General features: G+C 36.3%; 3 protein-coding genes across 10 annotated transcripts in view; 2 read left to right on the forward strand and 1 right to left on the reverse strand.

Annotated features, from left to right (window-relative positions):
• The first annotated feature begins 10,498 nt into the window (after positions 1-10,498).
• On the forward strand, positions 10,499-169,986 carry NR3C2 (nuclear receptor subfamily 3 group C member 2). 4 transcript variants are annotated; one of them, XM_087963045.1, is made up of 9 exons: positions 10,499-11,221; positions 20,317-22,096; positions 101,130-101,269; positions 128,033-128,149; positions 133,099-133,437; positions 135,034-135,178; positions 147,123-147,253; positions 154,622-154,779; positions 165,899-169,986. In XM_087963045.1, the coding sequence occupies exons 2-9, from the start codon at positions 20,319-20,321 to the stop codon at positions 166,052-166,054; spliced, it is 2,964 nt and encodes a 987-aa protein (XP_087819171.1). In that variant the 5' UTR covers positions 10,499-11,221; positions 20,317-20,318; the 3' UTR covers positions 166,055-169,986. The 4 variants fall into 4 exon arrangements, with proteins under 4 accessions (XP_087819171.1, XP_026524556.2, XP_026524555.2 ...); XM_026668771.2 differs by having other exon boundaries at positions 10,694-11,221; positions 101,130-101,281; XM_026668770.2 differs by lacking the exon at positions 10,499-11,221 and adding an exon at positions 13,240-13,477.
• Positions 169,987-176,639: 6,653 nt separating this feature from the next.
• Positions 176,640-280,232, reverse strand: ARHGAP10 (Rho GTPase activating protein 10). Its single transcript, XM_026668772.2, has 23 exons — positions 279,209-280,232; positions 250,166-250,261; positions 249,568-249,629; positions 246,710-246,781; positions 245,473-245,574; positions 244,445-244,555; positions 244,027-244,131; positions 242,122-242,251; positions 240,553-240,659; positions 239,514-239,608; positions 237,583-237,664; positions 234,905-234,947; positions 233,701-233,766; positions 228,780-228,854; positions 225,094-225,181; positions 224,076-224,134; positions 222,582-222,687; positions 218,748-218,907; positions 205,403-205,553; positions 195,340-195,478; positions 189,434-189,565; positions 187,167-187,246; positions 176,640-178,333 (listed from the first exon to the last, which is right to left on the reverse strand). The coding sequence occupies exons 1-23, from the start codon at positions 279,360-279,362 to the stop codon at positions 178,245-178,247; spliced, it is 2,304 nt and encodes a 767-aa protein (XP_026524557.2). The 5' UTR covers positions 279,363-280,232; the 3' UTR covers positions 176,640-178,244.
• A 374-nt stretch (positions 280,233-280,606) lies between these two features.
• Positions 280,607-288,358, forward strand: part of PRMT9 (protein arginine methyltransferase 9) — a 17,342-nt gene continuing 9,590 nt past the window's right edge. The window contains exons 1-7 of one of the 5 annotated variants that reach the window (XM_087963051.1): positions 280,607-280,744; positions 283,609-283,814; positions 283,905-284,053; positions 285,062-285,298; positions 285,867-286,034; positions 286,613-286,715; positions 286,945-287,051. In XM_087963051.1, coding sequence (XP_087819177.1) covers positions 283,629-283,814; positions 283,905-284,053; positions 285,062-285,298; positions 285,867-286,034; positions 286,613-286,715; positions 286,945-287,051 — 950 coding nt within the window. In that variant the 5' untranslated portion in view covers positions 280,607-280,744; positions 283,609-283,628. Of the gene's footprint in view, positions 280,883-283,608; positions 283,815-283,904; positions 284,054-285,061; positions 285,299-285,866; positions 286,035-286,612; positions 286,716-286,944; positions 287,052-288,358 lie in introns of all 5 variants that reach the window. The other 4 variants (XM_087963054.1, XM_087963049.1, XM_087963053.1 and 1 more) reach the window with 4 other exon arrangements.

Below are 288,358 nucleotides of genomic sequence, written 5' to 3' on the forward strand. Positions count from 1 at the left end.
CTCTCTGAATGATTCTGGGCAGTTTACAGATAAAAGCCATAAAACCATATAAAAAGACAGAAAACAAAATTAAAAACCGAGATGAAAACGTAGTTAAAATTTTCAATTGGTATGTTTCTTCTTCCTGCTTCTAGAATATATTGAGAACTTTATCACTTTTGCATATGAACAGAGTCCTCTATTATTTACAATGATCATAGCAGTCCATATTCTGAAAACAGGAGCAAAAGCCTAAAGATCATAAATAAAAATTTCTACTGAGTCATGATGCTTCCCTCTCTCCACCCTTAGGAATTAATCAGTAACAAAAGTTAAAGAAAATATGCTTAGAACTCTAATGTTGTATATAGTAGATTTTGATTGAGAAAGAATGAAATAGAGAATCTCTGAACAGGATCCCACCTAAAACTTCATCTGCTTACATTTCTCAAAATAAGTCACAATCTGATCTTAGGTGATAGGGTTGCTTCTACATCTCCGATATAAATTCACTCTAGCTGTAGGGCACAGAGATAATGAGACACTGCCAAACTTTAGCATGATTGTGCTTTGAATGCATTATCCATTGCACATTTATATCTGTTTCGAGGGACAAAGAGGGTGTCTACTATAATGTGCCCTATATTGGTGTGACAGTTGTGTTCCTTGTCATAAATCTAATAAAGTTATCCTTTTTTATAAACCTAATGGACGGGAAGAGAAGTTCTTATCTGAAATGCATGTATTGCTACTCTTGATCTTGGATACTGTGAAATAATGTCTTAAGGATTCATTTCTTATTGCATAGTTTCAGCAAGCATATTCAAATACTTTGGTATTTTTTTGGTTTTGAGAAATGAATGAAAAATCATGTTTAGATATTTCTCTTCAAACATATTTCAGAGGCCACACTCTGCTTCCTTTTCACTTTTGCTATAAAAGTTCCATTTTCAGTTCTTCTAAAAATGGAGCCATTTTAAACAGTTTTAAACAACCACCCGATTGATTTTAGTCATTCAAATACAATAACCAAAAATCCAGAAATCATCAAGTAATCCAAATAGTCCCAAGTTATTTCTTCTTATTTCTTTTTCCACTTTCTCCCTGGGGTTTTTGTTGCGATATTTCAGTTAAAATGTATCTTTTGGAAGTCTTATTGAGATTTTGCTGTAAATTCTTTTTAATTCCAGGCAGTCTCCTCCCTTCCAGATCCTGCCCTTTTATTCTTTTTCTCTCCTTTCCTGTTTTCAAAAGCTTTTGATTATCCAGAAATCTTTATTATCCCTTTGACTTTTTATTTTCAGCATTAAATGCCTATTAATGTCAAAGTGGATTTTTTTCCAATTTCTTGCTTAAGTCTCTTAGCTGTCAGTATAGGAAAAGGAGAAAAAAAACCAAATCTTTTCCCTTTTCTCTCTCCTTCGCAGCTTAAAAATCTTCTTAGGGAACAATGTTATTGTTTTTTTTAATAGTTTCAATTCCAGGGTACCTTATTTGTTGCTTTTGGACCCAGTCAACCAAAACTTTCTCTTCTTATCTTCCTCCTGCACATTCTTTTCCGGTCGAGTTCTTCTTTGTGGTGGCCATTTCTGACCACCGCTACAACCACCTTCGGGGAAGGGAGTAATGGCCAGCTGAGGAGGAGAGATGCGGCTCTCCTCAACCCTGCAGGCAGTCTCCCCCCTCTTCACCACCTCTACGGGGTGGCTTAGCCCCCAAACCAGCCAGCTCGGGGTGCTCCAGCGGCGAGCACGGATCGAAGCCTTGCAGAGACGAGGTTTCGGTCTGTTGCCAAAGAGGCTCAAGAAGAGGCTCAAGACCCCCGGTTGCAAAAAATTTTGAAGCCCACCCCTGGATCCCTTTGTATCTTAAGCCTATCTTCTGGAGTATTGGCTATTCCTACTAGCTTGGTGTTATCTGCACATTTAATTAGTTCCCCTTCTACACCATAAATTATTGATGAAGATATTGAAAAGTACAGGACCTTGTTTTTTACAAGTTGAAAGAAGGTTTCTTTGTTATTTTTGACTTTTGTAGCAAGAAGCCTCAGTTCATTTTGGGCATTAGGTTTCCTGACTTCATGTTTGCAGGTTCAGGCTATTTGCTGATATTCTGCCTTTTTGTATTCCAGTTTATCAGAGTTCATTCAGTTTTCAGAGGGTTCTTTGTATAGCCATGATACTGAACTGTAATTAAAAGTAATAAAACATCTTTGTATGTGGTGAATTTTAAAAGTTGTGCTATAGCCAGCATTCAGAGATTATTTCTAACTGCAACTGGATTTTCCTTATTGTCTGAAATTGCAGGAACAGGGAAAGACAATTGGGATTAGGAAAAACTGTTGTGACTATTCCATATTTTTGTCATGGGCATACCTATCTGCTAAGATAGTACTAAATATCAAGGTATGTTTTTTAAAATGCAAATAATTGAAAATTATATTCTCAGATTATGACTGAGGATTCTCCAGTGTGTAAGCTGTACGCAATTATTTAATGTTGGAAATATAAATGATTATTTGTGCCATAATTTGACCTCTTTTGCAATGTTTGTGCTTCATTAAGTCAAAGAAAAAAACAACTTTGCTTTAGGAAAGGTGACAGTTGAATTAGATGTCTTAAGCAGAAGAAGGACTAAAATGATGAGCACTATAATTGGTGCAATTTCCCCTTGAGGGCATATAGTTTTATAGCCCAGTTTCAATCTCAATATAATATAAGTAGTCTATGACCACAATGGAGCCCAGAATTTATGTTGCTAAGTGAGAAATTTGTTAAGTGAGTTTTGCCCCATTTTATGATCTTTTTTTGCCAGATTTGTTAAGTGAACCATTGCAGTGGTTAAATTAATTTCACAATTGTTAAATGAATCTGGCTTCCCCATTGATTTTGCTTGTCAGGTCAGATAAGATGATCACATGACCCTGGCAAAGTGCAGCTGTCAGAGAGGGAGGGAGGGAGGGAGAGAGAGAATGGTTATATTACCAAAGTAAAGAAGGTTTTCAACATCTCAGCAGTTTTAAAATGCACTGATTTGGTATCTTGCTATGCTTCCTGCAGGACTTCTGATAAAATGCAGAATTTCAGAGAATACTAAAAAAAGGAAAGGTGAATTTTAAAGGACATTAGAAATCTAAAGACGGTCTTATCTCAGTTTGGTACCCACTTTAGTAATATAACATAGAGCTTTTCCTGCACTAGTGCCTAATTAGTAGCGTAGCTCCTTCATTGAAATATGGCATGGCTTTGTTTTATTTTCCTCAAGTATTCATTAGATGACAGTTTTCTTATTGCTGTTATTACATTGTATGATAATATTTAGGAAAATTTATTTGGATTTCATTATTAACAGTTTTATTTTGATTTCATAACTCTTGAAAACTTAGGAAAGGCAGGTGTACAATTATATTAAATACATAAAACATCTGGTTCATTCTTATCCAGGTTCAGTTTACTCACTGTTGTATTCTGATCCAAGGTTAATAAAATGTTTTTGTTTATTCGTGCTTGATTTATAATTTATTTTTCATTGTGGGTTATGCACCATTGTGCTTGTTCCATAAATGCACAACTCGTACTGTCAATAATAAATAAAACCAATTTGTTTACCGGCTGGAGTCTAATCTAAAATGGGAGTAGATCAAAAGGAATTCAGATAATTTATATTCTCAGGCTTGTGAGGCTATATTGAACAAGAACAGTCCGCACGAGATTTGTCAGTGTGAAATTGCCAGCCAGTGCCTGCCATTGAGGAAAGAAGGAAAATGTGCAAAGGAAGCAATGAGACAAAGTGAGTGTCACCACTGTGGTCAACACAAAAAATCACTTCCTCAACTACTGTTAGCAATGATAATTATTTATAAATTAGTATAGTGGTTAAGATGCCAGCCTAGAAACTGGGAGACTATTAGTTCTGGCTTTCCCTTAGACATATAAGCTGTCCGGGTGATTTTGAACCAATCATTCTCTTGGAACTCACCTCACTTCACGGGGTTATTGTTTGTAAGAAAAAGAAGCGGGATTAAAATCTAATAATAAAAATGCAGCCCAGACTGTATTTAGGTGTTAGTTGTACTGTTAGATGCCCTCTGTGTTAGATATTTACATATGCACCACAGATTGGTTGGTCCGCGGTGGCGGGAAATTAAAGAGGCGTCACTGGTTGTAGCCGCAGCAGCTCCACTGTAAAAGGAGCTGCCACAGCTGCTGTTCTTTGTTCTGAATGATGCAATAAACAGAAGTAAACAATCAGAGCCTCCCGCGTGTTCTCTCGCCCACGATTCAACACTCTACTTCAGCAGAAGTTCTTCCAAGTATATAATTCATGGCCACCAGGACCTTCACCTGTAAATAATTTCATAAACGGTAGACAAAAAATATTCAAAATCTATGCTTTCCTCTTTGGAAAAACAAATCTACACTTTCTCTTGCAACTGTAATCCTTTAAGCATTATTCTGAGTTGCATGCCCAGATACTTCTTCTTGTGTATCTTTTCTTTCACAAAAAGTACACTGAAACTTATAATCTCCTTGATGTCTTTCTTCTTATATAAAGGCATATTTTTTGTGTTAGTGTATTCAAAAGTTAAAGTCATGTGCTCATGCTCTTTTTCACAGCCAGGTGTGAGATGTGAAATAATCAGGGAATGCTCTGCTTATGAAGATTGCGCCTCCAAAATGCTTGCATACTGTAAAATTGATGCACTTTCTTTAGGCAGGAAGTATATATTTTAAAAAACCCTCTTTCAATTGGTTTATTTATTTTTCAGTGCAAATAGACTTTGTGTTTGTTAAAGTGTATGATGAGATTGTACATAAACATCCTGAATAATATAGCTATGTTGTAAATCCATAAGTTATGTCCTTAGCATTCACCCTATCCTTGGACTTCAGTGGCATAAACACAATATTCCATGGCACATTAGCTCTGTATTCCCTTTATTCAGTGGTGGAATTCAAATTTTTTTACTACTGGTTCTGTGGGTGTGGCTTGGTGGGCGTGGCAGGGCAAGGATATTGTAAAATCTCCAGTCAGAGATGATATTTGTCAGTTTTCCGAACTACTCGAAAATTCCGCTACCGGTTCTCCAGAACTGGTCAGAACCTGCTGAATAACACCTCTGCCTTTATTGATTTATCAAACCCAAATGATTGTTTGGGCAACACTATTATTTGATAGGGTTGACTTCCATTATGTTGGGTTATTATTTGTTCATAATTATCATCAATATGAATGAATACAATTCTATATTTTCAAATCTCATCTCTATTATTAATCATTTAAAATATGCATAAAATTCACATTAAATACAATAATGTTCCGGTACAATTAGAGTTCAATGTAACCAGCAATCAGTACCACCCAACTGCCAAGTGCAAAAATAGCTGCTTCTTGCATCCTACAAGAGTTGGTCTCCTCAGCTCATTCTAATGCCATTTTTTCATGGCTCAACTGATGCAAAGACAGATGGTGATAGTTGCTTAGTCTCCTTCCTTGGGTCATGGATGCTTCTACTTTCTATGCTGAGAAAATTGAACATGAAGCAGCTAGGGATACTTGCAAAATAACAGTTATTGATGAATTTGCTTTATTTTTTAAATAAGTAGCATAGCTGACATTTTTTTACCTGGGCCCATTGATCTGCTGAAACTGGATAGTCTAGTTCTTTCTTCCACAGATATATATCTAGGTAATATTAACCTTTAGAAATTGTTGAGAATATTCATACCTCAGGTTGTAAGTGTTGGCAGAGGTCTGTTCTCTGAGCTGTTACTGCTCCTGGACTTTTCATTATCAAACTAGGTAACATGTTCAGTGAGGTTTTGGGATGAAGTGTCTTGCTTGTTTATATAGCTCCTGGTTGGTTGGTCTTGCGACTCAATCAGTCTTATGATTCAACCAGTCACAAGACCAACTGAGCACCCAGGTCCTATATAAACAAGACACTTCATCCCAAAATCCCACTGAAATTCCTTGGTTTGGTAATAAAATGCCCAGGACTTAAACAGCAAGTTTGGAGAACAGACCTGTGCTGTACAAAAATATTAACCTTTATTTCACTTTTTAATGCCTTATAAAATTGAAGTTTGGGGTTTGTTCAAGCAAAGTTAAAATTGTGACTACTATACCTCAAAGGTTGCTAAAGAAACCCAGTTGTACTGTTTACTTAAAACATGTTTCATATGCCAAGTATATACTGTGCCAAGCATATACTGAAGCCAAGTTGAACTCAGAAGGCAATCTCCCAAAATTTTTAAAAATAGTTTAAAATCAACTGTTTTAATTCTTAATTGTTTCGCACAAAGATTCCAGTAAAAACGTCTTTCTTCTAATTTACGTCAGTTTCTCATAAATTTTGTACTCCATCATGAATGTACCCATGGATTACTTGCATTTTACTTTCAGCGTTGTGATACCTAAAATAAAAGATATATCAAAAGCCATCTTTTAAAAGATCTATCTATCTATCTATCTATCTATCTATCTATCTATCTATCTATCATCTATCATCTGTCTGTCTGTCTGTCTATCATCTCTCTCTCTCTCTTACCTATGTACCTACTAGATGATGAAAAGATTATGCTAAAAATTATGGTTCACAAACTGGAGTTCTCCAGAGCAGGGGTCTCCAACCTTGGCAACTTTAAGCCTGGAGGACTTCAACTCCCAGAATTCCGCAGAAAGCTGGTTTTCCCCAGGCTTAAAGTTGCCAAGGTTGGAGACCCCTGCTCTAGATGGATTGGTCTTATATAACATATTCTTGAAATGTACCAGAACAGGGTAGGGCTGTGTTAAACTAGCATCCTGTGCTGTTAAATAAGATACTTTCTCATATGAAAGTATAGCATTGGGATTATAGTCAACCTAATAGACTACTAGACTTAGCCTTCTTGGTTATGCCTATTTCTCTTTTTAAAAATGTCACCATCTAAATATCACGTGAAAGATTTTTCCTTGTCTCTGCTGGTTAACTTGTCTGACTGAATGAGTCCAAGTTTTCATACTACTGGCAGTCCTCGGTGAACACCCACTTGTCCAGTGACTGTTTGAAGTTATGAGGCTACTGAATAAGGACTGACAACTGGTTCCTGTTGTAGCATGTCTGCAGTCATGTGATCATAATTTGAATTATAGCCCTCAATGATGACATATGCAGCATCTCAGTCACTTGAATGTCATTTGTGACCTTCCTTGCCAGCTTCCAACAAGCAAAGCCAATGGGGAAGGCCAGGATGAGATCACAAATGGCCATTGCATGACTGCACAGGATTCGGGCCATCCTATGACTGCACAGGATTTGCCTAACAACGGCAACTGGGACTGCTACAATTGCCATTGTAAGTTGGCACAGTCCTGTGACATGCTTTACGACTGCTTCGCTTAGTGACAGGGTTGCCAGCCACGGTTACCATTGCTAAGTGAGGGCCACCAATATAGACAGAAAATTTTTATCTTTATCTGCTTTCCTTTTGCACTTTGTATAAATCTATCAGGTCTCTCCCAAATCAATTTTCTTCTGATAAACCTGGATCATCAAATGTATTTTTTTTCTTTATGGGTAGAAGGAGGAAGGTGTTTTTGACAGGTTTACCACCTTGAATTATCTGTAAAAATAATAAAAGCAGGGAATAAATAAATAAATAAAGCTAAATTCTCTATTATTCTGGCTGTCTTCTTAGATAATGTCCCCTCTTCTTTTCCCACCATTTGTATACAGAGAGGAAAAACGAGAGCATTGGCAGTAGTGATAGTAGTTTATTAATTGATTGGTCTTACAATCACATCAAAAGATAAAATAAAAATAACATATAGGATCTAATTCCAGAGTAAAATAAATAAAAGAAAATACAGTAATAAAATATATAGGTGGTAAATAAAAAAGAATCAGCATTCAGATAAATGCATCACCTTACAAGAAACCCAATCTGTTTGATATAACGAGTTCTTAGCTCAAAGGTCTTAACTATAAACTTAGCAGTTCTGCTCACAATGTATACATTAGAGCCTGACAGCATTGCTAAAGCCTGAAAAAAACACAGCATCTTGGGAACACATACTGTGCTTTTATAATATACTTTTTTAAAATGGCAATTTTTTTCAACATGGTATCTTCTAGTACAGGCGTGTCAAACTGGTGGCCCGCGGGCCGGATGTATCATGCGCAGGCCATGTCCACCCCAGCTCTGCAAATGGGAAAAATGTCACAAAACATCATGTCACATGTGACATCAAATGTCAGGAAACAAATGTCACATGACGGGTACGTGACACCACAAGTTTGACACCTGTGTTCTAGTATGATCCATAACTCCTATATTCTCAGTCAACCACAAGTGTTATCTTGATCAATGTTCACAATGTCAAGGTGTGGACTTCAACTCCCAGAATTCCCTAGACAGCATGCTGACAGGGGAATTCCACACACTCGGGAAGTTACCATGGTTGGGAAATATTGATCTGGACATTTTTTTTCATTAGGACGACATACAAGTACTACGGTACAAAGGGACCTCTCAAACTTTCCTGGCAATGCCAACCCAGAACCCTTACCATTTAAGACATCAAGATCAAAGGCGACTCTGATGCAGAAAGCTATCTCTGAATAGCCTCACTTCCTGCTGCTCATCCTACCTTACCAGCTCATTAACAGTAATTGCTTAATTTAAATAATACCCCTGCAATTAAAATATTCCTAAACAGTGGCCGAGAATTCCCCAACCTCTGAAATTAAAATATTCCTAAATAGTGGCTGAGAATTCCCCACAGAATTCTTATAATTATTCATTATAAGAATGGATTTGAATCTACCCTTTAAATTTAAGGAACAGTCTCACATTTTTTCACCAATAGTCTCCTTTTTACTGTTACAACACATGTTATCAAGGTGTGATTTGAAAGGATACAATAGTCCTTATTTAGTGACTGCAGTTGGAACAGCAACTCAGATGTTAAGCAAAGTGATCTCTAAGCAAAACTGTGACTATGTTGCTATCTTTGGCTTTCTTTTGTGTTACAGACCTGTGACAGTCATAAAGATGAGAACTGGTTACAATGTTACTTTTTAATCAGCATTCTGTGAATGGTTGCTGTCCAAGACAGTCGCTAAATGAGGGTGACCTGTATATGGAAGTACTTCATATAAAAAAAATAATGGGAAAAAAAGTCTTCATTCCACTTATGCTGTCATATGAGCACTCAACCTGTGATACTGTTCATTAACACGGACATGAATAATATAACTGCATTTCTGAGCAGCATAAAACACACATGGCTATTTAAATGCAACTAATAATCTAGACCAACAGATTTGGAAAGACCTTATCACTAGTGAAGACTAAAATGATTTTTATGTGGGGTTTCAGAGAAGCATCTCTTCATTGCCATTTTAAGAGAAGCCGCTGTTAACTTGAAGGGTTCATAAATGGGGGGGGGAATGTTTAAGGGAGGGGTGGCTCCCTATCCTTGACCCTCCCTTCAGGACCCCTCCTCTTTCCTCCCTCTCCCTCCTTTCTAACTCAAGTTCACCTCAATACACCCTCTTCCCCAACCGAACTCTTAAAAACACAGGTTGGCACCAAAATCATCCATCTCCTTGGATCTGTTTAGATTTAGGGGTCTCCAACCTTGGCCGCTTTAAGGCTGAAGGACTTCAACTCCCAGAATTCCCCAGCCAGCAAAAGAGAGTGAGCAAAGCTGGCTGGGGAATTCTGGGAGTTGAAGTTCTTCATGCTTAAAGCGGCCAAGGTTGGAGACCTCTAGTTTAGTACTTAAGCAACGAATCCCTGCGAATCTCTTCCGCGCCGGCTACTAAAAGCAGCCTTTATAAACTTTGCCTGTGAAACGCGTCTCCTTTTTCTGTCTTTTTTTCTCCCCTCCTTCCCTCCAGCCGGCACGTGTAGAGACACGGGCAGGGCGGAGGAAGGTTGAAAAGGAAACAAAAACCTGTTGTGTGTGCCATCGCTGAGTGGAGCAAAGGTGGAAGGAAAAGAAGCAGCTCTGGAGGCAAGTAGCGGCCAGAGAGCAGTGACCAAGAGCAAAGGCCCGCGCGAACGGCCACCCTTCCCGCGTCACTAATAGCGGCAGCGTTTTCTCTCCACCCCCACCCTCCCCAACAGCTACGACGAGGGTCGCTGGCCTGGCAGATTCTCGGGCTTTCCCTTCTCCGCCCGTGCGCAAAAGCGAGCCCGAGCCGCTCAGTCCGAGCAGACACTGGACGGGAAAGCCGGTGGCGGTCGGGCGGGCAGTCCGTGTTAGCTCGCCTGCCTGCCTCTCTCTCTGTCCCCCCACCTCTCCCTTCCCGTTCGAGCCCGGTGGGCGGGAAGAAGGAGGAGGCAGGGAGGCCACCTCGTTGGCTCTGAGCGTCCGCCGCGAGACACGCCTGGAGAGAGAGAGAGAGAGAGCGCTGGCTGCCCCTCCCGCTCTCCTCTCCTCCTCCTCCTCCTCCTCCTGCTGCTTCTTCTCCCGCAAACCGGGACGCAGCTCCAGCGGCAGAGTGCGCGAGTGTGAGAGAAAAATCCTTGGAAGCGGGGAGGAGGAGGGAGGGGAGAAAAACGGCGGCGGAGGCAGGAGGAAGGTGAAGGAAGGAAGGACACCCGCGCAGGCTGGGCTGCTCTGAGGAGCCGCCAGGGGAGGGGAGAGAAAAGTTTACACCCTCGCTCGCTCGCTCGCTCGCTCACCCACCTCTTCCCGCGGCGGCGGCAGTGGCGCTGCAGGCGCAGACGGGAGTTTTACCTGGAAGTTGGTGGATTTCCGCCCTGTTTTTTCCTTCCCCCCCTTTTCCTTTCCCAAAGAAGAATTTGAAACCTCGGCTGGATCCGAAGCTCCAGTCTTCCTCCCCGACGCTTTTCCAGCCGCGGTCGGCGATGTGACAGCCGGGGACAACAATCGCTTCCTTGAGCCGGTCCTCCTCGCGGAGAGGTGTCACCGAGGAGAGGGTTCAACCGAGTGGACTTCTCCGCTTCCCGTTCATGAACGGCCCTGGATCGCCTGACAGAGAAGCTGAGGAGGATTGCTTTCTGAATTTATTTTTTATTTTTTATTTTATTGAAGACGCCGCTTCGGGAGTCCCTAGCCAGCTCCTTGGCGGGTTGGTCCGTCTTCTTCAGGATTTAAGCCCCGGTTTCCTCCGGATTCCACCTTTTTCCTCGCTACTCTTCCCTTAATCGGCCGCTTTCTGGAGCGGACCCGGAGGGACCTTGTTCCTCCGGCCATTGCAAGTCGAAACGGGAATAGAAAAATGAAGGTGAGTCCAGGGAAAGGAGGGGGGGAAAAGCACCCCAAAGCCATACCACCTTTTGACTGGAGTCCTGAGGCGGACAGGTAAAGAGCAAAGAGTGACCGAGGGGGAGTTTCTTCTGGAGAGGAATAAAAAAATGCCATTCCGCGGAGAATAAAAGAAGGATTAAGAGGGAGCCCTCGTCAGACGAAGTGCCTTCTCTGAGCCAAAATATGCAGAAGAGGCACTTCCAAGTCATTGCCAGTCCTCGCCTAATCTAATTTAAAACTTAGCGGGCGGGGAGGAGAAAATAGAGGGAGAGAGAAAGGCACCGCAAGAGCATTTCGGCCACAAAGTAGCCCCGAGGTTCCAGCTGATCCAGGCTGCAAAAACAAACAAACAAATCTGCGGATCAATATGTATTAAAAGGCTAAAAACATTAAGGACACGTGACATCTCAGATAGTCAATCTATATTTTCGAGTAGTTGGATTCTCTCCCCTCTCCCCTTTTGCAAGAAAACAGCCTGGGAGGGGTAGGTTTGGATTTTTTGGGGGGGTTCCTTTAAAAAAAATCGCTAAGCACGTTTTTGCCTGTGGAAAAGTGTTGTTTTGGAATGATTTCTGCTTCGCGTGCCATCAGTGGACTTCTGCAGCTTGGCTTGCTTTGAATCGCATTTAACTTTATTTCTCTAGGCTATTGTTTTTTGGGAGGGGGAGCTGGGCGTTTTTATTCGAGGGAAACTGAATCGAGAAGGGTGTGCACGCAAAGGGAGGGGAGGGGGAAAGAGCTGGCGGGGGAATGTTAGCACCGCTGCCGTTTGGGTGGGATGTCAAAAATTTGGGGAGGGGGCGCTTGTATGGGGTTGAGACGGTTTTCCGTGAAGCCCCAAAACCTGCGGCATTCCTGTCCGTCCAATAAAAGGAGGGAGGGGGAGAGGATGTCATTGTCTTTCTAAAATATATTTAGAAACTCCGGCCACAAAGATGGAGCGTGTGATGAAATGTTTCCAAGACCTGCTTTAAAAGGGTTTTAGAGTTTGGGAGTTAATTTTTATGGCCCTTGCTTATCAGTCTGTGCAACTTAAAAAAAAATCCAAATAAGCAATTGGCAAAGAACCTACTAGACGCAATAAAATCCAATCTGAGAACCAGAGGGCAAGTCCTTGAGCCTTTTCATAAGGTTTCTGTTTGCTTTTTTGCTTTTAAAAAAAATTGGAGTGGGGTGGTGGTGGAGACAAGATGGATTTATTTGCTGCCCTGTTCAAGCGTGGCGATTTTTCGCTGCAAGAGATGAAAGCTTGAGTGTCCTTGCTTCATCGAGTGGACTTCAGGGCAGATGGGACGGGATTCCCCAAGCGCTTACCTTGATACAGGTGGAGACCATATCGCGAGGGGCGGGCAGGGGTGACTTGGGAAGCGAACCCTCCCAATTCGAATCTTAGCGTGGTTTCTTTCTTTCTTTTCTAAGAGCAAACGGGTTGGGGTTTCCAACCTTGGCAACTTTAAGCCTGGCGAACTTCAACTCCCAGGATTCCCCAGCCAGCTTTCCCGAGCTTTGCTGGCTGGGGAATTCTGGGAGTTGAAGTCCGCCAGGCGTAAAGTTGCCAAGGTTGGAAACGCCTGGGTTAGAGGGATGCAATTTAGGAAGGGCTGGCAACTTGAGGGCGTGGGATCTAGTTATAACTCCCGGCCGGATTGAGCGGGTTTCCCTTTTAGAATCTGCCTGTATCCCTGTTGTTATTGCTATCGCTCGTGTTTCAGAGATCAATTCCTAGATCTCACTTTTCCTGGCATTGATAGGGAGGCGGAGGGAACTTAAAGCCCCCCCCCCAGGGAAGCGACGCGAGCCGCTCTGCTTACAGAGGCTCTACGGCTTTAAGAAGAGATACATTTTCTAGTTTGTGTCGCAGCAACTTTGTATCAGTCATGTCGCCTGCCGGGTGACTGACAAAAGGGCTGGCCCAATGGAAGCTCGCGACGGACTCCGATCTCGAGGCTCCGTTCTTCTGGTCGACCAATAGGAGAGAGGGAAAGGAGGAACCTCGTCTGAACTTTATCGGGGCATGTGACATGTTTTTAAAAGGACTTGGCACCTCAGCGATCCCCCCCGTCCCCCCTCTCGCCTTTCCCTCATGCCCTGCACGGCGTCGGTGGACCAGGCAAATTTGAAATTAAGACTCCGTTATGAAGAATACATTGGTTCCCGTGCCCTGTTCAGTCCCGCGCTTGGTTATTTTTATGCGTGGAGGTGGACTTTAGGTGGATGACACCTTGGAGGACAGGTGAGAGACATAGCAGTCGGAGGCAGAGGGCAGATCCTATATTTCTAGCGCAGTGAGGAAATTTTTCGGAGGGTGGAAATTTAGCCGGGGGTCATCTGCAAGCCAAACAACTTAGTCTCAAGGTGAAGGAGTTGGAAATTAAGAGCGGGTGGCCTGAGATATCTATACCTGCCTCAGAACTGGGCTTTTTTCTTTTTCTTTTTTCTTTTTTTGCAACAGTCTAATTTTAACTCCCGGCAGTTATTCTGCAGATTCTATGAGATCCTGGCAAGAAAAGTATCTCCCACAATAGCCTGTTTTAAAAGAGTTGGGTTTTTAGCTAAAATGCAAATGTTAGAATAGGTGTTTGGAAAGCTAGAATGAGTTAGATCAGGGGTCCCCAACTTTGACAACTTTAAGCCTGGTGGACTTCAGTTCCCAGAATTTCCCAGCCAGCTTTGCTCCCTATCTTTTGCTGGCTGGGGAATTCTGGGAGTTGAAGTCCTCCAGGCTTAAAGTTGCCAAGGTTGGGGACCCCTGTGTTAGATGACAGTCCATGCACCCAGAACTTGAAGGCACAAACTGTTGGTTTTGGGATGCTTTTGTCTGGGGGTGAATCTGTCAAGTAATCCTGGATTACCTGGATTCTGTGCTTCCCTGGGAGGTAGGTTAGGTTGAGAATTTCAGGATGGATTTTCTGCTACCTTATTACTTGTTTAAAGGTTTCCTACTCCAATGGACTCTCCAGACAGAGCAAATTTTAAAATATTAAAGGATAGTAGAAACCGAGTTAGCAGTCCAGCCAGTGGTGCAAAATAATGAGTAGCATATATTCCTAGAATTTGTAACTCTTTCATGCACTCCTATGCAAACCGTAATTCTTTTATAGTTGCATGCACATTTTCTAAATTTCAAAATGATATTTGAATAGCTTTCTTGATTTCAGTTTGAGTAAACTGGAAATGGCTTGCAAAGTCTGTAGAATTCATTCCAAATGAATTTAGGTACAGAAAGGTATTCTGAAACATTTTTAATGAATTGATTAGATGTATAATCTACCTTTCTTTCAAGATGCAAAGGCAACATGCATAGATAGCACTTTTAAAAATTCTAATTTGGTAAGTTTGGTAAGGTGGCATTGGTTTTAGAACCTTAGTTTAGCAATTAAATTTGCATTATTTTATCATACCAGTAGATAGCATTCAGGTTCTATTGCAAATACATCAATAGATAAGCCTGATGATGTTATGGGATATTGTTTTGTATAATTATGCAATTTATAAATTTGTCAAAATGAAGAAACAGTGATTAAATTGTCTGAACTGTATGCATTTTAATGCTTGTAGATTATTGCAAAAATGTTTCAATTTTAGTCATTTATATTGTAAAAATCAATGGAATGATCAAAAAGGTATGCACATTTCCTTTCTTGAAATCCCAAGGTTAACTCATATTTGTGTTAATATTTGTGTTAGTATTAATGTTATACAGGCCTATATATAAATCACCTACATAGGCCACTTTTATTGTCTAGTGATATCAAGATGCTACACTGGGATTGGGTGGAGAATTTAGGTAGTGCTAAGAATGCTAGGATCCAAGTTCTTGGGAAAGTAATGATCAGTATCTTGAATTACAGAAGACTACAAAGAATCATGTTGGGTAGGGCTAGTAATGAAGTTAACTGGATGAACTGATGGCAGGTTATTTTCAGCCTGTTGGTTAGGCATGTTCTAAGATAGTGGTTGATCACATAACTAGGTTGTCCTAAACTCTGTGGGACAGGATTGCAATATTTAGGTTGCTGAGGCCACTATTACAAAGTCAGCATCTGTGTTATAAATGTTTCCAACTAAATATTTTAGAGCATATTACAAATACATACATTTTAGTTTAAATTAAGTATTATTTGTATTACAAACCAGATAGAAGTCTGCATGTTTCATGAGTTCAGAATTCCTAATATTAGGAGTTTTTATTCTAAAATAAGAGCCCTGGGTTGAAAAAACAAAACAAAAGGAGACATTGATGCCTTTGCCTGACCAAATTATCAGTAATAAGCATACAGAGAAATAAATACAATAAAAATATTAAGGTTCAGTTGAATTAATATTAATATCCAGTGGAACCATTAACCAATATCATGAGTAGTTTCTCAATTTTGTTTGCAGTTCATTGAGCTAGAAGGCTAATATTTTTAGCGTATTTCCTTATTAAGGAATGATCTGTACTCCTTTTGAAAAGTCATTTTGTAAATAAATTATTCAAAATGTTTCCTTGCGTTAATTATTAACTCTTTTTTTCCTAAAATCCTGTTTAATAGATTTTTTTTAACTCCGGGAGAAATTGAATGATATAATTCAAATTTGATAGAGATACATGCCATGATTTCCAACACATGTCTTAATGTGAATGAATAAGTTTGATATTAATAATCTATGTATGTAATGTTTTACATGCTTTGCTGTCATTGGGTTTTGTAAGGTTACAGAAATGTCTTTCTTGTTTATCATTTTTCAAAAAACATATTTACAGTCACATAAAGATGTCTATTTGTTGGAGACAGTATTTGTCAGATTGGGGCAATCATATGACTATGAAAACTGTGTTTTCAATGTGCTTGTATTCAAGTGAATAATTTCTATTACTTCACATAATTAAGATTGATATTAAAGAGGAGAAACTGAATTAAATAACTAAAAGCATGTGATCAAGAGTAGGTCAAGAGAAAAGAAATTAATTCTTGCCGGAGAAAGTGTAAATTTGGCAAAATGAAAAGTCCATAGAAAACATTTATCCAAAGAAGAATATAAAAGTACAATAACTAGTTCACTTGAACTGTATATCTTTTGGATAACTATGTCTTAAAGATTTATTATTGAATATGTAAATTTATTAATATTTGTTTGCGACCCCATAGACAACATTCCTTCAGGCCTTCCTGTCCTCTACCAGCCCCCGGAGTCCATTTAAGCTCACACCAACTGCTTCAGTGACTCTATCCAGCCACCTCATTCTCTGCTGTCCCCTTCTTCTTTTGCCCTCAATCTTTACCAGCATTAGGCTCTTCTCCAGTGAGTCCTTCCTTCTTATTAGGTGGCCAAAGTATTTGAGTTTCCTCTTCAGGATCTGGCCTTCTAAAGAGCAGTCAGGGTTGATCTCTAGGACTGACCAGTTGGCTCACCTTGCAGTCCAAGGGACTCGCAGGACTCTTCTCCAGCATCATAGTTCAAAGGCCTCAATTCTTTGGCACTCAAGCCTTCCTTATGGTATTTGCAATATTCTAATATTATTAATATTAGAATATTGCAAATTCTTTTTCAGTGTTATTACTTCAATTTTCTTGTACAACAGTGATACATCATTTGATACAGATATTTTTTGCTACTCAGTTGCAAAATGATATACCAGCTTAATGTGAATGAATAAGTTTGATATTCATTCACATTAAGACAGTGATACATCATGACAGTGATACATCATTTGATACAGATATTTTTTGCTACTCAATTGCAAAATGATATACCAGCTTTCAACTGCAATCCAAGAGAATTAAAATCCATTGACTGAATAGAGTTTATTTCTGGATTTTGTAGTATAGAACAGTTCCTTAATTATGTGAAGAATAGAGACTAGGCTGGTATAAACTTACTTTCTGCACTTTGCTTGTGCAAAAGTTACGATGTGTATATGTATGCGTTTTGTGGAAGTCTTTCCAGTCTTGCACCTTTTCATATTGTTGGGTATTACTTCCATAGTTTCCTAATTGTTTTGAAAAACAATAATGAATAACAAAGTCCAATCAACCAAGGAAGAATTATTGCAGAAATAAGCACAGGATGATGCTGCATGGGATACAAATAAGTACATTTACCCCATAGGAATCCTTACTAAATATTGTGGTATAGGTAGTCCTCGACTTACAACAGTTCATTTAGTGACCAAGTTACAACAGAATTGAAAAAAATGACCTATGACTCTTTTTCACATTTACAACATCCTCATTGTCACATATTCAAAATTTGGATGCTTGGCAATCCTAGTTTCTATTTATGACGGTTGCAGAGTCATGTGCTCACCTTTTGCAACCTTCTGACAAGAAAAGTCAACGAGGAAGCCAGATTCACTTAACAACCACTTTGCTAACTTAACAGCTGCAGAAATTAATTTAAACAATTGCAAAAAGTTGTAAAATGGAGCAAAATTCACTTAACAGCTGTATCACTTAGCAACAGAAATTTTGGGTCATAAGATGAAGATTGCCAAAAATGTAAATATCAGATGGGTTAAAAAGATTTTAAAAGTTAGTAATTGATTGATAAACAGCAGAAGCTCAATTTAGTTTTGATAACTATGTACACATTTGGCTATGGTAATCAGGCAACAAGGCCACATTTCCCAAAATATGTTTTCCATATGTTTGCTGAATTGCAGAATGCATGTTAATCAGTCGATTTGTATTCTGCTTTAATTGTCAGCAGTTTAAAATAAACTATGAATGTTACTTTGTTTAAACCAGATTTAAAGCTCAATTGTATTAAACATGTAAATCTACATCTTGCTATATTTACGTATCTTGCTTTTCCAAATCTTTATGCTAGTGTTATAGCTATCCCTAATGGATTTCCACTGCTTGACTAAAGCTGCTCCTTAATTGAAATAAAATGTGTGTGAAAGCTTATGTTTATAGATGATCAAATAGCTTTGAGCTACAGATAGCTTTACAGTATCTTCTCAAGTGAGTAGAGCTCAATAATTTGAGTTCTTAAGACTGTATCTTAAGTTCTTAAGACTATATCACTGCTTTCAAATGCAAATATGCATATAAGCATTCTGCGTTAGATATGGAAGGTCACAAATTTGAAGGCATAGGGTTAATTGTGAGGGGTCCTTGGTGCTCTCTGAGCTTGCTTGTTTTCTTCCAGAAGTTTCATTATACTTAACTAGGTAACATCATCAGTGCTAGCAAGGAGTGCTGTTTGCTGTCAGTTTATATTCTGGTGACTTGCTTGTCTGTGTGGGTTAATTGTTAAGGGTTTGTTGTGTTGCCCCACTGCATCCTGAGTTTACAAGTTTGTTAGAATGTCTACATAGACATTCAGATAAGAATTCAGGATACTTTTTTGATATATACTGTGAACGTCAGATTGATAAAAGTGTTAAAGCACTTAAACGGAGTAATAATTGGGCATATTCTGGGAGTAATGGGATAAATTGTAACTGCTTGTTTGTGCTTTGAGGATCCAGTTTGGGATAGCTGCTGCTGCTGTTGAGACATTTGTTTAAAACAGGGGGACTATTTTGTTGTTTTGGGATAATAGCATTATTTGAGGCTGAGAAAAGGGCAACTCTGTTAACAGTGAACGATTTCACTATAAGGTGTGGGACTGTTCTACTGCTAAATTATATTCAAATTATTTGCATATCTAGTAAAATACTAAATTCAGAAAATGTGTCATTGAGATGTACAATGTTGTACTGAAGGGAGTACTGTAATATAGCACTCTAAGTTAATGGTACAATTTTCATCTGTCTATGTCTGCCTGTCTATCCATCCATTCATCCATCTATCTACCATCTTCCATCCAGTTAGATAGACAGACAAACAGATAGACAGATTCCAAAACAATTTCTCCAGCATACAGTGTGGTGGTTTTTTTTGGCAAATATAGAAAATAAACTACCTCTTTTAAATGATATAGGAAATGTTTATGTTTTTACATGTTTAAAATAGGAAGTTGAGTTTTTGGAAATTCTAGTAAACATAGAAATTCTTTATAGGACACTCTGGGCTTTCCAGAATTGGGATGAACCATATATGTATGTAAAATAGTCAATCTATTCAACCAAAACAACAATGTTATAAATCTTTAATTAATTAATTAATTAATTAATTAATTAATTAATATTTCACCCATCTCACTCAAGGTAGGGCTTTAGGAGTGTAGAGTATAATCAACATATAAAACTGCATACAAAGTTAGCATTAGAATATTAAAATTAATTAAAAATTAAAAAAATTAGAATTATGACATATAAAATTTCAAAGAAATAAAAAAAATCCAAGATGGCCATTTAGCATTGGTTAATAAAGGCAGAGAGAGGAGAGCTTTCAGGGTGCCAGCCAATCCCACGATTCTTTGACGATAACATCTGCAGCATACCTTCTTCCTTGCCTGATAGAGTGAAATACAAATATTTCATAAATACAGATTTGCATTTTTATAAAATTATTTTTCTCCTTACTACTCCAAATAAGATGCATGTTGTGTTTATTTTGAATATTACTGAGCAACATCAACATTGATATATACTTTTAAGGGTTGTTATTCTGTTGTTAAGAAATTATGAGAAATGTAGGGCATCATTTGCTTTTGAAATCTTTGTTATAAGACTTTTAAATTGGGGAATGGATTGTGGAAGAAAGAGAGTCTTACTGTGTGGGAAATATTAAAATGTAATACTTGTTAGAAGTGTACATTTTAATACAACTAAATCTCATCCTTTGCTAAAAGAAGCACCAAACTTAAAAATGAAATGTACTCTGAGATCATTTTATTTACTGTCAGTAGCATAGAAAATGAAATAACTCTACAAAATTTACATTTTTGGGTTTATAATTTTTTGTAAACTCCCATTATTACAAGATAATAAATTTTGTGTTTTTAATTGTTAGCCATTAAATGAGAGCATAAACAGCACAGTCAGATGTTCATCTATTTGAAATAATTATCACTATATTCAGTAAGTCTTACCCTTACTTAATCATGTCTAGGAATGCAGCCACCATTCTTTAATACATGAGAAAATTTATATATGCATATATATTTACATAACAATTTGATGTTTTCTTTTGTTAGATATGGAGACCAAAGGCTATCGCAATTATTCAGAAAGCCTAGATATGGAAAGGCGCTGGAGTCAAGGTTCACAATCTATGGAGTACACTCCTAAAGGAGCAGCAGAACAGTCTGAAGAGAGTAATAACTATATGGAGATCGTGAATGTGAGCTGTGTTTCTGGTACATTTCCAAACACTGGTTCTCAAGGAAGCAACAAAGAAAAACCTGAGCTAATTTCTTGTCTTCATCCAGATCATAGTCAGCCGGCTATTTTACCCTCTGATATAAAAACTGAGATAATAGACTCCAAGGAACTTTCTGTAACGGTAGCTGAATCAATGGGTTTATACATGGATTCTGTAAGAGATGCTGATTTTACCTATGATCAGCACAGTCATCCAGGAAACTTGACTTCTGCAAAGATGTATCAAAACGTTGAGCAATTAGTAAAACTCTATAAGGAGAATGGCCATCATACCTCTCCCTTGAACACCCCAAGTAGATCCTTGAGACCTCTAATATCAGACTGTGCAAGCTCTGTGAATGGTGGCATTGTACCATCTATCATCAAAAGTCCTAGAGTGTGTCAAGAGAAGAATTCTTCTGATTGTAGTCCTCAAAGCATGACTCCTTCAGTATGCAGCCCGCCTGGAATTAGTTCTGTATCATCAACTACTCCTACTAACTTTGCAAATTTCACCGTAAATAGTCCAGTAAACCAGGGAACACCTTTGCCATGTTCACCTAACATTGAAAACCGAGGTTCAATGTTACATAGTCCTCCACATACTAGCAATGTGGGATCTCCTCTTTCTAGTCCTATCAGTAGCATGAAATCACCTATTTCAAGCCCTCCTAGTCATTGTAGTGTGAAATCTCCAGTTTCAAGTCCTAATAACATTACAATGAGATCTTCAGTATCCAGCCCTGCAAATATGAACTCAAGGTGCTCCATAGCCAGCCCTTCCAATGCCAACAATAGATCCACTCTTTCTAGTCCTGCAGTAAGCACTGTGGGATCTTCAATGTGTAGCCCTGTAAATGGTGCAGTGACGTTTCCGGCATCCAGTACATCAATTGGACCTGGTGCAACTCAAGACATGGTTCCTAGTCCAGATTCAAAAGAGAATAAAGGTGCTTCTGAAATCATATTTCCTAAAATAGAGGAAATAGAAAATGCCATCCCTATCAATGAAGTAGCTAATCAGATGACTGTTGCTCAGTTTATAAAACCTGAACCAGATGGGATATTTAGTAGCTCATGTCTTGGAGAAAATAACAAAATCAGTTCTGATTCCCCGTTTTCAGTATCAATAAAGCAAGAATCGGCTAAACATTCTTGTTCTGGTGCTTCTTTTAAAGGGAATCACACCGCAAATCCCTTTCCATTTATGGATGGATCATATTTTTCTTTCATGGATGATAAAGATTACTATTCTCTTTCTGGGATTTTAGGACCACCGGTTTCATCATTTGATGGCACATGTGAAGCTAGTGTGTTTCCAAATTCAGGTCTGTCTATAGGGATTAAGCAGGAGCCTGAAGAGAACAACTATTATCAAGAGAATAGCCTACCTTCCTCTGCCATTGTTGGAGTGAATTCTGGTGGACAGTCATTTCACTATAGGATTGGTGCTCAAGGCAGAATAGCTTTAGCACGGCCTGTTGGTAGAGATCAGCCCTTTCAGCATATGAGCTCATTTCCTCTCGTGGAGTCATGGAAATCACATTCTGAGTTGTCTGGCAGAAGAAGTGATGGGTATCCAGTTCTAGAATACATTCCAGAAAATGTGTCAAGGTAGGTTTGCTTTATTACTGGATATCTAAAGAGGGAAAAAACTTTTGCTGTAAGATTGTTTTTGATGCTACTGCTTTTTAGGACTGATTATTTATATACATTGCAATATGTACTATTAAAATAGTATTTATTTTTAAAAATCAATAACTGTTTTCATAATTTTTTGGCTGTGGTATTGCATAATATTTCCCTGGCTAAATTTAAAAATGAATTGCAAAACTTTCAGGAGCATTATTTCCCTGTTTTTACTGCAAGGATTGTTATTAACTGTAGCCATTTTCAAATGTCTTCTGGAAATAAAAAGGTAGCAAAGATTAATAGCTTTAATTAAGGACTGTAGCACAGAGCAGTTTTGCCCATTTACAACATTATGTGATTATTGTTTTCATATAAAAATAATTCTACACAGGAAAGTAGAACCATAACCAAGTTTAATCAAGGCTTTTCTAAACTCTATGAAACCTTTTTACAATCATAATAGTGGTACAAAGATAATTTCTTTTGTATTATACTATAGGAGAGACTACTACTTCTTTTGATGTGTCTCCCATTTCCAATGACATAACAGCAAAGACCTTCCCCTTGTATTGCTATTCCTGGCTTTTTGTTTACTCTCCAGTGGTTTTTGTTTTTGTTTTTCTTCTATTACTTTGTTAGATTCCCTCCCCCCCCTCCAGTTTTCATTAATATATCTCACTGGAGCCTCTATTAACATGTGAAATATCAGGATATGCAGTTTAACGTCAATGCCATATTTAAAATGAAAAGTCAATCTGAGACAATAAAGAAGAACAGACCATGTTCAGTGTTGAAAAATGTTCTTTTACTGCCTATGATGCCCTTAATTGCCAAGTAATTTCTTAACTCAGTGAGATTTTATATACCAGTACTTCATGAAGTTTCTGGACAGTTTTATGAGAGAGTGAGGTAAAATAAAAAGGAGAAAAGATCAGTACAGATAGTCCTCGATTTATGACCACAAGTGAGCCCAGAATTTATGTTGTTAAGTGACACATTTGCTATGCGAATTTTGCTCCTTTTTATGACTTTTCTTACCACAGTCAAATACGGCAGTTGATAATTTAGTAACCCAGTTCTTAAGTGAATCTGGCTTCCCCGTTGACTTTGCTTGTCAGAAGATCGCAGAATGGGATCACATGACTTTGGGACACTGCAATGATCAATGCAATTATATGAAACAGTTGGCAAGTATCTGAATTTTGGTCACGTGATCATGGCGATGCTGCAAAGGCCATAACTCTGAAAAAGTCATAAGTCACATTTTTCAGTGCTGTTGTAACTTTGAACCATCACTAAATGAACTTGAAGTTAAGGACTTCTGTATACCTTTTCATAGTGGTAATTTCTGTCTGAAACACCTCCTTTCCAAACCAACTGCTTATTAAAAAAATAGAAATGGCACAATTTCTACTACTTTATTTGAGTACAATGTGTAATTGGAGTATAACAGATAACTAATTATAGCTTTATTTCCATTCTTTACCAGCACTGATTTATAATCCTACTTTTGGATTTCAGCTTTTTATTTTTTTTACTATTGCATCCATTATTTTTACTTTTTTCTACCTCTTAGATGAAGAATGCTCATTTTTTGAAATCTGATTTTATAAATAAAAAAACATCTGTTACTACCTTCATTGTTGCAAGAAAGAGAGAGAGAGAGAGAGAGAGATGCATTCAGAATTGAGAAGTATCTTTTAATTCCTTTTTCCTTCTCCGAATATCTAATTTTGTAATTATTTCACCTTATTAACTCGGAATCCAATTTTTACATTTCTATCTCTACTAATGTTTTAACACTTTATCTTTGAAAATTTCTGAAAACCAAAGATTTTATAAAGATTCTTTCTTTTTCATGAGTTGTACTATAATATGTGCTTTGCGTATTTTATTATACATATTGATTTTTTTTCACTTACCTGTTTATAATGAAAATATATACTACTAGATCACTTTACTATTAAGTTATGTTATAACTTCAAGTGACAAATGTAGTTTTATTCTTAGTTTTATTTTATGTCTCTTCATGGGATGCATTTTATCCATCTCTTTATGGGATATATATTTCTTCTTTGAGGAAGACCTTCTAATTAATGCAATCGCTGGGTTTTTATGATGCATTTAAGAAATTTCATAATTATTAGTTATTCTATCAAATTGTTTCCCAGTACATTTGAATGACTGTCTGAATGGAATTATAGTTAGGATTTCGCCATTTACTTTCATATTAGTATTATTATTATGTAGCAGAGTGAAATGAACCTTTTCTATATTCTATACACAAGATTGAAAATTTTGTCCAAAATGTATCTGATTATTTTTATTGTTTGTGGTAGCTTGTAGTTGGACTGCTCAGTGGCTTTTTGATACAATAATGGTATACAGGTACTTAGTGACTGCCTCATTTAGTGACTGTTCAAAGTTATGAAAGTGATGAAAAAATTATTTTAAAACCAATCCTCACATTCATTACTTTCACAAGTCTGTAAAGCAAAAGAAAGATGAACTAAGATAAGTAGAGTTGCAGTTTCGTGTAGTGACCATTTCACTTGATAACTAAGTTGAGGGTCTCCGTTGTGATCACTAAATGAGGACTACATGTATGCTGATACCTTAATGATGTTATTACAGGTGAAACTCAAAAAATTAGAATATTGTGCAAAAGTTCATTTATTTCAGTAATGCAACTTAAAAGGCGAAACTAATATATGAAATAGACTCATTACATGCAAAGCAAGATAGTTTGTCATAATTGAGATGATTATGGCTCACAACTCATAAAAACCCCAAATCCACAATCTCAGAAGATTAGAATATTACATGCAATCAATAAAACAAGGATTGTACATAGAACAATATCGGACCTCTGAAAAGTATAAGCATGCATATATACTTAGTACTTGGTTTGGGCCCCTTTTGCAGCAATTACTGCCTCAATGCGGCATGACATGGAAGCTATCAGCCTGTGGCACTGCTGAGGTGTTATGGAAGACCAGGATCTTCAATAGTGGCCTTCAACTCTTCTGCATTGTTTGGTCTCATGTCTCTCATCTTTCTCTTGGCATTGCCCCATAGATTCTGTATTTGGTTCAGGTCAGGCGAGTTTGCTGGCCAATCAAGCACAGTAATCCCACAGTCATTGAACCAGGTTTTGGTGCTTTTGACAGTGTGGGCAGGTGCCAAGTCCTGCTGGGTAATGAAGTCAGCATCCCCATAAAGCTCGTCTGCGGAAGGAAGCATGAAGTGCTCCAAAATATCCTGGTAGACGTCTGCGTTGACCCTGGACTTCATGAAGCACAGTGGACCAACACCAGCAGATGACATGGCTCCCCAAATCAACACAGACTGTGGAAACTTCACCCTGGACTTCAAGCATCTTGCAGTGTGTGCCTCTCCATTCTTCCTCCAGACTCTGGGTCCTTGGTTTCCAAATGAGATGCAACAGTTGCTCTCATCAGAAAAGAGGACTTTGGACCACTGAGCAACAGACCAGTTCTGTTTTTCCTTAGCCCAGGTAAGACGCTTCTGACGTTTGTTGTTGTTCAGGAGCGGTTTGACAAAGAGGAATACGACATTTGAAGCCCATGTCCAGGATCCGTCTGTGTGTGGTGGCTCTTGATGCACTGACTCCAGCCTCAGTCCACTCCTTGTGAAAGTCCCCAACACTTTTGAATGGCCTTTTCCTGACAATCCTCTCCTGGCTGCGGTCATCCCTGCTGCTTGTGCACCTTTTTCTTCCACACTTTCCCCTTCCACATAACTTTCTATTAATGTGCTTTGATACAGCACTTTGGGAACATCCAACTTCTTTTGCAATTACCTTTTGAGGCTTTCCCTCCTTATGGAGGGTGTCAATGATGGTTTTCTGCACAACTGTCAGGTCAGCGGTCTTTCCCATGATTGTGATTCCTACTGAACCAGACTGAGCGACCATTTAAAGGCTCAGGAACCCTTTGCAAGTGTTATGGCTTAATTAGCTGATTAGAGTGGGACACTTTGAGCCTAGAATATTGAACCTTTTCACAATATTCTAATTTTCTGAGATTGTGGATTTGGGGTTTTCATGAGCTGTAAGCCATGATAATCTCAATTATGACAAAATCACGGCTAGAACTATCTTGCTTTGCATGTAATGAGTCTATCTCATATATTAGTTTCACCTTCTAAGTTGCATCACTGAAATAAATGAACTTTTGCACGATATTCTAATTTTTTGAGTTTCACGTGTATTTTGGATTTAACTTGGTTATGATTATATTGTGCCTGAAGTTATAGGAACAAGATCCCAGGTTGACTTCCATAAAATAACAGCAAATTTCAGTGATTAAATATGATGGACTTCCTTTCATTGTATGTGTTTCAGCAGAAGCTGAATTGCTGTGTGATTTTTTTGTTTTAATTTGGACTGAGGTGCCATCTTGTACCATAAGATCTTCCAACTTTGTCATTCTGTGATTCTATATCTATATAAATTAATTAGATTCTGTAATACTCCTGGTATCACTTAAGTACATGGCGATTATGTTGTATGGTAGGTTGATTTTGCTTTAGTTCCTTGATTTGAAAGATTATTTAATGATTGATCAAGTGATTTTGTTGTGGTAATTATATTGAAGTTGCTAGTACTTTCTAATGAGATGAGTCTGAAATAAACATGGAAAATATTTTTGTTAACAAAATAACAAAAATAAATATGTATACGCTTTTCAGAGTGAAAGATACTAAAATAATTAATGTACTATGTTAATTGGAAAGCTAAAATTAAACACGTAGGAAGCTCAAGCTATTTGTACCATATCTGTATAATTCCTCCTGGAAACAAGGACCTGGAATGTGTCCTTAAAGCTATTAGTTCTTGAATGCAAAACTCCAAAGACTCATTAGATGGCAGCACAGGGACACTGGAAATGCTCTGTTGTCATGCAATGGTTGTCTAGATTTTGCCAGCCAAATATCTGCAAAATGTCTGGCAGCCCTCTGTGACCATACTAATCCCTCTGAATTTAGGGCTAAATGAATATCTAATCTGATAAGGTGGGTTTTCTGGAAAAAAACTGAACCAGAAAATTTTCCAATACCTTTGAAATTTTTAGTGAGCAAAGCTATTATGCTACACTGTGTTTTACATGATGCTTAACTATCTTATAACTTTTATCTAATAGAATTAAGACCACTTCATTTAGTTTAAATGTGATAAAAATTCTACAGCATACTTGTCTGAATTTAATAAATAAAAAATAAAGGCACCCTAATATTAACACCAAAGGAGATGTGGTTATTTACACAAACATAATCCAGGTTTAATTCTGAAACAAAATAGGTGTCTGAAGCAATCTAATTTTTATAAGCATTAAAATTGAATCGAAATGTAATGAAAAATTGCACTGTAAATGGAAACTCTCCCATAGAAAAAGTAAGCAATAAAAATTATTTCACATTATTAACCGGGTCTCCTTGAGTTGGACAAAAGGAGTCAACCAGATATGCAAACCTGGATTACCATTTCCTATAATTATTTGAGCTGAAATAATGGTTTTTGATCTACAGAGTGAAATTGTTAGAAATTATGTTTTATATTAAAACACTTGTCTTGGATGTGGAATAACACTTGTCTTGGATGAGTCATGGATGTGGAATAATTAGAGTTTTTATTCTTTCTGATTCATGGAAAATTTAGAAGAAAAATTATTAATAAAAGTAGGCTTCTTGTTTTGGTAGGCAGTATTCTTACGATTTATTGTTATGAATCATGAAATTCAGATTTATTCAGATTTAACTAAAAACTGATTTATTAGATCAAGGTCATTTTTATATTTATATTAATGAAATTATTTGTAAGATGGTTTTTCTCATGCAAACATTTTATATATTTGTATTTTTTAAAATATAAACTTTATATTTTAAGTATATTCATAACTTTTCTGCATTAGAAGCTATATTATTCCTTTTACTTTGGTTTAAGATGCCAGTGGAATAAAAAGTTGTACTGCGGTATATGCAAAACTGGGATAGAAGGTGTCAACATATTGCAATATTTTCTGCTCTGTTTGAATTTTCTATAAAACTAAAAACTGTCCACTCTTCCTGGAAACGCTATGACTTTTTTTCACAATTATTTTTAATGGCCTTCTGAGGCCTTGTAATTGAATAGGTATATAATTTCATTAAGAGCTTTTTCATGACTATTCCTTTTTATAAAACTAGAAGTTCAAAGCTACGCAATGAATAAGTGGGACCTCTGCGTGTTTTCATCTTTGGCTATTATTATAGAAGGCAATTATTAATATATTATAGAAGGCAATTATTAATACAGTATTTACAGTTTTTAAACATATCTTGAAGTAAAGACACTTAAACATTCATCTATAGTCATTCTCATTGAAGCAAAACATTTAACTATAGTCATTCTCATTGAAGCAGTAATTATTCTCATAGGTTGTCATGCCAGGAAAAGCAGGAAACTATCAGAATATGTGTGATAGAAAAAGATGCATGCCCTAAAACAATGTTTAAAATTATGCTTGCTGGGAAATTCTGGGAGTTAAGTCCACATAATGTATGTTAAAGTTACTAAAATTGAGAAACACTGGCATAAATGCTCCTGAAGCATCAGTTTGGAAGCTGGATTGTGAACTCTAGCCATTATAGCTTTTATAATGTTGCTAATATTTTTTGTTTACTTAATTCTCAGTGAGATTCCAAATCATATTTCCATTTCTGATTCCTGAAGCCTTTGTAAGCTTTTGAAATACTTAACTTTGCTTATCCTATAAGGGTTAAAGCCAGAAAATGTAATGCATGTCACTTTCATTATTGAACAATATATGAAAAATCAAAATGCAGTGTTTTATTAAAATGTGCATCTGAGTGAACACAGCACTAAACTTGTGAAAATATCAGACATTTAATTTTCCAAAAGTGGTTTAGGAAAATGTCTTAGTTGCTTGAAAAAATAAAATAAAACTGAAGAGACTGGTTTTTTTGCATAGCTTCGAAAAACTTGTTACTTAAAGAAGTTCTTTGTAAGTTTCCAGATAAAGGAATATTGCAGATAATGTAAATTATTGAAGTTATAATCAAAAAGGATTTGGCACATTACATAGAATCCAATCTGATTTCAGTGGGGTAATGCATGAGTTAGGCTGCAGCCTTAAACTCATGTACCTGCAAACAAGACGGCGAAATATCTGCCAGAGGCCTGGACAATAAATCTGTAAACCCAATTACTGTATTCTGTAGCAAATACAATCATTGGGATGGGGTGGTTAGGGACGCAGATTCCAGGCCATCATAAACTATGATAATTAACTGAATGACTTTAAGATAGACACTATTTTCAGCCCAACATAATTCACTGAATTTTTGTTATGAAGAGTTTGTATGCACCATCTGAAGCTCCTGGGAAAAAAAACAGATTATACATTGAAAATTGACTAAACATAAATATATATATTGGCTTATTGATTCCCAAATACTTATATATTGATGTATTTTGATTACAATTATTTATTTGCTTATAAATCACCTTTGATATGCCAATCATTGTACAAAATGTAAAGCACAATGTATAGGTTTGTATCAGTATATAATCTGATACAAAAGGGGAAAAAAGTGTAATGAAGGAAAAGAAAAGCAAGGCTTCAGATAAGAACACACATTCTTAAGAGATAGATGAATTAGATGGGTTTCACATCCACCATAATGCTTACTCAGAATTCAGTCCAGAAAAAGAGCTTCTTACCAAAAGAGCCTTTGGTATTCTAGCTTATATCTGAACCCAGATAATGTATGTTTCTCACCTTTGTAGTCCCAGGGCAGCTGTCACAACAGTGATGCCATGAGTTTAATTTTTATGAGATTTCTGCATTTTCTGCTGCCCTACTTCATGCCCAAGGAACAACTGGAATTATAGTTGCAATTCCCTGTTCTTTCAAGCAGATATTTGCAATGTTGCAAAGTCTGCAAATATTTGACGTGCACAGGTTGAAAAAAATAGACTAGGGCAACAATAGTCTCATAGTTTGGAATTTGTTCTTCACTTTAAAAAAAAACCAGGCTTTGACTTTTACCCCAAATTTGACAAGTAGGCAATTATATTAGCCAATCATTTTAAACTGTTTTATAAAAGCATGATTAAGAGGCTATTGCAAACCCTAATGTGGTATGCTGTCATATTTGTTCCCTGGTTCTAGATACCTTTTCCCCCTATGGCTGTTACACCTTCTTTCTGAAGCTTATCGTTTTCATAAAACTATGCAAATTGAAATACCTGTGCCCTGCAGAAATGGAAATTACATGCAGGAATGCTTCCATTTTATAGATTGCTTGGAGGAATGATACTTTATTTTGAAAATATTACTTGTTCTTGTCGAAAGAAGATCTGTGTGTTTATGCTGGCTGACTCCCATGGGCCTTGCTGAGGGAATTGCATTTACAATAACTGCCAAATGAGAATGTCCATATTGATTTTTAGAGTCTAGAGATAGTCAGTGACGATGTAACACCTGAAACCCAAACAAATTCCTGAAAATAAGTTTGCTTCAGCAGAATTAAAGGAATCTGCTGTATACATGATGTTACTTAGTAACTGCTTAACTTTATCAGTAACTTTAAATTTTCCAGTTCTTTTATTTATCTTCCCCCACTCCCAAATCATTTGTATTCTTTGTTAGTCTGCCAACTTTTTAATGGCTTTAAGTTACGCTTAGTCTTCCTCCGGAAATCCAGAGACATGGGCGGTGACACAGTTGGTTCACAGAAAAAAAAAACTGGCATAGAAAGATGTTAGGTATGTAAGACAGTTCAGAAAAATATCTCATTGTGTTAATTAGTGCCAATTCAGGAAAGTGTTTTTATGTCAGCATGTATGCATTTGAGCATCTGTTTAGTAGTTCCTCTTAAAAATGTGCATGAAATCTAAATATCTCTCCAGCTGGAAACTAGTTATCTGAAACTAGGAATGTGAGTAAGGAACCTCTTCTTTTACATATGTGTAGTTGAAGAATAAGGTTGAAAGCTATAAACCTTATAGAATTACACGATTTTATTTGGGTAAGAGTTTGGCTTTACTTCAGCCAACTGGGTTTGTGCAGAAGGCTTGTCTTGTCAGGCATGGAAGCAGGTATTTCAGTAAAAATCCAGAAGTTCACTTATTGGATTATAATCTTTGAAAGTTTACCACTGGAGGATTTTCCATTTCTTTTTCTTTATATGAAAGGAATATCAAATTAGAGTCTGTGTCCACATATGGGGAATCTATTTAACTAATCAACCAGACTATGATGGGATCTGGCCCATATCATTCCTAGCCAATGTAGTATTAACTTAGTCAAATTGGGGATGATTGTAGAGGTGAATGCAGGTCTGCACATCTCAACTATTGATCACTGATGTTGGGAGTTTTGAACTGGAGCCATTCCAGAGAAACTGTTCTTTATTTTGCATCCCTTAAGGGTCTCAAAGTTTATTGGATACAGATTAAAATAGATTTCCATTTTTATTCATGCTGAATCAATGCACCTGCAGTTGGAAGGAAGGAAGCAGATTGCCTGTAAGAGTTTTTAAAAGGTCAATGGTTAATTAGTTACCAGAAGAATACAGTTTATTTCATTTGTTGTGGGTTAACATGGCTATAATTTTAGTTATAGCTTGTTTTATGCTCTAAAGTCTGTTTTGTATATACCTATTGAAAAAGGACTTTTTTTTTTCAAACCTTAAAAATAAAACACTAGTGTATGTGTATTCCTATTTTCTATATAAATTGATTTATTCCTCTAATTTAATTTGAATAAAAAGCATATACATATTCCAAATTAATTCTCTCTCTCTTTCCCTCCTTCTGTCTTTGTCCTTTCCCCCCCACACACATAGACACAAGACAGACACAAATTCACTTTTCACCTTTAGGGGTGGTATGTGTCTTCCTCAGTCTTGAGTTCTCTGCCAGAGACCCAGAATTTTGAGGTTTCTGCATAATATCTTAGCTTTACTGAACAGAGAGCTTTGATGTTCCTAAAATTTGTTGGAACAACTCTCTCAGCTTAGTGAGAACCATTCTTATAGCCCTGAATAGTCTTACCACTAGTGGGATCACTTTGGCTTTTACTTTCCACATCCTCTCTGTTCTTTCTATTTCTCCAGCTTCTCGTTCTCCTTTTTGATGTGGCTTTCACTTGACACTACTACACTTTTTTCATTTTTTTTATTTTGTCAAGCAATTATAAGATAACAGGTATAAGTATAAACATGGTTATAAATACATGAAATGGATACATAAAAGAAAAAAAAAGAAACAATAGGACAGGGACGGTAGGCACGTTGGTGTGCTTATGCACGCCCCCTACAGACCTCTTAGGAAAGGGGTGAGGTCAATAGACAGTTTAAGGTTAAAGATTTTGGGGTTTGGGGAAGGAACCACAGAGTCGGGTAGAGTATTCCAGATATTGACCACTCTGTTGCTGAAGTCGTATTTCCTGCAATCAAGTTTGGTGCGGTTTACCTTGAGTTTGTATCTATTGTGTGCTCTTGTATTGTTATGGTTGAACCTGAAGTATTCATTGACAGGTAGGACATTGCAATATATAATTTTATGTACTATAATTAGATCGGACTGAAGGCGGCGTAGTTCTCCTCCATGCTGCATCGAGAGCTCAGGATGGGTTGACTCCTTCCTATGACGTCATTTAGCTGAGTCTGTACTAAGATATAAAAGCCAGCCCCCGGAAGAGACCCCAGCTTTTGACTCAGCTCCTTTCAGTCAGTAGCTGTGTCTCTGAAAGCTTCTGTTAGATAACACTCACCAGCGATCTTCAGTGCCGTTTTTCCTCGTTTCAAGCAAGGTTGGGAGCAGCGTTGCCAGAGCACTGTTCAGGCAAGTTGGGCAGCGTCTGTAGACCTCCCCCACACCTGCAGTTTGAGTGGTAGTAAAAAGCGATCGGCAAACCGATAACAGCTTCAGCCAGCTGAGGTTCTGTAGATAGCACTCACCAGCGATCTTTAGTACCTTTTTTCCTCGCTTCAGCAGCTCCCAGGATCTGGGCAGCTGCTCTTCCAGGAGAGCAGGTCTCTCTCTCTCCTGCAGCGTTGGGAGCAGCGTTACCAGAGTGCTGTTCAGGCAAGTTGGGCAGCGTCTGTAGACCTCCCCCATGCCTGCGGTTTGAGTGGTCATAAAAAGCGATCGGCAAACCGATACCAGCATCAGCCAGCTGATCGTGTGGCCAGAGGCTGCCCTTTCCTTTGCTGACTTCACTCGGGGCTCTTTATAGCCTAAGGAGAAATTCTTCGATCTCGGAGCCTTTTTCCCATAGTCAGTGGCCATCTTGGATTGAAGCCTTCCACCATGAGGTGAGCAGCTATTTTGTAAGCCCGGGGGCCAATTTATACCCTAAGGGGCTTAATACAAAAAATTTACAAAAGGTTTCTTTCCATCGTAAGAGCCTTTATTTTTCAAATGGAGCAAGATAAGGGTCAGGCAGAGTCCCCCTCCCATGGAACAGTCTCTTAAGCCAATAAGAGAAAAAGTTGTAGGCAACGCACCCAATCAGTCCAGGGGGAGGTGGCTGCTAAAATCAGAGCTAAGGCTCTAGCCCCTAAGAAGGCAACTCAGGCTGAGTTGAGGGCAGAAAAGCACAGACATGCAGCCCTAGAGAGGCAGTTCAACAGAACTATTCAACAGAAGGGAGTGCAACTACAGCATGTTTCAGGTGATACCTGTGGGCCCCAGCCAAGCCCTCCCAGGGGAGGAGAAGTTATCTATGAGCCTGTCTCCTGAGGCTTTTGCAGTACAATGATCCTCAGGATCTAAGCAGATCTGGGCCTTATTTCCAACAGGCTTCTGGGCCCTATGCTCCTCTCCCTCCCTTAATATTAAATTAAGCCAACTGAGATCTAGTTAAGGAAATATTTTCTAATTCAGCAATATTTTTACATTCTTGTGTTCTTAATCCCTCTTCTCTTCAAGGAATATAGTTTTCAATGCTGGTAGAGAACTCAATTGAATTTCCCCCAATGCCTTGGTGATAATTCTTCCTGGGATCTTCATGTGGTCCTTAATGCCCTTACAAAGCCCCCCTTTGAACACCTTAGAACATTGTCTCTCCGTTTCCTGTCTCTGAAGGTAGTTTTCCCCGTTTCCATCACTTCAGCCAGGTGGGTATCTGAGCTCGCTGCTCTTTCCATCAGACAGGACCTTTGTTCCTTTCATGATGATAGGGTTGTCCTCAGTCTGGACCCGTTATTTATTCCAAGGGTTAACACCTGTTCCACAGGTCACAGGACATGTTGCCTGGCTTTTGCCCCCTCCCGCACCATGACTTAGAGCAGCAGTGGCACTCGCTAGACGTAGGTAGGGCTCTTAGAATATACATTAAGCGCACTTCCTCCTTCAGGAAGTCTGAAGCCATTTTGTTTCCTTTTCCCTTCTCACTTGGGGCACAAGGCCTCTTTTACTACTATTAGCAGGTGAGTCAGAACTTGCATTGAGCAGGCCTACAAAGCTGCAGCCCTTCAGGTTCCTCGAGGTCCGATGGCGCACTCTACCAGAAACGCGGCCACTTCGGCTGCCTGGGTGACCCAAGCACCCTTGGAGGAGATCTGTCGTGCGGCCACATGGACATCTCTGTCTCCTTTCATCAGATACTACTGTCTGGATGTCTTTGCCTCAGCAACTGCAACTTCGGCAGACGGGTGCTTCAACAAGTGGTTCAACAGTCGGTGTGATGAGCCAGACGAGGACCCACCCGTGGACATGCAAGCTTTGGTATGTCCCATCCTGGGCTCTCAATGCAGCATATGGAGGAGAATGGGCGTTGGTGGAGGTTACCCTGAATGCCTTTCTATCTATGCTGCGAGAGAGCCCAGCCCCTCCCTTGATTCGTCTGGAGAGGGCAAATCATATCTCTGTATTCATTTGTGCTTTCAGAGACACCTTTCAGTCTGTCAAGTATCTTCGCCAAAGCTGGGGTCTCTTCCGGGGGCTGGCTTTTATATCTTAGTACAGACTCAGCTAAATGATGTCATAGGAAGGAGTCAACCCATCCTGGGCCCTCTTGCAGCATAGATAGAAAGGGCGTTCAGGGTAACATCCACCAACGCCCATTTTCTAGGTCTAGAATTTCAAGTCTGGTGGCATAAGGTATTCTGCAACAAGTAGAGCAGTGGAGAACTCTTCTTGTGAAATATTTCTGGACTTTCTCAACTGTGTTAATATCAATACATAATGTGGGTTCCAGACTGATGAGCTGTACTCGAGTATTGGTCTAGCAAATGTTTTGTATGCTCTAGTGAGTAGTGTAATATTATCAGAGAAAAAGCTACGTAAGATTAGGTTAACAAGTCTTAATGCCTTTTTGGCTATGCAGTTACAATGGGCTCTAGCACTTAGATCATTAGAGATGAGTACTGCAAGATTCTTGACAGAGTTTGGATCATCAACAAGGTCTTGACTATTCAGCCTGTATTTTATTTTCTGATTTTTTTTTTGCCAATATGTAGGACAGAGCATTTATTTGTTGAGATTTGAAGTTGACATTTGTTTGACCATTCTGATACATAGTCGAGGTTTAGTTTATTTTAGTTGGATTTTTTGTCTAATAGTCCATTTCGAGAGAAGCTGTGTCAGAACAGGATAATCTTTGGTAACCTGGAGCTTCCATTAATATTTTGAAGTGGGACAATAGCACTTCCATATGCAGGACTATAATTTTCTGGACTTTTGGAGGAGATTCTCCTCTTTGCCTTTTAATATAGCAAAAGAATTGTTTTTGATTTGCATGATAGAAAGAGAGTTGTGCAACTGATTGTGTCCAGCTGTAGTTAGTGGGGGTTTCAATTCATGCAGAAAAAGAAACTCGTCCACATTTAACCATTGGCCTCAGAGTACATAATGCAATATTTCTAACACAACTATGTATGAGAAATTAAAATGGAAAGGATGCTGTGGTTTTTTGCATCTTGACATGAAGCCCTCATAGCAAATCTGAAAATTATTTTTATTTACACAGCCTTGTCTTCCTCTTTTTCTTAGTCCTGTGAAATTTGCTAATAATTGTGCCACTATGTGGAAATGCTTATATGATTATATGATATTGCATTAGAACAAAATACAGTATATTATTTTAAAATAATACGACATTTTGAAATGTTCTTTACTTCAATTTCCAGTTAATTTATATGTGTTTTCCAATTGAGTTAATTAAATTTACAAGTTCTATAAATGTATCCATTAAATCCACCCATGCCTTATTCCTGTGTTTAAGTATTTTAGATTTCTTTCACTGACTTAGCTGAAAATGGCAGCTAAGCTTAAATGTTATTGTATGAAGCTATCTCCTGGTATGAACTCACTGAATTCCTCTTTTTTAAAAAAAAATGTGCTAATGTGAGCTGCTACTGCAAATGAGACAAGAATAAAAATGACCCTGGTTGGCAAAGAAAAAGAAAAAGCTGGTAGAAAACTGATTTTTCCCCTTGGTAAAACTGCAGTAGATAAATGTAGATCCACATTTCCTTATTAGTTCTATTGAGTAGTCTTGAGATAGCTGTAGAAGGAAAGAGTAACTAATGAACCTGTTGTTATTTCTCTATCCCAAAATATATTATACTGTATTTAGCAAATGGAAGTATAGATGTATGCCCTTGAGCTGAAAAGAGCATTTCAAATGGAAATCTTAAGAACCTGAGGTTGCTGTATGGCATATAACAGAGGTTTCAATGAATAATTAAAAAGTGAAAGTAATAAAGTATACAGCATAGCATGCAAGATATTGTAACTCTGCCTTAGGGATGAATACTTTCCATTACTTTTAATTGTTGCCCAGGTTGACCTTCAAGATCTTTTTGGCAGATAATTTGTTATGGTAAGAAGAAGTTTAGTAAACATTTCAGCACAAGATCTGGATAGGATTATATAACATTAATCTTTTCAAGAAGTTCCCCAGAGAGTTTATTTTGTGCCTACTCTTTTTTAGATTTATCTTAAAAGAAAACAGTTTTGTATACCTTGCTAGCCAAAAGAGAAGAATATTCAATTGCTAATGTTTGCCTATGTGATTCTGTCCAGACCTTTTTTTAGAAGGCAAGAGGATAGCCATACATAGCTGGACTATGGAGGCAGGTTTAAATTCCTGACTAATTACAGAAGTTATTAGCCTACTGATTCTTTTAGACCTTCTTCACAAAGTATTTTAAGACTGAATGGGGATTTACTCAGGTAATTGTCAGAGAGCATACTGTGTCTTTACCCAGAGATGCACCATTGATTGCTAATGCTAATTAATTAACAATTTGTTTGAGCACAATTTTAAGGTTCTTTTTAGCTTCTAATATTCCAATTTAGTAGTGTATCTGTATCTTATATTGTGGATGGCTAGAATACTCATTATTATAGTTATTTAAAAATGTACTAGAATAACACAATAATTTCTAGATTATAATAATAAGATAGTTTATATGATTTTGTGGGTGAAGTGAAGAAAATAATACTGGACAGAAAAAGCTTTAAAAATACTGTTTCCTTCATTGTTAATTTTTAAAAAAAATATTATGGCTAATATTTTATAATTCAAATAAAAACCAATTGTCATAATTTATTTATAGATAACACACAAGTTAAAAATATATTAGGGTTTTCTTACTATCATCATGGATACAGTACTTTTGTTCCACAATGGCATTTGATTGGTAACATACTTTGTAAAATTGCAGTTGTTTGATTTGTAGTAGCTGTAATTCTGAATTTGTTGACTTTCTTTTCTTGTTCACCAAACTATATTTGACATAATAATGTTGCTCATTAGCTATCTGATTTTGGACAGATAGGGTATAAATTTTTTACTTTCTCTGTAGTTCTTGTCCTCTGGCACTCATTTCTAACATAGTTTTAGTGTGCAAAATCTTATTGATAAAGAAAAAGACTTTTTTCATAAAGATACATAAGAAACCTTAGAAATAAATTCTTGGTATAGATGTATGCTCAACTATGTGGACTTTATTTAGATGCCTGTCTATTATAATAGGATAGGAATATGCTTTCCAAAGGTCCATCTGAAGATGATGAAAAAAATTAATATAGAGGAACAACAGCAACTGATTATATTTGATGCTGCATGGCTGTTTCCAGAGCAACAGTCTGAATGGGCAAGACAAGACTGGCGTTAAACCTGCCAGCAGCTATTTAAAGCTAGCAAGGTAAGAGGAATCCTTGTGCTTCTCACAGACTAAAAATGGGTGAGCTTGGAAGGTATGAAGATCTCTAATGATCTAAGAAGTGGGGGTGAGCCAAAAATGGAAGCTTTGCCCCTTGTTTGGATCTTGACATCACAGAAAAAAATTAGTTCTCAAGATTATAGTTCTCCCTTCTTTCAAGCAAGAAAGAAAAAGCAGATTAACTAAATTTGTAGGGTAATCATCTAAAAAAATATGACTTTAAAAACAACCCAAACCGTATAACATTAATACAAATACAATAAAAAGTTGAAAATATAAAATGCTGTCTAAGTACCATAACATAACAACCAAAAGGAGATTCTACTCAACTGCCTACAATGCATGGGTGGGGTGGGGTTTAATAGCTTTCCATCTTTTTGCTGCTTCTTTCTATCCATGCTTGGTTTCATCTTGTTCATCTGGGACCTTCCTTAAATATTACCATCTTTGGATGTTGAAACTTCAACAGTTTTAGGAAAGAAGCAGCTGTGTGAGATATATCACTCACACAAAGTAGAAAATATTAAACAAGCCAAAGAAATAGTACCATTACAAATAAATTTTGGATTAGGAGATCAAATCATTATAAAAAAAGCAGCAATCCATGAAAATAAATAGATAAGACGACATGAAATATAAGTTGATCCGAAAGAGAACAACACAATGTAACTTGAACATGGGTGGAACATAGGCTCTTTGATTAATGATGCCAAGAACAATCCAAAACAAGTTTTGGGCAAAAGTTAGAATTGAAGCATTAAGTTCTGATTCTAATTGGAAGAACTCTAAGATGCAGAGGCATATCAGGTAGGACCAACGCCCCTTTCTTTCACAACCACAACCAGGATGACTAAGAATCTAAGTGGTTGTCTACTTATCAGCATCTTTAGCTAGGATGGAAAAGATTGCAGGACAGAATAATTTCTGGCCAATGAAAACCAGTGATAGGAGATTGTTGAGTTCAGCTCAGCCTATTGGAGAAGAGAAGGAAGCACCTCCCATGTCTGGATGCTCTGAACAACTCACCTGGAGAATGTTTGGATTGGTGATTGTATATGGAATTTTGAAGACGCCCGGGGTACAGGTGGAGATAAATTTCCTGTCTTGAAAGAAGCATTAGTGTCCTCTTTTTTCAAGAAATTATAGCTAAATCAAACAACAATTTAGATTGTTTGTTGTTGAATTTATATGTCGCCCATTTCACTATCCAGAGTGACTGGGTGAAATTTATATGACTGGCTACCGAAAGTCCTTTATAAAATGGATTAACTGGATTGTTTCTGTTCAGGATTCAGATCCATTATGGAAACAAAAATTATTTGGTAGCTTTTATTGGTGGTTTCTGTCAGAACCAGGATGCTTGCTTGATCTTGCTTGATCTCTTGGTGGCTTCTGATATCTTCATGGCATCCTTCTTCTCTGGCTGTGAGGATTGGAAGTGAGAAATCGTTTTGTGTATCTTCCTTCCAAGTCATTAGTTCCACCTGGTGAGAGAGACCCAAGGTCAAGTCCTCAGGAATTCCATTAATAGGTGCTAAAGACCTTGTTCCTCCTTCCCAGTAGTGGGATTCAAAATTCTGTGGGTGTGGCTTGGTGGGTGTGGGAGGGGAAGGATATTGTAAAATCTCCATTCCCTCCCCATTCCTGGGGAAAGCTTACTGAAAATCCCATTTCCTCTCCATCCCAGTAACCTGCTTTCCAGCTCTGTTCTCCTGTGCAGGGCAACAAAAGAAGACCCAGCCAATCAGCTGGGACTCAGGAGGCAGAGAATAGATGGGGGCGGGGACAGTCAAAGGTGGTATTTGCCGGTTCTCCAAACTACTCAACATTTCTTCTACCAGTTCTCCAGAACTGTTCAGAACCTGCTGAATACCACCTCTGCTCCTTCTTCTAAGTTAACTATGAAAGTGCTCCTCCACCAGAATAGGTGAGGTTTGATATACCTATTATACTGAGTGTAACTACTGTGCAGGTTCTACTGGAGTCAGATCTTTTCAAAGGGCAAATGGCAAATATGCTGTGGAGGGCCCTTGTACTGTTATATCTTGTGTGCCAGTTGCAACCATTCCTCAGAAGAAAGTTTTGCTTGCAGTCGCTCACATTCTGTCATCTTGTAGCGGGACAATTGCAAGCTCTATGTGTGGCTTCCCTTGAATATCATTTGGATGCTTCAGCTAATTCAGCATGCAGTGGCCTAAGTATTTATGGAAATTCCTAAGTTAACCCATTATCATCACAACAAAAGAGCTGCACTTTTTTTGCTATAAAAATCTGGATTCAGTTTAAAGTGCTCATTATTACCTTATATGGCTTTTAGTCTGAATGATTCTGAAATAATCTATTCTCAGGTGACTCTATGCATCTAAGTGAAATCTAGTACAAAAGGCTCATGAAAGCCCCAAATTTGAGGCAATGTCAGCATTTTCAGTAATGGCTATCTGTTTTTGAAGTAACCTACTCCCAAATATTAAGATATTAAGATCATTATAATACTTTTGAAAAGTCATCCAAGATTTTCTGCTACTTCAATCAAATCTATTTTGTTTATATTATTTACTTTGATGTTTCAACCTTATATTGCTACTTATGCTACCTCTGATAGTCTTCAGAAGAGAGAAAGAGAAAGAGAGACAGACAGACAGACAGACAGACAGACAGACAGACATGCCTATTCACAATCTAACAGCCACGTTGTGCATAGTCAACAACAAATTAGCCATTTTGTCAGAAGTGAAATTATAACTTTACTTTCAGTTCCTTTTTCTAGTCTTCCAGGATGCTTTCTAATATCAAACATTATTTTTAGCATTTTTCTGGTTAGGCACACATATTGCCGTACAAAGCATTCCATTGCAGCCATCTATGATTATCATGTTCTAATACTGTGATATTTTTTATGTGACTCAGGTGAAATATATATTGCTAGAAACAATACTTGTTACATATTTGAAATAAAATAGTATTTTTAATTAAATTTATCACATGCTTTAAATTGGTTTTGAATGACATAAGTTTATGCGTGTGTGTGCGTGTGTGTGTGTATGTATGTATGTATGGTATTCAGCTTTGTTCGGGTATTTTCCCATGTCATTATAGTTGTGCTTTTAAAGTTGTAGCAACGTTTCGGCAGAATCTCATCTACCATCATCAGGTTTCTGTATTGTGTTCGTCTGTGAGTCAGACTTTCACAGCCATTTCTGTTTTAAATTTGGTGCTAGCCTACTGCCGTGCCAGAATGGTTTTTTCTTCATCCTGATTGGTTGGGAGTCTTGGTCTGTGTTTATTGGTCTTGGAGTTTGCTGTGTTCTGCTTGATTGGTATTTCTAATATCTTCTGTCTGTTTTGTGGCTTTTTTTGTCTTGATTGGCTGGCAACATTGTGTTTCCTGTATTGGAGGCTTTTAGTGCGGCTTGGCTCTGAGTAAACGGACGGCCATCATTTATTAGGAAGCTAGGTTTCATCTGGGTGCCTGGTTGGGGTGTGTTTGAGCTGGAGGTATCAGGGGGAGTCTGTTTGTGCCCAGGTGTTTGCCTGGCTTGTGGTGTGGAGATTTGTTTGTTTGAGAGTGCAGGCTTCCAGATAATTGACAGTCTGGTGGAGTCATCTCTTCTATTCATGCTTTCAGGTCTTTTTTCAATCTCTCTGGCTTCTCTGATAATTCTGTAGCTGGGGTTTTCTATAGTGGCTAGGGTTTTGGTGCCACTGAAGTTGATGCTATGACCTGTTGCTTTCATGTGTTGGACTAGTGAGGAAGTGTGTTCCAGGTTTTTAATGCATTTTTGTGTTCATCTAGGTGGGTACTTTTTCTTCTATTGGTCTGTCCAATGTATGTGGCAGGGCATGATGCACAGGGAACTTCATATATGCCTTGGTTTTCCAGGTCAATTTTATCTTTGGGGTTTCTTAGGATGGCTGTTATATTTCTGTCTGTTTTGAAGGCAGTCTTGATGCGATGCCTGTATAGTATCTTACTGATTTTGTCTGCAGTACCTCTTATGTAGGGCAGGACAGCTGTTCCATAGGTCTGTTCATCTTCTAGGTCTCCATTATGTCTCAGTGTGTTTTTGTGGATCAGGCCTGTGATTTTGCTTTTGTGGAAGCCGTTGGTTGTCAGTACTTTAGTCAGGGTGCATAGTTCAGTCTTTATGTGTGTCTTGTCTGCCAGGCGTTTGGTTCTGGCAATTAGTGTTTTGGCCACGGAGTTTATCTGTGCTGGGTGGTGGTGGGATTGGGCTTTGAGGTAGCGGTTGGTGTGTGTCTTCTTCTGGTATATGGTGTGTCCTAGTGTGCCATTTGTTTTTTTTGTAGATTAGTACATCTAGGAATGGTAGTTGTTTGTTTGTTTCCGTTTCCATGGTGAATTTGATTTTGGGGTGTGTGCTGTTTAGGTGTGTTAGGAAATTGTTTAGGTTTTCTTTTCCATGGGGCCAAATAACAAATGTGTCATCAATGTATCTTAACCATATGTATCTTAATGAATAGTATGTGTTTACATATTTGTGCATGAATGCATACACATGTACGTTCGTTTATGAGAACAAATTTAGTGTAGACGTCCAAAAATATTACAATCTATCTCAGAGTAAAGTTCATGTACAGTAATGAGATAATCATTTTAGGACATTGCAAAAATGTGTTTGCCTGAATCATTATTGTCATTGCATCTCCAAGAACACAAAATTAATCATTATATAGAACACTTATAGAAGATAATATTGGATGTGTTAAAAACCTTTAGATGGAGAAAGAATTTGATTTTGATGAATTACATTGGAATACTTTAGGATAAAGGGTTTAAATATATTTGAACAAATCATCAACAATTTATTATGAAATAATTGTTAGATGTTACTACATCCCTTAAAATTTCCTCATATTAACGAAAACTTTTCTAAATTTTGTTGCATAGATTGTCATAAATTAGTGGATTTTGTCATTTCTGATGATAATGCACATTTTTGTTGGACAGTTTTGAAGAAATCAGAGAAACCGCCCAATAATGAATGCTAAACTATACTTCCATTCCTCTCATGTATGAAAAGTTGCAACAAAAGAACTTAGTTTTGTTATTAGCTGTCAGATTTATGTAAGAAAATACTGGAAATTAAGTTCCTTGTTTTATCAAATAATTTAAAATTATGAGAGAAATTGGATACTTATAAAGATTTTTTAAGAAATGTTTAAGTTAAGATAGTATTATTAATACCTGGTCTCATTTACAGATATATATATATATATATATATATATATATATATATATATATATATATATATATATATATATATATATGAACTAATTATTAATAGATGCTCTCTTTCAGATCTCTTTTTAAATAGAAATAATGAATACAGGTGTTTAAAATGTTATCTCTTCCCTTAAGATTATATAGTTTTATATCAAGTGAAACTTATTTTGGTCTTACATAGCTTCTGATTGTTGTTTTTAAATTATTTTTTAGATTTAATTCTATTGTTGATTTCTAGGAGTTTAAATATTTTAAAGTTAAATAATGAGCAGAAGGGTATAAACAAAATAATGAGCCAGGTTGGTATAATGAAAATGACGCCCACTAATATTGGTTAAGGCCATCCTGAATCAGATGAATCAGTCAACTGATTTACAAATAGCTACCTTGTGATGAAATTCTCTTTGTAGTAAGTCTTGGTCTAAGGGAGTAAAGGCACTTTGTAACTTTTTATCTGGAAGGAAAAATAATGGAAGAATGAGGGGAAAGATGGGAAAAGTACTAATGAATTATGTCATCTATAAATTTATTCATGATCTGTTATAAAAGTATGTGATTTAGGCAGAAGTGATTAAGTTGTAAGAACCTGTCTAGACACAATCTTAAGTAGTGACAACACAATTCTGGATGTCTCATACAAATTTCTCCAGACTCAGTTTCTGGCCATTCTGTTTAGTGTCACCTTTCCTTCTGCCCATTACAGGTAGTCTTTGACTTATGACACAATTGAGTCCAAAACTTCTGTTACTAAGTGAGATGATTGTGAAGTGATTTTGTCCAATTTTATTACCTTTCTTGCCACAGTTGTTAGGTGAATCATTGTAATTGTTAAGTTAGGAGCACAGTTGTTAAATGAATCTGGCTTTCTCCATTGACTTTGCTTGTAAGAAGATCATAAATATGAATCAGTTGTCAAGTATCTGAATTTGGATCACATGACTATGGGGATGCTTCAATAGTCATAAGCGTGAAAAATAATCATAAGTCACTTTTGTCACTGCCATTGTATCTTCGAACAGTCACTCAACCTGAACTGTTTTAAGTTAAGGATTACCTGTATATGTTCTGATTGTCTTCCTGTCTTTCCAAAACAGGAAGTGTAGTTTCATACCTAAGAAGAGACTTTCACGGGATCTGATTCAGATGTGAATATAATGAAAGCAGCCCTGTGACATAGGCTCTCCCCTTTGATACATACATGCATTATCATAGTGTATATGCAAAGGGGAAGTAATTATATTGCTACAGCATTTTGCTGCTTTTTTTTCTTTTTGGACACTGGATTGAGGAATGGATTTGATAGAATAAGGATTCTATAAGGATAAATAGGAGGTTCTTCTGTGACTTTTGCACTGCAGATGTTGACACCTTTAGAAAGTACCATACAGAAAGCGCTGCACTAGGCAAGCTAATATGATCCTTTGCTTTTGAAGCCCACATTAGAGAGTTGGGGGGTGGAATCAGAAAGAGTACATTTTGTACTTAATGTTCAGAGTACATTTTATTTGCTTGCCCTTTCTCTTGTACTTTACTGCTTTTTAAGAGATACACCTAGGGTCCTTTAAACTTTAAATATGGAATTTATGGTAGTCATATAATCATTAAAGGGATAATTTTCAAATGTTCTTCATCTTTGGAATATTTAAACAGAGAATTCATGACGTTTTGATTGATTAAGATGAAGATCTTGAAATGTTACTCTTGCAGTTCTGCTTTTCTGATTTTTTTCCTCCATTAAGGCCCAATCTTCTATTGCTTCCATTTGTTGGTTCCATTTGTTTGGGGGCGGGGTGACATGAAGCAATAACATAAGAGTTAATGTTAGATCACAGCAGGTAATTTCAACAAGTATTTTCTTCCATTCCTCCAAGGTACTATGATGCCTTTTATCTCAATGGAGAATTATAGTGTACATATATAGAAGTTGGAAAGATATAAGAATATATATTTCCTGAAGTCAGGCTATACAGGTAGTCCCTGACTTATGACCACAACTGACCCCCAATATTTCTGTTGTTAGTGAGACATTTGCTAAGTCAGTTTTGCCTCATTTTACACCCTTTCTTGCCATAGTTGTTAAATGAATCACAGTAGTTGGTAAGTTAGTAACTTAGTTGTTAAATGAATCTGGCTTCCGCATTGACTTTGCTTGTCAGAAGGTGATCACAGCAACAGTTATAAATATGTTGCCAAGCATCTGAATTTTGATCACATGATCATTGGGATGCTGCAGATGTAAATGAAAATGGTCATAACCAGTGGTGGGATTCAAATTTTTTTACTACCAGTTCTGTGGGCGTGGCTTGGTAGGCATGGCAGGGGAAGGATACTGTAAAATCTCCAGTCAGAGGTGCCGGTTCTCCAAACTACTCAAAATTTCCGCTACCGGTTCTCCAGAACTGGTCAGAACCTGCTGAATGCCTCCTCTGGTCATAACTCACATTTTTTTTAGTTCTGTTGTAACTTTGAATGGTCACTAAATAAAAATTGTAAGTCAAGGACTACCAGATGAAGTAAAGCAAGTCTTAGCTTTTTACAGATTACTACACTTTTAAAATCTTATGGAAAAATTTAAACAAGTTATTTAAGAACTGTTTGATTTCTTTCCTTCCTTTCAACTTCTGGTGTCTCCCTGGCATTATTAAGATTATTTTTAAAGAAACTAGCTTCTGAAATAATTGGAGGAAACCAGCTGGCAAAACGAAAATCCTAAATACTTGACATTGAACTGATTTGCTTTTGTAACTTCCATGCTTAGAACTATATCACATGTCTCCTGCCAGGATGGCAAGTCCTAAAAATAATTTCTGGATCTGTGGCTGCCTCATTCAAGACCTCTGTATTCCATCTCTGCTCTTTCCCCCCCATATTCCCTCATATTCCTAACCTGCATTTGCGCCTCACTTTTGTCTATTAGTGAGTTGGTTAATTTCCTTGTATTCAAAATTGAGAATCCTTTCCTGACTTCTCAGGCAATTAGCAATATAATCTTTGTAGTCTGGTTGTTGTGTTGATAAATTATAATTCTCAGAATGAGCAAGATTACATTTCATTTTCACAACCAGTATTTTAAGCTGACAGCTGCATCTGACCTTTGAGTGCTATGCAAAGGTTCGATTCCAATTCATGGATGGAACCAAGAAAAAAATGTGTTCATTTACATACATAGATTTAAATATATAACTCTATTAATAATCTTCTCATATATCATATTAGTGTTACAGTTTTATTGTGGTTTTTTAAAGGCGATTGGGAGGATACCTTCAAGATTTAGGTTCTCTAGTTTATAGGAAGCTGAAGGAAGTATAAATTGCTTTTGGTTTCCTAAGTGGCAAATTTCCATGGCATTTTTCCTGATTCATTTGGAAACGTATAAAAACATGCATTTGTTTGAAAAGGTTTACTAAGCTGTATGCCATAGAATATTTAATCAAGCAGGAGCAGAAAAAATCTTGGTATCTTCCACTAAAAACTGGGCTTCTTTATAATGTCTAAGGGATCTTTCATTAAAATGATGTTGCAATGGAAGAATTAGCAATTATTTCTAGCACTTTCTGCAAATAGTGGTGTAGATTATGAGGCAATTAATAATGTCAAGTAGTAATGTTAGAAGGAAATATCTATTTGATAGTATGATAAAGTATATTTGTATTAATTCAAAATATTAGTCTTCTTACTATGCAAATGTTTATGCTCTGTCCCCAGTTTGAGTAAGATCCTACTGTTGTGCATAAAAGGATTAAAAATAGTAGCTTAATTGAATATAACAATTCCTTAGTGCTTTTTTTAAAAAAATTGATATTGATTATCCCGTTCAAGGATAAGATACAATCCAGTCCTCCAGGTTTTGCACCAAACACAAATCACTAAATCCTTTGTCCTTTGTCAGAGAGAAACGTTAGATGCTTACTGTAAATATGGAAAGCTGCCAACCTGTGGCGCAGATTCTTTTTTTAATACTGTAAATTGGCGAGTAATCAAGAGTTACAGTTTCATTTTTTCTCTTTGTGTGTTAAACAAGTTTAATGAAAAAAATAATGGAGCTACTTTTAAAATGTTGAACAAAGATTTCTTTATTACATAGTTTATCAAAGTAAAAGTTTGTAAAGTAACAGTAAAATGACCTGTTACAGTTATGGTTATGGTATTAACTATAGTTATAAACGTTTCCTTATAGTTATTTTTCATATCGCTTAAGACAAAAATATTTCTTCTGCAAAATGTGAAAAAGGGAATGGAATTTTGCAGAAGTTTAAATGTGAATAAAACAAGAACATCTTATGTACTTTTTTCAGGTTTAATTCCTGCTTGCCATTGCTGCCCCTTTTCTTAAAAAAATGAACATTTTTTTCTTGCAATTTTTTAAAAAAACCTGATAACTTTAATGCTTGAAGATGCTTTGTGTATACTTTTGATAATTAAGCTAAATTATTCTGTTATTGTCCCTATTGTTATCATCCTGTTCATAATATAGAAAAGAAATAAGTTACATCAAGGAAGCTTTTTTTCATCAAACCAGAAATTTAGATGCAGTAGGTAACATTATAAAAGCTTCAATTAATCTTTTGGCAAATTTAGAATTAAACTCTGGTTAATACGATATTTGCATATGTACCATAATAATCCACAAATTATTTTCATGAAGATTGCTTTTGGTTATTCTTTTGCTTTATCACTAGTTGTAATAGAAAAAAGAATGTCAGTATCCAATAAAGAAAACTTTCTTCAAATTCCACTCTTCAAAGGCCTTGTTTCCTAAGTTTTGGGCTTGGATGAATAGAGCCCTCTTGTATGATATATTTTGTTTATTGGTGGCCAAACTACCATCTTGTTCTTATTCTTTATTTTTTCATGTTCCTTAATTATGTAGTTATTTTAGTATTCATATTGTTATTTTATTGCAGTTATATTTGAAACAGCCAGAAGCAGTACCTAAATTAAATAAATCAAATTAAATTAATCTGAACATACATTATCTGGGTGAATTTGCAAGCACTGATATCAATGGCAGCTCACTAAATAACTGACCATTGTTGTCAAGAACTCAGCATAAATCAGTTTGAATGTGATCAAAACAAATTGGTAATAAATCCTAAGCATCCACAGAGGGAGAACATAATGAAGAAGCTTCTTCACTTGGGCTAACAGTAAATATAGAAGCATAAGTATTTTTATAAATATGACAACCAAAGCTATAAGATATTTCTTACTTAAGTTACTTTTTTATATTTATTAAAGTAATAGTTTAAACGTGCTTAATTTAGTATAGGGCCGTGATGGCAAACCTATGGCACGCATGCCGGAAGTGGCACGCAGAGCCATTACTGCCAGCACGCGAGCCCTTGCCCAGAGTAGGTCTACTGCGCATGTGCGCGTGCCACCTGCCCGACAGCTGATTGTCGGATATCTGGTGTGCATGGGCAGGGGACACACACACACACATGCGCAGAGACATGCACCACACACAGAGGGACATGCATGCATGCGCAGAGATGAATGGCACATGCAGGGGAGGTCACGTGCGCATGCACAGGGGATGTGGGGGGACCCACGCACATTGCCTTTTGGGTGCTGGCATGTGAGTGCAAGCGTGCACACAATTATTGACACAGAAGCCCAGAAAGGTTAGCCACCACTGGTATAGGGCATCCTTATTACCCTGAGAAAAGCATAAGTAAGTTCAGGATGATACAGTGTGAAGTTAAGTGTCTTTTTAACACATGGTCATCTCTATAGTACAAATAGACTCTGGAAATTTGAATTTCTAGAACAAGTAGCTTTCTTGCACAATGATATATGAAATGATTATATTAATTCAGCTTTTTTTGAATTATCTATGTAATAATATCTAGAATAATATTAATTCAATAATAATTACTTTTGTGTGCCTCAAGTTTGACATGCATGTGTCACAAATAAACTTTTACATTTGACAATCATCCATAGTGAATGGAGCAATTTCCCATTGCTGCAATTATAACTGTTTATCACAGAATATTAATGCACATCTTTTAAACATATATGTGACAGTATATCTAGAGAGACAGTTTAATGAAGCAGTTGGGTGGCCAGTGCATCAGAAACTGGGAGACTATGAGATATAGTCTTGCCTTAAGTGTAAAATCAGTTGGATGACTTTGCCTAGTCACTCTTTTTCAACCATAGGAAGAAGGCAATAGCAAACTGTTTCTGAAAATCTTGCCAAGAAAACTGCAGGCTTGTCCAACACTTACTGAGAGTCTCTAATTGATGTAAATAACATGTAGTGCTGGAATTATCTACATGCTGTATCTGTTTTGGAATATCATCAAATGCTATAGATAATTACTATTTGTTAAAAGACAAGTAATACTTTTTAGACTATTGTTAATTCTTCTAAAAAAAATTTGAATTACAGTTTCTTATCTTGATCTATAGATTATATAGATATTTTGGGATGTGTATTTAAAAATGTTAAATGGATGATTACAAATTTCTATGCCAATAGGGGAAATATTGGACTATTGCTATGTATACATATAATATAACAAAATTATTTTCAGAAATTAACTTTGAAAATACATTTTATCTACTAAGTGTTAAACCTAGGGCAAAGCATAATAGTAGGACATAGTTGCATAGTGTTGTGGTTCGTCAGCAGCCGGTGCAGATGGCAGAGGTATCGGACAGTAAGGACAAAAGGGAACCAGTCAGGCAGTCTGGTGAGGACTTGGATGAGGGTCTTGCATCTGATGCAGGAATGGGGCCAGGACTATTTGAGAGTGGGGTGCTGCCTTCAGAGCCTTTGGAGTCTGGCAGCAGTGAGGCAAAGGACCCTGGGGAGCCTGTTCCCAGTGCGCGTGTGCGCAGGGCTGCTAGAAGGAAAGAGCAGCTGAAGCAGCAGGGGTGACTCGAGAGTAAGGCTGGGAGGTGATTGCCTCTCCCATAAGGGATAAAAGCTAGCCCTCGGTGATGTGCTCTTTGCAGGAAGCAAAGAAGCTCATTAGATTCTGGTTCTTCATCAAAGCCCTGCGGACTCTGGTTTGTCTTTGCTGGAACTTCTGTCGGTTTATCTGCGAATTAAGTGAACATCTGTTTCTTGGCCTTTTACAACCCTGAAAGGGGTGCTCTTATCTCAGACAATTGTGTTTAATGAGGTTTTTTTGGGAATGCAAATAATTCCCAGCATTGCATGTAAAAAAATTTACACACAGCGTGTTTTCTTAATTTGAATGAAGCCTGAGTCAGAACTCATAGAAATTATTCTAATTCTACATTCAATTCAAAGGATTTTGAGTAAAACTTTCTAAAACCAGGATGTTCTCTGTTTTGTAGTTCAGATTAATTTTTATAACTATGATGATACTTGCTGACATTTGAGTTCCTGGCACAATTCATAATTCTCTAGTAGAAATAGACTCTGGAGATTTGCAATTCTGGAGCAAATAGCCTTCTTGCACAATGATATATGGAATGATTATATTAATTCATCAAGAATTACTTTTGTATGCCTCAAGTTCGACATGCATATATCACTGAATAAACTTGTATATTTGAGGATCATCTGTAGTGATCGTACAATATTGGTACAATATTTCTGATATTTGTGTTTTTGGGATAAATATGCTAAATAATAGACAGTATTAGGTATATGTTTGTAAAACCCGGACAATATTTAAGTATATGATGCAAGTCACTCAGTGCTACAGAAAGGGGCAGGTTGACGTATAATTTCTTTTACCTGTAAAAAATACCCAAAGGAAACAAATTTGGTGGCTGAAGCACATGCTGATGCAGACCATTTTATACTGTAGAAAAAAAGTGCATGATCCTTTCCTCCTGAATAAGCTGAGGAAAATCCGAACATTTTAAGTGCCTAGCAAGCTAGCAAAATCCTGTAAACATGTGATGCTCAGAACTGGGTTGGGCGACCTAGTTCAGTAAAATACGTTTATAGATGATCTGACAGTAACTGCTGAAACCAAAGCAGGATTTTCATATGAACTTGGAAGGTTAATGTGAAAATATGCTTTAATTACAACCAAACCAAGCAGTTGTAAAATCATTTGTGGGTATTCTTTTTATAAAAAGAACATTGGATTGTTGTTTTCAAATATAGACAGTCACAGAATCTGATGACTGAAAATTCTGTTCACATCTCCCACGTAAGGTGCCGATTAAACTTTTCGGGAATTCTATTCCATCGAAATCCACTGACTTAGTTTAAACATATAACTTCCATTTAAACACATTGTTTTGATATACGATATATTTAGTAATGTGTATTCTAAGATAACATATATAGTTAAAGTGCTATTTCAGGGCAAATATTCATGTCCATTATTTTGCATTTAATAGGAAGATGGAATAGAAATGGAGTTGTTCATCAATGTTAATGGTTAATTTTCCTAATAATCATTATCATCTACAACTGTGTTTTCATTCCACTTTAAAAAAATAGTTGTTGAAAATAGCTCCACGTGGTTTTCTGTGGGTTCTTTTAATTGTACAATGTAAGCAACACAGATACATTTTCTTTCTGAACTGCAGCTGATAATATGCTTTGTTCATTTAAACATTATTGAGCTGTTAACTTCTGAACATCCAGTACTGATTCCATGATAACTAGGAAAGAAAAAAATCATGCTATGCCTACATTTTGGACTTCTCTTTTTTGTATAGTTCATGAATTGTTTGACTGCTATGTATTTCTATAAACAGTTTCAATTCTAAGAGAAGTGTTCTTTCTAGAATCTGTGATGGGATTAAAATAAAAATCTTCACTTTATTGTGATACATGAGGTTGGACCTAGTCATAAACAACCGTAGCCACGGTTCAATTTATCAAACATTTTAATTAAAAAGACTACTGTTCCCATGCAATAGAGATCATAGAATACTTTATTGGCTAAGTGTGATTGGACACACAAGGAATTTGTCTTGGTGTAAATACTCTCAGTATACATAACGGAAAAGATACCGTATTTATCGGCGTATAACACGCACAGGCGTATAACACGCATCTTCATTTTAAGAAGGAAATTTCAGGAAAAAAAATTAAATTTCTAAATAAAAACTTTGAAGCAAAGTAAGGGTAGCTCAGAACTTTTTTTTTATTAATATTATTACCACTTATAAGGTAAATCAGTGGTCCCCAACCTTTTTGTACCAGGGACCGGTTTCAAGCAGAAAATTTTTGCAAGGACCGGGGGGAAGAGAAGAGAAGGAGGCTTCGCTCTCTCGCTGCTCCACCATCCAAGGAAGAAACTGCTTCAAAGAAGCGGGGGCTTTTCCTGTCGCCGCAGCTATTCGAAGCGCCCGTTTCACCCCCACTCCCACCCCGCGCGCTTCAATCCACAGTGTCCCATTTCTGCCTGCCTGCCTGCCTTAGTTTCTGGTTGTTTGGGAGCAGCTTCGGCTGAGAATAATAACTATTCGCCTCTTTTACTCAGCCGAAGCTGTTCCGATTCAACCATTAACGAAGGCAGGCAGGCAGGCAGAACGGAGCACTGCGGGCGGGCGGGCGGGCGGACGGGGTGGGGTGGGGAGAAACGGGCGCTTCAGGAAGCTGCGGCGACAGGAAAGCCCCCGCTTCTTTGAAGCAGTTTCTTCCTGTGCTGGTGGAGGAGCGAGAGAGCGACTGAGAGCTGACCCAGAGAGAAGGACAGGCTTCGGTTGCTTCCTCCCTCCCCTTCTTTCATTTGTGTCCTTGATCCCCGATCCCAGCAGCATTCACCGAAGGCTTCTTAACATTATATCGGCGTATAACACGCATACATCATTTGCCCCCTATTTTCAGGGGGGAAAAAGTGCGTGTTATACGCCGATAAATACGGTACATTTGTCAGGAGTCGAGAATCATAAGATACGACATTTAATGATAGTCATAGGGTACAATAAGCAATCAATCATACTAGGAAACAGTCAATATAAATTGTAACGATACAAGCAACAAGGTTACAGTCATACAGTCACAAATGGGAGGGGATGGGTGATAAAGAATGATGACAAGATTTAACAGTTATAGTAGTGTAGACTTTGTAATAGTTAAACAGGGTTGAGGGAATTATTTGTTTAGCAGAGTGATGGCTTTTGGGAAAAAAAACTGTTCTTGTGTCTAGTTGTTCTGGTGTGCAATGCTCTATAGTGTCGTTTTGAGGGAAGGAGTTGAAACAGTTCATGTCCAGGATGTGAGGGGTCTGTAAATATTTTCACAGCCCTTTTTTTGACTCATGTAATATACAGGTCCTCCATGGAAGGCAGGTTGGTAGCCATTGTTTTTCTGCAGGACTAATTACTCTCTGAAGTCTGTGTTTGTCCTGTTGGGTTGCAGAACCAAACCAGACAGTTATAGAGGTACAGATGACAGACTCAATAATTCCTCTGTAGAACTAGATCAGCAGCTTGGGCAGTTTGAGATTCCTGAGTTGGTGCAGAAAGAACATTTTTGTTGTCCTTTTTGGATGACGTATTTGATGTTAGGTGTCCATTTTAGGTCATGTGATATAGTAGAACCTAGAAATTTGAAGGTCTCTACTGTTGATACGGTGTTGTCTAGTATTGTAAGAGGTGGTAGTATGGGGGGTTTCTTCTAAAGTCTACCACCATTTCTGTGGTTTTGAGTGTGTTCAGTTCAAGATTGTTCTGGTTACACCACGAGGTAAGTTGTATAACCTCCTGTCTGTATGCAGATTCACATACATTGCATTGTTGTGTAATCCATGGTGCTACCTTTTTACTCAGTCTGGAAACTGCAGTTGGTCCAAAATAGGATAGCAAATTTAGTAATAAAGAATGCATTTCAGTCATACTACATTAGTGGTTAATTAGTCATAATCTGTTTCCAAACCCAATGTAAACTTCCGGTTTTTATTTGTAACAATGTTTGTCTGGACAACTACATAAAGGCCATAATAAAATGTGTAGAAGCATCCTGACTATGAAACTCTGTCCGTATGGTAGATCACCTTTCTTTGTACCAAACAAATTAAGATATTTACATTTTCTCAGATCCTTTAATTAACAATTTAAAATGTTAGTTGTTTTTTATTCATATATGGGGAAGAAATTTGTTAATTATGCATTTTACTATTTTTGATTTTGATATTAAGTGTATTATATTTTGCATTTAATATTGTGTTTATAATACAAAATGCAGTTGTTGCTTTATTTCTACAACACAGGGTCACCATTATAAGATAAGCATAACATGTTCTGAGTTTAGGGGTTGATATAAAAAATGGCAATTAAATAAATGACTAATTTAGCATAAGTAAGAGACTTTTTTTAACGGAAGTAACTTGCCTAAATTATCAATTGTGCGGAGGGGTTGTGTGTATGTGAGTGTGTTAGTGAGTGCCTGGAAGATTGCAGAGGATCGTAGTTTAATAGCTTGCATAGTAAAATTATCAATATATAAAATAAACATTATGAGTTTCAAGAAAAGACTTAACATACTTATCTCTCACATTTCTATTTGAAAGCCACTTAATTCAAATATGACTTAGTCCTGATAAGCTTTATCAGGATTGCAGTTTAAGTGAACATTCTCTACAATGCAAGTAGAATGATGCTCTTAAAAGCTTATATTTGTAGCATGGCAGTTACTGCAATATTTAGAGAAACATTTTCAAGCAATGTACATATTGATTTATTGAACAGTGGTGTAGTGATTTCAAATACTTTTTGAAAAATGGAAGCTAAACTATTCAAGTGGAAAAGGACTAGTGACTCCCTAAATATATCTCCTCTGCCAATGAAACAAAACAAATAAACAAACACCTGGCAACCACTAGAAGTGACGTTCAGTAAAAATTGATGGTTGCCTGCCCTTTATAGGATTCTTCGTGAGACAGCCACATTTTTCCAAGTGACTTTGTCTGAGGTATAATAAATACTTCAAAAGTGTCGGTTCATAGTATCATATTGCATCATTCAAATTATCTGTGATGCTATTTTTCCAGAACATTTGGAATTTCAGTAATTAGAATTTCTTATTCTTCCAATTCTTTCACTAATTGAAATTCCTTTGAGCATACTTCTGCTTAAGTGATTGGAATTTTCATTGCCATCCATCACACACATTCACACTTCTGCTAATCAGGCTCCAAGAGATTATTTCCATCTTTCTTTATGACCTCTGAAGCTATTCTGCTTGGAGAAAAGGACAGTATGGTAGTAGAATCGATGGCATAACAATACAATCTACAGTATGCTTCGCTTGGTTTGTGAGATTGCATTTCCAATCTGATGAACTCCCAAATTACAAGTGTTATGAATTACTCCACCCCATCTTAATAACCTTCAGTCAATGCTAATAAGAGAGTAGACATATTGATTCCAAGACAGAATGAGATAACATGACATTGATGATTATCTGGCCTTTCATTTATTACAAACATCTATGAGCTCAAAGCAACTACCGGTAAGTTATAAAGATGGCAGCTGAAAAATAGATGAAAGTATCTTTTGTCATTGGATTTTCCTTACGTCATAATACTTCATGTTCATTAATGTTTTGATGTTGTCATACCACAGTTAAATTGAACTACAGTATGAGGAGAGACATGAGGGGATGATAATAATATTTCTTAAGTAATATATTATTTTCTCTGTATCATGTTTTGCTTGTCTATGTGTATATATATTTTTGACACGGAAAGAAGATTGCAGCATGCACACTATTGCATAATATACACAGAGCACATCCAGAATCAATTGCAAATAAATCCTGGGTGATCCGGGAAATAAATGGTGAACTGAAGATGGCTTTGCTAAAAAGTAGAGCTGATGAGTGCTGTGGAATGAAGAGATGGCTTGTAGACTGGCACTGGCTCTTTATAATTCCCCTCTGAACAAGGAGAGGACTTGAGATTGCCTGCAGGTGTTCCTTACAGTTGCTCCTTGCAAGCAGACTGACAGCAGTCTCTAGTAGATTTAGAGCTTTAGAGATGAGAGAATTAATCATCTTACTGAAACCATGGTTGGGACCTTCAAAAAGGGCAGTGGATCCGCATCCTTTTTTTTACAATCACTTTTGGATATTGCTTGTTAGCTGTGCTTCAGTATTAGGAGCCTTTGAATTAACAAGTTATACAGACTTTCATTCCTTAGCGAAAGAAGTTTTAAATTCAAGTTGAAGGACATAAAAATATTTTGGAATAAATAGAAAAAGATGATTGAAACTGATTTTGGAAATTACAAATGAACTAAGGGGTCAGGGTTGATTTGAAGCAAAATTTTTGAATTAATTGTTCTTTCCTTAGTTAAATGCTTTTGTTTATAGATTTTTTTTAATATAAAAATGATAGGATGAGACATATGACGGTTGGACATTAGAGGGATTGTTCTAAAGATTACAATTAAAGGAGAAGAACACTTGAGTTACTAGTACAGAATGAAGCAAATTATTTTAACACTGGAGATATTGAAGGATATTTTTAAACAATGGACTCAGAGGTTATTTTTAAGAGTGTCTGCCTTTATAGATAGACTGTTTAAAAGATGTTATGAAAAAGCAACAAGTTATATCTGACAAGATTGAGATTGATCTGAAAGTGGATTTTAAAATGACAGGGTACAAGAATTATATGAAAAAAGATATGAAAAAAATGAATATGGATGTACAAATAACAATCCAAGAGAGTACCTGAATAATTGTCTAAATTGGATTTACAAAAGAGACTTGCTAAAGTTTTGAAGAATTTTGTGAACAAGACCAAGAAAAAATGAAAACAAATCTAGTTCAAATTTAATATTTTATAAATAACTCCAAGTGGCAAACATACCAGTACTCCTTCCTTTTCCTATTTTCTCCACATTAGCAATCCTGTGAGCTAAGAAAGAGTGATTGTCCTAAAGTGATTTAGCTGGCTTTCATATTTAAGCTGGGATTAGAATTATAGTCTCTTGGTTTCTAGCCAATTTTCTTAATCAGTAGACCAAATTGCTTTTCTAGTTGAAATAATTAAAAATCAAGATTGTTTAAAATAAAAGAAATATAAAGTTGGTTTATTTTACCAAGGTTAAAATAAATATGTTCTCTTTGATACAAATGATTTTTGTTGATCAGCACTAAAATTACAAGGATATGTTTATATGGGAAGAAGAAGTAAGTTGTTCTTTTTAAGAGGAGATACATTACTAAAATTGTTTATACTTGTGATGAAGGGGAAATTAATTTCTTTATATACTTTTGTTCACTGTATTCTTATTATTTTCTTTCCTATATTTCAATTTTTTATTATTTTCTATACTTCTTTTTTCTGTTGTTTGTATTAGTTTTTATCATTTTAATTGAACTTTGAATAAAATAAATGAGACAGGGCTAGAGCATATCCACATTTCCAAAAAGATAAAATTTAGTCCCTGTTTTGGGAAGATTTAGAGCTCAGTGATACATCAGTTGCTATGAATGCAGATAAAAGAATAATCACATAGAGATTAATATTTTACTTAGTCTAAAATAGCTTACATCTTCCTATATTAATTGTATCTTTGAGTACTGATCGTATGCATTTATATGTTCACTTGCAGCATATATAATTTAACAATTAGGTATTACTGTTACAATAAATGGTATGACTATGATCCCTACTTCAGGAATATATCACTTCATTTCCCACAATAAAAGTTATTATTCAGTCTTGTAATGAACCTCAACAATAAAGTACTATTCAGATTGCTAATGAATCTTAACTACTTTTAAAAAACCTTTCATGTAGAATCTAAGCCTATGTGGTAAATGAACTGTGCTTTGGCACTTCCCTTTTTTCCTCCTTTGTGGTATTCCATTTCTCTTCTCTTCTGCAAACAGCTAGCATGAACTAAAGCATTCCCTGTTTTCCATTAGGTCTCATTTGCTACAGCTTTCTGCTTTTAAATTACTTCTGAACTGCAGAATCTGGCAGAGCTCATTGGAAGGCATTTGAGGACAGCTATTCAGTCTGGAGTCTAGCCATGTACAGGACTTGGAGGAATACAAGCATTGTGATTATTTTACTAAATACGTTTTATTTAATAAAATAAAAACTCAGAAAACTAAAAAACCTAAAACAAGAACTAAAGAATAAGTTGTTATTATGACAGTTTGTAAATATGAGTTTCAAAATACTTCAATAGGCAGACTTTTGAAATAAAGCTCATTACTTTCCCCTTTTGCTGACTAATGTGTCAGTTCTAACATTACTGTCCGCTCACTGGGCATTAAACCTATATAACCTTTATATATATAAACCTATATAAACAATTGGTAACTTCATAATAATGTAGTCCAGTTAGTCAGAAGCACACCTTGTTATGCCTATGTTGTAGAACTACTCTGTGAGTTGCATTGCTTCCAGTAGCCTTTTGGATACAGCACAGGGCTGGTTTATTTGTGGAAATACCTGTCTACAATTATTTCTGTTCTTGCCACCACAAAGTGGGCATGGTCTAGGTCATGGGTGTCAAACTCGCCACGTCACGTTGCTATCACATGACATTTCACAACATTTTTCCCATTCATGGAACTGGGGTGGGCGTGGCCTGCACGTAGATCAGTTTGACATCCTGATCTAGGTCCTTTCTATTTAACATGTCTTCTCTCTTGCAGAACATGTCCTGTGGAACACACATGTTAATATTTCTCTAGATATGGACAACAATGTCAGTTATGCCTCTTCTATGTACCTGTTGAAAAGGAGTTAAGAGCCATGGGGGTAATATATATTTTATGCTGATAATATAATATGAACTGACTGGTGACTACAAGCATGTATGTACAATTAATTGTATATGCACCATTTTGTAATGGTGGAGCAAACAAGAAAAGTTTAAAGAATCTGAATTACATTTCAGTAACATTTGTAATGCAGGTATCATGAGAGCTGAATAAACAGTGTTTACTAGGTAGTAGGTACAGGAAGGAACTGGAAGTTCCTGACCTTTTTAACTATGCCTAAGTTCACAATATTAATTTTCAGCATAGAATTCACTTCAATATTTGAGACTATATCCTATATCTATATGCCTAATAACTTGACATTTTCATTGTTAAGTAAATACAAATATCTTTAGACAGTCATATTTGAAAATATCTAAGCATCTTAAAAAGACATGGTCAGATGAACTTGTGAAAAGCAAAGCAAAACAAAACTTACTAAGGTGTGAGAGCAAGAGAGGAAACTATATATAGGTCCATTAACAGTAACAGTATATCTTCCCTTTGCCCTCCCCCCCAAAATCAGTTAAAATCATATTGTTTTATGCCAAAATTGCAAATATTTAATCATGGCACATTCTCTTTGACCCAGCCTCAAATTTTATAGGCCCTCAAGTGATGTCAATGAACCTTCCAGCAATGAGGTAATCTAAAAATAAAAGAATGCATGAATTCATCTAGGAGGGCAGGGCCGAACTGATATCAAACAAACATAAAAGTGAAAGATGTAATTCTGGAATGTTAACTTATGTTAACTTGTTTTCCACACTAATAAAATAAGTGGACTGTTGCACTTCACAAATATATATTTCAGAGTTCTGGGTGAATGAAAACTCAGTTTTTAATTGATCAACTCTAAATCCAGTCTGGCTCTTTTATACATACATACATACATACATACATACATACATACATACATACATAGATAGATAGATAGATAGATAGATAGATAGATAGATAGATAGATCTTTGGTTATTTGGGTTTTCTCCCGCGTAAGATTGGAAGTATCTAGGCAACGTTTCGATGAAGTCTCATTCATCATCTTCAGGCTTCTGTCTTCAGCTCTATGCTTCTCACTCTGAGAAGCACAGAGCTGAAGACAGAAGCCTGAAGATGATGAATGAGACTTCATCAAACGCTGCCTAGATACTTCCAATCTTACGCGGAGAAAACCCAAATAACCAAAGATCCACATACAAATACCCGAGAACCTCAGAAAACAAATTATATATATATATATATATATATATATATATATATATATATATATATATATATATGTATGTATGTATGTATGTATGTATGTATGTACGTCAGTACATACATACATACATACATACATGCATACATACCGTGTTTCTCCAACAATACGGCCTCCACCAATAGGAAGGCCCAGCATGATTTCTAGTCATGAGGTGAAATTAAGCCCCGCCCCCAAAATTTAGGCCTATTTAAACCATGCTTTCCCCGCCATTTCTCACATCGTTCGTTAGAACTACACGAGGTGAAGAGAAATGGGCGGGGGAATGGCAGTGGGGATGGGGAGAAAACTTGCCTTTAGGAGTGCCCTGCAGGTAGCCTAGGCTAGAATACCCTGATAGCCGATAGAAGCTCCCTGAAGGCAGAGTCCCCAGCCGCTTCAGGGAGTGGCGTGGCTACCCGTGTCCCCTCACCTTTAGGCAGTCTCTTTTGGGTGATGGAAGCTCCCCAAGTGCAGTCACCAGCCACTTCAATCGGCCGGTAGAAGCAGCCTCGGGGTGAGCGCACACACACACTTCCCTTGCTGCGAGGCCGCTTCAATCGGCAGACGAAAGCTCCCTTGAAGGCAGAGTCCCCAGCTGCTTCAGGGCATGGCGTGGCTACCCGTGTCCCCTCGCCTTTAGGCAGTCTCTTTCAGGCAATGGAAACTCCCCAAATGCAGTCAACAGCCACTTCGATATGCCTCATGCATAGCCATAGTACCATGGGCCCGATTGCATGCCAAGCCTCTCCAATGGTTCCTCCTACCGTTTCAGAGGGCAGGTACCAGCACCTCCAACGTCAGGGTCCAACTCCAGTTGGATGTCCTCAGATCCCTCAGGTGGTGGGTTTCCCCAGCAATCACCAAGGGGTCCTTATTCAAAGAACCCAATTGCATCAAGTCACTTCAGATGCAAGTCTGTTGGGATGGGGGGCCCATCTACAGTCCCAGCTCATGCAGGATCAATGGTCACACCGGACCTCAAAAAAACATAAACTGGTTAGAACTGAGAGCCATCCACTTAGCTGTCAAACACTTCCAAAGCACAGTGACCGGCCAAGACGTACTGATCCTAACGGACAATGTGGTAGCCAAAGCACATGTTAATCACCAGGGCCGGACCCATTCCAGATCCCTCATCTCCGAAATGCAGCAACTGGGAACCTGGGTGGAAGCTCACCTATTGTCAATCAAGGCAGAGCACATATCAGGGATAGCAAATGTCCAGGCAGATTACCTAAGCAGGACCAGGGCGGACAACTCTGAGTGGCGTCTCCATCCAGATCTATTCCAGGACATAGAGATTTGGGAGGCCAGTACTCAATTTCTTTGCCACTCCAACGAACACCCAACTTCCCCGATTCTACTCCAGATTCCCATCACCGGGCACAGAAGGGGTAAACGCCCTTGGCAGCCATTGGCCCAAGGGCCTTTTCTCCTCTTCCCCTCATACCAAGGGTGATCAGGAAAGTACTTCTAGAACAGGCAGAAACCATCCTCATCGCTCCCCACTGGCCCAGATGGTCGTGGTATGCGGATCTAGTGAGCCTGTCAGTGTCCCGCCTTTGGAGGATCCCTCAGGGCAGGATATCTCTCAGCCAGGGGGTCTTGGAGTACCCGGAGCCTCAGTGGCTCCAATTGACCACCTGGCACTTGAGAAGGGGATCCTGAGGAGGGATAACTTTTCCAGAAATGTCATCAAAACAATACAAGCCTTCAGGAGGCCTTCTACAAACAGGATACATGATGCTACCTGGAAAGTGTTCTATCAATGGTGCACCAAGAGGGCACAGACCCGATTGTGGCCTCAGTGCCACAGATCCTGGACTTTCTACAAACAGGACTTGACAAAGGATTCTCTCCTAGTACGCTACACAGGCAAGTAACAGCCCTATCCACTGTATTACACTATGAGAAGAAGAACTCCTTAGTTCATCATCCGGTCGTCTGCTCCCTCCTCAAAGGAGCTAACAATCTTAAACCTCCACAGATATCCTTCTTGGAACCTGTCTACAGTATTACAAGCCCTTACTCAGGACCTGTTTGAACCGCTTCAATCTGTAAGCCTGCGGTTCTTAACCCTCAAAGTCGCCTTCTTAGTGGCCATCACATTGGCCTGGCGCATGTCAGAATTGGCAGCTCTTTCCCTCAGGGAAGACCTCTTTACATTCCATGACAACAGGGTTGTCCTGCGCCTCGACCCCTCCTTCATCCCAAAGGTAAACTCTCATTTCCACAGGGCTCAGGAAGTTATTCTTCCTGACTTTTGCCCTGCTCCTTCACACGACAGAGAGCAGAGATGGCACAAATTGGATGTTTGGAAGGCTCTTCACAGGTACATCAAACCTACATCAACCTATCATAAAACCGAGGCCCTGTTTGTCTCGTTTCAGCCATCTTCAATGAGCACTAAAGTCTCCTCTTCAATCATAGGCCGCTGGATCAGGGCTTGTATAGCCAAGGCCTACAAGTCCCAGGCTCTTCCAATACCCAGACGGGTAACAGCTCACTCGACCAGAAGCACAGCTACCACACTGCCTGGATGACGCAGGCCTCACTTGAGGACATCTGCAGGGCGGCTACATGGTCCTCCCCATCTCCATTCGTAAAACACTATAGACAGGACACATACGCCTCAGCAAAGATGGCCTTTGGCAGAAGAGTGCTACAGCAAGTGCATAGAGACGGGAGTGCACAGGACCAGACTTCTTCCCGCCCATAGGGATTGCCAGCTTTGGTATGTCCCATATGTGTGGATTATCTCAAAGGCACGCTGGAGAACAGGCATTGGCTTATCTGAATGCAGTTTCTCAGCATGCGTTGGGATAGTCCACTCCCACGCTGGCAACCTTCTGGTCCAGTGTCAGGTGGGAGGCAGAGCCAATGCCACAGGAAGATCATCAAATGGCTGCACCTTCATTGTGACTGGGGCTAAGGGGCTTTCTGCCCCAAGAGGAAGAGGTGTGGCAAAGATTGATGACTCAGTCTCTGGGCAGAAAAGCAGATTAAACCATATGTGTGGATTATCCCAAGGCATGCTAAGAAACTGCGTTCAGGTAAGCCAATGCATATTTCCTTTAAAAATAATTGTTCTCTAAATTTACTATGCTTAATGTAGCCATGTGAAATTTCAAAACATACATAAGCACAAGGTTTTGGAGATGTGCAACAATTGCTAAATAAATAAAGAACAGACACAGAGAAACAAAAATGGAGCCTAAGACCTCGTAACATCAAAACCCTTCAAAATTTTAGTAAATATGCTGAATAAATTTGCTGATTTAGGAAATCTCTTTCAACTTAGTGTTCTAGAGTTTCTAACTGGATTAGTTTCAGAAGGTAATAAGGAAAACAGGTCATGAAGAGCATGTGTAACATCCCAGGCAATCCTGTGGACCCTGCTCAAGCATGCTTAAATGCTATATTTTATTTATTTATTTATTTTATTTATTTGATTTGCCAATTGTTTACAAGATAATAAGTATAAATGTATACATAGTTGTGAATACATGAAATGGGTACATATAAGAAAAATAAAAGAATAAGAGAAACAATAGGACAGGGACGGTAGGCACGTTGGTGCACTTATGCACGCCCTACAGGCCTCTTAGGAAAGGGGTGAGGTCAATAGTAGACAGTCTAAGGTTAAACTTTGGCAACTTTAAGACTTGTGGACTTCAACTCCCAGAGTTCCTCAACCAGCAAAGCTAACCAAATGGCACTTTCAGAAACATGACAGTGTTTCTTGATAAAATGGCAGTGCCATTTTGTGCAAATAACCTTTTAAGCACTGACTAAGGAACTCTGGGAGTTGAAGTCCACAAGTCTTAAAGTTGCCAAGGTTGGAGACCCCTGCTATATGTTATCCATCCATTCAGAGAAGTTATAAGTAATTTGTTGTCCATTTGGGCAGAAGAGACTGCTCACATTGGAAGAATACATTGGCTGCATGTTTGTCCCTGAAACTTGGAAAGATGCTAAAAATTAGGACACTTTAAGAAGCAGTTGGTAGTATGGCCCGAAGGTCTATTATTAAAAGGGGCCACTATCCCATCCTTATGTGTGCTGGACATAGAATAGTGTAATGATATTGGCATTTTACCTAACATGTAGTTCATTGTGTATGGCAGAATCACCAGTGTCAGTACTCGATGTATTGCAGCCTAGATAAAACTAGTGCACATGAGAATATATTTTATTTAACACAGGGTTTATCCAATAACACCATTATTAAAAGTTTTAATCTGTTTTGTGATCTCAAGATGTTTAAAGATCATAATTCAATATATAAATCTTATCTCATTAAAATTGGAACAACCCAGTTTCTTCTGGGGCATCCTTTCAGTGTGATGAAATTGGAGAATATGGTTCTGTAAGTATGCCAGTGTCAAGCCAAATAGGGTTTTATAAATTATTGCTTCCAGAGATCTCCAGCAGCAACAACATGCAATAGTTAAATGGGACATCTGTGTGTGTAACACTGTAAATAAAAGTTGTGCAGGTTTGTATATGAAGAAAACTTGGGATTCATTGCTTTGAAACTGACTTGCATTAGCTTATCAAACTTGGTTTCTTCATCTCTTTAACCAAATGAAGAAATGAACTATGTGATATATATTGCAAACAAGAAAGAAGCTTATATAGGAGATGGACAATATAAAGATGATGGGTCTGAAAAGAACAGGCTGGGTTTTTTAAAAATATATTTTAATTAATTAAAACACAAAAAGAGACTAGACTTAAGCAATAACTGTGATCTAGTTGATCATGGTTTTGTGTGGCAACGCATTTCATATTTTTATGTTTAATAAAGTTGGATAGAATTGATTTTAGCTCCTTTTGAACATATTTTGTTACCTATATTGCAAAGTAGATCTTATTATATTTTGTTGATATTTATTATTTAAATGTAGCATAACAATGTATTTCATGAATGCATTAATTTATGGAAATTCTACTAATTCAATTGTCCATATGAAGAAAATATTGTAAAATAAAACTACTCATGTGTAGTGTAGGCACTGTTGCAATTTAGTATTAACAAGCAGAGTATTTATATTGGACATAACTTTTAAGTATTTAATGCTATTAAGAATAAAGGATAAAATGTATGATGTCTTTAGTACATATCACTGCTCAGTAAGAATTGATCAGTTTTTATGTGTTTGTTAGGAAGTAGAACTCTTGCATTACCTGATAAACTTTACAACTTTAAAAATGATGGTCACAGTGTCTTTAATTGTGTACAGAATGTAGATATATATTTTGAACATTTATTTCATTCACGATATTGATAGTAAAAATAAAAACAAGATTTTATTTACCAGTTCAATTTCAATATAAATACTTAAAATAGTAGTAATGATTTATGTAAATGATATGTGTAAAACTTAAAAAATATGGTGATGCAGCAATTGCACATATTCAAGTATCCGGTGAAAGTTATTTGCACAAAATGGCACTAGCATTTTATCAAGAAACACTGTCATGTTTCTTGAAAGTGCCATTTGGTTAACCTTTCTGCTTACCTGTAGGCTGTGAGGTGCTGTATGCTATGTATATTAATACAGTATTTCATGACACAATGCACTATGTTCAAGTACTTCCTTTCATATTTAGAGTAACAACAAAAGACTGATGACTGTGTTTCATAAGAGATCAGTATTAATTAAATGTACATTTCATAATATTTACAAAAGGTCTTAGGTATTGTGTCCAATTAGAAGTAACATAAATAAATTATTAAATAAGCAGATTTATTCTACTCAATGTATTGAGTAGAATAATTTAAGATGCAGTGATTAACCACATATATGAAATGTGACAGGTGGTTCTGATAAAAACATGTTGCCATAAGATTGACGTTACAATTGACGTTTATGTCACTGTTATTTTGCTGCCAGAAAATACCATTTTATGTTCCTGAACATTTTAGATATAGTTTTTATTTTGTTAGTGGTTTTTTCCTACTTATATTTTGATAACAGTAAGCATTATTGAATGGTACACATAACACTATTTTTCAGAATAAGTGAAGAAGGTATCAAACACAGTCTTTGCCCTTTTGCTATCTTGTATGGAATGTACCTTCTAGGATTACTATTTTTTCTCTGAGTGTACTTTTATCGTTTTCTCCATTTTATTTCTTTCCTAACTATAAGTTATTCAGAGGAATTGTTAATGTAATTGTGCTGAGATTTGTCATTCTAATACCTAAAGTATACCTTGGTTCTCAGTGTGTTCTTTCTGCCTTCATAGACACTACTGAACTGGGATGTAGTGATTGCTACTTGAAGTTAGAAATAGTGTAACAAGCTTCTTTGATTTATCCACATGTCACACTCCTTTTGAACAAAACCTTTGAACGTGCAATGAAATGTATGCATATATTTCACTGTATGTGTGGTAAAGTATGATTTACGTGTAAGTGGTCTGTATTATATGACACTCTAAATAATATTTAGAGCAGTTATTTAAGAAACACTATTTTTTAGCTTGTAAATCTATACAATAATGAAGAAATCATACAGAAAAGGATGTATTTTTGTTGGTTCTCTAAAGTTAACACAATATCAATGAACAAAATATTCTTTTAGTTATTCTGCAGCAATATTTCAGAAAATGAGCAATTAAAGCCTGATTGCAAAATGTTGATTTGTGGAGTTGTTTTCCCCTCATTATTAAAACAGTGGGGAAGCAATTGCAGCTCTTTTTACAGATAATGAAATATTATAGAGTCTAACAATTAACAATTTGATCATTTATATTTGTGTTAAGATACTTAATAAAACAATCTGTTGAAAATTAGCAGATATATTTATTTCCTCTTAAGAGGATCCTATGCTATACTAAAGAAGATTCCATTTCCCCTTCCATATTTTTCTACTAGTAAATTATTAGATTAACCCTCACCCTCCCTCTCAAATTTATTTAGCCACTCATTTTACCAAAGATGACTCTGGGTTGTACACAACATTGAAGACAGTAACAGATCTGGGAACCCCCAGGCCTGATGACATAACCAGGTCTTTAGAACTTTCCAGAATATCATCAGATATAGAGTTAATCTAATTTAGGTGTGTATGTGAGAGAGAGGGAGGGGGGGAGGGGGGGAGAGAATGAGAATGAATGTATGTTCCATAGGATGCCATGGCAGAAAAGGCATGTTTCCTGGGACTTGCTAAATGTAGGTTCCTAGCTGATGGTACCCACAGTATGCTCTCTTTGCCAGATCTATTTGGGCAGGCTAATACAACCAGGTAGATATGTTCCCTTAGGATAGTGACAGTCCCATGCCATGAAGGACCAAGTGGGAATGATTCCAAGCAACTTTATCCAACAAATGCTGAGCACTCTCTCTGCAAAAGAGGGTATGTGTCCCTTACCTAGGAGATCCCATGTCACCCAAAACAGAGCTGTACATTCAATAAGGGCACAGAATCATAAGTTTGGGAACTCATTATAAGCGTAAAAATTTAGTCAAGGAACTCAAGCAGGGAAGTTGCTATGTAGTAGAGAGGTTGGTGCATGAATAATCCTAAATAACCCCTAGAGCCCAGCTTAATGAGCAGGCTATCTCAACAAGGGACCTGTTAGTCAGAGCCCTGAAAGCCATAAGAGATTCCCTTATAATAATTGCCACACTCCGAACCTGCTTTTGAGTTTTGGCTGATACCACAGTAAAGTCAGCTAGGAAAATTTCAGAAAAGTCGATCCTTCCTTCATAAGCCAGCCAGGATTCAGTAATATGTAAATTAGGTTGATTTCTATGTTAAACACACAGATGCTCTCTAATCAGCTGTATATCACACACAAATAATTAAAATCTCAAAGATAGTGTCTTCCAAATAGAAAGAAATCTCTTGAACATAGGAGAAGTTTGAGGATCAGCAAATGATCAGTAAGACATGTAAATCAGTAAGACATGTAATTTCTATTGCAATAGCAAGAATTATTAGGACACAGACTTCATGAAGTGGTTTTGTGAGTGGCCTGTAGACTCCCAGAATAATTGTCCTGAGAAAGTCCAACATTCTGACTTGCCCTATCCAAGTTTGTAAGGTTCCTATTTCTGCAACCTGAAAATATTGGCATGACTCTTCTAAAAATATAGCCGACTAGTTATAATGTGCCTTCTCCATCAGAGTGGAGGAATTAATAGCATATGCTTCATTATATAATAAAGTCCCCTCCACCTATGCTGTTATGTGACCATATTTGGGGGGAAATACCCTTTAGAGTTAACGGCTTATGACAACTATGTGTGTGCTTTTAAATCAGTTTTTAACTCGTGGAGACTGTTTGGACTAGTTTCTAAAGTTTTTTGGGCAGTGGTTTGTCATTTCCTGCTTTCCAGGGCTGAGAGAGAAAGATAGGGTTAAGGAGGGAGAGACAGCGAGATAGAGAGACAGAGATTGGCCAATGCCCAGCTGACTTTGTGCCTAAGGAAAGCAAGAATTCATAATCTTCTGGTTTCTAGCCTGATGCCTTAACCAAACTGGCTCTCATGATAACTATTGTCTGGTGCTTTCAAACTGCTAGGTTGGCAGAAGCTGAGACAAGTAATGGAAGCTCACCCCATTACGCGGCACTAGGGATTTGAACTGCTGAACTGCCAATCTTTCGATCGACAAGTTCAGCATCTTAGCCACTGAGCCATCATGTCCCTTTTTATTTGACTAGGACAGGATATTTAGATTTTGCTCTTTTCCCAGTAGGACAGGAATTTTGTATTCCTTTTCCAGTAGAAATATTCAAAGTAACAAAACGTTTGTTTTCCCAAAACATATCTGCTGCAAAAGAAAAATGTTTGTTCATTTAACCTTAGACTGTCTACTATTGACCTCACCCCTTTCCTAAGAGGTCTGTAGGGGGCGTGCATAAGCGCACCAACGTGCCTACCGTCCCTGTCCTATTGTTTCTCTTATTCTTCTTTTATTTTTCTTATATGTACCCATTTCATGTATTCACAACTATGTATACACTTATACTTATTATCTTGTAAACAATTGGCAAATCAAATAAATAAATAAATAAATAAATAAATAAAATAAATATTAGGGTGAACTTTGAAATTGTATTTTTCAATATCTACTCAGTTTGAATGGAAGAAAATCTCCACTTTTAATATCACCCAATAATCCATTTTAAGGGTTGTTTAGTTTTCACATGACTTAACCTTTGGCTGAACATGTAGAAATGTTATCTACAGGCTACTTAAAAATAGCCACTGCAAGTCTACAGTACTGATTTTAAAAATCATCTGCACATGAAAACTTACCACTCTAATATATATCACGAATTATTATTTCTTCAACTTGCTACTGATATATAAGGTGACTTTTCAAAATCATGCCAGAAATCTCTCAGGATGCATGTAAAATGTGTGGATTACAAAACAAAATACAGTTTAGCAAGAACAGCAATCTTTGCTTTAGGCAATACTTTTATTTTAAAGATGTATAGGTACATCTTCAGTCTGCAGGCAGAAATGCCAAGAACAACCTGTTTTGTTAGTAAGAAAATAAAATAAGAGGAGAATGTTGAACTGTAGCCCAATATAAATCATAGAAAATGCGAAGTTATATCATTTAAATAAAATAAACTGCTTTTCAAATAAAATTGTGATGACCTATAGTCTCTCAAAATAACCCAAAACCCAAAACATATATTAAAGTCTGGTAGTCACAAAAAATGTCTCAAAATTAGCTCATGAACTGTAGCATGTTCCAGCCCCCCCACCCACCCACCCCCGCCTTTAAGTAGGAATCCAATAGTTGGGATCATTGTCTGTATTCTGATCTTCATATTTATTTATTTTAATGACAAATAATTGGACTTTCATAGATTAGAGAAACTAACAATGGGTACTAGCCATTTTCACTGGTAATAAATTCTTTTCCTTATTAATTGCAGACATATATATCAAGTAGGACCTTTCCTTGTGTTGATTGCAGAGCTTAGGCTGAAGAAGAAAGAGTTAGAAGCACTGGGTGTTTCATTATATTTCAAATATGAAAAGACAGCTCTCAAATTCTTCCTTTCTCACTGGCCAAATACATACTCTCTCCAGCCATATTATAAGTCCATCTGTTCATATATCTGTTTGTCTAGCTACTGATCAGTCAATCAAAAGAATAGGTCTGGTAGAGTATAACTTAAGATTTCACCTTGTATGAATGTTGTGCTATATGTTGGTAATGGAAGCTATTGTATAGATTTGAATTTTCTTGGGACCATTTACAAAATTGTATAAATAAATTTTTAATGTTACCTTTAGGTTATATATTTTTAAATTTTGTTGGTCATTGACCAAATAAACATTAGTAGTACTTGTACTAATTAATATTGATACCTATTGTGGATGAAGTACCTGTTTTTTTTCCTCAAGGTACTTGATTTTTGTAAAATTAATCTATACCTGTAATTTATTTTTTGTTTCCATCTATATCTAACTTTTATTATGTTATCCCAGCTGTTCCAATTAAAAAAAGCAATCTCCTGTAAAAGATAGCAATGATACTGGAAAAGATTAGAAATAGATGGTTCCAATGATGACAATAGAAAAGCATGATTGCTTACTATGCTGGAGAAAGTAATGGTAAACTACTCCTGTATTTTGCCATAGACAGATAGAATGAAGAAAATTATTCTGCAGCAAAGATGAAATTATAGTGGGAATTTAGATCATAAAAAGCATGAACATGGGACAGCTCAATGCAGTAAAATATAAAATGGGTCAACTACTTGTTGACATTGGAAGTATTAATACATTGAAAGGGCCTGGAATTTGATATTTTGGTAAGAAAACCATACTGTTTGCTATTCAAGTCACAAAAAAGTAGAAGACTGACATTGTTCATTTGGAAACAGGTGAAGCAGGAGAACAATAAATGATATATATCTAGTGATTATATTCATTGCTAATATAGGATAAAATTATCAGCATCAAACTCCCAACACTTATAGACATGTATATCGCCAGATGGAGTACACATAAATATCAGAAATAATATTATTGATCCAAAGTGGTAGAAGAGCTCAAAAAAGACATGACTGAAAGGTGACTGTGGAATAGATTATGACATATTCACATGTAAATTCCAGGAAGCTAAAGGATAAGCCAGCCAGTTTCCACAGTATAATCTTGAAGATATACATACCATTTCCAAGGAGAACATCAGGAAATATATTGAAGTTCTGACCTTATTGATTGGAAATAAAGGAACTGTGGAATGAAATCAAAAATTGTTAAGGTTGAATGTAAGAAGAGACTGAAACAAGAATGTGAAAAGACCAAGAAACAGAAGAAACTAATCTAGATGTCAGCCGAAATGATGGAAATGATGGAAATTACTAAGAAGAGAACACAACTCAAAGCCACGTAAAATTAAGATCTCAGCAAGACATTTAATCATAATTACAGACAAGAGCCAGTATTACAATAGCATCTGTAAAGACACTGAAGATGTAAATAAACAGAAAAACAAGGAGAGTCTTCTAAAAACTCTCCAAAATCAGAAGGAAGTTCCAAACTTGAATTGGTGTGCTAAAGAACACAATTAAAAAAATGAAGCAATGATAATAATAAGCCAGCTTGGTCTAGTGTCTAAAGCATCAAGGCTAGAAAGCAGGAGGTTATGAGTTCTAGGCCTGACTTAGTCATGAAAATCAGCTGGGTGACCTTGGGTGACCAGATACACTCTCACACGCCAACTCACTTCACAGGGTATTTGTTGTGGGGAAAATAAGAGGAGAAAGAAGTGTATTCGCTGCCTTGAGATATTTGTAAAAAATAATAAAGGTAGGATATAAATAAAGATATATATTGAAATTTGCACAAGATCCAAAATATTTTTAAAATATATTTCCTATTTACAGAACCTCTTGTACTAAAAAATGAAGTTAGATTTGCACTATAGTCATTACCAAATCACAGGCTACAGGAGTTGATTTGCTGGGAAAAATGGAAAGAAAGATAAGGAGATAATTACAAGCCTAATGGATATTGCAGTAATGGATGCACTGTTTGAAGACCTGAATGGCCAGGTTCGGTCATAGATCAGCAACCTGGAAATTATCTATCTGGTTGCTAAGAGTCAGCACCTACTGTCAATGAATGAATGAATGAATGAATGAATGAATGAATGAATGAATTCTTTATTGGTCAAGTGTGATTAGACACACAAGGAATTTATCTTGGTGCATATGCTCTCAGTGTACATAAAAATAAAAGATACATTCATCAAGAATCATAAAGTACTTATACTTATATAAGTTAAACTTATATAATGTCAAATATATGTGAAATTGGTTTTAATTTAAAGGTTAACAGTTGAATGTTTTGAATAACAAATTGAATATAGCTAATCTGAAAGTTGCTGGCTTCAGAAATGCGAGCAAGATGTATGTATGTAAAGCTTATTAAAAAAAAAACACTTTGTAAAAAAAAACCTGTCAGCACATTTAAACTCAAAAGAAGAAAATTATACAATACAATAAACCTGGAAATTGATAGAAGATATATAGATGATGCATTACACAGGTCAATTAGTGTGGGTTTGCAGTTTTCAGGTGTAAGACTATCTGAAATCTAGAAGTAAGCACAAGAAGAGCTGATACTAATAGTTGTGAAGAGATGAGGTCCTTGATTTGCTGAATAATAAAAACAAATAATCAGGTCTAATTGATATATACCCAAGAGTTCTAAAATCATATCAAATGTGAAAATACAGATTTTCTAACACAGCTTTGCAAAGCTCCTAAAACCCACTGCTTATTTTACAGGACTGAAAACTATCCAGTATAACCTCGTTTTTATAGAAGCTGCTTTATTTTTATTTATTTATTTATTTATTTGATTTGCCAATTGTTTACAAGATAATAAGTATAAGTGTATACATAGTTGTGAATACATGAAATGGGTACATATAAGAAAAATAAAAGAAGAATAAGAGAAACAATAGGACAAGGGACGGTAGGCACGTTGGTGCGCTTATGCACGCCCCTACAGACCTCTTAGGAAAGGGGTGAGGTCAATAGTAGACAGTCTAAGGTTAAAGTTTTTGGGGTTTGGGGAAGAAACTACAGAGTCGGGTAGAGTATTCCAGACATTGACCACTCTATTGCTGAAGTCGTATTTCCTGCAATCAAGTTTGGTGCGGTTAACTTTGAGTTTGTATCTATTGTGTGCTCTTGTGTTGTTATGGTTGAAGCTGAAGTATTCATTGACAGGTAGGACATTGCAATGTATGATTTTATATACCATGCTTAAATCAGACCGAAGCGGCATAATTCAAGATTTTCTAGTTCTAGGATTTCAAGTCTGGTGGCATAAGGTATTCTACAACGAGTAGAGGAGTGGAGAACTCTTCTTGTGAAATATTTCTGGACTTTCTCAATTGTGCTAATATCAGATATGTAATGTGGGTTCCAGACTGATGAACTGTATTCGAGTATTGGTCTAGCAAATGTTTTGTATGCTCTGGTTAGTAGTGTGATATTACCAGAGAAAAAGCTACGTAGGATTAGGTTAACAACTCTTAATGCCTTTTTGGCTATGTAGTTGCAGTGGGCTCTAGCACTTAGATCATTAGAGGTGAGTATTCCAAGGTCCTTTACAGAGCTTGGGTCATCAACAAGATCTTGACTATTCAGCTTGTATTTTATTTTCTGATATATATTTTTGCCAATATGTAAGACAGAGCATTTATTTGTTGAGATTTGAAGTTGCCATTTGTTTGACCATTCTGATACATAGTCAAGATCTTTTTGTAGGGTAGCAGTATTGTCTGTGGTATTGAACAGCTTTACATCATCAGCGAAAAGAACGCAATTGCTCTTAATATGATCACAGAGGTCATTTATGTAGAGTATGAAGAGAGTTGGTCCTAGAACACTGCCTTGGGGACACCACTATTGACAGGTACAGAATTTGATAGGACGCTCCCAATTTTGACCATTTGTTGTCTGTTTGCCAGGAATGCTTCTATCCAGTTATTCAGTTGTCCAGAGATACCATAGGATTTTATTTTTAGGAGTAGTTTGTCGTGTACCACTGAATCAAAGGCTTTACAGAAGTCTATGTAGATTGCGTCTATTGCTTTGCCCTGGTCGAGTTGTGTCGTCCATATGTTTTTGCAGTGTAAGAGTTGCAGATTACAGGATAGTTTTTTTCTGAAACCAAATTGTTTATTGGAGAGTAGGTTGTTTGTCTCTAAGTGGAGGATGATGGATTGGTTAATAATTGATTCCATGACTTTACAGGTGACGCAGCATAAGGAGATTGGTCTGTAATTTTCAACTAGGCTTGGGTCTCCCTTTTTGAAGATGGGGATGACAGTGGCTTGTGACCATAGGTTAGGCAAGGAGCTGGTCCTGAAAGATTTTTCAAAGATTATGCTTAGAGGTTTGGCTATGGCAATGGATAGCTTTTTAAGAAGTAGGCACATATTCCATCCGGTCCAATAGATAGAGATGGTTTTAGATTGCGTAGTGCTTTTTCAACATTGTCTTCTGTAAAATCGATATGTATTAGATCATTGTTGTTATCTGTGGTACGGCTAGGAAATACTGGGCATGATCCATTGCTGTTTACAAATACTGAGCCGAAGAATGTGTTAAAGAGGTTGGCTTTAATGGTGTCTTCGTTGCAGTCTTTACCATCAGGTCCTATCAAGGGTGGGATGGACCTTGAGTCTTTTAGTTTGTTGTTTACAAAATTGTAAAAAGCACGGGTGGAATTGGTGCTTAGAAGGTTTTCCTCTTGTTTAATGTGATAATTGGTGCATTCGGTCTTTATCTGGTGGCATAAATTTTTGTATCGGCTTTTGAAATTGGCAACGTGACCAGATTTGTTTTTCCGCCAGAGTGATCTCTTTTTGGATTGAAGTTTCCTTATTGTTATGGGTAATCTGCTTTTTGTTTTGTTTTGGGAGTTGTTGTTGGTACATATAGTTTGATGACTCTTTTGACTTCAAGTAAAAATATGTTGTAATGGTCTTCAACAGTATTGCATCCAGTGAATAGAGATTGCCAATCAAGGGATGAGAGATCGTTGTCTATAAGATCATAGTTGCCTTTTTGAAGTTACAATTGGGGATTACATCATTGTGGTGATTTTTGTGTGGGCGTATGTTGAGACAAAAGTCAATCATATTGTGGTCACTGCTGGAAAAGGGTTCTTTAGTTTGTATTCCGTAAATTAAATTCAAACTATTGCAGAAGATGAGATCGAGGCAGTTGTTTAGTCTAGTGTTGTTGGCTACTAGTTGTTCCAGTCCCAGATTTGTAATAGCATTGTAGAAAGTTGTGTGTATGATTTCAGTTGTACATTCATTTAGGGTCCAGTCAATATGAGGTAGATTGAAATCACCAAGAAAGATAAAAGGGTATGGGCAGGATGCAGCCCATGTTAGTAATGTATTTAGCTTGTTTACATGTTCGATGTCATAATCAGGTGCTCTGTAACATAGTAAGAATTGAATTGTGATATTTAAGGATAGTTCACAGATGATGGTCTCAGGAAGAGCAAGCTCCTGGGTAACTTGGATATTTTTAGATGTAAGGACTTTTTATAGAAGATAGCAACACCACCTCCTCTACGAATTTCACGATCTGATCAGTAAACATGATAGTCCCTTACTGTGGTAATGGAGTCAGGGAGAGATGCATTGAGCCATGTTTCACAGACAAATATAATGTCGAATTTAGCCATATTTAGTAGGAGGAAAAATTCAGGTATTTTATTCACGAGGCTTCTTGCATTGAGTAGTTTGCATTTAAGGCCAGTAGTAGTTGGAATTGAGGTAGTTAGGGGTGTGCATGCCTAGTCTTGGGTGATGGTGGATCGGTTGAGGTAGGGTTGTGGTTGAGGGTTAAAGCTGAGTTGCGGGTTGTGTGGCTTACTTTTGATACAGTCAGCATGCTATGAAATTAATATTTGAGAGTATCAGCAAAATTATGAATGGAAGTAGGTAACTTTAGTTTTCAAATGACTGGTAAATATCTTTATCAAAGATGTCTGACAACAGTAGATAGTATAACAATAATGTGATAGAATTGTATGTGTTTTTGTGAATAAATATATAATTTAAGAATAAAAATGAATGGACAATTTATTGAAGAAATGACAGCTGTGGGTTGTGTTGGGAGGGGTTCTATCTTTCTTAAATGCCTTCTGGGATGAAAAATTAGATAGCTAAATCTAAAATCAAATTATTTAGAACTATAAAAGGAGAAGTTTTATATTAAGGGAATGAGCATTAGAAATAACAATAGCAATAGCACTTAGACTTATATAGTTCTTTATAGTGCTTTACAGCGCTCTCTAAGCAGTTTACAGAGTCAGCATATTGCCCCTATTAGAAAAGGCTTGTTTAAAAAAGAGGATTTTCTTAAACAAGTATCGCTTCTGTAAAATGCGTATATAGATATGATTTATAAGAAATAAATGTGGCATTTGGCATTTGGAAACCTTGTATCTAGTGATTCCGTGAGGTACAGAAATAATATTGTAGTCAGAGATAATAAGATAGAGATGGAATAAAGGAAAAAACAAAAAGTGTACTTTTTAATGTGAGAAAAGAATCCTTTTTTTAAACTACTCTTCTCAATAGATTAGTAAGAAGCTAGGTCCATGGCAGATGATATTTAAAATAGGATAGATAAAATTGGATAGATTTTAGCTGACATTTTTAAAATATGGCTTAAATGTTATGTTTGAGCAGCTGGACACCATAGTTAAATATGGAAGGCTTTATAAAGAAAGTATTTGTATTTGTGGAGCTCCAGAGATAACCTAGCTGATATATTGTTTGAATGCCTGTAGATTACAAGAAAGAGAGAGGGTAAGTGCCATATATCATACATTACAGGAATGGTCTCTTATATTTTATGTGTGGTCAGAACCCAGATATTACATATAACATGATCCATATGTGAGCAGTGTGATTGAATGTCATATCTGGATCTGACTTAGGTAATTGTAGGGATAATATAGAAAATGGTTTATATTTCCTTTTAATTCTTCCTTTTACTCTATTTTGTTACAAATGGTCTTATTCTATACTTTATATTCTGATATGGCTTTATAGATAATCAATAAAGTATAATATTAGTGGTCAATTGATATTCATAATCTACACCACCAGGTTTAGTCTAGTTTCAAATGTAGTAATATAATTTATTTCACAATAAATATTAAATATAAGGGTAGAATTGCTGATTCAAAGACTGTACGATAGAGAAATGGTGGTGGTGTTGATAATTCTAGAGAGAGAAATTCTTTCTTTTTCTTTTGACCGTAGGGTTTTTCTCTTTCCAAGGTCAAAGAATATCAGAATATTAAATTAGAAGAATGCAAAGAATTGGATGATTCATTAAAGTTTCTCTAAGAAGTAATCTCCTTATGTTATTGGGCATAATCCTGTTGTGCCGCTTTTGCATTCCAGGGTAACAATGTATGTTTTGTGTTTCAAAGACAAGCAAAGTGTAATGACAATGTTCAGTTTTAATGGTTTATTGAATAACATTTATTGAAAAAACAACAATTCAGACACAGTTCACATTAATGCTAAATTGTGCTCTAAATGTTTTATTGCAGCCCTTTAATGTAAACAGCCCAGATCCTAAACAATGAAATAGACCATGGGTGTTTTTTTAAAATTATTGTGCATTATATCACTGTGATTTGAACTTACTTTAGATTCAATAAGTATTTCCTAATTCTAAGTTCACTCTGTTATTATCAAGAATTGTACCTTTCCCTTGCTTTTAGCAACTTTAAGAAATCATGCTTTATAAATGTAAGAAAAGTTCTGTTATTGATACCAATAGAAATGGGCTGAAACTTAAGCAGGAAGCCATTAAATGGGAATTCTTTGTAAATCCTATTAAGGGCAAAAAAACACAAACTGGAACCTCAAAACCAGGGGTGGGATTCTACCAGTTCGCACCTATTCGCTAGAGCCGGTTGTTAACATTCTAAGCAGTTTGGAGAACTGGTTGTTAGAAGAAATTACTGGCCTGATCCTGTAAGGAAGGCAGGAAGGAAACATTCTGGCGTTGCTTACAGAAACTGCCTCTCCATTTACCCTTATTACATTCTTGGCAGGACTAGACTTCCTGTCTCAGGAACTTCTATGGAGTTTTTTTCCCCTCCTTTGCTGGTACTTTGCTTGTGTGGAGTGACCATTCAAAGTTACAATGGCACTGAAAAAAGTGACTTATGATCATTTTTCACACTTACGACTGTTGCAGCATCCCCACAGTCATGAGAGGCCAGGGGAGGAGATGCGTGCCTCAATGTGAGTTGGCCACACCCAGCCAATAACATGACCACCAAGCCACATCCACTCAGTCACATGACCACCAAGCCACGCCCACCAACTAAGCCACACCCACAGAACCGGTTGTTAAAAAATTTGAATCCCACCCCTGCTCAAAACTATATAAACACAATGTAATTAATTAATTAAAAGTATTTTGGAAAAGTGTATGGACCTAATCAGATATATCTGTCTTGTGGTTTATATTTTCGACTGGCTAAGGGGTGACAAATAATAGTATGTGCTTGTTTTAAAGGAGGTATTTGTAGGAAGGCAAAAGAGAGTCTAAAGGTTTTATGAGAAAAGAAAGCATTATTGAGTGTTTTTCAGACCATATGATTTCTTTGAAATCAGTTGTGCTGGGAATTTTGTGAATAACAATGAAGTGCAGAAGACCAGTAAAGCACATTTATCGTATTTAATGACATTTCTGTTTTGGCACAGGCAATAACTTACCTTTTGCTGATGTTTTCTGGGATACACCATGAATTTTATGATTGCCCTTTACAGAACACTGGAAGATAACATTCTGTGCCAGTTTGATTAGAATAGATAGAACATGGGTTTTTTTTTAATTCAAACATAAGAGTGAGGACTTTTATCATTAAAATTTGGCTGGAAATTGGTTAGATTTATGCTAAAAATCAAGGTTTAAAGCAGGGGTGTCAAACTTGCAGCCACGGGTTGGATGCATCACATGCTGGCCATGACCACCCCCATTTTAGCAAAGGGGAAAAAAGTGCTGATACGTCACATGATGACAACGTGCCATTGCAACTTTGACATCCTTTCTCTGAAGAAGTTTCTGAGTCAGAGAAGCATTTGCTTATAAGACTGTAGGTATTGGGGAATGAAGTTTAGATAATTAGGAGCTGTGGGCTGTGGGGTTAGGTCGAAGTGATATCCAAAGCAGCTACTTAGAACTGCGTGTGTTTTTTCCCCAACTAGATGGAATTTGGAAGGAAAGTATGCCAAATTCTTGAGATTCTGTCTGCTGATCTGTTCATCAGACAGTAATAAATATCTGCAGGCAAAACAGAACCAGAACAAAATTAATACAAGAGAGGAAGCTAATAAAGGAATGAATCAGTTTGAAAATAGAAATGGCACCCTCTCTGCTGGTTTTAGTAAAGCCCTTAAAACATAGCTCATGGGGATGAAGTTTGTGACTGTGGATTCCTATTGTGTTTTTTTGTTGTTATTGGTGGTTGTGATGACCCAGAGTGTAACACAAATGTAACAAAATCCAAAATGTAAATAAATGTCCTTTAATTCCTCCAACTTGGCCCCACTGTTGAATAATTCTCAGCTGAAGATAAAAGGAAAGCAATACAGTCCAAACTTAATGAGCAGATAGAGGTGAAATAAAAAACCAAACAAACTACAATGATGAAATTTCCACAATGGACCAGGATAAGTAATTACCAAATTCAAGGAGATAACAAGGCACAGTCTGTTGGAAGGACGCCAACCAAGATAACTTCAGCCCAAAATAACACACGCTTTGCTTCTGGCAATGCTGTGTTGTAATAGTCTCTTATATACTAGTCTCCCTAGCTGCAACCAATGAGGATGATCATGGCCGCTTCCTCTCTCCTAAGCCAAATTGTTACCTTCTCCATTCCTCTCTGCATGTCCTAGGATGCAGAGGGGATGGGCCTGGTTCTTCTTCTGACTGCCCAGCCGGCCTCTGCCCTTCCCCAGCCTCCTCCACAACCTCTGGAGCCACACCTCCACTCCCTGTAGGCTGTTCCTTCTCTCCCTCAGAGTCCAACTCTACCAAGGACATAACAGTGGTTTAATCCTGGCTATTGCACTCTGTTTCGTATATTCAATTGTATATTTAGATATTGTGACCCACCCAGAGTGGGTGCTGTGAATGGATGGATGGATGGATGGATGAATCTGGCTGGAGGCTAAGGGAAAAAAAATAGATAAAAGTCTCCTAGTGCATCTCTTTCTGGTCACATGAGGTAGTATGGTGCATATGAGCAAATACCATGCAGAAGTGTTATCTGGGACAAAATTCATGTGTGTCCACCTGTCCTTTTTGGCAAAAAATTTCCTGCACTTCAGCCTCTCTCTTTCTTGAGGTAATGATTACAAAGTGGGTAGTGAAACTAACAATTTATTTGGGGAAATTGATTCATTGTCTAAAACTAAATATGTTAAAATGGGAAGTTGAACATTGAACATTAGGAATGATTCTCCATTTGTACAATGCTTATCATCCAACTTAAGTTAATAAAATTGTGATCTTGAAATTCTATTAGTTTTCTCTTTATCTTTTCTGTTTGTATCAATCCGTGTAATATCTTTCTAGAGATTCAAAATTCTCCTATAATGCCCAGTGACATGCCAGTATGCCTGTAGGTTGGCAGAAGCTTTTTAGGTCTGATTAATGATTTTTAAACAAGTGATATCAGGAAAGCATGATTGTATGTAGATGAGAAGTGTGTGTGTGTGTGTGTGTGCGCGCGCGCGTGTGTGTGTGTATCTCTGTGTCTTTGTATAAGTGGGAGTGAGTAACCCTCATATTTGGTTCTTAAAACTTTATAGCTTCAGGTGAGAATTTCACAACACTGATTTTTATTGGATTAGATCCAGGGATATGGTCTGGACATGGATACAGAGTCTTGTGGCAAGCAAAACTATTAAAGGGAATGATATCCATTGGCTTTATGACAGTGAGTTCATGTTGTTGGATAATTTCCAGCACTTTTAGAAACAGTATATATTAACTTCAGAATTAGATAAAAACTAGCTATCATTGGAAAATTTTCCAGAAATCTTATTAGCAGAATTCCAGCTACCAGATAAGCAGTCTCGAGTTGAGTCCATGATTTCTATATTTGGTTCTTTATTATTTCATTAATATTTGGTACTGATCCTATCTTTGATTAGTTTGATTTATGATTTAATTAATTTTAATTCAGAACTGAATTTCTGAAATAACCTTTTCATTTCAATCTTGGGCAAAAGCATACTGGATTGGTTTAATTATAAGATAAAGAACATTAATTAACATTTTTGCTTTTTTGCTAGCTAAACATGTAGAAGTGTTCAGCACTTTTGGCATTATACACATAAGTTCTGGCAAGAAAATTGGATTATTTTTATTACAGCATGTAACTACTTGATAATATAGAAGCATTTTATGATAAAATTGAATTGTGGCAATATAGGGCTGTTTATTTTTGAAAACCATATGTCATCAGATGTGCAAATTATGAAAAACATGAAGAATAGCATAAGACAGAACAATGGAATCACATCGCATTTCTATCAGAGGATATATTTTAATTTTACATGTAGAAATTTGGAATTGCCTCCTCCCCCCGGATTTTTAATCCAAGTTGAGAGATAGTGAAGTCAGGACAGTACTGTTCATATGTAATGGTCCTCTGGGTTCCCACTAGTTTTCCAAAAAAATTTAACCAAGGAAAAAATAAAAGAGTTTGAATAGTAATCTTTGATGATAGAGTCATTGGCTTTCCACATAAAAGCCAATCTTATTGAATCGGTATGAAAAATATTATAGTATGTATTATAGTCTATAAGTGACTCAGCAATTTTTAGTTTCATGAATCCATACAACTAATCTCTATCTATCTATCTAATGAGGAAAAATTGCATATCAAGTTAAAGGGAATTAATTATATAACCTTTAAAATTCTTGTAGAAGATTGAAGAGGATTGTAAAGGATGGTTGATTAATTACATCAACTATATACAGTTGATATATTAATCTGATTCTTATTTAAAAAACAAAACAAAATATTTACATTGGACCATATTTTCTATCAGATGTTCTTGGTGATTGCAGAGATGTTTTAACCTTTTTTCAAAATTCTGGCTTTAAATTTTTTTAAATTGTTTTTTTTAATCAATAACACACACAAAATATTAGTGTCAGTGATACATTGTCAAAGAGAAAAAAATTAAAAAGTACTAACTGAGCTATTGTGCCAACAGAGCTCATGGAATTGAAGAACCCCATAGAATTTTCTTTTTAAAAAAACCCAATAATTTATATTCTGAAAATATTTTCAAGTTGTATAAACTGGAATTCCTCTATGAATATAAACTAATCAAAATTGAATAACATCCATTTTGAGAGTGTTCATCTTTCCCAAATGGCAAGTTTTAATGAGATTTCTATCTATCAATATCTGAAAAAAACCTCTTATATATTATTTATATTACATTTATTAACTGAGTTACATCCTTTGGTATATACATAGATAAATAGTTCATGGATTCGGTAGAAATATGGAATTGATATTCCTTAAATAGATGCATGTTCCAATTTTTGCCTATTGGCATCAATTCCAGTTGGATGACTTAATAGTGTTTCCATCAATACTGGAATTATTAAAATATTAAAAATAAATAAAAGAATATTATCAAATAAAATTGTGGTAATCTCAGTTATGTACTGCTACAGAGATCTCTCTGTGGTGTCTAATAACACAAGCCAAGGGTACCAGCAGATATATTTTTTTAAAAAGGTAGACATCCTTATTATTCAGTTCCTCTGAATAATGGAAAAATACAAACAGCATGTCATTAACAGCTACTTTGTGTGTGACTCATATAGTATCTTAATCCATTTTTTGAATTCCAAAGAAAATCCAAATCTATTTACTACAGTAAGAATGAACTGTTAATCTATTTTGTCAAAGGCTTTTTTAGGATCTAATGATAAGATTACAAATTGATCTTTATTTAAGTTTGTTAGATCTACAACTAATCTGATATTATCTGCTGCATGCCTAGTTTTTTTAATAACCTTTGCTTGCTCATTCTTAATAACAAAACATCATTTGCTGTATCTATTCATTAACTATATATTCTAGTTTCTTTCAAATCGTATAAATCTTTTGCCTTTTCAATTTATGGCTTTCCAAAATATATTTACCATAGCCAATAGTGACTTCTATAATGTACAAAATATTTCATGTTTTAACTATTTTTAATTCAAAAAATTTTGACCTGTGTGACATACATGATGACTGCATCATTTCCTATTATTATTATTATTGTTGTTGTTGTTGTTGTTGTTGTTGTTGTTATTATTATTATTATTATTATTATTATTATTATTATTATTATTATTGGTGTTGTTGTTGTTGTTGTTATAGTAATAATCCTAAATCTCAAATAAATTAAATCTCAAAATTATTAGAAAAACATTTTTGCAATTTAAACATCCTTTTCACTGTTAATGATTTCACACTGAAACAGGCATTTGGCATTAAAATTGTTTGAATATGAAAACTTTGTATACCCAAAGTGACTTTCCAAAATAAATCTAGCTTATTAGATTGTGGTTTATTACCTTTTCAGGTGGCCACAAATTCAGTTTGTCCAAAAGCAAGGATTGTTTTCTAATTTTCATTATGATATAATGTTTTCTTTTGTTTTTCTATGCAAGAATTTTATCTTTAGCACTGAATGGCAATGGTGTTAAGAAACTCAATGAATTTCAACTATGTGTTAGAAAACTGATACATTCAAGTTGTGAACTTTTCTAGTTCAGTCTTGACAATTCTGTCAAGGCAAATTTGAACTTTGTCAGTCCTTGTCATCACTTTAGGTTATATGCCCCAAACCATTCCTGTTTTGGTGATTTAAACTCTAGTCATATACACGGCCAACATATTTAATGGTAATTTGTAGTCTTTTATTTTCACAAGGAATTGGATTTATTAAATATTTTATAATGTGTTGAATATGGATGGATGGATGTATTATATGTATATATGTACACTTTATCTGTAGTTGTCAAGATATTTTATTGAAATCAGTAGGTAAATGTAACAAATCAAGCAGTCCTTGTTATCAATGCCTAGAATTACATTTAAAAAAATAAAATTTAAAACTTATAAAATGAAAAGTATAACCAAATAATCAGTATGATTGTTTACAATGAACTATATGAAAAAAATTGAATTTGCTATTCCACCAAAATAAAACTTTTGGGCCATATTTAAATTTAGAAATATGGGAATTAAAATTTTCATTCTGTTGATTTTTAACTAAAATAATTTACATGTTTATTTATTTTTCATTATTTAAGTTGATAATATTTTGAACAGCACCCTATTATGAGATGAGTCTATTATAGCAGTCTTCCAGTATTTGTGAGGGTTTCACAGAAAAGAGGGAGTCGACCCAGTTTGGTGGGATTCACAGGTGCTTTGAACTGGTTGTTAAATTACCCATCCCCCTCGCCATCCCTGGGCACTGTGCTGCACTGCAATGGAGAAATGGGCAACAGAACAGCCGATGCGAGGGAAGGCAAAGGCCGCTTTCCCTCTTTCTTCTCCCTGCTCCTCTTCCTTCCCTCATGCCAGTTGCTCCCTTGCCTGTTTCTCCATTGCAGCTCAGTGCAACACCCAAGGATCCACTTTGATAGCAGGGTGGGGGGTAATTTAACATCACGTTCACCCAAGGTCAGGCCATCATGGGAGACTCATCCCGCATGGGCAGTGGAGCTGGAGGATGGGAATGGACCATGCCTCCCCCAACAGCCAACCTGACCTTGGGCGAACCAGTTGTTAAATTATTTGAATCCCTCCAAGTACTTTGGAGAATAGTTTACCTATTCTCCAAAGTACTTGAGAACAGAATAAGAAGTAACTAGATTAGAAGATCATTAAAGAGAGATCCAAACTAGATTAAAGAGATATTTCCAGACAGTGAGAACAATTATTCAGTGGAATGGCTTAACTCCAAAAATTGTGGGTGCTTCATCATTGGAGGTTTTCAGGAAGAAATTGGATTTGTCTGGCTTAATACAAAGAGACCTCTTGAGCAGGGACAGGACTAGAAGATCTTCAAAGTCCCTTCCAACCCTGTTATTTTATGTTCTAATATTTGTTGGCTGCAGCTGAACCATTTAAGCTGAATTGTTCATAAGGGCAAGTATGTTTAAAGCTTTTGATTCCAATATATTATACTGAATCAATTGTGCTTACACTACTGAAAATTTTACACCATAATTTATGGTATATACTATAAAATGTACTGCAATACAATTTATCTCCAGAATGAATCCCATAGGAATTGGTGGAACTGAGCATATTCTTTAATTGCATAGAAGAGTTTTACATGTATGTTGTGTTTACTTCTCTGCCATGAATCATAAATATGACATCTTATTTTTATCTTGTAAAACATAATTGTGGCATGAATGAAGGAGACCCATGTCCCAGGATAATATTGTAGGATCCATCGGTCTGTCAATAATTCTTTAAGATGAAATGTTCCATGTTACATTTCTATTATGTCACCAGAAATACTGTTTTGTTACTTATAATGTACACTATTCACATTATTTGGATAGAACTGCCTACTTGTCCAAATTAAGTTTGGGATTGATGTTCCTTTTTAATTCATTAACCTGGTCTATGGCCTTGAGTTATTGGAAAGGGTAAGTAAAGGAAAATAATTGCAGTTATATGGCACAGTATGTACTGTGACCTACGTTACCTTCAGAAAAAGTATGGGAGGAAGTCTATCTGCCAAACTGAATGTACATAATTTTTTTGCTGTTGAATTATAAGAACATGAACTATATGCAGTTATTCAGGTCAATATTTGGGCAATCATTTAAAGGATTTAAGTATCTTTGTTTTAACGAATCATAAAAATGCTCAAGAAACATTTTAAACTACTGGGCATAATTTGAAAGGTTTATAATAATGGCAAAAATAGAAATGTTGTTTAAAAACTATTTGTTTACCTCATTTATATTCTAGTCAGTTTGAAATAATTCTGAAACCTCCCCAAAGTTAAATAATTATAAATAAAACATCGAAAGCCATAAATAAAATATAGTATACATTTAGAAAGGTTTTGTTTTTTTTTACAAAATAAGGGCTATATCAGATATTTCTCAGTATTATTATGCTTTTGGAAATAACAGATTTCTCAACTGTCTTGAATATTAACAATATTGTAGACATCCAGGTTTCTGGGAAAAGACACCTGAATTTGGCCAATACCTGTTTCTATGCTCCCAGAATCTCCCCACCACCACTTAGAATATAAACATATTCCTTTCATCCTATATTCCTGTATAAAACAGGATAGACAGATTCTAGTTAAAAGTGATATGTTGGGTAACCCAGATCCAAGTTATATAGATTAGATAGTATCTTAAACTACTTTTCACAAACCAAGGGCAAATTTCTAATAGAGTAACATTCCCATTATTTGTTGCCCGATCAGATCTCAACATATCCAGATCTGGTGTTTCTCAATACCAAATTGTGAAGGAACATAGTCTTATTGCAAACAGTCTTGGCATTGAACAACAGAATTCTGACATCAATGCCACCAATACAAAGTACCCGGGACCTGAATATTAAGCAGGCGGATTAGAAAAATAGCTGAAAGATTGCCTATCATTGTATCTCTCTCTGCCAATCACATATAAAATTGCTTCCCACTCCCACATATTCCTCTCTAGTGTACACTTATGCTGGCAAGCTGGCAAGAGCTGCCCTGTGGTAAATGCCCTGTGAGTGGCTAAACAAACAAACAAACAGGATCCACTTACTACCTATCTCCCAATTAGAGATAATTATTTATTTATTAAATTCATCTTCTACCCATTTCACTATCCAAAGCAACTCTTTATTTGCCAGTGCTGCTTTCCTATCACTAAGTCCCCATCTCTCAAACCTTATGGGTGCTTAAAATCTATCTGTTATCCAGTCCTGTTATCCACCCAACCTTCCTCCTTGCCTCAGCAGAAGCTAACCATCATTTCTTCCTTTCTTTTTGGTTCCCTTGTTTCCTTCCATCTCTAACTTCAGTAAAGGGAAGATCCATTATTTATTGCCAGTAATCTATAGAGAAGGTTGGATAGCTATGATCTTTGGTTGGTACATGACAGGAAGTGGGAGGCAAAACAAGGTTTGCTCTTCTCCTTACATAGTCAGGTGGTGAAACTGAAAGTAGTTGAAAGTCCAATATTATTTTTTTCACTAATTCTATTTATTTCTTTTTAATAAAAATGAAATGTGCAGATTTGAAGCTAACTAAGATACTTTGATATTAATACTGTTCTTGGGAGATATAACAAAACTTTATAAAAAATATTGTGCTTTGTTTCTTTTTCAAACTTTAACTGGCAGGTGTAGATCCTTCAAATAATTTCATAAATCTCTCCAGGAATAGAAATTGTTCTGTATGATTATGAGGGCAATACTGTGTCTACCTTTATAAGAAAGTCTTTTTAATTTTAGATTATTATTAAAAAGTGGGTCTCAAATATTTGAGATTCATAATTATTTGGTTGCAAATTAAATTGGTCAGCTCAACATTTTTCAACTGGAAAGCATTCCATCTTCTCCAGTATATCGTTTTGATTGGCTGAGTTGTAATGATATGAGCTGTAACTTAGGGTATCTGCTTAGGGTATCTTTGGGGTTTTCAAAAATGAGAAATGTTATACAGATACTTCAAATAATAAATAAACATCAGACATCAATATATGTTCCATGAACACAAACATTGAACAATTAGAGAAAGCCTCTTGAGTACAAGGTCACACTTTACACAAAGAGTCTTTTAGAATTTTAGAAAATCCAATTTACACATTATTTACATTTACAAAAACTGTTTTAGGCTCTGTATTCTGTGTATTGTCAAAGTTATGGAGAAAAACAAGTTTAACTTTTGGCCTTTGAAACTGATAAAAAAACATTAAGGCAGTAAGCTGAAAAGGTGATTGGTGGTAGGAAGAAAACAGTATGGGTCCTTTTTTTGTTTTTAACAAATGTTATCTAAGAGAAAGTTTAGCTCTCATTTAACAACTTGGTTTTAATTCCAGATCAAGAGTTGAGTGCACTTGTCACTATCTAAACTTTTCACAAACCTTTTTAAGTTTTCTCACTCTATGTATATGTGTGTGTGAGTGTGCATAAATATCCATCCATCTGACCATAACATATAGATGCGCACAATGCAATACACAGGTAGCATACTTAAAAAGAAATACAGGAAGAGTATACTCTATAAATCATCAGGAGAACACCATTAGGTGCTCAATTGAATGTGAATTGGCATTTTATAATAACAGTAAAATGATAGATTTGCTGTTCTGAATGGAAGGTTTCATCTGACTGCCAAAGAAATCCTATCAGCTATATAAAACTTTATAGGTTTAGAAAGTGAAAGTTGTGTATTATGCAAATTTCTTGCTAGAAACTATTATTTCTTCCCATTCCTAGCCAGGAAATTGGAGAGAATACATTTAAGGTAAAGAATACCCTGTGTTTAGTGTTTGATCCCTGACTTTTCACTGTTGCCCATTCTAAGGCATGGCACAGCTCTTCCAGGTAATTCAGTTTCCTGTATGTAGTAATCTAAATTAGCTTTGAAGATTGGAAATTGGGGAGCATGTGAAGGTTCCACACTGCAGCCAGAGCCATTTTCAGTCTTAGATGATGAAATCTGGTCTCTGGTTATTTCTGTTCTTAAAACCCATATGATTGCAATGTAAGTGAGGAAAATAAATTATGTGTCATGCCATAAGAAAAAAGACAGGAAAAAGTTTCCTATTTCCCTTGTTTTGTCAGTCTGGTGAATTACTGTAGTTTGTATACAGTTTGAAATATTTTGGTTGTGAATTACATACACTTTCAATAAAATTAAGTAACAAGATGTCTATTTACTAACCTATGAAAATCTATGTATCGCTCTGTTCATTTCATTTCGCTCCATATCAAATTATTTCTTTTTGTTCATTTGTCACCTAAGTATGCAAATTTGCCAGGCTGTGAGTTTCCTCACATTCTTTGCATTTATTAGTTACTGATGTAGAGAGTTGAAACTCATAATTATTCATTTAGATTTATACAACAAACAGTAATTTTTAACAAGTTTGTTTAGTAATTTGGACTCAAAAGCAAGAATTCCAGGTATGTATTACTTCATGGTTCAAAATTTAAAGGAACAAAATGTTGCTGAAAGTAAAATGTAAAGACAAAAATATACTTTGTTTTAGATTGTCCAGGTTACGGTTTTATAGCATTGTACATGATGGCTATAGTTATTCACTTTCTAAAAATAGATGACCTTGAGGATAAAAATATGAAGAACTACATAAAATCCATACATATCACAAAACTATTAAACTATTGTAATTTATTATTTCTTAGACACACATGCAACTTCGATTTTAACTCATTTAATACTTAAAGAGTCACTGTTAATTCAGTAAGCCTTCTCTGACTTCTTCATATAGCATTGCTCCCATAAATAAGCTACTTTAGGTATTTCATATAGCAAATAATTTTACATTTCTTTAGTAGTGTTTTTACTATTAACTGTGTTAAAAGTAAATATATATATACAGAGGCATTAGACAAATTGAAAATACTGACAGTGCAGTTTATTGTCTGCATTACCTGGGAAATACTTTTTTTTTTTACACACTAGAAGCAATGCTATTCAGCTGAAGTCTTCTTTAGTATTTATGTCTTCTCCACTGAGCCGAAGGGAGAATCCAGGATGGGTAGTCTCTAGTCTCATAGCTCTGCAGACCGAACTGAAAAACTGAGGACACCCCCCCACCCGGTAACGGTCCCCAGTTCTTCATTCGGTCTCAGCGTGTTCAGACCTTCCTTAAATGGGCTCTGAATTGTTTGGATTGTGGAAGAATATTCACCCCCTGGATAGAGGTTTTTTTCATTAAAAATCTAAATGTTTTGCCTGTCAAACAACTTTCATACATACACACATATGTACACACACATATACACATACATATATGTATATGTGAATATACAGTATATATATGCTTTTTGAATTTAGTAGCCCATAAATAAATATAGTAATGCTAGAAGTAATGCTCATGATATACCTAATTACATATACAAGATTTGTATAGAAGATTTCAATAGGTTTCTGATATTGAATTGTTTTTATTTGCGATTTATCTAAAGACTTGTATAGGAATTGATCACAGAAATATTTCTATATTTTTATTGCCACTGTCAAACAGCATGCTTTGATTGTGATATAAGGTACCCTTTGATATTCTGTGTCAGTGGTTTTTGTCTGAAATGTAATTTGATCTAGTAAAATTAAAGAAAGTAGAATTGCAAATTTGTTGCTTGAAACGAGTATGAAAGCATATTTAATGACAGTCAGATTACTTGTATTGTGTCCCTCCCTATTAGATAAATATTGCTGACTTCTACAATGTATTTATTTATTGAATTCATTTGCCTCCTGTTCTGTAATGAAACATCTCTGGTGACTTCCAACATTAAAATTATTCATAAACATCTATACATTTTCCCCCAAACTATGTAAGAAACAAGCCATTTTCATCATAACAGGGAAAACAAATGTTTCATGATACAAATGACATAATGTAGTTATATAATGGAACTACTAACTTGTGTCCTTTGAGTGATGAACTACTAACTTGTGTCCTTCATGATATCCACATGAAGGATTTAATGTGATTATGACTTATTAATGCACATCTGCATGCATGTTATAGCAATTCATAACAAATGTACAGATATGACAGACTAAATGTCATAGATTAAGACAGCAAGACAGGGTGAGTGACATTATTACCAGTGGCAGATTAATGAATCAAATGCAGTTTCATTTAAAATGCCAGAGAAGAAAAAGCTTCAGAGTTCTGCTTATTATTAAGTTAACTTGCAGCATACAGCAAAACTCCTATATTTGAAGACTCCTAGAATCAAAAGTCACTGAAACATTTCACTTGTCATTTAGTGATTAGCTGAAAATTTGCTTCCCCACTACCTCAGTTAATAGACATTATCACAATTTACTAATTATGCTTTTCCTGACTTAATATCATGTAAATAGACTGGAGAAGTAATTAGCTTATTATCTGAATAGGTCTATAGTGATTTCCCATGAGTTAGTAGCTGCTGACGTTATCTATATCTCATAGATAAGGCATGGTTTGATTTATTATGGTTTGATTGATAAGACACAGTTGAATAGATACATACATTATATTAAACCATGAGCAGTGATTTGCAAATCATAACAGACTCAGCAAACTACACTGTGCCAACACCGGGCAGCCTATAGTTTAATACAATGTGTGAATTCTTTCAGTGACATAACCTGGGGATGGTAACAGTGGCTTGCTTCATCTCAATAGACCACAGTAAGCCACAAAAGGTTGCTGTTTAGTTTAATTGTAACTTATTGTCTGAGCCCATTCCTTGTGATTTCTAAACTCTTGCTTATGGTTTAGTGTTCTGTTGTGAACACATCAATGACAGATTAAAGATAGCCTTATTTTTTCCCAAGAATTTTCTTTCAATAACATCTATTAATTGGAATATCTAATCTTGGCTTACAAGAATAGAGTATTCTTTAAAAAAGAAAGAAAGAAATGAGAACAGATAGCTGTTGAAATGACTAGTTGAATTTAAATCTATTTTATAAGACCTAGAAATTGTGTCCCCCCTCCTTTTCCTGCATCCATCTATTTCTTTTCAACTCTTCATCTTTACCCAATTTGGTCTTTCCCTACCTCCCATCATAGTCAGGCTCCGTTAGTGCTGATAGATAAACTGAGCCCATCAGCATGTTTGCAAGAGTCGCTGAAGCCTGACATTATATAATTCCAGGGTTGTTTAGCTTCATCAGATGCATCATCGGCGGAGCAGAAAGGTCGACGTGACAAAAGGGGGAATGCGGAAACCCCCTGTCCTTTTGTGGCTTTTGGAATTGACTATAGTGCTGCAACAGATGATGGGGGTGGGAATCTGGGTATGTAGTACTCGCAAGTAGGTAGGGTTCATGGGCAAAAGATAGATTGCAGAGATAGGAAACAAACATATTAGGTATAACCGGGTGGTGACCCAGAGGGTAATTAAGAGGCTAATTAGGGGCGAGTACAGGAGATAGGAGCATTTAGGTGGGTGTGTTTATACCTTTAAATAGCATAGGAAGTTAGACGCTTCCAGTGCTAACGTAGACCCGATTGTATGCCATTCTTGCTGGATGGGAAGTTTGTTTTTTGACATTAAAAACCTTGAAACCTGCTTTCTGCTGTTGTATGGTGGTTTGTGTGCAAATCTGCGAGCTTTCAGAAGACCGGCTGAGAATCATGCTCTTCTGTTTTCTACTTTTGCTACTTCCGCTCAATGGAGAAAGCTTTCTTATGTAAGTGATTCATACCTGTGAGATAAAAGTTCTGTAGTTTTAGGAAAATGGAAATGCATTTAAAGACTCCCAGATCATAGTCACTTCCAAAAGCTATGACTGAAACACTTCAATTCTTTCTTGCTCTCCAATTATTTATGCTAATAGCTGGTCAGTTGTTGTTTTTTTTGTTGTTCCAACATAATTGAATCCTAGGATTGTTTTTTGTGGAAAGAGGAAAAATATTATTAGGACCAGAATTCAAATCAGAGAAAGATACCTATTGTGCTTTTGAAATGCCCGATTAAGGAAAATAAATTTACCAACCTCATCCAAAAGTCCTTGGACATTCTTCTTTTTGTTAAAGCTGTAGCTTTAAGTATTGCTGGAAAGGTTGAGTCTTAGACATGGGACAGATTCTGTGAAAATGAAAGAATGAAAGAAAAGGAAAACTTCCAGTGGAAACATGGTGAGCTAAACAAAAGTCCGTGGGTTTTAACCAAAATAAAGACCAAAGAACTGATGGGTAGACCAGTTCTTTGTTATTTATTAGGATAAGGAGAGAACGGGAGACTGCCAACAGGTGTTTCAGGTGGCTGCTTCTCTTGAGGACACTACAGGATAGCAGTTAACAACAGGGGACAAAAGTATTAATCATCAAGTTCATAACTACTTCTGGGACATTAAGAGACACTAAATTTGTTAACTTTGCTTCTAATATCAGAAAATTGCTTATTTAAATATCTTAAGGCTATTAAAAGTCTTTTAAATGACAATTACTGGAGACTATTTACTACAAAATTACTGGAGATTACTACATTACTACAAAATTACAATTTACTAAAAAATTACTGGAGACTATAGTTTTATTCATAAACAAAAGAAAAATGAAGTATAATTGTAACAAGTTAAAGAACTTGAAATAAATGGCAAAAAGCTAAATAACGTTTTGAATTAAGAAAGTTTTAAATGAATTAAGGACTTAGACACATAAATGTTGAAATTTTTACAATAGGATTTTGGAATTAATTATATAAAATAAACAGCTTTTTATAAAAACCAGAACTATTTTTGACTATTGCAAGTCATAGCAGAGATAAGAAATCTTATGATTTAAATTGGATGCAGACTTTAGAGCAGGGATGTCAAACTTGATTTCATTGAGGGCTGCATCAGGGTTGTGTTTGACCTTGGGGGGAAAGGTGGGATGTGGCCAGGGTGAATGTAGCCACCTTGACGTCACTCGTCTCCAGGGCGCCTGTGGTGACCTGAGCACTCTGCCAGGGAAAACAGGCTCCCGAGCTCCATTTTTGGCTGCAATGACCTCCTGCAACCCTCTGATAGGAAAATGGAGCTCAGGAGGGCTGTCAGTGGCCCATGCAAGCTCCGTTTTCAGCTGTGATGGCCTCTTGCAACCCTCTGCCAACAAAAATGAACTCGGGAGAGCTGCACGTGGCCTTCCTGAGCTCCGGTTTTCTGGCAGAGACACTGTGGGCCAGTCCTTTGCTTTTTCCATGATGGTCCCACGGGCCAGATCTAAGCACCTTGTGTGCTGGGTCTGGCTCCTGGGCCTTGAATTTGACACCCCTGCTTCAGGAGAAAATAAAATCCTAGCAAAAAAGTAAAAAAATAACTCCTTTCCTTTGTGATTAGGATTTACAAAATGACACAAAATACTGTAACATTTTGAAATATTAAAGGAAATAATACTAAACATTTGAAATATTAAAGGAAATCTTCAGAGAAATTATTAGCAGCAAAAGCAATAATGATGTCAGCTTCTATAGATAGTCTGTTTAAAAGATGTTAATAAAGGAGTGACAGATGTGAAACAAATTTTACTTGTTGCAAAAATAGCAGAATCAGAAATATTTGATTTTTTAAAAAAATGTGGATTACAAAACAGACATGCTATTAAAACTGGAAATAAAAATATTAATGAAAAAAGTACGTTTTAAAAATAAAGAAGAGCCAAGAGCCATCACCCCTTAGGCTCTTCTTAAGGATCACAAAAAACATGGCTAAAGCTTGGAAGTTAAAGGCATCGACAATATTCTAGACAATGATTTTCCACTTACAAAAAAAGGTATCCTAAAGCCTTGAAGAAGACTTTGAAGTTGGAAATTAAAGATTAATTAGAAGTAAAAGAAGAACATGAAGTTGGCTTGTTTGATCAAGGTTAAAATAAGATTTTTGTAAAAAATAAAGCTCTGGTAACCCTTTGCGGATTTTTTTGGACAGGAGGACTAAAAAGTTGATGATGCATGCTTTTGCCTGTCAAAGGAATGGGCTATGGGAAGAAGAGATATTTGTTGTAACTTTATAAGGGATAAAGACTTCTTTGTATTGTTTTTTAATGTAATCAAGACTTTCTATTTTTATTTTTTCTTTGCACTTTTTATTCTGTCTTTCTTTTTCTGAGTTTAACTTGTATTCCTTTTACTATTGTATTTAACATTTTTAATAATAAATAAACAGAAAGAACGAAAGAAGGATCTATTTACTAGGTCTCCAAGGTCTTTCCTAATATACTTTGAATTTTTCTCTTGTATTCTAAAATAGGCAGTATAGTGTAGAACTGCTGCCCTGGGATTAGAATTGAAAGCATTAAGAGGCTCACAAGGCGTCTTCAGATAGCAACAGACTTCAGCCTCTTGATAGGCCAAATAGAGTTGGAATATACATATTGTTTGAATTTCGGTATTGTGATATATGAATCATATCTATGTCTTACTACGTGTGAACCCTACCAGTAGTGGTTTAGCATGTCTTTCTTTCAAAGTAGTTCATAAAGTAAATAATTTTTTTATTTGTGCTACTTTTAAGCTCTCAGAAAATAAAAAAATAAACGTGACACTTTTACTCATCCTTGCCTTCTTAAATAATTTCTCATTTTGCCCTTAGGACAATTTTTTAAAATATGCTGAATCATTGCATTATGTCACAGTATTAAAATAAGGATTTTACTTTTGAGCAGATACATACATACATACATGCATACATTTGTTTGTTTGTTTGCTTCAGCCCCATATGTTAAGGATGCCTGTCTATTTGTAAGGGATAATAAACTTCCTATTACTGAGATTAACAGAAATTGCAACAATTTAATTCTTCAGAAATTGCAACAATTTGATTCTTTATCAGAATGGAGAAAAACTGAAAAAATAAGAATATATCTAGAGAATATATGAAGATAAAATATCATGGTTCTACTTATAGATTTTTAAATTAGGCCTAAGACTAATGGATATTCTTTTAAAAAAACCTTTGTTCGGCAATCCTTAAAATGTTATCTGAAATAGGCTTCCGGTTTGAGCTTCTTTGGCGACAGACCGAAACCTCGTCTCTGCGAGGCTTCGATCCATGCTCACCGCTGGAGTGCCCTGAGCCAGCTGGTTTCGGGGCTAAGCCACCCCGTAGAGGTGGTGAAGAAGGGGAAGACTGCCTGCAGGGTTGAGGAGAGCCGCATCTCTCCTCCCCAGCTGGCCATTACTCCCTTTCCCGAAGGCGGTTGTAGCGGTGGTCAGAAATGGCCACCACAAAGAAGAACTCGACCAGAAAAGAATGTGCAGGAGGAAGATAAGAAGAGAAAGTTTTGGTTGACGGGGTCAAACAGCAAAAGCAACAAATAAGGTACCCTGGAATTTAAATTTAATAACATTGTTCCCAAAGAAGATTTTTAAGCTGCGAAGGAGAGAGAGAAGGGAAAGGATTAGGTTTTTTTTTTCTTCCCTTCCTTATACTGACAGCTAAGAGATTTAAGCAAGAAATTGAAAAAAATCCACTTTGACATTAATAGGCATCTTAAGCTGAAAATAAAAGTCAAAGGGATAATAAAGATTTCTGGATATTTAAAAGTTTTTAAAAGCAGGAAAGGAGAAAAAAAAGAATAAAAGGGCAGGATCTGGAAAAATGGAGGAGACTGGAACTAAGGAATGGAACTGTAACTAAAAGGAACTTACAGTGAAATTTCAACAAGATTCCTCAAAGATACATCTTAATTGAAACTTGGTAACAAAATAATAGAACCCCCAGGAAGAGAAAGTGGAAAAAAGAAGCAGAAAGAAACAGCCTTGGATTATTTGAATTACTTGGTGATTTTTGGTTTTTGCATCTGGATGACTAAAATTAACCGGGTGGTTGTTTAAAAGTCTTTAAATGGTATCACTCTTAGAAGAACTGAAAATGGAACTTAAAAAATGGAAAGAAGATGCACAAGAAGGGAGAAGATGCACTTTTGGTTTCGTATTTCAATTCTTAGAAATGGAGATCTGGAACTATGAGAAACAACAAGAAACGCTTGCAGAACAAGAAGATTGGGACAAAGAAGAAGCCATCTTTAATGATCAAATAATTTTAAGTGGGGGGGGAAGAAAAGGCGGGAAAGAGAGTGAAAGGTTTAAGACTAGAAAAAACAACCAAAAAGAAGAAGAATAATTTGAAAGATAAGTATAATATTAGAAAGCAACAGAAGAGGAGATTACACATGAGAGAGTTAGAAGTAGAGAGACGAGGGGGTAAAAAGGGGAGGGAGAAGAAGAGGGGGAAGAAGGCAAGTAAAAGAAGTTGTAAAAGAAGTTGTAAAAGAAACAAGAAATGGAGAAACAGGGAAAAGATATAAGGATTGTAACCATAAGCTTGTTTAGAGATAATGGGTGAAAATTTAATTGCAAAAGGGATTCTGCAAAGGTACATAAGATAGCATTGTTATATTATAAACAGAAATAATTTTAGAAAATATGATTAAAATGATGGATAAAATATTTACTGTAATGTAGTTGAATGTTTGGTAATAAATAAATGAATTAAAATGATTGAGAGAACATTTTTAATTATTAGTAATGATTTATAAAAATATAAGTGAGAAATATGGGAAAAAAAGAATTAACTATGGAAAGTTTTTTTAAAAAAAAAACAAGTTTTATTAATTTTTAAAACACACAAATTATCATTATTCATTACATGTTTAAACCTTTTTCCTTGTAAATTTAACAAGTCAGATAAATTATGATTCTGTTTTAAACCATTTCCATATAATATACCAAAACCTCTTATTCAATTTCTCTTTACTTCTCTTTACTCTTATTCAATATCATTATTATTATTTCATCTGTTTCTTTCTGACTTAGTTACCATTATTCTCATTCTATATTTCTACAAGTTTTTACCAATTCTCCCCCAAAAAGACATATACACACAACACACAAAACATAAAAAAAATATCTTTTGGAAAGTAACTTGGACCCAGGTGTCTCTCTCTTCTTGGACTTCAATTATATTCATGCTCATCTTACATATCATTACTTATTTTATTTACCATTCTAAGCCTTCTATATTAACTTCTCCACATATTTCACACTTTTAATTCTACCTTAATTAATCATCTTAGTTTAAATCATTATATTTGTATCTTTTGTCCATTTTTATCATCCCTTTGTCTCATCCCTTATGAAAAAAAGAAAATCAGTTTCTCCTGAAATCATTAATCAGAGTATGATGCCTTTCTATCTCCCCCTAAGTTAATCAAATTAATCTTTAAAATAATATCTAATACCCAATCAGATTTTGCTTGGTACATTCTATCTAACTAATACATCCAACACAATTAAGTGCATAATTAGAGAATAAATCCAAATATTAAAAAGAAATACTATAATAAAATTTTATAATAACATCAATACCATAATTTTATTAAACTCTTTAATTAAAACAATATTCTAAACCTCTCCTATTATTAAGTTTTAAAACCAATCATTTTTAAACATTTTAACATTTTAATCTCTTATCAACTCTTAAACCATTGCAATACTACCATCTCATCTTATGTACCTTGAAAAATCTTTTTTTTTTTTTTTAAAAATTATACTTTATCCATTATCCATAAAAATTCCTTTTTCCATTTAATTTCAAAACGTTGTAGCTTTTCTCCACCTTTTCCCTTTCTTTCTTTTCCCAACAAACCTTTCTACCCCCCTTCTTCTAGCCTCTGCCTTACCGGCTTCCCTTCTCTGTCGTATTTCTTTTCCCCTTTGTTTACAATCATCATATTGGTTTTGCACTTTATTTTTCCCTTTCTTAAATGTTTTTTAGATCTTAAGTCCTTAAATCCTTTAGTTTTCTTCTTTTCTTTTCTTTCTCTCTTCCTTTTTTCTGGATCAAATTCTGAGATTCATTAAAGATGGCTCCTTCCTTTCTTTCTTGTTCCTCTGCTGTCTTCATCTGTTGTAATTTTTGTTGATAATTAGTAAGCGCCATTTCTAAGAAAAGGAAAGCTTCTTCCACACCATTTCTTAGTTCCTCAACAGAAAGAGCCATTATAAATCTTTTCTTTTCTTTTCTCCTTCTTTCTTCTTACAACAACCAGAATATTCAAAAGAAAATAAAAAGATAAAACAGTCCCAAAGTTATCAATCAGTCCAAACCAAGGCAGAGTTCTCACTTTCTCCTTCTGGGGTGATATCAATCAAAGAGAAAGAAAGTCCAAATCTGTTTAAAGTCTTGTTACAATATATTCTAGTCTTCAAATCCTTAAGGCATCTGCTCCAACAAATCTTAGCATACAAATATTTTCTTTTAGTCCTCTCTCTTCCCACTCATCGCTTAAAACCAATTTCCACCTAAAAAATAGGTTTCTTAATATCCAGTTATTTATTCCGTAGGAAAAGAGGAAAGCTATCCTTTCAGCACCTTCAAGCAGCCGCTTTTTCCTCTTCTGGCAGGTATTATTCAGAAAGTCATACTTTTCAGGAATTTTATTAAATATGTCTTAGAGTCCTAGGAGCCAAGAAAAACTTTCTCCTCTCAATCACTTTCTCCACTTCCTCCTGCGCATTCTTACCCGGCTGCCAGCTTCTTGTGGCGCATTACGGACCGCCGCTGCACCGTCCTGGGAAAAGGGGTTCTGCCGGCCAGGAGGGGTCTGCAGCACCCCAAACCCTTCTCCGGATCCCCTACCTTCAGCTGCCCCTGCGGGCCTAGCTCGTCCCGGCTGGGTGGAGCCACCTAGCGCGGCAGGGATCGCGCAGCCGCAAATCCTACCGCTGCAAGGACAAACCGGAAGTTCCACTATGGAAAGTTTATAAGTGTTCCCAAGGAAGTATGATATTTAATTGAAAAGAAATGTTAAAGATGTTAAGATTTTAATGAATATTAATGATAGAATTGAATTGGAATGTAATGTGTGCTTTATTTACATATATATATATAATTTTTTCTTTTTAAGAATATAGTGTGTGTTTTAAGAATGTACCAAGCAGAATTCGATTGGAAGATATGTATTATATTGAATGCTATAATCTTAAAGGTATACATTGAAGCTTAAATAAGAGTTTGAATGGATAAAATTAAAATATATAAAGGTGTCATACTCCAATTGGTAACTACAGGGAAAAATTTGTTAATAAGAAAAGATAATATGAAATTGAAACAGGACAGACAAAAGTATAAATATAATTATTTGAATTGAGATGAGATAATTAAAATAAAGTTGAGAAAATTAAAAGGGGGAAAAGCTATGTAGAAAATATAAAACGGTAATAAGATATGGAATAGAATATAAAAATGAGCATGAAATTGAGTTTGGTGTCTGTATGAAGAAGTGATAACCTGGGACCATGCTATTTTCAAAAAAGATGTTTTGTATTTTGTTTTTGTGAAAACCCAAATAAAACTTTCAAAAAAAATGTTATCTGAAATAATATCCATTCAATCTGTCAAAGCTTTATTCTGATAAATGCCAAAACCAACCTCCCAAAATCTTGGCATCTATTGGATAATTAAATATATTTAATCTTTATAAAAATATTTCCCTGTTTTTTTGTGTCCTCTTTTTGTTAATGAATAGCCTACTATAAAAGAGTAAATGCATTTTTGATAGATTACTATTTTTGCCTTGGTAATTTGATCAAATAAACTTAGATTCTAAGGAAGGGTTGGTAGATAAAAATTTTCACAGCCTGTTAGTGGGTATTTTAAATCACAAAATTAAATATATCAAGTACTATAAAGAACAGCCAAGTTACATACATTGCTAAAAGAAATGAAGTTCTTTAACTTTTTTAAAAAATGTTGCGGTATTAGAAATTGAATAACAAAATGGAATTTGTATCAAGTGAATTTTATATTTATGAGTCCTACTATATTTCTCCCTAGTTCATCATTGAGAAATGTTTCAACTGGATCTTCAAGGCCTTCTAAAGTGTGTTTGGTGTGTGGAGATGAAGCATCCGGATGCCATTATGGAGTAGTGACATGTGGCAGTTGCAAAGTCTTCTTTAAGAGAGCAGTGGAAGGTAAATCCTCATGTGGGTTCCAATTTTATATATTTTTTCTCATATAATTATATAGCATTTCATTGCCTTTAACTTAAAAATACGTTAAATATATTGTTCAAAAATTACTCAAGTAATGCATGCATCTTTTATCAGGAGAATACTGGTTATAGTCTGTTGATGCTGTTAAGTTAATCATTTGCCTTCATAATTCTAGTTATTTGAAATCTGATTTATGTCTTCTGCCAGATCTAACGGAAAAATTCTCTACAGCTACAAATAAACATGTCCAAACCTTTCATAAGCTATATAGTTTATAAAATTCTGTATAGAGACAAGCAGATGATGCATCCAACTGTTCTTCTGAAATACATAAATAATAACAAATTTAGTTGAAAGCTAATTTAGGCATGACAGTTATACAGCTATGAGCCACCCTTTCAAGCATTTACACTCTTGTTTTAAAAAGAAGTTGAGTAGTTTGCCAATCTGGAATTCAGGTGACTGAAAAAAGCTGCATGCAGTATCTGAAGCAAAGCACTTCAAGTAAATAACATTTATATCTTTCTGTCAGAAAATGATTTATTGAATTCTGTATTACACTTGCCTTTTCACTTCAGTTGTCCTTTCTTCAGTTGACAGTCTCTTTACCTCAAAAATTTTCTCTCATTCCCAGTTGTGTTCCTGGTTTTCATCAACATAAAGGAACTTTCCTTTTTCTAGACTTATCCCTTAGATCAGGAGTGTCAAACTCGGTTTCATTGAGGATCGCATCACGGTTGTGTTTGACCTCGGGGCGGCTGGGGTGGGTGTGGCCAGGGTGGGCATGGCCATCTCAATGTCACTTGTGTCGGAGGTGCTGTGGTTGCCCAAGCGTTTGCCATGAAAACAGGCTTCTGACCTTCGTTTTTGGCTGCGATGGCCTTCTACAACCCTCTGCCAGTGAAAACAGAGCTCCATTTTCACTGGAGAGGCACCACGGGCCAGTCCTTTGCTGTTTCCAGGGTGGCCCTGTGGGCCAGATCTAAGCACCCCGCAGGCCAGATCCATCCCCCAGGCCTTGAGTTTGACAACCCTGCCTTATATTATAGCTGGTTACGTATTACCTATGTAAATCTAGAAATTCATGGGTACCGGGGAAAATATATAACCTAATTTGGTTCTAAAAACTTTTGTTTTTTCTAATTTAAATGTTTTCTGTTTTTTTCCATTGGGATTGCATGGAAAGTAGAGATAAAATGATAAAACATAAACTTGAGTAAAGTAGTGTTTATTGCAGAAGTCTTTGTTTCTGTCAAAACAAAGTAATTGATTCATGCAAATTGACATTTGCTGTTTTTAAAAGTGAAATAATTCTCCTCCATGTCAATACTTTCCTGTATTGAGACAAAGCAACATGTCTCTATAAGGCAAACAGCCTCATCTAGGTAGATGGACTGCAATCCTCGGAGATTAATGAAGATCTCTGATGGAATATTTTAATCAAAATTATAAATGAATTACAAACTAAAAATTTATTTTAATATAATTGTTATGACAACTTCATCTGGCTACTGATATTTTCGTACTAATAAGAGAGGCTATGATTAGTATTGGACTACCTGACTTATATATAGAAATATAGTTGACTGGAAAAACATCTGCATCAAAGTCTGTGGAATATATTTGTCTGTTGCTAATATTTAAGGGATAATTAAGGTGGTTGCTATGTTTGTATAGACACCTAGCACCTTTGCAACTTGATAGTGGTTTTTTTTAAAAAACATCTGGAGATACTTTCAGATGAAGCTACAGAATGCTTCCATGTATTTTGACCAAATTTGGTAGTTTGGCAATCATATTGCTCCTGCAACATAATGTCAGGCATTGTATTGGGTCACTTTCCACTGAGCTTTTTTCTCATCTGCTTTAGCTTCTTATACCTTTTGCAGCAAATAAAAAAATTAAGACCATGTAGCTATATTCAGAAACAAGAAATATACCGTATTTGCCGGCGTATAAGATGACTTTTTTGCCCTGAAAAACATGCCTCCAAGTGGGGGGTCGTCTTATACGCGGGAGGACTCCGACTCCCACTTCGAGCTTGAGTTGCAGCCGGGAGGGAGGCTGGGGGAGCGGTGTGTGTGTGTGTGTGTGTGTGTGTGTGTGTGTGTGTGTGTGTGGCGGGTGTCACTCGCCACGCGCTGCGCAACCTTTCCCCCTCTTCCTTCCTTAGCGGTGTGGGGAGGAGAGGATTCGAAGATCCTCACGTGCGGCGTACTTTTCTTTTTCTTTTTTTCTTTTTGCACGCAGGTTTTGCATGCGGGCGGCTGTAGGTTAAGGATGGGGGAGCCCCCGGGTGGGTTATCAGGTTTTACGGTGCTTCCAACATGTGCGAACGGTGGGAGAGCGGAGAAGAGAGCGCGGCGCCCACTGTGTGAAATCCTGCCGTCAAAGCAACACTGGGGGAGGCAGGGTATAAATTTACCAGGTTAATGTAGCAATGGTGATTAATGCCCAGAACATTGTTTGCGGGTATTGGGGTGTGTGTGTGTGTGTGTGGTGGTGGTGAGGAGAGGTTGTCCTTTGAATGCGGAAAAGTAGGTGTGACCTTGTGTAGGAAAATAAAGAGATCCTTTTTAGCGTGTTTGGCTTCTTTGCCTCCCCTCGTTCGTTTTGATGTGGAGATAATGGCCTTCAGGCGGGAGGGGAAGAAAACTGTAGCTGGATCATTTCAAATTTCACTTACTCTCCTGCCTCACTTCAATATGTCTGAGCGACTCCAGATACTGGAAGACTTTTTGAATGAAAGTGTTACCTCCATATATTTTTTTAAAGAGGGCCACTTGGGGAAAAAAAAAGATTCTAAGGAATTCCTTGTTTCTTGATTAAAGAGAAGGCATTGAATATACTGTTCCTTGGCAGCCTTTTTCAGTGTCCGGGTTTTTGGTGTGTGTGTGTGTGTGTTGTGTGTGTGTGTGTGTGTGAGAGAGAGAGAGAGAGAGAGAGAGAGAGAGATCAGCTGTATTGAGAAGAGAACGTTTCCTGTGTTCTCATTTTATTTACAACATATTTTACGCTTAATGGTAAGCAATGAAAAATATTTTTAAAACTCATTTCTAAACTCCATAGCTATTGGCATATTCTTGGTTCAAAATTGGATTAGCTCATTTCAAAATTGTCCAAAGCAGAAAAGTGCGTCAAAAAAAAAAAAGTGCAAAAGTGGAAGGTGTGTGGAAGAGGGGTAGTCTTATACGGCGAGTATATAACAAACTCTATATTTTGAGTGGAAATGTTGGGGGGTTGTCTTATACGCCCAGTCGTCTTATACGCCGGCAAATACTGTAATTAAGGAACAAATTTTCCTGTAAAAGTGTTAAGAAGTTTCTTTAAAATTATGCAGTGCAGAACTTTTGTTTTATGAATTTGATAAAGTTATGTAAATGATCAATATTGGGAGCTATGAATATTTAGCTCATGAGAGAAATAAACTATGCTAGCATTTTGAAGTGCGTTGTTAATTGAGATGGGATTAATGAATATATAACCTTAACTTTGTATATAATTACTATGGACTGTTTCTGTTCTTATAGATATTTACTCACAAGATAGTTCAGCATTTCCCATATAAAATAAGTCTATTTGTGATTTCAATTTTATACAGTCATATTTTTTTAAAAAATAATTAGCTGTCTTAATATATTGCTTTATAATTAAAATACACTGCTCAAAAAAATAAAGGGAAAACTTAAACAACACAATGTAACTCCAAGTCAATCACACTTCTGTGAAATCAAACTGTCCACTTAGGTAGCAACACTGATTGACAATCAATTTCACATGCTGTTGTGCAAATGGAATAGACAACAGATGGAAAGCATAGGCAGTTAGCAAGATATCCCCAATAAAGGAGTGGTTCTGCAGGTGGTGACCACAGACCACTTCTCAGTTCCTATGCTTTCTGGCTGATGGTTTGGTCACTTTTGAATGCTGGTGGTGCTTTCACTTTAGTTGATAGCATGAGACAGAGTCTACAACCCACACAAGTGGCTCAGGTAGTGCAGCTCATCCAGGATGGCACATCAATGCGAGCTGTGGCAAGGTTTGATGTGTCTGTCAGCATAGTGTCCAGAACATGGAGGCGCTACCAGGAGACAGGCCAGTACATCAGGAGACGTGGAGGAGGCCGTAGGAGGGCAACAACCCAGCATCAGAACTGCTACCTCCACCTTTGTGCAAGGAGCGACAGGAGGAGCACTGCCAGAGCCCTGCAAAATGACCTCCAGCGGGCCACAAATGTGCATATGGCTGCTCAAACGGTCAGAAACAGACTCCATGAGGGTGGTATGAGGGCCCAACATCCACAGGTGGGGGTTGTGCTTACAGCCCAACACCGTGCAGGACGTTTGGCATTTGCCAGAGAACACCAAGATTGGCAAATTCGCCACTGGCGCCCTGTGCTCTTCACAGATGAAAGCAGGTTCACACTGAGCACATGTGACAGACGTGACAGGGTCTGGAGACGCCGTGGAGAACATTCTGCTGCCTGCAACATCCTCCAGCATGACCGGTTTGGCAGTGGGTCAGTAATGGTATGGGGTGGTATTTCTTTAGGGGACCGTACAGCCCTCCATGTGCTCGCCAGAGGTAGTCTGACTGCCATTAGGTACCGAGATGAGATCCTCAGACCCCTTGTGAGACCATATGCTGGTGCGGTTGGCCCTGGGTTCCTCCTAATGCAAGACAATGCTAGACCTCATCTGGCTGGAGTGTGTCAGCAGTTCCTGCAAGACAAAGGCATTGATGCTATGGACTGGCCTGCCTGTTCCCCAGACCTGAATCCAATTGAGCACATCTGGGACATCATGTCTCGCTCCATCCACCAATGCCACGTTGCACCACAGAATGTCCAGGAGTTTGGGGATGCTTTAGTCCAGGTGTGCGTGGAGATCCCTCAGGAGACCATCTGACACCTCATCAGGAGCATGCCCAGGCGTTGTAGGGAGGTCATACAGGCACGTGGAGGCCAGACACACAACTGAGCCTCATTTTGATTTGTTTTAAGGACATTACATCAAAGTTGGATCAACCTGTAGTATTTTTTTCCACTTTAATTTTGAGTGTAACTCCAAATCCAGACCTCCATGGGTTGCTAAATTTGATTTCCATTGATAATTTTTGTGTGATTTTGTTGTCAGCACATTCAACTATGTAATGAACAAAGTATTTAATAAGAATATTTCATTCATTCAGATCTAGGATGTCTTATTTTTGTGTTCCCTTTATTTTTTTTGAGCAGTGTATATCCAGTTTTACTATTGGTTTGTCTTTTGGAAGAGAAAAATTCCCTGTGATGATATCAACCAATAAAACATACTTAGCTATGAACTCTTCAACATACCATAATGAATAAAGCACAATTGGATGGGTTCATAAATTATGATTAAATGTAAGAGTGATAGCATTTACAGAACATACAAACACAACAAAATACATTTTGTAGTAGCTCAGCTTCTTCTCTAAAACTGGTCATGTCTATATATTATTTTCAATTCTGAATAAATCAAAACTGCAAGCCAGGATTTCAATGTTGCCACAGCTGATCTTTCATACATATGCCAGATTAGAACTTTCTAGCATAACTGTGTTTATTTTAATGCTAAAATTTATTTCAGAACCAAATGTTATTGTTAGTTAAGAAAAGTATAAATATTTTAATGCCATAATTGGTTTTATGTGAAAGCTTAATGCCTTGCTACTCTTCATGGTGTTGCAACCAAATGCTTCCAAACGAAGTATTGCTCGTGTATCAAGATTCAAAATAAACTCCAGTGTTGTAATACAGAAGCAGAGGTGGTATTCAGATGGTTTGGACCAGTAATGATTCTGTGCAGTTTTGAGAATCGGCAAATCGCACCACTGGCTGGTCCCACCCTGCCCTGCCCCACCCTACCCTATATATCTTGCCTTTGTCACACGGCCCAGCTAATCTCCACACCTCCGCGCCTCATCCGCTTTGTTCACCAAAGGTATACATACTGCCCGCTCGCCCTTTGCATCAGGTGCCTCCACCGATTTTCCATTTGCCTCAGCTGGGTCAGGGAACGTGCCATTCCCCTGCTCCGGCCTTGCCCAGGCCTTCACCCACATGCCATCCCCCCCACCTGGCCTCAAACTACACCCCCCAGGCTGAAGAAATTATTTAGCCTATGGCCTGCTGCACTAGGCCAAAGGACCACGGGGGGGCGTGGATGCAGGAGGGCTGAAGCAGTTTGGGAATGGCCTGGATGGTTCTTCTTACCTGTAAGAAGTCCCATCCGGAAAGTGCTGCAGTGGAGATCTTGCAGCCACTTCTTCCATTCCTTGCTGAGCCTCGGTCGATTGTGGAGATGCTCCATGTGCTCTCCGGGTCGGCAGCTTCTCCTCTCCATTGCTGCTCTTGCTGGGAGAGTGCCTTGTGCAATTTAGCAGCTGTGAGCCTCCGCGTTCCTTTAAGTCCCATCCGGAAAGCGCTGTGGCTGAGAGAAACAGCATTCAATATGGCTGCTGCTTCTTTGTGCTGCAGCACTTTCCAGATGGGACTTAGAGGAAAGCAGCAGCTCACAGCTGCTAAATTGCACAAGATGCTCTCCCAGCAATGTGGAGAGAAGCAGCCGCTGTCCCAGAGAACAGAGATGGAGGGGAGCAGGCCCCGAAAAGCTGCTCAGTCGTGCCTAGCTGTGTGGCAGAAGCCATGCGCACATTCACATTTTCAGCGAACCGGTGGTGAAATTATTTGAAATCCATCACTGTACAGATGTATGCTGCATACTAGTAATTTGTAGATGTCAGTTTTTAAATATTGTGCTATTTCTGTATCTACAAAGATCAAAACTGGGTCTGCAATGGTTTTCCTGTGACAATTTATGAAAGCAAAAAAGGGACTTTGAAGTAGGAAGACAGAAAGAATATTGATGCTTTTGAACTTTGATGCTGGACAAGACTCCTGAGGATACCTTGGCTAATCAAGGAAATAAACAAATGAATCATTCAACAAATCAATACTAAGTTCTTAGTTGAGGCATAATTATTCAAGCTGAAAATAACGTATTTGGAATGCATTGTGCAAAAAATCCCTGCTTTCTTGAGAAGTCTGGGAAAGGTGGATTTGATATCACATAATTAATTAATGCTACATATTATATTTTAGAATGGTCTGTGTAAAAATTGGATAGAAGTAACATTAAAAACGTACTAATAGTATTTTTCTTTCATTTCTTAAAAGACGGATTTAAAAGGTTGATTTAAATTATCCTTACCTGCTGCTTTTTTGTCATGTATTATTTTTATCTGAATCATTTATTAGCACAATCTTTTATATTATACCTCTCTATATTCTCCTTTTACTTCAGCACTAATGGAACTAGTATTTTTCCATTAAAGTCTGCAGTTACTTTAATTCAGTTTTCAAGGCCAGCATCCCCTTGGAATTCAACATTTATTTATTTGGCTTTCTAGTGTTATCATATAATCTGTTTTTAGATGCAGAGTCTTCCAAACACACATGTAGGCTATTCATCATTTATCATACCTGTTTCAGTATATTCTGGAAATGTTGGAAAATTTACAGTAGTGAATACAGAATTGACTAAAATGTGGTTCATTGTATTGAATTATGTGTAAATTAAGATACATTAATTTTCACTGCAGATATTCTAAGCATAATTGTATCTGGTGCAGCCTGTTTTTATATATCTTGCTAATCCAACTTTCCTTCATTTAAATGGATTGAGTACACTGTATGAACATGCTCACTATATTTTTAACATTACGACTATCAGAATTGAAATACTTTTTTGAAATAGTGTTCCGTATCCCTCCTACTTTTTAAAATATAAGCAGTAGTTATAAATACATAAATATGAATGTTGATTCCAAGGATCACACTGTTTGGAATTTTATTTCAGGTTTGGTTTTTTGTTTTTTGTTTTTTGCTGTTTTATATGTTAAGTTATCCAGTTCTCCACTGTGGTGGAGATAGCATTCAGGATTGGGTAATCAGTCACCTCTTGCTGATTGGACTGAGTCTGTCTAGTCTTTGAAGACACTCCCCAGTCGCTAGGGACATCCCAAAAATTGACTCAGTCAGCTCGCTGGATGAAGTGTTAATTTGTGCTCCTAAAAAGAACCAAATTTAAATCAGTTTAATTAGAAAATTTGAGAAAAAAATAACCAATCCTGAAAACTATCTCAACTAAGAACCAGTCTACTCATTTGACAGCTGTCAAAGACAGCACGGTCAGGACTTCGGCCCAGGCCGTTGAACATCGGATCAGCTGAGGGCCAATCTACAACGTGATTTTAGCGGGAGGTGTGTAGATACACCATCCACACAGTTTCCCCGCATTTGGCTTGGGAAGCCTCTCTGCGGCTTGAAACGGCCACTGAAGATGCCTTGGTTTACCACAGCAGCGTTAAAGGGGCAGAAGACACCAAACGAAGGAGGAAAAACCTTTCCATAACAAGTAAGGTAACTAGAGTAATATTTGGGCTAGAACAGAGCCAGGGAAGCCATAGGTAAAAGTTGTGGAAAATACGTTTTAAAACATTGGAATAGAAAATGGCGGAATTACCACAGAACATTAGCCACGCGATCAGGAGAGTGGAGGAGACGGCACGCAGGCCATCACGCTTTCTCACCCCAGCAGCCCCAGATCAGTTGTCTTCATCTAGCAGCCCCAAACCAAGGGACAAGCCTGTGGGGGATCGAAAGAGCTCCAAGGCAGCTGAGCGGGACGAGCACCGAAGAGACAAGGTTCTAGACAAGTTGTGGGCTGAGAGGAAAAGAAACGGCCCAAAATACTGCAGAAATGGCTCTCAGCACAGTTTTCCGCCTAAATGAGGGAGTGACAGTTATTAAGAGGAGATAGGCAGCTGCCTACTGACAGGAATGTAGTAACAGAAATGGCCACAGGGGGAGCTGAAGAGCAAGAATTGCTGCAGGAGTCCCTTGAAGACTCTGAGATAAGAAATTTATTTTCAGTCTGCCCAGCAACAAGGCAACTGCCAGTTTCAACCCAGAGATCAGACTGGCCCCTGAAGCCACATTTACATGTCAGCTGGAATTAGACCAGTCAAGGAACAAGAGCCTGAATTTCAAATTAATATGCAGGCTCTTTTAGCTGAGGCAGTAAAACAAGGGGTGTCAGCAGCCTTGAAAAAGACCAGGCGCTCACTTTCAGAGGCTTCAATTTCATTATCAAGACGTAGTAGGGGACACAGGTCACATCATGACGTTGATCTTTCCCTGCATTCTGAATCAGGGTCGTTTGTTCATGCTGAAATCTCCCACTCCATCCCATCTGACAGTGGCCAAATGATGGATAGAACTTACTCAAATGATGAAGACCTGGGTGATTCTAACCAAATCTCTATGCCAGGCTTATTCCAGCCAGCCATATTCAAGTCGGTCCTCTTCAAGTCTAAGAAAGCCACAGGGCAGGGCTTGGTTCCCTAACCACAGGAGCCTACAGACCCCTCAGAAGACCCCAATGACCCATTGTTTTCTGAAAAAAAACATTACAGCATATGTCATCCCTGTGCCAAGGATGTTCACCAAAGTCATCCAAAGGCAGTGGTCATCCCTTGGGTTGGGTCCAAGCCCTTCCTCCCTGGACAGAAAAATGTTAAATGTGGTGGCTGATCTCTCCAAGGCCCTGGAAGTGCCCGCTGTGGATGCCCCAGTTGCGGCCTTACAGGCCAACACTGATATTCCTGGTGAGCCTGAGGACTCACTGAAGGCAGAGGACTGAACAAACGTTGCAGAAAATGCACCCTCAGCAGCATGGGCAGAGGGCCTCCATGGCCACATCCTTTTTTAACAGGGCCTCTCTCATCTGTCTTCAAGAGCTGCAGAAGAGAATTCCACTGGACGATGTCAGGCCACACCAGCATATAAACAAACTGTTAGCAGCAGTGGAATTTTCAGCTAATGCCACCCTCAGTGCAGCCAGATTTGCATCTAGGGCAATAGTAATCAGACATGATATTCTTCCGATTAAAATCGGAATTCTGATTTTTTTGGGAATCGCCCCCCTTCCCCCCCTTCTTCTCCTCCTTCCCCTTCCCTCGGAAGCCCCGAGTCAGGAGTTGCTACTGCTGGCGCGGCTCTGCTTGGCTCCAGTCCCGCGTTGCCTCAGGAAGGGAAAGGCAAAAAGGAAGAGCCGCGCCGGCGCTTTGCAACGGCAGCAGCGGCTCCTGGTTTTGCCTTTCCCTTCCCGAGGCAACGCAGGACTGGAGCCGCACGGAGCTGCGCCGGGTGGTAGCAACTCCTGACAGCCCCAGGCGGATACCTGAGCGGAGGCCGGGCGGGCGGTGCGGCGGAGGAGGCCGGGCGGAGGCGGTGGGCGGCGAGCAGAGGCCGGGCGGGCGCGAGCGGAGGCGGGCGGGTGGGCAGTGTGAGCGGAGGCCGGGCGGGCGGTGGGAGCGGAGGCCGGGCGGGCGGGCGGTGCGAGCGGAGGCCGGGCGGGCGGGTGGTGCGAGCAGAGGCCGCTGAGCGGCAGGAAAAGGGAGCTGGGCAGCGATTACTTGGCGCGCGGTGGGGGGGTCTCTTTTGGCCGGCCCCGATTTTTTTTTCAGAGGGGAATATCATGCCTGAGTAATCTGGCCCTGTATTATGTAAGGCTTTAGAAGTGATCATCATCACTTTGAATTACACCTGGAAGTTAATGCAACTCATAGTAACCATGGTCCTTCCAGAATTACATATGCCGCTGTTTTTGGACCAGTTGAAATTTCTGCATGGTCTTCAAGGGCAAACTCACATAAAGTACTGTGTTTCCCAGAAAATAAGACTGGTCTTATATTCTTTTGGGCCCCAAAATAAGCACCAGGTCTTATTTTCAGGGGATGTTTTACCTGCTTACCTTAGAACCATTGCAGACCAGGCCTCATACGCCCCAACACCTGTCGCGCTGCTGTCTGAGTTGTTCTGCAGCCACTTGTGGCCACTTGCATGGCATATTGCACTGGTGCCGCTGTTCATGACATAACGCTGCATGACTTGTGCTCATGGAAGGAGGTCGGATGGCTGACCATGCCAGTGCCGCTGCTCGCAGCAGGAGGCTGCGTGGCGCATTGCGCTATTTTACTAAGTTTACAAACAGAAAATACTATATTTTCTGTGGAATGTTTTTACATATGTTGGTTCCTTTGCAATTTGAAAGTACTATAGTATATATAACAGAAGAATGCATTGTAGAATATATCCAATATTGAATGATTGCATTTTTACTTGCTGTTGGGTTTCTCTGATTATTTCTCTGATCTTATTAGCTGTCCCACACTAACACACATCTCATATCGAATCTGGAAGGTCCTATGACTTTCGTATTGCAGACTTTGGGTATTCCTGAAAGGAATGTAGGTACAGACATTAATTCTTTTTTCACAAATGGTACCTCTCAGAGCTTGCTTGTTTTCTTTCAGATGTTTCATTACCCAAACCAGGTAACATCATTAGTGCAGTTTGCTGTCAGTTTATACTCTAGTAGCTTGCCTGTTAGTGTTGGTGGGAGCGGCCTTAGAGATTCTTCGGTTGGCCTGTTTGCTGTTGGCTTCTTTGAGTTTCTTGATTGGGGTATTGTTTACTTGATTGTTGGTCTGATGTTAACCTTGGAGTTAATCTATGCTGAACTGGGTGCTGATAGCTGGTGGAGAGGTACTTGGGTCTTTTTGTTCTTTTTTGGGCTGATTGGTTGTCTCTTTTGCATAGTCTATAAATGTTGTTAATGTCTATGTGTCTGTTAATGGCAGATTTGTCAAGAGTGCCAAGCTTCTAGAAATTTCCTGGCATTTTTGGACATGAAACTTCTATTCTTAAAATAATGTCAGTCCAAACTCTGGAAGTTTATAATCATTATTTACGCATGAAAGATGTTAAATTCTTTCATTTCTGGAAGCTATTTGTACCTGCTCTTCAAGTAGTGAATTTAGTGTATTTACAGACAAGTATTTAAAGTAAGGTAATTATTGGTGAACAATAATTTGCCTCTATATGTGTACGAGCAATGTGTGATTACTAAACTTTTCTTATTTCCTATCTTTTTCCCTAGCAATTACATATAATTTGATTTTTTTTGAATGAACTACATAAATTACACCTTTATAGATTTTTAAGTTTTTTTTAAAATGTTGGATTGACTATATTCACATTTTAAAATATCACACTACTTTTATTGTTTTCCTGCTTATTTATATTCCGATCACCTAAATGAAATATTTCTCCATATTTCATTATGGTGTGTTTTCTAAGTGGAAAACAGTGTTTCTTCACTTTAAATTTTGGGCTAACCTGATCTAGACAACATGTTTAATGTAATTTAACAGAATGCATTTTACTTAATGGAATAATGCAGACATTTTTTTATTAGCTGCCCTATTTCTAATGAGATCTAATATTACTTGCCCTGAAAGTATTTTTAGTAACAAATTTATTTTTAACTTTATAGTGAACACACCCAGAACAAATTCACTAGGTCCAATATTGCAATATGCATATTTATATGCAGGATATTATATTTACATATCCCCTTCTCCTATAATTCGCTACTGGTATTTCTTTCAAAGATGAATAGAGTATTCTGTAATTGGAGACAACAGTATAGATTCACAATTATCAGACAATAAGATTATTTAGTTATTTATTACATCTCATTTGTCGATTTTAGTGAATACACAAGGGACTAGCATTTTTTTAAACCAAAGCCAAATTAAATAAAAAACACAGATTTAATTAACAATAACTCTGATATTAACATCATTTAACAATTAAAAGACTGGCTAACGAAATATGTCTACCTACTTGTTTAAATGCTGAGGGAGTGGGTGCCAAATGTAGCACTTGAGATGAGGTTTAGGTTGCCTGGGTATAATGCAGAAGGATTCCCAATTTTGTTTCTAATTGATTCCTAATTAGAAAGATGGGCCTTTGATAGCTGGACATCCTCAAAAACCATCTTAAAGATGGTTATTCTGAAGGACTTGTAGTGTTTTGATTTCAAATCTATCATTTATTGATTAATTCAATTTATATGCTTTCCAACTCACAGTTCAGGTTGATTAGCAACAGTGTTATGGTTCAGCCTTTCTCAGTTTATATTGCTTTGGTATATTAATGTAGTAAGAAGAAGTAGGACACTAACTACTCCAGCGTAAATAATGAAGTGCATGATACAAATGATCTCTCTAACTTGAAAAGAATCTTGGAATCTTTTCAGATTGAAATGCTTTATGCCTTTAATAAAAAAAGATCAAATAACAGCTACCTTTACTTTCTTTCTGAAAGTCTTTTTGAACTTGATAATTAGATATAGATGGTTCAATGCTTTGTATGTCTAAAGAAATCCACTGTAGAAGCAGTTATCTCTACAGACATACACTTTCTTGTTCAAATAAGACAAAGCATAGTTATCTACTGCACCAAAGTGAATGAAAAAGAACATATCCAGTTCCTATAAAAATAACCCACCACAGAACAAACAATTGGTCTGTGATATTAGCGTTAGAATAATTAAAGTAGTTACAGGGTAAATTTAATTTAGGCTTTTTAGATGGGGTGGTATTTAAATATGCTTCAGATATTATGTTCCCTTTAATACCCCTTTTCACTAAACAACCCAACAAAACAAAATAAGAACTACTTTACTATTTTTGATAAAGCTATCCTACATTTAACCTGGTTTAGGAAATGAAGTAAAATAGAAGATGCTTTGCAAGTCTGTTTCAGTATTTTTCAGATTTTCTTGTTTGTATATGTGCTTTCAGTTGGTACCTTATTTGTATCATGTAAAGAATTTTTGCTTCACTAATAAAATGTGGGCAAGTTGGCTAGAGTTAATGAGGTTAGCTGGCCCCATATAAGAAATGGTGAGATAGATTGGGGGAGGGTGTATCTATATTATTGTATAACAAAGAGAAAATAAAATGTACATTGAAGTATGAATGCAGTGGAAAAATGTGAGGTCTAATGAGGATATTAAAATATTATTATTGTAAAACAAAGGAGGAAAGGGCAGAAAGTGGTGAAAAAATATTTTAGAATTTGCATCCAGAGTGATCATGAAATAGGAAGCATTGCATATTTAAGATAATTAAAAGAATGCACTTGGTTTAACGAATTTTTTTGTTTGGTATGTTATAATTTATCAGATTGTTTATTCAAAGTTAATTGTTAGCATAAATAGACAACCATTCTATATTTGAATATTGTAGCAGTTGAATTCACCCAGTTTATGGGATTGTCTGGTTTCTTCTTCATTTATAAACAAGAATTTTGAGCGCTGCTCATTTGAACTGCTTACGAGAATAACTACAAGCAGCAACAAGGCATGGGTTAGAGACAGTCAAGGAAGAAAAGGAACCATTCAAGATATGTGAATCTAAAGCCCCCAAAATATGCTGGGACAATCGTGCTATTTAGTTGCTTTTTAATACATCAAGGTTGTTTTGAAGAAGGCCACTGATATAGATAGACAAAAGTAAATGAAATAAAATTATAATCCACCAGGAAACTTGCAAAAAGGGGCTAGAACCATGATGGCAAACCTATGGCATGCTTGCTGAAGTGGCACGCAGAGCCATTACTGCTGGCACGCAAGCCCTCACACTAGAGCAGGTCTACTGTGCATGCACACGTGCCACCCGCCCGCCAGCTGATTGTCAGGTATTTGGTGGGGGCAAGGGAGATGCATGCGCAGCATGCGTAGAGATGTGTGGTGCACGCGGTGGGTCATGCATGGGGGCATGGTGGGACCTACGCGCATTGCCTTCGGGGTGCTGGCATGCGAGTGCACACAAGTGCACGCACAATTATCGGCCCAGGAGCCCAAAAAGGTTAGCCACCACTGGGCTAGAAATTTACGTAGAAGGAACAGAATCTCATGGATAGGATTAAAATGTTTTAGAAGGAAACTGTCTTGTTCTCTCAGATGATGGGGAAATGGTGATATATACACCAACAATATACAGTATACCATAGGTTTCTCTTTCCTTGATATAAATTAGTCCTTGAACTGAATATTTCTGTAATTTGATTAGGAGCACACAGTTGATTGCATGTTTGACTGAATTGTTGAACAATTATTATATTATCCTTAATTTATAATGTTTAGGTGAAGACTTAAAATTTGGGTCCCTTTTTCATATTCAGTATTTTGGATAATAAATTATATGCTTACTATTGTTGTAATATAAACTGATATTTGCATCTATGCCCTGAAGATAAAATATTCTACCTTCTTGTTCAAACTGAAAAAAGGGAATTCATTTTGAAATGTATTTCAGAAGAGAATTTTGATGAAATTCTTTTTTTTTTATTGGTTTTTAAAAACAAACGTAAACAAACAAAACATAAAAACATCAAGCTATCTTCCTTATGTGTACATACAGTGTGCCGGTTGGTTTACAAATTGTTTTGTGCTTCCATTTCATAGTCTTCAATTACAATTACATTGCATATAATCTCATATTTTCAATCAAAAATTAAATACTTTAGTATCATTATTAATCAATCATTTGACTATACTTTTATTCATTCATGTTTTACAAGATAATCATTGAATTTTGATGAAATTCTTATGAGTCAAACATGACTTGTACTGATTTAATGCAAAGTAGACAAGAATTCTGAATATCTTATCTTTTCCTATATGGTCATCTCAAAAGCAGCATTCTATGTTACTTCTTAGGTTTTAATTAAATCCCAAAGCAAAGAGTGAAACAAGGATGCATTTTGCTTCTCTCATTTTAACTTTTATATTCATTATTGGTAGAAGCTTTGACAAGTTGTATCCTAGTGCTGACCAACAAACTTCTTTTGTTTATTTTATAAACTGTTAATGTCTCCATGGTACGAATGTGAAAAATATCTCAATGATACAAGTGAGTCTTAGAGTCTTGTCTGCTGTTACAGAGAGGGACGAATGGTTGACAGGTACAGTTAAACCAAAATCATCTTCAATTATCATTCACCACTAGTTTTAGTACCAATCAATCAAAGTTTTTAAATATCTCAGTGTTTCTCTACAAGGCTCAGCAATCTGGCAAGCACAACAAGGGCCATCACCACCTGGGTTCACAAATTCTGAAATACTATTCTCTGAGATGGCAATAATTATGTCCCAGATGCAACAGTAATATTTAGAACTAAGGTCATGAGCCATCTGTTATACAGGGTGCAAATTTGCTATTAGTATGACGTGTGTTCTGTTGAAGATGTCCAATCCAAGTTTCCATGTACTCTGTTGCAAATAGCCCAACAGGTATCTAAATTTCCAATGAGACTAGAATCTGTTTCATCTCATGCATATTCCTTCACCACCTGATATTTGTTCACACTAGTGTCTCTTCATGTTACTTGACTTTGCAAGATAACTTTGGGTTATCATGAAAGTCAAAGTTGATCTACATTTAATTTTTTTTTGGCTTATCAACTCAATTTAATTGCTTGGTTGGAGTTAAAGCAATGAACTTTTTATTTATTTATTTATTTATTTATTTATTTATTTATTTATTTATTTATTTATTTATTTGATTTGCCAATTGTTTACAAGATAATAAGTATAAGTGTATACATAGTTGTGAATACATGAAATGGGTACATATAAGAAAAATAAAAGAAGAATAAGAGAAACAATAGGACAGGGACGGTAGGCACGTTGGTGCGCTTATGCACGCCCCTACAGACCTCTTAGGAAAGGGGTGAGGTCAATAGTAGACAGTCTAAGGTTAAAGTTTTTGGGGTTTGGGGAAGAGACTACAGAGTCGGGTAGAGTATTCCAGACATTGACCACTCTATTGCTGAAGTCGTATTTCGTAACTTTTATGGCTTCGTATATTTAATATGACTTAAGTATAAATGGTATTTGCATGGGGCAGGTTTGTTTGGAAGTCCCTTGCAAAGTGTCTAACTAATATCTAAAAACAAGGATAACCTTTAAACTTTTTTGATCTAATGTCCTCACTCCTAGAAGAAAGATTCAATAATATGCCTATAAAATCGCCCCTGTCCACAGAGGGAATTTCTCATCACAATTTGCACTGCTCTTTTTATAAGTCTTGGTAAACTGACCTAATAATGCCTGTACCAAGCCCTAGTTATGACACCTCAAGAGAAAGAGAATCCTTTCCTTTCAGCTAACAGGTCATATTTAGAATAGAACAACAGAGTTGGAGGTCGTTCAAGCTCAGGCAGGCAACCTTACACCATTTCAGACAAATATTGTGATATCTAAAGAAGGATTACTAAATTCCATTCAATAATTGTTACTGTTTATGCTTATTATCAATATCTTTCAGAATTTCTTCTTTCAGAATTATATTTTTAATTATACTTACATATACATTTTGATTAGTTGTAATCATTTTGTTTTATGTCATTTGACCATATATCAGTAAAATAAATAAATGACCAATGAAGTTATTGGCAGAACTCCTATCATATGATGATAAACATGGGATATTAAGGAGGTTTCAAAGTGATTTTATTCATTCATTCATTCATTCCATTTCTGCTTCACCCATTTCACTTAAATGATATGGATAGTTTATTATACAAAAAAAACCTCATAATATAAAACATAAATTGAATTAAACAGAAAAAAAACAGAATTAAAAACCCTAAGATAAAGATATTCCAAGTTAAAGAGTTAATAAGTTAAAAAGATGGAGAAAACATCTTCATGACATGAATTACTCCCAGGTCACATAGCACTGTCTGATGTCCGTATCAATTGTCAGAGACAGGTCTTCACTATCTAGCTGAAGGCCAAAAGAGTGGCACCCACTTGCCTTTGGGAGTGAAACCTTCCAAAAGTCAGGGACAGTGGCACAGAGGGCTTTCTTCCTGGGTCCTGACAGTCAAAATTCTTTAAGTGACAGAATCCACAACATGCCCACCCTGCTCAATGAGGTGGAATAGGAACAATATAATTGGAATGAGACCGCTCCTTAGGTAACCTAGTCTCATGACATGATTGTAACATAAGTAACAGAAAATAACATTGCTACTTCCAACAAGAAATATAATCAATAGAAATGTGCCTTTGAATCTTCATTTTTTTGTTTAAATACTTGTATCCTTTTTCCAGAAACACCTGAGTTTTCCTCTTTTTAATTTATATCTACCTTGTTTGTTTATTTGTTTGTTTATTAAATTTATATGCTGCCCACTGTCAAGCAACTTTGTGTCACATAGAATATCATAAAAACAGCAATATAAAACCATTAAAAGTTTAAAACATTGAACAATAAAAGTTACTAAAAATGAGTGAAAATACATATCTGCAAGAAGGATTATGCCTGCAATCACCCTGGGCATATCACCAACAATAAAAATAAAATTGAATGGAGCACATAATAAATAAAATGGAATGGAGCACTCAGAGCCAATTCCCAAGATTTTTTTTTAAAACCAAGAAATAAAAAAATCAGGCAGTTCAATTGGCATACACTTGAACCCCAAATATCAGCAAAATAAAAACATATCATTTTCCTAAAATGGATATTATGAAGATCATCCAGGCTTCTGTGGGCAAGCTACCTATAATCAACAGTGGGATTCAAAAAAAATTACCACCAGTTCTGTGGATGTGGCTTGGTGGGCCTGGCTTGGGCGTGGCAGGAGAAGGATACTGAAAGGATACTCCCCACTCCTGGGGGAAGGTTACTGCAAAATTCCATTTGTTCCCCACCCCACTAACCTGTGCAGGGCAACAAAAGAAGACCCAGCCAATCAGCTGGGACTTGGAAGGCAGAGAATAGGTGGTGGTGGGGCCAGTCAGAGGTGGTATTTGCCAGTTCTGCAAACTACTCAAAATTTCTGCTGGTTAGAACCTGCTGAATACCACCTCTGCCTATAATGATTGGAAGCCATCAGGAAGACTTGACACTGAGGATGTCCAGTTTCACCTCTTGAGAAGAGGGCATCAGGAGCCAAGCAATGGAAAGCTTATGCCTCCACATCTTCCGCAGAATTTTACTAAAAGGCTTTACAGCTGCAAGCTGTAAAAGGGGAAAAACTATTAAGGAGGAAATATGATATAGCTGCAGGAATTTATTTTTGTTTGCAAAATTATAATTTGTCAATCTAGGACCATTCAAGCATTCATGTTTCAAGAGGAAGCAAAGTATTGGTGCTTTGTAGGAATAAATGAGTTGTGTAGAATAGAATAGAAGCAAAGGATTCCTAAGATTCGATTGACTGGTATTGCTTGCTTAAGCTGCCTGTTATATTTTGTAGCTAGATGTTCCAGTGTGTGGAAAGAATTGCTGGTGTTTGGAAGGCCACTAAATGAATAGAGAAAAATTTAAGTTTCGGAAAAATGAAAATGTGTGATATTATTTAAACATAGAAACTTTATTTTCTTCTTTATTTAAAACAACACTTGTACTTTTTCTTAGGTAATTTTTTTTTTGCTCTTGCTCCAGTTGTGGCCTTCACTTACATCCAGTATGCTAGTATAAAATGTTGAAAGCTCAACAATTCTTTTTTCCCCACCACCACACATATATTGTGACCAATCATTTGTAGATACATTTCATCCAATTTTCATACTTAAACTCAAGAGAAGTGGCTTATTACTTATTAGTTTACAGTCAGACTGTTCAGGCTTAAACAGAATTGGAAAAGTTAATTACCACAAGGTCTAGTTTGCTCTAACAATAAGTAACCAGTTATGGTGAAAAACTGAATATGCAATATTTTATCATATAGCTGGGATTTGAACATGCCATTGAATTTGCATTGCAAAATGTTTTTAGGGGCTGCACTAATTCATTTCCCAGATTGTTCTAACCAGTTCGAGCGCAGTAAAACAAGGTTATATAATTGACATGTGATGTAGCCTAAAATAGTGAATGCAAACATAGGGTGCTGTTTCTGGGCAGTTGGCAACTGATAAAAGAGGGAAGAAAAAAGAAAGAAAACTCTTTAGTGAATAAAATAGACTTTTTAAAGATTAAAATGCAATGGTCAACAGAGGGTGTCCCCATCCTAGAGACATACAGTGTGGAAAACCTCTATAGTTGTTTCTATAGTTCTTCTATAGTAATACAGTAACCTTTTTAATAGTTTTATTAAAATATTGTCAATAACATTAAGAGATTATTTTAACACTGTTTCAAGAGCTAGGACTTTGAATTTCACATACAGGTATGTATGTTTTGTTCTTTCTTCAAAACACAGAGCTTCTGAACCACAGCTCGAATAAATCTTTCCTTACCTGTCTACCTTACTAATTCGAGAGCTTGCAAGTATGTGGCAGCATAATAGCACTGATTTGAATGAGAGTGATGAGCTGAAAGCTGCCAGGAAAAGTTTATTGCATAAACAATTGGGTAAGGAAAAAAAAAAAGAATTAGCTGAGTATGTACAACAACAGTTAGAATTGTTTAAGTTAGCCTGGTTAGACTGCCAAGGATGCTGCCCTACCGAAAATTGTGTGGGTGAAGTATGCTTCCAAGATCTTAAGGCTTCCACTTCTGCTTCCCCAGCTGGCTTCTTATCAATGATTTTCCACGGCTTATTTTTATTTCATTCCATTGGCAAATAATTCAAAGAGCCATTTCTAATGTGAAATAAGACCCATTGTAAGTTATGTGAAGTTAATATAGCCAAGAAGCTGTTACTAATGTTTATTTATAAGCATGAAACAAGCTTGTGGATGTGAAGATAGAACCTGGCTTTGGTTCTACAGAATTCTTCTATCACTTAGCAAAAATAAACATACAAAAAATTTGGGGGTAATTTTCCTGCAGAGAAAAAACAATCGTATATGTACATGTGCATGTGCCTCAGCTACATAGCATCAGAAAAAGAAAAGAAAACTGGGCACCCGCTAGAAACCTATCCCAATGATTTAATACATATAATAGGCAAAAACATTAGGACTGGGAAAAAAATAGGCATACTCTATTTTATGTAATTAGCGTTATATTGAGTCTGCTAAATATTTATGCTGAAATTAATTTCATGTTATTTGTGGACATTTACATTATTGGAATAATGATATTATTATCAAATAATGCATGTTGCGTGAATGTATTGTTTATGTAATTTGGAATGGTGTAAAGTGCTGAAAACAATGCACTTCGATATTTAACAGATATTCCTTTTTTGTTGTTGTTTGTTTTCCCTCCAATTACCAATTGGTCCATTAAATTGAGATTTCAATATAGTGCAATATCTGATTTATCAACTATTTCATAGCAGAGATTGCAGTTGTAATGGCTATTTGAATATTTCGTGCACTTCATCACTGTGAATGAATGAAAAGACAATAGATCAAAACCTGTGTAATTTGTTCATTTATAGCATGGGTATCAAACTCAGGGCATCACATTGCTGTCACGTGACATATTGCGATGTTTTTTCCCCTTCACAGAGCTGGGGAAGGCATGGCCTGTGCGTGACGCATCCAGCCCACTGGCCGCCAATTTGACACCCCTGATTTATTGCATTGAACACAAAAAGGATACCCTTTTTTTGTTCTAACAGTATGTGGCCCTATTATATTTGAATGTATTTCAATATTCTGGTTTATCACAAATTTGGTGAACTATATATCAAGAATAACTTGTGTCAAAAATAATTCTTTCTCTTCTGGAGAAAGAATAAATTTCAATGTTCTTCCCACCAGTGTGGAATTTACGAACCTAATGTCCTTTATTTATCCTCAATCAATATGTGATCCTATAATAAAGTATTCCCCACTTTTGAATTTTTCATATTATCTCCATGTTGTCCTTCAATTGAAAGAGAAAGAGCAGGCAACTATGATGGATTTAGTTTAGTGACTGCAATGTTTAATTTTTTCTTCTAATTATTTTGTAGTGAAATGTTCATTATTTCTAATCTTATAAGTTTAATTTAATGCTAATAATTTTTCAATATTGGCAGTGGGGTACATGTCAATTAATTCCATATTGCTGTCAAAAATCATAACTTGATACACATTTAAAATGTGTTAAAATATTCTTAGAATATTCTCCTATCAACAAAATGTAAATTTGCCCTATAGAAGTGATGTCTCTTAAAGATCTTGTCAGCAGATATATACATGTGACATTTTAAAGGAAGACTTCATTTGGCACATAGTGATTTATACAGTTTTGAAAGATGAAAACTTTGTAAAACTTACAATAAAATGCCCATTCAATAAACATTTTACAAAGGCTGGATGTATTTAGCCAACAGATGCCTTGTTCGGTTTAAGGCTCATTATATTTTAATGCTATAAATATAATGTAAATATTTATTATATATGTATTCCATATTGCTATTTCATCTTGACCGTGAACTAACAAGAATTAGAACCAACACCAGCATCTCAATTAAAATTAAATATGGGAAAATGCTACTTAGTAAAAAAAAGAACATTAGGTTGAACATTTTAAACATTAGGTTGAACATTTTAGTGACATATTAAACCAACCGAGCTCATCAACAGTGTATGATTTTGCCAATATTGCACAAGCAGAGGAACCTGATGTCAGTATGGAACAAATTACAATTACTGAGGTTCAGGATACAATATGGTTGTTAAAAAAATGGCAAACCAGCTCACTTAGACAAGATAATCTGCAGAGCTCTTCAAACATGGTGGAGATCATTTGTTGCAAGACTCACTGTTGGTGACAGGAATGTGTCCTGGAAGATTGGAACAGGGTGTAATCTTTAAAGTACCAAAGAAACAGAACCTGAGTGATTGTAACAACTGGAGAGGCATAATATTGCTATGTGCAATGTTCTGTGCCTTGTGTCACTCAGTAGATTGCAGTGTGAAGTGGATACATATCTGTGTGAAGAACAAGCAGAATTCAGGAAAGGATGCTCTTGTAACAACCATATCCTGACCTTAAGAAATATCATCGAACAGAATATTGAATTCCAGAAACCAGTAGTAATCAATTTTATTGATTTTAAAAAGGCATTTGACTCAATTCATTGAGAATCACTATGGAATATTGTAAAATCCTATGGTATTGCTCAATGTTTTTATCAACATCTTTAAGAGTCTGTATTATAATTCCAGCTGTTATATATGAATGAAATCTAGAAACACAGCCTTCTTTAACATCAGTACAGGAATAAGACATGTATACTATCGACATTCTTGTTTCTCCTCTCCATGGACACTTCATTATACATAGAGCAATAACAAAGCTCTGGCATCCCTTGGACAACAGCTCATTTTAATAGGTTTAGATTTTGCAGATGACTTGGTGAAACAAAAAGGTGCGTGCAAGAAAGAGCATCAATTTAGATAATGACAGCAGCAAGATTGGCTTATGTATACATTTTCAGAAGACCAAGATCATTTATGCAAGTTGGAAGTGCTCAGGGTAATATAATAGTCTGTGGTCTGGCTATAGAACAAATCCAACAATTAATTTATCTTGGTAGCATTATGTCTATCAACAGAGATACAGATATGGACATTAACTATTGAATTGGAATGCAGTGGTCATATTTCAGTGTACCTGCCCATAAGTATTACTACAAAGATAACACTGTTCAAGAGTTTGTCATACCATATATTTGTCATGCAATATATGCTTGAGAAACATGGAAGTGTACAATCAAGAAGATTAGATGCTTTCCAACAATGCTGCTTGAGAAGAATCCTCTGTACCTCTTACAGTGACCACATTAGTAATGAAAAGCTATTACAAATATCAGATTTAGAACACCTATTAAGTACAATGAATGAACATCAAATGCAGTTTTTGACCATATCTTACGTATGCCTAAGACCAGCATCCAAAAATTGCACTAGAGAAAAGAAAAAACAAGGCTGGCCTTGAAAAACTTGGTGCCAAACATTCAAGAAAGATCTTAAGATTATTAATATCTCTTGGGACTTTGAAAATGCTGAGAATGATTGAAAACACTTGCTGCCCAATGTCTTCTGGACAGGACCTGATCGTGGTGGTGGTAGTGGTGATGATGATGATGATGCATTCCATATGCAGAGTGTGAATTTGTCCATAATATCACAAAGATAGACATGCCCAAAATTAGTTTCAGGCTGATGATTAAAACTAATTGTATTGTGTTTAATTTTTGTAAACAATTATTTTTCAATCTGGAAACCTGTATTAGAACAAAAACATTAGAACAGAAACCAGCATTGTGGAGGTTACCAGCAGCATATTTAATATATCGAATTCTATCAAAGGTTAAATCAGATGGAAGTACAATTTTCCCAATGGAATGGAACTTAGGTTGTAGTTTATTCTTGGGAAACTACAAAATATTTCAACATTTTTACTTTTCTGGACTGAGGAAAGCATTTCAAGGGTTAAATGCAACATCCTTCAATTTGCTCTTTTGCAGGTAATATCCTAATATCTCATTAGCAGAGCATACTTGCCTGTGAAGTCTGTGAAGAGATAAAAAACTATTTGTGAACAGATAGAAACAGTTCATCGCTTACATATTATAACTATAGGAATGTTCCGAATATATACCTTATTCTTCCAGTGTCAATACACAGGAAAAATATATAATTATATGTGAACCTTTTTCTCTAAAATGCAAATTTATTTATCATTTGTACAGAAGTTCAACTTTGAGTTCTAGCAATGAAGAGGCAATGGCTAATAAGTAATGTTGTTATGACAACTAAGCCTATTATTTATGTTTTTATGTAATTGCCTGATTGTTGATTAAAATAAGATTGACCGATCATATTTATGACTACTAAAGTTTTCTGTCTGAAAAGCATTCTTTTGAAAACGTACACATGATCATTATGTAATTTGCAATTTTTCCACTGTGTATCAGATTTTTTTAAAGTAAATGTTATGCTTATGCCCAGATATACAATACACATATCTCAAAATGTTATTTAATATTTTAAAATCTTATTAGACCTTTTCATCTTTGTATGTAAACTAGCTCTATGTATTCTGAGGAGTGGTGTAGTTTACTTCCTTATTAATTATTTAGTCTGTATAACTTTAAGTTCTAGTGTTATGGAATAAGTAAGTTTCTGTACTTTCTTATTATACCCATAATTCGAACACTATGTACACATACAAAATGGTATGGCTTTGGATGATCGTTTGTGATTGTCATCTTAACTTTTTTTAATCCCCAGTGCATATGCTGCTGGAAAACTAGGGAAGCAAATATAAAATGCTTGAAGCTTTTGCATCTGCAAGTGCACTAGGCAAACAGCAGGTATTAAATCATTCCTTTCAATGCATATTCCCCAGCACAAACTCACTTTCCTGTAATCTCTTCCTCTTCAGCTAATATAAATACAAACATCCATTTCCGTCTTGCTAATTATTCCAATGTTGGGGTGAGCATTCTTAAGAGAAGTAGGGAAAAGGATATGCACTTTTATCGAGTTTCTTCATGAGTCGAATTCCAGAAATCTTCCCCGGTGTTAGGGCTCAATAGCTGTTTGGGATCTTATCTTGTTGACACTTTAAAGCAAAGAAAAGCTGAACTAAAACCATACGCATAGTCAGAGTCACAAGATTTCCACTTAGTGACCACTTTGCCTAATGACTAAGTCACAGAAACCAATTGCATACAGTGTGTTCTAAGCAACTGTAATGGTGAGTAGGAGAGAGGGGGGAGGGAAGGAGAAAGAGAGATGCTGGAAGGTTGTAAATGCAGGCATTGGTCACAAAATTACTTTTTTATCCCCATTGATCACTGTTCGAAGCAGTGACTAAACACCAACAAGTTATATAATTTGAGTTTGAGCATTTGTTCCTTACCTGTAGTAAGAACTCTGGGTTGATTTGTTCAATTATCCACTAATTTATTTGCATGGTTATGCAATGGTATTCTCAAGATTCTTCTCAACACCAGTGTCCCAAAGTATCATACATTTTCTATCCTCCTTGAAGTCAATTTTCATTTCCACAGAACATCCCAGGCAATTCCCTTTCTTGGACTATTCTGATCATTGTATCTTTCCATAGACCTTCATGGCTGCTCAACCAAGATCTAGTTTGTAATATATTTCTTGATTGCTTGTTTATTTACTGATGATAGTTGAGCCTAAAAGGCAAACGTTATCTACAATTTCATTATCAATTCTAAGACTGGTTGTTGTTTCCATGGTCTTGCAGGTAATTTTCTCTCAGTGGCACAGTTACTATTCAGACTATAAGTTGTAGTTCGCCATGTTCTTTCCATACTGTGGCTTCATGACCTGTATATATGTTTGCATAGGGACAATGTGATGCTGTTGGATTTCCATTTTAACAATCATGTTCTACAGCTTGACATGGTTGACACAGTTGAAAGGCCTTTCTATACAATTGTGGATATGCTTATTTCATGCATGTTTAAGCTTTACTTGGTTTTTGACAGGATTTAATGTATAACTCGTTTTGCCATATAAACCCTTTTATACCTCTTCAGCCATCTTTATTTTTGATAGTAATATCTGAATGAACTTGAGTTCGTTGAAGTTTGTATCATAATAAATTCTTGAATTTTATAAAATTCCATCTGGAATATATTACGAAAGAAGTAAATAAGGTTTCACCCTTTAAGTCACTGCTTTTAAATACATGAATATGGATGTGATTAATTTATTTATTTATTGAATGAATGTGTGCTTTCAAAATTGTTATGAGCGGTTATTTTTAAATGCTCTGGCAGATTTAAAAACATTAAAAGTTATAAAAGTTGGAAGAGGAGTTCTTTCATGTTTAGAGCTGTGAGTGTGTTGTGGACAGTTTATTTACTGTATATTGTTAAAATAGAATTTATTATATTCTGTCTTTTATTTATTGCAGGGCAGCACAATTATTTATGTGCAGGACGGAATGACTGTATAATTGACAAAATTCGAAGAAAAAACTGTCCAGCTTGCAGATTACAGAAGTGTCTTCAAGCTGGAATGAATTTAGGAGGTAAGTAAACTATGAGTATTAGTACTTTCTAGCATTTCTCTTTTTCTTTGGCAAATATATGTTACACCCGATTCTTTTTAAACCAGTATGAGATGGATGAACTTGGAAACTGTATCCTGAATTCCTCTACTGAGAAAGAGACATTCTATAAAATGTCATGAAATCTTACTGTCATTCTCATTTTTAAAAAAAATAAATAATAGTTCAGAATAAGGACAATGAGTTAGATGTTGACTGAAATTTTAGTGGAATATCAGGCAGCTAATTGGACTGAAGTATTGGGATGGGTTATGTTGGACGGATTTTTTTCTTGCATTATTGTTTTTGTGGTAATGCTGTGAAAACATTCCAATAAAATATCAGGTTTAACCAGAGAAAAACTATGTGTTATCTGCCAGATCTCCTGCTATGTTCCAGCTTAGAAAAAATCTAATTTAGTAAAAATATGGGAAAATATAATTTAATTGCATAACTATTCTGATAGTTTTTTAATTATATTATTTCATATTTATCCTGTTAAATAAGTAGCATAACTTTTAGTCACATATCCTTTTCAAAGTGAACTGGATAATTAAAGTTCTCCCATGAGCTGTTCAGAGCACCCAGTAGTGGGAGGTGCTTCAGTCTGCTTGTATAGGTTGGACTTAATTTCAAAGTGAACTGGATAATTAAAGTTTTGCCCATTAAAAATAGAATATAATTGAATAACAGAGTTGGAAGGGACCTTGGAGGTCTTCAAGTCCAACCCCTTGCTTAGACATGAAACCCTGTACCATTCCAGACAAATGGTGGTCCAATCTCTTCTTAAAAACTTGAATAAAATTGGAGATTCAGAATGTCCTCACTTCTGGATCTTTTCTGTTTGGGCTTTTGTATAAGACATCCTTCAGAAGAAGAGAAGAAGGGGAAAATGTATATTGCCCATTAAAATGAAAGCAGCAATTGAATCTGAAAGCTTCATCAGATTGATGAAAGTTACATTGTAGCATTTGTTCTTTCCATATGTGCATGAGTGTGTGGTGTACAAAAGAGATGGATGGTGTTTCCTTAGTTTGCTTCACGCAAACATTCGTTAAGGTTGAAGAGATTCTTGCAGCACCATTCTAACACATTTTATGCCTAACATTAATAAGCTCTGTCTGACTTTGCTAACAGCTCATAAAAGCTTATATTTTTAAAATAAAATTTCTAGCCAGATATGATCGTAGTCGACTTCTGGCTTTTGCCACCATAATTTGACATGGTTCATCTTCTACATTGCCATGAAAAGCAGCTACCCAAAATTATGTAAATACAGACTATAACTGAATTATGTAAAATAACACATATTGATTTCAAGTGTCTCTTCAAAAAGTTGTATTTTTCTATTCTTATGCTCTGACATTCCATGTAGTACATTACAGAAACATACAAGCATCTCTTCATTTCTTTGCAATTTAATTTTTTTTCTATTCATTTTTGTCCCATAGAAACAGCTGATTTCCCCCCCCCCCCCAAAAAAAAATCTATTGTACTTTCTTCTCAGCTTGTAATTCAAATAATGAAGTTTCTAGAGTGTTGTTTTTTTTAGTCTGGCACAAAAACTGTGACGAATTGTACTACTATGTCTATGCTGCAGAATTCCAGATGATCACACAGCTATAATTGACAATGATACCGTTTTTATGTCTCCTTGTGCCAAATAATCGTAATCTATATTTCTGCAGCACAGAAATGGTAACTGTGGTAATAAGTAGTTACTTATTGTAAAAGTTTCTTTTAGCTCTAAAGAAAATATTTTGTCTGCATTTTCTGCAAAGTGCAGTTTATTATGTATCACTCAGACATGAGAAGTTGTAATGGATTTAAACTATAGATGGCTTAAATGGATAAAAGAATCATTATTATTGTAGAATAAAAAATAAAAGTTACTCTTCAGTAACAGAGGTGGAATCAAGGAGTGGAGCAAGAGAATCTAGGGTCTAGAATGAAAAATAAGGATTGGTTTCTAGGACTTTTAAAGTTCAGCCAAAGGGAATATTTGGGTGTGGAAGCAACAAGACAGCAAGTTGAAAAGAGAATGGACCATTCTTGGCTCTGGTTGAGACAAAATTGTTTGAACAAAGTTAGCAAGAGAGTTGGCTACAATGCATAAGCTAGCCAGAGAAACACTGTTGGAAAATGAAAGTGGGGTGAAGGTGGATATAATAAAAGATCTGTTTGTTTTGCTGAACCTGGGGTATGATTTTAAAATTCAGAAAGCTTGCTGAAATAACTTAAAAGTGTATTTCTAGACATACTGACACAATATGCTAATACATAAAAATAGTTTACATTTAGCAATTATTTATAAATTTCATATGAATATGAGTCTGGTTAATCAGTTTATTTTCATCATATAGATTAATTGAATGATATTATAATTATATTATTCCAGAGTGAATGGATAATGATGCATACAAACATCTACATTTATGTTTGCTTTTCATTTAAATAAAAAGCTTATACAATGTGAAAAGAGGCTCACATTCTGTAAAGTCAAAGTGCATGTTAATTTTTCAGATACACTTATGTTAATAAATAACTAATAATTAATTGTAAGAAATCCCCTTTAACAGCAGCGTCTGTTTTGGTGAATAGGTTAATAAAAATGCCAAATCCAATATAAACAACTGGCTGACTGTGCCCAGAATCATAATAATGAAAAGAATATATCTTGGAATCCTCAAGTTAGAAGGGGCCATTTAGGCACTGAGTCTACTTCTCTACTAAGTACAGGCATCAAAATTACAGTGTCTTGAGATAGCTGCCTAGTTTCTACTTGAACACATCCGCTGAAGGAGAGCCCATCACTTCCCTGGGTAATTGCTTACATTGTTGAACAGTTCTTACCATTAGGAACTTTCTTCTAACATTCAACAAGAACTTCTTTTCCAAGAAGTTAAATCCATTTTTCAGTGCTCTCTACTCTGGAACAAGATAAAATAGGTCTTGATCTTCTTCAACTCCTTTTCATGTATTTGAAGAGTGCTATTATATCTACTCTCACTTATCTTTTCCTGAGGGAAAATACTCAGCCTCTTTGGTTCCCCTTCATAAATCAGTTACTGTTCCCTTATAATTCAATTGCTCTGTCCAATTTCTCTGAATCTTTCATAGAACATGGTGCTTGGTACCACTCATTGCACCAATAAACTTTGATAAGGGGAAAATAAATTATTTTTCAAGATTTGGGTATCACTGCTTGGTGAAACTTAAAATTTATTATTATTTTTTGTAGCCATCAGTGGCTACAAAATTTGTGCCAAACTGGTATTGTAGCAAACTATTGTTTAAAAATCTTTTTAAAAATATCATTACCATATGATATTTCCTATCCAGTAACTCTGTATTTGATGTTTATTTTCTCAATGAAGAATATTGAGCATGTCCATTTTAAATTTCAGTCTTACATTTAGCCATTTATTGGACCTATCAATTTTATTTCTTTTTTTTCTATTTCATTCAGTTTTTGCAAATTAGATAGGCATTCTTTCCACTTCTTCACCAAAGCCATTAATTAATGAAATTATCTAGTAATGACCTTTAGGCCACTCCATTTGATACTTTTCTTTAATTTGATGAGAATCCATGGAGAAGGGCTTTTGAGCTAAATATGTATCCACTTAATTGTTATGCCATATGGTTCACAGTTAAGTAGCTTGCTAATCAGTATGTGATGGGATACTTTGTCAAATGTTTTATACGTACTGTGTCTAAATAAACCATATATTGTATTACATAACTTATCCATTTAACAGGCACCTCTTTTGTTCTCCCAACTTGTATACTTCCTTTCTGATTTGGTCCCCTTTCATTTCCTCTCTTTATCTTATTTTCAAGTTTTCTGTGCAGCCTCTGGTCTAGTTTATGGTAATTGGGTTTAGATAAAATAGTCTGCCATTCAGGAAAATAAAAGTTATGCAGTTGGTTTGGTCTACAGCAGGCCAGATGCGTCACATGCAGGTCCTGCCCATTGCAGCTCTGCGAATGGGAAAAAAAATGTTTCAAAACATCACATGACAGGAACATGACACTGCAAGTTTGACACCCGTGTTATACAGTAATATTTGCAGAATACTTGCAATTTTGTTTAAAAGAAAAAAATATTGGAAGTTCTTAGTTTGTAACCCAGGTTATAAATAAATAAAGATTAATTTTTTAAAGTATCATTTTGGTAGCTGTTACTTGGGTTGCTGCACTTAACAATATTTCTGTTAATTGTTTTAAAGGAATCATAAAGTGCAAATTCAAAACTAGTTGAGAAAAAGCTTAGCTGAGAACACTGCAAAACAAAAGAGTGAGAAAATAATAAGTGATTCAGTTAATAAAGGGTTAGGATTAGGGAAACTTAAATGGCTTACGATGGCGGCATGCATTTAAGAGAATAATCATGCTTTGCTGAATCCATGTGAGATACCTAGCAAGATGTACTTGGGAAATACTATTATAATTTGCTTTCATCTCTATGCAGTTTCCTGCTTCAAAATATATTTCCAAATACTTGCCTTGCTGCTTCAATTATTATTAAAAGCAATACTGCAGGCTAATTCTGGTAACTGCTGACTGCCAGCAGTTTGGCAGTTCGAATCTCACCAGGCTCAAGGTTGATTCAACCTTCCATCCTTCCGTAAAGCATTGTGAAGCGGTATATAAATCTAAGGGCTATTGATATTATATGTATGTATGTTATGTATGTATGTATGTGTGTATGTGTGTGTATATATGTATGTATGTATGTATGTATGTATGTATGTATGTATAAATAAAATTATTCAATTATATATTACTATATAATTATTCAATTATTGACCTAGTTTCTCCCTGTGCTATTTGTGTATTTTACATAGTTTTTTAAAAGATGGATACTTTCTGGTGTTGTATGATACAACTACATTCTTACCCCATTTTATTTCTCATCATTGCTACAGCGCGGAAGTCAAAAAAATTGGGCAAGTTAAAAGGTATCCATGAAGAGCCACCTCAGCAGCAGCAGCAACCACCACCACAGAGCCCAGAAGAAGGGATGACATATATTGCTCCAACAAAAGAACCTTCTGTGAACACAGCACTTGTTCCTCACTTATCTGCAGTTTCACCAGCACTGACTCCCTCGCCTGCGATGGTTCTAGAAAACATCGAACCTGAAATTGTATATGCAGGATATGATAGTTCAAAACCAGACACAGCGGAACACCTGCTGTCCACTTTAAATCGTCTGGCTGGCAAGCAGATGATTCAGGTGGTAAAGTGGGCAAAGATCCTCCCAGGTAATGAAACTCTTGTTAAGAGTACTCTTACTTTTTTTTAATATAGGCATTCTGAGTTTAAGGTATGCTTTGCTCAAAAGAATGTGTTAGAACTTCTTTTGTATCAAGAATGCATTCATCATTAGAAAACATAGGTATAGTTTTCCTTCATGCGGGTTGGGACTCCAAATTCTCAGTGCAGGCATTCTAGGATATATAATCTAAAAATATCTGGAGGTTTTAGAAAAAGGATACATTACCTGCATGATACTACTGTATCCATAAATATAGATATATGCTCAAGAGTATTTCCAAAATACAAGTTGTTGTTGCTGTTGTTGTTGTTGTTGTTGTTATACAAGTTATACATTTGCTTAGAACACAAAAATACAGCAATGTGAACAGACGTTACTTGGCCCTTCTAAGAATAAATCTTATATTTTCATGTGTGTTTGAGCATAAACACCAGTTTTCAGATCTTTTCCTGAAATATAGCTCATAAAACCAGGGCTCTATTATAGAAGCCAGAGTTTGTGAAGAAATCTGTAAAGTAACAGTGTACTAATCTGATATGTTGACCAGGTTTCTCTTACCAATAAGAAACTATGAGGTATCTTCCATATGTAATTTTTAAGACATGAAGTAGCAGTGTTCATGAAATAGAATTCATTGCATTTCCTAACTTCTGCAAATCTTTCTGAGCCAGCTGCAGTGAGCTGAACAAACTCAGAATATTTTGGTGGTTACTTATTTTAGTTCGAACAAATTCAGAGCGGTCTTACGTGGCAGAATAGACCAATAGACACCTTATCACTCTCTTCCCTCCACATTGTATGGCCAGTCCATCAGCCTGCCAGGTGATGTTCCTCAGCTCCTTTCTTTCCATCCCTCGCTCCCCTTATCCTACACATGTTATCAACAATATTTTTGGCTTCGGTTATAGAATTTCCAGTCAGATGCAGACAATCTATCTTTCTTGCATTTTCTTTTTCTTATTCCAAGAACCTTGATGACAGCTAAGGGGAGGTATGGAAAGGAAAACACTGAGAAAATCAAAAGAGGTGGATTTTAAATGTTGCAGATAAAGCCAAGGACATCAACAATGGTCATGACTGAGTTCCAACACCACCTATCCAACAGAGCTGCCTTCTCTCCCCGTATCTTTTTAATGCTTTTCCTTTCTAACCTTTCCTTAATTGTAGTTTATCGCCAATCTGCCTGGCTTATTCCTGATCCTTCCCCAAATTGTTTGGCCTGAAACACATATTTTCAGTCCAGACAAAGATCAGTGCAAAATAATTGTTCCGTGCATAGGAGGTTTCACGAATCTGTACAGATTCTCCGTCATCCAGGTCATGGTTGTCCCAAAGGTGCTTTTTCAGGAGGCAACTGGACTTTCTTGTTCAAAAGAAAAACAAGGAAGTCCAGTTGCCTCCTGAAAAAGCAACTTTGAGAGGCTTCATGAGGAAATGTTTTTCACATCAATAAGGAAAAGTTTTAAAATTAGAATTTATGATTCCTGACATGACTAAATCTACAAGTGTTTGTATTTCTGGGTGTTAAGGAGTTCTTTTACTACTAAAGATTTACTAATCCTTATTTTCTTTCTCTGTTCAGGGTTTAGAAACTTGCCTCTTGAGGACCAAATTACTTTAATACAGTATTCTTGGATGTGTTTATCGTCATTTGCCTTGAGCTGGAGATCATACAGACATACAAACAGCCAGTTTCTCTATTTTGCTCCTGACTTGGTCTTTAATGAGTAAGTTATCTAATAAATGCTTTTTTTCCCCCCTGAAGTTTATAAAATAAAGTTCTCCCTCAATGTGATACACGTATTCTATGTCAGTGGTTCCCAAAGTGGGCGGTATCACCCTCTGGGGGGCAGTGGGATGCCTTAGGGGGCAGTAAGAGGCAAGGGGGATGGCAGGGGGGCGCTAAGAGGCGGCAGGGGGGTGTTCGAGGCGCCGGCCGCGCAAGCTCACTGACTGCCGGCCACGCAGCCCATTGACTGTTTCATCGCTCTGTAGCCAGCACCTCGAATGCAGAACCTGCACACGGTGAGCCTTGCCAAGCTTGGGGGGGGGAAGGTGGGAGGTGGCAGAAAGGGGGCGCCTTAGCTTGCAGGCTGCCCTCTCCTCTGGAAGTGGCAGGGGCACATCAGAAGGCCCGAAAACAAAACCCTCCCAAGGCGCGCAGTGGAAGCGTTGGGTGGTCCGATGTTGGGGTACCCCTTCCCTGGAGGAAAACAAGGGAGCGTCCTCCCAGCCTCCTCCTCTCCAGCCAGCTGGGCTTGCACGCAGGATATGGGTGGGTGCAGCTGCGGCTCTCCAAGGCTCGTGGCTCGGTTCGGTTCGGCTCTATGTGGGCTGTCCCGGACCTAGAACCTCGCCTCCCTCTGCAGCCCGGTTCTTTTGACCGAGCCCTGCGCTTGCTTACTTGCTTGGTTTCCAAGCGATCATTCCCTCCACCTCCAACAGTCTGGGCTGCTTCTGCCTGCTTCCTCCTCCTAGGCGGAGCGTGAAGATGGGCGGAATGCTTACCCGAAGTTAGGAGTCTCTAAGCATGTGCAGAGTACTTCCCCTTGCTTGGCCCGATGGAAGTGGACTTGCCCCGGGGAGGTTGGCATTGCAAAATTGGATGCCAAAGAAAGAACTGGGGCAGTGGGCTGGAGAAGGGGCAGAGAGGCAGCTGCATTAAGGAGCAGGAAGATCTTAGCCATGGTTTATTGACTAAGCTGGAATCAAACAGCATGCTAAACTCTAAACCAGAATGGCTGGGTTGATATATTCAGCCCGTGTTTCTCAACCTTGGAAACTTGTGTGGACTTCAATTCCCACTCTGGCTTTGCTCTACTTTCCCAAAGTGCCGCCACTGTCACTTTCTGTCTGTCTGTCCGTCCGTCCGTCCATCCATACACATACACACACACACACACACACACACACACACACACACACACACACACACATACATCCAAAAGGTCAACCTGCCTTCCTGCCTACCTACCTGCCTGCCTGCCTGCCTTTCTGTCTACCTACCTACCTACCTACCTACCAATATAGATCTATCTATGTATCTATCCATCCAACCATCCATCCATCCATCAATCCAAAAGGTCTGCCTGTCTGCCTTCCTGCCTACCTACCTACCTGACTGCCTACCTGTCTTTCTGTCTACCTACCTACCTATCTACCAATATAGATCTATATATCTACCTACCTACTTACCTACCTACCTACTTACTACTTATCTACCAGTCTACCTACCTACCTACTTACCTATCCATACATTCATCCAAAAGTTCTGCCTGCCTGCTTACCTACCTAGCTATCTACCAATCTACCAATCTACCTACCTACCTACCTACCAATCTCTCTCTCTCTCTCTCTCTCTCTCTCTCTCCATCCATGTTTGAAGTGCCAGCCGCACAGACACATTGGGAAAGTAGAGCAAAGCCAGTCTGAGAGGGAGGGAGGGGGAGAGAGAGAGAGACCTGATGCATCAGATTGAAATGAGGCCTAGTTTAGACTGAGGCCCTTTTCCACATTGAAACATCTTTGCCAGCACATTGAAACATCTTTGGCTTCTATGAAAGGTTTTGTGGACGAAACATGGTCAAGACTATTAGGAAGCTCTCACATTTTGTTGAGGCTTTAAACAGGATCCATTGGACCAGATCTCCACCCTAAAAATTACTTTCCCCCAATGTATTACAGTGCCAATCCTGAAGAAGGCAAAACCAAAATGTACTGGTAAATTACAAGGAAAACACACACACACACACTCCTTTCTAACCCTGCTGGAGCAGGTGATTGGACTAGAATAGATATCTCATTATCTTACTCCTCCCTCCCTCCCTCCCTCCTTTATTTCTTTTTCTTTCTGTCCCTTCCTTCCATCCCCCCTTTTCTTTGTCCCTTTTTCTTTCTTTCCCTTTTTTCTTTCTTTTCTTCCTTCTCTCTCTCTCTCTCTCTCTCTCTCTCTTCTCTCTCTCTCTCTCTTTCCCTCTCTCAGGCTTACCCCATTGACTTGACTTGCTTGGGCAGGTCCCTCCAGTGCAGTGGGCTCAATAGGGTGGACCTGCGGGGCCGGCACCTAGAACATGGCAGTGGCGGCATGTTTGAAAAGTAGAGCAAAGCCAGAGGTTGGTAATTTTTGCTGCAAAGAATCACGAAAGCTTCTGGGTTGTGCACAAGAAGGGACACACTTGTCAATGCAATTCAGCAACATAAAATAAAGAGATACAAATAAAACAAATCAACAAGAATCAGCAAAGCATCTCTGATTAGATTTTATTCACTACTAGAATCTAATCAGATATACTTTGCCGATTCTAGTCCAATGACCTGCTCCAGCAGGGTTAGAAGGGAGTGTGTGTATATGTGTGTGCATGGCTGTCAAAACTCGAAAAACAGGTCAAGTATCTCTGGGGAGGCCAGTCATCAATTAGATCACTTGCTAAACAACCGGCCATTAAGTGAGGACCACTTGTTTGCCAGTCACCTGGCCATACCCTCCCAGTCACATGACCACCAAAGCACACCTACCCAGTCATGTGACCAACAAGCCATGTCAGCCAGCCACGTGACCAGCAAGCCACGCCCACCCAGTCACATGCCCAGCAAGCCACACCCTCAAATTAGGCCATGCCCACAGAAATTTGAATCCCACCCCTGAGTGGGGGGCACCGAGGAAGAGTTTGTAGCACCAAGGGGGCAGTGGACTGAAAAAGTTTGGTAACCATTGTTCTTTGTGAAGGAATACAAATATCTGTGAAGGAGTACAAATATTGGAAAATGAGCCTATGGAAACATCTTTCTCATGTGTTTTTCTTGCCCTTATCTTCAGTTTGCATCTGTCATTATATGTGCTTCCAAAGCTTCAACATTTAATTGGCTTTGACAGATAACTAATACATGACTTAAAGAAAAAGAATATTCAATATATTTATTTACTTTTACACAATTTGAAAATATTTACATTATTATTTTAAAATTTATTGAGAGGAATTGTTCTTGTAAGGAGTACACAGGAGCTCAGTGTAAATTCATTACAATTATAGTTACTAATTTTGGAAGAAGCCTTTTTATATCATACAGCAATAATTGTAAACACCATTTATTTCATTGCTGTGGGCTCTTCCTTTTTCGAAATAAAAACATAAAATCTTGACTACATTAGCCATGCTGTACCATAAAAACAAGGATTCACGTCAAAAACACTGCTGAAGCTCATGTGAAGAAGTGAGCCAGCTTGATGAAATTATTTATTTTCTTTTTTAATGGAACAGCAGCAACAGATGTCATATTGCAAATTATTCTTAAAATTGTTTTAGGTTATTAAACTACCTTTTCTGCCCTAAGTATGGAGAAGAAAAGCAAATAAACTAAGTTACTTGCAGAATATGTTTAATAGTTCCTTAGATGCTGTCTGTGAAAACTCAAAACCGCTCAATCATACTTTTAAGAATTACTTGGTGCAATCAAATTAAACTGACACTGGAGATTTGTTATATATTAATTGCACTGGATTGAAATGAATTTTGTTTAAATGAAATTTTACATTATGTGAAAATACATGACTAATTTTTTCCCCTTCTACTTACCTAAACCTCCAATGGTTGTGCCCTGCCAGTTATTAATAAAGTACTTAAATAATTAGAAGATTATTGGAGCTAGGAATCAAGTCTCAGTACCAGAAGTCCAGTTTGTTTCTTTGTCACACTATTTTTTATAAAAGTAACAGAGCAACATATGATCTAGATCAGTCTTTCTCAACTGAGTTTCTGTGGAAATCTACAGTTCCCTGAGACATTGCTAGATGTTCTGCAAACTAGCACGATTTCAAAAAAAAGCATCATTTTTGAACTTTTTGTGCTACATATTGCTAGCGCTTAGATGGTGGGAATAATTTAACATGCTGGTGCTTATCTGTCAGGCTATTGTTTGGTGTTGTAAACATTATAGGTTGGGACTAAACTGTACTATAAAGTTTTCATATTTTTATGCAGGGGTCCCCTAAGACTTGATTTCAAGGGTTCCTGTTGGGTAACGGTCCCCAAACTTTTCATCTCATTGACCCATTCATGAATTTTCAGATTTTCATTTATCCTCAAACACTTATTAATGAAAATAATTTGATAAACACTACTGTAACAAATACCACTACAAGTAACAACAACATTAATAGATAGCCCCACTGACCCTGGTGGGGGGAGGTGTGAGTTAATATTGACTAGTTTGGCAAACTGTGTTTAAAATGTTAAAAATTGGAATTTAAATTGGAAACTAATTTAAATAGTTGATTCTAGTCAATTGTCTGAAAGGTGCTTTTTTTCCAAAGGCAATTGGACGTTTTTTATTTGAGGAAAAAGAAGACAACGGCTGATGGCTGTTGGATAAGAAGTGAAATGTCTTCTTTTTACTCAAATAAAAAACAATCCAGTGCCTTTCTTTTGGTGGGGGAGCACCTTTGAGTCAACTATGATCTGGATGACTGAGAATCTCCATAAATCTAATCAATTATTTTGAGTAGCTCTATGTAGTCTAACAAAATTAAAATTGTTTCAGGATAGAGGTAACAGAAAAATGGATTTAAAGTCCAGGAAAGCAAAAGTCAATTAAATGTTAGGAAAATCAGGGCTCATTTTCTATATCTGGTATAACATGATCTTTAGAAGTACAAAAGAGCTTGTTATTTAATTTCCTTTTTCAGTTAAATACTGAAATAATTGACCCATAATAAATCTTGGAAATTCTTTCTTTGATTTAATTGGTTTGAATTTGTACTGAAAACTATAAAAAGGGGCTTAAAGACTATCTAGAGGACTAGTAACATTTTTGCTGTGCTTACATGTTCAAAACTTGCTAGCTGCTATCCGAAGTTTATCTCTGATTATGTACTCTTTCTATGGTATTAAAAAAAGGGTAAAGTCTGACCCAAGAGAGCTAAAGGATCATTTTGGACTTGCCAATGTCTAGGTGAGAACAAATTGTTATTTGATTAAGATATTGGATTAAAAGTGAGAAAACAAATTCAAATTCACAGTTTATATAAATATATAAATTATACATTTAAATGTGTAGCTGAAACTATGTTTAAAGGTTGAAAATTTTAATTTTCTAGATGTTGTAGAAATTTAATTGGAGTATTTATAACCATTTTCCATATTGTCTGGAGTTATTGGATTTGTATTCAATATATGGAGTGTGCCTTATTTTAGGAGTTAGGCATAGATTGTTTTAAATGATGTAATTTGGAATATAAGAGCTGTTGGAATTATCTAATCCAACAACCTTTCCAAAAAAAGAAAAGTCCACCATTCCCCAAGGCAGACGATTCCATTGTTGAACAACTTGTCCCTTAGGAATTTTTTTCCTGGTGTCCAGCTGAAATATGTTGTTCTGTAACTTAAGGTCACTATTTTTTTTCTATTCTGTAGGACAACATTCTTTTGGATACTTCAGTTATAGCCCTTTAGACACGGCTTCTTCTCTAGATTAAAAATGCCCAATGCGATTTTCCTCTGAGATCCTTTAAAAACTTTGTTGTTCCTCTGAATATATTCTATCTCATCAATGTCTTTTTTAAAATGAGGTGCCCGAACTCAGTACAATATAGATGGGATTTGATCAATGGACATATCTTGATTTTGACATCTTTTTTCTGTGGATTCAACCTGGAATTACAGTTGCTTTTTTACCATTTACTTTACACTGTTGTCTCATATTGAACAAAAAGCCATTTGGATCTTTGTTTTGCATGTATGATCTTCTGTTCTACATTTATGCTTCTGCTTTTTCTTATCTAAATATTAGACATTGCATTTACCCTTACCAAATTTAATAGTGACTGATTACTGCCTACAACAGGCACTGTTCCACCATTCAAGGTTTCTCCAGCAACATGATACTGCCTTCTATGATATTTTCCATTCCCACTCTCTTTGTGTCATCTGTAAATATGGTACTAATATTTCCAAACCCTCCTTCAGGTCATTGATAAATATGTTGAACAACATAAGACCTAGAACAGAATCTTAACAGTTCACCATTTGACACTTCCCTCCAGCTTAACTTATGATTTGATCTATATTTTATATGTTTATTAAAACAATTCTGAATCAATTTAAAGTAGCTAAAACAGGGCCCTCTTCCCTGGTACAAGTGGCAGACGTTATCAAGCTTTACTGATGTGGCTGTATTTATTTATTCATCAAATTTATATAACTGTCCATCTCATGAAAAAGTGACTGTGGATGGTGTACAATAAAACCATAAGCGTTAACAATTAAATATATAATTCGGAGAAAAAATAAAATACTACATTTACTCTATTTCTCAGGCAGTTAAATTGCTTACCAAGAGACAAGGGAAGGTGGGAAGAGAGAGAGAAAAAGAGATCGGGTTGGTTTGACATGATTCTTTCCTAGCTCCTGCCAAGAAATGCATTTCTTTCTAAATTCTTGCCAACTAATTGTTTAATGATTTGTTTCTGAATTTTGCCCAGTGTCGCTGTCAAGCTGACCTAATTTATATTGTTTCTTTCTTTATTCTTTTTTTTTTTTAATGAAGAGTAGAACAACAGTTACCTATATCCTGTCATCAACTTTCCTAGACTTCTTTTGGATTTTTTTCCATAAGGGCTCAATTTATAATTCTATAAACTTAATGAAATTGGCCTTATTTAAAATCTGGGGTGCGTGTACAGCTATGCTCCAATTTCTTTTTTGAAAATATGGCAAACCCCAAGATAATGTAGTCAATTCCTCTTAAGTTTTCTCTGCTTTCATTCTTTAATCAATTGTTCCCTATTGGCGATCTAGTTCACCAAATCTTCCTTATTCCTTTTTCAATGAAAAATTTAACAGAAACAGATTGCTAACAAATTTTTGAGGTTTGACTGTATTGATTTTTGTCATATAGCCATAGGTTTATTATTTCTCTTTCTTTGTATTTTTACCAAATGCTTTCAGCTGAATTTTCATGTTTGTTTTTCTTCTTCTTCTTTATTTTAGTCATGATGAAGGGCTACATTCCAATGTAGAATTCAACATAGGAAAACTATGGGCATTTCTCCAGTTATTCAGTATCCAGTTGTAGATGTTGTAAAGAGCTGATCTCCATGAATACAAGATAGTTATCTGTAGTAGGGAGCAATTGTATACATGAAGACTTCCCACCTGAGCTAGAAATTGGATAATGCATATTTCCAGCTCATGTGGAAAAGTTCACTTATAGAGAAGAAGATTCGTCACTGTTGAAAATCATATGGCATCACACAACATGATATACAGAGAAGAAGAGCTACAGTGCCATTGTTCAACCTGCATTGAGATCTCTATAAGAATTTATGACCTGAACTACTGTATTGTGGGTTGGATGTGTGGATGGGCTGGATGTGTGGAGAGAACTACTATCAGAAGCCAATACTTGTCTGCGACCCGTAGAGTCGCTATCCATGTCAAACAAATACTCTCAGACTTAGCTTGAAGAATTTTGCTTTTATTAGCATTCTTAGAATCTAAAGGTTTATGTGTTTCATTATCACTCAAGGATAGTTGCAAATACAGTGCAAATAGAATGAATAGGCTTAGCAGAAGTTTTCTAACATTTCACACTATCAAACTATATTTGTTCTGCTTGGGCCCCCAACATGTTCCTGATTTCAGTAAATTACCTATCAACATGCTCTACTGTGTCTGCTAAGATTCTTTTAATTGATTTGCTGCAAAGCAAAGCATCCTCTAATTGATATTTTTCACAATGCCCCTCAACCCTCATCTCAATCTCAAAATTACTGGAAAATTAAACACTGGGGGGAGCGCCGCTAACCCATTGCTTTGCTTACCTTCTGATATGTGAGTATTGTGTGATTATCCATACTCAAGAATTCCACATTTGTTTGCTACCTCCCCAAAACTGGATACTGCTACCCTAGTGTGTTTCAGCTGATGAGTCAGGAAAAGCATACGCAATATATCGCCTAATTCTGAATTAAGCTTTTGCTGTAAAATTGAATTTTTTTTCTGAATTAATATATTATTTTTTTCTTCCTGGCTTTAAAGTTGGGAACTTAAATAGTTATTTATGTATACATTATAGTGTCCCAGAAGAAAAAGCTATGTCTCAGCTATGATCTTTTGGAGAATGTTCAACTTGGTCCATTCAAGGCTACAGTAAACACGACATCAGTTTTCATAATCAGCAATACAGAACTCCTGCTGCTTTGGAAATCACTTCTATATCTTGAACAAATGCGTTTGCAAGTGGTTCACAATTACATAGTCTTCTTCATTAGGAACATGTATACAATTATAGAAGGTTAAGAAAACATTTCATTTTATATTTAAAAATTATCAGTTTCATTTGAAAAAGTGGCTCAGGTAGTGCAGCTCATCCAAGATGGCACATCAATGTGAGCTGTGGCAAGAAGGTTTGCTGTGTCTGTCAGTGTAGTATCCAGAGCATGGAGGCGCTACCAGGAGACAGGCCAGTACATCAGGAGACGTGGAGGAGGCCGTAGGAGGGCAACAACCCAGCATCAGGACCACTACCTCCGCCTTTGTGCAAGGAGGGACAGGAGGAGCACTGCCAGAGCCCTGCAAAATGACCTCCAGTGGGCCACAAATGTGCATGTGGCTGCTCAAATGGTCAGAAACAGACTCTATGAGGGTGGTATGAGGGCCCGACATCCACAGGTGGGGGTTGTGCTTACAGCCCAACACTGTGTAGGACATTTGGCATTTGCCAGAGAACACCAAGAGAACACCAGAGAACACCAAGATTGGCAAATTCGCCACTGGTGAATTACAGTATACCAGAAAAATCTGCTAATGTAATGCAACTCCTCCAAGTCAGAACAGTAGGCTTTAGAAAGAATATTAGGAAATACCTTGCCAGAAATTATTTGTCCAACAGCATCTCAACTCCAGATTAGGACCTGGCTCAAGATTTATCAGTGGTTCGGTTTTGCTAATTTTTTAACTGGAATCTGTTTATGTATCCTTCAGTACATTATATAATGCACTCTACAGTGTACCATCACATCATGCTTATTCTTCATGTGTTTATCCAAACATCCTAAAAAGTAGTAAACTCACATTCTGTTATGGATAAGATGCTGGGAACAGAAGATAATTTAGATTTTCATAAGGCACAGAAAAAGGGTAATGAACTCACATATACAGGATTATTAAAAAAAGAATTGTTGGGGACATAAAGACAGGAAATGTAGCTGATTGCTATCAGATTAGATGGACTCCTTGGTGTTGAAGGTAGATTGTTGGACTATAAAACTTAATAGGTTAGTTCATGATCAAGTGATAAGACTGCTGAAAATAAATTCTTGGTTGCTACCTGAAGAAGTGGGCTGAAGATAGAGCAGTGGCAGTTGTACGTGGTGCAAAAAGCTCTCAACAGAACTGAAGAAGGATGGAAGATAAGAAGGTCAAAGGCTTACCTCTTACAGAAAAGCCAGCAGATTAAGCTGCTGTGATGATTAATGCCAACTAATGTAACGTTACATCTTTTCTTAGCTCTAGATAAAAAATAGTTTTAGTATTTGAAAGCATAGTCAAGATTACATCATTCTATCTATAGTTGAATATATTCAATATATGATACAACTCAATGTAGAACAATATCCTCATTTGAGAATAAGCAATGCAGATAATTGTGAAAGTTCTGAAGTTGTCTCCTACCAAACTTCAAATGTATGCTGGGTTTTTTGTTTGTTTTTTTGTTTTCATTGTTCCACCCAGGAAGTGATAACTACATTTTAACAAATTCTTCAAAACAGCAAATATATTTATATTGTTTATTCTATTTGAACACATGTTTATCCAAGAATTTTATTTCCTAGTTTTCAGAAATACTTACTCACTTGAAACTTCCAGTGCAGAAAGCTTAGAGATGTTCCAATAGAAGAGAATATATGTAGCGCAGGCTTGATTTGTGCAATCTTTGGGGCTTTCTTAATTTGACTGTTTGCTTGCAAACATTTCATTACCTGACTAGGTAAAAGCAGTGCTAGTGAATTTGGGGTTTGCTTCCTGTTTATATACAGTAGTTTGGCCTGTCAGTATTGGTGAGATTGTCATTTTTTCCATGGAAGTTCCTTGATTAGTATATTATTTTTTGCTTGATTGTTTAACTATGCTAATTCCAGATTAATTAATTTATTTATCGAATTTCTATGCCATTCATTATACTAGCATGACTCAGTGTAGTTTACTGGCAAGGATGTGTTCTGGTCTTTTTATTTCCTTCTTAACTTTTTCATTGTCTCTTTTGAATGATGTGTAAATGTGATTTATCTCTATGTATTTTTTGATTGCTGAATTCTGTAGTGTTTATGGTTTTAACTTGGTCTAAAGTGCTCACAGTTTTCCAGTTTAAACAATGGTTAATTTTGTCCATGAGGTGTGAAACTAAAGAGTTTCATCATGTATGCTGACTGCTGATCAGTGTTCATGGATTCTTTCTGCTAGTATTCTCCCTATCTGTCCTTCATAGTAGCTGTTACAGTCCTTGCACTGTATGTTATGGGTTGTCTTAATACTGCCCATTTGGACAGTGGTGAAATTGAGGAATTACTTTCATTTCAACAGTGGCATTAATGTGCAACTGTCCTTTCCATTTAAATTACTAATTCTTTGAAAAGTTCAATCTTCATTCATCTCTTGAATTAATTATGTTATCGTCGGGGTGGGAGATGGGGATTATTATTATTGTTATTGTTGTTGTTGTTGTGTTGTTGTGTTTTACGTCCTGTAATAAGCCACCTTGAGTTGCCATGTGCAAATAGGCAGCAATATAAATTTTCTAAATAAATAGCTCATATGATTTCTTTTGCCTTGACATTTTCACATTGTATTAGGGTGGTGTAGAAATCAATGAATTGGTGTAATTGGTGTTTGACTCAAAGGCCAACCTTTGAATTCGTTTTATTTCATTTTGTTGTTTTTCCTTTGCTTTGGCTGATGAACAATTCATTATTTGTCTATGGAATCAAAATACCAACTTTATTTTATAATTCTATTATAATTGGCATCTGTATGTGTGAGCTTTAATTCTAGCTAGAAAAATGAATTTAATATTAAACTTTATATGGGTAGAGAAGAGGAGGGCATGCCCATTAGTCTTTAACCCGTGGGATCCTTCAGGATTCAACACTCTCACCTTTGCTGTTTAATATCTACATGAAACAGTTGAATGACTTTATCTGTTTGTTCAGTGTACTGATGATACTCTAAATCTCAACTTGGGGTTGATAGCCCTTTTCCCTGCTGTTCTGAAAAGCTCTTTAAGATCTAGGGCTTGGAGTTAATGTGTTCAATGATGCATTTCTGAGGGCCGTATCATGTTTGTAAGATTTATTATTTTGTTTTCTGTTGACAGGATCGTACTTAGTCAATGTTTTATCATGTTAACCAATCCGAGTGTAGTCTATACAGTTATTAATAAGATGAAAATGATCATTGAGAAAAAGGCAATATCCTCTTTGCCTATTGATGACAACAGCATAAATTATTTTTATCTTAATTAGAATAAATCATTAATTTGATGTACATGGTCATCCATCTCACTGTAGCAATTATGGGCACTAGAGAGCATATCAGAAACACAATACAAAACACTAAACAATAAAATATTTGAAAGTTTCAGCAAATCTTTATTTTACCTGTGTCTTGTCTTTTACAGAGAAAGGATGCGGCAATCTGCAATGTTCGAATTATGCCAAGGAATGCACCAGATCAGCCTTCAGTTTGTTCGTCTGCAGCTTAGCTTTGAAGAATACACCATAATGAAAGTTTTGTTGCTGTTAAGCACAGGTGATTTTCTTGATGATTCCAGTCGCAATTTTTAAATACTATAATGTTATATTTTATTGTAATAACTAACAAATCAGTATCCAATAAATTAAAAAAGAAAAGAAGAATTTTGGTTTTAAGAACTGGAGAGTCCTTTAGTGTTTTAGGCTTAACATCTATAGCATTTTTTGAAAATCAGGATTGATTACTTTAATGCATAGTGTGATACTTTGAAGTTCCTTCAAACTATAGTTTGTAGGCTCCTAAAAGGGGCTGGTAATTGAGAACAGACATCTTAGCTTCAGTACTGTGATATACCAAATCCTGTTATAATTTGCAGCCCACAGTAAAATGGTGTTAACTCTTCTGTACAGCATAAATTTGTTTTTGTTTTTACTTTTAAAGCCCTAAGTGTATTAAAGCTGAATTCAACATGGCACATGACCAGTTTCTGTTCATGGCATGATAATTTTCATTTCTTTAAGATTAATTTGCTTGATTTATAAAATGAAACCCTGTATGCCTCAAAGTAAAGTCTAGCATTATAGTTGTTTTTAGAAATGCTTGTGAGATTTATACATGTTATTACTAAAACACAACTGTGAAGTTGCAATCCAGTATTTTGTTTGGAAGTTTGCATATATGCTTGAACTACACACACACAGACACACACACACACACATAGTACATGCATACATATATAAATATGAGTGAAGAATAGTTTACTTTCTGCTTAATGGGCACATTGCAACTAATCATAATTATCGTGTCAGCCATATTTAAATAATCCGTAAACTATCCTTTCACAATTTCAGTTATGTCCTCCAACATATGTGGAATGTGGGTTTTTCATATTAAAGAAAATATATGAATTTGCTTTTGTGACAACCTTATATTCAAAGATGATCTTCAGAATGGTCCACCGAAGGGTTAGGAAATGATTGATAACAAATGGCTTTCCCTTTTTCAGTATACCCCCATTTATCAATTTTGTGGTATGATTTGGTCGATTTATTAATCTAATGCACATAGAAACTGGGTCAAATTGCAAGGAATATTATATATATGCCATATAAACTAGTAAAAAAGCTTTTTGTTTAGTTAACAATTTCTTTACAATATTATTTTTATCAGAGTTCATGAATAATCTACATAGTTAAAATTTATCCTTTGGAATGTCCTGATATACTGGTTCTATCTTAGCCATGAAAGCCAACTGGGTGACTTTGGGCCATTAACTCTGCCTCAACCCAGCCCACCTCATAAGGTACTTTTTGTTAGAAAATAGGAGGAGGAAGGTGTGCTGAAAATGTCCGTGGGCTTGAATTGTTCATAAAAATAATAAAGGAGGGATACAAATAAATAAATCTCTTCTACTACTTCTTATAGCAGTGCTTCTCAACCTTGGCAGCTTTAAGATGGGTGGACTTCAACTCCCAGGATTCCTCAGTCTAATGACGGCTGAGAAATTCTGGGATTTAAAGTTCACCCATCTAAAAGCTGCCAAAACTGAGAAATACTGCATAATAGTTTTGATTATATATTGAATTACGATATATTCCTTATAATTGGTTTTCCTCCTTGTAAGCAAATAATTGGTGAGCTAAGGTATACACAGTATTTATAGGACAGAAACACTTCTCATAGATAGGATTTAACACGCTTGGTGTCAACATTGAAAGTTTAGCAAAATATCAGGACCTGCTTCCTTTGCTTGAAACTATAACCTTAAATAAATTACTTTCAGAATTAAATTGATATAGGGCAGGCAAAAGTTAAGGAAAGGAACCTTAATAAAGCCATTTCTTAATTTTATCCAAAATATTCAAAATATATGTAAGGGACGTGCATAAGCACACAATCGTGCCTACCGTCCCTGTCCTATTGTCCCCAATTATGAATTCCTATTTCCTGTATTTAAACTTATGTTTATTCTTGTTTCTGTTATATTATAAGCTTTTGACAAATAAATAAATAAATAAAATACTGTTTTAAAAGAAAGAAGAAATGTCCAAGTCAAAAAAGAAAGGGGGATTTGAGTCCCCAAATTTTGAAAGAAAGGAAGAAAGGGAGGAGGGAGGTTTTTTAAACAATATAAATAAATCTTAATTTCCCAACTGCCCCTAAGCTGTACTCATACTGACATACAAAATGTATGAACATTTAAAACATTTTGTCATTTCTGCTTTTAATTCTTTAAAAACTCCTTAAAACATATTTATATTTGCTTCTCTATAGTATGCAAGGAAGATATTCTTGCTTATATTTGCTTGAACTTCAGTAAAACTTCAGAATATATGTTGTTAATTTTTCCATTACTTCATATTTATATTTTTAGTTTCCAATCTGCTATCATTGGTAACATATTTTTCCAATGTTGTGGTAGATCTTTCTTTACATCCTTGTGTACGAGAATTTTAGAAAATTGTGCGTATTTTGTGACATTTTCTTCATATGTTTAGGAATTATACCTAGTAAGCATAAATATGGTTTAATTGCACATATAATATTTGAATAATGTTGTATATTTTCTGTATTCTTAAGTTGTTTTACATGTATACCACATGCAGTACAGGTAGTCATTGACTTACAATGTCCATTTAATTGCTGTTCAGAGTTAGAGTGGCTTCAGAAATAATGCTTCATGGCGAGTAAAACTTTGGGCTCTGGTAAAATGATGCATAAGTGCCCCACATGACCACATATTTGATGTTTGGCAACTGGCTGACATTTTTGACAATTGCAGCAAGCCATGGTCCTGTGACCATGATTTGCAACTCTCTTTTTTGCCAGTTTACAGCATTTTTTGCTTTTGAAATTCTGGAGAGTGGGTTTGCACTTACAACTGTGTAATTTGCTTAATTACCATATGATTTGGACTTATAACAACTGCTTGTCATAAATTGGTGGTTGTTTAATCATGTGATTCTGGATACTGTTTAAAAACTTGAATAGTAGCCACAGGAAGGAAACTTCTTTCAATTAGCATAGAAGAAACCACTCATTATATCTCAATCATTTTTCCCCTCCAGCCTACAGAAGAGGAAAGACAGCTAAGTGCCAAATTTAATGATCAAAATGAGAAGTCAGTGGGCTTATGTCCCAAAATGTAGAGTTTCAGTTGTGTTTCTGATGATCAGTTTTTACATATTTAATTCTGTGGCTGCTAGTGTAATAATTTACAGATTTGTCTTTAGAAAAATATACACAATATCATTCCACTCTTATATTGTGCCAATTTTATCTAAATTGTATATAGAACATAAACATATTTATAAAATGAGTTGTATATTTAATGTCTGATTGTTTAAACTTGAAACTTATATGCATCTCCCAGCTGACTGAACCATCAATGGACTAGTAGAAATAGGGGGAACTATCCTTCTTTAATCACATTTAAAAAACACAGAATTTGATTCAGTTTTGTTGTGTGTGTGTGTGTGTGTGTGTGTGTGTATGTATATGTGTCAGGATTACAGCAGTTACCCCAATTACAAGAAAATGATTTGAACTATTTGTTATCATACACACACACACACATCAACTTGTGTGTGTGTGTGTGTGTGTGTGTGTGTGTGTGTGTGTGTGATAACAAATAGTTCAAACCATTTTTTTCATATAAACCATTTTGAGTAATGAATTAAAATGATGAATAGTATAGTAGAGAAAAATTCAATTCAATTCTATAGGTCAACAATAAAAGTATGACCTTAGTTAAAATATATCGCACAGCAAGAACACTTGGTTGAGCAAAAAAGAGACAAAAGGCCAGAAAATGATATGATAGCCCAACTTTTTTATGACATCGTGAGGTTGGTAGAGAACAAGATAATTAATTGTACAGCTCTCCTTACTGACACATCAAAAATGGTGGAACCATTGCTAGAAACAATGTTGATCTCAGAGACTGAATAGGTGCAAGTTGCTTTCCTGCATCTTCCGTAATTAGATTATTCCCATTGTCCAAAACCAATTGTAACAGCACAATAATAGTAGAATAATCAGAAATCAGAAACTAGACTCATTAAAAAGGCAAGAAACCTGTCATTCTGATAGTCACTGCCTAGGGACTTTTACAAAAACAACAAGTTCATACCCTCATTGAGATCTATACAATGCTTGTAAATACAAAGGTGTTTCCTTATATATACCCTGCCCCTTCCTTCAGAAAAGTATCCCTGCAAGCTAACTGTTACTTCTGTTCTCAAATTGCCAATTCAGAGACTCTCCTTCCCTTCCCAAAGACTGGTCCATATAGATTCCTGTTAAATGTATAAAGTGCCATTTACCACCATTAGCATATTCTCCAAAACTGAAATGATCTAACAACAGCTCCCCAACCAGCTATTTGTTTGCCTCCAGATGCTAAATTATTTAGATAAACATTCAAAACATTATTGCTGTTTTGGAACAGCTGTTGAGCTTCTGAATCTCTCTTTTAATGTCATCATCATTGTGGAATACTATTTAAAAAGTTCAGCTTTTCTTTAAAACAAACTCATGGGGTATTCATTGAATAATATTAATAATATTAAAAATGAGAAGGGGTATGGATTTTTAGATGCCATACTCCAGCACTAAGTCGTGAACAAAAGTAAAACTTCCATGCTATAATATGTTGTTTGTTTTCTAATACCAGTTTTCTCCCTTTAGATCATTTTAACATGAAACCTATACTCAATGAAGTTGCAAATTATTTCTCTTAATTATAAGAAACTATAGCACCATCTATATATGGGATTTTGTTTGCAGTTGATAATGACAGAAAAATGTTGAATTAGGAATAAGAATCCACATTTACAAGATAAAAGTAATTTCTTTGTGTAATTGAACATCAGAAAATATATTCTATTGAAGTTATGTTGCACAGTATTGATAAGGTCTTGAAGCTCATATAAAATTTGGTTGAGGTTTCTTTGGAAGTCTCTAATAATACCATGGAGATTGTCTTCAGTGATTGTCTTCATGAAACTGGAAGTAATCTAAAAATATCCTGGGTGATTCTGGGTTGCCTCTAACTTTTAGAACATTGTAATTGACTTTTTATATAAGATAAGCTATTTTGGATCAAGGCAAGAATTTATCTTTTCCATCATTCTACTTTTCCTAGTTCCAAACTGTCTTTTGTAAGTTCACCAAAAGGAGGATTGATTTTCAGAGTTTTTATATCACTGAGGTTCACACAAAAGAATATGAAACCTAGGTGTGAGAATAGTGTTATTATACTTCTTAACACTTTCTATTAAGTAGCTTCTGATATCATTACCTGATCCTGTACTAAGTACTCATTTCCACATATATATCCTTCTTCTTATCATCTTTACTCCCTCTCTTATTGATATTACTATTAACATCATTATTTTTGTTGCTAAGCATGTGCACTGAGAGCTTCTGCATCATAGACAAATTCCTTGTATGTCTCATCAAACTTGGCCAAATAAAACATTCAATTCAACCTGTGTTATTTCAAAATTGATTTTTAGAATGTTGGTTGAAACTTGTATCTAAGTTTAAAACAATTGTTTGACCCAATAGCAGCATACATGCATAAGCGCACGTGCCTACCGTCCCTGTCCTATTGTTTCTTTTTTTCCCCTTATTCGTATCCATTTCATGTATTTATAACCATGTTTATACTTGTACCTGTTATCTAATAATTGTTTGACAAAATAAATAAATAAATAAATAAATAAATAAATGAATGAATGAATAAATAAATAAATAAATAAATAAATAAATAAATCTTTGCATCGAAATACAACAATTTTCTAATTAACTACTGCTATTAACAGTATTGGGGGGAAAATCTGTGATGAGTAGGATAGCATAACAAATTGCTGGAGTGGGTGCTGGATATCCTTCATCTGGTCAGTTCAACATTACCTAATGCTTATAGACTTTGTATATTTAAATGTATGGTTATGGTTATTAGAGGATGTTCTTGGGCCTATAAAAAGCAGAGAGGAATCTTAATGCTTCATATTGCTTATCTTGATTTACCACACTGTAAAAGTACACAATCTTTGGGAGGACATTTAAATAATTAAATAAATTCCAACTAGATACTGTATATCAAAGTTGGTTAATTTGAAAGATATTTGTATGCACTCTAGGGATAACCTATTCAATGTGCCATATAATTACAGGTAGTTATTTAAACATCGCCAGAATAATGGCACTATCATTCTGGGAAGGAAAATAACATGAAAATGCTTTAAAAAAGAAGAAAATGGCAAATCTGATGAAGTATTTCAGGAAAAAAAACATTGTAAAAAATTTTTCTGTTGTGAATAATTCGATTTTATATATTTAATAAATTGATTAGTTTAGAAATTTAACCAGTTTATCTGAACAACTATCTTTTCTTCATTCACATCAGATCACTTCCCCCAGTTAGGCAGAGAAGGTATGTTCCAGATCCCATCAGCTAAAAAATTTTTGACTGGTGGGGTACAAGAAAACAGCCTTCTTTGCTGTTGCCCCTGCCCCTTTGGTATCCCCTGCACCAGTGAAGTGGGGCCCACTGTCCTGGATTTTTAAAAGAGTTTTAAGGCCTGGCTCTGCTGACTTCTATGGAGTTCACAGAAAAACCGCAATCTTGTGATTGGTTAACACTTTAAAGTCCTTGCCACCTTTTTAACTTTTATTTTATCCCTGTTTCAGACTACTGAGATATTGTATTTTTATATGGTTTTAATGTTTTTGACAGTACACTACCTAGAGTGAGATGGACAGTCTTTAAATTTCCTAAATAAATGAAAGTAAAATTTCCACTAGTACCATATTTGCAACCTAAAAAAAATTAAGTTGCAAAATAATCCTGGTTCAAAAGTATTATTTTTAGTACAATATATAGATGTAACTATTAATAGACTGTTTCTTCCATCTTTAAGAATGTTAGCAATTTTACTCCAAAAGTAATTGTACGTACTGGAAATGATTTCATAAAGAAGAATATAATAAGAGTTACTAAAGTTTAGGAACATTATAAAAGATTTGGTATTGTAAAAGATATATCATGCTTAAGTGGTCTCTCTCTCTCTCTCTCTCTCTCTCTCTCTCTCTCTCTCTCTCTCTCTCTGTGTGTGTGTGTGTGTGTGTGTGTGTGTGTGTAAAATAGAGCATGAGCAGGCAAACCCTAAAACTTGTCTTCTGTTATTAAATACCCTAGCTAACCTCTCTCTATAAATTAATCTATACGGAACACTTTGTACAAACTAAAGGACTTATACAGTTGCCAACATACAAAATGCACAAGAAATATAGAAACTGCATTATACCAAATTTTGACTCTGGTCATTAAGAATTGGCCTTACTTGAAACAATCAAGTTTTCTTTTACATTTGACAAAAGGCTGAATAATGCACGTTTTACTTTCTTTTGTTGTAGTTCCCAAGGATGGCCTCAAGAGCCAAGCTGCGTTTGAAGAAATGAGGGCAAATTACATTAAAGAACTTAGAAAAATGGTAACTAAACATCCAAACAATTCTGGGCAAAGTTGGCAGCGATTTTATCAACTGACAAAGCTCCTGGACTCTATTCATGATGTAAGTAATTTAAGTAACATACAGAGGAAAGTATTATGAAGAAGAATCAGATAAATAATCTCCTTGAAGCTCTAATTCTTTCAAAAGGTACCGTGTTGTATGAAGTTAGTACTGCAGTAACAGCTTCATTGGCAAAATCTTTGTGATGAAAAAATTAGCAAAGCATAATTCTTTCATATCTCTTTTCTCTACCTCTATTTCACTAAGTTTTTTTGGTAGTAACCAATAAAGAGAAGGAGGAATAGACAATTACCTATCAAAACAAAGAATGCCCCTACTTCCATTACTAAATATTATGAGAACATAGAAAATAAGTTTTGGATTTCAATTATATTAGTTATTTCACTTCTGTTTCTGATCTACAACGAAAACAGGCAAGTGAATAGGTCTCGAGACCAAAGTTCTGCAGCCAAAAATAAAGGAAATTATTTTTGATCCTTGGATGCTGTCAGCCAGTCTCTGTCATGGGGGTATGGATGAGGACAATTCACAAACATGTTTCCAGAATTAATGTTATAAATCACTGAAAATCAGTTGAAGTCCTTTTGTTTAGAATTTCTAAATTCTTAAAATACATGGCATGTACGGAAACAAGTTCTCCGTTGCTTTTCTTAATATAAAATCTAAGAATCTAGATTTGTTTCTGTATACCATAATCTTTTTAGAGTCTTTGCTGTGTGTGGTAACTTGTGAAAGAGCTTCTTCAGTATTCCAAAGATCTTATAAACAGCTTTGAACATAATGAGTCTGCCACATGACTATAATACTAAAATAATTTAAATTGTGTTTTTTATTTTCCAGTGGGAGTTATTATTTAGTACTTTTGTTGAACTGCCAGTTACATGAGGATATTTGCAGATATCTTTTAAAAGCTATTAAAATTACTTAGTAAATATATATATAGAGAGAGAAAATATCTGCTCCATTCTTACTAGCATGTGAAATACACTTTTAATGTACAGCTCAGAAACTTTGGGCTTGGTGTACGAGAGGTTGCATTTAAATATGCCTCTTTGTATTTAACTGGCTTATTTATGAAGATGCAATAAAGTATGGTGCATTTCAGGTCAGATCTGTATGAAAGCCTGAGGTTTGTTTACAGAACATACATGTGGAATTATTTGTTGAGTAATGTGCTGTTAATTAAAACACTGAAAAATCTTGGTGGGAGTTAAAAGTGTTATTAGTACTGCAGCAACAGCTAATTCTTTAGAGAGTAGCATTTGCTTTGAGGAAGGGAATCATTACTTTTTGTTGTTGTTCAACCTTGTCTTGCTCTGAAAACCAGATTAGTATTGTTGGATTAGACCTAGTGGAATGTCAGATTCACTGTTTTCAACTAATGCTTTGCTTAATTCAACCTATCCAATATACATACATACATACATACATACATACATACATACATACATACATACATACATACATACATACATACGGTATTCAGCTTTCTTCGGGTATTTCCTCACGTCATTATAGTTGTGCTTTTCAAGTTGTAGTGACGTTTAGGCAGAATCTCATCTGCCATCATCAGGTTTCTGTATTGTGTTCGTCTGTGAGTCAGACTTTCACAGCCGTTTCTGATTTAACTTTGGTGCTAGCCTGCTGCTGTGTTAGAATGATTTTTTTTCATCCTGATTGGTTGGGAGTCTTGGTCTGTGTTTATTGGTCTTGGAGTTTGCTGTGTTCTCCTTGATTGTTGTTTCTAATATCTTCTGTCTGTTTTGTAGCATTTTTTTGTCTTGATTGACTGGCAACATTGTGTTTCGTGTATTGGAGGCTTTTAGTGCAGCTTGGCTTCGAGTAAATGGATGGTTATCATTTATTAGGAAGCTAGGTTTCATCTGGGTGGCTGGTTGGGGTGTGTTTGAGCTGGAGGTATCGGGGGGTCTGCTTGTGCCCAGGTGTTTGCTTGGCTTGTGGTGTGGAGATTTTTTTGTTTGTGAGTGCAGGCTTTCAGATAATTGACAGTCTGGTGGAGTCATCTCTTCTATTCATGCTTTCAGGTCTTTTTTTCAATCTCTATGGCTTCTCTGATAATTCTGTAGCTGGGGTTTTCTATAGTGGCTAGGATTTTGGTGCCACTGAAGTCGATGCTATGACCTGTGGCTTTCATGTGTTGGACTAGTGAGGAAGTGTGTTCCAGGTTTTTAATGCATTTTTGTGTTCATCCAGGTGGGTACTTATTCTTCTATTGGTCTATCCGATGTATGTGGCAGGGCATGATGCACAGGGGACTTCATGTATGCCTTGGTTTTCCAGGTCAATTTTATCTTTGGGGTTTCTTAGGATGGCTGCTATATTTCTGTCTGTTTTGAAGGCAATCTTGATGTGATGCCTGTGTAGTATTTTACTGATTTTGTCTGTAGTACCTCTTATGTAGGGCAGGACAACTGTTCTATAGGTCTGTTCATCTTCTAGGTCTCCATTATGTCTCAGTGTGTTTTTGTGGATCAGGCCTGTGATTTTGCTTTTGTGGAAGCCGTTGGCTGTCAGTACTTTAGTCAGGGTGCATAGTTCAGTCTTTATGTGTGTCTTGTCTGCCAGGCATTTGGTTCTTGCAATTAGTGTTTTGGCCGCGGAGTTTACCTGTGCTGGGTGGTGGTGGGATTGGGCGTTGAGGTAGCGGTTGGTGTGTGTATATGGTGTGTCCTAGTGTGCCATCTGTTTTTTTGTAGATTAGTACATCTAGGAATGGTAATTGTTTGTTTCCATTTCCATGGTGAATTTGATTTTTGTGTGTCTGCTGTTTAGGTGTGTTTGGAAATTGTTTAGGTTTTCTTTTCCATGGGGCCAAATAACAAATGTGTCATCGATGTATCTTAACCATAGTTTGGGTTTGTGGGTGGCATTGGCTAGGGCTCTGGATTCGAATTCTTCCATGAACCGGTTTCCAATAACAGGTGACAGTGGTGATCCCATAGGGGGTCCTTCAATTTGCTTGTATCTTTGTCCTTTGTATATGAAATATGTGTTGGTTAAGCAGTGTTCTGCTAGTCCAATAAAGTGTTTGGGTGGGTGGTATTTATTTTTGATGATTTCTAGGGTTTCTTTTATCGGGACTTGAGTGAATAGTGAAACCATGTCGAAACTTACAAGCAGATCTTTTTGTTCCACGTGTAGATCTTTGATCATTTCCAAGCAGTGGTATGAGTTTTGTACATGTGAAGCTGCTGCTTCAGCATGGGGCTGTAGCTGCTTTGCTAGGTATTTAGCTAGGTTTCAGCCCCATGCTGAAGCAGTAGCTTCACATGTACAAAACTCATACCACCTCTTAGAAATGATCAAAGATCTACATGTGGGACAAAAAGATCTGCTTGTAAGTTTCGACGTGGTTTCACTATTCACTCATGTCCCGATAAAAGAAACCCTAGAAATCATCAAAAGCAAATACCAACCACCCAAGCACTTCATGGAATTAGCAGAACACTGCTTAACCAACACATATTTCATATACAAAGGACAAAGATATGGAATAGAACACAAAAAGGAGCATGAAATTGAGTTTTGTGTCTGTATAAAGAAGTTCAACCCGGGACCATGCTATTTTCAAAAAAGATGTTTTATTTGTATTTTGTATGTGTGAAAACCCAAATAAAACTTTATTTAAAAAAAAGAAAAAAAGACTGCCTTCAAAACAGAGAGAAATATAGCAGCCATCCTAAGAAACCCCAAAGATAAAATTGACCTGGAAAACCAAGGCATATATGATGTCCCCTGCACATCATGCCCTGCCACATACATCAGACAGACCAATAGAAGAATAAATACCCGCCTTGATGAACACAAAAATGCAGTAAAAAAGCTGGAACACACTTCCTCACTAGTCCAACACATGAAAGCCACAGGTCATAGCATCGACTTCAATGGCACCAAAACCCTAGCCACTATAGAAAACCCCAGCTACAGAATTATCAGAGAAGCCATTGAGATTGAAAAATGACCTGAAAGCATGAATAGAAGAGATGACTCCACCAGACTGTCAATTATCTGAAAGCCTGCACTCACAAACAAAAAAATCTCCACACCACAAGCCATACAAACACCTGGGCACAAACAGATCCCCCCCTCCCGATACCTCCAGCCCAAACACACCCCAGCCATCCACCCAGATGAAACCTAGCTTCCTAATAAACGATAGGCGGCCATTCACCGCGCTAAAAGAGCCCAATACACGAAACACAATGTTGCCAGCTAATCAAGACAACAAACGCTACAAAACAGACAGAAGATATTGGAAACACCAATCACGCAGAACACAGCAAACTCCAAGACCAAAAAACACAGACCAAGACTCCCAACCAATCAGGATGAAGAAAAAACCATTCTAACAAAGCACGAGGCTAGCACCAAATTTAAAACAGAAACGGCTGTGAAAGCCAGACACACCGAATACACAAGCCTAATGATGGCAGATGAGATTCTGCTGAAACATCGCTACAACTTTAAAAGAATAACTATAATGATGTGGTAAAATACTCGAACAAAGCTGAATACCATACATACATACATACATACATACATACATACATACATACATACATACATACACAAACACACACACACACACACACACACACACACAGAGAGAGAGAGAGATTTTGTAGGAGGCTGGTTGAGACTTGGTGTATGGATGTGCATCATATTTAATATTATAATACATGTCAATAATACATTGTCATGTATAATGGATTATATTTCCATTCTTATGCATATTTGGACTGGTTTTAAGAAGCCTCTAGAAGAAATCAGGTTTATTACTGTAATGTCTTGGAATGTCTGGATAATACTCCTACAAGTAGTTTCCTTTGTGGTAATACCTATTTAAATATACATATATTTATAACAAAGAGGCTTTATCTATCTACCTATCTGTCTATCTACCTACCTACCTACCTAATCTCATTTTCAACATTACTCTGGTAATAACAAGAGTTTTAGCTGGGTTTTATAGTTTCTAATGTGTTTCTTAACTGTTTTTAGCTCTGTTGTACACTGCCCAGTCACTTCTTTGTGTGAGGGGTGGCTATATAAATTGGTTTAATAAGACAAATAACAAACATTCTGCCTCATCTCAACTTGGACATAGAAAATCACTGATTGAAGGTGTTGCCTCTTCAAAATACTTGTGTTATGGGATAATTTTTAAAATGAGTAAATTGATCTTCTGAGATTGGAAATATCTAAAATCCTTTTCTATCGATTTGGTTTTAAGATACATATTTCAGAAAGTAATACATTATTATAGTGCCTCCAGTGGTTCCCTACAATTACATCATTTAATAAACTGAGTAGAATAATCCAAAGGTCATGTACAAAAAAATGCCCTCGGAGACTAAATTGTGCAAAGAAAGAACTAAGCTACTTTAAATACAATAGCTAAGTATAAATATAATAATTTGTAATTTAGGCAGTACCAACAACACGAACATTTTACATTAGTTGTTTTAGTTGCTGTTCTCCTCATGGGAAACATATGGGAATGCCAAAAAATGCCAAGCTAAGGAAAAAGCTCCTGAAAAGAAAAGAAAAGATAGGCAGATTAAAATTGTAAAACACCAGCACATTTATATATAGACTCCCTATTTTCTTAAAAAATAAAAAAAACAACCTTTGACTGCAGACACAAAGTCATATCACTTGATGGAATCAAATTTAAGCTGATGTGCATCCTAACTCCCCAGGCCGCAGCCCATTACTGGGCATTGAGCCCTTCAGCATTGGGCTGTCCAAGTGGTGGGTGAAAGTGTGCACGCATCTCACTTGCACGAGCAACAGGTAAGTATGGGTGCGTGTGATCCATTTGCACAAGCAGCAGGCACTCGTGCAAATGGAGCTGATCGTGCATACTTGCCATCTCCTTTTCACCACCCTGTCGGTCCTTAAAGCTGGGAAGTTTGGGGGACTCTGTTATAAAAACCTTGGGGGAAGTAACTCGTATCTGAACATTTGCACATACCATAGAAGCTTGCAAAGCTTCCCCAAACAAAGATGACACTATGCTAGTACAATGAAAGCCTTTACTACATTTTTTATGATACAGCAAGTCAAGTTTAATTAATTTTGAAATTCAGTATCTTTTTTAACAGTTTGCATCAATAAACTGGCATAAAAGATAAACAGATAAAATAAATTTTAAATAATTAGTTTCTTTTTCTGTTCAGAGGAGAAAGGATTATAAGTTGGGGCAGTAGTTTTGATTTTGGGAGGATTTTTTTGTGGAGGATTCTCTCCAAAAACAAGACACAAATAATGAAAACAAAGATGTAGTGAGAGGCTGATTCCTGAATAGTATATGCTGGCACTGATTTTTGTCTTAAAAATACTAATGAAATATGCCCCAGGCAAATATATATCAAAAACCAAATTTCTAGACTCAAAATCATAATCTTTTGGTTAGGTATAGAATTGCAGTGTACCAGCCCAGAAGTTACTGTCAGGGAGCTTTATTAAAATAATTTTAGGTAGTTGAATAGATAATCCAGTCAAATTCCTTTCAAGAGTATAAGAAGCTAAAAACAGTCTTAGTTGTTGCACAAAATTGTGTGTGTGTCACACAATAGCCATTCAGAAAGTGTCATAACTCTCTTTCATAGTCACTTTTCCCCTGGCCTCTTATCTTTAATATATGATCCCTGATTTAGAAAGCAGAATTTAGCTATCAAGCGTAATATAATTTCCTCCTAAGTATGAGCTTTTAAAAACAAATTATTAATGACAAGATAAACTATTACAATGATGATTATTTAACTTTAAGCTTGTTGGATTATTGCAAATAGTGAAAACCATTGTTGCTGTTATGTAATTCAGTTAAACTAATTATTATTTCTGTTGATAGAGAATTGGAAAAATTATTTATTTTCTGCAAATTCCTTCTTGATCCCTTAGTTTTGTAAAAATATCTCACTTTTAAAAAAAAACTAGCTGATTAAAAACAAAAAATAAATTGAGACGATAATATGTTCTTAGTTAAATAAAGAAATACAATTTTAATAAGGTGCTATTAGAAGCATTATGTGATTTGAATACATATTGCTGTGTGAAGCTTATTTCCATTTCACAAATTAGGTCAGATGGTGATAATAATTCACTACCCTGTGAGAAGTAGAGACGGAGATTTCAATAATTCCTTTTCAAGCCAGCTAGGTTGAGCTTGCCATCTTGGAGAAATGTAGCTATATCATTGTGGAATTTTCAATAGTTATAAAACTGATCAGGAAGGAATTGTTGTATTTTTTAAAATAAAAAACTAGCCTTTCAAAACACAAATAATTCTATCAATTTTTCATAAATTTGTAATTAAATAATAATTGTGAAATATATGGAAACTCATCTCTAAAATATAAAGTTACTGTAGAAGAAAAGCAGGAAGAGCTGGGGAAGGCGGAGTTAAGCGTACCATCAGCTTAGAGTCATTGCATTCCTACAAGTGCTCAAGTCCAATCGCTCTTGAATTCCATTGACCTTTATTGGGTATCAATTTAGTGTTGAACTTTAGGTAAACAAATACTTGTGCATAGGCTTGAATAAATTTTCTATACTGCTACCTTCTGAATGGTCCTGATTCCTTGCACATGACACTTACATAATTATAACTAATCATTATAAACCTGAAAGTAAAGTGCCTTTAATGAATTTGATACAGTAAGTATATATTGCTATTCTGCTATATTTGGAACATAATCCATAGTTCCCAAGGCAGCATCCCATAATGATAGAATTCACTGGACATTTTCATCTTGAGCCAGAGATAGGATCCCAATCTCGGATCACTAATATCAGATTTTTTTCCCCTGCCCATTAAATTTGAAGGTTTATGCTGTCTGCAGTTGGTCTTATTACTTCTTGTAGTTGATCAAGAAAGAGACAGTAAATGGAGTTGTGCTGTATGCCTCCATTATCCTGTTACTTGTTTTACTACAATCTTCAGTTGCCTAGATTGGAAGCAGGGTAATTAGAATAACCAAAGCAGCTGTTTTGCTTTTCCTTGCCAGGAGCAAGGGGAAAAAATGGTCAACCATTTATTAACTTTTTTTTTTTTTCATGTTAGCATGACATGGCTGCCTGGAACTGATTTAAGTTAAAAACACTTTTAACTGCACACAGTACGTTAACTTTGCCCACAACTCAGACTCTTGTACAGACAGAATATGTTCTGTCTGTTTGCATGATCCTTATTTCTTCTTTCACCAACGTTGTCTTCTGTCCTTTTCTTCCATTTGCCCAGGATCCGTTTTTTTCACGCCACATTCCTATTTTTTTTTGCACCTCTTTATTTTTTCTTTTTAACATTCCTTTTCATCTTCCTTTCTTCTTTTCCCCTTAAAGTTGCTTCTATGCCGGCCTTCTTTCATCACCAGAAATTTTATCTTGAACCTAGTAGTTACAGCAAAGCACCTTACAGAGATAAATGTGTGTAATAAAATAAACTATTATGTGTCCAACATAAAAAATATATAAAATTTGCCAAACGAATATATAGCAATGCAGCTTTAAAGGAAGGACAGCTAAAGCAAGGAATCTGGATTAACACAAAGAAATAGACTGAAGGATCAACAGGTCTGTAAAGACACTGATTCTGTTCATCTTTGAACTGTATTTTTGGAGCAAATGGTTCAAAAACCAGTTATTTTTGGTGGTTCTGGCTTTAGGAATTCTCTCAGCCTAACTAAAATAGGTTCTTTGTGACTGACCCATATCCAACACAAAAGTTCACTTGTGGGTACACCTTTGTCCTAGCAGCAATTTGATGATATGCATGCCAATTCCAATTGTGCTCATGATCCAAAAAGCCTTGGGGACCCTACACATCTGACTGAAAGTTCAAACTTATTTTCTAAATGTTGTAACAAGGTTATAGGAGATAAAACTAATGGAAATAGGGTATGCCCAGTATTGTTAGCAAAGTGTATATAATTTAGACTGTGTGTATATTTCATGGATTTTCTGTTACTTTTTTGTGTGATCCATTAGTAAAAGGCCAATGAAAAAGAAACATTATTTAGAACAAAGAGAAGCTACTGAGAATAAAGAAAATGGTTGTAAACTAGATGTAGTTTAATAAATCTTACTTTCTAAATCTTGCCTTCAATGTTTGTATGAATCTATAAGTAAAGACCGTAACCTTAGGACAATTTGAGGCAGGTTTATATCACTCACTTTATACATAAAATATGCAGACTCAGAAGGAAAATGGATGTGGCAAAATTTGCTATTTTTATTTAGGAAGAAAAAAAGGCACCAACACACTGTTTGAAGAATTCCATGTTCTCCTTCTGCTCGACCTCCAGTTCCTTATTGTAAAACCAAGATGTTTGTTACAAACCAGGGTAAATTATATGCTAGTTTCTTTCAGTGAAACTGAAGCAGAAGTAACTTTTTTTTCCAGTTCACAGCTGCTTTTTACAGAGATTTGGAAAATAACCTTACAAGGCTTTTTGCTTTAAAAGCAGTGGTTCGCAAAAGGCTGGAGGAAATAAAGCAGCCATTTTCAAATCATTAAAACAGCTGGTTTTGTGTTGCTGCTTTGAAAACTGCTTTTGCAGGGGTGGGATTCTACTGGTTCTGACCGGTTCTATGGAACCCCTTGTTAATTTTCTAAGCAGTTCAGAGAACCAGTAGTTAGAAGAAATCTCCTTTTGTTTTTTTCCACCCTTATTACATTCTTGGCAGTATGCCTAGACTTACTTTCCCCAAAGGTGGTTTTTTTTTTATACTTTCTTAAAGGGGAAGGGTTGTTTTAAGCTTTTTATACTGCTGTTGGGAGGAAATACTCCCCTGGAAATACTTCTTCTTGGCTAGCTAGAAAGATTGACATTCAAATGTGAGTTTACATACCCTTTCTGAGTTTTGGTCTAAAACTGGTTTTTGGTGAAGGTTAATTCTGTGCTTGGTGATGTTTAATCCTGTGTTTATTGATGGGATAATTTTCTCTATTCAGCTTTGTTTGGAAAGAAAAACATTAATCTCTGTTCCTGAACAGAAACTGGTTTGAGAAATCTGGCTAGTTCCTGTGTCTATTTGTTCTGGTAATTGGTTTAACAAGCAAGAGTTACTGTTGTGATTTAATTATTTATATTGTGTTTGAATTTTTTCCTGCCTCATGGTTTTTTTTCTATCTGAGGAGGGGGGTCTTCCTTTACTACTTTAGTGGTATCTGGTACTGTCCTTTTGGGGTGTACTTCCAAGAGGCAGGATGCAAGCTTGGCATTGACTTTTTTTTACTGCCTTTCTGGGGGGTATGTGACCTTTCCTTAAATCTGGATGATTTCTTATGAGATGAGTGAGACCAGCTAGTATCTTTAAGTGGTGCAAATGGATCTAAGGATTGCTTTTCCTGGCTGTGTTCTTTCTGGAGAGCGTAAATTACCTCTCTGCTAAAGGGTTTCATTTTATGAGCACGAGTTGGCTGCTGATGGTTATCATTGCATTTTAACTATATTAATTCCTCAAAGTGCTCTGGTACCTTGCCTGATTTGTAACTCCGGCTTGCAGATATTTTTAATCTAATGATTAGTATTTAGGGCAGCTTTTTGCAAGCAAAGAAGCTTTTTGTATTTTTGTACAGGTAATCCTTGACTTACAACAGTTCATTTAGTGACCGTTCAAAGTTACATTGGCACTGAAAAAAGTGACTTATGACTGTTTTTCACATTTACGACCATTGCAGCATTCCCACTATCATGAGAGGCTAGGCGAGAAGCTCCCCTTGACGTGACTGATGTTGAGTTGGCCACACCCACCCAGTCACATGACCACCAAGCCACACCCACTAAGTCACGCCCACAGAACCAGTTGTTTAAAAAATTGAATCCCACCCTTGTGCTTTTGGTTGTTTTCACATGTGAGAATGCTGGGCAAATTCATGCAGGTATAAAGATTCATAAGCAGCCTCTCAACAAATGTGCAAGCCTGGAAAAATAGACTTCAGGGTTCAAGGAAGGGTGCCTCAGGTGTGCTCCCAGGTGTTTCTCCACATCTTTTTTCAAAGTATTTGCACAGCCATAAAGTTTCGTCTTTTGTACTGGTGTTCTAAATTGCTTGTTCAGTATTACAAACTATTTTCAACATCCTTTAATGTTCACCATTCCTGACTTTTTTTTCTCCCGTTCCATTTCAGCTTGTTAGCGATTTGCTGGAATTTTGCTTCTACACCTTCCGAGAGTCTCAAGCTCTGAAAGTGGAGTTTCCAGCCATGCTGGTAGAAATCATCAGTGACCAGTTACCCAAAGTGGAATCTGGGAATGCCAAGCCCCTTTACTTCCACAGGAAGTGACAGAACATGTCTTAATGGAGAAAAAGAAAACTTTGCCTTAAGTTTCCCTGCGCTATTCCACACCCATGAAGGAGCCAAGAAGCCACATTTAAAGTGTGCTATTCAAAATCGTTCAATGGTGTCTCAGTAGTCTAAAGACAATATGAAGGTTTAGAGATCGAAAAACAAGCATCTGATATGAGCTTGGTAAGACAAAATAGCCAAGATGTTTATGAACATCAAGCCACCCCAAATACTCCCAGCATTTAAAAAAAGAAATATTCCTGTTCCTATGGATGAAAAGCCATATCTAGTCAAATAACTCCTTGATTTTGATATATCAACAGAAGAACATTTTAATTATGTCATGTAGTTTCTGGTATTGTTTGCTTGTTTTAAAAGGGTTTAAGAACTATTATGAACTTTTAAAAAGCTTACCATTGGTTTGCACATAAATAAAGTCAATATGGGGCATTAATTCTTGTACTATACACAAACACACACACACATACGTAGAAACAAAATCAAATTCCTGGATATGTAACATAGATAATGGAACATTTTGGTGTGGAATAATCTTGGTATATTCACTTGCGGCATTTGTTATCCCATGTTATCCATCATAGAATGATCTACACTGTGTTAAGTGTTCATTTATTATTTAACTTGAAAGGATAAGATGTTAAAACAAATGCCTCAGTTTCAATTTATAGTATATTGTGCTGGCTTTACCAATAATTTTTTGCAGTCTTTTGCTGTACTGTACAATGCTGTATGTATAAATAGAAGGACCTGAAACAAATGGTATAAGGAACTTTTGTAAATGAGACCTAAAATCTTTAATGGTTAATAGGATGAATGGGAAAGTATTTTTGGAAGAATTCTATTTTGCTGGAGACTATTTAATTACTCTTTTTTGTCTAAACACAAGGGTTTTTTTCTTTTTCTTTTTTTGTAAAGTGAATTGTTCTGCATGCATAATGAACCGTTTACAGTGTATTTAAGAAAGGGAAAGCTGTGCCTTTTTAGCATCATATCTATCTCACAATGTCTGTTGTAAATAACCACCCATAATTGTTTCCAGTTGTTCTTTTTCCATCCAACTTCCTCAGCATTTGTCTACTACTTTTTACATCCTTTGAGCACAATGAGTCTGCTTCAAGCCTCTTGCTGTGTTTGCAGCTTTATACACATTTTATCTAACAAGATAAATGTTAACAAGGATAGACTCCACTAAGACATCGTTTTCTACATGTTCCATTAAGCTAACAAAGCTGTGCAGATAATTTGGTTCCTATTTCAGTGGCGCCTGCTTAAGTCAGCTACATGGTGAATTGTGCCTAGTTGTTTTTTTTTTTTTTTTGAAAGACTGTGATTTTGGGATCAAATGAGATTCTGCTCCCCAACCTGTTCCCTCTGAAGATCATGGTCCTACACACAGGCAAATCTGAACAAAACATTCTCAAACACATTTCCGTCCAAGCAAGTCTCATTAACAGTGTAGAACCCTACAGAGTATAGTGATCTACTCATTTTGGGGTTGTTTAATTTTATGTCAAAATTGTGGTTAAAGAACTGTTTTTCCTTCCTTTTAAAACTGGGATCAGTGTATATTGCCAAAAGTATGGACAACAAATCTGAGTATGTAGGTGGAAATAAAAATTATTTCATATCCTAGACACATTTGGAATGCTAATAAGGATAGGGGCTATTAATGCTATTTATTTTTTGGCAAGTCAATAACTCAGTAACTGTGTATAGGATTGCGATTTAACTACTCTTAAAATCAGCCCTAAAAAAGAGAGTCAGTTTTCAAAATCTGGATCTCTCTTAAAACTATGTTACAACAACAGTGACTTTCTTGTGATGAACATTACTAAATATAATATGGATAATTTAAATAGTAGCATAATTATTAAAAACAAAATTCATGATAATTGATATTATATACAGTAATTGTCAGTTATCTTCATCTAAAACAAAGTATAGATAACTTCTTTAAGAAAAATAAAGGTTGAAATCCTATGTACAATTATTTGAGAATAAGTTCCAGTGGAATTACTTCTTAGTAATCATGCTTAACATCATGTAATTCATAACCAAATCTGGGATCCAAAGTTTTTTTTTTTTGCCAGGCTTAAAGTTTGGGTATGTTCCTTGGAACCTTCTGCAGTTAACAGCAAACCTCCTAATGTACAATTTTTTAAAAGCACTGTTTCAAAAACAGTTATGGAGCATACATAGAACCCCAAGTAATTCCTTGGATCTTAATCATTCATGAAGTTTTTTGAAACTTGAACAGATATTTGCATTTCCACCTTGCATCCATAAAATTTAAATAAAACCATAGCAAGTGGATTTCTCAAACCCGTTTCCCTGTGCATCCCCAAATCTCTCTACTGATCCTCAACCATCTGAAACAGCTTTATAGGGGAAGGGAAAATCTGACCTGCTAATCTGCCAGTATTGTTAATTCCAGTGACAGAAAAGCAGAACTGAATTCAATTCAACCTGACCTTTTTGAGCCATACAGTTTTCTGAATGAGAATCTATGGAAACAGAAGAATCAAGATATATATTACACAGCCATATATTGGGTTGAATCCTGACAATAATAGCTGAACTTAATTCCAGCTGAAATGAATGCAATTTAATAAATTCATTTGCAGTTTTGAAAATTGAAATATTTATCAACTCTTTGGACTGCACAGCAATATGAAACTGAATTTCTACGGTGATAAAAATATCTAGCATGCAACATGATCGTTTATATTAAATATCCTTTTTATTAAGGTTTTAAAAAAAACTTACTGAAATTGGAATTTTAATTTAACCAGGTTTGTGGTAAATGATGCAGCTGTTTTTTTATTAGCAAAGTTACTAAATATTTTTCTATCTCCAAGTAACTTTGCTCGATTAAATATTAAAGCCATATTGTTTTCTTTTTTTAAATCCACTGGTAGATGTCAGTTGTCTGGTTACTCTTATTTTTTGTACCTTATTGCATTTAATTGTGGTACAATTCATACATCTCAGAACTGTCACGAATAAAACACTAAATTACTTTTAAAACAATTTATAACTTTATGCAAAATAGCTATCTTTGCAGGAAAAGTATGCAGATTATAATAAATTCTTTAATCACCTGTTCATGAAACCATTGATTATTGCTTAGAAATCATTAAAATAAACTTCAAATGAAAGGAAGGTATCAGGAGTACGTTATATTTTAGAAGGAAATAGATATCTGTCTCCTGCAAAATAAGATAAACAACTTCAAAATGTGAAAATAATTGTGTTGATTGAGTGTTATGATTTTGTGGCAATGACTGAAATTATACAGCAAGAACACTGTATTTATATAAATGTAAAATAGTTTTAATTTACTGCAGTGTGTATTTCAAGAATAATATTGCATTGCAGTGTGTAACCATTCTGTTGCACAGAACAAAACTGAAAAAGGACTAAAAGCTTGCAATATCAAAATCTTAAAATAAAATATACTTTATAATCAATAATGCAAAAATCTAATCACAGGGTGGTATTTTCACTGACTTTTAGAAACCTTTCAGAATTTAAACCATTCTACATTTAATGCACTTTTAATTGTCTATTAAAGATGTGACATTTTTGATAGAGGGGAGAAAGAAAGAAGGAAGGGTGCAATTTTATCTGGCAGATGACTAACTTGTTAGGTAGCAGTTATAATGCCAGGGTTTTCAGAGTAATGTTTCAAAGCTCATAGAACTGAAGAGCACATGTACACCAAGAACTTAGCACTTGTGCAGGAGAAGTTCTTGGTGGTTGTGTCCTATTATTACTGGATGAAAAAAGCAGCCAGCACTACAGTATAAAACAGCAACATCTATGCATAATGATGCATTAATAATTAGGAGCTTGCTTCTGTATGTTTAAACCTTTTGAATAAATACAAAATTACTGTTTGGCCTTTATGTTATTGTCTTTAAGTACATAATTTTTATAAGTTGTATAAATATACACAAATTAAAATGGTGTGATCATAATAATTTCTTGTGCTTTGATATAAATCACACTAATCTGATTATGCATTTGTTTCTTTAGGCAGAAATTTCCTGAAGTGCAATATATTATTCCAATATGCATCACCGTTGTGTCTACTACATATCTTAATTCCTGCTTTTGTAACATGCTTCATTTGGCTCTGCTATACTGAACACTTTTTAAAATGCACAATAAGAGCAATTCACTTCTGCTGGGGCAGTTAAAACCCCTCATTTGGACCATTTTTTTTTTTTAATGGAGTAGAACTTCTGAGTAGACACCCAATTAGAGAGCCAGAAGATTGACTGTATCAGTAACTAACACTGTGGGTGTTTACAAACAAAACTGGATTAGCTATGTTCAAATATCAGGGCAATGCAGTGGATATGCAAATTGACTTCATCCTATTCTTTGGTATTGTCCTACCCTCTCTATAAAGAAAGCTAGCGGCAACCAAACAGCACCACTTCTATCTAGGTATGGAAGTGTCATAGAATCCAAGTTTTCCAGGTTTCTGAATCACACAGAGTAAAAATTGGTTGTAGAAATTTTCCCAGTGTTCTTAACTGTATGGAATTAAAATAAATTCTCAATGGTACACCATGGATGGATAATGATATACAATGAGTATGCAATGAGTACAATGAGTATTCCCTGAAAGCAGAATAGAGCATAGTACAATTGCATAGTAATTTACCAGAACAATTTATGTGGCTATGTCTGAACAGGGCAAAAGATTTTTGAAGTGCCTCTGTTCACACAACAGAACAAGCTATAGTGAAAAGAAGCATTGATAACTGGAGCAACCTATGATAGGCCAAATAAAAGAAACCGCACAATGATTTAGTATGGTATGTGAAGCAACCATAATAGAGTCAGCCTCACACAGATACATATTAGAAATATGAAACCATCCACAGCCTTTTTGAATGTTTCAATAATGTAAATGAAAATCAGAATCACTAGTCATCTATTCACTATTCTCAATGAATTGTACCTTCATTGTTCTGAGACAGCATTACCATCCTGCCTTTTAGAAGATTTTAAATACTTTCTCGCAGTAGCCAAGAATGCCCTCTACATTGTGAAAATTAGCCAGTGGCAATGGTGATTATGATCTCTGGCCCATTGTAGGACAGTTGTTATGCTAATAATGTACTACTAGAAAAGAAGTAGAAGATGGTCATGGAAAAATTCTCTACTTCAATTTGACAAATTGGGAAAAGTAAGGAATTTTCTCTACTTATGACTTAGTAAAATCCGTATAACTGGCAAGGTAAAAACAGATTTATTTTAATGATCCGCGGCATTACCAAAATTGGTCCAAATTTGTTTACATTATACAAGTAATCCTTGACGTACAACCAAATTGAGCCCAAAATTTCTATTGCTAAGTGATATAGCTGTAAAGTGAATTTTGCCCCATTTTACGACATTTCACAACTGTGGGGTTGCTTTCATCTGGACTTTCAACAAAAGGTCAACATCCAATTGGGGAACAGAGGATTTTAGAAATAAACCCTGACTTAAGGGATAGTGCCACTAAGAGAACTTCAGATTCCTGTATCACTGCATTAACTACATGAAAGGATTCTGGAAAGGGATGGGCTGCACTTTACAAGAATGGGGAAGAATATTTGCAAAACGACTGGCTCAACTTATTCAAAGGGCTTTAAACTAAAAATGAGGGATGGACTGACCAATCTTTAGGTCCGAATCCAAAATATGAACGCCCAAGGCAACCAATTGAGCAAGGAAGTAGGGAATAATGGGAAGGAAGAAAAATTCTGATGTAAGGCAGGAGATGTAGGAAGCATACCCAGGGTCAGTCGTAAAGAACTCGGATGCCTATACATTAACACTCAAAGTTTGGGAGATAAACAGGATGAACTTGAAGTATGAGGACAGGTATGATATAGTTGCCATTACCAAAACTTGGTGAGATGAAATTCATGACTGGAATGTACTGCTGGAGGGATATAAACTGTTCAAAAGAAACAAGAGGCAGAATTGATTATATGTAAAAAAATAATCACTGCATATAACCAGGAGTGAAAGCCGCCTTAAATGCCTATGAGTATAAAAGGAAAAAAGAATGATGTAGGTATATACTATAGGCCACCCAACCAAGCAGACGAAATAGGTGAACCTTTTGCTAATGAATAAAGTAGGTATGAAACACACCCAATAGTAATGGTGGACTTGCAGCAAACCCTTCATCAAGTGGAAGATCGAACAGGTTCCTTATGAGTCTAGCTGATAACTTTGTCATTCAAAAGGTAAAGGGGGGTACTAGGAACTCAGCTACACTAAACTTAATTCTTATTAACAGAGAAGCTAGTAATGATATAGGGGGGTTGAAGTTGCAGGTACTTTACGGGTGACCATGTTATATTGGAATATAAAGTAGACACAAGAAACACAACAAAATCAAACTGGTGTCTTAAGACTTTAAAAGAACTGGTTCAACATACTCAGAGTTTGGGAAGATTCCCATGGATGAAAAATCTTAAAGAGGAAAACAATTCAAGAAGATTGGGAAACTCTGAAAAATGTGATTATAAAAGTCCAGTCCACCACAATACCACTGAAAAAGTAGATAAGAAATCCAAGAAGAAACCAGCATGGTTGCATAAAGAATTCACTGCTAAAGTGAAAGACAAAAAGGATAAGTAAACAACATGGAAAGAGGGACACATAAATGAGGCAGAATATCAGCATATAGCCCAAGCTAAGGCTCAGAATTAACTAAGGCTTGAAACAAATGTCAAAAATAATAAAAGTTTCTTTCAACATATAAAAAATAAGAAAAAAGTCAAAGAAACAGCTAGTTCACTAATGAGAGAAGGTGGCAAGGAAGTGATAGGCATCAGGGAGAAAGCAGAGCTGCTTAATTCATTCTTTGCAGCTCTCTTCACACAAAAGTAAAAAAATAGCCCAATCTACCAAAAAAAACAACCATAAAAGACTGACTAGGAATACAAATTAAAAAGCAAGAAAATGGTAAGAGAATGCCTGTCCACCCTAGATGAGTTCAAATCACCAGTACCAGATGGATTACATCCCAGAGTTCTGAAGGAGATGGGAGATTTGATCTCAGAACCATTGAACCAAATATTTCAAAGATCCTGGAGCACAAAGGAATAGCCAGCATCTCAGAAGATAGGCTCAAGATCCAAAAGGACCTTGACAGACTTGAACACTGGGGCCTATCAAACAAAATGAAATTCAGTGGTGAGAAAAGTAAAGTTTTACAGTTAGGCAAGAAAAACCAAATGTATCTGGGTCAATAGCTGCAAGAGGGATCTTAGAATCCAGTGGACCACTTAAATATGAGCCAGCAGTGTGCTGCAGCCATCAAAAAAGCCAATGTAATCCCAGACTGTATTAACAGAGGGATCGAACCAAGACCACATGAAGTAATACCACTTTATAATGCCTTGGTAAGACATTTGGAATACTACATCCAGTTTTGCGCATCACAATATAAAAAAGATGATGAGATTCTGGAAAGAGTGCAGAGAAGAGCAACAAAGATGACTAGGGGACTGGAGGCTAGAATATATGAAGAACGATTGCAGGCATTGGGTAAGCCTAGTCCAGTGAAAAGAAGGATTGGGGTGACATAATAGCAGTGTTCTAATATTTGACGGGCTACCACAAAGAAGAGGCCAAACTATTCCCCGAAGCATCAGAAGGTGGACAAAAAGCAATGGATGGAAACCAATCCATGAGAGAACCAACCTGGAATTAAGGAATTTCTCGACAGTGAGAACAATTAAATCAGTGGAATAACTTGCCTTTAGAAGTTTTGGGTGCTCCATCATTGGAGGTTTTAAGAAAAAAGTGAACAACCATTTCTCATGATAAAAGGTCTCCTGCTTGTGCAGGGGATTGGACTAGAAGACCTCCTAGATACCTTCAGACACTGCCCTTCTGTATGAGTGCAGTTGTTAAGTTAGTAACATGGCTGTTAAGTGAGTCTGGTGGCTTCACCATTGGCTTTGTTTGTCAGAAGATTGCCAAAGCTGATCATACGACCCTAGCACACTGCAATTGTCATAAATATGAGTCAGTTGCCAAGCTTCTGAATTTTGATCACTTGACCATGGGGATGCTACAGCGGTTCTGTGAAAAACAGTCATAGGTCACTTTTTTCAGGGCCATTGTAACTTCAAATAGTCACAAAGAGTTGTAAGTTGAGGATTGCTTGTAATGGATAGTGTGGCTCCCACAGCATAAACATTTACTACAATAATATTGATACAATAGCATATTATGCAGCAATTCTTTGGTCTCTCTTTCTAGTTCTAGTTCCTATGCAGGGAAAGGTCATGGGCCTTGGCCCCTTATAATTACCCAAGCACCATAACACGTACAAAAGTAATAGAATATAAGAAACACTTAAAAATTATGCTTACACATTAATAGCTCTACACTGAGGAAAAAGCATGATCTGCTTGGTTCCAGCATTCGAGTAGAAACCTATTTCTGCTTGTTTCTATGAACCCCGTCTGAGAAACAGCTATTATGTTCAACTCTTGAATTAGATCCTTTCATTTGAAAGATGTAACTAAACTATGCCTAATTAGTGATCTAATTTACTCCAAACACAAGAGTAGAATGATGCTTGTTGCCCTCATTCTCAGCTATTCTCAGCTATGAAATTGTGAAAAGGACTGTAGTTTCTTATACATTACTCAGAGAATCTTGATTAATCAGGCCTGCATGAGGAAACTATGAGTATACTATTTTGTGTTAGCCGAGGGCATCACAGGGATTCTATATCCCTTGAGTACAATCATACTGAGAAAAGGAAGAGATAAATGAAGAAACTCAAAACTGTGTGCATCTCAGTTGCCCTTCTAAAAGTTCAAACCGACAATCTGATTTCCATTACATTATTCCACAGGCATCTGTGCTGTTTTGGTAATATTTCCATACTGCTTGATGATCTCCCAAGTAGAATCACCTTTAAGCTATCTGGTACAGATTATAGCTTTTGATACAAAGAACTATATTAATGCCCCCGAGTCTGGGAGAGTTCCAGTTGGACTAAAAAAACAACACTATGTTGGATGACAACTGTGTCATCTGGAAATAATTTGTGTACAGATTGCTGTACAGTTCTGGGCAAAAAAGCAGCCAATGATTGTCAGTTAAACCTTCCAATTAAAGAAAACAGTGTAAAAGTGTCATTAAGCTATGATTTATTTTTCAAACTATTTTAATTTAAGGATAACAATAGCAAAGATCTTGTACTATGAATTTATTTAAAAATTAGTATGTGGCAAATTTTCATTACAACACAGCTTTATTGCGCAGTCCAGTAAAATGCACAGGTCATGCGATCTAATTTCTGATTAGGAAGCAAATGTATATTTATTTCCTACTAATGTGTGTGTGGTAACCAGCTATATTGAGGATGAACTGTAGCTATCATTATTGCAACCTTGATACATATTTAAATAGCCCTTACTTCCTTGTAGGTTTATGTAGTCTGCATGTGTCAAAAATGATTCAAAAGTAGTGCTTTAGAAACTGTACAAGCACAGCACTTTTCTGCTATTGACAAAAGCAGCAAGGAAGGTGTTTTTTTTTCCAGATTTCCATGCAAGATGAAAAGAAGATATGGCTGTTGTACTTGCTCCAAATCATATTTATTGCATAAACATCTTAGTGTGCTGATGCCCATAATTCCAAAGAATATAATGATCGACTCTATCTGGGGAAAAAAATATCATTATCTTCTTAATAAGCATTTTGCCATCAACCATGTTGTAGTCAAGACTTGGTTTAGAAAGCTGCACAAAGTTATGTATACATATACCTAGGGAAATGCACACTCCAATTCGTAATAGATTAGGTTTATGTATGCATTATCTCAGATGCAAAAGATGCAGTAGAAGTCACTTCTGAAACAATTTAAACAAAATGTTGATAAATGCTGCTTAGGTTCCCTGAATGTAGCACTTCACAAATCAGCCACAAAAGATTATCTCACTGTAATCTCAGAATCAGCATTTTTCAGCTGAAGAGTACAGTTCTGGCTGAAAATTGCTAAGAATTTACTGACCATGCAACGTAAGATAAGTTGAAGTACACATTGGTAGAAACATTATTCAAGAATATAAAATTAATATTTCCACTGTTTCAATTTCCTGTCCTCAAAATCCTACTACTTTCCAATGATTTTTCTTTAAAAAGTGGTACATTTAAGTGATATCATTACCTAAAATGTGGAAATTTATATTATAGGACAGTATATTATAATATTTTTTCATATATTATTGTTAAAAAGCCCAAACTAGCTAGGGGTAATAAACACATTATTATAGAAAGATAAAGTTGTCTGAATTTTTAATCTTTTGTTCAGAAAATCTGACAACAGAAGATTTACGAGAAACAGCTACATGAAAAAGAATTAAGTAGTCGCCATCCATTCAGTTTCTTTACATTATCCATAGGACTTAAAAACTTCTTGGTTGAACATGAAAAAAAAGTTCTGAATTTCACCAACCGATTGAAAACTTGTACAAACTGTTTCTGAAGACAGTAAAGAAAAAGTCTTCAAATCAATAAGTTACAGTTTATATTTCATTTTAATCAACAGTTCTCAGGGGATCATTAAAAAAAATTGGCAACCTGGTTAAGTTATATTTTAATGAAGTGAAGAGAAGTTGACCCAATCTCTGCATGGTACAAAGTTATACATGATATACATCTGTAAATTTGAATGCACTCTTAGTATTTGTGTGTAGCTGATTATACAGAATAATAAAACAGTGAATATTGCAGAATAGAACTTTCAATTACCCATCAACTTAATGTAGAAGATAATATCCAGTCATAAAAGAAATTGAAGCTACATTGAGGATGGATATTTCAATAAGGTAGTAATCTGACATATATCCCTCAAATTGACTGTAAATTATTATGAAAGGTTCTTCAAGCAGCTTCACATTCTCCAGACTTCATTACATTTGGAAATCTATAGGGTGTTCTAAAATATGCAATGCATGTAAGCAATCCTAAGAAAATTTCTGAGTTACAATAATTCTACAAGGAAGAGTAGTATAAGTTTCAGAAGCACAAAGAGAAAAGTTTAAAGTTGTTTACACCTGAAAATTGTTTTTCCTGTTGAACTAGGTGTTACAAAATGTTAACTAAAAGAACATCCAAAATTCTGCCTCTACCATAATCAGTTTTCATTGTCTTTGAATTTGTAAACAGATGCATATATAGTAAGCCTGCGTTTAAATTTTCAGTAAAATGCTTGCTTAACGTTGTATACTGTAAAAGTTATAGCAACTTTTGTCCACCTAGTTAACCAAAACGTGCAGTGTTGCCTAAGCTTTTGCATTTAACAGTATATACACATTTAAGTGAAACTACATAATTTATATAGATTTATTTTCATACTTTGGACATTTGAAAATTACATTTGATTCATCCTGTCTGCAGATTCTAAATGCATCCTTTTTTTTCCAGCTGATGTATTCATTTTTAAACTGAGGCATTCACAATTAATACATTGGATCAGCCTGATGAGTACTCAGATGGAGTCCTTCAGAGATTGGACTGGAGATTACAGCAGAAATAAAAAAAGAAATCCTGAAGGCAAAGCAATCCACTTCCATACTGTTGCTAAGTAAGTTACAGGGCTGCATTCCTGAAGTCATCTGGACTTGTGCTCAGCTTCAAGAACTATGCCTTTTTTAGATTATCTACAACCTTCACAATGAATTGGCCATATGAATCTTTTACAACGGTTTTGGTTTGCAGTATTTCAAAGAAATTATTCGAGTCCACTTTCCAAAGTTTTATACTTATCAAATTTAAAATACAAAAGCAGATTAAACAGTTTTGTGAACTTTTTAAACTGGTATTTGGATAACAATTTAAATGGCTTTTTGATTCAAGTTCTTACAAACATGCAAACATACATATAACTCTAAATCTTTACAAAGTATTATTTATAAAATTAAATTTCCTTTTCTGTCTTTCTCTCTCCTCTACTCCATATAAAATTACATGCATGTGCACTGTTACATCTTTATACAGATTAAGATATTAATCTCAAATTTTTACTGATTAAAAGTTTCTGAAGCCAAGAAAAGCAATATACAATATCTATCTGTCTGTAGCCATGGATACCATGTACACTTTCCAAGCATTCAGAAGAAAACTAAAGAAACTGGACATAGTTTTGTGGAATGAGTCCTCTCTTCCCATTTAGAGTTCCTTCTAGCCAGCCAGGTTCTCGTGAAAGATGCACTGAAGAACACAGAAAAAGAGAAGAAAATGTGTTAATTGGGGTAATGTATAATTTATAAAACTTTTCCAGAATTGTACAACCAATATTTCACATAAGCAAATTAAAATCAATCTTTTGAATCTCCATTTTCCAGGAACATGACAAAGGTATATGAGAATCATATAAGTCTATGGTGGCAAAAAATTAAGAGGAAGAAGTTAGTATTTTCCAACTAACCCAGCTTATTTTATCAAAAGGCATACACTTTTATAATATTCAGCTCATTTTATCAGATGCACAGTGAACCTGAAGCAGATTCTCACAACAAACATGGAAGGAGACAGCGCCATAATCCCAGAGGTCTACTTGCTACCTGATCTACTCCAGTAACACCATCACTAAACAAATACATGTACAAGATTAAAGGAATCTACACATACTCTCCATCATATGTGATATATTCCAATATATCTGCAAACTGTATGGATTTTATGTAGAACTGGACAAATTTTCCTCAAAGAATTAATGAACAGAAGTTTGGCACCACCAGGACTCCAAATGAGGCCAAAGTAGTATCAGAAGCTGTTTTGAAAAAGCAGGATTAAGTCCATCACTTAGCAACAAACTGTTGAATTTGCATGTATCTGAAGTTTTTGGCAATATCAGAACATCTCAATAAACACAATGAATTTTAAACACATTACTATTATTGATTAATTATATATCATACAGATGTAATCTGTTTTACATGCCATAACCCTAATTTCCAATCTTTTTCCTCATCAAGGTTTTATCCTGATTTAAATCCTACATCTTTAACTAGCCATTCTGATGAAGTGAGCTTCAACTCATGAAAGCTTATGCATTTTAATAAAATGTATTATTCTAAAACAAAGATACCAGATTCCTTAGAACTAAAATACTTTAAAACATCAGAAATATTCAGAATCAGTAGTACTTTCCGATCTTACAGATCTAAATGGTAATATAAAAATCAATGGGCCTAATATATCACAATACTATTGCAACAGAAAATATTTTAGAATACTTTGATTTTGGAGCTACTGTATTAGTTGAAAAATCTAATGATTGTCACTGGACCCTTTTGCCTCTGAAGTATTCTCTGCATCTCTGAGAGAGATTTGGAGTATGACTCAATTTTTCCAGTTATATTTAAGATATTAAAGCTAAGTTATTAAAAGACTTGAAAAAGACAACAATTCAAGCACTTTAAAAACCTAATAAAAATGAATTATAAATGAAATGTCTCAGAGGAAGCTATTGAGCACTTTTTTCTTCCACTTTGCAAAGTGGAACAGATTCTCTTTTCAGAATAAAATGTAACAATAATAAGCTATAGTGGTATATAGTGGTAGCAGACGGACTTGCAGCTGCTTAAAGAAAAGTAACTGATTTGTCTTGGGACTCTCTTCTTTGATGTCATTTTCAAATGCTAATACTGAATAAATAAAGAATAATTTGGAAGGGACCTTGGAGATCTTCTAGTCCAACCCCTGGCTTAGGTAGGAAACCCTACACCCCTTCAGACAAATAGTTATCCAACCTCTTCTTAAAAACTTCCAATGTTGGAGCATCTACAATTTCTGGAGGCGAGTTGTTCCACTTATTAATTGTTCTAACTGTCAGGAAATTTCTCCTTAGTTCTAAGTTGCTTCTCTCCTTGATTAGTTTCCACCCATTGCTTCTTGTCCTGCCCTCAGGTGCTTTGGAGAATAGCTTGACTCCCTCTTCTTTGTGGCAGCCTCTGAGAGATGGGAAACTAAAAGAAATTAAAACTGTATAGAAATTGCACCAATCCTGAAATATTGGCGGTATCCAAATTCTACCATTTTATTTGTTTCTTTGAACCCAAGTTCCTGCCCTTAATCCAATCCTTCTGAACAAAGTAACGGCTAAACTAGCTAAAAGAGAATGAAGATGTTATCCTGATTCCGGTCAAGATTTTCTCGTAAAAAATAGGTTAAGGAAGGGATAATAAATACAGGAGAGATTAAAAAGAGAATAGTATATGGAGGAAAAAAGTGGACGGGAGAGAATCTTCCTTTATGGATGTGGTGATTCATGTCAGTCAGTGATTTAACGGTTATATTAAGTGGCTGTTATTGGTAGCATGTCAATATGATGGATGCATTGTCAGTTTCATATGTTAAGTTATTAGTAGAGCAATAGAAAAGATGCATTATTCTCTTAATTTGTCATTGAAAGGTTTATTAAAGCATATGGAAGCTTAGTGACTGACCCGTATTAACTGGTTTGTGGTCTCAAGGACTGAAGGACAAATGGTTTTAAAGATTTGGTAAATAACAGCTTAATTAACAATTCTCTTTAATACTAAAATATTCTACTTACTACACTTGAAATTATTAAAAACAGATTCATTTCTGGAGCCACTTTATTTTTATCCCTGCCACTAAGGAATTTTTTGTCAGTAGAAGCAAAGATGTATCTTGGCTTCACTAATATTCAGGCTATATCTAAGTCCTCTTGTGGCCAAGATAAATAATCTAGTTCATCGTCCTCCAAAACTGAATGATAGAAACACTGCAGTTCTTCTGTGTGCAAATGATACAGTTCTGTTATTTCAGACACAAAAGGATCTAAAGCAGATTCACATGCTTAGCTGTATATTGTAGTGCATCGGCACTTAGACATAATTATTCAAAAATGAATTTATCATCAGGAAAGCTATTGGAAGGATATTAAATTTGCCTAGGTTAGACTTTTTGGATATTGTGATTTGGCTTAGATTTGACAACTCGAACCTAAGATTTGCCAGTATGTACTAAGCCAGGGGTGTCAAACTCGCGTCATCATGGCGTCGTCATGTGATGTATCACGACTTTTTCCTCTTTTCTAAACTGGGCGTGGCATGGCCAGCTCATGACATATCTGGCCCGTGGGATGCGAGTTTGACACCCCTGTATTAAGCGCTCTAAAATTCTGGCTTGGTAACACATTTTCAAGAATGTACAGATAAATGTCATGCTATTAATAAATGCAGGGCACATGTGGATTGTGTTTTCCAAAATGCAGACAAGTCTTGCATTATACAAGCAATGCATTATTCATATCTAGTGCACTAAATGTATTTTCAGCCAATGTGCAGGCCCAGCTTTTGTTCAGAACCTAATTGGGACCATATGGCTCTTCCACTCTTTTAAAGGGTGCTATCTAAATTCTTAAATAACAAATTTCAAGTCCCACAATGTGTTCCAAATGTGGCCTTGTTCATGATGCTGGTGGGATCAACACTGAAGCTTATATATGGACATTCATCCTCTGTTATTTCTTAAATCGATTTCTTCTTTCATGAGCTTGTTATTTCTGACTTTAAGTGTTGACTTTGTTTAATCCTGAGGCAGAACACTGCATGAAAACTGAAGTGCTCTTTCACTTAATATAATCTTGAAGATGGTATATGAATACTTAGGGGTAGATTTTAAACAACATGTCCAGGATTAGGAAGCCAATCGCACCTCACTGCCATACTCAAATATGTATTCTTAGATGGTCATTCCCCTTTTGCAAGTTTGCCAAATTACATGATCCAAATTCAAAGACTTATCAAACTTAGGCAAATTTAACATCCTCCCAACAGTATTCCTGAGGTAAGTTGCAGGGTATCCCATCTGAAACAAAGATTTTGCCCCTGCGGTGAAGGAGTTCCTGACTCGTTTTACTGTAATTCTTCCTTTATAAAGATGCCCAACCTCAAATACTAACTTTCAATCTGGCTAGATATCTAGTTTACCAGATCCTTTTTATATATAAGCGTTACTATCCAATTCATACGATTTTATATCTATAAATGTGGCTACATTTTTTACTATCAGCAAAATCTGTTTATGTTTTAGTTTAATTATTGTTTTTTATTCTGGTTTTAACATACTATTTTGGAAACTGTGTTTTTTGTTTGATTTTGGCTGATCAATAACTGTAATAAAGTTTGTTTACTTCACCTATGGGACTTTAATATCCACAACTACACAGATAAGAATAAAACTGTGGACTCCTATGAGCAACAGCTGTTTAGAACATAGGACATTAAGGGCTTGGCTTTAAAAGTATTTCACATCTCAAAAAGGATGCAGTGGTCCTTTTAAAAGCCAGCGCTTTTTATCTTGACCTTAAGGATTGATTCCTTTCACGGTATGAAGAAAATGTCAGAAGACCAAGACCATGTCAGAGAAACTACAGCATGTTCTTTGCTTTTTTTTCACAATATAGAAAAGGCCATTTTACTGATATTCCACACAACTGATAGTGAATGGGAATTTCTGAAAGGATCTTTCCCATAGCTGATTCAATTCTGTTCAGGAAAAAAACTTAGAATAACATGCATGTAGATACAATGGTGTGGACAGATTTGTGAAGGAAAAGGAAAAGTCTTGTGATTGTGCTATTTTAATTAATCATTGTGCATTCGCATATTTTTCTTCTCAGTCTATATTCGGAACCTTCTGGAGGTGATATTTTTGGTAAGAAAAATCACATGTACATATACAAATTGTCATCCAACATTCACCTCATTTGCTTGAGTTTACTGAAGCACCATGAAATCCAAGTATCTATTAGCATAAACACTAGCAAATGGTAAACTTAGGTGGGCTATATGAATGCATGGCTGAATGAAGAACACCAGTTAAAAATGTATTTGGATGACAGTAAACTCCCTGGTCAGCATAAGAAGACAGGTGTTCATATTACACAACAACAGAAGAAAGAGCACATACCTAAGGCAGAGTGATTAGGTTTGAATTGACTTTGTGATATCAATCAAATAATACAGAAAGAAACTATTACTGTTACAAAGTGTCTTTTTGTGCCCACAGAAACATAGTTGTCTTATCACTTTAAAACATAATAGATTTTACCCATTTGGTGAAATGCATTGATTAAATTGTGTTTCCATGATACTGGTAAGCCAACCCAGATAATGTCAGAAAAAAGCAAGCCTATCAGCATAAAAGGCAACAGGCACTCCTAACAAACAAAACACTTTTTTCAAGATTAGATGACAAAGAAGTCTTGAAGATGGAAAGATATATCCAAGATACAAGCTTCAAAGAGGATTGACCCTTATATCTTTAACTGGCTATAAAGAACCATGATGTCTCTGTAGAACTGAAAATAAGCAGATCAATTTGAAGCAAAGCTGTCCAATCCTCTCACAATTGAGACAAGAAAGGTGACCTTATTGAAGCCAAAGGGCTGAATTGTTTGAATAATATATTCAACAGAACAAAATAAAAACTCCAAGATGGGGCTGATAAAGTGATAGATTAGCATAAATTATACTGTTCCTTGAGAAACAGAATGTCTTGAAAAAATTTTGTACATGTGTGCTGCCAAATACACCTTTAAGGAGAGGTAAAGGCTTTGGGATTTAAGGGAAAAGCTGAAGTAGAAAATAATATGCATTAGTGGGTAAGTATAGGCATGGCATGGATCCAGGCTATCTGAAGAGCCTACTCACTTCAGTGTGATCGGCTGTGACACTTGCCTCAGTGAAAGAATCCTACTCTGAATCTTGTCCACCAAAGACTTTTGGTTAGTGGGACCGAGGAGAAGAGCTTTTCTGCTGTGGTCCTGCCCTCTGGAATAGTTTCCTGCTGGAGTTGAGGTTGGCCTCCACACTCCTGGTCTTCCAGAGCAGCTTTAAAACCTGGCTCTGTCTGCTGACCTGGGGCCCTGATAGAGGGGCTCAATGCTGGGACTGGCTGAGGGGTACTGAAAGGATCCCTGCCCTCTCCTATCACCTGTCCTCTTGGTTTTTAGTTCATTATTTAATCTTAATTTTTGTACTGTTTTTAACCTTTTTATCACTTTGTAAGCCCCCCAGAGTCACTGCAACAATGAGATGTGGGTTATATGAATTTAATACATAATAAATAAGTAGGTAAGTGTTCAAAATTGTTTCAAAACACTGGAAAGAACCCATTTCCTATTTTTGGCTTTCCAAGGAGTTGGGTAAGACAAGGCTGTATTGATACAATCTATCTGTCTTAATCAATTGCTAAACGAAAACCAAGCCATATGGACAAGGGAATAAATTAAACCACTATGCTAAAAGAAAGCCTAATGCCACAAATCCTACCAGACTGATTCTCAAAAGGCTCAAAAAATGGCCTTTGGAAATCTATGAAGCACAAGCTTTCTTCTGGTAATAAGAGAGAAACATAACGTAGCTTATCCTATGCTATTAAGGTCTTGCATAAAAACTTTGCATGACATTTGGAAAGTCTCTTTGCTTCTGGATCTCATTTGTGACAACCATTCACAAATTCCTGAAGGCATCGCTGAAGTAGCTTGAATCCAAAGGTTGAAGGTTTTCTGGTGTAATTTTAATGATGTGGAAACAAATGCAAGGATGCAAAGTCCCATTTTCCAAAGGGAGAATTTAAATAGGGCCTTAAATGCGTTTCCCTTTCTTCTTTTGAGGAAGAGACACAAGGTCTGACATGCCTGAAAGCATTCTGTTAAATTCCTGCTTTGTGAACCGCATGTTTCAACAACAATTTTTTACATAGACTTGACTGTAGGAGTTTCAACTCACATGCCAAGAAACCACACCTTTAAACTAAACTTGCTTTTAAGCAACTAAACTCTTTGAAGCAACTAAATACATATTTAATACCTCTTTTATTACTTTTGATTCAGACGCAATGTGTCTATAAGGTAATTTTTGACAAGATGCAACTATAGCATCCCTGTTTTCTTAATGGTAATCAGACTAAGAACAGAAGAAGGAATAATAATAGAAAAAAAACTATTTTTTAATCTACTATAAGCAAAAATAATAGTATGTGGCAAAATGACTAAATGAACTTCACTTATTTCAACCACAGGGTGGATGCATATTTCTGTTTTAAATATGTTTGTCTTTTTCTCTTCCCCCTTTTCTCTGTTCATGCAGAAAAACAGATCATTTCTAAGTTTTTTAATCTGCCTTAACTTGTTTAAAAAAATGTAAATACTTTGCCAAGTCTTAGGACGATGAAAAGATTAAGTTCATGAGAAACTTTTCTTATTTCTATTTTTGAGGTAAAAGAATAACGCCCAGTAGGAAGTTTGGGACCATATTTGGAGATATAGGGAGAGCCTGACTCAAAACAATTTCCTGGGAGATAAATGATAGTAGATATTTTTAAAAAAAATTACAGAGAATCTGAGACCACCAGAACAAAAACAAAATTAGCCTTATGTTTTCATCATTTCCCTAGCCAAAACCATTGTATCACCATGGGACTTCAGCTGACTCAGCAAACAGCAACCCAGGAACTGAAGTCAGAAATGGGAAAATCTATTACCTCAGATAGGCACCCACTTGGAGTACAAAGCGATTCTGAGATAATACTTTGGGCACTGACAGTTGCTATCTTTTCTGGTAGAGGACAAGTAAGAAGAAGGCAGGCAGCTTCTTTGAAAAAATGCATCATAATATATAATTGCCCTCTGTTACAGAGGCACCTTCTTCAGTTGCAAGCTGAATGATGTAAGTTGCAAATGCTACCTTTAAGACAAGGGTTGAACATTAGAGTTAAAGGAAGAGTTGCTGCTTGTGGTTAATAGATCAAGTCATCCTGGATGTTTGTTTTCTCTTGTGAAATGTTTTGCACACTTTTCTTCTTGCAACACAAAAAATAAAATCTTCTATGACAAAGTACTATAAAAGTAGAACTATCACACAGGCATTCTTATTGCTTCTGGGATACATACTAAGCTCAGGACTTAGAAACATAAATGGACTTTAAACTTAGATGAAGTGCTATTTTATTTTGATTGATTTAAAACATTTATACAGCTGCTAAACATTCTCTCTCTCTCTCTCTCTCTCTCTCTCTCACACACACACACACACACACACACACACAAACACAAAAGCATTATAAAAATAAACAAGATATAGTAAGAATTTTGGAGCGCTTGGTACAGGGATGTCAAACCATGACCTGCGGCCCAGGTACATCATATGCTGGCCCTGCCCCCTCCTGGTTTAGCAAAGGAGAAAAAAGTCCTGATACGTCACGTGATGATGCTGTGACAATGTGAGTTTGACACCCCTGCTGTAAAACAACCAACAAGTCACAAGAGTAACACATTCAATTGGGGGACACCAGTTATTTCACACCTTACAGTATATCAAAATCCCAATCCACAGCCTGAAGGACCATAATAGTTTTTAAGGCCTTCCTAAAGACTAGCAAGATCAAAACTAGTCAACCTCAGGGGGTAACACTGTTCCACAGCACAGGTGCCATAATTGATTTGTGCCATGTACTATGTTCACAAAATGTAGTTCATTTCGACCAAATCTCACTAAACCTTTCCCAAATTAGTATCCTCCAGAATTGTTGCTTCAGAAGCTCTCAGAATTCCCATTTTAGTGTGGCTATTGGTTGGAAATCTAAGGATCAAGGTGGCTAGATTAAAAAAAACTGCCATAGGTTGAAAGGAAATGTAAATAAAAAACTGCATCCGTACACTGTATTTTTTACAATGTAGCACAAAGAGTTAAAACCATGGCTAATATGGATCTCCAATTAAGTTCTTCATATCTCTCAAGTTCTACTTTGATCCGTAAGTCAATTGCATAAAAAATCCTTATGTTCCCTTAAATGTTCAAATACGATTAAACCCAAGCTGTGCACAGATTGTCTTAATGCGATTTTTTCTCCAGCTTCATCAGACATTGGCTCAGGAACACATATGCTTACAATGGATGCTGCATGTATTGCTCTAGACACCATTTAGGGGGACTATATGATATTCCATGTCAGCTTTCTAAAAGATGTGCTTATCTGTAGGATTATAAAAATGGTAACTACTTACCATCTTCAAAAACTGCACCAGTTTGAAAAGACAGCTCAGAACTATGCTCTGCTTCACATGGATACACTGCCATGGCTTTTCTATTGACAATATTGAAAAAAAAGTTGTACAATTATTTACAGGTCCTCAATTTTATACGACAATAAAAGGAAATAATATTGATTCTAGTCAGGAAAGAAAAGACCTGATGTCGGTGTGTATGTGTGTGTATTTATCTACAAAAACAATAATCAGCAGTTAATGCAGAAGATCCAAGACCAGAGCAAGAAGAAACCTATGGTTCAAGATCTTCATCTACCTATGAATGCATTTCTTGCTCTGCTGAAATTGGCTGTGCATTTTCTCTCTGATAATCAATAATCCTGTTTGTTTCAAGTGTCATTTGAAACATGAAACGCTGCTGTCTCAATTGATGCTAGTGTTAAAATTTTTATTCAGGAGAGGATTAATGTTTTGGGAGGCTTCACTCATGTTATGCACACTTTTCAGCATTATTTATTCATTTTCTTTTATGGATTTGCCCATAACTAGCTTTCCCTAAAGCAAATTACAAAGTATGCAGGAGCCTGTTTACCGAAGTTCATTAAAATTATTTCTACATTTTAGTTGGCATAATTATAGTTGCCTAGTTTTTTGATATTATCTGTACCTAAAAATCAAATTTGTATTGAAGACTGATTAGGATATACTCACTGTAGCATTTGACACATTAAATAAAAATAGTATTTTGGCTATTAAGCATGAAGAAACTGAAAACCATTATAATCATTTTTTTCTTAAAATTATAACCGTAATATTTATATGAATATAAAAAAATCATCCTAGTACTTGCAAAGGGAAAGTTTAAACATATACTGATTTTTCTCTTTAAATATGTGAAGTCAGTACAGGTAATGCTCACAAAGCCACCACTCTGCTAAACAAATAATTCCCTCAACACTGTTCAACTATTACAAAGTCTGCACTACTTTAATGTTAATCTTCTCATCACTCCTTATCACCCATCCCCTCTCACTTGTGACTGTATGACTGTAACTTTGTCACTTGTATACTTATGATTTATATTGACTGTTTCCTAGTATGATTTGATTGCTTATTGTACCCTATGACTGATTCTTGACTCTTGACGAATGTATCTTTTCTTTTATGTATACTGAGAGTATTTACATCAAGACAAATTCCTTGTGTGTCCAATCACACTTGGCCAATAAAGTATCCTATTAACAACCACTGTTCCAACATGCAACAACACTGAACTGCTGTGGTAATTATGACTGGTTCTTGAGGTTCCAGCTGGTGCAGTACTCATGTGATCACAATCTGGGTAATCGGCACCCACCTCTTGATTACAAACACTGCAATAACCCAGTGGTATATAATCATGATTTGCAACATTCCCTGACAGTTTCCCACAAAGCCAATGGGGAAGCTGGCTGGAGGTCACTTAATAATGGTAACTGAAGACTGCCATAACTGCTGTCACTGAGCAGCAGGATCACGTGACACTGAGTTTACAATCGCATCATTTAGTACTGGAAATTCCAGTCCTAATAAGACTAAAGCTCACTAATGAAGGACTAATGAAGACGTTACCTCATGTTGTATTATACTATTCAATTTTTATATCATTTTTCATTTCAGCAATTGTCTCAAAATCAAACATCTTTCATTCCAACTGTGGAATTTAAAATGCAACATTTTGAAATTCTTAGCAACATTTCATAAAATTTATTTGATCTCCTTATCTTCCCTTGGTAACAAAATAAAGTTACGTGAGGCTTCCTTATTTTATCTAAGAGAAAGAATATTTTTTTGTAAAATATTCCATTATCTTAATTTCCCATTCTCAAATGAGACTGGTGTACAATTCAGTATTCTCACCCACCTGGCTCAGTCCTGCATACTACGGGGCACGACTTCTACATATATATATATTTACTAAGATGATTGATCAGACGGCTTTTCAGTGGCTGGGAAATTACAAGCGAACTATAGTCTGAAATATATTATTGTATCCTGAGAAAGGGGAAGAAATTCATTCAATGTGACCAGAGTTGAACCTTGTCCTTAAAGTCTATGCCTTCCTCCCCCCAGTTTTAATATTCTGTTTTGTATCAAGAATGGGAACATATTATGACAGTAAACAGTTTAACTATCAAAGAACAATTATGTATATGCTAATTGTTAGAACAGAAAAGAACAATCCTGTTTCTGTTATGTAATAAGAGATAAATTACAGTGAAAATAAATTAATATTCCAGTGTTACCTTCCAACTGGTCTATCAGTTTCTGTGGCAGAGGATGGAAATAAAAATGATAGGTTTGTTGTGACTGGACTTTGTGCTGTAGTTGACTTTAGATTTATCCAGGAAATCATTGATGAATGAACCTCACTGGATCTGAAATAATTTTATGAGAATAATTAATGATTTTAATGCAACCTGTAGTTAGTTCTGAGATCTGTAAAATAAATTCTATTATTAATTTCAGTCATTATAATATGTGTTCTTAAGCATATATCAAACATATTTTAGCTTGGATTTCTGCTTTAAAATATTCAACCTTGTTAGGCTAGTGAGAAAATTAGGCTTCCAGATATGTATGAGAAGTTCAGGGAAAAGTCAAAATGGCAAGGGTGCACTCAAGCTTTTTATTTCATTTAATTATTTTTATTGTATTTTATTTTTATTTTACTTCTTTTGAAAAGTTCATTGTTAACAATAAGCCAAAGAAAATCCTTATTTTTGAAAAAGGTATTGTAAAATCTTTTTTTGGGGGGGGTAAGAAGAGTCTGGTGTCAAGTATTTATTTAAAAAACAACAACAACCCAATTTCCCTTTTAAAATTGAATTGAATTGGCATCCTTCAGTCTCAAGAGACTATGGTATTGTGCTATGAAACTGGTAATTGCCACTTCCCGTGTTCAGTGCTGTATGCAAAGCTGGAGTGTCTTCTTCAGAGCACAAGGCCTGGATAAACTGTTACCCAAGCAGCAGATTCCCCCCTTCCCACATCACTGAAATATTCTTATGGAACAGCAGAGCTGATACAATTAGTTCCAGCTGCATCACAGGAGTTACCAGAACGTGATTGTACACAGCCACGAACTGCTTCCGGGACTCCGGCTCTGGATTTTGCCTCGAGGTTGACTCCTGAAGCCTTTTCCAATAATAAATATAGCCACAAGGCAGTGGAGGTTTGAAACCAGAATTTTCCTTCTCCTAGAACAGTGGTCACCAACCGGTGGGGTATGGCCCACTGCTGGTCCACGAGAAAATTTTGGTGGCCCGCAGAAAAATGTCACCGCCAGAGCACCCCTCCAAAGCAATTAATCCAAACTGCATGGGAACACAAGGCTGCGCCTCCCACATGGCCCACGGGAACCCTCCCCACCCACTTACTCCTTACCTGGCAAACTTGCCTGCTAAGTTGTTATTTTTCCTTTTTTTCCCCAACCATCAGCTGTTCTGCTGTGCAGGGAGATTTAGATTAGCTAGAAAGCAGGAAATCATTGGATTTCTTGCTTTCTAGCTAATCTTTAGATCTTCGGCTCTGCTTAAAAGCAGAGCCGAACCTTCCTTAGGACTGAAGCTTCTATTTGTCAGTGCAAACTCAGGTAGCCAATGGCAGATGATAGATCTCTGAATGAATCTGTGATTCTGTGAGCAACTCAATCTGCCTGCCTGCTTTGCCTGATTTTGGGTAAAAGCTGCTCTTGTTTTTTTTATTAAAAAAAATCAATATTTACATACATGGTGTGTTGTGGGTTAATTTTGTGAGTTTACTTGCTAGCAAATGTTATGAGTTTGCTTGCAAGCAAATTTTATGTGACAGACTCAGGCAGTCGATGCAAGATAGATCTCTGAATGAATCTGAGATTCTGTGAGCAACTCAATCTGCCTGCCTGCTTTGCTTGATTTCAGGTAAAAGTTGCTCTTTTTTATAAAAAATTCAATATTTACATAAATATTTATGATATTTACATACAAGCCATGCCCAGCCAGTCACCAAGCCACACCCACAAATAAGGCCACGCCCACAAAACCAGTTAAGAAATTTGAATCCCATCCCTACCTCTGTGTGTGTGAGAGAGAGAGAGAGAAAAAAAAAGAGAGGGGGGGTCAGATCAGACCTCTCTGTCTCTCTCTCTCTCTCTCTACCACCAACATCAGCAAGCCACCATTAGTCAAAATTCATATTAGTGGTCCCCGGGATTTAAAATTATGAGTTTGATGGTCCCTGAGGTCCAAAAGGTTGGTGACCCCTGTCCTAGAAGATGGTTCTACCGTTTTATCTTTTAAAATAGAAGATTGAGATTTTGCAATAAAAAAAGTAAATTAAGTTTCTGTATTTGGCTTATGAAATGGTAATTCACGAAAGATAAATATTACAGTAAGGTAAAGTATTGAAGAGCAATATGAGCGGTTCATATTTCATAGCTAGTATGAAAAAATAGTAATTAAGGATGAATGTGAAAATCTATGAAAGAAGAAAGATTATTTGCTGGTCATTTCTTTGACAAGGAGAAATTATTATAAGGTATAATTCCATTTCTAAAAGTTCAACTTGGAAATTGGACAAAATTAAAGTAGAATTTTAACTGATATTCAGGAACTAAATATTGGAAAAGAAAGTTTATTGGATATCACCTGACTTTTTGCCAAGGTAACCTTGCTAAATAGAATTCCTTTATCTCAAGAATCAGCGAGCAAGTAAAGCAGAAGACAAAGGCCAAGGAAATAATTTATACCAACTTTTGGGCAAGTTTATTTTGTTTCATAGAACAGCATAACCTGTCTTTGTTTACAGGATTCCACAATTCAATTAAAACTGAATAAAGGAACAAAGATGTAAATGTTTCTTGCATGTAAAGTAACATTGAGTGGGAGCATATGCTGTTAAATAAAAACAAAAACAGGAAAATAATAACTTTTCTTTAACCACTATTACTTGGGTAATAATTGGATTTCATATTTTAAGGGCAGTGGCTAATTATTTTGATTAAAGGAAATTAAGACAGATAAGGGCCATTACATACAAAAATCAAAATATGCATGTACCTACAGTATGGTCATTCTACACTTCAATAGCATATTGTTGATAACTTCCAGGTGTACTAATGTAACAATATTTCATACCTATTTCTTAATCAGTTTAAGCATAGAGAGAGTGGATGGACTACAGACAGAAAGACAGATACCAACTAGCACAAAAATAGTATACAATTAAATCTGCAGCCAATCCAATGAGGACTTTCTTACCCATAAAACACGATAAAACATAAGGCCAAGAAAAAGCAAGCCTAAAATTAATATAAAGTTGATGTATATTGGGTATTCTTCCTGAGAAGTTTGAAAAAGTTAAGCATTTTAATTTTGTTTTTTTAAACAAGATACAATTGTTTATTTTATCCAGTTATGCATTTATGTATCATCATAAACTACTGATTACTGATTTTTCCAATCATCATACCTAAATTTCAACTTAATCAGGGAAAGTCTATATATCAGGGGTGTCAAGGCCCAGCTGTTTAGATTCTGGTTCATGGGGCTGTCCTGGAAACAGCGAAGGACTGGCCTGTGGTGTCACAACCAGCAACAAACGGAGCTCAGGACGGCCGTGTGTGGTCCGCCTTAGCTCCGTTTTCACTGGCAGAGAGTTGCAGGAGGCTGTGACAGCTGAAAAAAGAGCTCTTGAGGGCCGCAGGTGGCCCTCCTGAGCTCTGTTTTTACTGGCAGAGGGTTGCAGGAGGCCGTCCCAGCCGAAAATTGATGGTTATGTGGCCATCATGACATTGCAGAGCACTGTTACCTTCCCACCAAAGTGGAACCTAAAAACTAGCTTCAGCACAATAAATATTAACTAGCATTAATAAAAAGAAAAAAGAGAATTGTAATGATAATATAATAATACTTTCTAAAAAATGCTTTTTCAGCTTATGGTAAGACAGAAGTGCTGATGGTAAAGAAGAACCTGGAATAGAGGGACTGAGATTCAGCCTGATTTTGAAAGGGTTGTATATCTGGAAACAGCAGGCTCACAGTCTAGGAATTTGACTTGATTTCAGTTGTCATTGGATTCAAGGTGTCAGCTGGGCACCCTTGCAAAATTATTTTTGAACTGGTAGCTCAACATTGGTAATGCTTAGTCATGCTAACATCCTTTTTTGATTACTGTCACAGACCCCACAATAGATTATGCTTGAAAAGTATATCAAAGTTATAATTGGTGTAAGATGTGAAAATAAAATTGTGATCGAACAATCCTAACCCTAACCCTAGGATAAGATCTGCACGAGCTACTATAATTTTAAGAGCTGGTATTAATCTTTAAAGTGCTACTGGCTTAGGGCATGCCAAATTAAAGAACTCAGTGTCCTGTTAAAAGCCTGAACCATGTTAAATTGTCCAGAAAGTGCCCTGTTGAATGTTCGTTCTCCTTCTGGACAAGACCATCATTTCTACGCCATGTTGGAGACAGACCAATTCTGTTCTCCCAAGATAGGGCATTTAAAAGATTTTGTAAGCATGTATCTCTTTTGTCAAATGTAGACTTCTATAAATTTTTATAGCTAATTATTTTTAAAAACTGTGTTTGTAATTTATATCCTAGTTTTATTTAAAACATTAACAATATGCTGAAAATTAAATTAATATTACTGAAGTTCAAGTGTCCAAAAATATTTAGTATACTGAGTATTATGTATGTTGAATAATAAACTGAATATTATTGATTAAAACATTTAAATGTTTTAATTAAGATCTTATAATATACTGTATTAAATACATGGGTTTCACTTGTCTTATTTTGAATAACATGAACACGTGTCAACCGAAATCTGTATATGAATTGAGACAAAGTTATATAGGAAATTTGTCAAGTATGAATTACATTGACTATAGACATGGCAGAAGGAGAAGAATGCTTTTAGAAGGCCCAAAAGCATAATCAGATGAGATATTTATCATAACTGTAATGTAAAATTTTAATAAGCAACAAGTTTAGGCAAGCTTTCTTCTGGGTGTTCTGAATGGCAGGAAAAGGTTCACTCCTTTTAAAAGTGAATTGCACTTTTCATGTAAATCTTAACCCAGAATAGAATCTCACCCTGGGCTGCACTACAAAAAAATCTTTGCAACTGCACAGTCTTCAATTTTCCACTGTGGCTGTCACTGTGATTCCATATTTTTCTTTCTCAAATGACTGCACACAGAGGTGAATTTTTAGACTGAATTTTACTGGGTGCAGGAAGGAAAAAAACATTGCTTTGCAGGCAATGCTTTTCCCCCCTAAAAGCTTCATGTTAATCACAAAAATACATTGTGCTTCTCTGTGCTTTCTAAAATATGAACATCCTGACAAAATTTCCTAAAGACAAATTATTAGTAATCAAAATGTTAATGGGACAAACATTTCTGTGAAAATCTGTGGATTAATTAGGGATCGAGTTGAAATATTGAAAGGAACATAAATCCTGGGAATTAGATGTGTCCATAAAGCTTTCTTGGAAACAATATGAAAGTGATTACCTTAACCTTGTTTTTTGGAGGGAGGGGGAGGAGAACTGTATAGTATAGTCCATAACTCTGGATTTGCTGGAGGTCTCTTCTACATTAATTTAACAGGAATAATCCTGTTTAGCTTTTCCAAAACCAGCAAGTCCATCTAGCCACTATCTCCTGCTGTGACAATTAGGAATAAAAAAGTTATAATATTAAATATATTGCTGAGGGACAGGGGGACTGGATTGAATGTTTATTTCCTCTGTGGTCTGCCAAACAGAGGAGGAATTATGATGTAAACATCTAACTTTAAAGGGTTCCCCTCTTTTGCAAGAACCAAACACTACAAACCTCTAAAATAGCCCAAATATAATTTCAGCTACTGTCGACTATATGTTTAAAATGCATGTAACGAGTCCCTTTTTAAAACTGAATTAAATGTTTTAAAGACATTTTGAAGGGAGTCTAAGCAATCAAGAATTTGCAAAATCATTTTAAATAATTAAATCTAAAGAAATTAGCTAATTCTGTTGCATGGAACTTGAAAAGGAACTAACAAAATTGCTTTCCACATTTCTGGTACTTACAAATACTATAAGACAACAAGAAATCTGTACTTTACATGTTTTTTGTACAGCAGATAGACTTTCAAACAAAAAATATGTACTTACGGATTGCCACTGTCAGTTATGAGATTATTTTTCTCTGTGTCTTGAGGGCTGGTAGGAGCAGCAGTTGTGGGAGACTGAGAAGATAGGGAATCCATGCTACCTGAGCGTGTGTATTCTTTGGCAGGGATAAGATTGTCACCTAAAAATAAATATTATTTTACTGCTTCCATTTTTTAAATGTAGCACAGTTATTATGCAAAATATAAGCCACCCAATATTTGCTCTGAAATCTGATTTCTGTGAAAAATGCTTTAAGGATTGCAGTCATTTGAACTATATTAACTTGCAAGTCATTTAAGATAAATTCATACAAGTGGACCTGGCTACAATTGAGCCCAAAATTTCTGCTGCTAAGCAAAACAATTGTTAAATGAGATTTGCCCCATTTTATGACTTTTCTTGCAGTTAATAGGTGAACTTGGTTGTTAAGTGAATCTCCTCCATTGATTTTGCTTGTCAGAGGTTGAAAAAGGTGATCACATGACCCCAGGGCACAGCAGCCATCATAAATACATGCCAGTTGCCAAGTGTCCAAATTCTGATCAGATGACTATGGGGCTGTTGCAATGGTTGTAAGTGTAAAAAACAGTCAGAAGTCACTTTTTTCAGTGCTGTTGTAACTTTGAATAGACTACCTCTTTTAAAGAATGTATGGAACCGCTGCACACTGGAAGTGAAAAAGAATTATGTATACAATTTTAATCCATAACCTTTGCTCTTTAAAATTATCGCTAGCTGACATCCAGCCATTTATACACTCATTTTAATATCCAAAATAATCATTTAATTTCAGCCTTTGCAACATGCTTTTACTTGATTATTTTCCTCTTGACAATAATCACTAGAATGTACAAATTGGCTGCATTAAATTAATTCAAGTTGAAACAATGTTTAGATATTCCAATGTACAATCAAAACATCAATTCTGTAACAAACTCTTTTCACAGATCCCTTGCTAAAGACTTCTCAGCAATTTTTAAGGAAATCATTCTCTTACCATTTAAAAGCACTCAGCACTTCAACATTTGATCTGAAGCTTCTTTCTAATATTTTTATTTAGATAAATGTAATAACAAAGTAGACATAACTCATTGAGATATATAAACTGAACCCTGATAAAATGTACTGAGCCTCGGGAAATGGAAGCTTATCATTTTTTCTAGATGGGGTGGCAGCGCCCCAGACAAACAAACACAAACTTCAGGATTCTCCTAGATTCATAACTCCTGCTCAAAGAGGAGGTGGCCAGTGGTGGGATTCAAAATGCTTTACCATCAGCCTTCAGGAAAAGCCTAAAAACCTGGCTCTGCTAGCTGGCATGGGCTCCTGAAGGAGAAGCTGTTGGATGGAAGTGGCTGAGAAACCAACAGAAAAGGCACCTCTCCCCCCAAACCCTTGGGGTTTTTTTTTAGTTTGCTTTAATTTTTGTAATTTTAATCCATTTTTATATTTATAATAATTGAATGTTTATTTTATCTTGATGTAAGCCTCTTAAGAGTTGCCTGAACTGTTAGGTAGACTGCAAATAATTCGATAAATAAATAAAATATATTTTATTTGTTGTATAAATAAAATTAAACTATACCATATTTAGATTAATTGTGCTGACTATTACAACAGATCTATTACATTGTTTTCTGTACATTAGATACTCTAAGCTGGTGTTTAATGTTCACTGGTATGCATCCTTGCATGACATGATAAGAGCTTGTGGTAAATTAGATTTTATGATAATGATAAATTCATAAAACTCACAGTAGAAAACACACTTCCCTGTAAGAATATACACTTAAAATGCAAAGTTTTTAGATCTATTCTAATTATTTAGTTTTTGTAACATAGATTAATGTTTATATCTAAATTTGTACTAATGTGCAAGATGCAGCACTTTTTCCCCCCAAAGCACTCTGAAAAATCATGACAGAGACTAGCATCCTAATTCCAAGGTATCAGTTAATTTCTGATTTTTAGGATGCTAGTTTCCTGGGAGGTATGTCAGTTGACAGAATGCTAGAAGAGAAACTACCGTATATACTCGAGTATAAGTCGACCCGAATATAAGCCGAGGCACCTAATTTTACACAAAAAAACTGGGAAAACTTATTGACTCGAATATAAGCCGAGGGTGGGAAATGCAGCAGCTACTGGTAAATTTAAAAAATAAAAATAATTAATTTGGGAAACGATCTCACTATCATGAAAGGTTTAATTGATTCACTAACCCAAAATAAGAAGATGATGATGACAGCGGGAGGCAGGAGTCACTCTCTTCCCCTCCCTCGGAGGCCCCCTGAATCAAGAGTCGCTACTGCCGGCGCGGCCCCAGTCCCGCGTCGCCTCGGGAAGGGAAAGGCAAAAAGGAAGAGCCGCGGCAGCGCTTTGCAACAGCAGCAGCGGCACCGGAGGCTCAGGCTCAGCGGCTCCTGGTTTTGCCCCACCCTTCCCAAGGCAACGCAGGACCGGAGCCGCACTGGCGGCAGCAACTCCCAACAGCCCCAGCCGGACACCTGAGCGGAGATGTAGGGAGAAGGCAAAAGCGACGGAAGATCCTTCAGGGGAAACTGAGGGGGAGACTCACCCTTGGTCCAGATGAGCCCCCTTCCCCGCCCCTAAGGAAGCAGAGGCAGCCAGCAAGGGCAGGCAAGCCCCGCTTCACAGACTCCGTCCGTCCTCACTCCCACCCACCCAAAGCCACGAAGTCCCCCAATCGCGCAGCCCAGAATCGCCCTCCCCTCAGGGGGCAGCAACGACGCCCGGTTTTTCCCGAGACAAGAAGCTCCGCCGTGCAATGAAAGCGCCCTGGCTCTAGGCTCAGAAAACAACGCGAGCCGAGGTCGCTTCGGCTCCGCTCGGCTTCTCCAACATCCGGCACCGCCCTGTTCTATGTGCCGGGCCCGGCAAGTCCGAGCAGCCAGCGCGTGGAGCAGGACAGTGCCGGACATCGTTGGCTGCCTCTTTCGCAGCACGGGAGGCCTCCCCCGGCTGGCCAGCTGCTCTCCTCCTTCTCTGCCTGTTTGTTCTGTGTGACCGAGGAGGAGGAGACCGGCCGGCTGGTTGGGGGAGGCTTTCTGCGCCGAGGGAGGCGGCTGCTGGTGTCCGGCTTTGCTCCGCTTCTCCGATGGTCCGGCGCGGCCCTGTTCTTTACTTGGGCAGCCGGGCGCCCACAACGGCGCCCACGGCGGCAACAGGCAGTTCCGCCCGGGCTCCGCTCAGGTGTCCGGCTGGGGCTGTTGGGAGTTGCTGCCGCCGGTAAAGGCAAAGCGCTTTTGCCTTTCCCTTCCCGGCTGGGGCTGTTGGAGTTGCTGTCGCCGGTGCGGCCCCAGTCCGCGTCGCCTCGGGAAGGGAAAGGCAAAAGCGCTTTTGCCTTTCCCTTCCGGCTGGGCTGTTGGGAGTTGCTGCCGCCGGTGCGGCCCCAGTCCCGCGTTGCCTCGGGAAGGGAAAGGCAAAAAGCGCTTATATACAAATGCACTATTACTAATTGTAAAACTATTTCTGTAATAAAGAAAGCTTGGAAATCATTTTAATTTTTAGAATTATTCTTAAACTCATTGTTCCTTGAGCCATAGGTAATAAGTAACTTAATTAGGCAAACGACTTCTTTTTTAATTATTATTAGTATAAAAAGTTGCATTATAATATAAAAAAATATAAAATAATATTGCAAAACAAGTGCATTATTATAATTTAAAAAATAAATCAGGGCACTTTTTTTTTTTGCAGGAGGACACCAGATGGCCAGCTCCTTCATTAAAGCAAAAATCCTTTTCAAGGAAGTGTTAAAGAACTATTACCTACTTTACATATTTTAGCAAATATCTCATTTAAGTGAGCATTTGTGCATATAAAATTCAAAAAATTATGCACTTTTACTCTCTACCATTAGATAATAAAGCTTAGAGCAGCACATAAGAATAAAAAAATTCCTGAGTGAATTAAATGGTAATATAGCCATTAATATAGGGAGGCGCAGTGGTTCAATGGACTTGTCGGCTGGAGCGTCAGCAGCCCAGGTTTGAGATCCAAGCACCATGCGATCGGGTGAGCTCCTGTCCTCACTCCAGCTCCTGCCAACCTAGAAGTTTGAAAGCATACAAACTCAAGTAGATAAATAGGCACCACTTTGGTGGGAAGGTAACAGCGCTCCATGACATCATACTCGCCATGTGTGACTATGGAAATAACTTCAGACAGTGCTGGTTCAATGGACTTGAAACAGACATGAGCACCACCCCTTAAAGTCAGCAATGACTATTGGAGTAAAATCCTCAAGATCTCCTTACCTATAGCCATTAATATAGTATTTTCACCTATTTTTTTCTTATAGAATATGTTAAAGAACACACAACAAAATATTAAAATATTGTGCTAGAGGGGGAAAAAACAGATGTCAAGATATAAAATGAACCAACCAGTCAAGTTACTATTTATTTTTGAGTGATAGTTTAAAGACCCCTAAAAGATAGTTATAACCCAGTCTTAAAGCTATGTCTATTGCAGCATACCCTCTGCCTATTCCCCACCCTATCCTTCCCCGCTGGGTCCACACAGGCAGTGGGCCTATAATGTAGAATTTTGGGAAAGGATTCGGTATTAACTTTACATTAAATAGTAAAATAATGTTTTTAAAGCTTGTTCTAAAAAGTCTCATATTAAAGAATTAATATTTTTACTATTATTTACTAGACTTTATGTATCACTTCCTACAATTGCCATTTTTCCACACATGCCCAAAGTATATTCCATCCTCTACACAAGATATTACAATTGAAGAATATGGTTGAACACTGAAATATCAAGCCACACTTTCCTCAAAAGCAATCTGATCTGTTTGATCCTTGTAGTTTTTAGTTTTGCTTAGATGTTAAATCAATCTATTTTCCTTTTTTCCTAAATCTCAGCTTTACTTCGAATGCACTTCTGTTCTATTGCAAGGAAATCCATATTAGTTTCTTAAGGAAAACATACTAAAGGAATAGCTAGCATACAGGTGTGCATCCTATTCCTACGTGAACTTCTCATTGAGGTAGCTAAAAATAAAGGATCAAAAACTCACAATTTTATCAAGCTGGGGAAAACAGTTCACAGCAGAATCAGATATGTACCAGGGTATTATTTTAGACCACATAATTAAAATGTCAAGATATGATAGATCTAATGGTTATCATATACAAAGAAACAAGATAAAAGCAGGGTACAATGAATTCCACACTAGCTTGAGATTAAAGTGACAAGTCAAAATTTTATCTACTGGAGCATACAGAAGATTAAAAAAAATATTAAGTAATAGAAAAAATAGATCCCTCCCCAATATATCTGAATGCTGGTAATGATCACTTTTTCTTTTGAGAAGAGAAACTATAGGTGAATAAGCATATATCTATATTAGAGTATTTGTACAAAGTGTGATTGAATCAAAATAACATGGACACCCTGATGCCACGATGTAAGCTTTATTTTGGCATAATTCCATCTGGATGTTAATACAAGCATATAAGTTGAAAGATCTGCATTATTCTACTGTGATATACACATTAACATTTCTTTTTTCTGCAGGCACCCATCATGCAAAGGGCTGTACACACTTGCGTTGGCTGGTATTTTTTAAGATTAACCTGAAAAAAGCCATATCTGCAAGGGGTGTGAGTCAAAAGTCAAAATAGTGACTAGGTCTGGGTGATTGAAGCTTTACCCTTTTTTACATGTATGCCCCTTCCCTGGCGATCAAATATTGCTTGGAAATTGTTTAAGGAAAAGAGTACCACTCTCTGGGTCAGTTTTAACCCTGCTTAAATACATAGTTCGAACTTTATTTTTTCCTTTCTATTCATTTATATATCTGACTAATTTTGTTCCCTCTTTTTTATTCATTCACAGTGCAGATTCTCCTTCCCTTTCCCTCTCACCACTGCCACCTGCTTACCTTTCATTTTACTGTTTCTATAGAATAAAATACTGTGCGGCAGCAATGAACATATTATTGCTAAGTTTTATAAAATGTTACTGAAAGTGAATTTGGAAAGAACATGTAAAAACATTATATGAATTCAGTGGGTAAGGAATTTTGGATATAGTGTGATGGGTGAATATAAATCTACCCCAAATTGTACTATTTTCTCCAATGTTACAATTCACTGCTATACAGGAGCCAACAGTGCTAGACAGGAGGTTCACCTAAGGGTTATAAAAGGAACTAAATTCTCTGTGGCTGTACAAAGAATTTAACATGTCATCTGAAGTTACCAAAGAAACTCAGTGGGGATTCCAATATTACTATTAACAATTATATATTGCTGTTAACAATTCTATTAATGACAGTTTAAAATCTCTAGCCTGATCTTGTTTTAAGATGTCTAAAAATCTGAACAGTGATAGGCCACTTATTTTTTCCAAAGTATGTTTGGGTTTTTATTGGCATCCTTGAACTATTGGAATTTAACTTCAAAACTTATGGCAAGCAAGTGAAGCTGCCATGAAATGTGATATCTTAATTAAAAAAATGAATAAACAATATTATGGAAAATTAAGGATCAACAGATTTATTGTGGAATGAGCTTTCATGCCATGACAAATAACATAGCTTTTAAGATGCCACCATACTTTTTATTTTTGCTCCAACAGAACTACAGATGTCCTGTTGGAAGCTTATGGTGGTTCTAACAAGTGCAGAACCCATTTTTAAAATCTATTTCTTTAAAACATTTATTACAGTACAATCTTTAAAAACACATCACCAAATATCTAGTACTTTTCCTATCCCATATGTATGTATAATACATACCTATGTACCTACCTACATATGTGTACATATATACTGATTTTTCTGGATGACAAGTTTGAATTTGCTATTTATTTAAATACAAAATGAAAAGTATGGAAGACAAAAGGCACTTGTATTTATATATAAAAGCTAACAGTTTATAATATTTGTTATATGCTTACAACTTGTACCATTTGTTCATCAATAAATACATTTCATTAAGTAAAATTTTATTGCTACATGTTATCTATTTGCACATCACTAAAATTAAGCTGCCTCCAATATTTCTGGGTGTTGAGCTCACTATTCTTTGTGAAGAGATTTAATTAATTAATGTAAGAAAGAAATAAAAAATACCAAGTCTAAAAAAACTCTACTAAACTCAAATGCCCACTGTGGAGAAATACCTGAGGTGTATATAAATTTGGAAAATCCAATAAAAACTATACATGGAGCTGGTTAAGATCAGGAGTGTTAAAGAAAGGAACTGAAGATTTTATTTTACTAACTCAAGAACAACCTTTGCCACTATTTTGATGAATGCAAAACAATAAACTAATTTAGTTATTTATTAAATTTCTACACCAGCCATCTCACCTAAGTGAATCTGGGCAATTTACAAATGTCACCTTTGTAATGCAAAGCCTGAAACAACTGACCATTTGATCAGTGGCTGCAGCAAAATTTCACAAACTGACTCTAATCATTGTTACAACTAAGGTGCCAAAATTATTCATTGGAAATGTGCCAGAATTTTGGACTTAAATGTAGCAAAAACCACAGGAACCATTAAGAGGAGGGGTTTCGGAAAATGAGTGGGTTAAGATTTTATGGGATTTTAAAACTCAAACAGATAGGCATTTTGTTTGCTGTCACTGAAAAGAAGAAACTCTGGTTCACTGATGTTGCTATAGGGGATGGAAAAGCACCGTGGAAAAAAAAGTGAAATACTGGGGCTTGCAAATTTAACTTAAACACTTATGGGGGGAAAATCATCATTGGAGCTATGCCTAATGAACAACTAGACGACACAAGGACAGTTTTTTCCACCATGCTATCCGTCTGCTAAACAACTAATTTCCACAACATTGTATATTTAGTAAGACTTTTACTATTATTCTTCTCATCTTTCCTATTAACCATCTCCTTTTCTACTTATGACTATAACTTGATACGTCCCTTTACAATTTATATTGTTCTATTTAGTTTCCTAGTATGATTTATGTTATTTAGTATCATGACTACCACTAAGTGTTGTATCTTATGATTCATAATGAATATATTTTATGATGACTATGATCATGATTTATCACTTATAACTTTTATGTACACTGAGAGCTTATGAACTGAGGACAAATTCCTTGTGTGTCCAATCACACTTGGCCAATAAAGAATTATATTCTATTATTCTGTTCTGTTTCCTTGTCTGCTCTGTTCTGTTCTATTCCCTTGATATTTAACAGACATGAATATTCTAATTTTACAATAAATAAATGAATAAGTAAATAAATACTTTCACCAGTGTTTGATTGTGAATATAATTATAAATTACCCATTTAATAATAATGATGATACCTCTAAGACCATCAACAATAACATCTGCCTACACCAGGTCCTTGGAAGGTTCTCAATCGGTGGATAAAAATGCCAATCCAGTCTAAACATCCTTCTGATTTTGTGCAACCAATCGTAATAACAATACCATAAAACAGGTATCCCCCAACCCCCCGGGCCACATTACCAGACCACAACCTGTTTCAAACCAGGCTGCACGAGAGATAGGCAAGCACATGCAAAGCTCCACTTGCTTCAGCGGAGAGAGCGTGAACAGTCATTTGAGTGGAGAGCGTTTATGTGAAGCTCCACTTGCACAAATGAAGCTTTGCACAACAGCAGAAGTGCCTTCTGTTTGACCATGCTCCGCTCATGCAAATGGAGCTTTGCACATGAGCAGAAGTGCTCAACGCTCATCCAAGTGGAGCTTCAAGCATAAGTGTCCTCCATTCACATACCAAGCTCCATTTGTGTGAGTGAAGAGTGTGCGTCCCCGCTGCTCGTACCAAATGAGCTGTGCGTGTCCACCTGCCACTCAGGACGTGTCCTCTGCACAGGGCCACTAAGATGAAATGTTGGAGACCACGGCTATAGCCCACTTTTTAAGAAGGAAACATATATATAGATCTATTTATCTTTATTTTTATATCTGGTTTTGATGTATCAATGTTAAACAATTAGAACAAAGGTGCATTGGAATTATATGCAATAAATAGCAAGAAGTGGTGGGCACACAAATAGATAAAGTAATAGAAAATGAAGAAGTTAAAATACTCTGGAACTTTTCAAACAAACATCTTCTGTCACACAATAACTGAGACTTAACAACTGTCAATAAAAAAGACCATAAAATCAACACTTCAATATCTTGAGACAGAAGAATAGAAAAAAAAAGAAGTGGGGAAAAAATCACAAAAGCCTGCAAATATAAGTAGCAAAAGAAAGATAGCACTAATAGTAGTAAGTGCCTTGGGTGCAATCTCAAAACAACTGGAGGAGAACTCGAATACCATCGGCAGTGACAAAATCACCATCAGTCAATTCCAAAAGGCAACTTTACTTGGAACAGCTTACATCCTATGACAGCTTACATGCTGTGACAAGGGCAATAATATCTTTAATATTATTAAATAAATTCAGTCTGTCCCAGATCCTTGGGAAAGACTTTACAGGACAAAAATGACAAATCCAGTCCAAGCATGTGGCTGACTGTGCAACCAACCATAATATTTTGGAGTGCTGCTGATGAACTTCTTATGAGGAAAATGTATCAGTCAGCTTGTATACCTGTCTTTCATTTTATATCTGTACACATTGTATCACTGTTAAAGTATTTTTAATGGAAAAACCGCAAATGTAATCTTTGCATTCTGAAAAATTGTTACACTTTATTTGCATAATGAATTCTACTTTTTCATTTTATAACTTACTGTATATGTAATTATATATTACTATCAATATTACTGCTAGAGTTGTCTCTTCAAACTCACTAAAAAGCTTTGCTTTGGATTCCTATTTTATTCCATTTCTCATACAACTTATAATTATTGAGGTCAAATAGAATTAGTTTAAAAATTCAGTAAAAGCACATACATTGTCCTAAAGTTATGTACACACGATATTATAAAACACATTCTATCAGAATGCTGCCTCCATTTTCTAACTTTCAGAAACAAAAATAACAAAAGATATTGCAGAAGATATATTGCAATTCCACTTTTGCCAAGATAGAAAATATGATGAACATCTTACTGTCATCCAGTTCTAGGCAGAGATTATATACAGCAAGAGGCCTCTTATTACGTTGCCCCTGTCGTCTTGATTGTCGTGGTGGGGCATTTGGAGGAGAGATTGGCGCAGGCGTAGGCTCAGGGAAATAAGCATCAGGCAGCATATGGAAAATCTGCCAAGAGTAATAAAAAACACACTGATTTGCTGTGAAGGACAACTTGTATAAATCCTGTAAGTCATTTTCAAGAAATCATTTGCCTTGGATTTATATTCAATGTCTCGCATTTTGAATATTATTTTAAATAAATCAAAATTAAAATAAGCATAAATATTCACTGTTCTGCCAAACACTTAAACTCACAGACCAAAGAATTTTATGTTTGCCAGATGGCAGATTATGAGATCAATCAGGGTTATGAACTAAGACAAGAGATAAGCTCTACAATTTTTTCAACCTATGAACTTTGCTCAGGTCTTTTGTTCATTCATTCATTCATTCATTCATTCATTCATTCATTCATCCTATTCTTAAGAAGCAATTACTAATATATCACCCTAGTGCACAATTTTATCAGGTGAAATTTATAATCAAGAAGAGGGCTTTTTCACATGGCACTTGGAAAAATGTCCTTTATAGTTCTAAAATTCTACACTATTATAACACTTAGTTTCCCAGGCATTTAAGCTCAGATATATTTTTCCTAATGTGATTTTTTTTGCTAGAAACTTTAACCTAGATATTATAAGAAGGAAATTGAATCAGAGAGATTCAGTATCTTTCCTTAAAATCTTTTGAGGACAAATGCTTTTTACATTGACAGACAGCTCTACCTCTACCAAACACTTTTTGCATTTAGATGGGAACCAAGTCTGGCATTCAATATTCTTCTCTTCTCCTTCACATTTCCCCAAATTGTTACTATTATAAAGCAAAAAAAAAAAAAAAAAAGCCAAAGTGATGGCCTCCCAAAATATGTATGTAGGTGGGTCCACGCAGACATTAAATTCTCATTGCTCCAGAACATAAATCTTTGTTAAGATAAAATGATCAATCACTTCCACTCATCTTGGCTACAGCTGATGTTCATTGCTTAAGTCAGGCTTGTCCAACCCGCGGCCCATGGGCCGCATGAGGCCCAGGTCGCCTCGTAATGCGGACCAACGCCCACCCCAACCTTCATGAAAGATCCAGCGAGGAGGAGGAGGAGAGGCAGGCGCGAGGCGGGGCGAGGCGAGCAACAGAAAAGGCGGGCAGCCGCAGCCCAAAAGTCCTGCCTTGCCACCTCCTGCTGTTGCCGCCGCCGCTGCATTTGCAGGAGGAGAGGTAGGCGCGAGGCGGGGCGAGGCGAGCAACAGAAAAGGCGGGCAGCTGCAGCCCAAAAGTCCCGCCCTGCCACCTCCTGCTGTTGCTGCCGCCGCGCTTCTGCCCCCGCCGCTGCTGCTTCTGCCCCCGTTGCCGCTGCCGCCCCGCTGCTTCTGCCCCCGCCGCCGCCACCGCCGCTGCTGCTTCTGCCCCCGCCACCGCTGCCGCCGCTGCTGCATTTGCAGGAGAGGTAGGCGTGAGGCGGGCGAGCTTTCTTCCCCCCTCCCCCACCCCGCAAAATTTGGCTGGAAAATTAATAAAAAATAAATAATTTGCAGGAGGAGAGGTAGGCGCAAGGCGGGCGAGCTTTTCCCCCTTCCCTCCCACCCCGCAAAATTTGGCCGGAAAATTATAAAATAAAAATAAAAATTTTTAATAAATAATTAATAATAAATAATAAATAATTATTTTATTTTATTATTTTATTAATTTAATTTAATTTAATTATTTAATTTAATTAATTATTTAATTTAATTATGTGCGGCCCAAACCAAATTTTCATCTTCTAATGTGGCCCAGGGAAGGTGAAAGGTTGGACACCCCTGGCCTAAGTCCTTAAAAGGATTTTTAAGCTGAGGTATCAATAATTGGAGGTGGGACAAGCTTAATAGAGGATCTCTTCTATATGCAAACATGATTTTTTGAAGGCTATTGATAGGGGTTTTTAAAGACTAAAACTCAGGTTCCCTATTTCATCTTGTCTGATTGGAATTAGGTTGCATTTCTTTTGGGCTTATGAGAGGTTATGTCACATCAGATGTTGGTAGGAGCAAAAAATTTTTTGTGGGGGGGTGTCTTTGGATCATTTCTTAATTTCAATCTTCCCAAAGAAAAAAATCAAGCTACTGAGCTTTTATTTTCCAAAATTAAATCTTTAGGTCTAATATCTAAGTCTCAACCCTGATAAAGTCAGTCAGCCTTCAATGCAGGATATAGACCTAGATGCCCATATAGGTAACCAGAACTTTCCACCTCCATTACAGCTCAATAACCCTCTCCTGCTCCATTGCCAGATATTTCCTACACTTTACATAGGAGCCACCTCATCTTCACCAAAATCATCAAATTAAAAGAGCAACAAATGGTAGATACAGAAGTATTCCTTATTAAATTCATACTTGTGTATGTTATGATATAGAAATTCAATCTATTCCACATTCATAACTAGAGTGCCCTCTATGCAATAAATGGAGAACAAACTAATAACAATTGTTAGAAATCTAAATTACTCCTCTGAGATTATCATTTTATCCTAGGAAATTAACTCTGGCTATTACATATGTTCCTTCCTTAATAATCGTTCAGAGATCATTCAAACGTACGATGGTGCTGAATGTGTGGCAGCTACAATTAGTCCTCATACTTACATTGATTGCAGCATCCATAGTCACATGATCACCGTGGGGAAGCTGGAAGAAGGTAATGATCATGGGATGTTCTCACTTAATGATATGATTCATTTAGTATTGGAATTTATGTTGCCAAACAGTATGGTGATGTGACACATTGTTTTACGACTGGATTGGTTAGTGACAGAACTTCTGGTCTCAATTGCAACATGGTAGCTAATTTTTTAACAATAGCCAAGTCTTGCAGATTTTATCTAATATTTCCATCATACTATTAATTACTTCAAGCTTTTACAATTAATCTTTATGTTATTATTTTTATATTTATTGTGTTGTAATATATTTTTTTATATATTGGTTATGGATTGAAAATAAGTAACGATTGTCTTCTTTGCTGAGAATATGATCTTTTTAGTCAACAGGTAAGTTTTCTGTGTTCTTTTATTATTAGTTGTTCTCTGACAGGTTGCATTAGATTTACTTATTTTGTACACTTCTGCATTCCCAACAGTTAGCATCTTAACATTAAAACAGACAGTTTTAAAACACTGTAATTGTATTCTGCTTACCCTATGATGACAGCTCATTATCATAGTCTTTAAAAAATAGTTTTAAGCAGTTCAAAAAATTGTCAGAGTAGTGCTAGTCAAACATTGGTAGGGGCTATTCTATTAAACAGAGACCACTGAAATACACAGTTTATTCACCATAGTTTGCCTATCTCCCTCAAAGGAGAATGAGTAACTTCTCTCAAATAAAATGTACTGGAAATTTCACTTAGAGATGGTGATTCTGAAAATACTTGGGAATCAAGCCATATAAGGCTTCTTAAGTAAAAGCTGGCTTTGAATTAGACTGTAAATATATCAAATCTACTGCAAGGCCTATAGCACATATGTTCTATCATTATGAAAGTTTTCATTTGCCAGTAAGTGGGTTTCTGATGTCTACAACAGCAGTTTTAGGATGGCCTTCAAAGGTAGCCTCAGATACAGATAAGATAATCAGAGTTGGAAGGGACCTTGTAGGTCATCTAGTCCAACCCCCACCCAAGCGGGAGACCCTACACCATTTCTGACAGATGGCAGTCCAATCTCTTCTTGAAAGTCTCAAGGGATGGCGCTCCCACAACTTCTGAGGGCAAGCTGTTCCATTGGTTGATTGTTCTCACTGTCAGAAAGTTTCTCCTTGTTTCCAGGTTAAATCTCTCGTTCAGTTTCCATCCATTATTCCTTGTCTGGCCTACAGGAGCTTTAGAAAATAGCTTGACCCCTTCCTCCCCGTGGAAGCCCCTCAAATATTGGAAGACTGCTATCTTGTCTCTTTACTAGATAGCCAAGCCCAGTTCCTGCAACCGTTCGTTGTATGTTTTAGCCTCCAGTCCCCTAATCATCCTGGTTGCTCTTCTCTGTACTTTTTCTAGAGTCTCAACATCTTTTTTATAATGCGGTGAACAAAACTGGATGCAGTACTCTAGGTGTGGTCTTACTAAGGCTTTATAGAGTGGTATTAGTACTTCCTTTGATCTTGACTGTATCCCTCTGTTAATACAACTTAGGATTGCATTAGCTTTTTTGACGGCTTCTGCACACTGCTGGCTCATATTTAATTGGTTGTCCACTAAGCCTCATGTAAAGTGCATTGTGCTCTTCTAAGTTTATGGTGGTCATATGGAGTTACCATCAAAAGGAATCAAAATGAGTAAACTAATAATAAATATCTCAAAGGTACTTTTTCAAAAGGCAATTGGACTTTCTTATTTTTCTTTGAAGACATTTTGCTTCTTATGCATTCATATTCATAAAGCTAGATTAATTCTTCTTAGAACAAGGACAAAAGCGAAATGTCTTCAAAGGAAACAAGTCCAGTTACTTTTTAAAAAAGCACCTTTAGGACAACCATGACCTGGATGACTGAGAATCTCCATAAATAATAATATGCATAGAATTGAAAACTGTATTACACTGTTGTAAGAATAGGAAATAGAATGACAAAAAACATTTATATTTAACTATAACCTTTTTTAAAGTTGTAAAAAATTAATACTGGATAGATAAGATAGATAAGATAGATAGATAGATAGATAGATAGATAGATAGATAGATAGATAGATAGATAGATAGATAGATATTGAAAGAATTGCAAAGCGGTGACATTATTTTGTAAGTCCAAAATAACTGTTCTAAGAATAGTTCAGAGGAACTACTGTGTTGTTAAGTGGAAGAAAAGTACAAGACTAGCTATTCTCAAGGTCCATGTCATAGTTCCCAAGAGCATCATAGCAATATCATACAATATCTGACTTTAAAACATTGAAGATAAAAATAAACACACCAGGTTTGCCCTGAAACAATCTGAGCAGCCATCGCAGTAGTCATAGCTGAAGCAAATTGTAACACTATCGCTTTTTTATAGAGAAAATACCTCTCTATAGAAGTGCTAAGATGTATGGAAACTAAACTTTAAGGACTGAGAGACTCACCCTAATAAAGCCCAAAGCATCCTTTTTCTTCTTATAGTCTCATAGATAGAAATTCCTATCTGTCCTCTAGCATCAACACCAGGAAATCATCAAAAGTGCAAAAGGAATTTGAAATATCCAATAATCGTATAGAACATTTGACAATTCTTGATTTGACTATTCTCAAGAGTAGTCCTATTCTTATATTTTAACTGAGACCACTGCATGCTGTCTAAGACCCAAAATTAAACTCTTGCTATTCCTTACTATTGTTGAGATTATAAAGGTTTTTAATAACAAGGGTTTTTTTTCAACATGAAAAACCTACTTTTCCTGGAAACGTAAATTATACTTTTGGGCAACATCAGCACCCAGTTGTTAACCACAGCTTTTTCAAGAATTTTAAATCACTAAACAGATAAAAATGGGGGAAAATATGTGTTTATTTTAATTGCATCCTTTGTCTATTAAATCAACAGAAAAGGTAAAACAGTTCAACAAACTGAATTCTAATTTCCTAGAACTGAGCAACTTTTTTGTTGACTCAGTTTCTGTGACAGAGGCGCACTGCTAGGCAATGAGATCCATTTTCAGTGATATGGATGTCTTTCGGGCATATTAGACAATGTTCATACTTGGAAGGCAACTTACTTCTGTAATATGTGGACTTTGGAAAAAATGGGATCCCAGGGACCACTAACCGGTTCTGTGGGTGTGGCCTGATTTCTGGGTGTGGCTTGGTGTGGCTTGGTGGTCATGTGATTGGCTGGGCATGGCTTGTGTGTAAATATTATAAATATTTATATAAATATTGAATTTTTAATAAAAAAGAGCAACTTTTACCCAAAATCAGGCAAAGCAGGCAGATTGAGTTGCTCACAGAATCATAGATTCATTCAGAGATCTATCTATCTGCCATTGGCTAGCTCAGTCTCTCAAATTTGCTTGCCGTGAGTCTCTGGGGGAGAGATTTCTCTGCGGCCACAAAAATTTTCTCATGGCCCACCAGTGGACCACGGCCCACCGGTTGGCGACCGCTGTGCTATACTAATTAGTAGGAAGAATTGTTACCGAAATGGCGTGTAATGTCAGAAGACAGCCTTCTTTTCAACTACAGAAAAATACACAGCCAAATTAAAGAAATGAAGATAGACCAATAAAATAAGAACATTTGTTAGCATTGTTCTGAAGAGCGCAAAGTCCCAACATCACTGTTATTGCAATGTTGAAAGGATAAGAACTGCATCCAGGAACATATGCCGGGGTAGATGCCCTACTGAAAATTCTTCCTTAGCTGTACACAATTCTTCCTAAGTGCAATACTCAGAGACCACAGGATTGCTGAGCAAGGATGTGAAACTTAGACCACTCCATTTCAAACATCTTGAGAAGAGTTGTTGGAACAGAAGAGAAAGCCACAAAGCTTTTCACTCCTACTGACCCTGTTGGCTGACTACTAATTTAACAGCCAACTGGAAAAGAGGCCAGGACTTTTTGTGTTGCAGTGTATTTAGTCATCGGCCTCTTTCAGCTATTGATATTCATTCTTTTCTTTAGAGTATTTTGCTGTTCCTACAGCTCTTTTTTTCATAGCAAATCAGGTCAGTTCAAAATAAAATAATCCATTAATTATCAAATGTTCGAAGGGATAAGGGAACATGAGGGATTTGACTTAGTACATATTGTTGAGAATTACTGTGGGGGAAAAAACCGTTCTATTAACTGATGCAATTCATTTTGTAAACAATCAGTTCAAATTCATGATTTACAATAAATCTAATCTGAGCAAAAGGAACAAAACCATGTTTGGGAAGGAAAAAATGGTCATTGATATTCTAGCACAGGCCGATATCAAATTAATTTAAATACCTTCTAAATTTTTCTAAATTTTTCTTTCTAGTTTATTTTGAGTGCTTTTTACATTATGAAATTTCACTGGGCTGATTTTTTTTAATAAAGAAAGGAATAACCACATTGTTGCCTTCAATAGTAAATATATTAGAACATAATAAAAATATTTAATAAGGAACAGTGTATTAGAAATGCTGTTTCTCTAGGTCAACCTTTTATGAAAATTGTCTAACTTGTATTATATTTAATGATTGATATTTATGTTACAAATGTCTTTCAGGGCATATCTGGGGAGAAACTAACATACAAGTAGAATTTATACCATAAATACATTTTATTGAACTGACATACGATTTTAAATAAGATTTTAAGAAAATAGGTAAGTATTATTCAGTTATTGAGCAAAATTTTCTGTTCTTAGGTTACCTTAATTGTGGAAAAAAGAACACTATTTTGCACATAGTTATTTTAAGAATATGTAAATGAATCTGCTAAAATATATGGATGACATAAAGCTCTTTTATAAAAGCGATTATTGGTTTAACAGATGAACCATTCTAAAGCTACTTAACTGGGCTTTTAGCTTTTAAGTTTGACTCTGCATTCTACTATAACACATTTTATTTAAACCACATGATGAAGATATAAAAATCATGCTTTACAGTATGGTCTTTATTTTATAAAAAAAACTCTGTCCAATATAAAAAGCATATGGAAAATCTGCTTGGTGTGATTTTCACAAAAAGAGTTGGACAAAAGGAATATATAATTATTGCCATATATAACAGAAATAGAAATATTCTACTAAATGAAATAATTAATCATTTTCCCTTCTTTTTTTCTTCCCTTTGCCTTTCCCCACCCCCAGTTCTGGTTTCATGTATTCTACTTGGCTTAAATATTATTATTTTTAAAGTACCAGTATCATCCAAAATGCAGAGTACATGGACTATGTACAAACTCAGGAAAAATCAACATCAATTAACATGGAAACAACAGCCATTTTTGAATCAACTTCATTTTTTATACTGAACATTGTGTATTATTAATACAATTTAAATATTAAAAATCTTACATTTGAAGAAAAAAGCAGCATATTTAACAGAATATAACATACGCATTCATTTTCATAAAGCCACATTAACTCTTCTTAGAACAAGAGCAAATGTTTGCTTGACAAGTTACTGATATATAAATATGTATAAACTGTGGTATGCACATCAGTGTGATATCCCATACTATAACTCTTAATCACAAATACATTATTGTGATTCTCCAAAAATAATATGGCATTGGAATTAAAAACATAACTCTGTGATGAACTTTTCTCACATGTATGCATGCATGCATGTGTACGTATTTATTTATTAAGTTTATACAGCATTCCAACTCACAAATAGGTGACTCTGGACGGCTTACATCATAAAATAAAAACCCACATGGAAAACCATTCTCCATCCATCATGGCAGCCATAACAATTATAGATAATCTCTTTAGATTAAATCACAACTTTGAATCTCAATATTGGGTGTTGGGATATGGAGAATTTAAGGCAGCATTAAAGATTAGTACTATAATGCATGTAAGATATTACATTTACAATAATAAAAATGGTCAGTTATACATATTATCATTAACTAATTTTATGTCGAAGGAAGGAAGGAAGGCAGATTTGTTTTAGATTGCCAAGAGAAAGGAGAATTTCTTTACTATAATAAAATAAGACCAGTGGAAAATACATTTGCTTATACTGCCACCTCTCTGTTATTACATGTACGTAGGAAATTAAAATAAATTGATACAAGTGAAACATTCTAAGCCTCTCTTGATGTGATGCTTCCACAGACATCTGTCTGCCAGTCTGACTATAATGAATCTAGTAGAATTTCCACTGTACTGAAAGCAAGCTTTTTGCCAGTCTGGAAAGCAGCAGGACTGTGTGTGTGGGAGAGAGGAGTCAACTGAACAAGCTGACACTTTCTGGCAAGTGCAGAAGCAACAGTAGAAACATAAAATGATTTAAAGACATTAATACATGTAAGTTATACTTCTAAGAACCTTGATGGAGTATAATGATATGGCTATAGAAGTAAACCCATATGTTTTCATTCTTTTTCCCGTGCATCTTGATTTTTTAGAAAAGATTTAAAAAATTGAGACTGCAACCTTAAACATGAAAGTTATAAAGTAATATAAAAACTTAAACCAATTAAAAAATTTCAATCTGTAAATAAAAAATGTGGAAATGAAGGAACCAATGAAGGCACTTGGAAGCATTTGTTTATTAAGCCTTTGCTGAAATGCTACAACTCTTATGGGCAAATGAATGATGATTTACCATTGTCCAAGTCAGTGATTCATGAATATTATCAATTTGTGACTGAATTGTTCGTATCATGTCCAGCTGAATCTATCAAGATTCAGTTAACATTTGATATACTATGAATCAATGAATATCACAGGAGCTAATTATTGTTTTGCATTCGGAGACAACTTTGCAACAAGACAACTTATTTTGAAAACAAGTCTTCAACTTTTTCAGGACTCTTTTTATTTTCACATATGCCAAACTTTGAATTGCCATGTGTCTACTGCACCAAATCTTAACTATATCCACCTTAGTTTCGTTGAGACTTTTTTTTTTCAGTTTACTACCCTATATTCCAGGCATGTCAAACTCAAGGCCCGCTGTCTGGATCCGGCCCACAGGATGCTTAAATCCGGCCCGCGAAGCTGGCCTGGAACTATCAAAAGACTAGCCCATGGTGCCTCTGGTGGCTAAAATGGCCCGCGTGTAGCCCCCCACTCCTTGTTTTCACCCTCCATAGCCTCTTGCAGCACTCTTCAGGCTGAAACCGGGCTGAAAAGTGGGCCCAAAACAAACTGAAAAATGGGCCCAAAACAGCCCCAAAAACGGGTTAAAAATGGGCTGAAAACTGGTCACACAGTCTGTTTTCAGCCGGCAGAATGCTGGAGGAGACCATGGGGGGAAAATGATACATAGGGGGCCCATGCGTGAACCCCTGGCTCCCCATTTTGGCCAGTAGGGTGTTGCAAGAGGCATCCGTGCCCCCCTGCCGTCCTTCTCCCTGGTCACCGGCCTGCAGAGAACGGAAATGCTGATCCGGCCTCGAAGAAATCCAGTTTGACATTCCTGCTATAATCTATTTAATCAGGGTAGAGTTGGTAGATTGTTCTACCATATAAATTCAGAGTAGGAATATATTCTATATTCTATGCACAACAGCTGGTTTTGAATGATCCATGCTGAGATCTAAATATGTTTCAAGTGTTTCAACATGTGCAAAATAGTATTCTTTTTTCACAAGTAACCTAAATAATCAATGGACATTATCTGATTCTATGTGCCCCCCCAAAAAAAGGGCTGTTTTGCTGCAGGCAGAAAAAACTTAGCTAGGGATGGGGAGACAGCTGAAGATATTGGTAGCAAAAAAAGGGAAAAGAAGGTGCTACTGTGATCAGGAAGAGACAGGCTGGTGTGATATTCCACATAGGAGCATTAGCAGTGGCTAAGGGGATAGAAAAAAGTGAAATAACTAAAAATATAAGAGGGAAGTAAGTGAGCTGGTAAATTATGCTCTTATTCCCACCATACACTGGGAACTGGTAATGGCTGACCAAAATGGTTCAGTAGAAACCCTAGGATGGGATGGGTTCAAAATGAATTAGTTTCTCCATTCCATTCACCCCATTAATTCAGATTATGCATTTTAATATTTTTATGTGGCATCAACATTCCAAGGAAAACTCTTCCATTAAGTAGCACTGGAGGGATGGTAACTTCGAAAAGAATCACTACTTCTCCTAACGCCATGATTCTCATATATGAAACAAAAATAGAGCATACAAATGTAGAGCTTTCTTTTAAAGGCTGTAATTAAATACTGAAATACATCCTTGAAAAAAATAGTAAAATAGAGAACTCTAAATATTTGAAAAATTCTAATAGGTACTATCTGCAGATAAGCTGAAGAAATATTGAGGGGCAGAGAAAGCCAATAAATGGCATAGATACTAGGAAGTCGCAGACTGATAAAAATATGTTCTATTATAAAGTCAAACAGGAAAAAACAGGAAACAGGAAAAAACAGGAAAAAAAAGATTACAGATTTGAGAATAGGGTAGTCATTAGGCAAGTAACCATATTATTTTAAACATACTTGCATTTCAGAAAATTAATGGGACAAAATATATTCTTTTCCCAAAATGTTTATATGTATCAGGCTAGTATAACTGCTTTAACTGCAGACTAGAGATTTTATTAATAAACTTGTTAACAAAACAATTGGGAAGTAATGTACAGGTGAAACCCGAAAAATTAGAATATCGTGCAAAAGTTCATTTATTTCAGTAATGTAACTTAAAAGGTGAACCTAATATATGAGATAGACTCATTACATGCAAAGCAAGGTAGTTCAAGCCATGATTTTGTCATAATTGAGATGATTATGGCTTACAGCTCATGAAAACCCCAAATCCACAATCTCAGAAAATTAGAATATTGTGAAAAGGTTCAATATTCTAAGCTCAAAGTGTCTCACTCTAATCAGCTAATTAATTGCAATGGGTTCCTGAGCCTTTAAATGGTCTTTCAGTCTGGTTCCGTAGGAATCACAATCATGGGACAGACTGCTGACCTGACAGTTGTGCAGAAAACCATCACTGACACCCTTCCATAAGGAGGCAAAGCCTCAAAAGGTAATTGCAAAAGAAGTTGTATGTTCCCAAAGTGCTGTATCAAAGCACATGAACAGAAAGTTATGTGGAAGGGAAAAGCGTGGAAGAAAAAGGTGCACAAGCAGCAGGGATGGCTGCAGCCTGGAGAGGATTGTCAGGAAAAGGCCATTCAAAAGTGTTGGGGACTTTCACAAGGAGTGGACTGAGGCTGGAGTCAGTGCATCAAGAGCCACCACACACAGACAGATCCTGTACATGGGCTTCAAATGTCGTATTCCTCTTGTCAAGCCGTTCCTGAACAACAAACAATGTCAGAAGCGTCTTGCCTCGGCTAAAGAAAAACAGAACTGGTCTGGTTGTTCAGTGGTCCTCTTTTCTGACGAGACCAACTTTTGCATATCATTTGGAAACCAAGGACCCAGAGTCTGGAGGAAGAATGGAGAGGCACACACTGCAAGATGCTTGAAATCCAGAGTTAAGTTTCCACAGTCTGTGTTGATTTGGGGAGCCATGTCATCTGCTGGTGTTGGTCCACTGTGCTTCATTAAGTCCAGGGTCAACGCAGCCATCTACCAGGAGATCCTTCCATAGGCGAGGTTTATGGGGATGCTGACTTCATTTTCCAGCAGGACTTGGCACCTGCCCACACTGCCAAAAGCACCAAAACCTAATCCCACATGACCGTGGGATTACTGTGCTTGATTGGCCAGCAAACTCACCTGACCTGAACCCCATAGATAATCTATGGGGCATTGCCAAGAGAAAGATGAGAGACATGAGACCGAACAAAGCAGAAGAGCTGAAGGCCACTATTGAAGCATCCTGGTCTTCCATAACACTTCAGCAGTGCCACAGGCTGATAGCTTCCATGCCACACCGCATTGAGGCAGTAATTGCTGCAAAAGGGGCCCAAACCAAGTACTGAGTACATATGCATGCTCATACTTTTCAGAGGTCCGATATTGTTCTAGGTACAATCCTTGTTTTATTGACTGCACGTAATATTCTAATTTTCTGAGATTGTAGATTTGGGGTTTTCATGAGCTGTAAGCTATAATCATCTCAATTATGACAAACTGTCTTGCTTTGCATGTAATGAGTCTATCTCATATATTAGGTTCACCTTTTAAGTTGCATTACTGAAATAAATGAACTTTTGCACGATATTCTAATTTTTCGAGTTTCACCTGTACATCCCACAAGGAAGCAATGCAGAAAAAAGTTCACGTAATCAAGCAGCCATCCTCTTTATTAGACACTGATAGTATAGTCCGTCTCCTTCCCTTTCCATACACATTTTCCATTTTTCTACAAAAGAGAATGTAAAGATTCTGCCAATCTAGCTACAGTAAGAAATAAGAACCATCAGCATCCTTTTTTTATGCTCCAAGAGAGTGGAATTTTAAAAATAACCACTGCAATGTTTTTCACAGGGAAATGAATGGGGAAGATTTAAAGGTCGAAGTGAATTTCATAATTCTTACGCAGGCTGAAAATGTCACTTCCTCCTTATAAATCCTGAAAAATCTATTAAAATTAAGATGATTCTGCTTCCTATGTTATGGAAGTATGGAAGTTGAGAAAATCATAAATTATCTCACAGGAATTTTATATCAAATCTCTTTTCCACTTTCCATACTTACCTTTTCATGGTTTTCAATTAGGATCTCCACCACAATGTTCTGAAATTTCAGATCCATAAGACCAGCCACTGTTTCTTCCTGTGGCCTCATTAACGTTGGTCCAAATACAACTCCTAAATTTGCCACAGTCATAAGATTTTTCTTAGCATGATCGGAAACACTTTTCAAAAACAGAAAGAAACAAAAAACAGCCAGCATTGTGAAGATGATTACTTCAAAGTGAAAAAATAAAATTACATTTCCTTCAACCATTGAACTTTTGCAACTATTCAGGATAGATTTGTGCATTTCTTCTCTCTTCTTAAAACAATAAACCTCATTTGATATATGGAAGTACCTAAAATTTCAAACAATTATTAAAAAATACTAACAAAACAAAAACAAAAAAATATTTTATCCCACTCAAAAAAAAGTTGTTACTAAATACTAACAATTATTTTATATCATTCTGAGGTAAAAACATTTTTACTTTAATTAAAAGCAATACTGAGATAACAGATTACATCCTGATTTGTGTATTCTTATATTGCATGCAGCACCATGTAAAATGTAGGTAGGCAATAGTATTTAGCTTGCAAATTAGTCTCCAGATTAGAAATAGGAGCAACATTGTATAGCGTAAACAACATGTTTAGAGTCTGGTTGCCCTGTGGCTTATCAGTCATAATGTGTCAAAAAAAAAAAAAAAGGTACTGCCTTTATATGTATCAGGGAATGCTGTATGGAACACACGTGCAATTAAGTTGAGAATATAAGTCAGCCTTAATGACCACGGGTTTAGCAATTGTTCAAACTTAGAACAGTGCTGAACAACTGGTATTCATGACCAGTTCTTGAAGTTCTGGCCATCACAGTGAACCTGGAGTTATGTAATCGTGATTTGTGATCTTACCTGCCAGCTTCCAAATAAGGTCAGTAGGGCAGGAAGATGGAAGTTAAGTGAGATCCCTGTATAACAAGCTGCAGCGATATTAGCCAAGGACAGCTCAAATTGCCATGGCTAAGCACCATGGTGATATGATATCCAGATAACTGCACAACAGAAATTCCTTTCCCAATTACTGTTTTCATACAAGAACTACGTATCTGACCAGAGTCATAATGAGTTATGGAAAACAATTTCTATGGCCCATGATAAGAGACAACCATGGCACATGGAAGACACTGACTTGGAATTTAAGGGTAGCAAACAATAAGGAACTTGAAATAAAGATTAAAGATAAACTTGAAAATAAACCTTAATTAAAAAAAATAAAATGGAAAGAGAAACGTATCCATTGCTGGTAATTTTTTTGGAAAAATGAAAAAACTTTTCTCATGCTTTTGGTGTGGCTGGGAAAATTCCTATTCCTTCCTCTCTGGAGTGAAAGTGGCCCAATTGAGAAATCTTTAGGAAGAGGAAAAGAGAAAAAAATAGGTGAAGGAAGTAAAATGAATGAAGTACAGCAAATATTATACAGTTAAGTTCAAGAAGGGAAGCAAGACTGATTGGCAGAGCAATTTTAATTGGGCGGCTACTAAAGTTTTGCTACCAAAGTTTTTCTATTCAAAATTATGTAATTGGAGAAGAATCTGAGAGAGCAAGAAGTGATTATGAAAATAGTTGAGGAATAAATGACAGGAGGGACTGAATTGAATATTATACAAGAACAGAGATAACCAATGTGATGCCAGTCTGTTTTTCTAATCCACTGGCTATTCCCTGGATATGGTCGCACGTGGATTCCAAGTCTATTTGAAATAACATGGCCTGAATGAGAAACCGTAAGAAAAACTGGTGCATACCAACAAGACACAGTTGAGTGGAAATGATGAGTTTTTTTTTATCTGAGATTCACCTGCTAAGATTTTGAGTGGTGCAGCAGTACTAATTCCAATGATAAAGAAATAATGGTGGTGATTCATAGAGAGGTTTACCAAAAGATGTTACCAAATATACCTGATACTGCATCATAAAGTACTTTAAAATTAATTAAGCATGCATGTGATACAGACTGCATTTTCATTTTGACAATGTCACATAATGAGTAAAATGGACATGGAAGCAAAGGAAAGAAATTAAATTAAAAAAAAAACCCACAAAAGTAGATTGTTCACAGGAAGAAGAGTTTCTATATGAAAAAGAATCAGAGCAAAAAGTAGGGAATCCGTGTGGAAAAGGTAAACAGAAGTGTTTAAGAGAATAAAAGCTGTATAAAATAAAAAAGATATTGAATGACATGTATAGACAAAAAAAAACCCAAACCCAAAGAATGTAGTCAAAGAAAGTACTGGAAATATCTGAACACTGAGCTGAATGTCTGTTGCTGAGTACAGCAAGAGCAGTATACTCAATGGAATGTAAGCTTGTATAAGAATAAACAAAATGCTTAGCAAATCATTTAGCAGTGAGCAGAGATTAAGACATGAATGTGTGATCTTTTCTTAGTTTTTTAGGCAATAATTATATAAGGAAATGTTTGTGTTTTCATTAGAACAGTGTTGTTTTGGGATATCAGTACGTGTGTGTGCATCTGTGTATATTTTTGTACGGAGACCATGTTGTTGTTTGTTAGTTCGTCAATTATTTGCAATGTATATTACATAAATCAAATAATTAGATGCACAGATTTAAAAATTAAAATACTGAAAATCAAGTTAAGACGTATTGTATTTTTTGGAGTATAAGACGCTCCGAAGTATAAGACGCACCTAGTTTTTGAGGAGGAAAAAAAAAAAAATCTGCCTCTGGCTCCCAGCAATTTGCCTCCTTGCAGCAAACAGCCTGGTCAGCTTCAGCACAGCCTGATTAGCTCAAGCAGCTGATTGTCGGTAGGATCCGCCTCCTGACAACCAGCTGTTTCAGGCTACAGTGATTGCCATCGCCTATGCTGCCTCTGCGCGCCCTATTTTCGGCCTCTGTGCATGCCATTTTCTGCCCGTTCCAATCCCCACCACCCAGAACGGGCAGAAAATGGGGCGCATGGAAACCAAAAAGTGTGGAGGTTGAAAATGAGATGCAGAAGCCGAAAATGGGGTGCACAGAGGAGGCAATAGGCGATGGCAATCCCTGCAGCCTGAAACAGCTGATCGCCAGGGGCCAATCCTACCGACAATCAGCTGCTCGTGCTAATCAGGCTGTGCTGAAGCTGACCAGGCTGTTTGCTGCAGTGAGGCAAATTGCTGGGAGGCAGAAGATGAAGGGTGGGGACTGGCGGGTGGGTGGGTCTTTGGCAACATTCATTATACATAACATGTATAAGGCGCACAGACATTATCATCCACTTTTGGGGGTGGAAAAAGTAAGTCTTATACTCCGAAAAATATGGTATGTTGTAAAACAAGAAAGGGACACCAATGCTGAATAAACATAGACTGAACACAAAACTAAATTACCAGCATGAAAGATGTACATTGAGGTGGTTGTATGGAGCGGTATACAAAATGAATATTGGTATAAATGGCAATGATTTGGGCTATGTTTCTTTTCTTTCTCCAATGCCTCTTATTATCTTAGCTATTTCTTAATATTTTCCTCTACATTAACAGTGCTTAATCCATAAGGGTGGGCATCTATCAGATAAACAGATGGCCACCCTTACAGATCTATCCTCTGTTAATGCAGAGGATAGATAGATAGACAGACAGACAGATAGACCATCAATTGATCAATCATGTATCCATCCATCCAGATTAAATTTTACTAAAATAGTTATACAGTATACAACAGGGCAAACAGCAAACATTTGTTTTTGCTGTTTATATGAAATATAAAAATACATCTCCAAACATAATCAGCCTTCAGGAACTGCAAAGAAAAAATTTAAATATCAAACTAGGATACAAGATGCTTACTTTGCTAAGTGCTTCACAACAATATCAAGCATTTCTTTGTTCTTTTCTGGAAGTTTATGAACCAAGGAGTGGATAACTTTAATACGGGACTCAGGGCTACCACTTTCTACATAAAAGAAAAAACAATAATTTGTAGTTATGCACTTGGCACAATGTAAGATTATGTACAAACATTTTAATTTTCTTTTTTGCTATCTGTGCATCTTTAAAGATATGAAGTGAAATCCTATTTTGATATTTTTTTTATCTCTCCAGATGTTAGGAAACTCTAGTTATAGAACATTTATCATAAGAAGGTAGCTTTTTATTCTCTTGGCCTTGTTTATGATCTTCCTTAATATACAACTAAGCATCAGTTCTACTTCCTGAAAACCACCCTGGCTATAATATTTAAACAATTTGCTGTAGTGCATTACATTGAGATAATACAGACATGTCACAGCCTCACATGGGGGCATAATGGAAATGAAATGATGCACAAACATGGTAAAAAATTAGATTTGCTAAACCTATGAGGATTTCTAAACAATTAGGTGGCAAGAGTCACTTGATCGTGAAACAAGCAGTATTAAAATAAAATAAAAAAGTGAATAAATTAAATATCTTGAATTAAATAAATACACGCACTATTTACTGCAACCATTTATCTCCCATATCCTTCAGTATCATTATTTCTTTTCCAGCTCGACCTTCTTCCTCCAAGCATATTACAAGCTTAAATCCTCATAGAGTCCTTCAATTATGTCTTTTATAGATCCTTCTTTTTATATATATTTCTTTCTTCAAGTACAGTGCCTCAGGTTCCTTTCTCTTTTAAATCATTGTATATTCTGGTCCCTTCCTTGCTGTCCCTCTGCTACTTTAAGTCATAAACCTCTTTAGCCTTCCCCTTGAAAAAGTTACTGTCATAGTGAAACTGATAATATTTCTTCTCTCATAAAAGATAGGTTTAAATATTTGAGTATTGTAATTGGGCATTTTAAGTCAAAGTCACAATCGGCCAATCAATATCTAGGTCATTTCCCCCCCCTCCAGTTCAATATGGATTTTCTGATGGCGGGGGGAGACCTCAATCATAAAATAATTCTTCTTTAGTTAAATATGGTTATGCTGACAGTTTTTAAGAAAGATTCTCAGCATAAAGTTCAAGCTTCTAAGTAATTCAACTGCATTACATTCTGGGAGGTTACATCCAGTTTTCTCATTGTCCATTTTCGTAAGATGCTAACACGTGTTGCAACATCCTTGTATTTAGCCCAATACACTTAAGTTTTTATACATGAATTGGAATATATAGATTGTATAATAGCTTGCAGTGAGGTTGTTGTACTGTGTAGAAAGTTTTTAACATTTTGAATACTGCATGCATTTGTAGGAGGACCAGAAATATACAATGATTTTTGGAAAAGATTTTGAGTTACCTAACTGAATTTCCCTGATTTCCAATTATTATTATTTTAAAAGAGATAAAAGTATGATACGTCATGTATTTACTAGCAAGAGTGATGAACTCTCCATGTAATTCATACGTCATTAAGGGCTCTGGCAGGCTTCTGTTAAAACAAAAACATTGGAATAATTAAGGAGAAAAAAGATCATTTAAATGTACAATCAAGTTTAAGTACAAACATTCTAAAAGGGAGGGAAACTGTCTATTTTATCAGAACACAATGCATTCATTTTAATTTTGCACTGTTTAACATTCTACGTAGGATGCTTTTTATAAAAAATGGGAAAAATAATCATTCCATGAAATATTTATCTGGGTTGTATTCCACATTGCACATGAGGAAAACCTTGGAGTATTTACCACCGGAGCCAGATAAAAATAAAGGTATGATTATCATACAGGAAACAATTGATTCTTTAAAGGATTTGGTTTTTTCAAAACAAAAGTTTATTATGACTATTTGCACAGATTGCACTCTGAAAATTACAATACACTTCTTTTTCTTTCTAAACCAAAGGAGTGTTGAAAAGAAAATTATGTAAAGGAGCTTGAGTGTCTGTCTATCCATTAACAGTACAACTCTATAACCACAGGACAGGAGAACCACCAAACTGGGGGTGGCAGAATAAGCCAAAAGAAATATTGTGTAAATAAACCAGCTGAGGCTATAGAAAAAAATGTGCCCATATGCATTGCCACAAAAAAGGACAACTTTCAGCAGCTTGACATGTTGCTGATCCCTCCATTCTAAACTACCTCCCAGGTCATTTCAGGTCATCTGGCATGAACAGATTTTAAAGCAGGTCTGTCAAAATCACAGCCCATGGGCCAGATATTTCACGTGGTGGCCACGTTTAGTAAAGGGAAACAAATTCTGATATGTCATTTGACACTGCCATGACAACGAAAGTTTGACATTCCTGTTTTAAAGGATTGGAAGGAATTCCAGAAATAATATTCTACATGCTTCCTAAAATTATTTATATTTGCATTTTTCACATAACATTCACCATCTGTTGTAATTTCAATTAAATTATAAAAATATAACATATTTAATAGTACCTTAAGTATTGTTTCACTGTACTTGTTATTGTCTTCACTTCCCATTCTGTATTACCTTCCAAATCAACTTCATCACATGTTTTTGCATCTAGAAAATACACATAAGCAGGTAACTTTGATCAGTTATAATTTAGATTCCAGATACTATGCAGCATAACTGAACTTATGAAAGTATCAATAAATCAAATCATAAAGTTCTGTTAATGAAGAGAATTAAGACAAGATTCTGTTTCTTATTTTCTATGCATAAGAAGTAGAAACTAAAAAATAATGGGGAAATTGTACAAGTACAGAAAAGACCATTTCAAAAATCAAATTTACACCTATTGTCTGTTGTGATCTCTGTGCATTATGTTTGGGTTATTAGCAGGCTTATATTACATTCTGGTATAAAATACTTATATTCTGGGACAAATGGCACTCATTAATACAGAATGAAAAGCAATAATAATATCAAACAAAGTAACATTTTGAAGTCAAATATGTAATGCTGAATGCTCCCTTGTCTGGAAGACACCAGGACTGCAGAAATCAAACTAGTTAGTAGAGTGATTTCTCATGGACTCTATGATTTTGGCTTGTTACAATATTTTTTCAATTTTGTCAATTAAATTAATAAATATTGATATTATTGATATATCTCTTTTATCCATCAGACAAAAGAGAGATTCTTTTATCAATCCAGAACAGACAAATATCCATTGTATATCACAAAAAGACTTTCTTGCAGGCATAAAATTCCAAGATTCAGTGGCCGTCCACTAAGATCCCAAATATAGTATAGATAAAAAGACACTAAAGTGAGGCCACTTTAGAGTATAAAAGACGACTATAGTTGGCCTTTGCAAAATGTCTAATATTTGATACAGCTTCTTCAACACCACTCTAAAAAGTCAGGCCTTAAAACTAAGCAACTAAGTAACTGGAGGTCAAAGTGCAGGTTCTTATTACACTGTGTATTAGATCCCGTGAAACAACTAGACTAGCATAGAGAATCACACCTATCTTAAGTCACCAAAAACAGTCAAGGTGTTTCTCACTTGCAAGATTTTGATAATGAATGGAATTTTCAGCCAAGATGTTCTCATTAGCTTGCTTCTTTGCTATAGAACTTCCATTTGCTGTAGAACTGTTTACATTTATGCTTTTGTTGTTTTACTATTGTTATTTTTACATGTTTTATTTTTTTCCATTTTATTGTTGTAAGCTTCCCAGAGTAGCCCCACGGTAAAATGAGCAGCAAATAAATTTAATAAATAAATATAAAAATGTCCTCAGCGGTAAGAAGCTCCTGACAAGGTTGTACGGTAGTCCATGCTTAAAACTCTCATATGCAGTGACGGAGATACTTATGAAGAATGCAGTATTTTTCTAACAATCAGATCCATTTAATTCTTTTAACTGTAATATTCTTTTTTGTAGATAAATTATTTAAACCTGCACATCTGTTTTATGCATTTTCTATCCCCAACTTTATTTTTTCTTTCTCACAACATTCCTTTCCTCTTGCAAATCTTGATAAGCCCAAGGATCACAATTTCGGAAATGAGATCTTATGATTGCATACCTATCCAGGTAAGTTTTTGTAAGGCAGAACAATGTGCTGAAACATGATGCAGTAGCAGAATAGGTTTTCGTTTCCTGCCTTTCCATAAAAAACAAGCTTTAAAAATGAATAACCTAAGAAGCATGGATCTCAGACAAAGGCCATAGGATAGTGGCTAATATTCTTTATAAAATAGAACCCAATAAGCTTCTATTTGATGCATATACAACAAAATACAAGAAATAGACTGCATTCTATAATATGTATATAAAAGAATTTTTGGTGTGTGTGACTTCAAATCAGTGTTGATTCCTAGCAATTGCCTGGATTAGTTCCTGAAGTTTTCTTTTTCAGAAGTGGTTTGCCTTTGCTTACTTCCGAGGACTGAGATAGATTGGCCGAAGGTCACCCAGCTGACTTTGTGCCTAAGGTAAAACTTGAATTCATGGTCTTCTATTTTCTATCCTATGCATTAAACCAGGGGTCCCCAACCACCGGTCCGCGGACCGGTACCGGTCCATGGAACAAGTCCTACCGGGCCGCTGGTTTGCTGGGTGCCGCCATCTTTTTTTGATGAAAAAGTGCTTCCGGTGAGCTTTTCCGGGTAGAAAGCTCACCGGAAGCACTTTTTCATCAAAAAGATGGCGGCGCTTAGCGCTCGGTGAGCTTTTCCGGTAGAAAGCCATTTCTACCCGAAAGCTCATCGAAGCGCAGCCGCCATTTGATGAAAAAGTGCTTCCGTGAGGTCACCGGAAGCACTTTTTCATCAAAAAGATGGCGGCGCCCAGCTGATGCCGGTACCAGGCCGCGGCGCCCAGCTGATGCCGGTACCGGGCCGCGGCATAAAAAAGGTTGGGGATCACTGCATTAAACCACTGTACTAAACTGGAATTGCCATCAGCTATTTAAATGTAAACTGTTTTAATAACTTTCTCCAACAAAACAGTAGATTAAGTTGGGTTTTATGAAAATACCAGGTTTCCATAATAGGATGCATGCACTTTGTTTCAATAGCTTCTTTCTTTTACTTCCTAATTCTTCCTGAAGCTATAAGAAATATTGAGGTAGCTTTCTTAAATTCAATTGCTTTAATTGCTGATACCAATTAAAGATAGTTAATTAATAATCAGTCAGATCATCTTGACAAATTAATACGGCAAACAAGACAGTATTCTGTATAATATCTGTCATATTTTCATCAGAGACAGTCAGCATCATACAAGTGGCAAGGATTTGACAATAGTGCATACAGTAAAATAAAGTACTTTGCCATCCACATAATGTCTGAGGTAATGAGATGAATTCATTTGCTAGTTTCCTCTAGTTTTATCTGCCAAAGAACACTGTGTTATCAGCACAGATGGAGCTACATGCTCCTGGAGAGGAGCCTATTGCAAACTAGCTTTTCTGAATATCAATGAATCCTTGAGATTCTATCAAATGACAGGTTTGGAAGACACAGATAGCTCAAGTAATCCAGGTAGTCTTTTTTATTATTTTTTTAGAGTAATCCAGGCAGTCTGATATGATTTCATGTACTGCCAAAAGCTGTGCACAAGAAATCTGAAAATTTTGCAGTGTTGACTATTACAGTGGGGTTGGGTAATAGACAGATGAACACTCGTAACAATATAGATGACATATATTTGTGTCAGAATTAAATGAAAATTTTATCAAAGGGATGAGTATAATTTCCAAGAAAAATCACTAGAACTCAAAATAAGGATTAAACACATACAGACATATACTTTTGCACTGAAATGAGAAAAATTTCAATATGTTAAAACTATTCTTTTATCTACTTTAAAAATATCTAAATATACTGTTTTCATTTCATCAGAATTTTGTCCCCTCATAATTAAGGAAAAACCTTGAACAAACTGCAAATATCTTAAATCTTTCAGATTTTCATATATTTTCAGATTTTGTTTTACTTTGATGAATTAAAGGGCATAATGGGAACTTTGTATTAAAGCTTTGTATTAAATTATGCCCTCTCAATGTCCATTAAAAAAGCCAATTCCCAACATTATTGCTTTCCCATCTTGACATGACTTAAAGAGAAAACTAAAATTGAAAACAACATAAAAAGGAAATATACATATATAATGATAGAAGCAGATTTTAAAAATGAGCATACCCATCAACAAATTCAGAAGTCTCTGGACTTTTGAACTCACCCCTACAACTCTATACAGTCCTTGATCATTTATACCTAATAGAAACACAAAAGAATAAATAAAAGTTATTAAACATAAATAAGTCTTATATTTATTATAAGCATTTACCTGGCTCAGGAATGATGAACAGATTTGAAACAATTAATCCACTGACAACTAAAAACAGTTGGGAATTAGCTTTTAGGAACAGAAGAATACTGAAGAATGCATAAGGCTTCCCATAAACATCTTTTTAGCTACTGTGGAGACAAAATCCTAAACAGTGTAGGATTTTTTAAAATCTGATTAAGTATAATTGTATATAAGAGCTAACATAACATAATAACAAAATATTTGAAGAATTCAAATGCATCCATGCATCAATGAAAACACTTTTAGCTCAATATAGCAATAGCACTTAGACTTATATACCGCTTTATAGTGCTTTACAGCCCTCTCAAAGCGGTTTACAGAGTCAGCATATTGCCCCCAACAATATGGGTCTTCATTTTACCCACCTCGGAAGGATGGAAGGCTGAGTCAACCTTGAGCCTGGTGGGATTCGATCTGCCATATTGCAGTAGGAGTAGTTTGCAGTACTGCACTCTAACCACTACGCCACCGAGGCTCCTCAATATATTGGTTAACATAGGTTCAATATTTTTCTCCCTGGTTAGTCCATAATTTAAATTATGACAAGTTAAGCTCTTTATCACACCTAAGAAAATAAATATTAATTGAGAAGATACACCCAAACATAAGGCACTATCTAACCATTGTAAACTTCAATTACATCTTGCCTATGAAGAGTATTGAAGTTGCTGTTGTTATTGTATACAACATGAAATCACAGCTGGCAGTTTTTTAGCTGTTGTTGGACTTCCTACACATTGAGTTCTTCTCAAGAGCCTAGGATGTCATAATCTATCAATGTAGTATATGTGTAGTCCTAGTATGGTCTTTGTAAAAGACAGATAGAAATTTTTCCAATGTGCCAAAAAAACTTTGGTATGGTATCCAGTGTGCCAATAACAACTGCGACCACCATGACCAATTTATGCCATAATCTTTCAACTTCAGTTTTCAGATATTGATCTTTGTGATCTTCTGCAACTTTTGGTCTTCCGTTCTACTAACCCTTGGTATTGCCACAGCAATTATCTATGCTCTCTTCTTTTCAACCAGTTATATAAATTGCAGTATTTACATTTTCAGTTTTTTCAGTTAGTATACCTAGTTTTATAACATGGAACTGCTAATACTAGTGACAAAGATCTCATAATTTCTAATTATTTTTCTATGACACAATCCTAATAGTTCCAAGAAACGGTTAGAAAATATAATAAATCTGTATGTTTTCAGGATATGTATTTCCTGAATTGCTAACAGTAAAGACAAAAGAAAATAATAATATGGATCAAGCTAAAATCACACTAATCCTGAGGTGTGCAAAATAATTTAACACTCTCAAAATACAATTATCAGGGAATTTAACAAATCTTAATTTCTTGTACATAAATATGGTTTATTTTAATAGATAATAGAAAAAATAGTTAACACTTCTTAGAGTTATTAAAATAAATTATTTGATCATATAAATCTTAATTGTTTTTGTTTGTGGAAATTTATGAAACATGTTACTGTGAAGCTTTCTGTCCTTTCAAAATCAATGAGTTCTTTGCTAGAGATTTGGTTGTGGCAACAGAAATATTTGCTATATTTAGAAAGATAAAAGTAAGCTTTATTTCCAAAGCAGTTCATTTTCCAGGCACATAACCTAAAACGAACAGAAAACCAACACTACCCTTGGAGCACCCTAATGAATCTATATGCTTAATAAATAGGAGGAAGGAGGAATAAGTGCATGGGCTGCACTGAATGGACTTGCCAACCAAATCTTGTACAGCAGCGGGACCACTTACAGCCCAGTTCACATAAAGTTCTTTTAGCCTGCAAAACCTTTTCTGAGCAGAACTATTGACAACTGAACACATATTTTCCTGACATTTTAAAAAGTATCAGCTTTAAAAGAACAATTATAATAGCAATAGCACTTAGACTTATATACCACTTCACAGTGCTTTACAGTCCTTTCTAAGCAGTTTATAGTCAACATATGGCCCCCAACAATCCGGGCTTTCATTTTACTGATCTTGGAAGGATGGAAGCTGAGTCAATCTTGAGCTGGTCAGAATCAAACTGCTAACAGTTGGTAGAATTATCTGCAATGTTGCATTCTAATCAGTGCACTACCACAGCTCTTGAAAATAAAATGTCCTCCAAATCCCAGTTTCACCCATATTTTCCTCCCACTACTTTGCAGCCTTCTATCTTCACAGTCAAAGTATAAGTGAAGCCCTTGTCACTTAAAACAGGGGTTTCCAACTTTGGCAACTTTAAGCCTGGTAGATTTCAACTCCCAGCAAAGCTGGCTGGGGAATTCTGGGTGTTGAAGTCCTCCCGGCTTAAAGTTGCCAAGGTTGGAGACCCCTGACTTAAAAGGTTGACACCGTCTGTTCTACAGAACTGAACTATAAAAATATTTGGTGGCAGCTATAATTTTTTCCAACATAATGCAATGAGATTTCCAAACATCTGTTTGTGTAAAGTAGCTGAAACTTGTATGCTTCATTTCTTCATGATGTTTCTGTAAAATATATTATTTCTGCCTTTTCCTTTTCTAACAATTCAATGCAGCTAAGACTAACAGCAAAAAGTATTACTTTGTTTATCCTTCCCAGAATCTAGGCAACTGAAAACAAGCAAAATTAAATCTTTGGAGACTTTCCCAGAAAATACAGTATACTGCTGGTTGGGAGGCAGTCCAGCAAACACAAATGATTAACACATGGTAAGATAGCTTAACTACTGCAGGGATAACAATTTTCTCACTGTATTACCTCCCTTTGCCTTTCCTAACTCCCACCCAAAAACACTTAATCCTTCAAGCTATTACATGCTAAAGCACCATTTTAGTCACCAAAACCTCTAGCTATTAATACAATTGTCCATTATTATCTGCTGTTATTCCCACTAACATATTCTACTCTTAAAGGGACAAAACTTCTACTTCTCCTAAGTCAATGAAAACATCAAAGTTCTTCTTTTTCCTTTGTCCTGGGGTAGGTGCTAGTGTTACATTGTTTCCCTTAGGAGAACAACTGGTACTTTCATATAAATTCTTAATTTATAGTGATTTCCACTGCAATAGCCTGGACACGATCCGTTACTTACCATCACTCAGGTATTGGTAAGCAATTGAGAAGATATTGTTGACATTATCCCATCTACTTTGTCTGAGAATCTCAGTATATCACAGCTTCAGCCATTTGAAAATATGAAGATATGGTAAAAAGACTGAATACTAACAAGTTAACTAGTGACCAGATGATAGTCAGAATTCTTAGTGAAAATAAGCAATAATAGGTAATAGATAATACATGTTTTTTCTTTTATTTTAATTTACATATTTCACTTTTTAAATATTTTTGTCTAGCTCTTTTGTCTCTGTTCAATTATTATTATTATTTTGGTTTTGCAGTTTAATCTTTTGAAAAAAATAAAACATTGTAAAAAAAAGCAACAATATATTAAAGATTTTGGTTTGATCACACCAATCTAACATTATTTGTTATTTAAAGCATCTTGTATGCTCCCAAATATTACTGACATTTCCTAGGTGTAAAGCTTATATGTGAATATGATTTGGGAGATCAACTAAAATATACTAAAGCAGCAAAATCAAGCTATAGCTATTCAGATGTTATTAGACTTAAACCTAATTTAGCCATGGTTGATAAGATACAAACTATAGTCCTAGAATTCATAAAAACTCAATTCTTATTCTGAACATATTTTGTAGAATGAATATTTTAATGCTTATGACAGACCTTAGTAGTCTTGTAGAGCTATTTTGAAAAGCAGTTTCAAGATTTTTATTATAGTCCTTTCAATTCCTCACTTGTGCAAATCTTGCTGTAGTAGATCTTCAAGGAATAATAGCTTACTGCTGCCATCTATCTTCCCAGCAATGAATTATTATAACAAGTGAAGAAAATGCATGAAAGACATTAAAATGAATATATGGGAAGTGAAGTATGAATTCTCAGAAGAGGAATATATTAGAGTGCTATGTGCAATTCTGCAAAACGCTACTTTGTCCCTTTCCCAAGTCATCTTTTCATATGTTTTGTGTTCATTTCATAGGTGGACAACACGACTTCCTTTATTGTGATACACAGACAGTAACAGTAACAAGATGAATGTTCTGTTCCAGTTGTATAAAATATCTGTATAAAATATGTGTGTAAGTCAGCAACTCTGTTAAGTTTCTTTTTTGAAAAGAGAAAAGTATGATCTGCAAACAACGTTGCTGAGAAGAAGCGGGGAGCCAGATTCCACACACACACACACACACACACACACACACACACACAGTCTAATGGCTTTGGATTCTTTCTCTGCCAGCATGCCTGTTCAGAATTGCTGGAGAAAAGAGGATATTATTACAAGACTTCTTCCTTCCTCCCAAGAGTCCTGTGACTGAGCAGGATTGCTGCAAAAAAAAAAAAACAACAACCTCTAATCTCCCTTCCTCTCTATGATAATGAAAGAAAGATACATTTGTGCAAGATGTAGGAATACTGTAAAACATAAAGATGATCATGGAGACTCAAATATGGAGATGAAAAGTTCCCTGTTCATGATTTATTTGGTACCTTAAAAAGGTGGCCCTAGCAAGAAAACCATTCGGGCTCAAGGATTATGCTCATGAAACAGCAAAGCTGAGTAGAAGTTGGAATGTTCCCACTTTTCCACTCTGTTTTTATCCCCATGAATGTTCATTAGGGGCAAGATGAAAGGTTATTTCTTTCTGTTCAATCCACGAATTCTTGTCTTTACCTCTTTTTTCAATAGCACGAATGCATTTTCTGAGAATTGTGAATCCAATCTTATCTAGCTGCGTACCTAAGAAGACAAAATATTGAAGATATTTCAGCTCTAATGAAATATGTTCCATGTTACAATAAAAGATCACTTATATAAAATTTTCTTAGCTACAGCTAAACAAACAACTAAAGCGGGGGAAGGGATTTTACCACTGAAGCGGGGAAAGGGTTTTAAAAGCAATATATATTAACCCAATATATGGCTATTGGGTTTATTACATAAACAGTTGTTTTCTCCTTTTGTTTATATTATATCTAATTGTGTCACAAAATAAAATTACTTTGAAAAGAAAGTTGAAATATGCATAAAAAACAAACATTCTTCATTAATAGCACTTACCCCCAAAAAAGTATTATTTTGCACTTTTATCCTGCTACATTAAAAACAACAATAATATGATTCTTTGTTCATTTCCACTGATATTCAGTGGAACCTGAAAATTATGAGCTGAAATTTAGATACATTTAGATTTCAATTCTGAATCAAACTAAGGGGGCATCAGAGCTTTTTCTAAAATACAGCCTGAAGCAACTCTTGAATAAAATTGCAACACAATTTTGTTTCAAATGATTTTTTTATCTCATAGCTGGAATAGTAAGTAGTCATCAATTTACAACAGTTCATTTAATGACTGTTTTCAAAGTTACAAAGACACTTACAAAAAAATGACTAATGGCCGTTTTTCACACTTACAACCATTGCAGCATCCCCATGGTCACATGATCAAAATTTGGATGCTCGACAACTGACTCACACTTATAACGGTTGCAGTGTCCCGAGATCATCCCCTTTTACAACCTCCTGACAAAGTCAATGGGAAAGCCAGATTCACTTAACCATGTAACTAATTTAACAATTGCAGTGATTCACTTAACAACTTTGACAAGAAAGGTCATAAAATGGGGCAAAATTCATCTGACAAATGTCTCGCTTAACAGCAGAAATTATGGATTCAATTGTAGATGTAAGTCGAGGATTACTTGTACACAAGACAGAATAAAGTTTATTTGTTTGTTTAACAAATTTATTTAGCCAACCAACTGATCTGTAGGTAATCTGGGCAGCTCACAATTTTTAAAAAAATCCAGAATAAAGTCAGAAATTATTCTGGAAAATTTAATTTTAATTTGAAGATTGTTTTAACTCTAGTACTTACTTCCCTCTTTTTGTGTATTAGTCTTGTTCAAATTGAGAAACACCTAACAAAACACAAAACACAAAACAAAAAGAAAGGTAAACTTCTAACAGTACTCAAGATACAAGCAATTAAACATCTAGGTAAGGAAGAACTGCACACTCTTTTAAAAGACAAAAATGAGTTGTTTAGAAATGAATCAAAATACTACTTGGTCAGTTAATTTCTTTGTAACTAAGAATTTCTAATTTTCATCTGTTTCTACATGCATAAATAAGCATTGTTCTGAATGGTATAGTTGACCAATGCAAATTACATCAGAATCAAGCCAGAGGACTGGGTTCATAATTCCCTTCCATAATCCAAATAATGGCACTAGAGGCAGAGGAAAATCCAAACCCTCCTCAGGCATCATCTATAACTGCTTTTAAGTGTCAGCAATTACATGGCATCTTTTGGGATGTTAATTTTGCTAACACTGCAGATGTAGGCACTCTCAAATAAAAGAGAGGCTGTGCTTTGTTGAAGTCCTCTTAATTGGACAGACAAGACGAATTGGATTAGCCTTACAAACCAGAGATGTCTTATCCCTCCTCTAAATTCTTAAGACTTCTGACAGAACCTCCCTACTGATTATCATATTTTCTTCATTCTGTTTTCAATATTTCAATATATTAAGGAACCTTATATAATCCATTCTCCTCTTACTTCTATTTTTGTATTTATTTGTAGTGTTTCCTGGGGTAGTATGTATTTGTTAATGTTTTTTTTTAATTCTAACGACCTTCCTTCCAAAGGAAAGATGATCCTTCAAAATTATTTGTACATTTTATGCTGTTTCCTTCATTTAATTTTTTTTCACACTGAAAAGGAGCTTCTGATTTGTTAATAATATTTTAATTTCTGCATGTCTAAACTGTATAATTTGGTAATGCGTGGACAGAAAAGGAGACTGGAACTTCAACAAGATATATTACCATTATTTGTATCTTTTAAATTATGTTAAATTTAATTATGAGAAATGAAAGAAAATTAATACAGTATAAATATCATACTTGGTATTTCTACATACACAAATACTTCAAGTATTTTGATGTAGACCAAGAGTGAAGTGTTTCTTTAAAACTGTAGACATAAACAGTAACATTTCTGAGATAAGCCTTCTTATTAAGGCTGTCAATTTATACCGTAAGAATTAATAATCATACTGGACATTTTTTTCAAGTTTTGTTTCCTGAAAAACTTTTGGTGATTATGATAGACCCCTTCAAACTGAAAACAAATATAATTTCAGAATGACTATATCACACAGGAATCTTGAGAAATATGAAAAGATTAATTTAACTATGATGTATTTAATTGCCTAATGTTTCCATCAGCATTGATGGATTCCAGTTACCCTGGTACCTTTTTTCCATGGTGGCAGTGTCCTGGTTAAATCTTTCACCATTCTTGTTACTGACTGCACTAGATTTTCAGGAAAGAAGTGCAAGTGTGAATGTAGAAAATGAATATTAAGTGACATGTTGCACTTCATGTTCTGATATGCTGAAAAGGGTTTCTCAATCAGCTGGTTGTAGTTTGATGCGCTATAGTTGCTAAGAAAATTCTCAACAACATCCTTGAATGTTTTTTCAGATGCTTTTCTTTGGCCCCACTAACAGATCTTCAAACAGATATGTCATTAATGACCTATGGCATATGCAAGCAAAATTGCTTTCATCAATTTTGGCATCAGTTATTCTTGCTCAAACAATGAATATCTTCACTTTCATTGTTAATCGCTTTCACAAAATTTTTCAACAGTCCAAGTTTTATGTGAAGCAGTGACAAAAGTATCTATGTCAAATCAACAAGTAGTTCATGGGCCATGTTTTTCTGTCCTGAAAACAAATTCTTTCAGAGTGGCTGTTTCTTTTTAATGTAATGCAATTCTCTTGCATGGTCTCTCCCATACACATATGTAACAACAATACCTGGTATACAAATTGCATTCCAAGCAGCAGAGAGCCATTACTTTTAGATATCTATAGATATTCCAGTTATACTGGATATTCAACAATTGCATGTTATTTTTGTATGTTTCTTTCATTAGTGCAGCATAGCCAATAAGTACTGAAAGATGTACAAAACACACTTCTATAAAACAATATATGTTAAATTACACGTTATTTTCTTTATTAGGAACCAAAACTTTGCAAGATACACCCAAAAGCATTCTGGAAGCAAAATCTTTGTTGTCCAACAAATTTACTTTAAGATAATTTTCTTCAAAAATGAAATAACAAAATTATGCTGTGACAGTTCTGGAAATTTTTAATTCAGAAAATCCAGTAACACATTTTCACACTTTTAGTCTATGGCTAATTTATACATTATACCTTTTCCTCTTACAAGGAACATTCATTTATTCCTAGGTGTATTTTTGTATATATTTCCATATGTACATTTAAAAGCAGATAAACAGATGCACATGCACATATATACCTTTAAATTGGAAAGTTCCATGCAACTGATCCATAAAATTCTATGACAGTATGCATGCATTAGTATTTAACAGTGACCTATTTTGTTTTTTATGTAAGCACATAATGCGTAAGTTGTGTCACACAAACTATACAATTAATAATACATATAGTCTGTGTTGCATTAGAAGTCTCTTCATGTTTACTTATGTGTAAAAATCATAATTCTCTTACAGTTTCCTTCCCATCTAAGGCTTCAAACCACATGTTCCTGTCCTCTTCTGAGAATGCTTGCAGGGTGAAAGGCATACCAGGTCTGGAAAAGCAGAGTATTTAAAGTTATTTAAATCACGACTGAACACTGATTTTCATGTATTGTAATGTTTTCATCACTACACTCTACAAATGCAAAATCTTTGAAATTACCAGATGTCTTTGAAATTGTAATATAGTAGTTCATAGTGCTAGGTGAAAAAGAAAAAAAGCACACAAGCCAAAGCCTAATGTACAGGCGCGTGCACACACACACACACACACACACACACACTCACCTAGAAACAATGGTTTAGCATAATACATGAAACAAGTCATTATATATGAACCTGAAATTCTGGATGGCCTTAACTAAAGTTAATTAAAGTCAATTCCAAAAAACATTTTAGACCAATAGCATATATGAGCTTAAAGATTAGGAGGAGCCAGAGTGGTATAGTGGTTAGAATGCTGTATTTCAGGCTGACTCTGCCCACTGCCAGGAGTTCAATCTTGACTGGCTCAAGTTTGGCTCAGACTTCCATCTTTTTGAGGTCAGTAAAAGGAGGATCCAAATTGTTGAAGGAAATATGCTGACTCTGTAAACTGCTTAGAAAGTGCTACAAAGTACTATGGAGCAGTATATAAGTCTAAATGCCATTGCTATTGCTATTATTGAAGCTCATTAAAACAAGACATCAATAGTTATGGAATTTTTCCTGAAAGAATGACCAGAATGGTAAATTTAGTATTATTACATGTTTTTAATACTAACTTTTATTGAAAATATAAATATAGAAATGCAATATAAATTAAGAAAAATACAAAGGATAATTTGAAAGAACAGAAAGGCATGAAAGTGGATATGTCAATGACACTGGTGTCATTTACATTTAATTTATTCTTATTTTCTCTAATCTGTTAACTTTCATTTATTTTGCTTTGTATTTCTTACTTTTTTCCTGTACTTTCTATTTTGAAAAGGAATCGTGAAATGGGTATATGATATGGAAGCCCAGGAAAAATTTACACTAAAAGCATGCAGGGTTTAAAATTAGGATCCCTAGTGTGGTAAATAAGAATGCCAATGTACACATCACATCTCTCCTGATAATCATAAATATTCTTGTCCAAGTTGTACTGTATCTTAAAAGTAAAAAAAAAAATGGGCATTTTCAGCCCAATGATTCGAAAATGTTATCTAGCTAGTAAAAAAATGACAAAAAAAGGGATAGAATTATGTTAGAAGAGATAGCAAATAGTGGTCTGATGCTTTGCAGTCTCCAGAAGATACAGCCATTTTGTACATGTCCCCATTTCAAAATTTCAAACAGATTGGGTATCCCTTAGTTTATAAGAATAGTTAGTCTACTTACATACCCTAATGCAAACACTGTGAATTTCCTTGATTACCGAATTTGCACATGAATTCCATTATTCCTATTGGTTTCAGAGCTACAGTTGTTAAGCAAGATTATCAGAAGTATGAAAAAAATTCTGATGAAGAACACGATACATTTACAGGTTTTACAAGGAAAAGAAGACTGAGAAGTATCATATACACTTCACTTGTATAAACTGTTGCCACACTGAAAATGGAAAATCCTGATTCTAGATGGCAAAATTAAACATATTGTTTTACAGGACCATAGATTTTGGCTGAACACAAAGAGACGTATGATAAAAACAGTGTGCGTTGAAGTTATGATAAAAGAATTATGGCCCCTTTCTCACTGCAGACATTCAAGCAGAAACTGGTTAATGGTTAGGGGTGCTTTATTTCTAGATTTCTTGCACTTTATGCAGGGCTGCTAAATGGATTTTAAGGTGCCTTTAATAAATTGAATACATAAATTAATAAACTGAAATAAATTCACTTAAAAGTAATATTAAGATACACCTGACCAACTTACCTCTCTAGTACTTCCATATCAAAACAAAATCTCCTATCTATAGAATCAGTATTCCTTTTAGTACAGTTCTGAAGTAGATAGACTTCCAATTCACCCTGAAATAAATTACATGAATACGACTATTACTAAAAATGTCGGGAAAAATGTGATGAATAACATAAGTTTGTTATTGTTTGATTTGTTTAGAATGAAAGCATCCATCAATATTGTAGAATTTTTGGAACTAAATATAATGCATGCCTAGAATTCACTATATTATCAAATGAATTTCTCAGGGGTAACAGAATATTTACTGAATAACAGATGGGGTACTTCAGAAAATGTTTCTCATCATCTTATATGACAGTCAAGTTAAATTGGCTGACTGATCTTTTAAGATATTGGGCATAGAAGAGGAAGAATCCTTTCAACAAAAATCATTCTACCTTGATTGCTACTAATACAGAAGCCTATACAATGAGCCATGGCAGCACAGTGGTTAGAATGCAGAATTGCAGGCTAATTCTGATCACTGTCAGCAGTTTGATCCGGTAGTGGTATATAATCTAAATACTATTGCTATACTGATAATTTAGAAAGGACATAGGAAAGATAAATATTGTAAGAACACTGAAATGCTGCCAATTTCAAATATTTAACATTCAAACAGTTATCAAAGAGTTTTTTGAACTTGAAAACCACTAATATGAACAGGTTTTCTGAAAAAAGACATATTGTGCAAGAGTAATGTATATTTGAATAAATAAAATGAATGTAATAAAAAAATGGTCAATGGAATTTAATTTTTGTGCCTTACTAGGAAGTTATCATTACAAATAAGCTTTTAAATATCTGTGGTAATAATGAATTACTATGGATAAAATATGTGCATTTTGTTAAAGCTTTCCAAAATTGAATTTCAGAACCCTCCAAACTTATTATTTGTAATTCCTAATATTGTATCTAACTATACTTAAAAAGAAAATGTCAAATGCACATAGAAGCAGTATAGAACGTATTTTCCCTCTTTTACTGTTCTTTTGATATGAAATATACTTACACTTTTTCCTCCTGATCTGTGTTCAAAAGGTAACATAGTAAACTTCTTTGATTCCTTCTTATACATGCAATAATGTTTTATCCAACTGGAACCAAATGGTGCAGGTCCTTCACAAAACAGTAATAATTAAAACTTCAAATTGTTAGTTATACACTGATGTTTTTCAGATTCTTACATATGAATCCAAATCAAATAAATAAATACAACCAATGTATGTATTCTGGTTAACAGAATCACAACAGCAAAAAAAATAGAAAATGTAAAATTATTCTAAGAATATGGAAATACAGTAAACGTAGGGAACTAAAATGAGAAGAGAAAAAACCCTCTATTCAGGTAGTTCTCATTTAACTACCACAATTAGAACTAGCAACACCATTGCTAAATTATGAGGACATTAAGCAAAACAGCACGTGACCATGATGTACTTATACTATCACGTCTTCTGCAGTCATTAAGCAAATCATACATGGTCATAAATTGAGACTGTGACTCATGATTTTACTTCCAGCTCCACTGCTTGTGCTTCTCGGAAGTACACAAATGGAAAACACATGACTATGGGATGCTATGACAGTTGTAAATGCTCACTGGTTACAAAGCACCCACATTTCCATCACACAACCACGGGAATGCTGCAATGAGTGTAAATATGAGGAACAGTCATAAAGTTAATTTTTCAGATATGTCTTAGCTTTAACTCACTAAGCAGAACAGTCATTAAGCAAGGCTTGCCCATAAGTAATCAGTTTATTCAAATTTTAGCAGAAAAAAAAACATTGCTAAATAGCCTGTATGTATTTTTACAAATTCTTACCATGAAACTAAACAAATACTGTGTTTCTCACAAAATAAGGCTGGGCCTCATTTTTTTTGACCCCCGAAAAAACAGCTAGGCCATCTTTTCGGGGGTGACTGAATTTCCTCCCCCATCTAGAGCGGCCCATACGCACGTACCTCACCGCGAGGCCGCTTTTATCGGCCGATGAAAGCTCCCTGAAGGCAGAGTCCCCAGCCGCTTCAGGGCGAGGCGTGGCTGCCCGTGTCTCCTCGCCATTAGGCAGGGTCTTTCGGGCGATGGAAGCTCCCAAGTGCAGTCACCAGCCACTTCGATCGGCCAGTAGAAGCGGCTTCGCGGCGAGGGGAGTGTGTGTGTGCGTTCGCCCCGAGGCCACTTCTACCGGCCGATCGAAGTGGCTGGTGACTGCAGTTGGGGAGCTTCCATCGCCTGAAAGACACTGCCTAATGGCGAGGGGACACGGGCCGCCCAGAAGCGGCTGGGGACTCTACCTTCGGGGAGCTTCTATTGGCTGATGTTCTATCGGTAGATCAGGGTATTCTAGCCTAGGCTACCTGCAGGGCACTCCTAAAGGCAAGTTTTCTCCCTACCCCCCCATTTCTCTTCACCTCGTGTAGTTCTAACGAACGATGTGAGAAATGGTGGGGAAACGCATGGTTTAAATAGGCCTAAATTTTTGGGGTGGGGCTTAATTTCAGCTCATGCCTAGAAATCATGCTGGGCCTTCCTATTGGTGGAGGCCGTATTGTTGGAGGAACACGGTAGCTTACTTTTTTCCTGCACATAAAGATAACCTTCCATTGCAAATTGATTTGCTCTTTTGTGTTTTTTGGGATTTTGCTTGATTTTGTTCATGAGGTCTTCCACTTCTGATCTTGTTCCCTCAAAACGATTCCTTGTCTGCAAGAAAAGATTTTAAAACTTACAGTAAAAAACCATAAACATGTAATTCTAAAAAAAATCAAAACAACTAATAACTTCCTGGTATTTTATATCTCTTTGTAATTATATATAGCTACAAATATATTAAATACAATTTTCCAGATAACAGAAACATGGAAGATTACAAAGTTTCATTCTGGTTGCTGAAACTTACTAACTGGAGATGGTAGGGAATGATCTGGCTTTGTATGTATATATACCTTTTGTCTTAATTTCTGGAGACTGCATTTTTAAAAATTTCATTTATATACCACTTCTATTATAAACCAGGGGTCCCCAACCACCGGGCCCTGGACCGGTACCGGTCCGTGGATCATTTTCTACTGGGCCGCCGGTTTGCTGGGCGCCACCATCTTGTTTCGACGAGAAAGTGCTTCCGGGTGAGCTTTTCCGGTTGGAAAGGGGCGTTTGGGTCCTGAAGGAATCCTCGCGCCTTAGTTTCATCGAAGGGGGGGGCGGCTTCGAACAAAGAGCCGTCCCGATGGCGGAGGAGATTAAGAAAGCACAAAAAAGGTACAAAGGAGGAGTTGAAGGTGGCGGGGAGAAGCGGGGGACGGCTGGCTGGCCGGTCGCTCGGCTCGCCTTGCCTTGTCATGCGTGCTGATGCCGGTACCAGGCCGCGGATCATTTTGTGATGCCGGTACCGGGCCGTGGCACAAAAAAGGTTGGGGGCCACTGTTATAAACAACTCAATACTACTACTATTTTCTCCTATTTTTCCCTATAATAACAACCTTGTGAGATGAGTTGAACTGAAAGAAAGTGACTGACCCAGCAGACTTTCATGCTTAATGAAATTCATTCAAGCTTTTTTGACATTTTTGGAAGTGGTTTTCCTTTGCCTTTTTCCTAGGGTTGACAATCAATGCCTAGACCAAAGTCATCCAACTAACGGAACTGAACTGAAGTTCGTAAACTGAAGAAGTTCTTGGATGAGAAGTGAAATGTTTTCAAAGGAAAAAAAGTCCAAGAAAGTCCAGTTGCCTTTTAGAAAAACACTTCTGGGACAACCATGAACTGGATGAATGAGAATCTACAGACATTTAAAGTGGATGATATGCATTTTGAAGACATCATTGTGTCTAACTCACATATGAAAGCCTATCAAATTGATAACAGTGCTACCAATACTAATTCCTCCTGAAATTGGATTAATTATTATATAATAATTTACATTAACTTAACATATAATACAATGTAATGAAATAGGACAATACAAGACAATACACTATATAAAAGCTGTCTTAATATTTAAGTTTCTAATAACTGTTCAGAACTGTAGTTTTGATTTCATATAAAAGTATGAACATAATCATAGATAATTGCTTATAACACCAATCTTCCATACAGAAATTTAATTTTTCAGTTTATATTACAATTTCTAATTAAGTTGATACATAATGCCCAATATATGGAACTGTCAAAAAATTATTTTATATATATTTCAACTTATTTAAAAATAATGGAACATTATTTATTAAAAATTAATAGAGAAAATAATTTCATTTTTTATTTTCAATTGTGAAATTATACAAAATGTGCAGAAATATTTATTTGGTTACTACAGAAAGTCTTAACAAGTCATATAGCATATTAACCTGCAGATGGCATTACATTTCAATAGTTCTGCAGAAAATCATTACAGATCATGCATTACAGAAATACAATATTGAAGTAGCAGGGTCAGAGTTAAAGATGGACATAGTTTACAATCGAAGGATGGCTTCACTTACATTCTGGATATTGATCTGTAGATCCATTTTGTAATGGTTAAAATCTTTGGCAAGTTCATAACCTTGATGGTAGAATGTGAACATGCCCTGAAAAAACGACAGGACCTAAAAACACAGTAAGGTTTTTCTTTTTAGTTTAGATGGCAAAGGAGTATTTCTTTTACTTCCTTTTACTTTCCTCTTAGTTTTAAATAAATTAAGTCCTGCCTTCAATGGGGCTTTATGGCATATCACAGAATTCCACAAAAAATAAAAATCTGTACATTCATAATTCACAGAATACTGTAATTAAATGTTCTTCAGTAAAATAGCAAAGTACAGCACAATGCAAATGTTTACTTATTTCTAAATCTACTTTTACTTGTTTTCTATTCTAAAATTTATTTTCTTTCAGAAATGTTTTTAATATTCTACTTACAGGTTCTACAAACTCAAATTTTTTTCTTTCTTGTATCTCTTGCAGTTTACACACATATACAAGTAACAACTCATAGAAATGTTTTCTGTTTTGCTCTATTTGGTTGTCTGCCTGCATAAAAAAAACCACATAGTTTTGCTTTTTTAATATTCAGATTTTCTATACAGAAACTTGTGTCAAATATCACAATCTAACACAAAATCATTTGCATTAATTTAAAAGTAAGTATACACACCAAACTTTATGGTCAAAGGAGGTGGCAAAAAAGTTAAGATTCTCTAAAATTTATTACAGCAAATGAGAGGAAACCAACAAATTAACAGAAAGGAAAGTTATTAGGCTTTAACTATTTTTGTTTTTCTCAATGAATTAAAGCAAATGATTGTAAAGCATTGAAACAAGCTCATTAAAAGATGTAGTTTTCACCAAAAATTGACTATCAGACCTCATATTTCATTTTATTCAAATGCATAATCTGCATTCACACAATAAATTTTAATGACTGACATATAATCAAAAACAGCAATCTAATATACTTGCATTTTGAAACCTGGAAAATACACTTATATAATCTAAGCACTGATAGCTGTTATGTGCAAGGAACCAGTAACAGAAGTAGAGTTCAAAGCACTAAAAAAAATATTTCATGCTACCTATACACAAGAATCTGATCTAGCAACAGTCAAGCCAAATTAGCACTATATAAGGGTTAATGGAATTCATGGGGTGGGGTGGGGTTAACTTGGGTCTCTTCTGGGAATGTAATGATTCCAAACATATGATGCATTTGACTCTACCATGGGCTCTGCCTGGTCATCTTCTACATTTGGGGCTTAATTAATTAATTGTGTTTATTATGTATAAAATAAATAATATATATTATCAATAGAAAGTCTCAGGTTTCAGCTATTGATTCCCTGCTTCCAACTCAGAATGGAAAAATTGCTGCTAGCAACTTATTTTCAAAAGAATTATTATTGCAAATGCTTACAACAGATAGAGGTTTGACAATATAGTATAAATGATACCTCCAATATTTGTGCTTCTTTCTTCTTAGCTGACATGTTTAAATGTTTCTCCAGTGAACTATAGTTCTTTTCTGTTTCTTTATCGAACCTCTTTTTTTCTTCCTAAAACATTTTAAATGGAAAGATAAAAGAAACATAAACTTTATAAATTGGTTGGTTTTTGTCATTTTTAACATCACAAATGTATTATTATATATACATGTTTTTGTGAAAATGAAATTCTGATTTACAGGAATACTGCAGTTTATATCAAAGCTCCTATATTCAATTTTTGTATATAATATAAAACACAACAGCAATCAGAGAAGCTATCAATTTTTTGAAATCACCTCATAGGCCTTAATTAATAGATGGAAAAGTCTGGGCAAGTTTGCAAACAGTTCTGAATGAAAATTCAGAGCTGTGGTGACACAGTGTTCAGAATGCAGTATTGCAGGCTAACTCTGCCCACAGCCAGAAATTTGATCCTGATGGCTCTGCCTTGCATTCTTCTGAGGTCAGAAAAATGAAGACCCAGATTGTTGGAGCCAGTATGCTTACTCTGTAAACCAGGGGTACCCAACCATCGTCCGCGGACCGGCACCGGTCCGCGGAACAGGTCCTACCGGGCCGCTGGCTTGCTTGGCGCCGCCATCTTTTTTGATGAAAAGTGCTTCCGGTGAGCTTTTCCAGGTAGAAAGCTCACCGGAAGCACGTTTTCATCAAAAAGATGGCGCCAGCGCTTCGGTGAGCTTTCCGGTAGAAAGCTCACCGGAATCACTTTTTCATCAAAAAGATGGCGGCGCCAGCGCTTCCGGTGAGCTTTTCCAGGTAGAAATGGCTTTCTACCCGGTAAAGCTCATCGAGGGATGCCGCCATTTGATGAAAAGTGCCCGTGAGGTCACCGGAAGCACTTTTTCATCAAAAAAGATGGCGGCGCCCAGCTGATGCCGGTACCGGGCCGCGGCACCCAGCTGATGCCGGTACCGGGCCGCGGCGTAAAAAAGGTTGGGGATCACTGCTGTAAACCACTCAGAGAGTGCTGTAAAGCACTGTGAAGTGGTAACATTAGTCTAAGTGCTATTGCTATGTAAGAATATACGAAATCTTTAGTTAAATATTAACAGAACTTAATACGCATGCATCTATAAAGAACTGAAGAAACTATAATCTCCAACTTTTTCTTTTACCATTTCACTTGCAAAACAAAACAGATAAAATGGAAATGAAGCTACAAAAGCAAAAGTTATTAACAAACCTTTACTGCTCCAAGTTGTTCTTTTCTGAATTTTTCCAGAGGCTTGATAAGAGTTTCAGTTACACTTAGGGCCTTTCAATGAAGAAAATAATAAATACAAGTATAGTTATGATTATTTTACAGTAGGTAGAAAATATTATACTGTGTTTTCCAAATGAAAATATGTTTTAAAAATAAATCCACACCAACTTCTATTAATAAGCTATCACTGACACAAGAAAAGCAGCATACATGTATGAAAATTATTCTATCAGTTGTAAATTTGTCTCACATAGAAATATAACAGACTTCAAATAGTTTTGGCTAGTGTATACTTTCCTATGTTCTAATAACTTTTTTTGACAATGATGTATTAGGGTATATATCAAAGTGCATCAGAACATATTTTGCTTAATTACTTATAATGAGGCACAACTGCACCTCTGGAATGACATTTACTGCCAATTCCAGATGCTGTTTTTTTAGAAAACTCAAGAAGATATGGCTTTTCATCAAGTTGTTATTTCAGGCAGTTGCCATATTGTATCTCTATCTTTTACATTTTCTTACTTTATTGTAATTCTTTGTTTGATCATTGAGGCACCCAAAGTTATTAAGTTGGATGGCATATAAATTTAATAAGTTTAATAAACATCAGCCAGATGTTTATAGACTGGGTTTGGCATTTTCATTCATCTATCCTCCTTCTTCCCAAGAACCTGGGGTAGGCACAGAAGTGGTATACAGCAGGTTCTGTCCAGTTCTGAAGAACCGGTAGCAGAAATTTTGAGTAGTTCAGAGAACCAGCAAATACCACCTCTGATTGGTCCTGCCCCCATCTATTCTCTGCCTCCCGAGTCCCAGCTGATCGGCTGGATCTTCTTTTGTTGCCCTGCACAGGAGAATGGAGCTGGAAAGCAGGTTAGTGGGGTGAGAAGGGAATGGGATTTTGCAGTAACCTTCCCCCAGGAGTGGGGTGGGCATAGAGATTTTACAATATCCTTCCCCTGCCATGCCTGCCATGCCATACCCACCAAGTCATGCCAACAAAACTGGTTGTAAAAATTTTTGAATCCCACCACTGGGTAGGCAGATGGTGTTAAAAGTATTGCCATAGAAATGTATGCTGTTTCAAGTAAAGCTGCCTTTTGCAATTGTGTGATGATGATTCTAACAAAACTGAAAATATTCAAGTGGCATTCCAAATGTTTTGGGAGTACAGCCAAAGCACCTATCACTATCTTTGCTTTCTTTTGACACAGTCACTTCTTCTATTGGTAGACCTTTTGTATTTTGCATCGTCTCTTCTATTCTGCTATGTCTAAGTATTACAACATCCACTATCCAGAGTTTATTCCCTGACTTATTGACAATTATTACATTTTGGGGGTATGATGATGATGGTAAAAATTATGCAAAAACTTTAATCTCTATGGTTAAATATAGAAAGCCTTACTCGCACCTAGAGAGCAATGTAATAGATTTAAAGAATGAAGTAAACATTCACATTGTTGAGGTATATTTATTATTGTCTGAAGGATTCTATAACACTTGGAAATAGATGTAGGGTTTTCTGCTTTGAAGATGAACCTTGCCTCAATTTTTTTACAACTGGTTATACTGTAGATTTCTTTCTGAATGTTTTTAGGAAGACTTGTCATAATTCTAATCTTTTTTAAAAAGAGTCTCACAAATTTAGCTCATCTCAGTGACCAAACAAAAATAGCCAAGATCTGGTGGGAGGCAAGGGTTACAACATAAAGAAGTAATTTGCCACTGCTTTTTGTGAGAATTTTCCCCTCTCCCCAAAATCCATGTTAGTCTTTAGTCTGATCCTGCTTAGTTTCTCTGAGAAATGCCAAATGCTGAAAGTACTGTAAGAAGAAAACGTGGATTACTTTTATCTAAATGTGTATAAGACAGTAATTATATTTTCCCAGTTGCATGGAATATTACCAAATGAAAACAGGGGAGAAAGGATTCCTCTTTATATTTTATCAAACAATTTGCGATCTTACAAAAGTACTACACATTTGCATTGGAAGAGTTCATCTCAAAACAAAATTTTACATTTCTTCCTTTACTCCAAGTGTATAAGAATACTTTCCAAGCATTTGGGTGTATATGTTTCCACAAGAGAGACGTTTTTGTCAGGAATAACACATCAAGAAATCATGAAATGAAACAGCAGCTTTAGATCGACAGAAACTCCCATTGAATCACCTGTCATCTTACTAAAACTTATTTTGAATGTTGCAGTGAAGTACTAAAAATATTTTCATTAATGAGAAAATGCAATATGAATTTCTAATCTGTACTTTCTGTAAAGGAAAAAGGTTGGTAAATCAGTCCAACAAATACCAGTTAGATTAGATTTGGAGGACACCAATTTTCAAGGATTATCTGCTTCAAACTTTCTTCAAATGTTTTCATTGCTTAGGTAGGAGTCTATAGAAACCAACACAAGACTGGCTATGGAATGATAGGAACAGTAATCTCAGACCTGGAGATGATATTGATTGGGGAACTTCAGGTTAAAGTACAAAAAAACTACCAATGATACTTACTGAGTATGACCCTAAAGTACGACCTTTTGAGTTCAAAGAATGCATAGATATACCTGATATACCCTGATATACCCTGGAGTTCTCCTATCTAGCCAAAAGCCCAATCCTTCTTGATTTCTAAATGCAGACGAGCTTGGCCAAGTATTTTTATATATTGAAACTTTTAGAAAAATTAGGGTAAATTAAAAGATTTTCTTCAAGAAGCTCAAATGGATATATAAGAAACTTTTGGAGTTTGAAAACTAATAAGAAATATTCAGACAACAGAACTGACAGATTACATACTGCTATATTTTATCAAATAAAACTCACCATTATTTCTCTTTGTTCTTCTAAATTTTTCAGAAAGTTAGAGAATTCATGAAGGGATGCATCTGTAACAGGAATAAATATCAGACACAGTATGCAACAAATAAAATAGAAAAAAATAAAACTTGACATTTCATATAGGTAGTCCTCCACTTACAAACGTAATGAAGCCAGGATTTTCTGTTATAAGTCACGACATTCATAAGTAAAGGTATCCAAGTGACCTGATTTTATGTCTTCTTTTGCAGTGGTTGTTAAACAAATGCCAAGGTCAGAAAGCAAGCCCCACAGTTGTTAAGCAAACACCATAATTGTTAAGCAAATCCATATATTCCTATGCATGTTTTTTCTGCTAGAAATAAGCCAAGAAGGTCAGAAACTGGCAAAAACAAATTGTAAACCATGGTCATGTGACCACAGAATACAGGCCCTCACAATGCAGTCATATAATTATAGTATATGTGTGTCTGTGTATAACCATAGGAACTCTGGAACCAGATCATAAGAAGCTTTTGGGGGATCTGTTGAAATTTCAAAAGGCTGATAAATGATTAGTTGTTAAACACGACCTACCTGTATAAATTTTATTATACTGACATACCTATGCATCTTTCATCATCTGTTTCAGCATCACCAATACATTCAAACCTGAAATCTCTCAGTGAACGAGCAAACTTTCTTTGGGCAGCTGAAAGATCTAAAAAGAAAAAAGAAAGAAAATGCACAATAGTGATTTTCAATTCTATAAAAGAGAATATAAAGGATATTATAATCTTGTATATAGGTGTGAAAGGGGGCAAAGTGGATGAAAGAAAAACATTTAGCACTGTTATTTACTGTTCGGTAACTTTTGCAGCTCTCTAGACATAATATACACCTTAATTTATACTTAATATCTGTATATTCAATAATCTATAGAAGTTCCATCAGGGGAACATGGAACAGAAATTTTAATTGTAATGAAGTATGTAACTGTATATGAAATATACTGCAAATCTGATGTAGTGGTCAAGGTATTGGGCTAGAAACTGGAATACCCATGAATTCTAGTCCCGCCTTAGGCACAAAGCAGCTGTATTAGACCTAGGAAGTAGGCAATGCACTTCTGAAAAACTTTGCCAAGTAAACTGCAAAGACTTGTCAAGGCAATCTCTGAGAATTGGACACGATTGATGGGAAAAATGCATTAATAAAAATACATGTTAAAAGCCCTTCTATTGACTAAAAGCATCACTTGTAATTATCTGATGATACTACAAATTCAGTTTGGCTATATTAAGAACTTGTTCATTACTTCCCCCATAAATTGTTCTCTGGCTCATAATCACATGTTTTTAACATTCACAATTCATCAGAGGTCAGCTGCTCAGAAGGGACACATAATGTGGAAGTTATATGAAGTATCCTTAAGTATATCCTATAGTGTATGTGCAAACCACAACTGCGTTAAATGTCTTTTTGAGAATGAGTATTTCTTTAAAATGGTGGGGCTAGAGAATTAATCTTTCTCTATATACAGTGGCTTGCCCTGTCAATGTTGCCCTGTCAATGTTGGTAGGATTTCTCTTGATGACTCCTTGATCCCAATCAAGGGGCATCATGACCACCCCACCAACACTGACAAGTCATAGAATGAAAGCAATCACTACTACCATGTAGCATTGATAATGTTCCCCGAGAATAAAACCAGGTCTTATATTAATTTTTGCTCCAAGACACATTAGGGCTTATTTTCTGGTGAGATCTTATTTTGTGGAAATACAGTAAATGCATCCATCTGGCTGACAATCTTAACTGGGGTTTATTTTTAGGGTAGGGCTTATATTATGAGCATCCTGAAAAATTATGCTAGGGCTTATTTTCCAATTAGGTCTTATTTTCAGGGAAACATCGTATCTACTTTAGTAATGAAACTAAAGAAAACAACCAAGGTCAAAGACCATCAAGGACTTCACAGTTCAATCCTGAGCAACAAATATTCTGTTCTGTCTATATCACCTAACTATATTTGTAGTATACAATCTCAGTAAATTAGGCACTGAGTCTTATGATACACTTATTTATTAAAAAATGCAGCCAGTTGTAGCTACCAGGTGAAAGCTGCGACAACCATATAACACTAGTGTTGTGGGTTTATAATAAAGCATTGGTTTATAGTAAAGCTTTTGATGCAAATCAGAAAAGCCCCACATGATTGTCTCCTAAGAACATTAAGGATCGATCTTCCATGGAGAAAATTTCTCTGTTCCACCCTCATTGTAAGTGGGGATGCTAAAATTTCATCACAAATGTGAGGTGAGAGGGCAGCTGATTATTAGAGGTGTTCATTTGCAGCCTCCTCCTTTGGAACAACCTTGAAAAGGTCATCAAATGGAAGTAGGGCCTTAATTGTTGTTGCTACCTAACTGGAGCCATAATTAATACTTTATGTGCTATTATTGTTTTTTGGGTTACTGCTTTATTTGAATTTTTTAATAGAGTAGAATAGAATAGTTTATTGGCCAAGTGTGATTGGACACACAAGGAATTTGTCTTGGTGTAAATACTCTCAGTATACATAAAGAAAAGGTACATTCATTAAGAATCAAGAATCATAATGTACAACACTTAATGATAGTCATAGGGTACAATCAACAATCAAATCATCCACATTTAAATGATTGAAAATCAATTTGCTTCAGCAATGTACATTTGTTAGTTTGTTTTTTAATTTATCTAGCCATATGTGATGCTTACAGCTAACAAAGTTAAAACAGAAAATGCAATATAAAAGAAAGACCATGATCATACAACAAAAACTATTAAAACACACTACAGCAATAAAAACTACTAAAAACATAAAATATAATCTGTAAGACTACACTCCAATTTACTAGTATAACATTTAGCAGGCTTCACACCACCGCTACCAGATATTTGTAACAAATATAGTTAATAAAAACAAATTGATTTTTATGCAAGGAATCTGCTATTTAATTCTTTTGTTTTAATTCATGTGCGCACGCACACACACACAAAGGCATTTTAATACTGTCCTCTGAAGTAAGAAGACAACTTAAATTAGCTTGCCTTTTAAATATGGTTGTTTGAACAATTATATATCTGTCAAAAAGATGGCATGTAGGAAAATATATTAACTGTACCATATAAGCTGTACCAAGTATTTTATGGAATGTAATAGGTTTAAATTAGAATTCAACTTGTTGAATCGTTTATCTCGAAAAATTTCAATATTTTTTTGCATAAAAGGCAAGATTCTTGAGAGTCTGCCACATTATTAAGTCTTAAATTCCACGCTGCCATGGCAATCACACCCATACAGATTTTTTGCCTACTTAAAACAATTGATGTTTATTGTAATTGGTGCTCATGAAATTCAGATCCCATAAAGGAAACAGTGTAAAATATTGCACATCTTAACATGAATATTTCTTTCTTAATATGGAATTTTTAGCTACTGTTGTGAAGTATGTATATAAATAATGAGATGGAACAAGATCTGTAGGCAAAAAAAACATAATGATTTCTCAATTACAAGTTTCACATCAACTACTTATTTAGATCAGTTCAAGAGTTCCACTCGAGGAGAGTCTTCACATCCTGATGAAATCTTTTCCATTGTTGAATAGCAATTAGATTTGTATTTTTACTTATAAACAACCATAATCTATTTCAACTAATTCTTGTACCAACTTCTAGAAACATTGGAAGCAATTTTGTACAATTTCAACATGGCAGTTTAACATACTTGAAAACACTTGGCATATATCCATGCAGTCTTCTCTTCCCCAGACTAAATATTGCCTGTACTCATTCCTCCTAAGTGTCTTTTTTCAGAATCCTAATAATTCTGATGGTCAACAAGACAGTATATATATTTCAGTCTAACCCACTGGCATGGTTTTTCTTGATATTTAATACTTTTTCTTTATGTACTAGCCAGATCAAATCTTTCTTAGCTTTTCAAGATCAACAAAGTTAGCTAAGTGCTGCCTTCTATTGTACAATAAAAGTACCTTGAGTTCTCTCCAGGTAACTACTTGATGACATTAATACAGTTGTTTTTTGACATGATATAGAAGTACTGGCTTTTAATAATATATAGCTCATATGAAATAATTTAAATGTGATCTTTATGATGATCAACAAAACTGTCTTGTTTTGATGTGTTTATGGTTTGAATTTTCCATCTTGAGCCATTTTGGGGAGGTAGTACAGAAAAAAAAGCTATTAATAAAGCCGAACCTTAAAAATATTTTCTGTTATTAAGAAGTAATAATAGGTCAGCATAATTATCATTAAGAACCTCTTCGCATATGAAGTTCTTAATGGGGTACATCCTAGAAGACGTTCCCTATGCTATCTATCTTGCTCTTCTCAGCATGCCGACATATTTTTAATGTCATTCTTAATTAATCTTAACATTATACAGGCACATACAAGCACTTTTTCATACAATTTGGGGTCCAAAATATTAATGGCATTTTCGGTCAAAAGCAGTAACTGAAGTTTAGTCAGATGCATACTTGAGGAATGTAGCCTCAATATTGATGTGATCTATGTTGATTCAATTGTCACAGTCATTATAGGACCAGCCATATTTAACATTAACTGTAGCTTCTTAACCTCTGCAAAGGAAGACAAACATATTACACTAATACTATCAAGTTTATTAGTTTATATATAACTAAACCAGCTTATGGTTCAAATGTGTACTGATATTAGCCATAGTTAATACAACATAAATTCCACATTTCTGACATTATTTGAATTGTATTCAAAAAACAAAAAACTACAATGAACTCATTTGACTAATTCTAGCACTTGTTATCTAAAGGTTTTGCTGGGGAGGGGAAAGGCAAGACAAACCAAATGAGAAATATAGCCATAATTATATTTATCCAAAAGAGAGAATAGTTATAGGTGCCAATAATGCAGTAAATACAAGATAAGCCTCCAACAGTAAAGAGTGGAAAATAAACATACGAAAAACTGTTTTTCGACTCAAAACTGCTGGCCTGAGCTTTCCTTCCTTATGGATTGGGCTCATGGGACTTTAACAGAGCAAAGGGCATCAGTTGTACTTCAGGAAATCAAAGGAACACTGAAGGTGGAGGGTGTGGATGTTGGTGAAAGAGAGAAATGAGAGTGCACTGGAAAACCAAAGTGCAATCATGCATGAAAGACGTGAGGTGAAGATAGATGAAGTGAGTCAAAAGCCTCAGGAGCTACTACAGCTGAAAAGTAGTAGTATAAACTTATACCCACAAGAATCTTCCACAGATGCAGCTTAGCTTCAGTCAGCTTGCAGCAACTAATTCTATTTTTCCTGCTATAAACTGATCAGGACTGAGAGTCAGAGAAACAACTCCGAAAAGGGAGCAATTACCAGGCTACTACTAATTCCAAGAGCACTTAATGAAATGTAAGCGCTGGAAGGCAGGGGGTAAGATAGGGATAAGTATAAAGTAAAAGAAACAGATTCCCCAGTCCTGAAAGGTCAGAGCTGGGGGCAGACAAGTGTACATTTTGTATATTAAATCAACTTTGCATAAATATTAAAGGAAAGTGTTCAGGTCTGTAGTTTATGATATTACTTCTCATACGGGTCTTTTGTAAATTTAATTTTATGTGTATATCTATTTATTTCTTCAATTTATATAACCACTCATGTCACATATGTGGCTCACAAAGTTATAAGCCATACAAAACATAAAAAATAACCAAAATGATACAACAAAAGCTATGAAAATATACATAAAATCTTGATCTGTGCAAGTAAAATCCAATTTATTATCAATAAAACCATTTAGCAGGCTCCATACTATCATTACCGGATTCCCAGACAAGATGGCAAAACCAAATCTTCAGGACTTTCCTTAAATGGCAATCTAAATTTCTGGGAAATTAGATTACAAAGAGCAGGTAGCAGAAAAGGCTGTCTTCTTGGCTCCCATCAGGTGAACATTCCTTATTAGATGTACCACGCCTTTGTGGCCACATCTGATGGGATGGGTATATGGTAACTAAAGGCAGAAGTGGTCCCTCAATATCAAAAATTTTTAAAGTTTAATTATTTATCCTGTAATCTGATTAAAAGTATATATTGACTTTTTATTTTTTTGGTTATTTTTTATAAATTTGTCTACAAAGGAATGTAATTATTATTTCAGAAAATATCACAAAAACACATAGATCTCACATTATTTTCCTTCTAAAATGAATAGAGTCTATGAAAGCCATAATTAACCTTAAACACACATTAAGAATTTTCTGCCAACAACAGATTGCTGTAAACATGTTTTCTCAAGTCACATTTTAGCAAGTACTCAGCCCTGTTATATCTTCTTTATTTTATCTGCGGAGTCATAATTTTCTATTAAGCATACTGACAGGAAAAAAGCTAAGTGCTCTGTGGTTCAGGTGAAGGGAACAGAAGGTGTAAGAATGGGATTTAAAGTGCTTGTTCAGAAATTGACAACCATTTTATTACTGCCTACCTGCTAAGTAATTTTTCTACTGTTTTCAAATTATTTCCTATAATGTCAATAGTACAAACATGCATGTTGTATGTTGAATTTATGAATTTATGTGAAAGCGACTGCCTATGAAGGCTCCTGGATTGGGGCTGAAAGGCAAAAACGGAAGCAGTATGCTCCATCCCATAATTAAGTAGGCCAGGTTGCCCTGACAAAAAAACACGTATGCATGTTGTGGATGTGCGTTATACTACTGCGTTTTCAACACGCCAAATACAAAATGTATGTCACTCCATTGTTTTGTAGCTAAAAGCAAATGTAGAATATTGTCATTATGCAAACCTGAGCATTTATGAAGAAGCTTAAAGCTTACTGGCTCCAAAAGTGTATTTCTACAACAGGTAGTTCTCAACTCATGACCACAGCTGAGCTCAAGACTTCCTTTGCTAAATGAGTGAGTTTAGCCCCATTTTACGACCTTTCTTGCCACAGTTGTTAAATGAATCACTGTAGTAATTAAGTTACTAACACGATTGTTAAGTGGATCTGGCTTCCCCATTGACTTTGCTTGTCAAAAGGTCCCAAAAGATGGTCATGTGACGACATGCCAATTACCAAGCATCAAAATGATGATCACATGACCATGGGGGTGCTGCAATAGTTCTAAGAGTGAAAATTGGTCATATGGCACTTTTTTCAGTTCCATTGTAACTTCAAACAGTCACTAAATGAATGGCTTTTAAGTTGAGAACCACCCGTATACATACTGTATACTGTATTATACTGAAGTGAATGTATTACACCTGTTTCATTCATCATTAACCCTGATAATTTTTTTGGTAGACTGAATAGTAAGTTCCATAGTATTTTAGCATACTGCCTGCCTTTATGACCTTACGTTAGCTTTTACAAAAATATGGGAGCTATATATTTTCTTTGGTGGGACACTTACTTACTTTCTTTTGAGAGAATATATCCAACTCAAAACATTCTAATGATACAATCTGAGTTATATATAAGATTTTGCACTTAAAATTATGCAAGACTATATGTGAGAACTGACCATTACCAACAATAAACATGGTATAATACACAATTAAAATATGGCTAAGGTAACTGTTTTATCAAGGACCTATTAGAAATGTATGACAGTAATCTGCAAATTCTGTGTCCCCTAATAGGGTTCCAGCTTGATATAAAATATGATATTCCCACAAAGAGTTGGGTGTCTTCACAGGCTGCCAGGGAAAACATCCAGAAAAGAAAAAGGATGCCAACATCTGGTAAAGGCTGAAAATAGAGCTGAAAAAAACTTGTTCTATAGGAATGCTTAAAAGAGAACAAAGAATGCTGTAATTGTAGATTGTTATAATCCTGTTAATTATACCTCATCAAATTCTCAATGCAGTTAACTACATTTTTCTCAAATTGCACAAATGGCAAAGTTAAAGCAAAACATATTATCAGTTCAAATCATTACTTAGCAAGCTTGCACTTTATCAAGGGCAATATTTTGATTCCTCTTTCAAGTATGATTATTTGCGATCAAGAGTTATGGAACTGCTGGAAGTAGGGAGATAAGTAAGGAAACCTTTTAACGTCTTACCCCTAAAAGAGGAAGAAAGTGTCATAAAACAAAACAATATGCTTTACTTGCTTGATCATCCAATTAGATTTGGTGGCAGTAATCAATAGCAGAGCATTTCAAGGTAACGACTTTTTTGCTGCCTAGTAAATTTTATTTAGCAAATATTATTTACATATTTATTTACTGAATTTATATCCCTCCAGTCCATGAGATACAATAAACTTAAAAACTTCCATATTGTAACACAATTTTATGAATGGTAAAAGCTTATGCAATAAATCTAAAATCTGCACTCACAATATCAAAATATCCTTGGTAAAAATACAGACACTTCAACTATATTATAATAATTTTATAATATTACAATATAATTGCAATTCACCAAAATAATAATCATTGCACCTACCAAAATCATTAACATAAAGAAAACCACATGGTTCAAAATAAAACAACACCAGCAAAATTATGAGAACTACCAAACGTCCTCTGAAACCATCCAATATATAATGTCCTTTTGGAAGGCAATTTTGTATACAAAGAGAGGCTGTTTTATAAAACCATTACAAAAAATATCTTCCAGTTTTCCGCTTCCTTCTTCCATCAGCCTGCCAATTGTGCAACCAGCACATGTGCCTGGCCGCCATCGAAGAAGCAATAGCTTTGGTGGCAAACCATGCCTCATGGAGGGTGGCATCAGCCATGAACTCCATTGCAGCCACAATTTTATTGAGGTCCTGATGGGCCTGCATATCTGTAGTTGGGATCCTGTCCTGAAACTGTTTAAGCCATTTAAGTGATGTTCTGGTGAAGAACGAAGCTGCAGTAGAAGCTTTGGCTGCCCAGGCAGCCGCCTGGTGAGCCCTGTAGAACAATTGCTCAATCCGCTTTTCCTCCGCCTTGAGGACATCATCTGGATCAGAAGGGGCTGAAGATTTGGAGGCCAAAGCAGCCACTGGCACATCTACTGAGGGCACCTGAAGGCTCTTGGTGAGCTCGGGGCCAACACTGAAGAACCTGCGGTCTGAAGACAGGGGATTGGGCCCTGAGGCAGGTGACTCATCTGTTTCTGAATGACCTTCAGAAAAAGCCTGGGAGATAGAACCACTTCCTTCCTCACCTCCGGTTCGTCAAAAAGAATATCCGACTCCACTAGAGGCTGGGTAGCTGCTTCTTCATCATCTGCATCCCTCAGGTTGGCCGTGTTTCTCGCTTTGTACAGCAAGGGAGAGAATAAGGCATGTTTAAAACATCCCATGAACATTGGAATCTCATGGGAAAGCCCTTCATCTTCCAACATATCAGATTCCCTCTTATCAGGTTCATCAACCAGGGTTTGTTCAGCAGCGACTGCAGGAGCGTAGGCCGAAGCCGAAACAGAAACTGGTTCCTGAACCAGAGAACCTCTTTCTGAAAGCAGAGCCTCTCGAACCCGGAACCTTTTCTCTGAAATCTCAGAAGCTGCTAAAGAATGTTGAGCAAATATCTGCATACTTCAGAGATATCCTTCCTGATGGCCTTGTCAATCAAGAGCTGCAGGTTGACCGGGACATCTGAATCAGAAGGCTCAGCAGGTCTTTGTCCTGTTGCAGTAGGGGTAAAGGAGGCTTCCACTGTACACACGCTCCTGCCAAGGTACTGCCCTGAATCCCCCATGGAGATCACCTTGATGACTTCCCTCCTTCGAGGGGTGAGGGGAGGCCTCTCTTCCAGCTGCATCTGCGACAATGTTTGGACAATGGCCCTGGTATTACCAGGTTCTTGATTCTGAAGGTCCACCTCACTGGGATGAGAAGCAGGAGAAGATTCTCTTTCTGTAGATCTGTGAGTAGATGCCTATTGTATCTTGGTAATATGCTTTTCTAAGGCCTGATGGTGCCTGGAAGCATCTCTCTCCTTACTTGAAGCAGCAGGACCTGCCCTTGAGATTTAGCTGCTCTAGATGCTCTGGTGTCCCTAGGGGCTTCAGCCATCTTGAAAGCAGAAAGGCCTCTTCTGAACAGAAGTCCTATGCAAGGAGGAGAAACACACGAAGGGATTTATAAATGAACTTCAGGGGAAATCTTCTTCCAATCCCGTACCTCCAACAACCACTCTTCTTCAGCCCTATGCAATCTTCAGTAGGATGTTTTAACACTTCCTACTGGGACTCAAACCCTCCTGGGCCTAATAGGGCTATCAAATATAGACCAGGCCCAGCCTGGAGGCTCTGGTCTACTTTGGGACAGGGAAACCGATCCCCCATCGGGGTGAAAATAGATTAAAAAGTGCTTACCCTTCGGTGTCTTCTGGCCAGCAACAATGAGACCAGTGGCCTGGTGCTGGCAGTCAGTGGTTGGAGGAGCAGGCCGAGCCTCCTCAAAATGGCTCTGGGATCTTCAAAATGGCCGCCCAGCCATGACGTCCTCCAAAATGGCCACTTCAGGCCATGAGGCTGCCTGCTTCACCAGGGAGCCCTATGGAGGGATCCCTGGTCTTCCTAAATGGCCCCGCAGCACAGGAGAGAACAAGCAGAAGCCCCTGCCCTCAAAAACAGCCGTATGGTCGATCGACGGCCTCCTCTGGCACGGAGAGCCACAAACGGCCCCGCGGCCCTCTGCAGGCTGTTCTGGAAACAGCTCTCAGCTTTTGCGTGGCTCTGGAAAACAGCTGAGAAGCGGAGCTGCAAAGATTCAAAAAGCCCACTTTTTGAGCCTTTTTTTCCTTTTGGAAATACAAAGGCAGGAGAGGCAGTGACTTGCGTCTGTCCTAGCTGAGGACTGAGTCAAAAGCTGGGAGGAGCTACCCAGAGTGGGTGGAGCTAGGCTAATAAGCTTTTTAGACAGACTCAGTCCAAGCAGCTAGGACAAAAGCAACACCCACTGCTGATCTGTTGCAGCCTTACAAGGGAGAAACAGTGGCTTCTTTTATCCATATGTGAAATATATAACCATATAACCCAATTCATAATTAAAACATCACTTTGAACAGAATGTCGTGGCACAGGTAGTGCAACTTATTAAGTCCATGTAACACCTCTAACTGCACTGGATCCCAATAGCATTCTTGATACAATTCAAGCTACTTGCAGAAGTTGACCAGGATGAGCACAAGAAAGGGATCAAGCACATCATCTGTCTCAAGTTACTTTGTGCACTTGACAGCACTAGTTATCACCCTCCATAGCACAAGATTGGGTTACTTGTGGGACCACTTTTTCCCTAGAACATCTGCCTCCCCACATATTTATATTTTATATATTTTCCATTGGATAACTTTTTCCAAATTGACTGAAAACTACAGCTGTCAAAATTGATATTAACATTTCACATTTCAATTACATTAGTGAAAAATACTGGAAGCATAGCTATAAAGATGTTGCTGACAGGAAAGACAAAAATATTTGTTGCAATATTATTTATTACACAAAATCAATCATATACTGCCAAAAACATATGAGTTACATTTGCTAAACTTTTTGCTAGAAAAAAATCCCCAAAGCTCCATACAATGTCAGACGGAAAACCAACTCAATAACAACTGCCAACTGATAATGCTACTTTATAACTTCCAATTCTTTGTATGAAGTTCTTATAAATAAAATTACGCAATTCTGATGATCTGATAAAATGGCCTGTTTCATTCCCTGTCAGGGCTCCCCTCTGCCCTAAAAAATGTCTTGTTATTCAACTTTTTTTTCAGTAACAAATGTACTGAAATTTAGCCAACTGTCTTACAGAGGTTGAACATTCAGGTTTTGGAAGGCATAGGTCCAACTAAGCCTGTCTTTTGAAAGGTTGTGAAGACATGACTGGTTTGGTGAGTTATCTGGATTGTACCTAGTTTCTGGATTGCCTGGGGCACAATATGTTTTTCTATAAGAACCATTATTTTTATAATCATGTATACTATCCTGAGACATGTGATGAATGAGCAACAATATAAAGCAGTGGTTCCCAAAGTGGGTGGTACCGCCCCCTGGGGGGGGATGCCTTAAGGAGGCGGTAAGAGGCAAGGGGGCTGGCAGGGGGCTGGCAGGGGGACGCTAAGAAGTGGCAGGGGGCCTTTGAGGTGCCGTCCCGCAGGCTCACTGACTGCCGGCCACGCAGCCCATTGACTGTTTAATTGCTCCGTAGCCGGCACCTCGAATGTGGAACCCGCGCGCGGTGAGCCTTGCCAAGCCTGGGGGGGGGGGAAAGGTGGGAGGTGGTGGAAAGAGGGTGCCTTAAGCTTGCAGGCTGCCCTCTCCAGTGGAAGCGGCAGAGGCGCGCCAGAAGGCCTGCAAGCAAAACCCTCCCAAGGCGTGCAGTGGAAGGGGGCATTAGGCATTAGGGCCCCCTTCCCCGGAGAACAAGGGAGTGCACAGCGCCCGGCTGGCCTCCGCCTCTCCAGCCAGACGAGCTTGTGCACAGGATGCAGGTGGGTGCAGCTACGGCTCTCCAAGGCGCATGGCTCGGTTCGGTTCTACGTTGCCGTCCTGGACCTAGAACCTAGCCTCCCTCTGCAGCCCAGTTCTTCCGACCAAGCCCTGTGCTTGCTTGCTTGCTTTCTTAGTTTCCAAGCAATCGTCCCCTCTGCCTCCCCTGGTCTGGGCTGCTTCTGCACACCTTCCTCCTCCCAGGCAGAGCATAAAGGTGGGCAGAACGCTTCACTGAAGTTGAGTGTGTGCAGAGTATCTCTCCTTGCTTGGCCCGATGGAAGTGGACCTTGGGTTGAAGCAAAGAGGGTGAGGTCGGCTGCACTGCTGCCTCGGGGAGGTTGGCATTGCAAAATTGGATGCCAAAGGAGACTGTAGAAGGGGCACAGGGGCAGCTGCAGGGGGCTGTAGAAGGGGCAGCTACAGGGGGCTGCAGAAGGGGCAGCTACAGGGGGCTGCAGAAGGGGCAGAGGGGCAGCTGCAGGGGGCTGCGGAAGGGGCAGCTGCATTAAGGAGCAGGAGGATCTTAGCCATGGTTTATTCATTGACTAAGCCAGAATCAAACAGCATGCTAAACTCTAAACCAGAATAGCTGGGTTGATATATTCAGCCCGTGTTTCTCAACCTTGGCAACTTGTGTGGACTTCAATTCCCACTCTGGCTTTGCTCTACTTTCTCAAAGTGCCACTGCTGTCGCATTCGTTCTTTCTGTCCGTCCATCCATCCATCTGGTCTGCCTGCCTTTCTGTCTGCCTACCTACCTACCTACCTACCTACCAATATAGATCTATCTATCTATCCATCCATCCATCCATCCATCCATCCAAAGTGTCTGCCTGCCTGCCTGCCTGCCTTCCTGCCTGCCTGCCTACATGTCTTTCTATCTACCTACCTATCTACCAATATAGATCTACCTACCTACCTATCCATACATTCATCCAAAAGGTCTGCCTGCCTGCCTGCCTATCTACCTATCTATCTACCTACCTACCTGTCTCTCTCTGTCTGTCTGTCTGTCTGTCTGTCTCTCTCTCCATCCATCTATCCACGTTCGAAGCGCCAGCCCTGCAGGCACATTGGGAAAGTAGAGCAAAACCAGTCTGGGAGGGAGGGAGGGAGGGAGAGAGAGAGAGAGAGAGACTGACTTACTTACCTACCTACCTACTTATCTACCACTCTACCTGCCTACCTACTTACCTATCCATAAATTCATCCAAAAGGTCTGCCTGCCTGCTTACCTACCTAGCTATCTACCAATCTACCTACCTACAAATCTACCTACCTCTCTCTCTCTCTCTCTCTCTCTCTCTCTCTCTTTCTCTCTCTCTCTCTCTCTCCATCCATCCATCCATCCATCCATCCATGTTTGAAGTGCCAGCCCCACAGACACATTGGGAAAGTAGAGCAAAAGCCAGTCTGGGAGGGAGGGAGGGGGAGAGAGAGAGAGACCTGATGCATCAGATTGAAATGAGGCCTAGTTTAGACTGAGGCCCTTTTCCACATTGAAACATCTTTGCCAGCATATTGAAAGATCTTTGGCTTCTATTAAAGGTTTTGTGGACAAACATGGTCAAGACTATCAGGAAGCTCTCACATTTTGTTGAGGCTTTAAACAGGATCCATTGGACCAGATCTCCATTCTAAAAATTACTTTCCCCCAATGTATTACAGTGCCAATTCTGTAGAAGGCAAAACCAAAATGTACTGGTAAATTACAAGGAAAAACACACACACACACACACACACTCCCTTCTAACCCTGCTGGAGCAGGTGATTGGACTAGAATAGATATCTCATTATCTTTCTCCTCCCTCCCTCCCTCCTTCTTTATTTCTTTTTCTTTCTATCCCTTCCTTCCATCCCCCCCTCTTTCTTTGTCCCTTTTTCTTTCTTTCCCTTTTCTCTTTATTTTTTTCCTTCTCTCTCTCTCTCTCTTTCTCTCTCTCTCTTTTCTTTCTCTCTCTTTCCCTCTCTCAGGCCACCCCATTGACTTGACTTGCTTGGGCAGATCCCCCCAGTGTGGTGGGCTCAATGGGGTGGACCTGCGGGGCCGGCACCTAGAACGCGGCAGTGTCAGCATGTTTGAAAAGTAGAACAAAGCCAGAGGTCGGTAATTTTTGCTGCAAAGAATCACAAAAGTTTCTGAGTTGTGCACAAGAAGGGACTCATGTCAATGCAATTCAGCAACATAAAATAAAGAGATACAAATAAAACAAATCAACAAGAATTGGCAAAGCATCTCTGGTTAGATTTTATTCACTGCTAGAATCTAATCAGAGATGCTTTGCCAATTCTAGTACAATGACCTGCTCCAGCAGGTTAGAAGGGAGTGTGTGTGTATGTGTGTGCATGGCTGTCAAAACTCCAAAAACGGGTCAAGTATCTCTGGGGAGGCCAGTCATAAATTAGAACACTTGCTAAACAACCAGCCATTAAGTGAGTACCACTTGTATTTGGTTTGCCACGCCCATCCAGTCACATGGCCACCAAATCACACCTACCCCGCCATGTGACCAGCAAGCCATGCCAGCCAGTCACGTGACCAGCAAGCTATGCCCACCCAGTCACATGACCAGCAAGTCACGCCTACCCAGTCATGTGACCAGTAAGCCACACCCTCAAATTAGGCCATGCCCACAGAAATTTGAATCCCATCCTTGGGTGGGGGGCATCGAGGATGAGTTTGTAGCACCAAAGGAGCGGTGGACTGAAAAAGTTTGGGAACCACTGATATAAAGGATGGGAATAGCGGGAAGAACAAACAATGCTTTTAAATTCCTGTGGTGCATCCTCACAATGAGAAGAGATAAGTCAACTGTCTATGGGGATTCTCAGTCACCCAGGTAATGGTTGTCCCAACTGCTTTTTCAAAAGGTAACTGGACTTTGTTTTTTCCTTAAAGATGTTTCCCTTCTTATCCACAAAGCTTCCTCAGCTCTGAAGAAGAATTCTCTCCTAGCAAGTCTAACTAAGTTGGAGACTGGAGCCTGACAAATTGGGCAGGTTCTTTATTCTTCAGAAATATTTCATATATATTTTCAACCATAATGTAAAAAATTCTAAAACTTTTGTGGAAGTGATGATTGAATAATTATCCATGAAGAGTTGGCAGGCATAATGCAACATTTTTGTTGTTCTTATTGATATATTTTATCTTTACAACAAAAAAGCTGTGCAACTTTTTCCTAATTGCTTGTTATCCTGGAGAAGCAACACAAACATTTTACCCTAGGCAGTTTTAATACCTACCTCATTTACTTCCACAAAAGTCTGCTTAGGACTGCAGCTAACTTCTTTCCTGTTTTCATTATTTAAAATAAAGCAGACAATTGTTTACAGGAGGTCCTAAAAAGATAAGCATATCCTAAGCCACTGCCAACTACGAACATTAACAGCTTTTATAGAAACGTCCATGAAATATTGGTATCTATTCAGAAGGTTGTAGTATACATTCTATCCAGAATATAATACCTGCCATGCAGAAAGTTTACTTGTTTACATTATTTTATTTTATTTGTATACTTGCCCAAATCACAAAATGTGTTTCTGGACAGCTGACATTGATTTTAATACAAAGAAGATAAAACAATAAGCATAAAAGAACCACACCAACCAATATAAATCAGTACTAATGCCAAACCACAACATATTTAATTTTCAATTGCTTAGAAAAAAACACAACTTTAAAAAACTTTACTGAAGGTCAGCAGAGTCAAACAATTCAAATTCTGGGTAGTATGTTGTTCCCAAAGACAGGCATATCTTCTCAGTTCCATTGAATAGCTTGCTCACTCTGTCTAATTTCATGGAATTGGCTAAAAATAATTTAAGGAGAAACTTAAAATTAGGGAGAAATTTTAGACTACATTTCTGGCTTATTTTTCTTTTTTTCCATTGGAAGCAAAGCAAAACAAAAACATATTACAATAATTAGCAGTCTTCTTTGTAATAATGTCACAGATTGCATTTGTGTATTATGTAATTACAATTAAGCTGATATTAGATCATCTAAGATATTAGAAACCATGGATTAACTAGCTTCACATCACATTCATATCAAGGGGTTCTCAAATTGTTAGGCATTATTACCCAGAGAATTACAAGCAACTTAGAGGAGGTATCATTTTTTTTACACTATGCTTAACAAAATAGCACAAACAAAGCAAGCAACAAAGTTTAGAGCAGGGGTGTCCAACCTTTCACCTTCCCTGGGCCACATTAGAAGATGAAAATTTGGTTTGGGCCGCACATATAATAAATTATTATAAAACAATTATATTATAAAATTATATAATAAATTATAAAAAAAATTTATTATTAATTATTTATTAAAAATTATTTATTTTTATTAATTTTCCGGCCAAATTTTGCGGGGTGGGGGGAGGGGGAAGAAAGCTCGCCCGCCTCACGCCTACCTCTCCTCCTGCAAATGGCCCGGCTGGATGCGGCAGGATTGGAAGGCGAGGACCCGGAGGCTTGGTGCAGCAGCGGCAGCGGCGGCGGGGGCAGAAGCGGCAGCAGAAGCGGCAGCGGGGCAGAAGCGGCAGCAGAAGCGGCAGCGGGGGCAGAAGCGGCGGCGGCGGAGGGGGCAGAAGCGGCAGCGGGGGCAGAAGCAGCAAAGGCGGCGGGGCAGAAGCGGCAGCGGCGGCGGCGGGGGCAGAAGCAGCAAACGCGGCGCCCGCCTTTTCTGTTGCTGCTTGGCGTGGTGCTTGCCTCGCCCCGCCTCATGCCTGCCTCTCCTCCTCCTCCTCGCTGGCTCTTGCCAGAAGGTTGGGGTGGGCACTGGGCCGCATTACGAGGCGACCTGGGCCGCATGCGGCCCGCGGTCCGCAGGTTGGACAAGCTTGGTTTAGAGCAAACAGCAAAATCAAGTTTTCAGATATGGCTAAACTTGTGAGTCTGTCAAAACTATAGACCAAACACAAAATACTATTATAAAGTTTTGTGTAAATGCCGTTGCTTTATTTTAGGTCTGACAATACATCAGATGAAGAAAGTCCAGCCCTTTATGTCTGCAGATGAGAAAAAATACCTGCAAAATCAAAGACAGAATCATGGGCTCAAATTTATTTCAATTTGGTAGTGTAAAAATCTAGGAAGTAAATACAACTCAGTCTAGTGGAGAACTTTCTATTTTTCCCATGTTGCTCTTCTGGTATTTTGAGTATTATCCTTTTTTAAAATGCTATGTTTATTTTTATGTTGGCCTACGACAATAATGTATATAGATATTATAGTTTTTTCCCCCCTTCCACCAAATTCCATGGCTTACTTTTATTCTGTCTATTGTTCCTAAGTAACTTTTCACTAGTTGCTGATTTTATTAGTTATACCACAGCAACTTGCATGGGAAAGTTCCTCAATTTTCAGTGAGCTAGACAGAGTAATCCCTGTCAGCTTCCAACCTATATAGGCCAGATCAATTGGACAATTTAACTGTTGTCCTTTCTTTCTTTCCTTTCCTTCCTTCCTTCTGAGATTTCTGGATTTCTTCTGTTTCTGGGATATTCAGATCACAATTTCCCATTTATTAAACAGCCAGATCATGGAAATTCTACGTCATTCCTTCAACCTCTATGCTTTTCCTCCATCACACACATGCACATTAGCTTCCTCTTCATGAACAGAATAACATCAGTTATTTTTCAAATCATCATCGTACCCCACCCATTTCATTATGTTCCAGATCATTTTTCAGTCTCTTTTCAAGCCTTTTTACCTTTTCTAAAAAGGTAAAGTGTCTACATGCAAATTCAAATTAGGATCTACGTAACTGGATAAAATTCTTATGAGGGATGGAGTCCTCCTGTCAGATGTTCAGGATTTACTTTTAACTCCTCAATCCCTTAAAGGTTCAGAGGTGAAAGAGTACCACTGAAAAACATAGCTGTCAAAGGCAGTATTATTGTTTTTTTATTAATCTTTGCTCTCATTTATATTTAATGAGTGAAAGATATTTAAAAAGCAAAGTCCACTGCTCAGTATTTCCTTAACAAGAATTGTTCTCAAATATAAGTACACTTATTAGACTAACTCATTTTATCTTCAACAATAATGATCTGTTTATTGCTCTCATCATATATTTACGTTATCATATGAGTCCTGTGTTTCTTTATGGAAAAACAATGTGGGTTTGTGGAGAAAGGAGGTGGCAAAGCAAGGGAAAGGTTGGTAAATTAAAGGTCCACTTCCCAAAGATCTGAACCTTTTTATCTAGCAGACAGACACTTCAATTGCCCCTGTGTACTGTCTAACATAGGGAATGGCAGAGAGAGGAAATAATCAACCTTCAACTCATGCAAAACATTTTACACTTCAAATTTATTTACTTTATGGCCTTTTCTGTTTCAAAAACTACAATTTTCTTAATCATATTTGTATATTACAGAGTGACATATTGAAGAACAAAAATCTGGACTGCATATTTCCAGACCAGCGTAACATCATTCCTGGAATTGATGCTGACTATTAACATAATTATTAAACTATTTTTTAAAGATAAATAAAAACTTTAGTCGTTGTATGCTAAAGTTCTATTTTTTTCCACTAAGAATCCATCGAAGTATTTAAAATGGTGGATTTTTTTAAGGTACAGGGTTTGGGCAAAATAATTATATAACACTGAAAAGAGAAATCTATGAAATCTACTCTTGATCTGCAGCTACAACTGCACAAAAGGCAAAAACTTTCAAACAACATTGGATTTATTCTGTTGGTAACGTAATATTCAGAGCTTTCTCTATTTAAAAATACTACTATCAAACAGCACAACCATGCTGGGTTTTATAAACAGTTCTTTTTCTTCATCATGTTTGAAGGCAAAACCAGATCTAGAACTTTTCCATGCTAAGCCCAATAGTTAAAGTTAAAATTCCACTCCCCCCATTAGCTTAGGTTACGTTGTCCAATATGGCCTCTGGATTTTGTTGTGGGAAGTCTTTTTTAGCTTCTATAAATACCTGTCAAAATGTCTTTGGTTCTCATGTCGACATCTCTTGATGTCTGGGCCATTTTCTATCTCCCTCTCCCTCCCCCCATTGTTCACTGGCAAGCTGAGATGCGGTAATAGTTGCAACAGAAAAAGTCTTTTGAAGCTTGATGCAACCAATGTTAATTCAATAATGTTGCTTATCATCCATAGTAATCCAAGATGTATAATTTTAATTAACATTAAAATAGTTCTGATGGTACTATATGATATGGAACTATGGGAACCTATTAATGGTCCTTATTGAAACAAATACAATCCTAATTTTTAAAAGCTGTATTGTATAGATAAATCTGGTCAGCTGAACAAATGTTCAATACAAACTCAATTCAGTATTAAAGCATTTAAATATTAGCTGAAGATATTATCTATGAATTCAGAGAGATTACCAAAGTTGTACTTTGAAGACAGACTTTTAACAAATCTGCTTGTATTTAGACTGCTCAAATTATAAACACCAACTCTAAGTATGGTCTCTCTCTCTCTCTCTTTCTCTCTCTCTCTCTCTGTCCAATCTTTAATTCAAAATAGCTTGCCCAAGAACCATTTTCAGTCGAAGGGTTCTGGATGTCATCACCGAATAATTCCATTTTTTAAATGGCTAAATCTGACATGGCTGGCCCAATTTAAATCAATTTTTTGAACAGAAAAGTTTTTAAAAAGTATTTAACAATGCAACAACATCCCTCCCCCCAAAAAAACCACAATTCAAATAGCTTGCTTCCATGGTATGGTGTGGAAAGCTTCATAGTTCAATTTGCAGAAATATTGTGTATATGTGGTACTCCGACTACCAAAGAAGCTGCACATATCTTATTCGACTACCAACAATATACTGCCATAAGGGTTGATTGTTTAGAATCTTAGAACCAGGGGTTCCATTTTTTTCTGTACTCCGCATCCCTAGAATGCTTCTGAAATATTCTTGTGCCCCTTACAAAAGTAAATAATTATATGCATAAATTATGCATATACACTATAATTTTGAAACTTCTAAACCCAAGTTTTTGAACCCCCTGGAATATCCTCTCACATCCCCTGGCTTAGATAATAAGAAATTTTGGAACAATCAGAACAATCATATATTTTTCAAACCTGCATATTACTAGGAAGAATGTTTTATATTAAATTCAGAAGAGGTTATAAAATTTAGAACTGATTTAGGCTAATTGTAAGGGGATGAAATTTTATGAATTATGTTGATACAGACCTTTTTCCTACTGATTTTATATTTTCTATTAACATTTTAGCTATTTTCTATTAACATATTAACTAATCTCTTCCTATTGCTATTGCTTTCTCTTAGTATTACAAACACACATTTAATTCACTTTCTCAATTGTACACTCATCTTATATTCTAGGTTTAATTTTCCATAAGCCATAGACCTATGAATTCCTTCTACCCATAAACCACAACATTTACATGTTTTTTCATAAGATAACAAGTAGTCTGTATATTAAATTTAATCATATTATGCCACAAGCACTACTGTTACTGTAAGAAGAGAATTCTGGTCATTTTGGACACGTTTAACCCAGTATGAAAGTAGAATAACTGTAATAACCCAAGGTATCTTGAGTATATTTCATTCAATCATATGCAAACTAGAAACTTTTTAGAACCTAAATGCTAAAGGCAAAATACTCTAAAACAACTTCCTATACAATAATTCATAAACTGAGTTTAAGATATTCAGTGGCCTTTTTTTTAATGTTACTATATAGGTAAAATAGAAGCAACAACTACTCAAAAAACAAATACAGGAATTAAACTGAATCTGAAAGACTGAAGTAGCATTTTCTAAAATCCAAATTAAAGCTTGAATATCTTTAAAACATCAAACAAACATGAAGATAAAATAAAGAAGATAAAGAATATCAGAACTCCACAAACTGAACAAATACAAAAGTCTTTCTCTAGTCATTCCAGACATGCAAGGAAGTATGACTCTACCAATTACCTTAATCTAGTGTCAATATATATTTCAGAATGACTTCATCTAAAATTCAACTCTTTTGAGATTCCAAAGAGATTTACCCATCTAATAACACAATCCAAAAGCTCAGCAGCTGATCAAATATTTCCAATTGGAGCACTATAATAGTTTTTAAGAAGCAGCACTCCAATGACACCAATGAGGAAAAATCGTAAGGTATAAAGAAAAACCAAGCAAAGCATAGAATTTCTTGCCACATCAAAATAAACCCAAACCAACTGTTTTCAAATAAATTTGGAAAAGTTTATACTTCACATTAAGATAGCTGGGAGTCTTAAGATAATCAACAAATTGGCTGAAAATTAAATGAAGCGAAACCCACAAACAATTGGGAAAACAACAAAGTTACTTTATTTCTGGAAGAAAATAAGATATTGAAAATACTTGGATCACAATAGAAACTATAAACTGAGAAAAAAAATGCAACTTTGTTTACAGAAAAAAACCAAGAATACGTCTAGAAAGAGCTATCTTTATTCTGCTTCTTTTATTCTGAAACTTTTCTTTTCACAATTTTTATACGAATGATACTCTCAAATATAACTTTCTTAGTAAAAAAATAAAAGTGTTAATGCTTTAAAATTAAGCTATTAACCCATTTCTGCTGAAATATTTTAAACAATCATTAAAACCTGTATCTAAATGTACATTTCTGCATTAAGAACCGATATTAAACTAACCTCAAAAAAGCTACTTAAAAAGCCTTTGATAATGTTGATAAATTCCAGACATAATTTTTGTATGTTAGTTGCAAAGGATAATGTTAAATGGCAAAATGCTTCCAACCATAATGTTCCTGTGGATGTCAATAACCCTTGTTTAACTATCAGATCACCACACAGTGTTAACAAACAGACTTCTTTTAAATAACAAGCTATACCTTTTCACAAGGCCTGATGAGTCAACATCCCAGAGGTTAAACTGATACTTTCTGCAAACACCCAGGGACTGGGTAGGGACTGGTAATACAAAGAGGTTGGACTAGTTTGAATTTCTTTTTATGGTTTCTGGAAAAGCTTCTGATCAAGAGAGCTGAAAGCTGACAATACAAGTTTTGACACAGGAAATCACATATAAGCCACAGGATAGGTGTATATTTTTAAAAATATCAACAAAAACCCTAATGTTCCTCTTCCAACCGATCTCTGCAATATAGATCCACACACTTTGTAGTTCTCGGCCCACCAAAGCATGTTAAGAGAGGCCTTGGCAAACAAAAGATTGCCTATACCTACTCTTGATGCTGTTGAACTGTTATATTCAACAGTAGTAATGCTACCCAGAGTCCACTTGGATTTGGCTGTTTGCAATGAGGGCATCTCAGAAAGGTCACATTTGGCGCACCAGCCTAAGCTTAGCAAAACAAAAACAAAAAAATTCTTGGTCACAGTCTATGCCTGCTGTTAATGTAGGATCCGTGTCCAGAAGAGTCCTTGGACTACATTGTTCTTTCCAGAGAAGTGAGGATTTTGAAATTTTAACTAATCCATATGATTATTTGATAAATCGCCATTCTGTCTTGAATTAAATCTATGCCTGTTTCTTCCCATCCTATTCCCCACAGATACTACATAAAGTCCACATTGAGTCCTTTCTCAATCATAGGTAGAAATGTACACCTGGTTCTCATCAGTTTTCCTTGGTGTCCAATCATACTTGGCCAATAAAGAATTCTATTCTATTCTATATTGCTGATACCTTATCTCAGCTGATAGATGACCTCTTCCAGCAGTTTTAAATACAGTTAAATAGAAGGAAGGAAAAACCTGCGCAAATTTTCAAAGAGCCACCTCCCCTGCCCTTGCCCAGATTTCAGCAATAAACACCAGGACCGTCTTTTTGCCCTTGATTAAATGGTGGAGGAATATAGCATTGCTGAAGAAATATCTTCTTGCATTTAGCAGCAACAGACCAAAGCATGATTCATAGAATTGGGGAATAGCACTGAATTGCTGAGCCCACTTGTCTGGAACAGCCCATCCAATGCTCCCCATAATATTGTTTATACTAGTCACTGTTAGAATCCTTCACCCAATTTACTTCCCCTGTAGCCTACTTACCCCTACACCTTCTCTTGAGAGCATTCTTCCACCAAATACAGTAGCCTTAAAAATAATAATACAGCAGCCATTTTTTTTCACAGCACAAAGTCAATCCCCAGCCTTGCCTAGAAGCTGTTGACTGTGAGTGGCAGAAGTAGGGAAAGGGGGCGGGGGGAAATCTTGAAAAGGGCTGAAAAAGGAATATAGTACAAAGAAACATTTGATAATGTGCTACAGTCCCTTTTAAGTTGCTTTGTGTGCGTGTGTGTTTGTTTGTTTGTTTGTTTGTCATACAAAACCAGCCACATATGGCCTAGCATCCAGATTCGGAAGTCTTGATATCAGTGGAAGAAAAAGACAGGGCAAGAGTCAAATGGAGAGTGCAGGGCAAACAGGGCAACTGGGACTGGGCTGGGACAACTGAGGCTCCCTGGGATGTGGAAAGCAACCGAGAACCACACAGTTCTCAGGCTGCTTGCTGTCCCTAGAGGCAGGGTGCAAGGTGGCCAAAAAAAGCACAGACAGGGGAAATAGAAAGGTGAGGAAGTTGCAGGTAATCTCTTATCACATTTAAGGTTGGGGCTGGGAAAGCCCAATCCCCAAATGGCTTGAATTGGGATGGATCCCCTGTTAATGAACAGTAGGATTCATTTAAAGACAGCCATAGGGGTTGCCATTGCTAAATGATGCAAAAATGTGATGTGCTGCTTTACAACGGCATTGGTTACTGACCAAAATTGTGGTTGTTAGTACTTTAGTGGACTGTACTGCCACTGAACCTCCTTCTGAGATTCAGGCTGTGGATATACAACTTCGGATATCAACATATCCAGCAGCTTCATGTAAATATTAAAAGGAATAGAGATGCATTCCCTGCTGTTTTATAAATTTAAGAACTGCTATCTCCTTGATTCAGAATGGCTTCAAGTTATAGACATTATTATATTTGAAGGAAGGAAAGCAAAGTTGATTAAATTATTCGGTATTTTGCTTCTAGTTTATGAATTTCCACTATAAACACTATCTCAATGTATCCATCCCTCTGCAATTATGAGGAGTAAGTCTGCTTTTTTTTTTACAGAAAGCTGGAAATGGATGACCAATTCTCCATATTAATGGGTACATATTTACATATAAAGTACTTGACCTCATAGGAAGAACGATGTGCTTTATATTTTTAAGAAGTTTTTTTGTTCTCATTTAAATCAACTAAAATTTTTGCCTGCATAAAGCCTTAAATACAGTAGCTCCTCATTTAGCAACTATTTTAGTTAGCAATCATTCACTGGTTTTCTTTTTTCTCAGAAATGTCTCCATTTAGCTAGTATTTAACTAAAGAAACTAGTTATTAGAATGGAATTCAGTAAGTTAGCAAGAAGTGGGTGTATATAAATACTGTCCTAAATACAAATTGAAAAGTTGTTCTACAAAAAACATTTCTAGGAGTACTTAAGTTCCCATTTATTATTGCATAATTCTCAGTTTAGATCTTTTCTACAAGAGTTATTAACCTATTTCTGAAAACTAAATGTAAAAATAGCAGAACAAAATTTTATATTATTGAACTAAATGTAAAATTTCTCAGGGAAATGTTTCCACATATTATTAAGTACTATGAATTATCTTTGCACCACAGTAGGATAACAGTGTTCTTTCAGTCAGGAATGCAATGCTAGGAAAATCTTATATCTTTTCAACCCTTAATTTAGGAATAGTATTGTTACTCAAATATATATATGCCAACCAACTTCTATTGACTATGGGCCCTTCACAAATGATTTAAGACATAAAAAAATGACAATAAAAACAAAAAGAAACAAAAATGATACAGATGGCAGAAGAACAAATTAGGTTGAAGCAAAAGAAAACAACCTAAATTAAAAGGAGGCCTTAGTCATTCTCACCAAAGGCTTGCGTGAACAGTGAAGTCGACAAGCAAGGTTTCATTGCAAGTAATTATAGAGATAATTTTGCCTTTAAACCTTAAAGGAAAGAAAGAATCTTAAAGACAAATAGGCTTGCGTGAACAGTGAAGTCGACAAGCAAGGTTTCATTGCAAGTAATTATAGAGATAATTTTGCCTTTAAACCTTAAAGGAAAGAAAGAATCTAGTTCATGTCCTGCTTGCTTTGGAGATACTTTAAAAAGCTCATAAAGCCTATTTGTCTTTAAAAAAAATTAAAATGGGAAATCATAAGAAACACAAATTGGATCCCAAAGGCTCATTGTACCAAATATAAGACCATTTTCCCTTTGCAATGGGAAAATGGTTGCAAATAACCACAGATATTTGACTATGAGTGAAATTAAGATGTTACAAAACTATAGATTTCCAAGGGAAGAATAGAGTGCCAAGACATATCCAAATCAGCAGACACAACATCTCTGTCAAGACTGAAGGACCGACAAGTACATTGGTCCCACAGAACCTCTCTTGATAAGGAGAGAACAGACCACTTACTTATGCTCTGGACAGCTGCTTCTCATGCACAGATAGCAGGATAGCTTTTTCCCCCAAGTTTTGAGTGCTAGGAGACAAAGGGAAGCCAACATGCTTTCAACTGTGGCAGAGTCTTTTAAAGGATACTGGGTTCACTAACCTCACTTTCAAACCATTTTGGAATCTATTTTAAGGATCAGAGAGAATTTCAAAATGACAAGTTTGAAAAATTACCTGAAAATTTACCTTACTCTTCAATAAAAGATAAATTAATGCTTAAGAATGTAAAGAATTGGAAATGAATGTCAAAAACCTAAGGAATTAAGAAAGTTATAAATGAATTAAAATACTAAACAAATTTAAATTATTAGAACTCTTGCTATAAAAAATTGAAAACAATTAAATAAACACACACCATAGAAACAGTGGGAAGTAATTTGTCTTGCTTACCCTAACCAAAATTCATGACTTTGATTTCAGAAACTGGAACGAAAGATTCCAGGATGAAAAAGTGGGGGAAAGGGTGGGATGAAAAGCCTGTCTTGTGTTTTTGTAAACTGATAGAAAATGCTGTGATATTTGAAATACTCAAGGAGATCTTTGAAGAATAGAGTCAGAAAACAGCAGTTACAATGTCAGCAATGATATATGCGTCTTCCGATAGACTATTTCCCCAAAAAATGTTAAAGAAAATATGGCAGAAGTAAAAGAGACACACAGGGTAAAAGATCTTGGAAAAAAGAGGTGCAATAATTTTTTAGGAAAAAACTGTTTCAGAATAAAGAAGTGAAATGTTTTCCTGATGCAGAAAAAAGAGAACATAAGGAAATTGAAGAAATAAATTAAAATATGGATTAGAAAACTGACTACAGTGGAAATACAAATTAACAAGTTAAGAGAATGATCTAGATGACGATTTCTTACCTAATTTTACAAAAAAGTTAAAGTCTTGAAGAAACCTTTGAGATGGAAAAAAAAAACGGAAGAAAGATCAAATTCTATGACAATATTTGAATAAATTAAAGATTAAGATTGGAAGAAAAGGAAAGAATATAAAATTGGTTTGTTTGGTCAATATTAAAATAAGACACATTTGTATACCTGGGACTTTTTGCATCTATGGATTTGAGTTTGGATAAGGGATGCGTTATGGGAAGAAGCAATATTTCTTGTAAATATTATTACATGGGGATGAAAAATTATTATTCTGCCTGTACTTGTTCCGATGAAGATAAGAAGTTAGACTTTAAATTTTCTTTTCTCTTTTTCTTATTTTATTTTTTCTTTCTTTGCACATTCTTTCTTTTTCTGAGTTTAGTTTGTATTTTCTTTTACTACCAGCATTAGAATTCTTGATAAAAACTATTACAAAAAGAAGTTACAGGACCCTAAACATTATGGATATAAAAGTGTTATTTAGATTTTTTTAATGAACAGAGCAACAGGACACAATTAATATTACATTTGCTACATTAAATATTTGTCAAATGTTTTTCCATGTCCCAGAAGGAATTTACAAAAAAGAATAAACATATATTATCCTAGAGTTTTGGAAATATTATTTTTCATGTATTTGTTCTATAGCAATTATATTGAGTACCGGTACTTATATAATATACTTATATTATATAAAGTACTTGCATAATATTATGAAAGATTCGATTAAGAACACTCCTGAAAAATACCAGAAGATATAATACTTGGAACTGAGAACCAAAGTGTAAATAAGAACAGAAGGGAAAGGAAAAAAAACATATCTTTTACCAATATCAATAAACACTAATATAAAAATACATATAACTTATCACCCTACTCCTTCATTACTGAAAAACAATCAAAATAAGTATCAAAAACTATGTTTCTAAACCGAAGTTCTGTTATAGTGCATTTGAATATCCAGCAAGCAATGTTTTAGTGGAGCTATATTTTCTATTCCACTCCAATTTGTTTTGTTATTGATTTAGGGCTCTTCCTCAAACTTACAAATTCATGCAACAACAAAAATGATGGATGTAATTGCTTGCAGAGGACTAAAAGGCTTAACGTTTAATTACTTCAGCACAATATCCGGGATGTTAAGCTAGTGCAAGAACAACCCAGTTGCAATCATGCAGCTGTTCAGGGCAAAACTATTTATTGTATAACTCAGAACTGTGTTGTAAGAGGAGAGGAGAGAATTCTAAGGAGAGTTTACAATTTGTTGTACAATTACAACAAATACACTTTCCCATTTACAATTATCTGGTCCATACTGTTGAACTGATATAATGCTGTAATCAGGAAATCATTAACTCAATCAAATATGAGCTAATCTTCAATATCACAGCACACCCTGACAGAAATCAAAGTTCTAGGTTTAAGGAATACACCCATGTTTCTATAGAACACAAGATAAGGAAGAAAAAAGCAGTGAGTGTTTAATAAAAAAAGTCAAAATTATATAGTTTTTCATCAGCTTATGTAGTAATTATTTTGAAAGATAAATCTAACCTGCTGCATAAAGAAAGATTAATCTCATCCCAAACATCATATAAACACCAAACACATAGAACATTTACACATCCATTTAAATTACATGAAGCAAATATGCATATACACAAGATACAGATGTACATATAGGATTACCTTAAACAAAAGTGAATATATTTATTTTATATCTGTTGCATTTCCTCACAATATTTGGTTTCCTGGTTTCAGACCTAAGTTAAACATATCTGTGTTGTTACAATGACTGCAAACTGAAGTTAAGAAGTGATGTGTATTCCGAAAATATTTAAATCAAGTAATTGACGGCACAATGATTTCACAATACAAATATTGAAGAATAAATCTAGCTATAAAATCATATTGTGCATAAATATAAATCTCGTAAACTCTGATTACAGCACCAAGGGCCTATAATAGACAATCAGGAAAGGCAGCTGTGGGAATTCTTATTGTATACAATAAAATCGTATTCAATAATGAATATTATATTTTTTTTAAAAAAATGGAAGGCTTCGAAATATAATTTGAAGTGCTTCAGAAGTTTCAAGGTAAATTGATAAGTCAAAATAATAAGTTTGTGGGATTCCTGACAGTGTTCCCCTATTCAGAGGCTGCGCGGTTTCGCGACCGATTTCAATGAATACTTTAGAAAGGAGTAGTAGCATAACAGCATAATACATAGTCCATGTACAAATTATGCAAACATATTAGTCGGAAAGCTACAGCTCTTTCTTAAGTTAATATTTCCCGTGTTATATACTATCCGTATGAATTTGGGTATGCATTGATTGCTGTAGATATCAAAGAAAGCCGACCGATTCGGTCATTAGCGTAAAAGCGCCGAGTGCTCGTGAATTTGGGGAGCCCTCCTTTTCCCTTCACGATCCTTGCCTTCGCAATTTTTACTACCGTCCTTTGCTCTCTACTCTGAGCTTCGATCATCCAATTCAAGAAACCCAACACTCTTCTCAAACTGCGCTCCCATCTGCTGTTTTGGCCCAGGCAAGAGGAGGAGTCAGAGAAATAATCCAAACAGCTAATCGCGCTTTCGGAGCCCCCAGACCTTGTAGGGGCAAGAAAAGATTACCGGGACACGTGCGCCAGGGAATCTGGTCGCAAACTCCACTATTTGCTTTGCGCCTCTTAGTGCCAAAACCAGCCTTCCACCTCCACCCTCCCTCCCCGCACATACTTTTGGATCCCCGCCTCTCCCAACTTTTCGACTCACTCTTGGTGGCGGCGATCAGCGTCTTGCCATCCTTGAGCAGCTCTTTGATGAATTTGTTGGTTTTCTCCAGCTCCGCTTCGTGAGCTCGTATCCTCTCCCGGAACCAAGGGCTGTCCAGGTAGCAATCGCTGAACTCCAAAGGCTGCAGTCCCATGGCTGCTGAGGCGGCGGCAGGACTAGACCAAAATACTTCAGCCTATGTAATCCTTCTCCGAGAGGCTGCAAGGAGGAGCACGCCCGCCTTCTCTCCTCCAGACCAGAACCGGTCCCTACAGCGCCTCACCCGGGCAAAGCCGACAGCCGCCGAGGACTATCCCAGCCCCTCTAAAAGAAATGCGGGACAATCGGAGGGCTTGGGCGCCGCCGACGAGCAAAGCCACTGGAAGGAGACTGGCGGGGAAAGGCGTTGGTCATTGAGAAATCCGCCACCAGCTCCTCGCTCCTTGGACTGCCTCGGGTCCTTCGCTGGAAGTCGAGGCAAAAACTGGGTTGCTTTGAAGAAGCTCCCCGGACGAGCCTCTCCCCGCGGACTGGCTGGAAGAGGGGACTAAGGCTGGCCCGCAACTGCATTCCCTCCCTCGTCCCGCCTCCTTCCCAGGCTGAGTCTCCACTCCCGGCCTTCCCGCCTCCGGTTTTTCCAAGTTTTTCCAATCCGACGCCGAGCTTTTCTCGCTCGGCTCCTCCCTTCAGCCGTCCGGGTCTTGCCGCTCTCACGCTCCTCAGGGTGACGGAGGAGTCTCCTTTGGGGCCTTGGAACAAGGACGTCAGCTTCAGCCGCTGCTTTGGAGTCCCGCGGTTGTCCCAACTGGGACGGTTCACAGAACAAGCCGCTGGGAACAAAACGGCGACGTTCCGTTTTATTATGCAGCCGAAACCATAAAGCAGCGGCCGTTGGTCTCCATTAAATTAGGGTGATTTCTGAATAAATGAATTTAAAACTTCACTTTACCACCCCGCCCCCTCAGTTACACTGAATAAAATCAATTTTCTGAATCTTGATCTTTCAAGCAAGCTCTTGCAACCGGCGGTAGCCCCGCAATTTTAATTCATCCTGGAAGGCACCCTGAAACTCGGGAGTGTAAGTCTCTTGCATTCAGGGCTGATTCGCGTATGTGTGCGAATCTACCGAGAAATAAACTTCAAAGGAGTATCTAAATACAACTACGGAACGACGCACGTAGAGCCGCGCCGTGTGAGAGAAAGGCACTAAGACCTCAACTTTATTTTACTAAGCACGGCGGCGGTGACGACAGGCGCCGCGAGGCCACGCAGCATATGGCGCCGCCCTTTTCCCTGCCTCAGAGAGGCCTCGGCCGGCTCCTTGTTCAAAGCAGTCGGGCTTTCCTCAACGTTCGGCGCGGAGGGGCAAGAGACCGAGGTGGAGCGGAAGACGTGCGTGTGAAAGTCCGGTGGTTGCGCCCTGATTCCTTCTCTCCCTGGGCTGCTTCTCTTCCCAGAACCTGCTTTCTATTGTCCGAGGAAGCTCTAGCGTGCGTGGGTGATTCGGAAACGTTACTCTGGCTGCCATAAACGCGTGTAGGCATAACGCGAGAGAGCGTCTTCCACGCGGCGTTTGTTTGGTTTTGGTTTGTTTTTTTTGTAAACGAGAAGGCGGAGATCTTGGTCCTCTTCCTCTTCGCCTTGAACTGTCAACAGTTTGAAAGGTTAAGTAAGGTTCCGTGTCCTTTGTTTTTGCATGGGGCGGCGAGGGCCTTCACCCAAGACTAGCATTTCTGAATAAACATTAATAATTTGATAGATTCACCCAATGATGATTACTGCTCTGGAGTTACTGCGTGGCATATTTTTACGAGGGAAATTGAAAATGACAGGCGCAAAAGTGGTTGTCTCGTTAACCTCACAAACACAAACTTTACATGTTATTGCACTGTTATTGGTGAGGTTTATATTCTGCCTTCCCTACAAGGGGATTCGATACATGGTAACCCTTTTTCTCCCAGGATCCCTTTTCACTTTTAAAAAACAATGACCCCGAAAGAGCTTTTGTTGTATGGGTTTATGTATTCCAACATAATTGAACTTTAAGATATTGATGTTAACTTTTAAAGCTTTAAATCTCAGAAAGTTTGGGACCACTTTTATGTTAGTCCATCTAATAGTTAATACCTATGAAACATGTCTTGCTTATTTATCTTACTTATCTAGTAAGGGCAAATTGGTTGCTGGTGAGAAAAATACAATTTGTTGTCTCTTCTTGTGGATCTACTTGGGTCCTTCAGAAGTATGTCTTAAAAGCCATGTTTCAGTTTATCTTTAGTACAGATAGTCCTTGACTTATGATCACAGTTGAGCCCAAAATTTATGTTAAGTGAAACATATATTGGAGGTGGTGACCCTTTGAGAGCTGTATGCAACAAAATTTCATTTTAATATTTGCCGATTAATGTACATTCAGAGTGACAATAAAGTTATTCTAAGTCTAAGTCTGTTAAGTGAGTTTTGCTAGGAGTTTTCTTGCCTCTATTAAGTGAATCACTGCAGTTAAGATAGTAGCATGGTTGTTAAGTGAATCTGGCTTCCCCATTGACTTTGCTTGTCAGAAGTCGGAAAGGTGAACAGATAATCCCAAAATACTGCAAAAATCATAAATATGAGTTGCCAAGTGTCTGAATTTTGATCACATGACCGCGGAGATGCTGCAACAATCATAAGTGCTAAAAATAGTCATAAGTCACTTTTTTCAGTTGAACTTATTTATGTACTGTGTATGTAGCTTGGTTTACCCTGATCACATAATCTAATCACTTCATTTCTTTGGCCAGGCTTGAGTATTTTTCAGAGATTCCTGAAATTCCTTGAACAGATTTTAATGATTTCTAATCTGTTCTTTTAATATATTTTGTCAACATGATGGGAAGGTAATTTGATGCAGCTAATAATAGTAGAGTAGGAGTAATTTGCTTAATGTTTTAAGTAGAAAAGCTGGGCCATTGATTTAAAGATGCAAGCAGATTTTCCAGCAATATCTACAAACATCTTCTTGAGATACTCTGCATATCTTCTCCAACCAGCTAGATATCTCAATGTTATTCTTAGCCAGATTCAGTGCCCTCCCAACAGCTGTTACTGAAGGAAGATACAAAGAAAAAAATCCCCTTCGATCAGAGACTGTCCATGTGGTGGAGGAATAACTGAATTGATGGAGTATGTTATTTTGTATTGCCCTTTCTCTGCAGATGCTCATTCCGAATTATTTCTATTCCCTACTAAATATCCTGGTCATTCAGATTTCTTTGATCTCAATATGTTATTTTTGGATCGGATATTATTTCCCTGACCATAGTCAAGTACTGTTTTATAATCTGCAATGTACCCCAAAGTATTAACTCTTAACATTTTTTTAGATATTTATCTTTTTCTTTTTATCTTAATTGTGACTCTTGTGTTTTATTTGCTGACGGAATAAAGATTGATTAGATTTGATATAAAAGCTCACAATGAAAGTATATTGAATACAAATTAAAATTAAAATTCTAGCTACATGTAAATTTCATTACAGGTAATCTTTACTTATAAACATTCATTCAGCAACCATTTATAGTTGCCATAGCCTAAATGAGTGATACTTATAACTTGTCCTCAAAGTTCTGGCCGTTACCCCATGGCCACTGTGACATGATTCAAGCACTTGGTAATCATTGCTATTTGCAACATTCTACCCTGGCTTTACATCAAACCAAGTGAGCAAATGGAAAGTGACCCCAACTCGGACTACTCTTCACTCACATGGCACAGCACCTTGCTTCTAACTTCTTTCCACTCACACACAGCCTGCAGAGGTCTTCCAAGGCCCTCCCTCTGCTGTCTCCCACAGTCCTTACCTGGACCTGTTTCCCGCTTAAAAGCCTATGCAACTTGGGATTATAGTGGTAACCGTGACTGTCATCAAAAAATGATGCTGTCATGTGACATTGCACTTTATGAGTTCATCACTTAGTAACAGCTTAGCAATTTTAGCAATGTTGCCGTCATAAAATTAGGACTATCTGAACTACAAATCAGTTGTTGGATTATTTTCATTCAGTACTGCTAGCCACACTAAATAAGATCATGTGTATCTTTCTTACATATATGATATTCTAAAGACAATCACTCTAGACAAAAAAATACAGCTTTTCATTTTGATATAAAGTTTGACTTATAGAGTGCATTCTTGCATTTACAAAAACAGGAATTATGCTATATATTGACTCCATTCCTCTTGTTAGGAACGGAATGACAATACTGTTCAAAATAGTACAAATTAGCCTATGGCTCCTTTTTTATCAATAATTGCAATGGGGACAAAAGTAACTTTGATTTTTTTTAAATGGTAATGAAACAATAGAATTTGGTCATAATCATAGAATAAATGTTAATTTTATCTTTTATCTTTAAAGTGGAGTTGCTTTAATTAAAAATGCCTAACGGTAAAAGCAAATCTCAGCATAGACACAAAGTTAGTCAAGAAACTGGCCGTCGTGAATTAGTTTCCAGATCCTTGCAAAGTGCTCAACATTGCCTGGAGAATCAGGACTTTGGAACTGCATATGCTCACTATCTCCTGGTATTAAACATAGCTCCTGAATTTAAAAATGATGTTAAGGTGAGAAATTTTCTGCCTATTTTCCCCTATCCTGGATATATTGCATAATAAATCTCTAAATTGATAAACAACTCTTTTTTGTTTTTTTAGGAAACATTTCAGTTTACCCTTTTTAAATGGGCAGAAGAGCTGGATTCTCTTGCACGAATTCAAGATTTATTTGATTGCTATGAACATGCTCTGGAATTATATCCTAATGATGAAGTCATATATAACAGCATGGGGGAACATCTTTTCAGGTGTGAAGTTATACTTAATTAGCCATAATTTGATTAAATATTCTAATGTGCATAAAACTTCTGAGTAAAGAAACTTCTGTTTAAATAAATTACAAAGTTACTAACTGAATATGCATTCTTAATTCTACCTGTGTAGGTATTTACTTTACAATCAAATGAGCCTGGCAGCTTCTCTTTTGTCTATTAGCTCAGACTCATTAGAACAAACTCTAAACGCAACGTATCATTAATTATAATTTCTAGACTGTTGCTTGGTGTCCATTTTGTGTTTAATTTTAAGATTCATCCTCGTGATCATTTTGTGCATAGGGATCTTCTGTTTTTCCCAGATTAATTTCCACAATGGAAATGGATAATTCTGTATCTCAGTAGTTTGTTATTAACTCAAGCTGTCACAAGAGCAAAATGCTATATTTGGACTCGGTATTATTGAGATAATTTATCATAAAGGTAACTGATTACCAAGCAACATGGTAATTAAGTGAGTCATCACATCACTGTGATAGAGTTTCACTTCTGCGATCATTAAGTGAGTTGCCATGTTCATTAAGCAAAATATCATGTGATTACAACTTGGATTTTATTGCTGGTTTCTCAATTGTCTTTCCTTGACTGGGAAGCACAAATGGCAATCATAGGACTGCAGTGCTCATAAGCGGCTTCTGGTTATGAAGCACCCAAATCTTGGATCATTCAACTGCAGGGACACTGTGATGGTCATAAGTGCAAGGACTAGTGATAAATTTACTTTTTCAGAACTGTTAGAATTTCAAACAATTGCTAAACAGGGCAGTCATTAAGTATGGACTACCTGTAAACACTCATAGATTTATTTGCATGTGTTATTTGTTTATTTTCAAAGGTAAGCCATTATCACCTGCACTTTTCTATAATGTAAACTGCTATATGTCTTCATACTACAAATATAGATTTTTCTCAGCATTCTGTTGTTCCAAAAATTAAAGATTAATGCTTTTATTGATTGTGTAATTTTTTCCCCCCTGTTAGGTTGGGCTTTAGAGATGAAGCAGCTGCATATTTTCATAAAGCTAGGAAGTTAAACCCTGACTTTCCTGATGCAAAGGAGAACTTTTATCGGGTTGCCAACTGGGTGGTAGAACGATGGCATTTCATTATGCTTAATGATTACAGTAGAAATTTGCTGTATCAAAAAGCAATCCAGAAGGCAGTTCGTTCAGGATATAGAAGTGTACTTGATATTGGAACAGGAACGGGAATTCTCAGGTTTGTTGAAAATTCAGGATACAAATATTATCATGTTTATTTATAAAATAATAATGACTAAGTATTAGTGACATATTTCAATTTACCCAAGTTCAATACAAAGTTGCCAAATGGCACTCACATGGCATACCATTAGCATACTTGCAAACAGATGCTAAGAAGCTTCAACTTACAGCCTTTCAACTTTTGTAGCAGAATTGAATAATCATTGTTTCCTTACAGTTTTTTTAGCTATCCTGGCATTTCCACCTGTTACAAAGTTTGAGAGACTATAGCAAATAAAGTTGGGGTGGGTGTATAACTAAACAAGGCTCATCATCATCATCCTAGATTTATTTTGGTTTAAAATGGTGTTTGATACAACTAGATTTTTTTCTTGTTTTAAAAAGTTTAAGAAACTAATGACATTATTTTTATTACCTGAACTTTATGCCCACCCCAATATGTTTTAGGGTTTTTAAAAATGAGTATCAAATATTTTATACAGAAATTATATTAAAGTTAAATTATTAGTATTTTGTCTAACCAAAAATGTATAATTTCTATGGAATATTTTCTGCTTTTTCAGTATGCTTGCTAAAAAGGCTGGAGCATCTCCTGTCTATGCTTGTGAATTGTCAAAGACCATGTATGAATTGGCTTGTGAAGTGCTAGCTGCAAACAATTTGGATGGAGAAATCAAACTTCTTCACATGAAATCCTTTGATATAGAAATTCCAAAGCACATACCTGAAAGGTTATATCTTATATTTTGTTCTGTTATTTTGAATTAAAGTAATATGGTATTCGTTGCTAATGTTATGAATAATATTATTCATATTCTCCAAAATAGCAAGAGCAAATATTGTATAAAGTGTTGTCTTTCTATTGAAATTGATTTTTTAAAGTTTCAATCTTTTACTGATTTTATTGTTAATAATGTAATAGCATTATACTATGCAGCTGAAGTATATTTACTCAGTAGCTGATATACTGAATTCACAGTTACTTATTTTGAAGTAAGTGGCTAAAGAATTTCAATTTAAATAAAATTATATAAAATCCAAAGTTAAAAAAGATACCAGTGACAATGGTTTCACTTTGCCTCCAATTTCAAACATTTCTGCTCTTTTGGTACTTTTTATTAAAATACTAAGAAGTAATGTTTAGAGCAAGAACATAAGAAGTAAAGGGACATTATTTTATTGAAGAAGTTCACTTGCGAAATGATCACAACTCAGTTGTCTAAGAAAGGACTGCTAATGTCAGATTATTGAATTTAAGCTTTATAATTTTTAAGGCTTCTTGTTATAACTATATTTTTATATTTAATAGAGTTTCCCTTGTTATCACCGAAACAGTTGATTCTGGTTTATTTGGTGAGGGAATTGTAGAAAGCTTGATCCATGCTTGGGAACACTTACTTTTACCACCAGAGGTTAGTATCTTAATATCTAAGGCCTGATAAGAAAAGATATGTTATTTTTATATTATGAATTATATTATGATATACTATAAACATAGTCTTATACCAGTCCAGAAATTTTGTTAATCTGAAAAGTTGCTTTTGGGCATTTTTGCAGTCTAAAAGCTAAAATATAAGTATTATTTCTTAATACATGAACAGTAAATAAATCTTGTTACACAATTTTTCATCTATTTTACAGCCTAAGGATGTTAGAGATGATTCTAAAAACTATGGTAAAGTTATTCCAGCAGGAGCTACTATGTGGGGCATGGCAGTGGAATGCAAAGAGATACGCAGACATCATAGGTATATTTTTTATTGTTGGAAAAAATTATTTAATCTTTAGACAAAAAACAGAGAATGCTTTACTTTTAAAACAAAAAAAAAATATCTGTACTTTTTTTACTAACTTTATTAAGAAGACTTTTAAAAACATGTTAATAAGCATGGAAAAATATTAATCATAAAAATGTTGATGTCAAATTTATACTGTGCACAATCCCTCATTTTACTTCATAGAAAAAATATGTATTTTCTAGGCTGTTAATTATATAATTTATTTATATTTTTCATCCATTCATTAGCAAAGGTTCTTTGCATAAGTTATATACTAAATAAAGCACTGTAAATAATAAATTCTCCCAAATCAGGTATAAAAGCAGTGAGACCTAGGCTGTAGTTCAGCTCAGTCATAGAAATTCACTGGACGAATTGGGTCAGCCATTCTTTCTAGCCCAATGTATTTTCCAGAATTGTTGGAGTCAGGAGAAATAGTAGTAGTATTAGTAGAAATAGTAACCCTAACCCTAACTGCCTTGGCTTTTGAATAAAAGGAAAGATGTAAATCTTACAAATAAATATACCCTTGCATTAATATATTCTATAAAGCCATGTATTTGCTACATTTCACTACGTTCATAATCTTATGTGCAAATCTAATCATGATTTATAGGATTTATATACATTACTCAATTGGAGTTTAAACAGACCATTTCCCTTAGCCTTTGATTTTCTGCCCATTGATTTCAAATAGCATAATTTGTAACTTGTACCTCTTAATATATTGTAAATCAATGACATTTAGCATGTTTTTACAATCTTACAAGATTGATAAAAATACAATCTGCTGTTAAAAAGATAGGTGAAGACGCAAGACCAGCAGGACCTCTTCTTTAAAACATACTCTGCTATAATGACAATAACAGTAAGCATTTTATAAGATGATTACAGTTTTACTTTTTCTCACTCAAACTTAAGATTTATGACATATAAATTAAAATAACAACTTTTTTCAAAATTGTAAAAACATGCTTAATGTCATTGGTTTACAACATATTAAAGGGTACAATTCAGCAGTGGGATCCTACCTGTTCCACTATCGGTTCAGTGATCACGCGTGTACACATTATACGCCATTATCGGCGTATAACACACTTTTTCCCCCTGAAAATAGGGGCAATGATGTATCGTGTTATACGCCGATATAATGTTAAGAAGCCAGCGGAGGCCGGGCGGTGCGCGGAGGGCAGCGGAGGCCGGGCGGTGCGGCGGAGGCCGGGCGGTGCGAGCAGAGGGCAAGCGGAGGCCGGGCGGTGCGGCGGAGGGCAAGCGGA

Source organism: Notechis scutatus, chromosome 4 (genome assembly GCF_049901735.1).
Source record: "Notechis scutatus isolate UNSWTSFEM ecotype Mainland chromosome 4, rNotScu1.2, whole genome shotgun sequence".
Taxonomy (NCBI): Eukaryota; Metazoa; Chordata; class Lepidosauria; order Squamata; family Elapidae; genus Notechis; species Notechis scutatus.

What these genes read in the sequence shown, in the direction of transcription:
- NR3C2 (XM_026668769.2), top strand. An exon ending in ATTCCAGAAAATGTGTCAAG is followed by an intron (nt 22,097 to 101,129) that starts GTAGGTTTGCTT and finishes ATTTCTCCCTAG; the next exon opens with TTCATCATTGAGAAATGTTT. An exon ending in AGCTGGAATGAATTTAGGAG is followed by an intron (nt 128,150 to 133,098) that starts GTAAGTAAACTA and finishes TCATTGCTACAG; the next exon opens with CGCGGAAGTCAAAAAAATTG.
- ARHGAP10 (XM_026668772.2), bottom strand. Translation starts at nt 279,362, where the DNA reads ATGGGACTGCAGCCTTTGGAGTTCAGCGATTGCTACCTGGACAGCCCT. An exon ending in TAATTGAAAACCATGAAAAG is followed by an intron (nt 205,554 to 218,747) that starts GTAAGTATGGAA and finishes TACTCTTGGCAG; the next exon opens with ATTTTCCATATGCTGCCTGA. An exon ending in ACTGATAGACCAGTTGGAAG is followed by an intron (nt 187,247 to 189,433) that starts GTAACACTGGAA and finishes TATTGTCAATAG; the next exon opens with AAAAGCCATGGCAGTGTATC.